This window comes from Oncorhynchus mykiss, chromosome 11 (genome assembly GCF_057628025.1).
Source record: "Oncorhynchus mykiss isolate SJ-2025 chromosome 11, ASM5762802v1, whole genome shotgun sequence".
In the NCBI taxonomy this organism is placed as follows: domain Eukaryota; kingdom Metazoa; phylum Chordata; class Actinopteri; order Salmoniformes; family Salmonidae; genus Oncorhynchus; species Oncorhynchus mykiss.
Window position 1 is genome coordinate 34980528 of NC_143032.1, and position 288358 is coordinate 35268885.

Below are 288358 nucleotides of genomic sequence, written 5' to 3' on the forward strand. Positions count from 1 at the left end.
CACATATAACTAATTGAGACAGAGGCACATGCTGATGATGGCGTGTTTCAAGACTGACATCTCCTGGTCAATGTGTTGACTACAAATTTAGGGCCTGCTCGTGATTCAACATTTTCCTCAGTACAATTTTCCAAGTATAGGTTATCTCTTTTCCATTAGTCTATTGAATTACCCATGTGTCAATCTAAGTAACATAAAAACATCCTCATCAAAATCGCTCCATGATTTCCTTTAAAAAATAAAAAATCTAATAGTTTGTCTAATTTCAGTTTGTGACCGAACAAGCGCACGTATAGTGTAGAAAGTCATTGTACCATCTAAACTGCTGTGAAATATATTTTCCATAACTGAAAATATATTTTCAGCTGTTCGAGGCTGGTATACAAAACTGAAAGTGAGATGCAAAAACGACACTTAAGAATAGGAAGCATAGAAATAGCGCACAGAACATGAGAATGACCGATGTATGTGTGAATTTTGTCGGGTTACCCAAAATGTTTCATATTGCAGCTTTAAAGATGCACTATGTATAAATCGCTCCGCCATTTCCTGGTTGCAAAAATGTGAATAGTTGGCCTAATTTCAGTTTGACGAAACGAGCAAGCGTAGTGTAGAGAATCATTGTACCATCTAAACCGCTGTGGAAATATCTTTGCCATATCCATATTTTCAACTGTTTTCAAGCTGGTGTACAAAACCCAAAGTAAAAGACTTAACTTGAAGCATAGAAAACACACAACAGAACAGATTTACCGCTTCTCAGATTTGCTTTTTAAAATTTTTTTTTTACACATTGCAGTTTAAATTATAATGTTCTTTTTTTTTTACATGGGCGTCGTGTGAATCCACCGCATGGCGTATGTCAGCCTTCCGCATCTGCGGTGGGAGGTGGCCGAGCTACAGCGGTGTTTGTGAGACCAAGAGGCATCCCGAAATGCAGTCTTCTCAAGAAATCGTCTGTAGGGTCCGAACAGTTTGGCCTTATTCTAAAATGTATACATTTTTAATCAATCTAAACACAATACCCTATAATGATGTAGCGAAAACAGGTTTTTAGAAATTGTATCAAATGTATTAAGAATAAAAAACAGATACCTTATTTACGTAGGTATTCAGACCCTTTGCTATGAGACATGAAATTGAGCTCAGGTGCATCCTGTTTCCATTGATCATCCTTGAGATGTTTCTACAACTTGCTTTGAGTCCATCTATGATATATTCAACTGATTGGGCATGATTTGGAAAGGCACACATCTGTCTATATAAGGGCCCACAGTTGACAGTGCTTGTCAGAGCAAAAACCAAGCCATGAGGTCAAAGGAATTGTCTGCAGAGCTCTGAGACAGGGTTGTGTCGAGGGACAGATCTAGGGAAGGGTACCAAAAAAATGTCTGCAGCATTGAAGGTCCCTAAGAACACAGTGGCCTCCATTATTCTTTAAATGGAAGAAGTTTTGAACCACCAAGACTCTTCCTAGAGCTGGCCGCCTGGCCAAACTGAGCAATCGGGGGAGAAGGGCCTTGGTCTGGGAGGTGACCAAGAACACAATGGTCACTCTGACAGAGCTCCAGAGTTCCCCTGTGGAGATGTGAGAAGCTTCCAGAAGGGTTTTTGCTTTGTCATTATGGGGTATTGTGTGTAGATGGATGATGAAAAAATCCCCACTTTAATCCATTTTAGAACAAGGCTGTAACGTAACAAAATGTGTAAAAAGTCAAGGAGTCTTGAGTATTTTCCGAATGCACTCTATCTCTTAAATGTAGGACAGATACCCCTCCCCCAACAGCTTAGACATTGAGGTTAAGTGGTCCTTGCCTAGACTTTGAGGTTAAGTGGAGCCCTTGGAGTATCGGTCAATGTGGAGTGTTTGTCAGAGTAATTGAAGTCAATCATGACTGATTAGCGATACCTCCAAAATTAACAGGCAGGTTGACTAATGACAAGTCGAGTTGTTCTGGAAACCATGATACACTACTTGACCAAAAGAATGTGGACACCTGCTCGTCGAACATCTCATGCCAAAATCATGGGCAGTAATGTGGAGTTGCTATGAAACGCTTACTTACAAGCTCTTAACCAACGATGCAGTTTTAAGAACAAATATTTCCTAAATAAACTAAAGAAAACAAGTAACAATAAAATAACAATAATGAGGCTATGGCTACCGAGTCAATGTGCTCGGGGTAATTTGTACATACGGATAAAGTGACTATGCATAGATAATAAGTCGGTCCCGTTTTGTGAGCTTGTGCAGCCTACCACTTTGCGGCTGAACCGTTGTTGCTCCTAGACGTTTCCACTTCACAATAACAGCATTTACAGTTGACCGGGGCGACTCTAGCGGGGCAGAAATGTGACAAACTGACTTATTGAAAAGGTGGTATCTTATGACGGTGCCACGTTGAAGGTCAGTGAGCTCTTCGGTAAGGCCATTCTACTGCCAATGTTTCTCTATTTTTTTTTCACCTTTATTTAACCAGGTAGACAAGTTGAGAACAAGTTCTCATTTACAATTGCGACCTGGCCAAGATAAAGCAAAGCAGTTCGACACATACAACGACACAGAGTTACACATGGAGTAAAACAAACATACTGTCAATAATACAGTATAAATACGTCTATATACGATGTGAGCAAATGAGGTGAGATAAGGGAGGTAAAGGCAAAAAAGGCCATGGTGGCAAAGTAAATACAATATAGCAAGTAAAACACTGGAATGGTAGATTTGCAATGGAAGAATGTGCAAAGTAGAAATAAAAATAATGGGGTGCAAAGGAGCAAAATAAATTAATTAATTAAATACAGTAGGGAAAGAGGTAGTTGTTTGGGCTAAGTTATAGGTGGGCTATGTACAGGTGCAGTAATCTGTGAGCTGCTCTGACAGTTGGTGCTTAAAGCTAGTGAGGGAGATAAGTGTTTCCAGTTTCAGAGATTTTTGTAGTTCGTTCCAGTCATTGGCAGCAGAGAACTGGAAGGAGAGGCAGCCAAAGAAAGAATTGGTTTTGGGGGTGACTAGAGAGATATACCTGCTGGAGCGTGTGCTACAGGTGGGAGATGCTATGGTGACCAGCGAGCTGAGATAAGGGGGGACTTTACCTAGCAGGGTCTTGTAGATGACATGGAGCCAGTGGGTTTGGCGACGAGTATGAAGCGAGGGCCAGCCAACGAGAGCGTACAGGTCACAATGGTGGGTAGTATATGGGGCTTTGGTGACAAAACGGATTGCACTGTGATAGACTGCATCCAATTTGTTGAGTAGGGTATTGGAGGCTATTTTGTAAATGACATCGCCAAAGTCGAGGATTGGTAGGATGGTCAGTTTTACAAGGGTATGTTTGGCAGCATGAGTGAAGGATGCTTTGTTGCAAAATAGGAAGCCAATTCTAGATTTAACTTTGGATTGGAGATGTTTGATATGGTCTGGAAGTAGAGTTTACAGTCTAACCAGACACCTAAGTATTTGTAGTTGTCCACGTATTCTAAGTCAGAGCCGTCCAGAGTAGTGATGGCGGGTGCAGGTAGCGATCGGTTGAAGAACATGCATTTAGTTTTACTTGTATTTAAGAGCAATTGGAGGCCACGGAAGGAGAGTTGTATGGCATTGAAGCTTGCCTGGAGGGTTGTTAACACAGTGTCCAAAGAAGGGCCAGAAGTATACAGAATGGTTTCGTCTGCGTAGAGGTGGATCAGAGACTCACCAGCAGCAAGAGCGACCTCATTGATGTATACAGAGAAGAGAGTCGGTCCAAGAATTGAACCCTGTGGCACCCCCATAGAGACAGGCAGAGGTCCGGACAGCAGACCCTCCGATTTGACACACTGAACTCTATCAGAGAAGTAGTTGGTGAACCAGGCGAGGCAATCATTTGAGAAACCAAGGCTGTCGAGTCTGCCGATGAGGATGTGGTAATTGACAGAGTCGAAAGCCTTGGCCAGGTCAATGAATACGGCTGCACAGTAATGTTTCTTATCGATGGCGGTTAAGATATTGTTTAGGACCTTGAGCGTGGCTGAGGTGCACCCATGACCAGCTCTGAAACCAGATTGCATAGCAGAGAAGGTATGGTGAGATTCGAAATGGTCGGTAATCTGTTTGTTGACTTGGCTTTCGAAGACCTTAGAAAGGCATGGTAGGATAGATATAGGTCTGTAGCAGTTTGGGTCAAGAGTGTCCCCCCCCCCCCCTTTGAAGAGGGGGATGACCGCAGCTGCTTTCCAATCTTTGGGAATCTCAGACGACACGAAAGAGAGGTTGAACCGGCTAGTAATAGGGGTGGCAACAATTTCGGCAGATAATTTTAGAAAGAAAGGGTCCAGATTGTCTAGCCCGGCTGATTTGTAGGGGTCCAGATTTTGCAGCTCTTTCAGAACATCAGCTGAACGGATTTGGGAGAAGGAGAAATGGGGAAGGCTTGGGCGAGTTGCTGTGGGGGGTGCAGTGCTGTTGACCGGGGTAGGAGTAGCCAGGTGGAAAGCATGACCAGCCGTAGAAAAATGCTTATTGAAATTCTCAATTATGGTGGATTTATCAGTGGTGACAGTGTTTCTTATCTTCAGTGCAGTGGGCAGCTGGGAGGAGGGGTTCTTATTCTCCATGGACTTTACAGTGTCCCAGAACTTTTTTGAGTTAGTGTTGCAGGAAGCAAATTTCTGCTTGAAAAAGCAAGCCTTGGCTTTTCTAACTGCCTGTGTATATTGGTTTCTAGCTTCCCTGAACAGCTGCATATCACGGGGGATGTTCGATGCTAATGCAGAACGCCATAGGATGTTTTTGTGTTGGTTAAGGGCAGTCAGGTCTGGGGAGAACCAAGGGCTATATCTGTTCCTGGTTCTAAATTTCTTGAATGGGGCATGTTTATTTAAGATGGTTAGGAAGGCATTTAAAAAAAATATCCAGGCATCCTCTACTGACGGGATGAGATCAATGTCCTTCCAGGATACCCCGGCCAGGTCGATTAGGAAGGCCTGCTCGCTGAAGTGTTTCAGGGAGCGTTTGACAGTGATGAGTGGAGGTCGTTTGACCGCTGACCCATTACGGATGCAGGCAATGAGGCAGTGATCGCTGAGATCTTGGTTGAAGACAGCAGAGGTGTATTTAGAGGGCAAGTTGGTTAGGATGATATCTATGAGGCTGCCAGTGTTTAAGGCTTTGGGGAGGTACCTGGTAGGTTCATTGATAATTTGTGTGAGATTGAGGGCATCAAGTTTAGATTGTAGGATGGCTGGGGTGTTAAGCATGTTCCAGTTTAGGTCGCCTAGCAGCACGAGCTCTGAAGATAGATGGGGGGCAATCAGTTCACATATGGTGTCCAGAGCACAGCTGGGGGCAGAGGGTGGTCTATAGCAGGCGGCAACGGTGAGAGACTTGTTTTTAGAGAGGTGGATTTTTAAAAGTAGAAGTTCAAATTATTTGGGTACAGACCTGGATAGTAGGACAGAACTCTGCAGGCTATCTTTGCAGTAGATTGCAACACCGCCCCCTATGGCAGTTCTATCTTGTCTGAAAAGGTTGTAGATTGGGATTAAAATTTCAGAATTTTTGGTGGTCTTCCTAAACCAGGATTCAGACACAGCTAGAACATCCGGGTTGGCAGAGTGTGCTAAAGTGTTCTAATGTTAACATGCATCTATGGAGATTGCATGTCTATGTGCTCGATTTTATACACCTGTCAGCAACAAATTTGGTGGGGTTGCTGAGATATTTGTCTCCAAAACACTGTGAAGTCAATTCCAACACTAAACCCGGAGAGAGATTTGTTGAAGAGTCATCCTGTGAAGTTCACCGCAAAATTACTGTGACAAAGTCATTCAAAACTTGGCATGGTAAATAATTGTATATTTGGAGAAGGTGCTTTTAAGCTGAAATGCTACTGACAAAAAAGCCACTGAAAAGCTAATAAAATGGCCTCCATTTGCGTAGTTCTATCTAGACTATCATATGAATTCAAATGTCATCCTATTCCAAATGCAGTCTCAAACCAGACCCTAGGCAACCGTGGCATTTGGAAATTGTGGGAGGCAAGGCAGATGTCTTGAGACGATTCCAAATACACTTCTTTTCTATGAGTACCACTCACTACCACTAGATGGCAATAAGACATCATATGTGCACTTGCTGATAACACTCAGTGGACCATCCATTCCTACTGTTCTGCTCATTTTAGAGGGGTGGTTGCCAGGCGGGTTTTACCAGATTATTATGCTTACGGGCATGTTATACTATAATATACTATAATACTACTATACTATATGTATAATATACACTACACTGTTGGACTGGCCACTGACTCCACTACAAAACCACTGACAGTATAGAGAAATCCTCTTGGCAGTGCACATCTCCATTCCCACCGTTACCTAAACCCCAGTGCTCTCCTCCAGTGGCCCACCTGATGTGTGATATGGAGAAATGGACACAATGTTATTGTTTCAGAGTCCCCTGGTGCTTTCTTCTGCATGTCTCTCAACCCCTTCGTGGTGTCTTACTCCAGTCTAGTGTATTCCTTCAGGAGGTAGACTCGTGTTTGTTTGAATCACGCTCTGGTGACAGGCTTCTTTCTGGCTTGGTGAAGTTTCCTTTCTTTTGGCTCTTCTTACTGTTTTCCCTGAGGATGGTTACAAAGTGCTTATAAAACAAGTATGTGCTTGCTGTTATTTGTTGTACCACATGGTTTATCAGGAAGAATGGGATAACAATTGTGTGTGTGTGTGTGTGCATGTTTGTGCATGCATGTGTGTGGTCCACTCTGTGTGGTCCTATCCCCCCTGGCCCTGGCTAACACACTCCACCGGTCTATCGCTGTAGGTGCTAATCCTAAAAACACACACTTGTGTTCCTTGAACAAGTGTAGCAGCAGTGAATTCCTCAGTCAAGCCTGCCAGGCTGACGGAGAGTCAAACAGCCCCTCTAATCTCCCAACATCTGCTCAATGAAACCTGCTTTCAATTTACACCAACGATCTGTCACGTTCAGAGAAGGAACAGCAACACAAACTCCTGTTTACAGTGAGAAGCATCCAGGTAGACACTCACATGCTGCTGCGCCGTGTGTAGCCTAGCTGTCAGACGCTGGGCTGCCGAGCTCATTTGAAATCTTTGAATCAAATGTTATTTGTCACATGCTTTGTAGACCAACAGTGAAATGCTTTCTTATGGGCCCTTCCCAACAATGCAGAGAGAGAGGAAATAATAGAAATTGATAACACAATAATAAATATACAATGAGTAACGATAACTTGGCTATATACACGGGTACCAGTACCGAGTCGACGTGCAGGTGTACCAGGTAATTGAAGAAGATACAGTGCATTTGGAAAGTATTCAGATTGCTTGACTTTTTCCACATCTTGTTACGTTAATCTTGTTCTAAAAATGTATAATATCTTCTTTTTTTTCATCAATCTACACACAATATCCCATAATTACTCCAATTTTATATTAAAACCCCACAGAAATATCACATTTACATAAGTATTTAGACCCTTTACTCAGTACTTTGTTGAAGCACCTTTGGCAGCGATTACAGCATCGAGTCTTCTTGGGTATGACGTGACAATCTTGACACACCTGTATTTGGGGAGTTTCTCCCATTCTTCTCTTCAGATCCTCTCAAGCTCTGTCAGGTTAGATGGGGAGCATTGCTGCACAGCTATTTTCTAGTCTCTCCAGAGATGTTTGATTGTGTTCAAGTCTGAGCTCTGGCTGGGCTACTCAAAGACATTCAGATACTTGTCCCGAAGCCACTCCTGCATTGTCTTTGCTGTGTTCTTAGGGTCGTTGTCCTGTTGGAAAGTGAAGAAGGTTTTCGTCAAGGATCTCTCTGCACTTTGCTCCGTTCATCTTTCCCTCAATCATGACTAGTCTCCCAGTTCCTGCCATTGAAAAACATCCCCACAGCATGATACCGCTACCACCATGCTTCACCGTAGGAATGGTGCCATGTTTCCTCCAGATATGACACTTGGCTATTTGGTTAACTATTTAACTATTTAGCAGCCTTATGGCTTGTGGGTACAAGCTTTTCAGGGTACTGTTGGTTCCAGACTTGTTGCATCGGTAATGCTTGCTGTGTGGTAGAAGAGAGAAAAGGCTATTACTTGGGAGGCTGGAGTCTTTGACAATTTTTAGGGCCCCTTCCTCTGACACCGCCTGGTGTAGAGACATCTTGGATGGCAGAGAGCTCGGGCCCAGTGATGTACTGGGGGCATGCTCAGCCCTCCGATTCCTGTCGTCTAAGATAAACTCCTTAGTTTTGCTGGCGTTGACGGAGAGGTTGTTGTCCTGGCACTACACTGCCAGGTGTCTGACCTCCCTATAGGCTGTCTCATCATTGTCGGTGATCAGGCTTACAACCGTCATGTCATCAGCAAATGTAATGAAGGTGTTGGAGTCGTGCTCGGCCACGCAGTCGTGGGTGAACAGGGAGTACAGGAGGGGACTAAGCACACACCCCTGAGGGGTCCCAAGCACGCACCCCTGAGGTGCCCCCGTGTTGAGGGTCAGCATGGCGGATGTGATGTTGCCTACCATCACCACCTGGCGGCGGCACATCAGGAAGTCCAGGATCCAGTTGCAGAAGGTGGTGTTCAGTCCCAGGGTCCTTAGCATAATGATGTGTTTGGAGGGCACTATGGTGTTGAACACGGATCTGTCAATGAACAGCATTCTTGCTTGTGTTCCTCTTGTCGAGGAAGAGAGAGAAGGTAGAGAATTTTTCATCTGTGGATCTGTTAGGGCGGTATGCGAATTGGAGTGGTTCCAGGGTGTTTTGATTTGTTTGAGTTTGTGGTGTGATATTTCAATTAACCATCTCTGTTATGGGGTCTAGTGGCTTGGGGGTACAGAATAGTAATGTTTACTACAAGCCTGTCTGTCTGTCTGTCTGTCTATCTGCGTGTGTGTGTGTGTGTGTGTGTGTGTGTGTGTGTGTGTGTGTGTGTGTGTGTGCACCATTCATTTATTAATCCACAAAAGCAGGGAAATAGAATAGTCAACAGTGAATTTGGGTTGGATGGGACCGGTTTTGCTGATGCTAGGAGGGTGTTTGCCAGTGAATAATTCAGACCAACCTTTGTGTTTGAATGATAGTATAGACTACCACCAGAATATTTCCTCTTAGCGCTTATCGAAAACTCAATTCCCGGGGAGATTGCAGTCCCTGCTTTGGCTGAATTGCAATGCAAAACACATTGATGGAGAGGCTAAATCCATCAGACTACACTACTTTACCCAGCCATAGTCATTTCATCTTTCCCTTTTTTAAAAACATATTTTACATCAATGCTCCAAGAAGGAACAGAATGAACAGCTGATGAAATACTGGCTACCCTAACACTCCACTGAGTGGTTTGTTTGTTTACTAGAATCATTGCCATCGATGGGGAACGGCCCAGTAAAATACTGTCCCCGCTGAGAGATGGAGAGCTGTCAGCACTCACACAGCAGGAAGAACCAACAGAGTTCAAAGGTGGAAGAAGAAGAAGGACTCTGCTGGAGGGAATGAAAACACACGTCAGGGGGAGGTGAATAAGAGATAGACCGAGAGGGGCAGCATGGCATGGCCACCAGGGCAGTCTCTTTTGTGTTGCTACTTAAAAGTTGAAATGATTCATTATATTTGTACTGTGCCATTCCCCAATGTCACAACAGTAACTAAGGTTAGATGTGGACAACATAGTGGAAATGTGATTTAAACAACTTTATTATTTAAAATGCAATCAAAATGACAGTAGTTACAGAAATTACAGGCTGCTAGGGTATTGGGTGATTTTTTTTTTAGGCTCTAATGTCGAGTCATCGTTTCCTAAAGAATTTTCCTATGAGATCGGAACAAAACATAGGGTCACAGTTTAGAAGAAATGTGAATCCTCTGTCCTCCATTTTAAGATCAGGCAAACACTGTTGAGTTACATTGTTCGTTTCACCTCATTTGTCTGGAAAAAAAGAGTAACAGCACTCTGCAGTAGAGTGCACCCTATCTCAACAACAGCACAATGTTGCTTTTCTCAATCTAAAAAAGCAGGTCAAGAGCAAGTTGGGTGAAAGCAATCAGTGTGAGATTAGTGATGCAAGTGATTACTGGATAAACACAAATAGCTTTCTTATCACAGACCAGCTAGTTTGAAAGTGTTGCAATCGCTCTGTGTAACATAGACTGAACGCTCAGGCCTACTGAATGACAACATTTTCCCTATATAGAACACTGCTTTTGACCAGAGCCCTATGGCTCCTGTCTGGTCTAACTAGCGCACTAAATGAGGAATAGAGTGCCATTTGGGACACCGATTTGGAGTGGCTATAAAAACATTAGCAGTTTCCGGTGACAGAGTGGAACAAGCAGATGTCCCAGAATGCCCAAACTACACAGCATTTCTCCACAGGGGAAAACTCAGACAATCTGTCAAAGTCCCAAATGGCACCCTATTCCCTTTATAGTGTACTATGTAGAGAATAGGGTAACATGTGGGACTTAGATGAAGATGTCTGTAGGCATGGAAAAGCCATTTTGGGGTTGTCACCAAATACTCTGTCCCATCTGCTCTTTAACACTGTTTTGGAAAATAATCTGATATTATAGGGCGTCATGAAAGGGCTGCTCTCGTGCAGGAGGCTTGAAAGCCCTTGGGTCCTACAGTAATGTTCAGTAGAGTGGAGTAGTGGGTCGCTGTGCTCAGGCACTCAATCTCTGTAGATTGGACTAGTTATGAATAAAGCAGGGGTTGAGTTCTGGTGTGTGTGTGTGCGTGTGTGCGTGTGTGCGTGCGCATTTCTCTGTTTGTCTGAGTGAATATACTGTAGGTCTGAGGTGGTGTGTTCAAAGTGGTGACTGCCATAGGAGATGCAGTGGTTTGGTTCAACGTTGAGTGGTGGGATATCGTTTGGCTGGTGGGGAGTGGAGTGAGAGATTGGGAACATTGGGACCCAGAGAAGCTCTCACGGTACAGGGTAGAGAACATTTTAGTATGCAGACAAAATAAACATTGTGATGGGTCTTTGGTCTCAGTGCAATGGGGGATTCATTCAAAATAGATGACGTAACCCTAAATAATTCCATCTATGATATCACTAAACCTTTGAAAATTAGAAATGCATAATGAAACTAGATTAATGTTATATTGCACATTGGGATAATTTTCTGTAGAATCCACTTCTTTGTAATTGTAAATAGTACAGTGTTTACTATTGTAACCCAAGGCATATTTCTCAGATCAATCTACAATTTATGTTGAAATACATTTCATTTTGTTTGTTCGGTTGGTCTTGGTATAGTATATACAGTACCAGTCAAAGGTTTGGACACACGTACTCCTTCCAGGATTTTTCTTTATTTTTCTTATTTTATACATTGTAGAATAATAGTGAAGGCATCAAAACTATGAAATAACACATATGGAATCATGTAGGAACCAAAAAAGTGTTAAACAAATCACAATATATTTGAGATTCTTCAAAATAGCCACACTGCCTTGATTACAGCTTTGCACACTCTTGGCATTCTCTCAGCCAGCTTAATGAGGTAGTCACCTGGAATGCATTTCAGTTCACAGGTGTGCCTTGTTAAAAGTTAATTTGTGGAATTGATTTCCTTCTTAATGTGTTTGAGCCAATCAGTTGTGTTGTGAAAAGGTAGGGGTGGCATACAGAAGATAGTCCTATTTGGTAAAAAAAAAAATTAAAAAAAGAAAGTCAATCTAGAACATTTCAAGAACTTTGTTTCTTCAAGTGCAGTCGCAAAAACCATCCAGCGCCATGATGAAACTGGCTCTCATGAGGACCACCACAGGAAAGGAAGACCCAGAGTTACCTCTGTTGCAAAGGATACATTCATTAGAGTTAACTGCACCTCAGATTGCAGCCCAAATAAAGTAGCAGACACATCTCAACATCAACTGTTCAGGGGAGACTGAGTGAATCAGGCCTTCATTGTCGATTTGCTGCAAAGAAACCACTACTAAAGGACACCAATAAGAAGAAGAGACTTGCTTGGGCCAAGAAACATGAGCAATGGACATTAGACCGGTGGAAATCTGTCCTTTGGTCTGATGAGTCCAAATTTGCGATTTTTAGTTCCAACCGCCGTGTCTTAGTGAGATGCAGAGTAGGTGAACAGATGATCTTCGCATGTGTGGTTCCCACCGTGTAGCATGGAGGAGGAGGTGTGATGGTGTGGGGATGCTTTGCTGGTGGCACTGTCAGTGATTTATTTAGAATTCAAGGCACACTTAACCAGCATGGCTACCACAGCATTCTGCAGCTATACGGCATCCCACCTGGTTTGCACTTAGTGGGACTATCATTTGTTTTTCAACAGGACAATGACCAGAAACACACCTCCGGGCTATGTAAGGGCTATTTGACCAAGGAGAGTGATGGAGTGCTGCATCAGATGACCTGGCCTCCACAACACCCGACCTCAACCCAGTTGAGATGGTTTAGGATGAGTTGGACTGCAGTGAAGGAAAAGCAGCCAACAAGTGCTCAGCATATGTGGGAACTCCTTCAAGATTGATGGAAAATCATTCCTCATGAAGCTGGTTGAGAGAATGCCAAGAGTGTGCAAAGCTTTCATGAAGGCAAATGGTGGCTACTTTGAAGAATCTAAAATATAAAGTATACAGTTGAAGTTGGAAGTTTACATACACCTTAGCCAAATACATTAAAACTCAGTTTTTCACAATTCCTGACATTTAATCCTAGGAAGAATTCCCAGTCTTAAGTCAGTTAGGATCACCACTTTATTTAATGAATGTGAAATGTCAGAATAATAGTAGAGAGCATGATTTATTTCAGCTTTTATTTCTTTCATCATATTCCCAGTGGATCCGAAGTTTACATACACTCAATTAGTATTTGGTAGCATTGCTCCCAAGGATGAACCAGACTTGTGGAGGTGTACAATTTTTTTTCTGAGGTCTTGGCTGATTTATTTTTATTTTCCCATGATGTCAAGAAAGGAGGCACTAAGTTTAAAGGTAGGCCATGAAATACATCCAGAGGTACACCTCCAATTGACTCAAATGATGTCAATTAGCCTATCAGAAGCTTCTAAAGCCATGGCATCATTTTCTAGAATTGTCCAAGCTGTTTAAAGGCACAGTCAACTTAGTGTATGTAAACTTCTGACCCACTGGAATTGTGATACAGTGAATTATGAGTGAAATAATCTGTCTGTAAACAATTGTTGGAAAAATTACTTGTCATGCACAAAGTAGATGTCCTAACCAACTTGCCAAAACTATAGTTTGTTAACAAGAAATTTGTGGAGTGGTTGAAAAATGAGTGTTAATTAACTTTCTTGGGATCGGTGTCCCTTCCATGGGACGGTTGAGCTAACGTGGGCTAATGCGATTGCATGAGGTTGTAAGTAACAAGAAAATGACCCAGGACATAGACATATCTGATATTGTCAGAAAGCTTAAATTCTTGTTCATCTAACTGCACTGTCCAATTTACAGTAGCTTTTACAGTGACAAAATACCTTTCTATTGATTGAGGAGAGTGCACAATTTTGAACATGAAAAGTTATTAATAAACAAATTAGTCTCATTTGGGCAGTCCTGATACCTCATTTTGAACAGAAACGCAATGGTTCATTGGATCAGTCAAACTTTTCACATACACTGATGCCATCTACTGGACAAAATCTAAATTGCACCTGGGCTGGAATAATACATTATGGCCTTTCTCTTGCATTTCAAAGATGATGGTACAAAAATAACACAGAAAAACGGTTGGATTTTTCTTTTGTATTGTCTTTTACCAGATCTATTGTGTTATATTCTACTACATTCCTTTCACATTTCCACAAACTTCCAAGTGTTTGTTTTCAAATGGTACCAAGAATATGCATATCCATGCTTCAGGTTCTGAGCTACAGGCAGTTAGATTTGTCATTTTAGGTGAAAATTGAAAAAAAAAAAAGGGGCTTAAGAGGTTTTAATGACTCAAACCTAACTCTATGTAAACTTCCAACTTCAACTGTATTTTGATTAGTTTGAAACTCTTTTGGTTACTACATGATTCCATATGTGTTATTTCATAGTTTTGATGTTTTCTCTATTCTTCCACAATGTAGAAAATAGTAAAAATAACGAAAACCTCTTGAATGAGTAGGTGTGTCCATACTTTTGACTGGTACTGTAAATCATAAGTATGAAGCAACAAAAAAATGGTTTTTGTTTGATTTGATCAATGCGTGAAAGCCTTGTCCTGTATATCGATCAGCAACAGCAGATATGTAATGATTGATTCATTATTTCACATTTGAATAAAAAAAGAGGCCACTCAAAAAGAAAGACAAAATAGTAACAATCTAACATGTAATATGCAAGATTTTTCATTCATAACCTGAATCTGTACATGTTTTGAGGCAATCTACAAAGGTTTAAGCCCCTGTTTATACAGTGCCTTCAGAAAGTATCCATACCCCTTGACTTATTCCACATTTTGTAGTTACAGCCTAAATTCAAAATGCATTAAATAATGTTTTTCTCTCTCACGCAGCTACACACATACCCCATAATAACAATGTAAAAACATGTTTTAGAAACTTTTGCAAATTTATTGAAAATGAATGACAGAAATATCACATTTACATACAGTACCAGTCAAAAGTTTGGACACCTACTAATTTCAGGGTTTTTATTTATTCTTACTATTTTCTACATTGTATAATAATAGTGAAGACATCAACACTACGAAATAACACATATGGAATCATGTAGTAATCAAAAAAGTGTTAAACAATTTAAAATATATTTTACATTTGACATTCTTCAAAGTAGCCACCCTTTGCCTTGATGGCAGCTTTACACACTCTTGGCATTCTCTATTTGGTAAAAGACCAAGTCCATGTTATGACAAGAACAGCTCAAATAAGCAAAGATAAACAACAGTCCATCATTACTTTACGACATGAAGGTCAGTCAATCTGGAAAGTTTCAAGAACTTTGAAAGTGCAGTCGCAAAAACCATCAAGCGCTATGATGAAACTGGCTCTCATGAGGACCGCAACAGGAAAGGAAGTACCAGAGTTACCTCTGCTGCAGAGGATACATTCATTAGCGTTACCAGCCTCAGAAATCTGCAATTAACTACACCTCAGATTGCAGCCCAAATAAATGCTTCACAGAGTTCAAGAAACACAAGCAAAGGACATTAGACCGGTGGAAATCTATCCTTTGGTCTGATGAGTCCAAATTTGAGATTTGTGGTTCCAACCAGCGTGTCTTTGTGAGACGTGAATAGGTGAATGGATGATCTCCGCATTGTGTGGTTCCCACCATGAAGCATGGAGGAGTTTGTGTTATGGTGTGGGGGTGCTTTGCTGGTGACACTGTCAGTGATTTATTTAGAATTCAAGGCCATCTTTACCAGCATGGCTACCACAGCATTCTGCAGCAATACGGCATCCCATCTGGTTTGTGTTAGTGGGACTATCATTTGTTTTTCAATAGGACAATGACCCACAACACACCTCCAGGCTGTGTAAGGGCTATTTGACCAAGAAGGAGAGTGGTGGAGTGCTGCTTCAGATGGCCTGGCCTCCACAATCATCCGAACTCAACCCAATTGAGATGGTTTAGGATGAGTTGGTCTGCAATGCCAAGGCAGCAGCTACTCTCTCTGGGTTCCAGCAAAATTAAGGCAGTTTATACCATTTTAAAAACATTACAATACATTCACAGATTTCACAACACACTGTGTGCCTTCAGGCCCCTACTCCACCACTACCACATGTCTACAGTACTAAATCTATGTGCATATGTGTGTATAGTGTGTATGTTGGACTGCAGAGTGAAGGAAAAGCAGCCAACAAGTGCTCAGCATGTGAGACTGTTGAAAAGCATTCCATGTGACTACCTCATGAAGCTGGTTGAGAGAATGCCAATAGTGTGCAAAGCTTTCATCAAGGCAAAGAGTGGCTACTTTGAAGAATCTCAAATATAAAATATATTTTGATTTGTTTAACACTTTTTTGGTTACTACATGATTCCATATGTGTTATTTCATAGTTTTGAGGTATTCACTATTATTCTACTATGTAGAAAATAGTAAAATAAAAAATAAACCCTTGAATGAATAGGTGTGTCCAAACTTTTGACTGGTACTCTATATACTTCACACCCCTGAGTCAATACATGTTAGAATCACCTTTTGACAGCGATTACAGCTGGATTGTACCATTTCTGTGCATTACTCTTCAAGCTTTGTCAAGTTTGCTGTTTATCAATGCTAGACAGTCATTTTCAAGTCTTGCCATAGATGTTCAATCCGATTTAAGACAAAACTATAACTAAGCCACTCAGGATCATTCAATTACGTCTTGGTAAGCAACTCCAGAGTATATTTGGCCTTTTGTTTTGGGTTATTGTCCTGCTGAAAGGTGAATTTGTCTTCCAGTGTCTGTTTGATAGCAGACAGAACCAGGTTTTCCTTTAGGATTCAGCCTGTGCTTAGCTCTATTTCATTTATTTTTATCCTAAAAAAAAACTCCCTAGTCCTTGTCGATGACAAGCATACTCATAACATGATGCAGCCACCACCATGCTTGAACATATGAGAGTGGTACTCAGTGATGTGTTGGATTTGTCCCAAACATAATGCTTTGTAGTCAGGACAGACATTAAGTTTATTTATTTGCCACATTTTTTGCAGTTTTACTTTAGTGCTTTATTTTTATATTTTGGAATATTTGTATTGTGTACAGGCTTCCTTCTTTTCACTCTGTCATTTAGGTTAGTATTGTGGAGAAACTACAATGTTGTTGATCCATCCTCAGTTTTCTCCTATCACTCTAACTGTTTTAAAATCCCCACTGGCCTCATGGTGAAATCCCTGAGCGGTTTCCTTAATCTCCAGCATCTGAATTAGGAAAGACACCTGTATCTTTGTAGTGACTGGTGTATTGATTCACCAGCCGAAGTGTAATTAATAACCTCAAAGGGATAATCAACATTATTTTATTTTTTCATTTACCAATAGGTGACCTTTTTTGCGAGGTATTGGAAAACTTCTATGGTCTCTGGGGTTGAATCTGTGTTTGAAATTCACTGCTTGATTGAAGGACCTTACAGATAATTGTATGTGTGGGGTACAGAGATGAGGTAGTCATTAAATACTATTATTGCACAAAGTGTGAGTCCATGCAACTTACTATTTGACTTGTTAAGCACATTTTTACTCCTGAACTTATTTAGGCTTGCCATAACAAAAGGGGTTGAATACTTATCGACTCAAAACATTTCAGCTTTTCATTTTTAATTCATTTGTAATTACATTTCGAAAGACATATTTCCAACTTTGACATTATGGGGTATTGTGTGTAGGCCAGTGACACAAAATCTCAATTTAATGCATTTTAAATTCAGGCTGAAACACAACAAAATGTGGAAAAAGTCAAGGCGTGTGAATGCTTTGTGAAGGCACTATGCTATGCTAGGGTTAAATGAGATGGACTAGCCATTAATATAGAACAAGAGCTGGAACAGTATGGGGTTAGATATCTGCCAAAAATCTCCCCAAAGTGATTTACGATTCTAATGTTACATTCGTTTAACATTTTGGCAGATTTCTCACTCCATAGAACAGTAAGACATATTCTCCAGTCCTGTACAAGATCCGATTCAGTTGCAGGTCAAACCAGGGTCATCATTTCAGCTTTTTACATTTTTTATTTAACTAGGCAAGTCCGTTAAGAACAAATTCTTATTTACAATGACGGCCTAGCCCGGGCAAACCCTCCCCTAACCCGGACGGCGCTGGGCAAATTGTTCGCCACCCTATGGGACTCCCTATCATGAATGGTTGTGATATAGCCTGGGATCGAACTAGGGTCTGTAGAGACCTCTCCGCCACTCTAAGGTATGGCAAACATAGGGTAAGGTAAAGTGACGGGGAGAGGGTGATTCCAAGCAATTTTCATACATTTTTAAGCTTATTTAATGCATTTCTACACAATTTAAAAAGTACGAAATGCTATTTGGAGAACAGCAAAAATGAAATTTACCTCAAACACGTCATACAGCAATTAGCTGCGATGCCCTAGCTCAGATGTGGGATTAAAAACTAATTTCATTCCAAGTCAAACGACAGTTACCTAGCATCTTAGCCACCCTACAGCAATCTTCTACCTCTACACTGTTTTAAAATAAATGTTGTGCTGTTCACCATCCAGTTCCGATGGATGTTTGGTCCTAAAGCCACCCCGCTAATACTGCTAAACTGCATTTGTCTTGTAAATCGGGATTGGAATGATTTTAGTAGCCTATTTTAAATTGTTAGTATTGAGCTAGGGTATAGGGACTGCCATACCCAATTGACGCCCCTAGGTCAAACTACTTGAAAACCACATTGTACACATAAAATCAAAACCCAGGCATACTCAAGCCAAACTTATAATACAATTATGGAAAAGTACCTCTGGTCAACCACTCAGCATCAATTACACAGACCCAGCTCAAACTGACCCACCTACAAGCAGGTTGATATCCAATCACACAAAAACCACACAAACATGCGAGCACACACACACACACACACACACACACACACACACACGTTTAGACCATGCATACACACAACCACACACACTCACAAAAGCGCCTGTCTCGCAATTTTGCAATTGTACCAAATGAAATAAAGATGTATGTGCATGAAAAACTTTGTGCAAAGAATGTTGAGCAAACTCCAGTCAGACAAAGAATGTTGAGCAAACTCCAGTCAGGGAAAGCATGGCACGGCAGTACTGAAATCAATGTAAAATTAAAATAAAAACGTTTTAAAAAAATGGAACAAACTTTATGTAAAAAAGAGATACCAACAAAAGCCTGCTACTCCTGGGTGGGATGAGGGGCAGTAGCAGGAGCATATCACACTATTGAACCACGCTATGAAGTAAAAAGCTACGGTAAAGAAGCCTTATTATGGTAGTGGAAAGCAAGACAAAATCCCCTCACTGATAAGGAATAACAAAACCCAAGTTAAAAAAGCAACAGAAAAAAACCCAACATGGAACAGTAAATTAGCAAAACCTCAAAGGATATATAAAGGCCTATATAGCCTCACCAACATTTAAAGTCAAGATCTCTGTTCACATACTCTGTATTCTTTCTGAAAAATATACTGTATAATTCTTCCTACTACTCCCCCCTCACATCACACACCACCAGTGTAGGGCAGTCACACTGTACAACCCACTCAATGACACCGTTACGTTCACCCTGTCCCCAAGAAGTCAGTCACGTTCACCACTGTGAGTGTGAAGTGTTCGAAGACTTTGGGCTTGGACTGAAGAACTGACTTGAGATCAGTTTAAGGTTTCCCCACAGCACAGTCCCTCTGGCAGTGACCCTCCCTCAGCAGCTCTCAGATCAGCTCTCTGTTGAACAAGCCAGGTTTGAAGGTTCACCGTGGTAGTCCACCAAACACAAGGCCTTACTCTCAGACCACCAGAAAAAAAGCATGGGGATTTCAAAGTGACACCACCACGATTTTCTCATCTCATTTCACAACATTGACAGTGAGCGTTTGAATCGACAAAACAAGAGACCAGCGTCAATCAGTCGCATTGGGGGGGAGCGTTGCATGCCCCTTAGCACTGCTCAGACTCAATAAAGCCCTCCTTCTCCTGGCCCACGGGCTCCACCTCCGCGTAGGCCGGGTGACCCGACCCTCGACGGAACTTCATGGCCGGCCACCTGCTGGGACGTCTCTGGAGAAGGGGAGAGGGATTAGAGGTCATTGAGGTGACAGACTAGGGTCAAAGGCCAAAGGTCTGCAATGCCACTGACCTGTGCCCAGGGTTAGGTCACATTTTGCTACACCCTATTTCAGCTGAGCTCTCTCTGTAGCTATCACGTTCTTCTTGTTTCCCCTAAACGCTGATCCTGGGATAGTTTAGCATTTCCCCCACTAATGGTTAAGGTTAGGATTAGGGGAGGAGGAAGCTGATCCTAGATCTGTACCTAGGGAAAACTTCCCCCCGGAGCTACATATGGATGTATAGCGGTAGAAATAAGCGAGCACATTGTATTACAGACAGCGAAATATAATATATGACATTTCCAGAGTTAATAACCTCTTAGGTATGCGTGATTGAAACAGATGTATTGGGAGTAAATGTTATGACATTAATTGACACGCTCTCGCCGTTTGATATATGCCATGTACTAAACCACTCAGTGAGTGATGAGAGCTCCGAGGGAGAAGCATTTGAATTCTCTCAGAGAAAATTGTTCCTTGATGAGGGATTGGCTCGTTGTGCGATAATGACCTTGAAGATTACGCATTTGTCATTTATTTTTCTCGATGTTTAAACATCAATCAGTCTCATTACGACCTCCAAACGGTACAAATGAAACCAAAACCAATTCATTGCCAAAGCTTTCGTAGGCATTTATCATCAAAGAACCATGTGGAGCCTTGTTTCACTGCCTGCGCCCTGTGAAAGTAATCATGCATATTTATGAGTTGGAGAAACAGGGATAAAGTGTAATGAACGCTGACCAGATTATGACTTCTTTTTTTTTTTGGAGGGCCTGACAGAGCTTTGGTCCCAAATGGCACCCTATTCCCTATATAGTGCCCTATTTTTGACCAGAGCCCCATCGACAAAGTAGTGCACTAAATAGGGAATAGGGTGTAATTAGGGATGCATACAGAGAAACACAGTGGGAGTAGTTTGTTATTCCACTCTGACATACGGGCGTCTAGTGGTTGGCAGACATATTGCCTGACCTTGGAAGGAAGTATCTGCTGGGGTAGGTTAGGAAAGCACACATCATAATCAAACCTGACAGGCAGAGAGAGACAGAGAGAGAGAGAGAGACTCCCTCACAAGTTGTTGTAATACTGTACTACCCTTAGGCTAGCATGGGTCTCAGCCTGCTGTTCTAAGGTACTTCAGGGGACATACATAACTGAACAGCCAATAAAGACAGTCCAGGACGAAGGGACCTCTAAACCCATTGGATACTTATGGACTGTTCACAAGTCAAAGCAATACCTGTCTTTGTATATAAACTTAAATGACATTTTTTGGGGGGGAGAGTCACTCTTCTTTCATATTTTGCATGCTTTATGGACAGACATATGAGACACCATTAGAGACAGGCGAAGAGGAGATTCAGGGAGAAGGGAGCACACGGGGATTGAACAGCACACCGTTCAAATGTTAAGTTAGCCACATAGTGGTACAGGCTCACCTCGATGAAGAAGAGGCTTGCGGCTGATGTAGGGTGGTGGTAGATGTAGACAGTGACCAGGGCTGCGGCTGCCATGATGAGCAAGACCACGAGAATGCCCAGGATCAGGCCGGTGTGCAGTGGGTGTGTGTCCTTCCTCTCCGCAGCACTCTCCTTTGGCATCGCTAGAGTAACACAGGAAAACCCCACTTTAGAATCTCTCTCTTGAGCACAGGCCTTCCCTGCATTTCTACTATTGAACAGTAGGGGGCACTCGTCATTCGTGGGTGCTGCTGGTCTCTGTTTCTTCTGTTGTCACTAGGGCTTCTGTCTTAATAAACACGCCTGGCGCTTGTGATCAAGAAATGAAGTTGACCAAATGTCATGATGCACGGCCTTGTTCAGCCTCAGTCTAATCATACTTACTCTGATGGCAATTACCGTTCAACTATTTAACCATGCAAGAAACGAAAAGGGCCAGGTTCAAGTTCAACCCCCCCAGAAAAGTTAATTGTGTTTTCCTATTGTCCCAAAAACAAAACAAACCTTCAATATTATCCTTTAATCCTTACCGTCAACTAACATGAGATTCTCTTTCTTTCTGAAAACAATGGAACATTCCGAATCCAGCTCAGCCGTTAGCCGACACTGCGCTTGAATGCCTGCGTGCATGTGTGCGAGTGTCTGGAAGGAGATTAGCATCGTTGTGGCATAACCTGTTTAGCTATTCATGAGCAACGTGCTACAGCTGGCACAAGAGATAATCCCAAACCAAGGTTAGCTCATGGTGTTGTTGGATAGGAGGAGAGATGCATCTATGGATGGAGATATCAAAAGTTATCAGGCACTCTTCAGTAATGACAGTCCAGTTTGATAAGATGGGTGTACGGAGAGGAGACTCCATTATGATTGGCTGTCCTACAGAGAGCCTTAAGGAATGTGCACTGTCATCTTGAAGGCCAGGCCTAATTGGCTACCAGTAAATTCACGTGTTCTGAATCACTAAAGGCTTGTTCACATTGGCAGTTTGAAGTGACTAAAATCTCTTTTTTTGCATATCTGATTCGAATCTGTTCTTTCCCTGCAGACTGAACTGACAAAAAGCACATGGAATCGGACATTTCAAGCCACATTTCAAACCACCTTATTGGGTGGTTTGAAGTCGGACACAAATCTGATTCCTGGCCATGCGACTTGTTTCTGAATGGTCAAATCTAGTTTATTGGTTGTTTTTTTAAAGTGGTTTTTAGACTGTTATTTGGCATATCTTGTTTCTTGCTAGCTACTCTGTTGACAGTTTGACAAGAACATCTGGTAGCTAAGTAGCTTGTTAATCGTTTACAAACAAATTAGTGAATGACTGTGCTTGAAATCTAAACTGCCAACTAGCTAGCTAGGTCACTGCTGTGGCTAGCCAAAAATGACTCGTTTAAAAAAAAAATATTAACCTTTGAGGCTTTAAAGGTGTTCTTACTCTATGTTTTTGAACATTCAAAGTAACTAGAAAACATCCCATGGCAGGTATTGCTGTCACTGTAACTTGCCACATAACTTCTGAGTGATAGGAAGCACACACACCACCAATCAGCCTAGACCCCTGCGCACACACCTGTCGTTACTATGTCAGCAAATGACTGCTGTCGTATCACACACAAATCTGATTTGGTCACTTGTAACTTGTTGTTTGGACAGTGAGTATTCCAAAGCGTATTTGAAAAACAAGACTGATTTTAGCATTAAGGCCTGCAGTGTTAGCAGTTAGCACATTTGGTTTCTTGGAAGTTGTGAGAATGTACTGCATTTTGGTTTCACATTGGTTGTGGGAACGAAGGCATACGTTTCCTGACCTGTAAAACTAACAGAAGTGAACGCTTCTTATTTGGTTGCAGGGAGGTTCTGAAAACGTTTTACTCTGGTTCCTTAAGTTTTCCTGGGAGGTTTTATTCATGTTCCCGAGAATGGAAAGGATAGATTATTTGGAAGTTTTCAAATAACTTCCTTAAAACTTTCACATCATTTTTCAATAATAAATGAACTTTTTATAACTCTAAGCACAGATGGGACACATGGAAATAGATTTCCTCAGGCATTAATCATGCAAACACATGTCTTGTTTATTGAGACACGGCATCAATGACTTATGATCAATCAATTCAGACCTCTGATCTTCGGTTCTCTATCTATGGAATTAGTCCACTGTGCCACCAGGATGGAGCGAGCATGTCATGTTTTTTATGCATACAAAGCTGTTAATTTTAGTCTATTCAAACAGACCCCATTTTCAAAAGAAACAAACATTCATTAAGAACAGTTGTGGCCAATTACTCAGTGTGGTCAACACACCTGAACACACTTAACAAGATAGAGAAAAGTGAGAGTTTTGTTGATGCTGAGAACGGACTGTATATGCTTTTAAATAACATTTTTAGAACATTATCTGAATGTTTAGTTTTCTTGTGGTTTTTATAGAAAGTTTTCATCGTGTTCTGAGAACATCATTTTGAGCTTAATGATGTCAATGTGTACAATTACGTTTTTTGGAACATTCCCGGAATATTGCCAAGAACTGATATACAGTGCCTATACAAAGTTTACACAGCCTTGAACTTTTTTTTTCTCGCATTTTGTTGTGTCAGTGCCTCAGAGTTTCATCCATTTAAAGGATTTCCACTTATCTACACACCATACTCCGCTTATAATTGATTTTTATCGTGAAAAATGATATTAAAAATACAAAAATGAAATATCAGAATTGGAGAAGTCTCCAACCCCCTGAATTAATACTTGGTGGAAGCACCTTTGGCAGCAATTACAGTAATGAGTCTGTTATGATAGGTCTCTACCAACTCTGCACACCTAGATTTGGCAATATTTGACCATTCTTCTTTACAAAACTGTTCAAGCCTTACCCAGGGAGAGAGCAAATGTTCTATGCCAGGTGAAATCGCTCATTTTTATGGATGTGTCCACAATGACTCACTAGAAAACAGCTTAAACGAACGCAAATGCAGCTCCTCTGCTGTTATTTTGACTGCACCGTTTGACGTGACTGTGTTAGCGAAAGTTGGCTAGCTAGCAAGCAAGGGATGAGAATGTTGCCAGCCATCATGGCAACGGAACATTTAGAACGAACGACTGGGTCGCGTTCATAGATTTGGAACAAAAATACTTAACGAATGTGTTGTGTCTCTGGCCATCGAACCGATAGAATGAACGACTGACAAGCCAGTTTAGGTAGCAATCCCTAGATTTGTGTTGGGACTATGTCTCGTGGAAGGATGAAATCATCTGAATAAATTAATACAAATTCAGTTTTTATTTGAATATGTTGGTAACCCATTGTATAAAAGTGGTAATGCCCTCGAAGCCGGTGTTTGGAGGATATATTGACATGGTTTGACTTAGTCTCGGGCCTAAGAACACACATGCCAATATATCCTGCAAACACCGGCTTCGAAGGCATTATCACTTAATTAAGTACTACTACAACTACTACTCTACAACTACTACTACTACTACCACTAACCTGATAATAAGATAGCATTGGCAAGCAGTTCACTCAGTCACAGCATCACATGGCAATGGAACAAGTACATTGGAACACCCTGTTCTGTATTCTTATGTCTGATTCCCGTGTGTGTGAGAGAGAAAGAGTCGCAGCGGCTGTCCCATCGATCATAGCAGGAGTGAGCTAATGAAGTGATTACAAAACAAATGGCCACAGCTTTGATCTCTCATCTCCCACAGATTTCTGGCAACATTCCTTCCTGGATCTTTTTATTGATTGAGATCATATGTTTATATATTTTTACAGTATTTTTCTTATTTTCTTTTCCGTTCTCTTTCTTGGTTTAATTAGTGACTAGCCACTCATCAGTGTCCCAGCCAGCTTCCTTCTCTCATGGCTCTCTGCATTATTGATCTCCATAATCGCACAGGAAAACAGGGAGGTCCAGAGTGCTAATCACACCTGTTTGCTAAAGAGTGGCCAATCATTGATTATTAGCATACACTGTAAAAAAAAAAAATGAAAATCACCCACAAATCTAGTTGTTTCAGTTTACTCAGCTTTTCGGTCAAAGTGTTACCTGAATTTAACATTTTTAGTTGGCCCAAACTTAGCTCCAACATGAGAAAGTGTGTGTGTGTAACCAGTTCCACAGCCTTTTTTCTTTTTTTTTAAGGTAAGATGCCAAAATAATCCTTTCTAGTTGACAAGTCATTTTTTGCCTGCGTTGTGTTGTGTTGGAACAATGTCTGGGCCAACAAAAAAGTTCAGGTAACACACGGAAAGTTGAGTAAACAAAAGAAGATCTGTAACCTGTAATCACATTCAACCATGCAATGACCATAAAGTGCCAGGTTTAGGGCTGAGAGCAAAAGGAAAACTAAGTGCTACAGGTATCAAGACAACGTAATTGCAAAAGAGTATCTCTTAGTCATACAGACCAACAACAACAAAAAATCAATCTTATTTGCATTCTGAATTATCTGATAGTACATTGTCCACAGTGTTGCTGTATTTTTTTTATTTTTTTTTCATGTAGTCAAAGCAACTGGTAGTGCCAGCAAATAACATAATTTCCATTGAGGGATATGTGTAATGGGTGCGTGCTGGTGGCAGGGAAGTCAGGCACAGGAGAGTGAACTTGGTATAAACGGAGCACTTTAATAAATGCTAAAAAAACTCCAAAAAACAATTATTACAAAAATAATATAAAAGGGTACAAAACCCATCGCACACCAGAACATGACTTGCACAAAACATACAACAAACAATCACCGACAAAGACATGAGGGGAAACAGAGGGTTAAATACACAACATGTAATTGATGGGATTGAAACCAGGTGTGATGGAAGACAAGACAAAACCAATGGAAAATGATAAATGGATCAGTGACGGCTAGAAGGTCGGTGACGTCGACCGCCGAACACCGCCCGAACAAGGAGAGGGACCAACTTCGGCGGAAGTCGTGACAATATGGAGTGGGATTAAGTCTTGGAAAAAGTTATATTTTGAAATAGAGCTAATCTCTTCAATTTTGAGAGTTATTTGGCAATCCTCAGAATATGCTCTTCCTGATACTACACTGAACACAAATTGAAAAGTTAATATATTAGGAAATCAGTCAATTGAAATAAATGTATTAGGCCCTAATCTATGGATTTCACATGACTGGGAATAAAGATATGCATATGTTCGTCACAGATACCTTTTAAAAAAAGGTAGGGGCGTGGATCAGAAAACCAGTCAGTATCTGGTGTGACATCAAACTGCTCGCCCACATTGCGCCTTTGACGGGATTCATCTGTGAAGAGCACACTTCTCCAGTGTGCCAGTGGCCATCGAAGGTGAGCATTTGCCCACTGAAGTCAGATACGACACCGAACTGCAGTCAGGTCAAGATCCTGGTGAGGAGCTTCTCTGAGACGGTTTCTGACAGTTTATGTAGAAATTCTTCTTCAGTTGTGCAAACCCACAGTTTCATCAGGTGTCAGGGTGGCTGGTCTCAGACGATCCCGCAGGTGAAGAAGTCGGATATGGAGGTCCTAGGCTTACGTGGACACAAGTGGTCTGTGGTTGTGAGGCCGGTTCTCGAAAACGACGGAGGCGGCTTATGGTAGAGAAATGTACATAAAATTATCTGGCAACAGAGCTGCAGTCAGCATTCCAATTGCACGCTCCCTCAAAACTTGAGACATCTGTGGCATTGTGTTGTGTGACAAAACTGCACATTTTGGAGTGGCCTTTTATTGTCCCCAGCACAAGGTGGACCTGTGTAATGATCATACTGTTTAATCAGCTTCTTGATATGTCACGCCTGCTCCCGCTTCCATGCTGCATCACATCTGACCGTGATTGGGAGTCCCATAGAGCGGTGCACAATTGGCCCAGCGTTGTCCCGGTTTGACCAGGGTAGGCCGTCATTGTAAATAAGAATTAGTTCTTAACTGACTTGCCTAGTTAAATAATAGGTTAAATAAAATAAAAAAATTCCCCTCTCTGGCGCTCGAGGGTGCCAGGCTGCCCTTCATTACGCACACCTGTCAACATCATTATGTGCATCTGCGCTCATTGGACTCACTTGGACTCCTTCACGTTTTGATTGCCTTCCCTATATCTGTCTGTTTCCTCTGTTTCATCCCCGTGTTAGCAGTAATGTAGTTTTGTTTCCCCTGTCCAGACTCTGTCCGTATTCTGTTTCTGTCTGTGTTTCATTAAATGTTCACTCCCTGTACTTGCTTCTCGTCTCCACCGTCTGTCCTCACAGAATGCTGATACCCATATTCAAAGCTTCAGGGAGGTTTTAGTTTTTTGTTTTGTTGGGGACGTCTGGTCCAGGTGCCGCTGCCGTAGGAACCAGGGGGTGCCTCAGCTGGCTCGTCGGGCTGCCACGCCTTTGCTGACTCGAGAGGTTTCCTTGCCTCGGTTGGCTCGGCAGGCACCCATCCCACGTCATGCCTCAGGTGCCGCTGCCGTAGGGACCAGGGGGTGCCTCAGCTAGCTCCTCAGGCTCCCACGCCTCAGCCGGCTCATCGGGCTCCCGCGCCTCTGCCGGCTCATTCGGCTTCCGCGCCTTGGCCAGCCCATTAGGCTCGCCCAGGTGCTAGAGGGGGGGGGGAGGGGGGTACTGTCACGCCTGCTCCCACTTCCCTTCTCTGGTGCTCGAGGGCTTCAAGCTGCCCTTCATTACACACACCTGTCACCATCATTATGTGCATCTGCGCTCATTGGACTCACTTGGACTCATTCACGTTTTGATTGCCTTCCCTATATCTGTCTGTTTCCTCTGTTTCCTCCCCGTGTTAGCAGTAATGTCGTTTTGTTTCCCCTGTCCAGACGCTGTCCGTATTCTGTTCCTGTCCGTGTTTCATTAAATGTTCACTCCCTGTACTTGCTTCTCGTCACCAGCGTATGTCCTCACAACACCTGTCAGGTGGATGGATTATCTTGGCAAAGGAGAAATGCTCACTAACAGGGATGTAAACAAATGAATGTAAAAAATTTGAGAGGAATAAGATTGTTGTGCGTATGGAACATTTCTGGGATCTTTTATTTCAGCTCATGAAACGAACACTTTAGATGTTGCGTTTATATATTTTTTTGTTCAGTATAAATGGAAATCAAAACGTCTTACCTGTATGTGACCTGTATGTGACCTGTATGTGACCGGTATTTTTACATGTCCTCTTAAAACTTATTTTAACACAAATTCTGCTTGTGATATCAAAATTCTAACAACTCTAACATGTGAAATAGACTTCCTTAGGAAAAGTCAAGGAGGGAGGGGGTGCATGACTAAAAATGGAAGAGATATTTCAATGTTAAATTCATGATGGGTCAAAATTACTCACTTCGCCTTTCTACACTCTTAGAAAAAAAGGTGCTATCTAAAACCCGAAAGGTTTATTCAGCTATCTCCGTAGGAGAACCCTTTGAAGAACCCTTTTTGGTTCCAGGTAGAACCCTTTTGAGATGCATGTAGAACCCTTTACACAGAAGGTTCTACTTGGATCTCAACAGGGTTCTACCTGGAACCAAAAAGGGTTCTACCCGGAACCAAAAAGGGTTCTCCTTTGGGGACAGCCGAAGAACCCCTTTGGATGTGGTGTTAAATGGGTCAATTGTGATTGTACAGGGATTTATGGTGCTTTTAACACCACTGTCCCGACCATCCAAACCCACTATTTATTTAGGACTATGGTAGCCTTATAGAACACCAAAACAAAAGCAGGTAGCCTACTGTACATTAACAGAAACTGTACTCAATGTATATGTGTAATGTATATGTTCCTAGGATTAGGACTTTTATCGTGTATGGACGGATAAGTGTGTGTGCGTGTGAGTGTGCGTGTATGCATGAGAGAGAGCTTGAGACTCAGTGTTTGTGTGAGCCCTTTGTCTCAGAGCATAACGATTTCACCCCCACCACAGCACTACTCAAAATCTCTCCTTACAACACTCATTTCGCATTCATCCCCTTCTCATTAGCAGGAGGTGTATGACCCATTTGGCTCAAGCAAAAATCCTCTTTCAACTACGTCATAAAACTTAAACTGTCTAGAAATATTAACTGACACCCAATAAATACCACCAGCAGTGAAACTAGAGCTGGAAAGCCCCTTTCTTTTCTCACTTTTTTCCCTGGAAGGCAATTTGTCTGTGTTTGGGAGAAAAGTACAGAGTCCAACTGCCAAGCCTCACACAGTTGGAGGCAGCTGCTCCACAGTAGCGGCTAGGCTAGGCTGTTGGTCTGAAGTGTTTGCAGGGGTCTCCTGCCTAGTGCTCAGAGTGAGAAGGGAAGAGAAATCAACAGCCCAGCGTGGCTAACCAACAACCCCATAACAACCTCACAGAATAGTCTACTGCTGTGGAAAACATATTGTGTCCCAAATGGCACCCTATATAGTGCACTACGCTTGACCAGGGCCCATAGGGGCATTTCACAGGGCTCTGGTCAAAAGTAGTGCACTATATAGGGAGCAGGGTGCTCTTTGGGACACAGACCCAGGTTTCATCTGACTGACAGGTTAATCTGGTCTCATCTGTAGGAGGGGTGGAGGGAGATTTCCTTGGGTGTGGGTAAGCGAGAGGCACATCTAAGCCATTTGGCTGCAGAGACAGGGGTGTGAATGAATCCACGTTAGTCACATTGGGTCACACAGCTGAAAGCTGGCAAAAACAATAGCCTGAAAACATAGTCACAGTGTCTTGATCATGAAAGTGGATGACTATGCGTTCTTATGGCTGGAGGCATTATTGAGAAGCTTGGATGAATAAGGTGTCCAGGTTAAACTGCCTGCTACTCAGGCCCAGTTGCTAATATATGCATATTATTAGTAGATTTGTATAAAAAACACTCTGAAGTTTCTAAAACGGTTTGAATGATGTCTGTGCGTATAACAGAACTCATATGGCAGGCAAAAACCTGTGGGAAATCTGAGGTTTGTAGTTTTTCAAGTCATTGCATATCAAATATACAGTGTCTATGGGGTCATATTGAACTTCCCAATGCTTCCACTAGATGTCAACAGTCTTTGGAACCTTGTTTGATGCTTCTACTGTGAAGGAGGTAGGAATGGGAGCTGAATGAGTCAGAGGTCTGCCAGAGTGGCATGAGCTGATCACGCGTGTTCACGTGAGAGTTAGCTTGCGTTCCATTGCATTTCTACAGACAAAGGAATTCTCCGGTTGGAACATTAGTGAAGATGTATGATAAAAAAATCCTAAAGATCGATTCTATACTTCGTTTGACATGTTTCTCGCCAGACTGTAATATTACTTTTCGTCTGAACTTTCGCCTGGACTTGCCCACGTGAAAAATATTTATTTGGACATAAATTACGTACTTTATTGAACAAATCAAACATTTATTGTGGAACTGGGATTCCTGGGAGGGCATTCTGATGAAGATCATCAAAGGTAAGTGAATATTTATAATGCTATTTCTGACTTTGTTGACTCGACAACATGGTGGATATCTGTATGGCTTGTTTTGTTGTCTGAGCACTGTACTCAGATTATTGCATGGTGTGCTTTTTCGGTAAAGCTTTTTTGAAATCGGACACACGTGTTACATTAAGGAGAAGGTTATCTTCTTATGGCTTGAATCCCGCTAACGGGATCGATATGACAACAGCCAGTGAAAGTGCAGGGCGCCAAATTCAAAACAACAGAAATCTCATAATTAGAATTCCTCAAACATAGAAGTATTTTACACCATTTCAAAGATAAACTTGTTGTTAATCCCATTTCAAAAAGGCTTTACGACGAAAGCACACTAAACGATTATGTTAGGTCTGCACCTAGTCACAGAAAAACACAGCCATTTTTCTAGCCAAAGAGAGGAGTCACAAAAAGCAGAAATAGAGATATAATTAATCACTAACCTTTGATGAACTTCATCAGATGACACTCATAGGACATGTTACACAATACATGTATGTTTTGTTCGGTAAAGTTCATATTTATATCCAAAAATCTCAGTTTACATTGGCGCGTTACGTTCAGTAATGTTTTGCTTCCAAAACATCCGGTGATTTTGCAGAGAACCACATCAATTTACATAAATACTCATAATAAACATTGATGAAAGATACAACTGTTATGCATGGAACTTTAGATATTGTTAACACTGCAGGCATGGCTTTGAAAGGTATGGGCCGTGTTCCAAGTGACACCTTATTTGTTCTATTTATAGCCCCATAGGGCTCTGGTCAAAAGTAGTGCACTATATAGGAGTGCTATTTGCAAAGCAGACATTGAAATTAAGGTTACATTGGTTTCTGCAGTATAACGAAGCAAAGTCACATCAGGACACAGCTACATGAATGGGACTGGGACTGCGGAGGTCATGGCTGGAGTTCGAACCATCTCCCTATGATCAACCAATCAGCATTCTCCTCATAAACGCTCTCGGCACATAAACCTGCTGTACTTACTTAGCCTTCAGACAGCGAAACACAGAGCCTGGGCAGGGAAGATGAACTGAATGACCGCGTGGACCCAGACCACCCCGCGCTTTTAGGGCCACGTTACTGACAGCACAAGTGTCACGGGGCCACAGCCATCCTCTCATCCTGGCTAACGAAGCTCGTCGACACATAGTCTCCCAAATGGCAAAGGATTCACTGTATAGCCCTGCTTTTGGCCAGGGAGAATAGTGACAGATACAGTGCACGGGTCGCCTTATGGAGACGCAACCCAAAAAGGGAGAGATGACTTTGTCTCATCGCGCTCGGAGGATAAGGGGTGCCCTGTCGTCCTCGCGTAGCCTCTGCAGTGAGACAGTAGGGTGTGTCCCGATTGTCCCTCATCTTATCACTCGGGCCAAGGCTAATCGCCTTAGCGTTTTCCTGCCGTGCTCCGTGTTTCCCAAGGTGAAAGGACACGCACACCGCTGGATCTGATAGAAATCCCACTGGAATGTGAACGTGTGTCCAAGCCCAAAGCAGAGTGGAGCGGATAAGATGCACCAGATATCCAATTCTACATCCACAGCTCACGTTACTTGACGCACTGTATGTGTGCTGTGTAGTATTTTCAAATGCCATTGAACAGCCGGTGAGAGTGGATGACAGTGGGAAAAGCTAGAGGCTGTGTAGACCGGTTGCCAACTTATGCTGTTCGAAGTAGACGCGTGTTGGAGTCTCCGGCATTAGCGCTACACCAGCCAAGCCATAGCCACCATTACTTTAGACAGCCTCTCCCTATAGTCACATGGCTGGTTTGTGGTTGTAATCGGTCACGTGCAGTGTGCACCTAAAGACATGGTGTGGTTTGGGCTGCAGCAACCTTCGGCTCTGTGGTTTCAGTGTGATCACACTGGCTCATTCCCTCCATCCCTTTTGGCTTTCACCTTAGGCCCAAATCCCTTCCCAGCACGCTTCCCACACAGTGACTAGGTCCCGAACGGCACCATATTCCCTGCATAGTGCACTACATTTGACCAGAGCCTATGAGCCCTGGTCAAAAGTAGTGCACGCCACAGAGCAAAGGGTGCGATTTGGGACGCATCCCGTGAAACAGGTCCGGTTTCTCCCAAAAGAAAATGGGCACGCAGAGATTTCGTCTTGTCCGACATCTGGGAAGAGGCTGTGCCACGAGCCAGCGAGTGAGATAGGCAATGTTTGGGTAAGGACGATAAGAGACACAGATTTCCAATTCCTCTCTGGGAGGAAATTAAATATTTGTGTGGTTTACTCACGAAGTGATGGACTTGAGACTAATTTTGGAATTCAAATGTCAGTCTAACACTCTTGCTCTCTCTATCTCACACACACACAGAGTGGGTGTAGCTAATCACCAGAAAATGTTATTTAACCAGTTCATTTTGTTAAATAGATACCCTGCTGTGTTGAGGTGTGTGCGTAGCAGAGTCGACCATATACCGGTAGTACCTACATCCTGTTGAAATGGAAATGTGTGTGAGATTGTTGACCACACCCACCTCTTCTGAAATACCCCTCATACTGGAATCCCCCTCAAATTCCTGATGACATTGAGTTAATTTGTCAAGGGTCCGCACTCCAAATTGTGTTTTTTCACAGTGCTATTTATTTAATTTGGAGGCAACGAGGGCAAATTAATGATGTTTTAATTTTGGTATACGCACCAGTTCTGAGAGCAGTGGTTTCAAGAACTTGCTGACATTCACATTGAGCTTCAGTCTGCGTTTCACCAACCCTCTGAGATAGCGTTCCTAATGCAACTATGAACCCCTCCCCCCCTAACACCCACAAAGGCTACATCCCAAATGGCACCCTGTTCCCTATGTAGTGGACTACTATGGGCCCTGGTCAAAAGTAGTGCATTATGAAGGGAATAGGCTGCCATTTGGGGGACACGCACAGACACCATGATTGATCAGTCCAATCCCAAAACTTGGTACAGTTAGCCCTTTCAAATCAGCCTCTGGATGAGGTGCTTCAACACGGCTTCAATGAGCCACTCCTTCCCTTGGCCTGTCCTCCCCAGAAAGCAGAGCAATCTGTCAGCGGTAAATACACAGACAGCAGCCTTGGATGTAAACAGAGCCGCAGACATAAACACAACATGCATCTACACAGAAAAACACAACCACTGAACAGTCAAAGGAACAGGGAAAGGGATATATACAATGGGGAAAACAGAGGCTTACCTCCATTGTCTTTAAGATGCAGAGCAATCTTGGTGTCATCTGGAGAGAGAGAGAGGGAGAGAGGAAGAGTGAGGGAGAGAGAGAGAGGGAGAGAGAGAGAGAGAGGGAGGGAGATGGAGGGAGAGAGAGAGAGAGAGAGGGAGGAGGGAGAGAGAGATATATATAGGGAGAGAGAGAGAGAGAGGGAGAGAGAGACACCATTACACCATTTGTCTGTGGTTTGTGAATATCCCCACAGCCAGAGAATTACGTACAGAATCCCTATGTCTATTATATGAATTATATGATCTCTATGCCCACTGCTCAGAGCTGCCTGACAACAACAACAACTATTAACCTCAATACTGGTAAAGAATGTGAATCAGATATTCAGAAATAATCATTAGCGGTCATTACACAGGTTTATAGACCAATTTAACTTTTATTTTCCAGTTTATATTTCATTACTAGATCATCTTCATTTGAAAAGTGAATTTACTCAATGTCTGTTTGGAGGGGATATAATGCTCTCCCATGCATAATGCAAGAGCAAGAAGCAGTCTGGGTTTAAGCAACTATGAAACATTTAAATTCACTGTGAGAGGTGTGATATGAATTTACACACCCCATAGGATTCACATTATGCAAATGTGCCACATACTGTACATGAGCCGGTAAAATCTCAAAACGGGTCTCAACTAAGTAAATGTATTTCAATTTCCAAGATCAAAGATAGTTTAATGCACACAACCATTTCCTAGAATAATTTCCTAGTCTAAGAAATGCCACGGTCTATGACATAAGGTGTATGACAGCGAGGTAGGAAATCAAACTCGATAACCAATCCTGTGCCAGTGTCATGAATTTGAACAATTATCATAGGATGACATTAAACTGTGACAGTGAAGATTCCTCAAAGCCACATCACACAGTATCTGAACTCATACAGGATACAGTATTAAAGGATGAACAGTGGGAGGGAACAGGAGAGGGAAAAGAGAGCTGCCCACACACCACCATTGCCTCCGAGTATCCAGCCTGACTTGACCTTGGACCTCTACAGCTGAGGAGACTGGGGCGGATCAGAAAACTGATCCTCCGTGTTTGTCAAGAAGTGTGAGGCTCTTTCTGTGAGTCAGCTTCACAGCACATACCACAGACAGACAGACCTCCTGGCTTTTTCATGCTAACACACACACACACACACACACACACACACACACACACACACACACACACACACACACACACACACACACACACACACACACACACACACACACACACACAGTCTCTGTTCACAGCTCACACCCCTGCTCCTCAGCGTGTCTGACCTCCAGTATCGTTGGGGTTTGTTTTCGTCCCTCAGCTGGACCTCTCTCACACTCCTCTCCACCTCTCTCCAGCATTCAAGGCATCTATGCTCATATCACCACCTCATCCACCTCACTGAGGGAAAGTCTTTAAAAGGGGCAAACTGGGATTGGGTCATCCATTTGGGGATGTTTATATGAATGATAAATAGCGATTGATTTTTGAGGAATATCATTTATAGATGCCTCTGAGCTTTGTTGTTTTTCATATCCCAGATTCCCTCTAACATTGGCTGAGAGAAGTTATATCTACCAAGGAGGGTATAAGAGGCTAAAGGTCAAGGACTGAAACAATAAACATAAGACGAAACCCTGCCCTCACATCCATGAAATGAAAACCTGCCCTCGCAGTGGAAAGCCATACAGAATCCTAGGACAAAATACTAAAATTATTAATTTAGAACAGTGAAAAGTATAGCTGGATGTCATTGGAGTTTGTGTAGTGTGGGGTACTGAGAGCCAAAACATTGGGCATCTGCTTTAGAGATCATCACCGACTGGAGCCGGATCTAGAACCCAGAACTCACAGGCAGAAACCCTACTGTAACTCACCACTCCAACCACCTTTAAACACCACTCTGCAATAACAAAACATGTAGTCTGTCTACAGGTTTAGCCTTCATTGTTTCATCAATTCCACAAGTCTGGGAAACAAAAGAGCACCTTACCATATAAACTATTTTTCATGTCAGAGAGCACACCGAATTATTCTGCTTTTACCACTCTGCATTAAACTACTACACTCTTAGAAAAAAGGGTTCCAAAAGGGTTATTTGGCTGTCCCCATAGGAGAACCCTTTTTGGCTCCAGGCAGAACCCTTTTTGAGTTCCATGTAGAATCCTCTGTAGAAAGGGTTCGACATGGAGCCCAAAAGGGTTCTTCTACCTGCAACCAAAAACGGTTCTTCAAAGGGTTCTCCTATGGGGACAGTCAACGAATCCTTCAAGGTTCTAGATAGCACCTTTTTTTTGTAAGAGTGTGTGTATGTATGTATGTATGTATGTATGTATGTATGTATGTATGTATGTATGTATGTATGTATGTATGTATGTATAGGGTGCCATATGAACAGTATGTCATTTGGGACACACCCTACATCCCTCAATCTAACCTTCCTCATTGTGGTTGCATATTCATACAATGGTGCATTCCTATTATGCATCATCAGTCACCCGCACCCGTAGACAATGCAAAGCTGTTACATATCATAATGAATGCGACATAATTAGCTGTCTACACCTCTTTCTCTCTGGCGTTAGCAAGAGTGGATACTTGAGATGATAAGTTGTCCATTAGCACAGTGTAGGCTTTGTGTATCTCCCAGGCATCCCAACCCATAACACATTAGTCAATTATCAACTTCAGGATGTACCAGTTACCGGACAGAAAATACACCCTGCATAGGCTTTTAGTCATGATTAAAGTGCATAATGTGATTGTGCAGAGAGTGACAGGGGCATTAAGTTGAACATATTACTTTTCATGAGGAAGATGAATGGTACAGTTGAAGTGAATTACAGACATCTAACATTCAAGTCAATACCGTGTGTGGGTAATATGTGAAGCTGATGAAGATTAATTAGATATTTGTTTCAATACATACGTGGCTTGACGTTTTAATTTCCCTTGACATCAGGGCAATGAAGTGTAAATGGCTGTAATCAATTCAGGGTGTGCCTCAAATAGCACCCTATTCCCGATGGGCCTTGGTCAATAGTAGTGCACAACATAGGGAACAGGGTGCCATTTGGGATGCGTTTTCAGCTCTAAGTAGCTCAAGTTTCTCTGGAGGAGTTTTTTTTTAACCTTTATTTAACTAGGAAAGTCAGTTAAGAACAAATTCTGATTTACAATGACGGCCTACACCGGCCAAACCTGGACGACGCTGGGACAATTGTGAGCCGCCCTATGGGACTCCCAATCACAGCCGGTTGTGATACAGCCTGGAATCGAACCAAGGTGTCTGTAGTGACGCTTCTAGTACTGAGATGCAGTGCCTTAGACCGCAGCGCAACTTAGAAGGAGAACTTCACCGTTTCTCCTGACATCAGCAGGAAAGAAAGGAATGAGCATGATTATATTTCTGTGTGGATGCATGTTTTTAAGATTTTAGAGACGTCCTAATTCAATCTGCATTGTTTAGTTGGGTAAAACACAGCTTGCATGCCTTGCATCATTTGTTACCATCTAGTGTGCATTTGGTGCTCAAGGAAAACAATCCGGATAGTTCTATTACAGAAGAAACAGTGAAATTGGTCGGAAATTATACAGAGCATTCGGAAAGGATTCAGACCCCTTGACTTTTTCCACATATGAGTATCATACCCATTGTTCCTCAACTGTAGTGTAAGTAATTCTGCTTTAAAATATTGATAAACCTCCCTTTTGAGAAAATGGCCCTTGAATGTTTTGGTACACCAATTGGAGAGCTCTTCTTTGTCTACACCCATTCAGCATCGTTCACACCCTCATGAGCTTTAGTCCCACCCAGCTCTTTAAGGATTCACATGTGAGGCCATGTACTAAACAACCAAAGATTTCAAGATTAAAGGCTGGTTTATACTACGGGTGTGTTCTTCAATTCAATCTGGAGTGCCATAGTGTGCGCAGAGTGCACTCTGGGCGTTTGTAAATTCAAAGCGTTGTCAGATTGTCCGTTCGTAAATTTTGAGCATTTCGCTCTCCAGTGTTCTGAGCGCACACTGGACGCTCTGGGCGAGGAGTCGGGTTGATCTGACCTAACAACAGCAGTCAAGAACCCAAGCTAACTGGCTAATGTTGGCTAGCTTGCTAGCTACTTCCAGACTCAAATGAGGGAACAACTCACTCTGACCATTTTACTCGCAGTCAAGCACTCAAGCTAACTGGCTAACGTTGGCTAGTTACTTCCAGACTCAAATCTGAGAATACCTCACTCTGACCATTTACTCTCCCTAGCAGAGCAGGTTAGGCTGTTTTTATGTTATCCAGAGCATTGGTGACTGCAACTGTGCTGTTGGCAACAATTTAATTACGCTTTTTTGCCAACCTTTTCTGACACCGGCCATATTCAACGGGTGCTGAGCGTTTGTAAATTTCATCAGTTATTCTGCGCTCTGGCACACTCAGACGAGTGCTCTGAAATCGGAGCACTCGTCTGAAAAAGGTTCCTTTCTTTTTCTGTGGCTTAACCAACTAGGCTAGTAATGACAAAGCAAAAACAGATTTTTAGAAATGTTTGAACATTTATCAAAATGGAAATATTACATTTACATAAGAAATCAGATCCTTTACTCAGTACTTTGTTTAAGCACCTTTGGCAGCGATTACAGCCTTGAGTCATATTGGGTATGACGCTTCAAGCTTGGCTCAGGCTGGGCTACTCATGGATATTCAGAGACTTGTCCTAAAGCCACTCCTGCATTGTCTTGGCTGTGTGCTTAGGGTCATTGTCCTGTTGGAAGGTGAACCTTCGCCCCAGTCTGAGTTCCTTAGCGCTCTGGAGCAGGTTTTCATCAAGGATCTCTCTGTACTTTGCTCCGTTCATCTTTCCCACGATTCTGACTAGTCTCCCAGTCCTTACCTCTGAAAAACATCCCCACAGTATGACGCTGCATCCACCATGCTCTACCGTACGGATGGTGCCAGGTTTCCTCCAGATGTGACACTTGGCATTCAGGCCAAAGAGTTCAATCTTGGTTTCATCAGACCAGAGAATCTTGTTTCTCATGGTCTGAGAGTCCTTTAGGTGCCTTTTGACAAACTTCAAGCGGGCTGTCATGTGCCTTTTACTGAGGAGTGGCTGAGGAAATGTACTGGGTACTTTGTTTTACTTAACGTCCCAACAGCACATCCATCAAATCTTCTTAGCCTACCCTTCTGTTCGAAGGTAGTCTCAGGATTAAGACTCACTGTAGAAAAACATTTGCATCGGAAAACAAGCTTTCTTCATTGGACAATTTCAGATATTGTGACTCCATTTATGTTAGTTTTATACAACGGGTGGTTTGGAATTCCCATTGTCAGAGTCTATCCTGCCCAGAATTACACTAGACAACATACACATGGCCAGCACATTCATAAGAAGTGCCATTGTTACCTAGCAACGCAGTACCACCACCACCATATCCCACCGCTACCACTACTACTGTCTCATTGGCCCAGCCATGCAACTCATCAACTTGATCTCCTTCGTAAAACAGATCTAGACATTATCGCCGACATTTGCAACATTGTCACAATATTGAAATCCGATTGCCACTGTGTCCCACAGTAATGAACAGGACAGGATGAGACAGACAGGCAGCTTTTCTTAGCCAGTCGAATTCATGAATCAGCCTAATTTTTTATGGATATACACTATATATACAAAGGTATGTGAACACCCTTTCAAATGAGTGGATTCGGCTATTTCAGCCACACCCGTTGCTGACGAGTGTATAAAATCGAGCGCACAGCCATGTGATCACCATAGACAAATATTGGCAGTAGAATGGCCTTACTGAAGAGCTCAGTGACATTTAACATGGCACCATCATAGGATACCACCTTTCCAAAAAGTAAGTTTGTCAAATTTCTGCCCTGCTAGAGCTGCCCCAGTCAGCTGTAAGTGTTGTTATTGTGACGTGGAAACGTCTAGGAGCAACAACTGCTCAGCCACACAAGCTCACAGAACGGGACCGCCGAATGCTGAAGCGCTGGGGGGAGAGTTAAGCTTGTCGCCATTGGACTCTAGAGCAGTGGAAACGCATTCTCTGGAGTGATGAATAATGCTTCATCATCTGGCAGTCTGATGGACGAATCTGGATTTGGCCGGTGCCAGGGGAACGCTACCTGCACAAATGAATAGTGCCAAATGTAAAGTTTGGTGGAGGAGGAATAAGGGTCTGGGCCTGTTTTTCATGAGTAGGCCCCCTAGGTCCCTTTTTCATGGCTAGGCACCTTTTTTCCAGGCTAGGCCCCTTAGTTCCAGTGAAGAGAAATCTTAACGCTATAGCATACAATGGCATTCTAGACGATCCTGTGCTTCCAACTTTGTGGCAATAGTTTGGGGAAGGCCCTTTCCTGTTTCAGCATGAAAATTCCCCCTGTGCACAAAGCAATGTCCATACAGATATGGTTTGTTGAGATTGGTGTGGAAGAACTTGACTGGCCTGCACAGAGCCCTGACCTCAACCCCATCGACCACCTTTAGGATTAATTGGAACGCTGACTGCGAGCCAGGCCTAATGACCCAACATCAGTGCCTGACCTCACTAATGGGGCGGCAGGGTAGCCTAGTGGTTAGAGCGTTAGACTAGTAACCGGAAGGTTGCGAGTTCAAACCCCCGAGCTGACAAGGTACAAATCTGTCGTTCTGCCCCTGAACAGGCAGTTAACCCACTGTTCCCAGGCCGTCATTGAAAATAAGAATTTGTTCTTAACTGACTTGCCTGGTTAAATAAAGGTAAAATAAAAAAATTAAAAAAAAAAAAAATGCTCTTGTGGTTGAATGGAAACAAGTCCCAGCAGCAATGTTCCAACATCTAGTGGAAAGCTTTCCCAGAAGATTGGAGGCTGTTATAGCAGCAAAGGGGGGACTAACTCCATATTAATTCCCATGATTTTGTAATGAGATGTTCGACGAGCAAGTGTCAACATACTTCTGGTCACGTAGTGTATATACTGAACAAAAATATAAATATAAAAATGTTGGTCCCATTTTTCATGAGCTGAAATAAAAGATCCCAGAAATGTTCCATACGCACAAAAAGCTTATTTCTCTCAAATGTTGTGCACAAACTTGTTTACATCCCTGTTAGTGAGCATTTCCCCTTTACCAAGATAATCCAGCCACCTGACAGGTGTGGCATATCAAGAAGATGATTAAACAGCATTTTTATTTATTTATTTTATTTTACCTTTATTTAACCAGGTAGACAAGTTGAGAACAAGTTCTCATTTACAATTGCGACCTGGCCAAGATAAAGCAAAGCAGTTCGACAGATACAACGACACAGAGTTACACATGGAGTAAAACAAACATACAGTCAATAATACAGTATAAACAAGTCTATATACAATGTGAGCAAATGAGGTGAGAAGGGAGGTAAAGGCAAAAAAGGTCATGGTGGCAAGGTAAATACAATATAGCAAGTAAAACACTGGAATGATAGGTTTGCAATGGAAGAATGTGCAAAGTAGAAATAAAAATAATGGGGTGCAAAGGAGCAAAATAAATAAATAAATAAAATACAGTTGGGAAAGAGGTAGTTGTTTGGGCTAAATTATAGGTGGGCTATGTACAGGTGCAGTAATCTGTGAGCTGCTCTGACAGTTGGTGCTTAAAGCTAGTGAGGGAGATAAGTGTTTCCAGTTTCAGAGATTTTTGTAGTTCGTTCCAGTCATTGGCAGCAGAGAACTGGAAAGAGAGGCGGCCAAAGAAAGAATTGGTTTTGGGGGTGACTAGAGTGATATACCTGCTGGAGCGTGTGCTACAGGTGGGAGATGCTATGGTGACCAGCGAGCTGAGATAAGGGGGGACTTTACCTAGCAGGGTCTTGTAGATGACATGGAGCCAGTGGGTTTGGCGACGAGTATGAAGCGAGGGCCAGCCAACGAGAGCGTACAGGTCGCAATGGTGGGTAGTATATGGGGCTTTGGTGACAAAACGGATTGCACTGTGATAGACTGCATCCAATTTGTTGAGTAGGGTATTGGAGGCTATTTTGTAAATGACATCGCCAAAGTCGAGGATTGGTAGGATGGTCAGTTTTACAAGGGTATGTTTGGCAGCATGAGTGAAGGATGCTTTGTTGCGAAATAGGAAGCCAATTCTAGATTTAACTTTGGATTGGAGATGTTTGATATGGGTCTGGAAGGAGAGTTTACAGTCTAACCAGACACCTAAGTATTTGTAGTTGTCCACGTATTCTAAGTCAGAGCTGTCCAGAGTAGTGATGTTGGACAGGCGGGTAGGTGCAGGTAGCGATCGGTTGAAGAGCATGCATTTAGTTTTACTTGTATATAAGAGCAATTGGAGGCCACGGAAGGAGAGTTGTATGGCATTGAAGCTTGCCTGGAGGGTTGTTAACACAGTGTCCAAAGAAGGGCCAGAAGTATACAGAATGGTGTCGTCTGCGTAGAGGTGGATCAGAGACTCACCAGCAGCAAGAGCGACCTCATTGATGTATACAGAGAAAAGAGTCGGTCCAAGAATTGAACCCTGTGGCACCCCCATAGAGACTGCCAGAGGTCCGGACAACCTCCGATTTGACACACTGAACTCTATCAGAGAAGTAGTTGGTGAACCAGGCGAGGCAATAATTTGAGAAACCAAGGCTGTTGAGTCTGCCGATGAGGATGTGGTGACTGACAGAGTCGAAAGCCTTGGCCAGATCAATGAATACGGCTGCACAGTAATGTTTCTTATCGATGGCGGTTAAGATATCGTTTAGGACCTTGAACGTGGCTGAGGTGCACCCATGACCAGCTCTGAAACCAGATTGCATAGCAGAGAAGGTATGGTGAGATTCGAAATGGTCGGTAATCTTTTTGTTGACTTGGCTTTCGAAGACCTTAGAAAGGCATGGTAGGATAGATATAGGTCTGTAGCAGTTTGGGTCAAGAGTGTCCCCCCCTTTGAAGAGGGGGATGACCGCAGCTGCTTTCCAATCTTTGGGAATCTCAGACGACACGAAAGAGAGGTTGAACAGGCTAGTAATAGGGGTGGCAACAATTTCGGCAGATAATTTTAGAAAGAAAGGGTCCAGATTGTCTAGCCCGGCTGATTTGTAGGGGTCCAGATTTTGCAGCTCTTTCAGAACATCAGCTGAATGGATTTGGGAGAAGGAGAAATGGGGAAGGCTTGGGCGAGTTGCTGTTGGGGGTGCAGTGCTGTTGACCGGGGTAGGAGTAGCCAGGTGGAAAGCATGGCCAGCAGTAGAAAAATGCTTATTGAAATTTTCAATTATGGTGGATTTATCAGTGGTGACAGTGTTTCCTATCTTCAGTGCAGTGGGCAGCTGGGAGGTGGTGTTCTTATTCTCCATGGACTTTACAGTGTCCCAGAACATTTTTGAGTTAGTGTTGCAAGAAGCAAATTTCTGCTTGAAAAAGCTAGCCTTGGCTTTTCTAACTGCCTGTGTATAATGGGTTCTAGCTTCCCTGAACAGCTGCATATCACGGGGGCTGTTTGATGCTAATGCAGAACACCATAGGATGTTTTTGTGTTGGTTAAGGGCAGTCAGGTCTGGGGAGAACCAAGGGCTATATCTGTTCCTGGTTCTAAATTTCTTGAATGGGGCATGTTTATTTAAGATGGTTAGGAAGGCATTTTTAAAAAATATCCAGGCATCCTCTACTGACGGGATGAGGTCAATATCCTTCCAGGATACCCCGGCCAGGTCGATTAGAAAGGCCGTTTTACAGTGATGAGAGGAGGTCGTTTGACCGCTGACCCATTACGGATGCAGGCAATGAGGCAGTGATCGCTGAGATCTTGGTTGAAGACAGCAGAGGTGTATTTAGAGGGGAAGTTGGTTAGGATGATATCTATGAGGGTGCCCGTGTTTAAGGCTTTGGGGAGATACCTGGTAGGTTCATTGATAATTTGTGTGAGATTGAGGGCATCAAGTTTAGATTGTAGGATGGCTGGGGTGTTAAGCATGTTCCAGTTTAGGTCGCCTAGCAGCACGAGCTCTGAAGATAGATGGGGGGCAATCAGTTCACATATGGTGTCCAGAGCACAGCTGGGGGCAGAGGGTGGTCTATAGCAGGCGGCAACGGTGAGAGACTTGTTTTTAGAGAGGTGGATTTTTAAAAGTAGAAGTTCAAATTGTTTGGGTACAGACCTGGATAGTAGGACAGAACTCTGCAGGCTATCTTTGCAGTAGATTGCAACACCGCCCCCTTTGGCAGTTCTATCTTGTCTGAAAATGTTGTAGTTTGGAATTAAAATGTCTGAATTTTTGGTGGTCTTCCTAAGCCAGGATTCAGACACAGCTAGAACATCCGGGTTGGCAGAGTGTGCTAAAGCAGTGAATAGAACAAACTTAGGGAGGAGGCTTCTAATGTTAACCTGTTAGATCTCTAGGGGCGCTATTTCATTTTTGGATAAAAAACGTTCCTGTTTTAAGCGCAATATTTTGTCACGAAAAGATGCTCGACTATGCATATTCTTGACAGTTTTGGAAAGAAAACACTCTGAAGTTTCAGAATCTGCAAAGATTTTGTCTGTAAGTGCCCCAGAACTCATTCTACAGGCGAAACCAAGATGATGCATCAACCAGGAATTAGCAGAATTTCTGAAGCTCTGTTTTCCATTGTCTCCTTATATGGCTGTGATTGCGCAAGGAATGAGCCTACACTTTCTGTCGTTCGCCCAAGGTCTTAGCAGCATTGTGACGTATTTGTAGGCATATCATTGGAAGATTGACCATAAGAGACTACATTTTCCAAGTGTCCGCCTGGTGTCCTGCGTGGAATTCGGTGCGCAATTGCCAGCTGCTCGTACTTTTCCATTTGATATAGGGGAGAAACCATGTGTCCAAGAACGATGTATCAATGAAGAGATATGTGAAAAACACCTTGATGATTGATTCTAAACAACGTTTGCCATGTTTTCAGTCGATATTATGGAGTTAATTTGGAAAAAAGTTCGCGTTTTGAGGACTGAATTTTCGGATTTTTTTTGGTAGCCAAATGTGATGTATAAAACGGAGCTATTTCTAATACACAAATAATCTTTTTGGAAAAACTGAGCATCTGCTATCTAACTGAGAGTATCCTCATTGAAAACATCAGAAGTTCTTCAAAGGTAAATGATTTTATTTGAAGGCTTTTATGTTTTTGTTGAAATGTTGCGTGCTGGATGCTAACGCTAATGCTAACGCTAAATGCTAACGCTAAATGCTAACGCTAAATGCTAACGCTAGCTAGCTACTTTTACACAAATGATTGTTTTCCTATGGTTGAGAAGCATATTTTGAAAATCTGAGATGACAGTGTTGTTTACAAAAGGCTAAGCTTGAGAGATGGCATATTTATTTCATTTCATTTGCGATTTTCATGAATAGTTAACGTTGTGTTATGCTAATGAGCTTGCTGATTTACACAATCCTGGATACAGGGGTTTTTTCATAGCTAAACGTGACGCAGAAAACGGAGCGATTTGTCCTAAACAAATAATCTTTCAGGAAAAACTGAACATTTGCTATCTGAGAGTCTCCTCATTGAAAACATCTGAAGTTCTTCAAAGGTAAATGATTTTATTTGAATGCTTTTCTGTTTTTTTGTGTAAATGTTGCCAGCTGAATGCTAATGCTAAATGCTACGTTAGCCATCAATACTGTTACACAAATGCTTGTTTTGCAATGGTTGAGAAGCATATTTTGAAAATCTGAGATGACAGTGTTGTTAACAAAAGGCTAAGCTTGAGAGCTAGCATATTTATTTCATTTCATTTGCGATTTTCATGAATAGTTAACGTTGCGTTATGGTAATGAGCTTGAGTCTGTATTCACGATCCCGGATCCGGGATGGGGAGATCAGAAAGGTTAACATGCATGAAACCAAGGCTATTACGGTTACAGAAGTCGTCAAAAGAGAGTGCCTGGGGAATAGGAGTGGAGCTAGGCACTGCAGGGCCTGGATTCACCTCTACATCGCCAGAGGAACATAGGAGGAGTAGAATAAGGGTGCGGCTAAAAGCAATAAGAATTGGTCGTCTAGAACGTCTGGAACAGAGAGTAAAAGGAGGTTTCTGGGGGCGATAAAATAGCATCAAGGTATAATGTACAGACAAAGGTAAGGTAGGATGTGAATACAGTGGAGGTAAACCTAGGTATTGAGTGATGAAGAGAGAGATATTGTCTCTAGAAACATAATTGAAACCAGGAGATGTCATTGCATGTGTGGGTGGTGGAACTAATAGGTTGGATAAGGTATAGTGAGCAGAACTAGAGGCTCTACAGTGAAATAAGCCAATAAACACTAACCAGAACAGCAATGGACAAGACATATTGACATTAAGGAGAGGCATGCTTAGTCGAGTGATCAAAAGGGTGATGATCAAAAGCATGATCATTACACAGGTGCATCTTGTGCTGGGGACAATAAATTGCCACTATAGGTTTTGTCACACAACACAATGCCACAGATGTCTCAAGTTTTGAGGGAGTGTGCAATTGGCATGCTGACTGCAGGAATGTCCACCAGAGATGTCCACCAAGGGTCTTGACCTCAAATCAAATCAAAGTTTATTTGTCATGTGCGCCGAATACAACAGGTGTAGGTAGACCTTACAGTGAAATGCTTACTTACAGGCTCTAACCAATAGTGCAAAAAATGCCATGCCAAACTGAATTCATCGTAACCAACTTCAGTGGGCAAATGCTCACCTTCGATGGCCACTTATAAGTTGGAGAAGTTTACTCTTCACGACTGAATCCCAGGTTCAACTGTACTGGGCAGATGGCAGACAGCGTTTGGCACTTTAACTCTACGTACATGTACATATTACCTCAATTACCTTGACTAACCAGTGCCCCCGCACATTGACTCTGTACCCGTACCCCCTGTATATAGCTCTCGCTATTGTTATTTTACTGCTGCTCTTAACTGATTTGTTCCTGTTACTGTTATCACATTTTTTACTTAATACTTATTTTTTCTTAAAGCTGCATTGTTAGTTAAGGGATTTTTAAGCATTTCACTGTTGTATTCAGCGGACGTGATTTGATGTGATTTGATGGTGCGTTTATATTTTTGTTCAGTGTACAAAGAAATGTCAATAGAAAAATAGGTAAAACAAAACGAAATGCATCTAGTTTTCTGTCTTTCCAGCTTCAGTCTGAAGTGATTGTGTTTGCTGTAAGAGGGTAAGAGCCTCCATAGCAACCATTTTTTTGCCATAGCAACCTGCAAAGGTCTGCAACTATCAACCGGTGCTGGGGTAGTTTTACTTTACATGGCAGTGAAGATGAATAAAACTAACGACGAGAGAATGCCTAAAATTGTACTTGACAACCAGTTCTGGTAACCTGTTGTATAAAAGCAATAATACACTTGAGTCCATGTGTTATGACATTTTTATAATGGCTGTGGTGTTCTAACCACGTCACAGCCATGATAAAAATGTCCTAACACATGGCCTCATGTAGGGCGATATGGCCAAAATATCGTATCACAATACTTTTGACATTTTTGACGGTATTTTATGTTTTTGAATAATACAAGTTCTAAGTTTGCTTTATGAGTAGTTCATGACCCTAGGGTGGCAACATATAAATAATAAGTGATTTCAATCGGGATTTCTGATTGTTTTATACTGTTTCAATCCAATCATGGAAATAGAATGAATTATTCTAATTCTATAATTGCCGTGGGCAGCCCCTTGAATTCATTGTTGTTTGACATGACAACAAATTAATAGGCCAGGGAGGAATTATTGGCAGGGTCAGAACCAAAGTGTTGGTCAGTGTTTCCAGGTGACACTAATTAGACTGTACATTGCATGTTTTCTTACCTCATGTAGCTTCGCCTATTCCTCTCCATTTTAGAAGATACTGTTGCACAAACAACATGCGTATCTAGGCCTAAACCAGCACAGGTACCAGGCTGTATTAACTAGCTAGCTATGTTTGCTCTGACTCTTAGTACATTTAGCAAGCTAGCTAGCCAGCTAACTAGCGATGGATTAGAATTAGCGACTAACACAATTTATTTTAGCATCAACTTGCTAAGACAAGACAAACTAGCAGACCGTAGTTTGTAGACAGTAAGATGCACAAACTAATAGCGTAATTATAGAAACGCTTGTGGAAATCAGCATGTCACCAACATCTTGTTGCATCCATCTGAACATGCAGAGTGAACGGCAAGAAAGTGCCTTCGAGCAACTGCTCTTTCCTTGAGTGACATAGGGCAGGGCTTGGTGTAGTTAGTGGCACACAGCAGGAGGAGAGGGAGAAAGATGACTCAAGTAGCAAATGGAGTAAATTATAAAAACGGACATTGCACGCGCCAGAGTTGCATATCACATTTAACAAACTAAACATTGAAATACCATTATCAAACATAGAGTCACCGCCCAGCACTAGTCTCATGTATTGTTGCTTAATTATATATAAAACCCTCTTAGGCCTCACTCCCCCCCTATCTGAGATACCTACTGCAGCCCTCATCCTCCACATACAACAGCTGTTCTGCAAAGTCACATATTGTTAAAGGTCCCCAAAGCACACACGTCCCTGGGTTGCTCCTCTTTTCAGTTCGCTGCAGCTAGTGCCTGGAACAGGCTGTAAAAAAACACTCAAACTGGACAGTTTTATCTCAATCTCTTCATTCAAAGACTCAATCATGGACAATCTTACTGACAGCTGTAGCTGCTTTGCGTGATGTATTGTTGTCACCACTTTCTTGCCCTTTGTGCTGTTGTCTGTGCCCAATAATATTTGTACCATATGTTGTGCTGCTGCCATGTTGTGTTGCTACCATGTTGTTGTCATGTTGGGTTGCTGCCATGTTGTTGTCATGTTGTGTTGCTACCATGTTGTTGTCATGTTGTGTTGCTGCCATGCTGTGTTGCTACCATGTTGTTGTCATGTTGTGTTGCTGCCATGCTGTGTTGTGTTGTCGTCTTCGGTCTATCTTTATTTAGTGTTGTGTCGTCTCTCTTGTTGTGATTTGTGTTTTGTCCTATATTTATATTTTATTTTTTATTTTAAATCCCAGCCCCCGTCCCCGCAGGAGGCCTTTTGCCTTTTGGTAGGCCGTCATTGTAAATAAGAATTTGTTCTTAACTGACTTGCCTAGTGAAAGAAAGATTGAATAAAAAAAATAACAAAAACGTGTTTTGTGCCAACTGAGCAAGACACTGTTTTTCCTGACCATTTGACCTGACCAGTACTCAAGACACTGGTTGGAGTTGTCTGCTTTGGGGCATATGTTAGTTGTCTTACCTTCAGTGGGGACGCTGGTTGGGGGTCGGGATGTGGACGAGGAGGCTCCGGCTGTGGTGGTCTCTCCTCGGCTTCTGCTCTGGCCTGTTGTTTTGGCAACTAACGTGGTGATGAAGGGATCGAGTTGTGTGGTGCTGATGATATCACAGCTTTTGTCTTTGGTCTGCAAGACAGCATACAAGAGTCCTCTTTCTCACGCAAGGTAGAAATACTGGTACTTTTCAAATAAGAGAGAGTGAGAGATGGATAGATAGTTAGTTAGTTAGTTAGATCGTGAGAGGAGTAACTGAGGCATCCCTTTCCCCCTGCATGTAGCAGACCAGAGCAGCCACACAGAAAAAACATTACAGCAGATGCACACACTCGCACACACGCACACACACACGCACGCACACATCCCACCATATACCCACTCTCTCGCTATTCATAATAGAAATCTAGTCATTTCCATCAGCCAGGATGATATTCACCTCATCAGGACAGCTGTTATCAACCCAGTCCTGCCGATGGCGGTCAAACCCACTGGAACACCTGAAACCAGATGAGAGGATATTCTGAAAGAGCTTAGGAACATGAACACTAGACATGCATCACTAAAAAGGATAAACCGCAATCAAAGATGGATTGGATAAATTATACTAACAGATACATCCAGCTCTGTAGACCTGCAGATGTTACATGAAACCAAAATAATCCAATCAGACCCCCCACCTTTCTGGGAGTCCAAAATACATTAAGTCCAAAGGGGGAACAGCCCATGATTATTAGAATATGGGTGGGATTTGTGAAGAGGAAGTTCACCGGGTCAAACTGCTCAGAGTACAGGGGTTGGTGGAGGGGGTGAAAGGAAATGGGAAAGGGAAAAGGGGGATGAGGGAGAATAGGTAATGCCTGTGTCACGCCTCCCAACCCGAGGCGACGAATAAACTCTGTGGGCTAGCCTTTGATCAGGGCAACTGCTCATTCTTCCTCTTGTTCACAGATCATAATGACTAATATCTCCCCCTTCCCTATCACTCTCTTTTCTTCTCCTCTCTCTTTCTGTAAGCCCTCTCTGACATTATTTCGATTTTGACACAGAGGGAAAGTTTGTTCTCTCTCTCTCTCTCTCTCTCTCCCGTCTGATACTCTGAAGTCAGAGAAAGATGTCTGCTCACCCATATCACCAATGGCGGAGATGGTAAGCCAATTTCATACACCTCACAAAAACCTGCAAGACTACAAACACAATAGCATAAACCCACCAAATCTAATCGACATGGAGCAGTGGCGGCTGGTTGGCGGAGATATCACACGATGGGCTCATAATGGCTGGAATGGAATGGATGGGAAGGTACTTAAGTTTCCATGTGTTTGATACCGTTTCATTTATTACAAATCTCCACCCACAAGCTACAATTGCCAGGCAGGCAGACAGGCCGAGTTATCATCCATCCTTATTCTCATCAGATCCTATAACTCCCATTAGCCCTGCAGGGTGGATATTATTCTGGCAAAGCTCTCCGTGTGGAGGAAGAAGAGGAGTCCATTTCCATCACTCTCTGCTCTCTAATCAGCCCACGCTCCCCGGATTTCACAGTTTTTGCTGTTAAAATCATCTGTCCAATCAGTCGAGACAGATTCCTCCGGTAAATCCACCTCGTTTTCCCTATGTTTTCCTGGGAGAAGCGAAAGGAGAGAGGGAGAGAGTCGGAGACAGGATATCACAACAACACAGGTCCAGCCAGTCCCTCCGGATCCTTTCCCATTTAGGTTTAACCTCAATGCCATCCAACCTCTGAGACCAACTGCGTCCCAAATGGCAACCCATTCCCCTATGGGTCCTGATCAAAAGTAGGGCACTATATAGGGTTCCATTTGGAATGCATACCAGGCCTTCCTTCCAACATCCACTCAGACGCCACATTGCTAATTATAAATGGGTTGAGATGCCTCATTTGAATAGAAATGTATACATCTGGGAAATATTTTAGTTTGGTCTTTGTTTTCTCTCCCCTCTTTCACGGTACAGAGGATGCATTTCTATACTGTGTTTAAGAGACTCATTGGTTTCTCTTGAACACTACAAAAATGAGTCTTTGGATCAACCCCAAAAAATTGCCTCAACTGGTAACAAGGAAATTAGTTAGATTCTCTCAATTGAAAAATACTACATTTGTTGAAACCAAATACACTAAGGGTACAAAACATTAGGAACACTTCCCTGGTATTGAATTGCACCCCCTTTTGCCCTCAGAACAGCCTCAATTTGTCCGGGCATGGACTCTACAAGGCATCGAAGCGTTCCACATGGATGCTGGCTCATGTTGACTCCAATGTTTGCCACATTTGTGTCAAATTGGCTGGATGTCCTTTGGGTGGTGGACACTTGCTGTTACACATGGGAAGCGTAAAAAACCCAGCACAGTTGCAGTTCTTGATCCAAACCGGTGGGTCTACTACCATACCATGTTCAAAGACACTTTTGTCTTGCCCTTTCACCCTCTGAATGGAACACATACACAATCCATGTCTCAATTGTCTCAAGGCATATAAATCCTTCTTTAACCTATCTCCTCCCCTTCATCTACACTGATTGAAGTGGATTTAACAACTGACATCAATAAGGGATCATAGATTTCACCTGGATTCACCTGGTCAGTCATTCATTGAAAGAGCAGGTGTTCCTAATGTTTTGTGCACTTAGTGTATACGATTCAATGCCACATGTTTTTGATTATTATCAAACCTACATTTCAAATTGGATTCTCTGGGATATGTGGGACGGTAGCATCCCACCTCGCCAACAGCCAGTGAATTTGAAGGGCGACAAATTCAAAACAACAGAAATTCCATAATTAAAATTCCTCAAACATACAAGTATTATACACCATTTTAACCTGTTGAATCTATGGGGGCGCTATTTCATTATTGGATAAAAGAACGTGCCCGTTTTAAGCGCAATATTTTGTCACGAAAAGATGCTCGACTATGCATATAATTGACAGCTTTGGAAAGAAAACAGTCTAACGTTTCCAAAACTGCAAAGATATTATCTGTGTGCCACAGAACTCATGCTACAGGCGAAACCAAGATGAAACTTCAAACGGGAAATGAGCAGAATTTCTGAAGCTCTGTTTTCCAATGTCTCCTTATTGGCTGTGAATGCAGCAGGAACGAGCCTGCGCTTTCTGTCGTTTCTTCAAGATGTCTGCAGCATTGTGATGTATTTGTAGGCATATCATTGGAAGATTGGCCATAAGAGACTACATTTTCCAGGGGTCCGCCCGGTGTCCTTTGTCTAAATTGGTGCGTAATCTTCAGTTGCGGGCATTTTCTCCTGGGATTCAGGACAGAAAGCACACTTCCACGAAGGATATATCATCGAAGAGATATGTGAAAAACACCTTGAGGATTGGTTCTAAACAACGTTTGCCATGTTTCAGTCGATATTATGGAGTTAATTTGGAAAAAAGTTTGGCGTATTGATGACTGGATTTTCATTTTTTTTTTAACTCTGTTTATTAAGTTTTGAACATACACACACACAGACAAAACAAAGCAATATAAATAATATACTCAACTAGAAAAAAAATACAAATTAAAATACGAATAAAAAAATAGCTTTAAAGATACCATACTTTAGACAAGTTAAACACACCGGGCAGAAGGCTACAGAGGTTAAAGGGCAATCTATAGTACAGGGACAGGGCAAACATCTCACCATTGTTCCTGTAAGATTTTTGTTTTTTTTGGTAGCCAAACATGACGCACCAAACGGAGCGATTTCTCCTAAACAAATAATCTTTCAGGAAAAACTGAACATTTGCTATCTAACAGAGTCTCCTCATTGAAAACATCTGAAGTTCTTCAAAGGTAAATGATTTTATTTGAATGCTTTTCTGGTTTTTGTGAAAATGTTGTCTGCTGAATGCTAACGCTAAATGCTACGCTAGCTAGCTACTGTTACACAAATTATTGTTTTCCTATGGTTGAGAAGCATATTTTGAAAATCTGAGATGACAGTGTTGTTAACAAAAGGCTAAGCTTGAGAGCTAGCATATTTATTTCATTTCATTTGCGATTTTCATGAATAGTTAACGTTGCGTTATGCTAATGAGCTTGCAGGGATAAATACACTCCTGGATACAGGTTTTTTTGGTAGCCAAACGTGATGTACAAAACGGAGCGATTTCTAATACACAAAGAATCTTTTTGGAAAAACTGAACATTTGCTATCTAACTGAGAGTGTCGTCATTGAAAACATCTGAAGTTCTTCAAAGGTAAAAGATTTTCTTTGAAGGCTTTTCTTGTTTTTGTGAAAATGTTGCATGCTGAATGCTACGCTAAATGCTACGCTAGGTATCAATACTCTTACACAAATGCTTGTTTTGCTATGGTTGAAAAGCATATTTTGACAATCTGAGATGACAGTGTTGTTAACAAAAGGCTAAGCTTGAGAGCTAGCATATTTATTTCATTTCATTTGCGATTTTCATGAATAGTTAACGTTGCGTTATGGTAATGAGCTTAGGTCTATAAATAGGATCCCGGATCCGGGTTTGCTCGCCGCAACTGGTTAAAGATAATCTTAATTTGAAATTGGTGTGTTATGTTCAGAAATGCATTGTCTCAAACAAACATCCGGTGAAAGTGCAGAGAGCCACATCAAATTACATTGATACAAGTGTTTAGCATGGAATTATAGATAAACTTCTCCTTAATGCAACCGCTGTGTCAGATTTCAAAAAGGCTTTACGACGAAAGCACACCTTGCTATTATGTTAGGTCAGCACCTAGCCACAGAAAAACATACAGCCATTTTCCAAAAAAGGAGAGGTGTCAGAATAGTCGGATATAGCGTTATAAATATTCACTTACCTTTGATGATCTTGATCAGAATGCATTCTCAGGAATCCCAGTTCCACAATAAATGTTTGTTTTGTTCGATAAAGTCCATAATTTATGTCCAAATACCTCCTTTTGTTTGTGCGTTTAGTCCAGTAATCCAAATTCTCAATGCGTGATCGCTTAGTTCCGACGAAAAGTTAAAAAAGTTATATTACAGTTCGTCGAAACATGTCAAACGATGTGTAGAATCAATCTTTAGGATGTTTTTATCATAAATCTTCAATAATGTTTCAACCGGACAATTCCTTTGTCTTTAGAAATTAAAAGGAACACAGCTACCTCTCACAGCCATGCACATGATTTAGCTCATGGCATTCTGCCAGACACCTGACTCAAACAGCTCTCATTCGCTCCCCCTTCACAGTAGAAGCCTGAAACAAGGTTCTAAAGACTGTTGACATCTAGTGGAAGCTTTAGGAATTGCAATATGACACCATAGACACTGCATATTAGATAGGCAAAGACTTGAAAACCTAAAAAACTCAGATTTCCAACTTCCTGGTTGATTTTTTCTCAGGTTTTTGCCTGCCATATGAGTTATGTTATACTCACAGACATCATTCAAACAGTTTTAGAAACTTCAGAGTGTTTTCTATCAAAATCTATTATTATCCAAGCTACTCAATACTGCCCCCCATTCACAGACTGCATTTTTCCATTGAAAATTGAACCTTTTTCAAAATATCGCCCTTTCTTAAACAAAGAAACAAAGGTGGTTGAAATTTCAATTTCATCCTCCAGAAAAAAACGAACAACTATTACAACAAATAATATGTTTAAATTCAAATATAGTAATTGATAATAAAAAAAAAAATTCTTTATGGAACGTTTCTTTTTTTTTCTTTGTTTGCCCTATCCAAAATTACAGCAAAAAATGGAGGAGGCAAGTGAAGAAGATAGAGAACTTGTTTGTCTGCCCTTTTTTTTTATATATACACATTTGTTATACTTGAGAACCAAACTTTGACTGCGGTGCGATACAGGTTGCAAAATAGTTGGGAAAAGATTTTCGATATGCTGATTCCGTGGCACATGGTTTATGAACTGATACGCAAAACAATGCGTGATTCAAACTTTAAAAGAATAAAATAAAATAAATACAAAATACATTTTACAAAATTCTTGCCACACACATAAATGTATGCATATGGGGAATACAACCATCTCAGCTCTGCAGATTTTGCCACGGAGAAACAAAATCACAAGTTCACTTATTTTGGTATTGCCCCTATGTAGCTTGTTTCTGGTCACATGATCAGGAAGGGCTGAAAAATCACAACATTTATCTAAAATGAACCCGACAAATAGAACCGTTGAGAGATTTTGAAAACCATAGACAATCAATCAACACTATATATAATAATACTTTTAGTAAAAATATTTATCTTTAACTTACAATCTGTAGATACTATGCAATTAGACAGGTTCAGAATGTATGTGAAACATCACAGCACATTTGAAGAATATATGGCACATGGAAATCATAAGAGGGCGGTTTACAGAGATACAGTTGTCACGGCTGTGTGGAGATGGACCAAGGAGCAGCGTGCTCTGAGTTCCACCTTTTTATTTTCTTGTGAAACTTGCAAAACAAAAAGGAAACAAACAACGAACCGTAACATAAGAGGTGCAACAGGCACTTACTCAAAACAAGATCCCACAAAACACAGTGGGGAAAATGGCTGCCTAAATATGATCCCCAATCAGAAACAACGATAAACAGCTGCCTCTGATTGGGAACCATACCAGGCCAACATAGAAATAAAACACCTAGATAGGAACACTCCCCCTAGTCACACCCCGACCTAACCAAAATAGAGAATTAAAAGGCTCTCTATGGTCAGGGCGTGACAACAGTGCATTCGGAAAGTATTCAGACCCCTTTACTTTTTCCACATTTTGTTACATTGTAGCCGTATTCTAACATATATTACATTGTTTTTTCCTCATTCCTTTAAAGATTAATTGTTTATTTTATTTCACCTTTATTTAACCAGGTAGGCCAGTTGAGAACAAGTTCTCATTTACAACTGCGACCTAGCCAAGATAAAGCAATGCAGTGCAACACAAACAACAGAGTTACACATAGGAGAAACAAACGTACAGTCAATAACACAATAGAAAAGTCTATATACAGTGTGTGCAAATGCAGTAAGATTAGGGAGGTAAGGCAATAAATAGGCCATAGTGGCGAATAATTACAATTTAGCAATTAAACACTGGAATGGTAGATGTGCAGAAGATGAATGTGCAAGTAGAGATACTGGGGTGCAAAGGAGCAAAAAAATAAATAACAAAATGGAGAGGAGGTAGTTGGTTGGGCAATTTACAGATGGGCTGTGTACAGGTGCAATGATCGGATAGCTGCTCTGACAGCTGATGCTAAAAGTTAGTGAGGGAGATATGACTCCAGCTTCAGTGATTTTGCAATTCATTCCAGCAATTGGCAGCAGGAAGGAAAGGCGGCCAAAGAATGAGTTGGCTTTGGGGATGACCTGTGAAATATACAGTGGGGCAAAAAAGTATTTAGTCAGCCACCAATTGTGCAAGTTCTCCCACTTAAAAAGATGAGAGAGGCCTGTAATTTTCATCATAGGTACACTTCAACTATGACAGACAAAATGGGAGAAAAAAAATCCAGAAAATCACATTGTAGGATTTTTAATGAATTTATTTGCAAATTATGGTGGAAAATAAGTATTTGGTCAATAACAAAAGTTTATCTCAATACTTTGTTAAATACCCTTTGTTGGCAATGACAGAGGTCAAATGTTTTCTGTAAGTCTTCACAAGGTTTTCACACACTGTTGCTGATATTTTGGCCCATTCCTCCATGCAGATATCCTCTAGAGCAGTGATGTTTTGGGGCTGTTGCTGGGCAACACAGACTTTCAACTCCCTCCAAAGATTTTCTATGGGGTTGAGATCTGGAGACTGGCTAGGCCACTTCAGGACCTTGAAATGCTTCTTACGAAGCCACTCCTTCGTTGCCCGGGCGGTGTGTTTGGGATCATTGTCATGCTGAAAGACCCAGCCACGTTTCATCTTCAATGCCCTTGCTGATGGAAGGAGGTTTTCACTCAAAATCTCACGATACATGGCCCCATTCATTCTTTCCTTTACACGGATTAGTCGTCCTGGTCCCTTTGCAGAAAAACCTATGATGAAAATTACAGGCCTCTCATCTTTTTTAGTGGGAGAACTTGCACAATTGGTGGCTGACTAAATACTTTTTTGCCCCACTGTACCTGCTGGAGCGCTTGCTACGGGTGGGTGCTGCTAGGGTGACCAGTGAGCTGAGGTAAGGCATAGTAAAGACTTATAGATGATAGATGATAGAGCTAGTGGGTTTGGCGACAAAAAAATGAAGCAAGGGCCAGCCAATGAGAGCATACAGGTCGCAGTGGTGGGTAATATATGGGGCTTTGGTGACAAAAAGGATCGCACTGTGATAGAATACATCGAATTTGCTGAGTAGAGTGTTGGAGGCTATTTTGTAAATTACATTGCTGAAGTCAAGGATCGGTAGGATAGTCAGTTTTATGAGGGTATGTTTGGCAGAATGAGGGAAGGATGCTTTGCTTTCTAGAAGCCGATTCTGGATCAAATTTTGGATTGGTGATGCTTAATGTGAGTCTGGAAGGAAATAGACAGCCACCTAGGTATTTGTAGTTGTCCACATATTCTAAGTCAGAAGCGTCCAGAGTAGTGCTAGACAGGGGAGCGGGCAGCGATCGGTTGAAGAGCATGCATTTAGTTTTACCTGCATTTAAGAGCAGTTGGAGGCCACCGAAAGAGTGTTGTATGGCATTGAAGCTCGTCTGGAGGTTTGTTAACACAGTGTCCAAAGAAGGGCCAGAAGTATACAGAATGTGGTCGTCTGCATAGAGGTGGATCTGGGTCTAGAGTGTCTCCCCCTTTGAAGAGTGGGATGACCACGGCAGCTTTCCAATCTTTAGGGATCTCAGACGACATGAAAGAGAGGTTGAACAGGCTAGTAATAGGGATTGCAACAATTGTGGCAAATAATTAAAGAAAAAGAGGGTCCAGATTGTCTAGCCCAGCTGATTTGTAGGAGTCCAGATTTTGCAGCTCTTTCAGAACGTCAGCTACAGTATATCAATAAAATAAAATGCTGAAAAACAAAGTGTATTTTTATCCTCCGAAGAGGTGGAGTGGTGGATGGAGCCCCCAAAATATAAAAAGGAAATACAAAATAAAATAGAAATTAAGATTTCACTCTGTTTTGGGACAGTTGCAGCTTAACTAAGTCTTTCTTCGCAGCACTTGACCATATGACTGGACAATATTCAAGATAAGATCAAGCTGAAGGACTTGCATTGTGGAGTGTGATGTCAAAAATGCAGGGCATCTCTTTATTACAGACAGACCTCTCCCCATCTTTACAACTATCGAATCAATGTGTTTTGACCGTGACAATTTACAATCTCAGGTAACACCAAGTAATTTAATCTCCTCAATTTATTCATTTATTTCAATTGACTGATTTCCTCATATGAACTGTAACTCAGTAAAATCTTTGAAATTGTTGCATGTTGCGTTTATATTTTTGTTCAGCATAATTTGTTTACAGAGAAATAGCAGTGTATTTGGTCAAACACAATTTTTACGTCAGCTGTTAGAACCAGTGAAGGCCACTTTACCATTCTTTGGTTAACGGAATGACTTTGGCTTCCCTCCAGGACTGAGGACTAACACTTTCCTCTAGGTTCAGATTAAAGCTTTGACATATAAGAGTGGCTATAGAGTCATCCACCATCCTCAGAAGCGATAGCAATATTTATTTCACCTCTCCCACACTAACTAAACAAAATTCAACACTGTTCGTTTGTTGGCATTTCCTACATAAGTTTGCCCAGTTTGCCAATGAAGTAATCATTCAAATAATTGGCAACAGCAAATGGTTTTGTGACGAATAAGCCATCTGATTAAATGAAAGATGGAGTTGAATTTGTCTTTCTGCCCATAATTTAATTTAAAGTCCTCCAAAAATGTTTTCCATTATTCTTTATATCATTGATCTTGGCTTCGTAATACAGTTTCTTCTTCATTTTGTTGAGTTTAGTCACATCATTTCTCAATTCGCAGTAAGCCAGCCAGATGTGCAGCCAGACTTATTAGCCACCCCCCCCCCTATCTCCTTCAACCATACAGTTTTTCAATTCCTATGTAAGCTGGGCGAGCTATGCAAGCTAGAGCTACTTATCAGAGTGTATAGGAATGGTGAGACCATCATTACACTCTTGGCACGGCACACAATCTATCTCCCACAAACGATGCAATGTGATTCAATAAAATACAGTGTGGCTACAACTTATTAGAATGCAACAATCTTCGTCTTTGGAGCCTCTTCCACCTTTGATGTGGTGGCAGTCATTTTGATATTACTGTAAACAAATCCCGCACCGACCGCCTCTTCTCACCAAATTAGCGCTCAGCAATATGGGCAACCACAGCCAGTCGCTGGTCCATAGCGATGCCTTGCATGCTGTATTAGCTCCAACACGCCTTTTATTGTCCAACCCAGTCCAACACTCAGCTTGCATACATCAGAGGCAGCAACAAGCTGATTTAGCCTGAAACCCAATGGGGGAGAAAACACCCAGCATTCACCGTTCCAGAGAGTGGGGGAGCAAGAGGGGAGAGAATCAGAAAGGCAGATAAAAAAGAAAGAGTAAAGCCAGGGAGAGGGAGATATAGTTCATTACAGCCGTTCTCTAAAATCATAGGTGTCTCTCTTTCATTAACCCGCGGCCCAACAATGCTGCAACGCATTTAAATTGGCTTGTTTAAACTGTGCATTCGTTTGCCTTTTCGATTTAAGTTTTTTGTTGAGGGATACAAAGGATGGAGCGAGCCCCAACCGTGTGATGCAGCACGCGCCCATTTCTATCTCATTAAAAGGCAGCATAATTAGGCCATTATAATTCAGGTGTAGATTGTCTCGGCAGCTCTGCGGGATACAGAATACATGTAGATTGGCAAATGTGGTCCTGTATGGCTCAATTGGTAGAGCATTGCGCTCACAGTGCCAGGATTATGGGTTTGATTCCCAGGGCCACCAGTAAGTAAAATGTATACACACATGACTGTATAATTAGTAGTAGTATAGTTTGATGGAGAGAGGAGACAGAGGAAAAGGCTAAACCCTGACCTTTTGGCACCTCATAAATTCCCAGAGGCCCTTGTAGGGATAAATGATATGTTTAAAATAACTGTGGGGTCATTCAATAATGGGTGCATAAGCCACTTAAAGCCTTCTTCACAAATGGCACCCTTTTTTACAAAAGTAGCGCACTATGTGGGGAATAGGAAGTGGCCAAAGTGTAGAGACATACAGTATGAGAAGGGGAGTAATAGTAGTCCAACTGAGCACATCATTTCCGCTAACTCCGCAGACATTTTCCAAGAACTGAGGCCCAGAACTGTTCAGTGCACTTGATAACTAATGGCTTGTAACTTGGATCAAACGTTGAAACAACGCCCCGACAACACTCCCACAATGCTGTCCAAACTTACATCGTTCACATCACACAAGGCAGGAAATACACCATTTGTGCAATAACATTTTACACGGTCTCCAACATTCAACTTTTTGTGCGAGGGTGTGAAAGAGAAAGACAAATGGTTGATGGGAAGGGGGAAGAGAAGGGAGAGAGGGGGGGGGGAGACAGAGTAGGTGTGAGAGAGTGGATGTCTAGGTAGCAAAAACAAGAATAATGGGTGGAATATCATGCTTTTCTCTCTCTCTGCTAATCCAACCTGCCTTTCCTTTGCACATCATCAGGAAGAGAAACCAACAGAGCATCACCAGGACTCACTGACTTCGTCCCAACTGGCACGCGATTCCCTTTCTGGTGTACTATATTTATGACCAGGGATTATTGTCGAAAGTAGCACGCTATATAGGGAATAGGTTGCCATTCCGGATGCCTTAATTGAGCTCAGAGGGAATAGTCCACTGGAAGGGAAGGGTCAGACTCCATATGATAGCCAGATGATGCGATACATACACCTCACACTCAGTAGCTAGCTAACATGTCAGGGGTACTGAGTGACGAGAGGTAATAGCAACATTGGAAGGAGGGAGAGGGAGGACAGAGGGACTGAGCGCACAACGGAGAATGAGGGGAAGATAAACAGAAAGATTTAGTGTTGGCCCGTGTCCCAAATGGCCCTGGTCAAAAGTAGCGCGTCACATAGGTAGTAGGGCGCCATTTGAGAGGGAGACAAAGACAAGAGGGGTATAGAGGGGTGTCTGACCTGCGAAGGAGGTGGCACCAGCTGCAGTTGAAGTTGATCTGGGAGGAGATGCAGCTGTCACAGCTGGTGAACTGGAGACACGCTAGGGAGGGAAAACGACACACACACACACACACGTTACAACACACACGTTGCAACACACCTGTTGTACACAACACACACATCACAACACACATATGTTACAACACACATATGTTACAACACACCCATGTCTGCTGACTCACAACACTGGTCCAGAGCTCTTAACAAGTAAACATTCAACTTAGAATGTTGTATTTGATGATGCAAAACCGGGGCCAAATTGCTGATCCAGGATCAGGTCTCCCTTGTCCATGTTATCTTGTGCATTGTGATCTAAAAGGCTAAACAACTGACATACATACATATGGGCCCAGAGCTGAACAAGTCAAAACCAACATAGAAATCCATATGTTGATAATTAGAAAGTTGTAGTTTGCTAATGCAAACAGATCATTCTCAAAAGAGAGGAGTTTGATACACAGGTGTCCCTGAAATGATGGGATACAGTCGGAGGAAAAATCTATTAGGCATTGAACAGACCCCTCTATTTCACCTATGACAAGGTCTAGAATCTAGACTAGTTCATGGGGGCCTACTTGTGTTGTCATTATCATATATCATATCGTGAGCCATGTCTATTGAGAGGAATCCATCTTACTCGGTAGAGGCATCATCTCCACTGCTGTAGAGTTGGTGATTTTGGTCTTTGTCAGCTCCACACGATGGTACTCATAGATCGTTCTGCGACGAACATCTGGATGTGGTGAGGGAGAGAGGGAGGGAAGGAAGGGGAGAGAGAGAGAGAGAGAGAGAGAGAAAAAGAGAGAGAGAGCGAGAAAACACCTGTCACAAATCTTCCTCAGAGAGCTGAAACTAGGACAAATTGTCCCCAAAGAAGGGAGTGAGAGAGCGAGTGAAAAATAAGAAGAGAACAGAGAGGCGGAATCAGGCCATAAGGGAAGAGAGCTACCACAGCATTTATTTATTATTTATTTTTCCCTCTCTCGGTTTGTGTCCAACAGAGAGCCTGCCACTTGGCAATTGGGTGGGAAGCAATGTCCCACTAGAGCTGATATCAATCAGAGTCCCTGTTGAAAGCCCCCAGTTCCTCTAGGTAACTTCTCAAATGGCACACTATTCCCTAAATAGTGCACTACTTTTGACCATGGCCCACTTTGGTCAAAAGTAGTGCACTATGGAGAGAATAGGGTGCTATTTGGGGTGCAGGCCAGTGACTAGAGTCATCTGCAGAAGGAGACACCAGGCAAGGTAAGCGGAAGAACAGCAGTCCCTCCCTGGACCCTATAACTCAATGCTTTTTCAATCCCACTGTAAAATGGCCCACTTGGTTTTGCAGTACACTATGCATAGGGAGAAAGGCTCAAAATATTATATATTCATTTAAAGGCGTACTGTAGCTCTACCATTGTAATCTCATAAATGTAACAGATTTGCTAGTTTATACCTTAATTCTAGTAATTTATCTGGTGTGGCTAAATCAATGTTAAGTGACTGAAATTCCTGGAATACAATGGGACGTTTATACAGTAAATCAGTGAGAATAATTATTTTATAAAGCCATATGACATTGTTCGATATATTACACATTCTATAATACACACATTTTCATGAGCAACGAGCTGGAAAATGTCAATTCAATACACAGCGCCGTGGCTGTGGAACATATACAACAATGAGTTTGACTCCTAGCGACCCCCATTCATCATATGCACTTACTGTATACACACTTACATCAATGACCAATATGAAATGGACACATTTTGCCTGCTTGGATTAGTTTTGATCTAAGAGGAAAGCCATGTATCATTTTGTGTGCATTAAGATACTGCCAATGTAATGTTAAAACCACTAAATCCCCTATTCTATTCTGTCTGTCTTATGATGTTATCCATCTGCAGATGCAGAAACCTGTAGGAAACGTTGTGTTGAAATACTTGTTTCTTAAAGTTCTCTGAACAATTCGAGAACAATCCCAATGTCAAACAATTTGGATTCTTTTTTTCAACTTTTACGAAACGTTCTGGTAACTTCATATGACTGCAGGGGCAGTATTGAGTAGCTTGGATGAAAAGGTGACCATTGTAAACGGCCAGCTCCTCAGTCTCAGTTGCTAACATATGCATATTATTAGTAGTATTGGATTGAAAACACTCTAAAGTTTCCAAAACTGTCAAAATGTTGTCTGTGAGTATAGCAGAACTGATATTGCAGGCGAAACCCTGAGGAAAATCTAAACAGGAAGTGGTTTCTATTTTGAAAACTCCATGTTCCATAGCCTCCCCTTGCTGGATTTAAAGGGATATGAACCAGATTCCTTTTCCTATCGCTTCCTCAAGGTGTCAACAGTCTTCAGACATAGTTTCAGGCTTTTATTTTGAAAAATGAGCCAGAACGATAACATCGCGTCAAGTGGTCACATGAGTTTTGCTTGCGCAACAGAATTTGGACAGCCATTGTTTTCCCCTCTCCTACTGTGAAAGACATTTGCGGTTGATATATTATCGATTATATATTTTAAAAACAACCTGAGGATTGATTATTAAAAAACGTTTGACATGTTTCTGTGGACATAATGGAAACTATTTGGAATTTTTGTCTGCGTTGTCGTGACCGCTCTTTCTTGTGGATTTCTGAACATAACGCAACAAACAAACTGAGGTATTTTGGATATAAAAATCATCTTTATGGAACAAATGGAACATTTGTTGTGTAACTGGGAGTCTCGTGAGTGAAAACATCCGAAGATCATCAAAGGTAACGATTAATTTGATTGCTTTTCTGATTTTTGTGACCAAGCTACCTGAAGCTAAGTGTACTTAATGTTTTTATCGTGCGATCGATAGACTTACACAAACGCTTGGATTGCTTTCCCTGTAAAGCATAATTTCAAAATCTGACACGACAGGTAGATTAACAAAAGGCTAAACTGTGTTTTCCTATATTGCACTTGTGATTTCATGAATATAAATATTTATAGTAATATTTATTGTATGTTGCGCTATGCTATTCAGCGGGTGTTGATGACACTTATCCCGATAGGGGGATTGCAGCCATAACAGGTTAAAGTAATGAAATACTACAAAAAGTATGTTTTTTTTTGTTAAATTTCGTCACACCAGCCTTCGCTTTGGCTCCCCCTCCTGTCTAGCTCAGGTGTTTGGAGTTGCCGGCCTTCTAGCTGCTGCCGAACCTACTGCTGGCGAACGTCCTTCACTCATCAACCCCGGACTTGCCTCGTCATCATTACACACACCTGGTTCCAATCCCCACTCTATCACTGTATTTTTACTCCCTCTACCATTTGTCTTTGTCGGTCATTGTAAATGTTACTTGTTTTCCTGAGAGGAATCTCTCCTACTATTTCCTGAGTACTTTATATTTTTCACTTTGGGTTCGCCCTGTGCCTTTTTGTTTATGAAGATATATTTTGAGCAAGACAACATTTGGGTTTTGTCTCACTTTGATCTATAGTGCTTACTAGGAAGATGGCGCCGGAGGAGATTGCTGCCATTTTATTGGTTCTTAACCAACCGTGCTATTTTTTTTTTCTTTTTTTCGCATTGTTTGTACCTTATTTTGTACATAATGTTGCTGCTACCGGACATAAGAACAGCGATTACCCACCTTGAATTGCACAAATCATTTTTCTACAATGAGTCAGACAGGAAGGATATACTCCAAACACCCGAACAGGGCCTCATCTCCGTCATTTGCTGAAGAAAGAAACTGAGATTTCGCAGAAAGAGATCGGGGTGCCTTGTGTGGATCAGGTGACGAGTGACTAATCAGCCTTTCACATCCGTACTAAGCTAACGTTCAATCGCGGGAAAATAAACGGGACGAACTAAAAACACATTCTACCAACGAGACATTAAAAACTGTAATATTTATGTTTCACCAAGTCGTGGCTGAACGACGACATTAATAACATACAGCTGGCAGGTTATACACTATCGGCAGGATAGAACAGCAGCCTCTGGTAAGACAAGGGGGCCTATGCATACTTATAAACAACAGCTGGTGCACAATATCTAAGGAAGTCTTGAGGTTTTGCTCACCTGAGGTAGAGTATCTCATGATAAGCTGTAGACCACACTATCTACCTAGAGAGATTTCATCTGTATTTTACGTAGCTGTCTACATACCACCACAGACCGATGTCAGCACTAAAACCACTATTCAGCACAAAATGCCAGCACTAAAACCACTATTCAATGAACTGTATTACGCCATAAGCAAACAGGAAAATGCTTATCCAGAGGCGGCGCTCCTAGTAGCCAGGGACTTTTAATGCAGGGAAACTTAAATCAGTTGAACCTAATTTCTATCAGCATGTGCAACCAGAGGGGGAAAAAAACTCTAGACCAAATCTGATCATAATTCTATCCTCCTGAAATTAAAGCAGGAGGCACCAGTGACTCGGTCAATAAAACAGTGGTCAGATGAAGCAGATGCTAAACTACAGGACTGCTAGCACAGACTGGAATATGTTCCGGGATTCTTTCGATGGCATTGAGGAGTACACCACATCAGTCACTGGATTCATCAATAAGTGCATTGATGATGTCATCCTCACAGTGACTGTACGTACATACCCCAACCAGAAGCCATGGATTACAGGCAACATTCGCACTGAGCTAAAGGGTAGAGCTGACACTTTCAAGGAGCGGGACTCTAACCCGGAAGCTTATAAGAAATCCAACTATGCTCTCCGACGAACCATCAAACAGGACTAAGATCGAATCATACTACACCGGCTCCGACGCTCATTGGATGTTGCAGGGCTTACAAACTATTACAGACTACAAAGGGAAGCACAGCCAAGAGCTGCTCAGTGATACGAGCCACCCAGACGAGCTAAATAACTCCTATGCTTGCTTCGAGGCAAGTAACACTGAAACATGCATGAGAGCATCAGATGTTCCGGACGACTGTGTGATCACACTCTCTGCTACCGATGTGAGTAAGACCTTTAAACAGGTCAACATTCACAATGCCGCTGGTCCAGATGGATTACCAGCATGTGTACTCCGAGCATGCGCTGACCAACTGGCAAGTGTCTCACTGACATTTTCAACCTCTCCCTGTCTGAGTCTGTAATTCCAACATGTTTCAAGCAGACCACCATAGTCCATGTGCCCAAGAACACTGAGGTAACCTGCCTAAATGACTACCGACCTGTAGCACTCACGTCTGCAGCCATGAAATTCTTTGAAAGGCTGGTCATGGCTCACATCAACACCATTATCCCAGAAACCCTAGACCCACTCCAATTTACATACCACCCCAACAGATCCACAGATGACACAATCTCTATTGTACTCCACTTTGCCCTTTCACACCTGGACAGCGAGTAGTGCTTACGGCCCAGTACATCACCGGGGCCAAGCTTCCTGACATCCAGGACCTCTATACCAGTCGGTGTCAGAGGAAGGCCCTAAAAATTGTCGAAGACTCCAGCCACCTTAGTCATAGACTGTTCCCTCTGCTACCGCACGTTAAGCGGTAGCGGAGCGCCAAGTCTAGGTCTAAAAGGCTTCTAAACAGCTTTTACCCCAAGCCATCAGACTCCTGAACATCTAATCAAACGGCTACGCAGACTATTTGCAATGCATTATATAGGGAATAAGGTGCCATTTGAGACATTCCAGGAATATTCATTGTTCTAATATAGGTGAGAATACAGAACTATAGAGACATTATGCCCTATTAAAATGTGTGAAAAACAGTCAGTGTGTGTGTTTCTTGTTTTGTTTCGGCACCAAAAACATCTGACCAATGCAAGGTACCGTACAGTAAGTCTAGCTAGCTACTGTATCAGCTGTCTTTACCCTGAATACCACCCCTCTCCTTGCCTTCCCTATGGCTGGCTTCCTCTGGCCCCAGGCAGTGGGCTTATAAAGTGTGTAATGATAGCATGGATGGGCCAGAGGAGAGGGGAGGTCTCTCACTGTCTGCCTGCCTGGGAATGCTCCTCTGTGGGCAGGCTGTCTAGACTCTGTGGCCTGGCTCGGTTTTCCTCCAGGCGATGGGAAGAGGTTATATTGCCCCTAGACGCTGATCTTGGATTTCCCTCAAACAGTTAAGGATTAGGATTGGGGGAGGGAAAACTGATCTTAGATCTGCAAATTGGGAAAACTTCACCCCATAGCCTGGGAGGGAGGAAGCTTTAATTTACAGCAAATACAGGCCGTCTCAGCCTGAGCATCATCAAGTGGTAATGAAGATTTAGCTGCCCTGCTCCGATACATCAAACAAAAGGAGCTTTGCAGAAGTGTAACATCAATTATGAACACAAAGATCAATTAGGCCATAATCTAATTAAAAGCACAGACAAAATAATGCACTGGCCCAGTCAATATCTCACCAGATGGAAAATACAATGGATAATAGGCTACTGGTCTGGTACACACCTACACTCTTAGAAAAAAGGGTTAGAAAAGGGTTCTTTAGCTGTCCCTATATGAGAACCCTTTTTGGTTCCATGTAGAACCCTCTGTGGAAAGGGTTCTACATTGAACTCAAAAGGGTGCTACCTAGAACCAAAAGGCTTCTACTTGATACCAAAAGGGTTCTCTTATGGGGACAGCCAAAGAACCCTTTTGGGTTCTAGATAGCACATTTTCTTCTAAGAAGACTCCTTTATAACAATGATCTATTATGAAAATCTGAGTACCAGACCAGGAAATGATTTCTTATTAATTCACCCTTGCAAGTTGGATGAGAATCAATGGAAATGTGACATGGAGACCTTGTGCAATGAGTTAAAAACCACTGAGGGGATGAGGTAATCTAAATTCAGAATAGTGCTTTATTGCCAGAGCCTGTGTGCCTATAGGAACAATGGAGTCCAAAACTGCCGGGGGGAAGAAAATAATCGATGCGCAGGTAGATTTTCATTACACATACTGTTCCAACAGCACAGTGATAATAATAATTACTGTCTGGAACAGAATAGCACATAGGACCCTGACAGTGAGGTTAGTTCCCTATTCTTTTCCTACTCACTCAGCCAATAGAAAAGCTACAGTTCCGTGCCAGTGTATTTCCTGCCATCAACATAACAATCATGCAGCTTTCATTTCACCGTCTCATTAATTCAGAATCCTCGCTACCACACGGCGAGATCTCTAGCTTTGAGCAGATTACCTCCCATATCTGTTTCCTGAAATCTACGTAATCACCCCAAAATACAATACAAATAGACATTGGACATGGAAATTCAGCAATATCATAAAATGAATGGATATGATGAAAACGCAAGGACCTCTATCTGAGCTCTGACTGTATAATAATGAGGTGAGCAAATTGTGGGCCAGCTATTGTACCACAGCTTCCGCAGTGAATTAGCAAAAGAAAACACAGTCTGATAAGACTTAAGAGTGCACGTCAGTAGGCAGACAGGTATTAAAATGACTGAGGCACTTCTGGTTTTGATAACCTCATCAGAATAATGCGTGAGGGTGACTGGGAGTCTGGCTGTCCGTGCATCTGGCTGCCCAGCCCAGGGGTGGCTAAATAAAAGCCTAGCATCTGACCTGCTAAATATCTTGTCTGTACAAGCATATCTTCCCCCTGCTAGCGCCAGTGCAGCACAGGCCAGGCCCAAACGCCATGGCCTGGAGATAGCTAGCTAGCAGCATAGAATATTACATTTCACAACTTGAGCGTGGCTTAAGGAGAGGGTTAGAGGGATCCTCTCCGGCTGCACTAGCTGTGTGTGCTCAGACCAATATTGTCATGCCCTGATCTTGGTATTCTTTGTTTTCTTTATTATTTTGGTTAGGTCAGGGTGTGACATGGGTGATTGTATGTGTTTGTCCTGTCTAGGACTTTTGTATGTTGATGGGGTTGGCACCAGTCTAGGGGTTTTGTATGTCTATGGTTGCCTAGATTGGTTCTCAATTAGAGGCAGCTGTTTATTGTTGTCTCTGATTGGGAACCATATCTAGGCAGCCATATTCCTTGAGTATTTTGTGGGTGATTATCTATGTCTATGGATGTTGCACTCTGTGTTGATAGCGGTCATGTTCATTTTGTTTGTTTCGTGTACTTTGTGTTATTTCGTTTTACATTAAAAGAATGTATTCACATCACGCTGCGCTTTGGTCCTCCGATCCTTACTACTTCTCCTCGTCAGAGGAGGAGGAGGAAGAAGAGTGTGACAAATATGCGTTAATTGTCAGCAGAAACACTTATTGACTCGCATGAGTTCCCCCTCAACACTGATTACTCAGCCCTCCAGCTGCCTGGGCTCTTCTTAAAATAGTGCACTCTATATGGGAATAGGGTGCCATTTGGGATTACCTATGTTACGCTCTGAGACCTGGAGGCTAAAGCCACCAAGCAATCACTCTAGTCTAAATACATAACTTTTCTTAGTACTACAAGAAAACGCAGTGAAGATTTTAGACATGATCAATACTAACTGTGAAAAAAAGAACAACCAGTCCTTAAAGATAATCTACATTTAATCTACATTTAAAAATACTTTTTTTTGCCAGAGAATAACAAATGAGTTCCATGCAGTGGTGGGGATTGGGATATCACAGCAGGAATTCAGCTCAACGTAGCCATCTGAACCAGATCCCCCTGTGCTGTTGCAGATTTAGTCTGCATCCCAAATGGCCTTGCAAGTGCCTTGCAAAAGTACTCATCCACCTTGCCATTTTTCCTATTTTGTTGCATTACAACCTGTAATTTAAATGGATATGTATTTGGATTTCATGTAATGGAAATACACAAAATAGTCCAAATTGGTGAAGTGAAATGAAGAAAAAAAAAGTCCTGCGTGCATATGTATTCACCCCCTTTGCTATGAAGCCCCTAAACAAAATCTGGTGCAACCAATTACCTTCAGAAGTCACATAATTAGTTAAATAAAGTCCACCTGTTTGCAATCGAAGTGTCACATGATCTCAGTATATATGCACCTGTTCTGAAAGGTGTCTACTGGCTACTTTGAGCTGAATTCCTGCTGTGATATCCCAATCCCCACCACTGCATGGAACTCATTTGTTATTCCCCTCCCAAAAAAAGTATGTATATTTAAATGTCCTAGCGTAGTCAAAATGGCATTGAATGAGGGCAGTGGCTAGCACTCTCATGGAGTCCTTATCAAGCAGCTTGGATTTTCTAGCCAAAAACTTAGACCTGGCATTAGCCTTCCCTAGCACTTCAGTGGCCATGCTCACAACTCCCAAGCTTCCATCAAGGATGCAACCCAGGTAGCTAACAGAGGTTTTCGTAGTCAGCACTTCACCCCCTAGCTCCACTCCGATTTCAGAGGAACCTACACAATTTAGGTTAGGAGCCAAAAAAATGTTGCCTCAGTTTTACCTAAGTGCAGGCTTATTATTATCGGGGTGGCAGCGAAGCCTAGTGGTTGGAGTGTTGGACTAGTAACCGCAAAAGTTGCAGTGTTCAAATCTCCAAGCTGACAAGGTACAAATCTGTCATTCTGCGGTTAACCCGCAGTTAACCCGCTGTTCATAGGCCATCATTGAAAATAAGAATTTGTTCTTAACTGCCTTGATTAGTTAAATAAAAATATATCCAAGCCATTTGCTAATGTTAGTCAGCTCTGTGCTAAGTATGCTCTCCAACATAGTTTTACTTTTATTAGTCACCAGAAGTGTAGAGTCCTCTGCATAAAGGAAAAGATGGCAAGAAAATAGAGGCCCAAGCACGCTCCTATGCGGAATGCCACAACTCATTGGTTTTGCCTGAGACAGTGAACCACTAACCTCTACTACTTACTCCCTAATAGGACTTTACCCAGCTTAGAGGGGTACTGCTTAACCCCAGTGCCTCCAGTTTGGAGATTAGGAGACAGTGGTTAACTGTATCAAAGGCCTTCCGTAGGTCAAGCAGTACCATTCCACACAGATTTCCCTCATCAATCTCTTTCCCGATGAAGTCAGTCAAGTGAAGTAGACATGAATCAGTGGAGTATGTTTTTCTAAAAACCCGACTGAAAATCATACAGTAGACTTTGTTTGTTGACATATTCTTAACTTTGATCTTTGATGTCATACTGGAGATAGACACAGGCCTGTAATTCCCAGGGTCAGACTTTATCCCCTTCTTTATACAGAGGTATAACTTTAGCTTGTTTCATGTCCCTGGGAAAGGTGCCTTGTTCAAGAGAGCGATATGTTTATGTATCCAGGCCTGTGGCTTTGTAGCATTTAAACTCTCCTAGCATACTGGCTATATTTGCTGTTTCTACCTTAATATATAATTTTTTTAAGTTTGGCTGAACCCCTAACTCGGACACAATATTTCTTGGCTTGGTCGTTTCCATACAAACCAGAACTGAAACCAGAATAGTAGTACAAAAATAGTTGAATTCATTGGCAACCTCTGCTTTTTCATATACAGTATCATCTCCCCCCTGATGTTCAGTCCAATATTGTTTGCTTGTTTTTGGTAATACTACTACAATCTAGTTCCTTAAATGATTTCCAAAGCTTTTTAGGGTCATTTTGGTTCTCAATGTTTTATCAGCAAAGTAACCCCTCTTCACTTCATCCATTCTGATATGTGCTTCATTTCTGTGATGTTTATATAGGAGAAAATCAGGCTGCTCTTGGAATTCTTAAATTTCTTTAAGGCCTTAGTCCTCGCTTGGATAGATTCTAGAATCTCATGATTAAACCAAGGGCTAGATCTCTGCTTTACTCTGACCTGTCTAATGGGACTATCTATCACAGTCAATTTTACCCACTTGCTCCCTAAACATTGAGTCCTCTGATTCTAACAGTTTTTCCCTTTTAAAGTGATGCTACAAAGGTTTTGTACAATTTCAGCCAGTAGTTTTGAAAGTAGCACTCAGGAGTCAAAACGGGAATCCAAAAACTGTGCACAATTGTGTACGTCATCCATTTCGTATGATATGTTATGTTAGGTCTCCTGCAATTCAAGTGATATGTTACGAATTTGTAGGTGCTTAAGATCCCGTCCATCTCTTTAAGAATCTATCAGTTACAACAATCAAATTCAGTACAGCTGTGATTCTTCTCACAACACTGGACTGTAAAATGTGTAAACTAACCTGTAGCTTCAGATGCGGTCAAATATATTGGCACCCTTGCACTTTACAATGGAGCAGAATGTTCAGTTTTTTGTTTTCAAAACAGGTTGAAGGGATATTTTTACCCTGTAGGCATCTGCAGCTTACCACAGGTCAGAAAAATTCCACAGTAAATGCAAAGCATTGCCTCCAACCAAATTAATTCGTATTTTGAAATCACCTTGTCCAGCCATACTTTAAAGTATTACATCTCAATTTCAGTTTAGATTTTTTGTGCAGTTGTAAATCAAACAAATACACGTGTAAACACGCCACAGCCTTTTTGACCGACAGAAGCCCCAAGATGCTAATCCTGACCTTTCTCGACAGACAGACAGAGATAACAAATGCTCACCCACCGACCGTCAACCTGCTCTCTCCTCTCCTCTCCATACTTATCACATTCGCCACCATTCACTAGGTATATGATACAAATGTGTCAAACCATGTTTTTTTCCCAGGCATGGATACTGTCAAACAAGGACAGTCTTCACAACCAATAATTTGTTTCTAAGCCATTTCCTGGTCCTTCATCTTCTCACTAACTAGTATGTTATTATTATTATATTACAGTATATTATTATCACTTCCAAAGGAGAGGCCTCTCATACAGAAAATGTGATCTTAAACTAATAGTTTACTTCCGAGGGGGCACTGTACAACTCTTTGGGCTGTATAGTATGTCCCTTAAACCAAAATAAGTAAAGAAGTGATCCCGGTAAAGGTTTGTGAGAAAGCTGACTCAGCATGTTACATTGTTTCAAGCAGGCAGTCTTTCAGTTTACAACAGTGGGGCTTCCGGAGGGAGTTCGGAACACACACCGCCCTGGGTGTCATCTTTCATGTTTAACACTCATCCCTGCATTCCTCTCCTCCATTCCCTGCCCCAGATAGGCCTTTTGTCTTCCTCCCTACCTGCAGTAGGAGAGCTGAGGGACTGCATCCTATTCCCTACATAGTGCACTGGGCTCTGGTCAACAGTAGCGCACTATATAAGTTATAGGGTGTCAATTTGGGATGCAACCCGAGGTGTCTGTTTTCACCAGCTGAGCGTAACAGAGGCTGCATCAAAGAGGGTAGATAAGTCCTTTGGTGGCCTAAGAACTCTCAATACTGTCTACAGGAGTGTTATGGGAGCGCTGCTGTAGCTACTGTAACAAGAGCACCCTATTCCCACAGTCTTCAGAGAAGTAGAGAGAATCAACAACCACGGAAGATCAACACTCACAGCGCAGCTGAGCAGCAGGTTTGAATTCCCCCTTATAACAACACCGAAACCCTTTCTTCCCGAACACAGAGGCTATGTTCCAAACGGCACCCTATTCCCTATGTAGTGCCCATATGGCTCTGGTAGAAAGTAGTAGGCTATATAGGGAATAGGGTGATCCTTGTGAAAAACCACATGATTTCCCAAGAGAAATGTCCACGTTTTGCACATGTAACATTTTATTTCACATGTGAAATTATGTGAAACCGTCTGGTTTTGAAACACTTCACATGATGATATTTCCCATGAAGTTGTGTGGATGTTTTTCACGAGTTTTCACAGGTGTTGCCCAGCAAACAAAAAAGTTGTCACACAGTCGCAGTGTTTTAAATCTAAATATTTTACATAAAGGGTTACATTGTGTATGTTTATTCATACAGTAATTCTTACTCAACATGTCCTCACCTTGAATGTGAACTCACAACCTCGTGGTTCACAGCATTCCGATCTCTTGCTGAGCCACCATGTCTGTGTCAATAACTGATTCCACCTGTATTACTACACTTTGGACTTCAAAGTAAAAGTCAGCACTAAGTGATCATGTCAATTATAATCACTTTTATTAATTAAAGATGTTTACACTATTTTAGCTGAACAGCATAACGCCAACAGTACCATAAAACCTGTCGTACCATTTCATTTCTTTCCTTAAAAAAAAAAAGTTACATGTTTCAAACTCTCACATGTGGAATTGCCTTTTTCGTTTACATTTGAACATTTAATTAGCAGTTTTACATGAGGAAAAAGTTGTCAAATGTTGTCACGTGTAGTTTCATGGTGACACGTGTTGACATTTTATATCCCCATGTTGTCAAATTTATTTCACATGAGATCATATTTTCATGTGCTATCATATTAATTAGATTATTAATTAATTATTAATTAATTAATTATTAATCAGATCACATGTGAAATTCATGTGGTTCTTAAAGATTTTTGAGTAGAGGTAATTACTATCCACAACTCAATAATTTCAGACAAAGTCGATAAAAAAAAAAAATGTAATTGGATAAATAACTACCTATGAAACGTTAACTGGAACAAATAGATTCTTCAAATGCCAAGTCCTATGAACGTATCATCAATACACGCAATTAAACTAATGAATATATCGTTTTTGACTACTCATTATTTTGGCAGACTTGAAATTAAAGCTCCTGAGGGTGTCTAGCTGTGGGTGAAAATACTCAGAGTTTCTCGTCTTTGCTCTACGTTGTATTAACTTTAATTGGCCTGAATTGGAAGGAACCTCATGCAAAGAGTCAAATCTGGACCTGTGCCCATACTCATATCGTTTCTGTGAGGTGAAAACTTTGTTGGAGAGGCCGCAGCGAAAGCTTGAACTAAACCCCAAAAGGGAGAAGCATTGAGAAGAGAAAAACACCAAAAGTTTAACTTGCTTGTGATGGTGTATGAGAGGATGGAGAGGGGAGGACGGCTCATAGTAATCGCTGGAATGGAATTAATGTGTTTGGTACTGTTCCATTCCTTCCATTCCAGTCAATACAATGACCCTGCCCTCCAATCCAAAGTGACACCAACCACTACTGGTGTGTTGTGACGCATTGAGTCATGGTGTGTGTGTGTGTGTTCACGTGTGTGCACGTGTGTGCGTGCGTCCGTCCGTCCGTCTCTGTGTGCAGTGTCGCAGTGCACTCTCTGCATCATGGTGACTCACTGGGTATCTGCTGGATCCTGTGGACCACCACAAAGGCATCGGAGAGGCCCACTTTCACCGGGTGATTGACGGAGCTGATCTGGGCCACCTCCATTGGAATCTGGAAGAGAGAGAGGAGGGAGACGGACATCCATCACCAGCCACCAGACCTGTCTATCTGACTGAGCCTGCTGGGAGTAGGACCCAAACAGACCTTAACCAGACAGAGGCCTGACAGTTCCTGATGCTGATGGAGGGTTGTGGGAAATGTGTCCCAGATGGCACTATTCCCTACACCCTACAGGCTCTGGTCAAAAGTAGTGCACTATATAGGGAGTAGGTTGCCATTTGTGAAGCATCCTACAAACAATGGGACTTAATGTACTGGAAGGATTAAATAGCTTGTTAAAATGGACTAATCTCCCAGGAAATCCATCAAAATGGAGGCGCAAATGAATAAGTCTGCAAAATAAGTCTGGCGGGCTCAAATTTCAGAATGTTGAGATCCTAGGAGAGAGACATTTATAGTGTGGTGAAAGTAGGTGAAATAAATAAGGGAAGTAAAAGCCACAGTGAGGGTTGTCTTTACATGGAGAAGTGGAGTGTAAGAGTGGAGTTAAATAGAAGTACTCCCCGATTGAAATGGAAGAGAGAAAAAACATTTTTTTAAATACCTCTTTTGAAAGATAACTTTTATGGGGCTTGTGATTATGATAGATGTATAACACATGTAATAATTGGATTTAATGGATTCCGTAATTGCGGCCTAACACATTTAGACATTCATCTGACAGAGAAGTCACTCTTGATTCCAACTCTCTTTCACTCAGTTCCTTTTTCTCCCTCTTCCCATTTTGACATTTTAATCGGCACCGCCACAGTATCTAGTAAACATAATCTCTCTCGCATGCAGCGATGTTACAGTGATCCAAAACTTGCGACACGAGTTAGACTGTTATTAACCATATTAAACATATGGAAGCAGAATGGGGAGAGGAAGTAATATTTTCAAAGGGAGCGTCAATAACGACGGCCATTAAATTGTCAGTCACGGTAGCGACACAACGTGCCCTGAGTGAAAACAGAGGTTGATGAGCACGGCGCTTTATTCATCAATTCAATCAAGGAGAGAATTAAATAAGTGCTCTGTCACCAAGAGAAAGTGAGGGTGAGGAAGGAGAGACAGAGATAGAGGGAACAGAAAGAGATGGAGAGAGAGAGAAGAGAGAGAGAGAGAGCAGGGTGAGTGTGAAGAATTCCCTGCTTCTCACGAGATAGGTGTGACGCCATGTCACTCCTACACCCCTATGGGAGATACACGGAGAGATGAGCACTGAGAGTGAGAAAGAGATGGATAGAGGGAGAGGAGCAGCAAATAGAGAAAGCGAGTGGTAAATAAAGCCTACAGAGGAACCGAGAGAGAGAGACTGACCTCTTTGTAGGCGAAGACAATCCTGCCGTCGCTGTGCAGTGTGGCCTGGAAGGTGAAGCTACCCAAGTTGTAGTTGTCTTGCAGGTGGACATGATCCCACTGGACCACCAGAGCAGTGCCTGTGAGAGAGGGACACGGTCACAACCATACAGAACTACACAGGGCTACACAGAACCACACTGAACTACACGGGGCCTCACAGAACCACATAAAACTACACAGGGCCAGATAGAACCAAACAGCGCCACACAGAACCCCTTAGAACCACACAGGACCATATAGAACCAGACTGAGAACCATTCCAGACCGCGTAGAACAACATAGAGATCTGTTAGATAAAAATCAGGGAGCCCAACGGCAGGGAAGGCTCCTTAAGTTTCAAACATTGTTTGAGGCACCCAGGGTAGCCAAAATGAGTTGTGACATGTGTCCATAGACTCTACAGGGAGATCAGTTTCACCTTTTTTGATTATAAAGAGACATGTAGTCCTAGTGTGTTCCAGTTTAGCAAAACTCCCTACGACATAACAGGCTGCTTCAAAGTATTTTTGAAGAATCAGGTGGAAGCTCACATGGAACTCATGGCACTGTACTGTACTAGCTACCCCCGGAGTGCAGGCCTCACGTTCATCTCTATGCTGTTTTGATTTAGTGTGGACTTCGGGGAGCCTTTGGACGTGAAAATGATGTCTTCATTCTCCTGTGCAACCAGCCAGTCATTTGGCCGGGAGCCAGAGCAATAAAGGTTTGTTAACACAAGTAATCAATTTTTCCTTCACACACCCAGAGCCCCTCTCTCCATCCAAAGTAAAGTGGAGATTTAGTTTCTCTGCTGACAGCTAGGAGTACCGGAGTCTAGTGCTACAGGAAACCCCATAATAACCCACATCTGGCCTCCAGAAGGCTTCTGCATGGGGCTGATGCTGCAGGATACTCAATGGCCTGGCGAGGGCATGGGGCTGTATGCTGGATGTAGAGAGGACAGGGACATGTCTGTGATTGTTACAGTAACTCCATCCCAAATGGAACCTTATTTCCTATATAGTGCACTATTTTTGACCAAGGCACACCCTGTCTTTTCTGAATTCTCTATCTAACTGAGAATGGCTTCTGTGGGGGGCGCTAGAGAGCGTGCTATGGAGTAGACTTGCTTTGCTAGAGCTCCGCTCTATTTTGAAACAAATTAATATTTGTCTTAACCTCGCACGACCTATAACTTCAAACATTGTCTGGCAATATGACAAAGGGAAAAGGCACCAAAAAAAGGGGCCGCTAAAACAAGATCATTTGAATGAGATAGACAACGAGCCAATTTTAACTTCGCTGACCCACGAGGAGTTAGCTGAAGATGCTAGCTCCCAAGAGTTCCCCACAGAACCTACTGGCTGCCATAAACTCACTAAGCAAGAAGGTGGACACAAGGTTGGATGATATCTCAAAGAGTACTGGGAATTTCACTGTGAAGGCAACTAAGGACAGGGTACATGAGGTTGAGCAGACAACAGTTGATCACGAGGCCAGGCTACAGGAAAAAGAAACAGAGAAACAGTGCGCAACGTTCAAAAATGACCACAAAACCCTGAAAGCCCGATTGGAAATGCTTGAGTCGCATTCAAGACGCCAGAACATCCGAATATTTGGGATCCAGGAGGACACTGAGAAAGGGAAACCCACTGAATTTGTCTCGGAGCTGATAGATCGCTGGGGAGTGAACACCATCCTGATCGACCGCGCGAGTGAACACCATCCTGATCGACCGCGCACACAGATCACAGGCAACGAAGCCAGCCAAGGGCGCACCACCAAGGCCATTCATGTTACTGCTGCACTATCCCCAGACCAGGGATCTCATCCTCAAGCTGGCTGGGCAAAAGTTCCCCCTTAACTACAACAGAGCCAGGGTGTCTTTCTACCCAGATTTTACCTTGGAGGTGAGGAACCAACGGAAAGAGTATGATGAGTTACGCAACAAATGCAGAGCGGCCAACATCCAATATGGATTCCTCTTCCCAGCCCAGTTTAAGGTGACAGTCGAGGGATCAACACATATGTTTGACAACCCAAAAGAGGCCGATCTGTTCTTGTCAAGCAAGCTCCCTGGCTGAGGATACAGAACGACTGTGTCAAACGGCTAAATGGCCAAATACAGGCCAGGAATGTGTTTGAATTTCTATGTCTTTTCGATCAGAAGATCAGAAATTGGATCTTATAATGATGGGTGAGATGTTGTGGCTTATATAGCCTATCATGTTTTAGCGTCACTCACCCCCTAACGTGAGAGTTAAGTGTTATTTAATTTAGTTTATATGCTGAGAATCTATAGATGATGAGTTAGTTGAAGCTGTATGTCTAGACACCCTAAGGTTTGTGTGTTAGTCAAGGAGTGCTTCGTTTGGGGAAGTCACTCAGTAATGGGACGGGAGGGAGGGGATGGTGGCATGACGAGCTCCTGCAAGGCGGGACGTTTTTCATTTTGGGCTTTGTATGACAGCAACAATTTGCTCTAAAATAAGAAATGCCACATCGTGACCGAGCACAGAGTAGACCTGGTGGAATAAAGATAATCAGCTGGAACTGTAATGGCTTAGGGCATGTCGTGAAACAAGCTAAGTTTTTTTCTCATCTTAAATCACTGGACGCTGACATAGTGCTTCTTCAAGAATCTCATATTAAACGCTCCGCTCAGGCCAAGCTACTGGATCGGTCAGACATACTACCTTTGATGCAGAAGCGAGAGGGGTAGCAATCCTGATAAGGAAAAACACTCCTTTTGTTTACTCATCCTCGATTTCAGATCCCAATGGTCGGTGTATTATTGTTGTTACTGCATTCGAAAACAATAACCTTGGTCAATTTATATGGACCCAACTACGATGATCCATTATTTTTTCAAAAGGTATTTAAGGCCATACCAAATATCTCGGATACAAGTGTTATTGTTGGAGATGACTTTAACTGTACGTTAGATCCTCTTTTAGATAAACAGCTATCAAGGTCACTTCAACAATCAAAGGCCAGTGTCTGTCTAAATACATTGATGACAAACAACATTCTTGATATTTGGAGACTGACTCACCCAGCAGATAGGGATTATTCTTTCTTTTCGTCAGTTCATAAATCATATTCCAGAATTGACTATTTTTTGTTGGACTCCAAACTAATTTCAGCAGCTGCGTCGGTTACCTATCACCCTATTCTAAATATGGACCACTATCCTCTGTCCATGGTTCTGAAACTCGACAATAAGTCTACAGGTCAGCGACCCATGACGCTAAGACACATTGACCTGTTGAAAGATGAGACTTTTTGTCAGTATTTGAAGGAACAGATTGCCTTTTTCCTCGGAGCTAACGACGCGGGGGATGTTGACGACTCCACCCTTTGGGAATCTCTAAAGGCTGTGATTAGAGGTTACATTATTTATTATACATCAGAGAGGAAGAAACGCACCAATACTAGGCTGGGAGAAACTGCAAGAGAGTTAGGGGAACAGGAGAATGTTTTTAGGACGAATTCCTCGAATACAGTCCTTGAGAAGATCACAAAGTTGAAATATGAATACAATATCATCCTTTTGAAACGGGTGGGCTCTTTACTTGCTAGAACGCAACAAAGTTATGTTGAACTGGGTGACAAAACACATAAATAATTAACAAGACAGCTAAGGCATGTACAGGCATCTAGAGCTATTCACAAAATAAAAGACAAGAAGGGTAAAATAGTAACAGATCTGCAGGATATTAATAAATGCTTTGCTCAGTTTTACTCAGAGCTATATCAATCAAAATGCAATGCTACTGATCCACAAACTATGGAACGCTTTCTCACTGAATGAGAACTTAAACTAGACGGGGGGGCAGCTGCTGCACTCGATGCTGGGATAACTTTAGAGGAAATTAACACAGCGATAGCACAATTTCCAAACTGCAGTATTTTCATTTTTGGATAAAAAAACCTTCCCGTTTTAAACGGGATATTTTGTCACGACAAGATGCTTGACTATGCATATAATTGACAGCTTTGGATAGAAAACACTCTGATGTTTCCAAAACTGCAAAGATATTGTCTGTGAGTGCAACAGAACTGATGTTACAGGCGAAACCCAGAAAAAAATCCAATCAGGAAGTGGCACATTTTTTTAAACCGCCTCATGCCAATGACTCCTTATATGGCTGTGAATGAGCTACGAATGAGCTTACTTTTTCTACGTATTCCCCAAGGTGTCTACAGCATTGTGACGTATTTTTACGCATTTATGTTGAAGAATAGCTGTAAGGGACCACATTTAGCAAGTGGTCACATGATGGCTCCAGCAGAAAATCTTGCGTAAAGTACACAAGTAGCCATTTTTCCAATCGCTTCTTATGAGAAACCAATTGTCCCAACGGATATATTATCGAATATATATGTGAAAAACACCTTGAGGATTGATTCTAAACAACGTTTGCCATGTTTCTGTCGATATTATGGAGCTAATTTGGAAAAACGTTTGGCGTTGTAGTGACTGCATTTTCCGGGTCGATTTCTCAGCCAAACGTGAAGAACAAACGGAGCTATTTCGCCTACAATAATAGTATTTTTAGAAAAAAAGGAACATTTGCTATCTAACTGGGAGTCTCCTGAGTGAAAACATCCGAAGTTCTTCAAAGGTAAATTATTTAATTTGATTGCTTTTCTTATTTTCGTGAAATTGTTGCCTGATGCTAGCTGAGCCTAGCCATAGCATTATGCCACGATAAACTTACACAAAAGCTTGTCTAGCGTTGGCTGTAAAGCATATTCAAAAAATCTGAGATGACAGTGTGATTAACAAAAGGCTATGGCTGTGTCTCAATATATTTAATTTGTGATTTTCATGAATAGGAACATTTTCTAGGAAGATTTATGTCCGCTGCGTTATGCGAATTAGTTTGAGGCTATGATTATGCTCCCGCATGCGTAATGGGTAGTATCAAGAAGCTAGCTCCACTTATGTTGTGAATGTTTAAACAATCCAAAGAAAATGACAAAATCCCGCAAACACTGTATGAGGCTATAATAGCACTGATCTTGAAAAAAGATAGAGATTCCATGGAGATGTCGTCTTATCGCCCTGTGTCGTTACTCCCCATAGAAAATAAGGTGTTGACAAAGATATTGGCAAACCGATTGAAAAAATATATTTCTGACATCACACACCCTGACCAGACAGGTTTTTATCCCGGGCCAACATATATACTACAATTTGAGACGCCTTTTCAACGTAATGTATCATGATCATAAATTTGAGGCAGTGGTAATAGCTCTTGATGCAGAGAAGGTTTGATCAGATTGAGTGGAAGTATATGATGTCGGTTCTGGAGCATTTCGGGTTTGGAAAGGAATTTATTAATTGGATGATAATTATTTTTGCACACCCACTGGCGTCCATGGTCACCAATCAGGAAATGTCGCAGTCATTCCGCCTGTTCAAGGGCTGCCGACAGGGGTGCCCTATTTCGCATGCGCTCTTCGCTATAGCCATGGAACCCCTTGCTACTCACATTCGTGCATGTGCCGATATAGCTTCTTTTAAAAAAGACACGCAGCACAAAATGTCCCTATTTGCAGACGATGTTATTTTGTTTTTATCCATGCCTAAAATGTCTATTCCCCCCTTTCTTAACTTGATAAATACATTCGGCTCCTTCTCTGGCTACAAGTAAACTGGCAAAAAAGCGAATTGATGCCGATATCACGGCCTGTGGATATGTCATTTCTGCAATCTACCCCATTTAGAATGGTGATGGACAAGATCACCAGCCTTGGCATTGTAATGACAAGAGACCTTGATAAGCTATTGAAAGCAAATTGTGACTTAAAAATGTAACAGCTTTAACAAAATTTAGATTTTTGGAAAACTCTGCCTATCTTTTTGGTTGGTCGTATAAACGCTATTAAAATGTTTGTCCCTACCCAGGTTTCTTTACCTCTTCCAATGTCTACCCAATTTCACACCACAAAGCTATTTTAAGAAACTGGATTCAATAGTAACTCCATTTTTATGGGATAACAAGGCAGCCAGAATTTCAAAGAAGCATTTATGCAAGTACAAGATAGAGGGGGGCTTTGGCCTTCCTCACTTCAAACTGTATTATTGGGCTGATAATCTGAACATTGTGTCTTTCTGGAAGGAAAGTTTACCCGGGATGCGACAGAAGGATATGCCTTCATGGCTTTTGATTGAGCAGGCCTCCTGTCAACGTTCCTCATGCCCTGCACTTGTTAATAGTCCATCATAAGTGAAAAAAGCCACTTATGACTCTAATCCAGTCATTTGTCATACTCGTAGGATCAGGAAACAGATGAGTTATTTTCTTAACATACCCACTGTATACATTGACATCCCGATTTGCATGAATCATGCTTTCCACCCTGCATTGGATGATAATGGTGTTTTCACAGTGGAGGGAGAAGGGGTTCACAACAATTGGTAATTTATACATTGATAGCCAGTTAGCTTCATTTCAACAATTACAGGATAAGTTTAACATGCCAACAACACATTTTTTTCAGATACCTCCAAATCAGGAATTTCTTAAGGACACATATCCCACAGTGTGGCGTTAAGCCAAATAGCCTGATCCTTGTCAAACCCCATTCAAAGGGGTCAGTCTCTAGATGTGTATGATGTGCTACAGGCCCACATAGAGGTATCCACAGACACTATTAAAATGGCTTGTGAACAAGAACTTGGTTCAGAAATCTCAGATGAGGACTGGGTAGAAGCTCTCATGAATATAAACCACAGTTCAGTGAATGCCAGACACAACCTTGTACAGTTTAAGGTGATACACAGTTTACACCGTACATTACTCAAAAGTAAAACTGCAGAAAATATTTCCGGACACCTCACCACTGTGTGAGTGGTGCAAGCAGGATCAATGGATGTTGACCCACTTATTTTGGACATGTCCTAAGTTACATGCTTACTGGGCTCTCATTTTTGATTACTTATCTAATGCCTTTGATAAAGTTATAGCCCCAGACCCATTGATCGCTCTGTTTGGTACAGCTGTACTCCACTCAATATTTATTTTAGGCTTAACTACACTGCTTGTAATGACTATATGCTGTCTTCTTATACATGTACCACCTAATAGGATTTTGTTTTATTTTTGTGTATGTGTGAGTTAAGATTAGTTTTGTCCTCTAAATTGGCCATCACATTCAACAGTACAATGAATGTCAATGTTTGTATTGCTGTCTTTTTTTATTTATTTTATATTGGAAAATAATAAACACATTATTATTAAAAAAAGAGAATGGCTCCTGGCTGTGTACAGGGGTCTGGGAATGCAATGCTACTCTCCTTTGACAATGTTTTGGATGGGGAGGCCGGGAGGGAGAGAGGGAGCAATTGAGGGGCAAATCAAGCAGTATAGAGATAGAGGTATAGGGAGAAGGGGAAAGTAGAGGAGAGTAGGGTGGCTATTCTTTAGTTGTCAACTGGCCATGCAAACTCCACCAGTTAGCACTATAAGGGAAGCCTAATAGAAGTTCTGAGCTTACTTAAAGTCCTTTGGAAAAATAGACTGTGAGAACTGGTGCACAGCACACGCTAGCCTTGTTTCTCCCTCCACTAAATTGCTTAAATGCTGCAGACAGCTAGGTAAAATAAATATTTATCGGAACACTGGGGAAAAGAGTGTACTAGTCGACAGAGGGACGATGACTGCATGGGATTTGAAATGTTTGAAAACATCAAGGAACCTCTGAAGTTCCTCAAGGAACCATTGCTAGTTGCTGGTTCATATTTGCACCTTTGGTTAATTGAGGGGTTCCCTGGAATGAAGGTGTGGCTTAGTAGGGGCGTGGCTTTAAGATATATATTTTTGCGGGCCACCCGTTAGAGTAAATCTCGTTCCTGTTCATCTATTCTGTTGTATTGTCTTAAAATGTTAAGGTTGAACACTGAGGCTTACAGAGTTCTTCAAAAGCATGTCAAATCCAAAAGCTGGAATAGTTACTACTTTATTACTATATGTAAACATCATTGTTAATATGCTTTAAAAAATCCAGTGTACAAACGTAACACAATGAGCAGGTATGACATTTACGCTAACAGGTGGCCCAAAACATTTAGCGTCCTCAGAGCATGCGCAGACCAGCTGGCTGATGTGTTTACGGACATATTCAATCAATCCCTATCCCAGTCTGCTGTTCCCACATGCTTCAAGAGGGCCACCAGTGTTCCTGTTCCCAAGAAAGCCAAGGTAACTGAACTAAATGACTATGCCCCGTAATACCCCCTTCTATCATCATGAAGTGCTTTGAGAGACAAGTCAAGGATCATATCATCTCCACTCTACCTGACACACTATACCCACTCCAATTTGCCTACCGCCCCAATAGGTCCACAGACCACCCAATCACAATCACACTGCACACTGCCCTAACCCATCTGGACAAGAGGAATACCTATATGTAAGAATGCTGTTCATCGACTACAGCTCAGAATTTAACACTATAGTACTCTCCAAACTCATCATCAAACTCGAGACCCTGGGTCTCGACCCCGCCCTGTGCAACTGGGTCCTGGACATTCTGATGGGCTGCCCCCAGGTGGTGAGGGTAGGAAACAACATCTCCATCCCGCTGATCCTCAATACTGGGGCCCCACAAGGGTGCATTCTCAGCCCTCTCCTGTACTCCCTGTTCACCCATGACTGTGCGACCATACACGCCTCCAACTCAATCATCAAGTTTGCAGATGACACTACAGTGGTAGGCTTGATTACCAACAAAGATGTGGCGGCCTACAGGGAAGAGGTGAGGGCCTTCGGAGTGTGGTGTGAAGAAAATAACCTCACACTCAACGTCAACAAAACAAAGGAGATGATCGTGGACTTCAGGAAACAGCAGAGGGAGCACCCCCCTATCCACATCGACGAGACAGTACTGGAGAAGTTGGAAAGTTTTAAGTTCCATCACGGACAAACTGAAATGGTCCACCCACACAGACAGCATGGTGAAGAAGGCACAACAGCGCCTCTTCAACCTCAGGAGGCTGAAGAAATTTGGCTTGTCACCTAAAGCACTCACAAACTTTTACAGATGCACAATCGAGAGCATCCTGTCGGGCTGTATCACCGCCTGGTACGGCAACTGCTCCACCCACAACCGTAAGGCTCTCCAGAGGGTAGTGAGGTCTGCACAACACATCACCGGGGGCAAACTACCTGCCCTCCAGGACTCCTACACCACCTGATGTGACAGGAAGGCCAAAAAGATCATCAAGGACAACAACCGCCTGAGCCACTGCCTTCATCCCACTATCATCCAGAAGGTGAGGTCAGTACAGGTGCATCAAGGCTGGGACCGAGAGAGTGAAAAACAGCTTCTATCTCAAGGCCATTTTACTGTTAAACAGCCATCAATAACAATAAGTGGCTGCTGCCAACATACTGACTCAAATCTCTAGCCACTTTAACAATAAAACATTGGATGTAATAAATGTATCACTCGTCACTTTAAACAATGCCACTTTATATAATGTTTTCATACCCTACATTACTCATCTCATATGAACAGTATATACTGTACTCTATACCATCTACTGTGTCTTGCCTATGCCATTTGGCCATCGCTCACCCATATATTTTTATGTACACATTCTTATCCATTCCTTTACACTTGTGTATATAAGGTAGTTGTTGTGAAATTGTTAGATTAATTGTTAGATATTACTACATGGTCGGAAATAGAAGCACAAGCATTTCGCTACACTCTCATTAACATTTGCTAACCATGTGTATGTGACCAATAAAATTTGATTTGAAAAATAACTATCTGAAAGCCAAGCCTCCAATCTGATAGGCTGCCACCTTTACAATATATTATTAAAAAGGTCAAAAATGTAACCCTTCCCATCACAAATAGTTTCAGGTTTGAACCTTTACACAGGGGTTCTTCGAAGACCCTTTTCAGAACTTGAAAGGTTCCGCCGGTGTGGCAACCCAAAAGGTTCTTGCCGGCACCTTGATAAATAGTTATTAAAGTGAGAGAGGCAGACTTTCCCTCCTCCAAGTTGTTGTGCGTCCCAAATGGCACCCTATTCCCTGTGTAGTGAACATGGGGAAAAAAAGCAGGTCAAAAGCAACACACTATATAGGGAATAGGGTGTCATTTCAGGTGCAACTAGGCAGCCGCTATGGAGGGCTAAATTTAACATAGTTGAATCAAGTTTTAATTGGATGTACATGTGAGGCAGTGAGGCTGAGGTCAGGGATGCCAACTGGTTAAGGCCCAAAAAGGTGATAAACATTTTTGGCACGGAAACACGGGAAAAAAACGTTGTGAAGTGAAGGAAAATGTGCTTCTCTTCAGAGAATAACAAGTACATAACACACATTTAAAAATGGTGTTCTGAGGTCGGTGGGAGTTTGGGCTCTTTGGTCTGGGTTTAAGGTTTATCGTGATATGTACAGTTATGTAGAACAGTTTTATGGTTCTTTATATATACTTTATGGAGAAGGTTCTATAAAGGAACCTTTCTCAATCTGAAAGGTTCTTTGTAGACCTTTCTGAAGAACCAAACAGGGTTTTTGATTCTGGTCAGCCATGTTATATTGCTCAAATTCCATAGGTGTTATTATTGTGTTAACTGACACATTTAATCAAGTGAGCTATCTCTGGAAAATCTGGGGGTCCCTGAGGAGAGAATTGAGAACTACTGACTGCTTCAGTCAACTGTTCTCAGTTGACAAGGCCATACGTAAGTCTTTCACAAGACACTTTCACTGGCCATAGTCAGATACTGTAAGATATATAGTGGCATAACACAACACATTAGATACATTGGAATGACACAAAGATTAGTGCGCAAACCACGGCCCAAAAATATTCGACATTTTGTGAACTGTAAAGAACCATTGAAGAGCTCCAGTGATGGCTCCACGTACAGTAGAACCTTCACCCTTCTCAAAGAACCCGTGAGTAACATTCATTTATTTTTTTGGAACAATTTAGGAGCAGACACATATATTTTGGGAGCACAATGACATTTTGTATCATATAATAGCATTCACAGCTTTCAATAATTTTTACATTCATGGTCTGTTAACATATATGTTAGATTATACAGAAAATTGGTTGAAAACCTGTAAAAACTGTATTTATAATTAATTATATGACCATTTAAATTGACTAATTCTTTAACACAAGTTCAAATATATCACATGCCTAACTTTTATTTTCCTGCATAAGTAAAATCATGATTATGCCTCTACTGCCATTCATCCCAATTAAATGGCACCCTATTCACTATCAGTGTCTGTGTCCCTCTATAAAAAAAATGTTGGGTTATAAACAACCCAGTGCTGGGTATATAGTGGACAGAACACATGTTGGGTTATTTTCATTGAAGACTGGAGGCGTGGCTTAGTAGGGGCTAGTTATTTTTGGTCACACGTGAGAGTAAATGTCATTATATTTCATCTGTTCTGTCTGGCTGTCTCTACACTTCTGCTTTCAGAATACAAAGATCGCATAGAAAAGACAGGTGGAGACACACAAAAGTTGCATAGTGGTGTCACGACGTCTGCCAAGGTTGGTCCCTCTCCTTGTTCGGGCGGCGTTCGGTGGTTGACGTCACCGGTCTTCTAGCCATCGCTGATCCACCTTTCATTTTCCATTTGTTTTGTCTTGTTTTCCCGCACACTTGGTTTGCATTCCCTCATTACTCATCTTGCATATAACCCTCTGTTTCCCCCCATGTCTGTGTGTGGAATTGTTATATGTAAATGTATGTGCACTCCAGGCTGGTTTGCGCCGGGTTATTGTAACCAGTGTGTGTTTAGTTTTCTAACCCGTGTGTGTTTTGTTCGCCTCAATAAAGGGCTCCGTTTGCTATGCATTTCTGTTCTCCTGCGCCTGACTTCACTGCAGCCAGTTACGCACTACTTTACAGAATTCCACACCCGAATTATGGAGTCAGCAGGAGCAGGTACCCCTGGTAGCGGAGTCGAGGAGCTGCTTCACATCCTGGCGTTGCAATGGACCACATCGACCGGGCCGTCCAGATGATAGACCGCAGGGAGAGACAGGGAGTCCCTCCAGCGCCCCCACCAGCACAACAGGGGTCTCCACTACTCACCCCCTCCGCACCTGGTTCCAGTGGGATTCGTCTCGCACTTCCCAGGGAGTACGATGGGAGGGTTTCCTGCTGCAGCTGGATTTATACCTGGCGACCGTTTACCCGGCTCCCTCAGGCCGTGAGAGGGTATCCGCCCTCGTCTCATGCCTCTTGGGGAAAGCTCTGGAATGGGCCAACGCTGTGTGGGGAGATGGGGATATGGCGCTGGACCACTTTGAGGATTTCACCCGCCGCTTCCGGGCCGTCTTCAACCACACGCCCGAGGGTAGAGAGTCTCTTCCACCTGAGGCAAGGGACGAGGAGCGCCCAAGAGTTCGCGATTGACTTTCGGACCCTGGCCGCCAGCGCTGGATGGAACGACAGGGCCCTGATCGACCACTATCGCTGCAGTTTGCGCAAGGACGTCCATCGGAAGTTGGCATGCAGGGACACCACCCTCACATTTGACCAGCTGGTGGATCTGTCCATTCGGCTGGATAACCTGCTGGCTACCCGCGGACGTCCAGATCGGGATCTGTCGGTTCCATTCCCCAGCACCACCGCTCCGATAACATGGAGATGGGGGGGTACGGACCTCACAGGGTAACACCACGATCCTGGTCCGGGTCGGGTCAGAGAGGCGTGGGGGGCTGCCTTAATCAACAGCCATGTCATCAGTGCCCAGGGAACAGTGGTTTAACTGCCTTACTCAGGGAGAGAACGATTTTTGTCAGCTCGAGGATTTGATCCAGCAATCTTTTGGTTTCTGGCCCAAAGCTCTTACCCGGCTACCTGCCGCCATGTACAGTTGAAGACGGAAGTTTGCATAAACCTTAGCCAAATACATTTAAACTCAGTTTTTCACAATTCCTGACATTTAATCCCAGTAAATATTCCCTGTTTTAGGTTAGTTAAGATCACCACTTTATTTTAAGAATAATAGTAAAGAGATAATTATTTATTTAAGCTTTTATTTCTTACATCACATTCCCAGTGGGTCAGAAGTTTACATACACTCAATTAGTATTTGGTAGCATTGCCTTTAAATTATTTAATTTGGGTCAAACATTTCGGGTAGCCTTCCACAACATTTCCACAATAAGTTGAGTGAATTTTGGCCCATTCCTGCTCACAGAACTGGTGTAAATGAGTCAGGTTTGTAGGCCTCCTTGCACGTGCATACTTTTTCAGTTCAGCCCACACATTTTCTATAGGATTGAGGTCAGGGCTTTGTGATGGCCACTCCAATACCTTGACTTTGTTGTCGTTAAGCCATTTTGCCACAGCTTTGGAAGTATGCTTGGGGTCATTGTCCATTTGGAAGACCCATTTGCGACCAAGCTTTAACTTCCTGATTGATGTCTTGAGATGTAGATTCAATATATCCACATAATTGTTCCACCGTATGATGCCATCTATTTTGTGAAGTGCACCAGTCCCTCCTGCAGCAAAGCACCCCCACAACATGATGCTGCCACCCCCGTGCTTCACAGTTGGGATGGTGTTCTTTGGCTTGCAATCCTTCCACTTTATCCTCCAAACATAACGATGGTCATTATGGCCAAATAGTTATATTTTTGTTTCATCAGACCAGTGGAAATTTCTCAAAAAAGTATGATCTTTGTCCCCATGTGCAGTTGCAAACCGTAGTCTGGCTTTTTTTGGAGCAGTTTCTTCTTCCTTGCTGATTCCTTCTTTTCAGGTTATGTCGATATTGGACTCATTTTACTGTGGATATAGATACTTTTGAACCTGTTTCCTCCAGCATCTTCACAAGGTCCTTTGCTGTTGTTCTGGGATTGATTTGCACTTTTCTCACCAAAGTACATTCATCTCTAGAAGACAGAACGAGTCTCCTTCCTGAGCGGTATGTCGGCTGCGTGGTCCAATGGTGTTTGTACTTGCGTACTATTGTTTGTACAGCTGAACATGGTACCTTCAGGCGTTTGGAAATTGCTCCCAAGGATGAACCAGACTTGTGGAGGTCTACAATTTTTGGCAGATTTCCTTTGATTTCCCCATGATGTCAAGCAAAGAGGCACTGAGTTTGAAGGTAGGCCTTGAAATACATCCACAGGTACACCTCCAATTGACTCAAAATATGTCAATTAGCCTATCAGAAGCTTCTAAAGCCATCATTTTCTGGAATTTTCCAAACTGTTTAAAGGCAGAGTCAATTTAGTGTATTTTTAACTTCTGACCCACTGGAATTGTGATAAGTGAAATATTCTGTCTGTAAACAATTGTTGGAAAAATTACTTGTGTCAAGCACAAAGTTGATGTCCTAACCGACTTGCCAAAACAATAGTTTGTTAACAAGAAATGTGTGGAGTGATTGAAAACGAGTTTTAATGACTCCAACCTAAGTGTATGTAAACTTCCAACTTCAACTGTAGATGCATGATGTGTTCGGAATTCCATTATACAAAATCTGCATGAACTGTCAAGTCTAGACACGGCCTTGTATTGTTTTCACATATTAAGGTTGGGCACTGAAAGCCACACCCCTAATTGGCCATGCCTCGTGAAAATAACCTATGCATTACATTAAAAAAGACCCAGCTGCTGAGTCAACCCAGCATGAAAACCCAACTGATGGTTAAGTTAAGCCATGTTTGAAAAATCGGTTTATTTTCAGGAGGCATTGGCCTATTGAGGGCATGGCTTTAAGATGGTTATTTTTGGCCTCCTGTGAGAGTAAATGTCATTGTTGTTCATCATGTTAAGTTTGCACACTGCAAATTCCAATGTCCTTCTATATTTTTGCACATGACATATTTCAATGTACATTTTATAACATTATTTAAGCATTATAACAAAGTGGTGACTCTTGCAACATTAGGATATGGCTTTTATGATGCTTACACACTTGTGTGTCTGTGCTCAACCTTAACATGCAATAATAATACAGCAGAACATGAACCGGAATGACATTTGCGCTTACAGGTGGCCAAAAATAACTAGCCATGCCCCTACTAAGCCACGCTTCCAGTCTTCTATTCTTACCCGAAAAGCCAGAATTAATAACCCAGCAACCCAATTTAGTGACCTAACTGGCTGGATTAAAATAACCCAACATGTGTTCTGTCCAATATTTATCCATATTGGGTTGTTTATAACGCAGCATTTGTTGTAACGGCACCCTATTCCCTAAATAGTGGACTTATTTTGACCAAGTCTCAAAGGGCTCTTGATTTGAATATGTTTTTGTGGTTGCTACAATATGAAGAAAGACAGAAAAGACATTGAATGCCATGTGGGGCGGCAGGGTAGCCGGCAGGGTAGCCTAGTGGTTAGAGTGTTGGACTAGCAGCCGAAAGGTTGCAAGTTCAAGTCCCTGAGCTGACAAGGTAGAAATCCCACTGTTCCTAGGCCGTCATTGTAAATAAGAATTTGTTCTTAACTGACTTGCCTAATAACGGTCAAATAAATAAAATAAAAATGTACCATTGTCGAAGTAGATGACGGTTGAGTTCCTGGAGACACTAGGGTCAAAGTTGGCCATGAGGGGGGCGATGTACTGGGTGGCCGTCAGCATTCTGTGGACCACGTCCCCTGTGTAGATGAACCCTGAGTGAGGGGGAAACATACAGCAGATATTACTCATTAAATACAATAGTTGCCACAACACAACAATCCGCATGTCCATGTCATGTTCCCAGGCTAAGCTTCCTTCTCTGCCTGACACTCAAACCATACGCAGATACAGTACAAACACTAGCAATTACTCTCACGGTTAGAGCGTTGGCCCAGTAACCAAAAGGTCACCAGTTTCGAATTGAGCAAGGCATATAACCCTAATTGCTCCAGGGTTGCTGTTGATAATGGCAGAGCTTGGATGTGGTCCCACTCTCCATGGGTGTCTCAGGGAGAGTGGGGATATGCCAAAAACACATTTCCAATTCACACGTGAAAAAGGACAAATATAAGCACAATGTTTGAAGTCCCTTGCAAAATCTTTTCAACCTCCTGAGGTAGAAGAGGCACTGTTGCGCATTCTTCACAACTGTGTGCGTGCGTGTGGCCCATTTTAAGTTGTATTCTTCAGTGATCCAATACGGAATATAGTACACTTATCTTAATTTGGTTGCAATCTAGAGGTTAGAAAAAATATCTAGATCCTCTATGAGGCTGTGGAGGGATCCAAGTTGTGGATTTAAAAGAAAACATGAATCATCAGCGTACAGTATCATCATATCACTTATTGGCTGCTTTTTCTTCACTCTGTGGTCCAACTCCCAAACTGTCTCAATATGTTTTTCTTTTTCTATTGTGTTATTGACTGTACGTTTGTTTATTCCATGTGTAACTCTGTGTTGTTGTTTGTGTCGCACTGCTTTGCTTTATCCTGGCCAGATCTCAGTTGTAAATGAGAACTTGTTCGCAACTGGCCTACTGGTTAAATAAAGGTGAAATATTATTATTTTTTAAAATCGGGTTGAGGTCGGGTGATTGTGGAGGCTAGGTCATCTGATGCAGCACTTCGTCACTCTTCCTTCTTTGTCAAACAGCCCTTAAACAGCCTAGAGGTGTGTTGGGTCATTGTTCTGTTGAAAAACAAATGATAGTCCCACTAAGCGCAAACCAGATAGGATGGATCGCTGCAGATTGCTGTGGTAGCCATGCTGGTAAATTGTGCATTGAATTCTAAATAAATCACAGACAGTTTCACCAGCAAAACACCCCCACACCATCACACCTCCTCCATGCTTCACGGTTGGAACCACACATGCGGAGATCATCCGTTCACCTACTCTGCGTCTACCAAAGACACAGTGGTTGGAACCAAACATCTAAAATTTGGACTCATCAGACAAAAGGACAGACTTCCACCAGTCTAATGCCCATTGGGCATGTTTCTTGGCACAAGTAAGTATCTTCTTCTTATTGATGTCCTTTAGTACAGTAGATGTGACTTAGTAATTCGACCATGAAGGCCTGATTCACGCAGTCTCCTCTGAACAGTTGATGTTAAGATATGTCTGTTACTTAAACTCTAAATAATTTGTTTGCCTGCAATTTCTGAGGCTGGTAATTCTAATGAACTTATCCTCTGCAGCAGAGGTGATTGTGGGTCTTCCTTTCCTGTGGTGGTCCTCATGAGAGCCAGTTTCATCATAGTGCTTGATAGTTTTTGCAACTGCACTTGAAGAAACTTTAAAAGTTCTTGACATTTTCCGTATTGACTGACCTTCATGTCTTAAAGTAAAGACGGACTGTCGTTTCTCTTTGCTTTTGAGCTGGTCTTGTTATAATATGAACTTCGTCTTTTACCAAATAGGGCTATCTTCTGTATACCATCCTTACCTTGTCACAACACAACTGATTGGCTCATACGCATTAAGTATATAAATTCCACAAATTAATTTAACAAGGCACACCTGTTAATTGAAATGCATTCCAGGTGATTACCTCATGAAGCTGGTTGAGAGAATGCCAATAGTGTACAAAGCTGTCATCAAGGTAAAGAGTGGCTACTTTGAAGGATCTCAAATATTTTAACCAGGGTTCCCGAGTGGTGCAGTGGTCTAAGGCACTGCATCTCAGTGCTAGAGGTGTCACCATGTCCCTGGTTCGAATCCATTACATCTGACAGTGATTGGGAGTCCCATAGGGTGGTGCAAAAGTTTCCCATATAATAAGGGGATTTGCTGTACCTATGTTAAGTCAGTTATAAATTCCTCTGTCCTAGTTAAAAGCAAGTTATCATCCAATAGGCCTTGATTACATTTCCAATATCCTCACCCACGTGGAAATTCAGTAAGAGTAATGTATATGCCAATTATGCAATTTATGTGTCCTTACAAACAGCATTAAGGATAAATATATACAGTATGTCTGCTGAGCACACCATACTCAATCAACACAAAGTAGACCTGCATAATTTATTGCTTATCAGCCAGTTGCCAGTGTTATTAATGTACCCCTGTGAAACAAAAAGTCCTGGTTATTCATCTTAAGGAAATATTCTTTACATAGAGGGGTACATTAACATTGATGATGCCAGAAACAAAACATTTTTTTATTCTGTGACAGAGAGGTATAGTAAAGTCAGCTGCTGTGAAGATGCATTAAATAAATCAAAATGGCTGCATATCCTCATCTTCCCTTTCCTTCTTGCTTTTTTTTTGGGGGGGGGGGGGGGGGGGTGCCTAACAGCGATTTGAGACTGAAACTTTGACAGTAAAAACCACAGAGAAAAATAGCTAAAAATAGCAAAAAAAGCATTCTTAAAAGGTCACACGTAGCTGCAGTCAATTCACCGCCACTTTGTGTCATCATGTGTCTTCAACAACGGCTGTAAAAAAAAAATATACATCACGAGAAAGGCCAAGACCACAGTCCCTCCCAGTGAGGAATCAATTCTGTTCTTAAGGACCTCACAGTCGAGTGTAGCCCCCACTCAGCACAGTGGGTGTGTATATCTGTGTGCCCCCACCAGTGCAGTCAGCAGAACTCAGAACTGTGGAGATATGGGAGAACAAGAGGATAGAAGTAGGAGAGGAACAGAGGGGGGGGGGGGTTGAGTCTACCTGGCCATGGAGGAGGGGATGATAGGAGGTGGATAAGGTGAGGAGGAGGAGGAGTTGAGTCTATCTGGTCATGGAGGAGGGGAGGATGAGAGGTATTGAAGGAGGAGGAGTAGGAGGAGGGGAAGTTGAGTCTACCTGGCCTGTGTTTGTCTCCAGTTGGCATACCTGTGGGCCAACTAGGTAAACATGGATGAGGGTGGGTGAGAGAGAGAGAGCCAGACATTCAAGGAAAAGGAGAGAGAGGAGATTGAGAGAGGAGGGGGGATATAGTAGTCTACCTAGCCTTATCCTTTAATCTAACTGCTCTTGAATGATTGCTTTCTCTCCCTCTCTCTCTCTTTCTCTCCCTCTCTCTCTCACACAACACACTGGGGGAGTTTGACACCAAATTATTTAACTCCGACTCAATCGTTGCATTCCATCAGCTCTAGTGTTTACCCAACAGCAGCCCAAATATGTACCTTATCTAACTTTCCTTTTCTACACCACACCTTGTTTCCCCCATCTTTCTCTCTTTTCTTTATTTTTATCTAGAAACAGCACATAGGGGCCCAGACTAAGAAGTACAGTGCAGGCCTGCATCATAACCACACAATGACCATCAGGGACACACACTTTCACGCACAAACACACACACACGCCTCTATGTTAAATGCTGTAAAGCTGTTAGGAGACTTTTGGCTCTGTGCCTGCTTCTCTGGGTAAATGAGAGAGACTTCTCTAACAATCTATTGCGAACAGAAAAACAGCCATCCGAAAGCCTGGAAGAAATCAGTCAGTCAGTCTCTCAATACGCTTAAGAACAGACACCCAGAAAGAGAGCCATTCAATAGGGAAGTGGGATACCTAGTCAGTTGTGCAACTGAGTGCATTCAACTGAAATATGTCTTCCTGCATTTAACCCAACCACCTCTGAATCAGAGAGGTGCAGGGGGGCAGCTTTGATGGACATCATTGGTACCCAGGGGGAAGTTGTTATGGGGGTTAACTGCCTTGCTCAAGGGCAGAACCACAGATATTTCCACCGTGCTAACTCTGGAATTTGAACACTCAACCTTCTGGCTACTGTCCCAACGCTCTAACCGCTAGGCTTTCTGGCAGGCGAACTTGTTATGGCCATCACTTGGACAGTAGATGATGAACGATTCAGCTAGGACAATTGGTAGCCGAATGAAAAAGCGAAAAAGAGGGAGTGTGAGAGACGGAGAAGGCAGAGAGAGAGAGGCGGAGAGAGCGGGATAGAGGGTGAGAAAGAGAAAGAACAAGAAAGAAAGAGAGAGTAAGTGATAGATGGAGAGACACAGACACAGAGACAATGCCAAATAAAGAGGGGGTAGAGGTGAAACAAGGAGATTGTTCCATTTTCAGCCCTGTTTATATATTCTGGTATCAGGGAGTACTGTTCTGTATATACTGGAGGAATCATTACCACAACCTCTTGACCAGCCGTTCTACTTTATTGGACATTCTGTCCAAACAAGCTAGTTGTTTCTCCATACTGAGCCTATGTTAGTTCTGGAGAGATTTCAGAGTTTAAAACAGCTGTCTGGAACAGCGAGCAGCCAGGATAGAAGGAACACGTGCACACAGATACGCACACACATATATGTCCGACACAAACATCTGCAGTGTATCTGGCCATTATCTTGGCTTATCTCCAAACAGCGGCAGAGAAAACCACCTCTTCAATTAAGATAGAGGCTGTCCTCATTCTTCCTGTGTAGTCAAAATGACAGAGGCTTATGACACGCATAGAGAAGGCCAGACAGGAAGAGAGGAGAAACAACTGGTCTCACTACTGTCTCCCCACTGGGCACATACTGTCATTTCAATGAAATGACGTTGAACCAATGTGGAATAGACGTTGAATTGATGTCTGAGCCCAGTGGGTGCATACTGAGTGACCACCTTGTGTCTTTCTCCTTCCTCTGTTTGCCTGTCAGTGTGCAAGTGTGTGTGAGTGGAAGAGGATTTCATTAAGTGTGTGTGTGTGTGTGTGTGTGTGTGTGTGTGTGTGTGTGTGTGTGTGTGTGTGACTGGAAGAGGATTTCATTAAGTGTGTGTGTGTGTGTGTGTGTGTGTGCGTGCGTGCGTGTGTGCATGTGTTTACTAGCTGCCTTGTTGTTCCACTGCATCCCACACACTCCTCTGGGGCTTCTGTGACGAGCATCTACATCAGCCCTGTGGCATCCCCATGAAACAAGGTATTTAACCAAAATGTGCCTGGAGAAAAACAGAGACGACAAGCCCAATACAGAGGAATCTGGCGCTGAGGGTGAAATGTGTGTGTGTCCGTATGGGCTGTTTATGTCAGGGGTGCTGTCCTAGTAAAGACACCACACAGCTGCATTTCTACCGTGGCTCTCTCTGGCAGCTGGGGTTACAGAGGGATCAGATCGCATGTTACCACTCTGCTTGTGTCTCAAATGACACCCTATTCCCTATATGGTGTGCTACCTTTGACCAGGGCCCATAGAGCTCTGGTCAAAAGTAGTGCACTATATAGGAAATAGGGTGACATTTGGAACACATATTCTGACAGACAGTGCCTGTCGTTACCGCTACAACCTCCAACCACCAGACGCTGCTCAACGCTTGACCCTGACAGCACCAGCAACACTTTATACAACAACACCACCTCTTTTGTTACGTCTGTTATGAGGTGATTCATATCAAAGAGTTGACGCAACACATCATGTCACAACACCCCGTCTTGTCACTTTGTTTTGTGTTGTCATGTGATTTATTTCAATGTGTCAAATCAAATCAAATGTTATTTGTCAAATGCGCCGAATACAACCTTACAGTGAAGTGCTTATTTACAAGCCCTTAACCAACAATGCAGTTTAAGAAGAATACCTGTTTAGAAGCCTCTTGGACCTAGACGTGCCCTCCGGTACCGCTTGCCGTGTGGTAGCAGATAGAACAGTTTATGACTAGAGTGACTGGAGTCTACCACCGCCTGATATAGAGGTCCTGGATGGCAGGAAGCTTGGTGTGATGCAGTGAGCCCTACGCACTACCCTCTGTAGTGACTTGCAGTCAGAGGCCGATCAGTTGCCATACCAAGCAGTGATGCAACCCGTCAGGATGCTCTCGATGGTGCAGCTGTAGAACCTTTTGATGATCTGAGGACCCATGATTGCATCATCTGTGGATCTGTTGGGGAGGTATGCAAATTGGAGTGGATCTAGGGTTTCTGGGATAATGGTGTTAATGTGAGCTATGACCAGCCTTTCAAAGCACTTCATGGCTACAGACGTGAGTGCTACGGGTTGGTAGTCATTTAGGCAGGTTACCTCAGTGTTCTTGGGCACAGGGACTATGGTGGTGTGCTTGAACCATGTTGGTATTACAGACTCAGACAGGGAGAGGTTGAAAATGTCAGTGAAGACACTTGTCAGTTGGTCAGCGCATTCTTGGAGTACATGTCCTAGTAATCCGTCTGGCCCTACGGCCTTGTGATAGTTGACCTGTTTAAAGTCCTTACTCACATCGGCTGCAGAAAACATGATTGCACTGTTGTCCGGAACAGCTGAGGCTCTCATGCATGTTTCAGTCTTACTAGCCTCAAAGCGAGCATAGAAGTTATTTATCTCCTCAGGTTGGCTCGTGTCACTGGGCAGCTCTTGGCTGTGCTTCCCTTTGTAGTCTGTAATAGTTTGCAAGCCCTTCCACATCCGACGAGTGTCAGAGCCAGTGTAGTATGATTCGGTCTTAGTCCTGTGTTGACGCTTTACTTGTTTGATGGTTCGTCGAAGGGCACAGCGGGATTTCTTATAAGCTTTTGGGTCCCGCTCCTTGAAAGTGGCAGCTCTACCGTTTAGCTCAGTGCGGATGTTGTCTGTAATCCATGGCTTCTGGTTGGGGTATGTACTGTACTAGGTCACTGTGGAGACGACGTCCTCGATGCACTTATTGATGAATCCAGTGACTGATGTGGTGTACTCCTCAATGCCATCGGAAGAATCCCGGAATGTATTCCAATCTGTGCTAGAAAAAAAAGTCCTGTAGCTTAGCATCTACTTCATCTGACCACTTTTTTATTGACCGAGTCACTGGTACTTCCTGCTTTAATTTGATCTTGTATGCAGGAATCAGGAGGATAGAATTATGGTCAGATTTGCCAAATGGATTGCGAGGAAGAGCTTTGTACGCGTCTCTGTGTGTGGAGTAAAGGTAGTCTTCTTTCCCCTCTGGTTGCACATTTAACGAGCTGGTAGAAATGAAGTAAAAACGGATTTAAGTTTCCCTGCATTAAAGTCTCCGGCCACTAGGAGCATGGACAAACTACAAGGAGACAGAAAGTGTCTCCTTCCTGTGCGTTATGACGGCTGCGTGGTCCCATGGTGTTTATACTTGCGTACTATTGTTTGTACAGATAAACGCGGTACCTTCAAGCGTTTGGAAATTGCTCCCAAGGATGAACCATACTTATGGAGGTCTACACATTTTTCTGGGGTCTTGGCTGATTTCTTTTGATTTTCCCATGATGTCAAGTAAAGAGGCACTGAGTTTGAAGGTAGTCCTTGAAATACATCCACAGGTACACCTCCAATTGACTCAAATTATGTCAATTAGCCTATCAGAAGCTTCTTAATTCTTAATAATTTTATGGAATTCTCCAAGCTGTTTAAAGGCACAGTCAACTTAATGTATGTAAACGTCTGACCCACTGGAATTGTGATACAGTGAATTATAAGTGAAATAAGCTGTCTGAAAATTGACTTCTGTCATGTACAAAGTAGACTTGCCAAAACTATAGTTTGTTTACAAGAAATTTGTGGAGTGGTTGAAAAACTAGTTTTAATGACTCCAACCTAAGTGTATGTAAACTTTAGACTTCAACTGTATTTCTCCTCTCATAGACCTACACCATGCCACACTGATGGAAAGGTCAACACTCACAGGAAGATAACACAATTACAATGGAGGGAAGTGTACAGTTGGAGAAGGGCAGGGCCAGGAGGGGAAAAGGCTAGCTAAATGGATTGATAGGCTGGGAGGTGGAGCAGTAGTGGATGGAGAGGGGAATGAAGGGAGGGGTAGACGCTGAAACTGAGGGGTTTGAGCTCGGATTTACAGAGGCAGAGTTCTGGGGCCTACTGTTCCTCCTCTCCTCCATCACACTGTCTCCGTCTGAAGGACTCTTTATCTCCTCTGGGCTAGCTGCTAGCTGCTAACAAGCCTCTATACTGTATGTGTCCCATATGGCACCCTTTCCCCTTTATAGTCCCAAAAGTTGCGCACCACATAGGGAATAAGGTTCCATTTGGGATGCACCCCTATTCATCTCTCATCACCACAACACTGTTCTGGCTGTTCCATGCTTTACAAGCTAGCTCTGAGGTAGTGGGATATACTGTAGCTAGGGAGGAACATTCACTTTGCCCAATAATAGTAATTTGTCCTGTAAAGGTCAATAATAAATCAAGAAAATGATACATTCGGATGATGATGATAATAATCATAATGATGATGATGCTGATTTATATTTCTACCAGTATTGTAACAGTCTAATGTGAGCAGACGTTGTTGGAATATTTGGGTATGGTTTACTCATGACTCTCTGATGTGATAATTGCCACTGCAGACGTTGTGGTTTCACCCTCATTCTCAGTGGAAAATACTCCTCATCCTCCCTCCTCCCTAGTGCTGTTGGAACATTTACTAACACACTCGCCTCTTTTCTAACGTGTCTGACTCGCTCTGGTCTGTTGCACACATGCTTGCACACACACTTGTTCATACTGTCATATCACTCCTAATACACGTGTACGTATATCAATAGGTTATTATTACAGCACTTGGCAGTGTAGGTCATTTTCCAAGTCCAAACCCTGGTCTGGTTTTTCCCTGCAACGCGCCCCTGTGGGTCCTGGTCAAAAGTAGTGCACTATGTAGGGAATATGGTGCCATTTGGGATGCATCCCAGGACTGGTTGGTATTGCTGAGTGTTGGGGACTGGGAGTGGTGGTGGTGGTGGTGGTGGTGGTGGTGGTGGTCCCCCCCCCCCCCCCAAGTCTAGCAGGCTGGCCATTGATGCTGAGTGTTGTAGGTGGTTGTGTACCAACTGCCTGGAGGACTTGTGCTGAGGGCTGTTGGTGGTTTTGTACTGCGGTCTGTGTCAGACGAGGGTTTTCAATCCTCCCTCAGCTCGTTTGGCTGGGCTGGCAGTAACTTCCCAGTCTACAGACTGAGGAGGCAAGATAAACATGGCGCCGGAGGGGATGGCTGCCGTTTTATGGGCTCTTAACCAACTGTGGTATTTTATTTTATTTATTTGTAACTTATTTTGTACATAATGTCGCTGCTACCAACTCTTATGATCGAAAAGAGCTTCTGGACATCAGCACAGTGATTACCCACCTTGAATTGGAGAAATAATTTTTCTTCAATGAGTCAGACTAGAGGGATTTACTCCAGACACCCGAACAGGCCCTCATCTCCGTCATTAGCAGTAGGAAGAGACTAAGGTTTTGCAAAAGGAGATCGGGGTGCCTTGTGAGGATCAGGCGACGAGTTGCTAATCTGCCTGTGCCATCGGTAATATTGGCCAATCACAGGATAATAACATGGACAAACTAACAGCATGTATATTCTACCAACGGGACATTAAAGACTGTAATATCTTATGTTTCACAGAGTCATGGCTGAACGACGACATGAACAACATACAGCTGTACTGGCAGGATAGAACAGCAGCCTCTGGTAATAAAGGGGTGAAAGTCTATGTAGATTTGTAAACAACACCTGGTGCACGATATCTAAGGAAGTCTCGAGGTTTTGCTCGCCTGAGGTAGAGTATTTCATGATAAGCTGTAGACCAGACTATCTACCTAGAGAGTTTTCATCAATGTTCTTCGTAGCTGTCTATTTACCATCACAAACCGATGCCGACACTAAGTCCGCTCTCAATGAGCTGTATAAGGCCATAAGCAAACAGGAAAACGCTCATCCAGAGGCGGCGCTTTCAAGGAGCGGGACTCTAACCCGGAAGCTTATAAGAAATCCCGCTATGCCCTCCGACAAACCATCAAACAGGTAAAGCGTCAATACAGGACTAAGATGAAATCGTGCAAAACCGCCTCGGACACTCGTTGGATATGGCAGGGCTTGCAAACTATTACAGACTACAAAGGGAAGCACAGCCGAGAGCTGCCCAGTGACACCAGCCAACCAGACGAGCTAAATTACTTCTATGCTTGCTTCGAGGCAAGTAACACTGAAACATGCACGAGAGCATCAGCTGTTCCGGATGACTGTGTGATCACGCTCTCCGCAGCCGATGTGAGTAAAGCCTTTAAACAGGTCAACAATCACAAGGTCACCAGGACGTGTACTCCGAGCATGCGCTCTGCAAGTGTCTTCACTGACATTTTCAAACTCTCCTTGTCGGAGTCTGTAATACCAACATGTTTCAAGTAGACCACCATAGTCCCTGTGCCCAAAAACACTAAGGTAACCTGCCTAAATGACTGACAACACATCAACAACAAACTAACATGGTGCAATCACATCAAGACAGTCGTGAAGAGGGCTACTCTCTGTTATTATCTATGCACAGTCAGTTTAATAACTCTACCTACATGTACATAATCACCTCAATTACCTCGACTAACCAGTGCCCCGCACATTGACTCTGTACCGGTGCCTCTTGTATATTGCCTCGTATTGTTATTTTACTGATGCTTTTTAATTATTTGTTACTTTTATTTATTCCTTTTTTTTTTTTTTTTTCTTAAAACTGCATTGTTTGTTAAGGGCTTGTAAGTAAGCATTTCACTGTAAGGTGTTGTATTCAGCACATGTGACAAATGACATTTGATCTGATTTGAAAATAACCTGTTTGACCCTTTGCAGCATCCCTTTACAGCATCTCAGACACACACACAAACACAAACAGCAGTGACACAAACAGCTAACACAAATACAAAATCAACGACACACGCAAACACACCGTTATCTACAGTTTCGCCAGAATGAATGCTTCTGTCCACCAGATAATGATTTCTCTAAACTCATGACATACTCTTCTCAGCCGTGGAACAATAAGTGACCGGCTGTTCACAGGATTGGTTAACTCTGGAGACTACTTTGGTGTCTAGAGAGTTAGGAGGTAAATCAACCTTTAACTTCCTTGCACTTCCTTGTTCGGAATTATGTCCAAAAGACATTTCGATTGGATGCTTAGACGTCCCTAGGGCAATTCAGACAGCTGTCTGAGTATTTTTATAACAAATAATATATATTTTTTTATTTAACTGTGGTTTGTATCTTAATGTGTAATTAATGTGTGTATATATCTATACCTGCCTATTGATATGTTTGTTTTTGCATTGTGCGGGGCTCATTTGCAAAAGAGACATTAGTCTCAGTACGACTTAATAAAAGGTTAATAAGGATAATATGCTATGTATAATTCCAATGCTAAGCAAAAAAAATTAAAGCCAAGCACACACACACACACACACACAAACACACACACACACACACACACAAACACACACACACACACACACACACACACACACACACACCATTCCCCCTCTGCTCGCATCAATTCCATCTCCCTCAATCACATCAACACTGTAGCTCAGGAAGAGGTTGTTCACTTACCACCAGTTGCCACGGTGAGATCACGCAGGAAATGTCCATAGAAGGGAAAATCGAAGGAAAGATTTACTCTCTGCATGAAAAAAACAAACAAACACAGATGACGCAGGTCAGAAAGAGAGCTCCGAAAATACAAAAAAATACTCACTAGGATTAAACTTCAGTCAGAGAAAGAAGGTGTAGACAAAGAGGCACTCGGGAGAGAGACAATTCCCAAGCTCTACCTTTTTCAGTCCTTGTGGTAGTTGACTTTACATTTGACCACAAGCCAAGTTGTGAATGGTTTTCAAGCAAATGTAAAACTCCCAGGATAAAATACACACCATTGTGGTTATGAAAAGAAAGCATTTATGAGTTTCATAGACCTTCAGGAAGTTTGATGAAACATGTTTCCCCAATGGAAAACCTTTTTTTCCCCCAAGGGCAGACTCAGCCAAGAGCTCGAACATTAAAGTAGATGTATTTGTCAGTCTTTTTTCAATAACATTTTCTGTTCAAAACAAGATTAGTACTAAAATGTGTTGATAACAACCAGCAAAAAAAAGCCTGAATGAGCTGAATACAGTATATTCCTAGTAAGGTATAACATTTATAGATTTCTGAATTCATATGCTATTTGGATTTTACAGTCTACCACACTGTTTGGTACTATTACTGTGTTAGATAGAGTAACTGAATCGATTACAGTGACAAGGTGAATGTTTATAGCACTGCTTCGAGGCAGCAGGACACTACACTCACTTGAGTCACTATACAGGACTCTACCATGGCATGTGTCCCAAATGGCACCCTATTCCCTAGTGCACTTCTTTTGATCACGGCCCACTCCGGCCAAACGTAGGGCACTGTGTAGGGAATAGGATGTCATTTGGGACGTATACATGTTGCTTCTATGGCGTATGCTGGGTATGATAGAGAATAGAGAGCATAACTCCATGGCAAACGCAGCTGCATGATCCAAGATTCAACCAGGGGAAGTAATGCTGCGGCCCACCACAGTCAATTACTATGACTAAACACAGTCTTTCAACAGCCGAGCTTCTCTGCTTCATTTTGATGAACTCGACCTCTGTGTTTTTCTTGTTTTTTTTACGATCCTATTGACTGACTATGCTATGTGGGTATTCCAACACGCTGGGACTGGCACAACATAGTGCCAGAAATCAACACTACACATACTGAGACATATTTCTGCCACCCCTAGCCCCCTCATGGTGTCCTCTGTGGGTGTCTCCCAAACGGCACCGTATTTCCTATATTGTGCACTACGTTTGACCTATGGGCTCTGGACAAAAGTAGTGCCCTGCACAGTGAAGGTCCTTGTTTGGTCTGAATGGGGTTTGGTACCGCCGGCTGGGCTGGCTGGCACTGATATCCCCAGGCCAAATGGCCCGTGCCTGATGTGATGTAGCGCTCAGTTTAGCCTGTTTCCCTCCGTCTCCTCTTCTCTCCTGCCTCAATGACCATTCACTTTCAAATGACAGATGGGAGGAAAGAGGGGAGCATTTATGTCCAGCATCAACATATTGATTCTCTGGACACAGCCAAAGTCTGAGCGTACTGTATGTCCCAAATAACCCTATTCCCAATGTAGTGCACTACTTTCAACCAGGGCCAATAGTTCAAAGGCAGTGCACTATGTAGGGAAGAGGATGCCATTTGGGACACAGCCTGAGAAAACTTCCCAATCCCACTTCCTCTCTTCTTTCACTGTGGAAGAAGAAGAAAAGCTGCCCTCTTCAGTTAAAAGGGAAACTGTGGCCCAGTTTGTATAGTTCAATCCATCATCTAGTGATTGAAGGTGGTTGGGGAGAATACACAATGTGAAACTCCATTTTGTGTCTTTATTTGTTGGGGTCGGGCCACTGTTCCATTGTTTCCCCGGTTACACTTTTATAAGTGACTTCATCCACTCTCCTCCCTCTTGTCATTGCCACCCTTTTCTCTGTCTCCTGACCATACAAGGACCTGTGATGCAAAGCCCAAAGCATCTGGGAGACCTCAGCAGTATGCGCCTCACACGGTGCACCTGTTCGTGCAGAGGTAGTGTGCTCCGGAGTGAAGCTTTTCTAGGTACAGATCTAGGATCTCACCCCAATCCTAACCTTAACCATTAGTAGGGGAATGCAAAACTGACCCAAGATCAGCGTCTAGGGGCAATTTCACCCTACAGCTGCAGGCATTCATCTTCCCCTGCAGAGTCTGACCAATGCCCCAAAACATGTCCAATTGATGCCAATCTATATGATATCATACAACTTCAAGGTGTCTACACTTTTAATCAGAATCTGAGAGGAAGGTTGTCTTACCGCAGCTTGCCTGTGAGTGTTGGACAGGATGCCATGGATCTTCACCTTGTCCTTGTCCATCTGGTCAACGTTTACCCACAAGTCTTTGCTCATGGGGTCCGTGGGCCCGTAAGTCTTTGATGTGTAGTAGTTGTGATCTGTGTCCTCCTGTTGGACACAAAACAAAAGCACTGATTGGTTACACTTTATTTGGAGTATCCCTTTACAGACGGTCTATAGAAGTTCTATTAGAACCCGAAACGAAAAGCATCCATTCAATAAGTTACCATTTGGTCGACAGCAAGATCGTAAGAGACGAGAGTTGTTGCTCGTAGTGTGGGATTTAAGAAAGGCAGAGCGCTCAAACGTGGTTGGGCAGGGAGGGATAGTAGTGAATGAGAGTGGATGTAACCCTGTGCCTAGGGTGACTGATTCAAATAGAGCCTCTGCTCCTCCATGTGCATTAACTCAGCTATATGACGTGACGTGCTGTAGCAAGAGAGGGACATCTCTCTCTCTCTCCTCTTTTCTATCCCGTGCTCTCTCTCTCTCTCTCTCTCTTCCTTTGCTGCTCAGACACTAACAGACGAAATCAAATCTCTCCTCTCCACACATTCTGTCCGAGGCAATTTCCAAACCCAGACAAATTATTTTCAAACTTGAATTGAATTTAGACATCCACTCAACAATCTCTGGATGTATTGTTATTGTGCAGTACATTTAAATTCATATAGACTATCACTAACAACCATGGGGTAGTATTATTATACAGCATTAATTTATAGAAAGTTATTCCTACATCTCATTAGGAGATATCAGCTTTATTTCATTTTTTTTATTTTTTACTTTTACCCCTTTCCCTACCCAATTGGTAGTTCCAGTCTCGTCCCATTGAAGCAACTCAGATTCAGGAGAGGTGAAGGTCAAGGAGTCCGCTGCGCCACTCGGAAGGCCCAAAATTCAGCTTTTCAATTAACATTACTTTTGCTGACAGGTACTGTCTATGGAACAATAAGGTTGTGTAGGCTTGCATGGCTTTTGAATATTATCTGCATAAGACATGGAAGACTAGTCTGAAATGATAAAGGTTATAGTTAAATGTGTGACTACGATTGCAATTGAGTAAAAACTGTAGAACTGAATTGGTATCCTTGATACCTTGGAACAATGATATTGTATAGGCTGGAGAGAGGAATGCTGTGTGTGTGTGTGTGTGTGTGTGTGTGTGTGTGTGTGTGTGTGTGTGTGTGAGTGAGTGAGTGAGTGAGTGAGTGAGTGAGTGAGTGAGTGAGTGAGTGAGTGAGTGAGTGAGTGAGTGAGTGAGTGAGTGAGTGAGTGAGTGAGTGTGTGAGTGAGTGAGTGAGTGTGTGAGTGTGTGTGAGTGAGTGAGTGAATGAGTGAGTGTCTGTGTTCTGTAGGCTTCTTCACTCAGAAGTGGTCGTAATGGCAGCTAATCAAATTAGGACAGCCAGAAAGCATGACTTCCTGCACTCCTAAAAGCCTGGCCCATAGGTTAATGGAGTGAAAAAGGCCCGTTCACGTTTTTTAACGGACACATTCATGAGAGCTTTTACGAGCAATGTGGACGCTGCACGACTCCTTTTACTGTTTCCTGTATGGAGTAACCCGAACGCCCTGCACTGGACCCATATCTCTGTATGCGTCCCAAATGGCACGCTATTATGTATATAGTGGACTACTTTTGACCAGGGCCCATATAGGGGATAGGGTGTCATTTGGGACAGATCCTGCAACAGCTGGTAGAACGTTTTTTTTAATGGGACATCTTCTCTGGGCCTCTCGTAAACCCCAAATACAAAATATTGCCTATCATCCCCTGGCCAATAGTAGTGTAATATAAATGGAATAAGGTGCCAAAAGGGTGGAATAGGGTGGAATAGGGACGTAACAAGATGTTTTCGACTATAGACAAGTGAAATGTTGCTTACAAAGACATCGTAACCAGTCTCTCCAAATGACAAGTCAGCAGACATCATGCCAAACAAAGACAACATCTTAGAAAATATGCTGAATCTCTACTTTGAACTTTGATAATATTCAGCAGCTTTGGAAGTTGCCCAATTGTGTTGCTTGGAGAGAGAGAGAGGAGGTTTTTCAACTGACCTCTATGAGACTGATAAGTAGGACATGCTGAGCTTTGTGCTCCCTCTGATAATATAAACATTGTGGTGTGTGTGTGTGTGTGTGTGTGTGTGTGTGTGTGTGTGTGTGTGTGTGTGTGTGTGTGTGTGTGTGTGTGTGTGTGTCTGTGTGTGTGTGCGTGCGTGTGTTTCACTGAGGTGGGCTAATCAAAGAGCTGTGAGAAACACTACATGAATTAAACCAACACAAATAACTCTTTCATTGAAAATAAACACTTCATACTATTTTCCTTGGAGAACAGTAATCTGAAAGATGTGTGGTCCTCAATACAACCCACGCTGTAATACTAGAGTGTAGAATAGAATAGAGAGAGACTGTTCTGGCTTTATGTAGCCCTGGTGGGATTAATACATATCAAAACCTCTTAATTCAAGCTAGGCATCACAGATGGGATATTGCTTTTGATTAATTGGTTGACCTTAAACACACGTCACCAAAGATGTTGAATCGCATTTGCGAGCGACCCGTGCAGACAAAGCTTGTTAGGAAAACAAACACCCTGTAGTAGCCAGCCAGGCTTACTCAGCAGATTTGTTTTGGGGGTTCGGAAACAAGGACGCTTGTAAAACAAAAGAAAACGAGTACTGCTAGACACAAACAGAGCCTTGTTACGTTTCCTACTAATCAGCACAAGATGTGTTGGCTATTTCAGGCCATCTTTGGAGAGGCGGAGAGGATGGAAGGAGGGAGGAACTCCTTGGAGGTAAGAGGGGGCCAGCTGGCTGTTCTCGCCCCAGTTTCCCCTCCCCTTCCCTGGGGTGGAGGGATCAGAGGGTTGGGAAGGCTGCCATCCTCGAGCTGGGCGTCAGGGGGAGGCAAAGAGGGACGCTGGGTGCCAAGGTCAGAGAGCAGAGACACGAGGGGGTACATAGACCGGGTGGATGGGAATATGTTCAAAAGGTCATAGGAAAGATGGCGGAGCATTTGACCCATTAATTTTAACCAGAATTCCTATGTACTGTTTGTTATATTGTGTATGCCCGCAGGCTGAGAAGTATATATATCCTGACAGACAGAAGGGGAGAGGAAGGAAGGGTGGGTGGGTTGGAAGGAATGGTTGAGTTGAGGTGACTGGAAGGTGGATGGATGATGGGAGAGAGAGAGGAAAGAGAGATTGAAACCCAACCAGTCAAACCTGAATACATTCCCTACTCTGTCCATCACAGCCCAGAAACAAGATGAAGAAAATATATATAGTCAATGTCGGTGTGTCACTGACATCGAATCCAGTTTTGCGGTTGTATAAATTCAGAATTTATGAGGCACACAAATAAACCCACATATAGTGTGCTGTATGAGTTGCATTCAGTGAACCAAACAATCTCTAATTCACTTTCCAATTTAATGTTTGAGGCATTTACTCAAGTCCAATAATAATGCATTAAGGCGGAGTCTGAATATCTTTATACCAATGTTGTACGTTTCAGAATGCCTCTGTCATCTCTAAGATATTCTGACAAAGATATGTATTGCCATGCTGGGGTATTGCTCCAAGCATTTCAGCAAAGTAAAAGAAGCTGAGACGTTAGAGAAATATTTCTCAGCCAGACATTTACCTGTGGGTATAATCACTTAGCTCAGACCAGGGACAATGTTTTCATGGTGAAAGATAGTTCAAATCTGTGCAAAATACACATAAAAAAACCTCTTTAGAAGCTAAATAATTTTTTTAAGTGCCAACTGTATATATTTTTTTATTTAAAAATAAAGAATGTACATCTGGGTTTTGTGCCCACCACAGAGCAGAGACAGCATTAGTTAAAATGATACATGAACTTAGAGCCAGTCCTTGTTGTGACGACCCTCCCACTCTGTATTCTGTCTTTGTTCTTGTTTCCTTATTAGGATGCCGGTGGGCGGAGTTGAGAGGGTCGTCAGCTTCATGGAAAACACCTGGGCCCGGTGTCTCCCAGGATAAATAGACCTCTTCCACATTCATGGAAGAGACTCTCTCCATGCAGACACCTTTGTAGATTGTGTTGTGGTTCTTGGTGGCCGTTTGTTTGTTTGCTTGCTTTGGCACCTTTCAACACCCTGCATTATCACATTCATGCATGCAAAACACTCACACTACTGATTACACACACCATTGTATATTTTCCTTAGTTGCTTTAGTTAATAAATATATATTTTGTTACTCCTTATCTCCACGTTGTCTCCCTTTGTTATGGGCTTTGAGCCGCTTCGTGACATTGTACTCTTGGATTTAAGTGCTGCATTCGACACTGTGTTATTTTAGATTCTGAATTCAATTTCAAATCACACATTAGGAATGTGACCAAAATAGCTTACCACCTGAGGAACATTGACAAGGTGGGGTTGTTTCTCTCTGAGGCTGATACAGAAACTCATCCATGCTTTTTATTACAATCAGGCTTGACGACTGTAATGCTCTCCTGTCTTGTCTACCGAAGAAAGCCATTGTTTTAGAATACATTTGAAGGTTATTCTATTGGTTTTTAAATCAATCCACGATTGTGCACCCCAATACAAGTCAGACATGCTTTAAGTTAAAGGTTACAGTGCCTTCGGAAAGTATTCAGACCCCTTGACTGTTTCCACATTTTGTTAAGATACAACCTTATTTTAAAATGTATTCAATTGTTTCCCCCCCCCCCCCTCATCAACACAATACCCCATAATGGCAAAGCAAAAACAGTTTAGACATTTTTGCTAATTTATTAAAAATAAAAAAACGTAAATAAAACATGTACATAATAATTCAGACCCTATACTCAGTACTTTGTTGAAGCAGCTTTGGCAGTGATTACAGAATTGAGTTTTCTTGGGTATGGCGCTTGGCACACCTGTATTTGGGGAGTTTCTCCCATTCTTCTCTGCAGATCCTCTCAAGCTGACCATTCCCCATATTCTTATGTTAGAATTATTGTTCCAGTATTCATTTTTGACGATGTTATAGTTTCGGCGGGAAAAGCCTGTTAACACAGACATTCCTCTGGTGGATTTAACTGGAGGGGGAGAAAGAGCCCCCCTTTCTCCTGTAATTTACAACAGGGTGTGAACTGTCAAACCGGTCCAGTTCCCTCCTCGCCTCTTCTGTGGGTGAGAGAAGGTCTGGTTATTGTCAACCATTTCCAAGCTGATCTGACCCATTGTGATCCTCACAGGACAGTCATGACAATAGACAGGTGTGTGCCTTCCAAATCATGTCCAATCAATTGAATTTACCACAGGTGGACTCCAATCAAATTGTAGAAACATCTCAAGGATGATCAATGGAAACAGGATGCATCTGAGCTCAATTGAGTCTCATAGCAAAGGGCCTAAATGCTTATGTAAATAAGGTATTTCAGTTTTTAACTTGCAAACTTTTCTAAAAACCGGTTTTTGCTTTGTCATTATAGGGTATTGTGCTTAGATTGCTGAGTACTTAAAAAAAATAATACATTTTACAATACGGCTGTAACGTAACAAAATGTGGAAAAATTCAAGGGGTCTGAATACTTTCCGAAGGCACTGTGTGTACCCAAGTAGGTCCCTCAGGTCCTCTCGCACTGGCATTTTAACTACTCAAAAGCCTAGGACCAAAAGGCATGGAGGGGCAGCCTGGAATAGCCTGCCAGAGAACCTGAGGAGGGCCGAAACTGTGGACATATTTAAAAGAGATCTTAAAACACACCCTTTTAGCTTTGCTTTTCCTTATTTTTTTTTCTCAGTTTTTATACTTATTCTTTTGTTTTTTATCCTCTTTTGTTTGTTGTGTAGTAAATACTTCAGTTTTCATTTTCATATATATATATTTTTTCATGTGAAGCACATTCCGTTGCATTCAATGTCTTAATGTGCTGTATAAATAAAGCTTGATTTGATTATAATCGGGCAGTGTGATTACATTTGTAATTTTTCTTTCTCCATTTACTAAACTCGAGGTAAATAACCACATTATTGTTTAAAAAAGTGTCCAAGTAAATCCCACTGACAGATTATAATGAGTTTTACAGTATTTTTGTACAGATTTTAACAAATTTGCACCCTACAGCTCTGAGAAAGAATAACCCTTCTGCTTTAATTGGGAAAAGAACAAGGCAATAAAGTTGAATTAAATCGTTTTAATATCTATATCATGTCACAATGAAGCACATTGGTGTCGCATTACTGAATAAGAAAAGTACAGGGAAAACAACTGTCGTCTCATGTCTTTGAAAAAATGGAATTAGAAAATTCATAAGATCTTTCCCTACTCTACAGTATGCATGAGTCCCTATATCTCTTATATCACACGCACACGCGCACGCACGCACGCACGCACGCACGCACACACGCACACATGCACACACACATCAGGGGCCCTGGTAACCATCTGCACTTTAAAAGGAAGGCATTACTCATGTGTGCCACTTGCTCTCACATTGGCTGATAACGTCTATGGTCCATTATTCATCACTCATCCTCTCCCCATTGGAGCAGCGGAGTGTGTGGTGAAGTGGAGTGTGTGGTGAAATCCGACGAGCATTGGATGGAGCTGAGGTGTGCTGCACCTGCTTACTAACAAAACCGATAGGGCTTGCCGATTTGAACACATCCAGGTATGAAAGAAAACGGGAGTCAACAAAATATAAAACGGTAAACATTAAATCGTGAAACACATGGATAGAAAGTCCCGCCTTGTGTTTTGAGACTCTTGTTTTCTTGTTTTAAAAAATGAACTCGAGCTTTTACGCCTACAGCCTTTTCAGTCTTACTGTAGGCCGAAGCCTCTACCTCTACGTCTACGGCCTACACCCACCCTCATACAGAGTGTTGTTATTGAAGAGCTCTAGTGTTCCAAGGTTTAGGGTTTCTCTGTGCTGCAGATAAACATGTGGTTTGGAGCCCCCTGGTTTAGCAGCTTCTAGGCCAGGGACGCGGCCCAAACGACCCCCTATATAGTGCACTTCTTCTGACCAGAGACCCGGTCAAAAGTAGTGCACTGAAAAGGGAGTAGGGTGCCATTTGGAATGGCGACAAGAGTTTATTTAAGGACACAGAGATGAGGAGACTTGTCCCTACCTGAACTGTGAAATGGACCCAAGGGAACTAAGGGAGTGAATTATTTATAATAAGGGGTACATGGAGAAAATCTGACCTGTCTGAAATGGAAATGGATGGCCCTTCCTTCAGCAAAATATATTTGACCTAAACCCTAACTGAACACAAAAACATGACCATTCCCCAATACCAAAAATCATAATTAAAACAAAGTGGATAGCAGGGAATGTTTGGCCTCACTTCTTGGCCAGACCAGAGCCTTAGATATGCAGTTTTAGGAACTGTTCTTCATCTTGTAAGCATTACATGGCAACGGAAGAATTTTGGAAGCACACAGGGTTGCGGGCCAGAAGGTTGTAGGTTCACAGACTACCGTGGACAAGAGTAGGGGTGGATTTATCTCCTTTATAGTAAATGCATTGCAGTAATCTATCATTGTATTTTATAAAAATGTAATGTAATTCTACGTTTTTATATCTTAGCAAAATCCTTATTAATACCACACAAATGGAGAATACAGGCTAAGAGTGGACAGAGACATAGACCTATGTGTTCATCTTATCATATTTCTCCAATGCCAAATCAGCGTGCCTTTTTTGCAATGAAACCGTCCCTGTTTGCAAATAATTTAATCTGAGAAGTCATTAGGAATCTGAGCATGGTACTTTCAAAAGTTAGGTCTATCTTTCCAACCCAGACAGAGTAGGCCTACTCTAATCTAAGCTTTAACTGCTGGCTACTCTTCTTCAATGGCTTAACCCAACAAGAGAAGGTCACAAGGGTTTCCCTAAAAAGCTGTCTGGGTTTAAACATCTTCTATTGTACAGAAAGTGAATAGCTTAATTCAATTGATAGTGACATAATTAGATTACTTCCCAAGCAAAGTCAACAAAAAAAATGTATCCTTGGATAAAAAAAAGTTTGTAGCTCAGCCTCAGAATGTCAAAGAAATTAAACAATGATATCCCCTCTGAGTCACGTCTTTCCCCGGGTATTTTACATACTGTTTGTAGCATAAAGCATTGCAGACCAAAGTGCTGTTATAGCTCACTGTTGCATTTGATTTTCTTAAACTAATAAGGGGTAGGCCTGTGCTTTGGACATTTTCTTTAATAAAAAGGTAGGCCTATGGCCAATGTTCCCTCTAGACTGCGAGCGTGCGCGCACTTCCTCCAGGACTGCTGCGGCAGAGAAATGCCATGCTGCGCAGAGACACAGGAGATTGAACCCATCAGTTTGCACTATGTAGATCAAGGTTTTTGTTGTTGCTGATCGAATCAACATTATATCAGCCCCTTTTTTAATGCAACAAAACAAATCTAACCTTGCAAGACTGGAGTCAGGAATATATCCAGCAAATCAAATCCAATTTTATTTGTCACATACACATGGTCAGCAGATGTTAATGCGAGCGTAGCGAAATGCTTGTGCTTCTAGTTCCGACAATGCAATATTAACCAACGAATAATCTAACCTAACAATTCCACAACTACTACCTTATACACACAAGTGTAAGGGGATAAAGAATATGTACATAAAGATATATGAATGAGTGATGGTACAGAACGGCATAGGCAAGATGCAGTAGATGGTATAGAGTACAGTATATAAATATGCGATGAGTAATGTAGGGTATATAAACATAAAGTGGCATAGTTTAAAGTGGCTAGTGATACTTGTATTACATAAAGATGGCAAGATGCAGTAGATGATATAGAGTACAGTATATACATAGACATATGAGATGAGTAATGTAGGGTATGTAAACATTATATTAAGTGTCATATGCGAGGTTAAGAACTCTCATAAACACATCATGAGCAAGTAACATATTGTTTTTAATCAAATCAATTGTAGTAGTAGCAAGCTCTAGGCTAGTCCCCGCGCAAGATCTTTTGGAATAGGCCTAATAAATAAAACCTTTGGAAGAAGCCTTTGACTCTCCTCCTGAACTGCCACTGTAGGCCAACAACAGCACAGTCAATTGTTAGGCAGCACACCAAACCCTATTTCATCAGCAAGAGCAGAGCAGGCAGGAGCTCAGTGTTACAATATTCATTGCAGTGTGTAATGCAGCCTAGCTGTATTTACACCATCCCAGCAGCTACCTTAGAAATAGAAATTTGATCTGTGCTTCTCCGAGCGTGCACTTCGTAGCCTATAGGGTATGGATCATTTGATTGAGACCACACTAAATAGCCTATAGGCGCACTTGATATTGCGCGCTCAGCCTAATAAGCTCATTCTAAAACACTGAGAAATATTGGAATTTCATCAATTACATGACCCTCCCCTGGACAAGATAAAACAAAAAATAATACTAAACCCTCCCCTTGACTGAAATGTAAAAAGCATGACCCACCCTCATTTTCCTCCAGGTAACAATTCTGTAAATGTCGATCCATCCCTAACTAACAAGATGTTGGCAACTTCCTTCATCTCAACATATTGACTTCCAGTGCTTTAGCCACAAGATGTGTTGGAGGCTGATAGAAAAACAGCGTGTTGGGGGCCTCCCGGGTGGCGCAGTGGTTAAGGGCGCTGTACTGCAGCTGTGCCACCAGAGACTCTGGGTCCGATTCCAGGCTCTGTCGTAACCGGCGCGCACCAGCGACTCCTGTGGGCGGGCCAGGCGCAGTGTGCGCTAACCAAGGTTGCCAGGTGCACGGTGTTTCCTCTGACATATCGGTGTGGTTGGATGCAAGCTGTGTTAAGAAGCAGTGCGGCTTGGTTGGGTTGTGTATCGGAGCACGCATGACTTTCAACCTTCGTCTCTCCCGAGCCCGTACGGGAGTTGTAGCGATGAGACAAGATAGTAGCTACTAAAAAACAATTGGATACCACGAAATTGGGGAGAAAAAGGGGTAAAAACAAAAAAAAAAAAAAAAAACAGCGTGTTAGCACTGCTACGCTAGCCACCACAGTAGAGGAAGGTCTGGCAGAGAGAGACACGCTCCACAGGTGGGACAGTGAGAGAGGGTAGGCAGGCTAAGGTCAAGGCAGACCTGCAGGTTCAGCTTGGAGAGCAATAACTGTGCTGAATTAAGCACATGATTTAAGCTATTTCCTGATACTGTCATATACTGAAGTATATTAAACACTCATTTAGAAATGCATCGCTCTCAGATAATCTTTTAATAAACGACACTGTAAAAGCATCACACTAAAGCATTGTTCTGCAACTGAATATGAGAAGGAAATCAAATGAAGCAATGAAAAATGTAAGAGCCAAGTCAATTCCCGGAGGGTTTCCTTTCCCTCGCTCTCTATCTCCAACTAAACAGACATGGATAATGTAATATGCAAACCTCCCCTGGGATTATTTTGAGCAATCAGACAGACAACACAGACCAGGGTTGTATCCAGCACGAGGGCCAAAATAGGGAGGGGGGGCTACATGAAATCCTCCAAAAAGCAACACTTGTTTTCTATTACAAAATGTTTTGCAAAGATGTGCATTCATGCATATGACCCTGGCTGGACAGACATCAAAAAGCAGCACTTCATCAAACAACTCCCCATGCAGCGAAAGAGGCTAAGCTACGCTAACAACACAGCGAGTGCACAATCTCTTGTAATCACAGAAACAGAACGTACAGTATAGTGCATGCTCCTGGTAACTCTGACATTTATAGGGCAATATGTGATAATAAACCACCAAGGCATACTTAAAACTTGAACACTTCCTTGATTTATTTGGCCATACACACAGTCAGTTCAGAGGAGGAAACATGACAGGAAAGGAGGCTGAGTAGTTGTAATAGCTTGACCTGGGTTTAATGGTCTTGGCCTTCACTGTACTGTGTGCCAGGAAGATATAACGGAACAGTATAGAACTAGAAAGTGTCATTTTCATGAAGGGAAATTGTGTACTTGCTTTGAATCAAAGCAAATCTAAACTTGATTTAAATTGCATTTAACGTCACAACACATACATTAAAACAATAATCTCTCCCCCAAAAAATGTATGGTAGTGGAAGAGGTTTATAAGTTTAAATAAACTAACTAAGGAGTGTGGCAATAAGAGATAATCTAACATCCATCCATATTTATACTGAGACTTGTTCGTGTGTCTGTTTGTTGACATGCTGCTGCTATCAAGGCATGAGGCGAGACCCAGATGCAGACACAGGAGGTGGTTGGTTGGAGTCTTACAATGTTTAATAATCCAAAGGGGTAGGCAAGAGAATGGTTGTGGACAGGCAAAAAGGTCAAAACCAGATCAGAGTTCAGGAGATACAAGGTGGCAGACAAGGCAGGCAGAATGGTAAGGTAGGCGGGTATGGAGTCCAGAAACAGGCAAGGGTCAAAACCGGGAGGACTGGAAAAGGAGAATAGCAAAAGGAGTACGGGAAAAACACGCTGGTTGACTTGACTAAACATACAAGACGAACTAGCACAGAGAGACAGGAAACACAGGGATAAATACACTGGGGAAAATAAGCAACACCTGGAGGGGGTGGAGACAATCACAGGAACAGGTGAAACAGATCAGGGCATGACAGCTGCTTCGTTCTGACAAGCTGCTCCAGTCTTTGATAAGGTAATGTGGAATTTAACATGGCGTGATTGTGATAATCATCACCACCACATTCACCTAATTAATGTAGTTAATATAGTTACAGCAATGTCACCAGTTAAAACAACAACAACACCACAACAAACCAATGTTTTGTACTTCCAACAACAAGTACTTACTGGTTCAGTGCTTTGCTACTCGTAACAACGAACGAGAAATTCGTCACACAATCAATGTGTCAATATCAATAAAAGGTCACAATAAGGTGCAGAGCATTCTATTTGTCTGCTGGGAGGGCAAGGAGACCCCCAGCTCTGCTTAGTAACTGACAATTAATCTGTCAGTCTATGTTGTTTTTTGTTTGAATTGTTTATGTGTTCACTATGCGGGGGAAATGATTAGACAAGCGGAACTACGTGGCTAACAACTATTGTAACGGGGATTATTATCGTAGCAACACACTTTTGGAGTGAAGGCAATCCCACGCTGTTTTAGCTAGGTTTAAAAAAATTACAATTTTACCCCCTTTTTTCTCCCCAATTTCGTGGTGTCCAATTGTTAGTAGTTACTATCTTGTCTCATCGCTACAACTGCTGTACGGGCTCGGGAGAGACGAAGGTCGAGAGCCATGCGTCCTCCGAAACACAACCCAACCAAGCCACACTGTTTCTTAACACAGCGCGCATCCGACCCGGAAGCCAGCCGCACCAATGTGTCAGAGGAAACACCGTGCACCTAGCGACCTGGTCAGCGTGCACTGCGCCCAGCCCACCACAGAAGTCGCTAGTGAGTGATGAGACAAGGATATCCCTGCTGGCCAAACCCTCCCTAACCCGGACGACGCTAGGCCAATTGTGCGTCGCCCCATGGAGCTCCCAGTCGCGGCAGGCTGCGACAGAGCCTGGGCTCAAACCCAAAGTCTCTGGTGGCACATTGCTATGCAGTGCCTTAGACCACTGCGCCACCCGGGGAGCCTGTTAGCTAGGTTTTTTTGTGTCTTCGGTTGAAGCGTGTATGTTAGGATGGTAACGTTATAATAATTATGGATGAAGCATGAATTCATGTCAGGAATAAGAAGTGTGAAGGTTTTGGATTTCCTCCCTTCTATAATAAGCAGCCAATGAGGTATTTGTCCTTTGTGTGTTTAATCTGATACCATTATATCTCCGGCTAAACTGTTTTTATGTATGTAAGCACTTCAGATTTATACCACGCTAATAAGTCACTTGTAAGACAAGAAAGTTATAAGAGTGTGCTTAACTGTATTTTCATTTACTCTATAGTTCGCACGGAAGGTGATAGTTCTGACTAGAACTACAGAATAAAACCGACAGTTAAAATCAAGGAACAGTTGTGCTCGTGGTTACTGGACGGAGCTACACCACTAAAACCATTGACATCTGCCGCCGTTTTCAAGGGATTGTGAAATAAATGTTAACTATTTGTTTTTAATATCATCACCTCTTGAAGACCATAGTCAGAACCACAAACGTATGATTATTCCATGCAAAACAATCATACCCATTGAGCTCTATCACCGGAGTTATACAGCAAGTACCTGCATGCATGTGGATTGATGGCAGCATTCGCGTGAAACTGAAAGCGTGAACCACTGCTTTTAATCAGGGCAAGGTGACCGGAAACATGACCGAATACAAAACAGTGTAGCTATTCCCTCCACAAGGCAATCAAACAAGCTAAGCGTCAGTATAGAGACAAAGTAGAATCGCAATTCAACGGCTCAGACACAAGAGGTATGGGGCAGGGTCTACAGTCAATCACGGATTACAAAAAGAAAACCAGCCCAGTCACGGACCAGGATGTCTTGTTCCCAGGCAGACTAAATAACTTTTTTGCCCGCTTTGAGGACAATACAGTGCCACTGACACAGCAAACATTTCAACGTGTTAACCCTCGCAAGGCTGCAGACCCAGACGGCATCCCCAGCCGCGCCCTCAGAGCATGCGCAGACCAGCTGGCTGGTGTGTTTACGGACATATTCAATCAATCCTTATCCCAGTCTGCTGTTCCCACATGCTTCAAGAGGGCCACCATTGTTCCTGTTCCCAAGAAATCTAAGGTAACTGAGCTAAACGACTACCGCCCCGTGGCACTCACTTCCATCATCATGAAGTGCTTTGTGAGACTAGTCAAGGACCATATCACCTCCACCCTACCTGATACCCTAGACCCACTCCAGTTTGCTTACCGCCCAAATAGGTCCACAGACGATGCAATCTCAACACACTGCACATTGCCCTAACCCATCTGGACAAGAGGAATACCTATGTGAGAATGCTGTTCATCGACTACAGCTCAGCATTTAACACCATAGTACCCTCCAAACTCGTCATCAAGCTCGAGACCCTGGGTCTCGACCCTGCCCTGTGCAACTGGGTACTGGACTTCCTGACAGGCCGCCCCCAGGTGATGAGGGTAGGTAACAACATCTCCACATCTCCACCTCGCTGAGCCCTCTCCTGTACTCCCTGTTCACCCACGACTGCTTGGCCACGCACACCAACTCAATCATCAAGTTTGCGGGCGACACAACAGTGGTAGGCTTGATTACCAACAACGACGAGACGGCCTACAGGGAGGAGGTGAGGGCCCTCGGAGTGTGGTGTCAGGAAAATAACCTCACACTCAACATCAACAAAACTAAGAAGATGATTGTGGACTTCAGGAAACAGCAGAGGGAACACCCCCCTATCCACATCGATGGGACAGTAGTGGAGAGGGTAGTAAGTTTTAAGTTCCTCGATGTACACATGACAGACAAACTGAATTTGTCCACCCACACAGACAGCATCGTGAAGAAGGCGCAGCAGCGCCTCTTCAACCTCAGGAGGCTGAAGAAATTTGGCTTGTCACCAAAAGCACTCACAAACTTCTACAGATGCACAATCGAGAGCATCCTGTCGGGCTGTATCACCGCCTGGTACGGCAACTGCTCCGCCCACAACCATAAGGCTCTCCAGAGGGTAGTGAGGTCTGCACAACCATCACCGCATCACCGGGGGCAAACTACCTGCCCTCCAGGACACCTACATCACCCGATGTCACAGGAAGGCCATAAAGATCATCAAGGACAACAACCACCCGAGCCACTGCCTGTTCACCCCGCTATCATCACTCATCCATATATCTTTATGTAGATATTCTTTATCCCTTTAAACTTGTGTGTATAAGGTAGTAGTTGTGGAATTGTTAGTTAGATTACTCGTTGGTTATTACTGCATTGTCGGAACTAGAAGCACAAGCATTTCGCTACATTCGCATTAACATCTGCTGACCATGTGTATGTGACAAATAAATTGGATTTGCTTTTCATGATCAGCAAACATCAATTGATCATGTAATTTTCAGATGCGTAGGGCAGCCTCACGATATCGCTCAATATTGGCCACCATTAATTGGATTTGAGGGATATAAAATAAAAAGTTAAATATACCTGACAACTATGGGGGGGGGGGGGGGGGGGGTTAGGTTCATTTCCCATCCATTGTGCACGCTGTCTTTCAAGCAGCAGAAAGGCGCATTTGCCGATGTACTGTTAGCTGATCAGTTTTACTTCGCAAGCTACCGGTAGAAACCTTGTACAGTTGACTAAAGATAGTGGTAAAGGAGACCTAATGTACTTTTTTTCTCCAGCCAACGTAGGCCTACCTAGCAAAGTTAGCCGACATTATCCCCTTTTCAAAGTGTTTAATCACAATTGCTGCAGTGCTGACAGACATGATAGGCTATTGATTGATGGGCCACGTCAAATTGGCCGGCTAGCTAATAACAGATCACGTCGATATAGCTAGTTAACAACGATTTGCTTTCCATCTATAGTGGTGATGACAGTAGTCTGACTGGCAACTTTACCCGACGTCAAGCTCTTTCTAAAAGCCTAATCTCTGATGAAGAAAGCTAAATGACACGTTGTTTGCTTAGCTAGCTAGCTAGCCACACGCCAAATGGACATGTCTACCCTCACGTATCTGAAAACACCTGATCAATTGATATTTACTGATGATGAAAAGTATGCAGTTACTTGCTGTATAAATCTGATCATAGAACTACATGTGGAATAATGGGAACTGTAGTTCTGACTATCCTCTTCAAGAGGTGATGACATTAAAACCAAATAGTTATAACATTTACAGTGCCTTGCGAAAGTATTCGGCCCCCTTGAACTTTGCGACCTTTTGCCACATTTCAGGCTTCAAACATAAAGATATAAAACTGTATTTTTTTGTGAAGAATCAACAACAAGTGGGACACAATCATGAAGTGGAACGACATTTATTGGATATTTCAAACTTTTTAAACAAATCAAAAACTGAAAAATTGGGCGTGCAAAATTATTCAGCCCCTTTACTTTCAGTGCAGCAAACTCTCTCCAGAAGTTCAGTGAGGATCTCTGAATGATCCAATGTTGACCTAAATGACTAATGATGATAAATACAATCCACCTGTGTGTAATCAAGTCTCCGTATAAATGCACCTGCACTGTGATAGTCTCAGAGGTCCGTTAAAAGCGCAGAGAGCATCATGAAGAACAAGGAACACACCAGGCAGGTCTGAGATACTGTTGTGAAGAAGTTTAAAGCCGGATTTGGATACAAAAAGATTTCCCAAGCTTTAAACATCCCAAGGAGCACTGTGCAAGCTATAATATTGAAATGGAAGGAGTATCAGACCACTGCAAATCTACCAAGACCTGGCCGTCCCTCTAAACTTTCAGCTCATACAAGGAGAAGACTGATCAGAGATGCAGCCAAGAGGCTCATGATCACTCTGGATGAACTGCAGAGATCTACAGCTGAGGTGGGAGACTCTGTCCATAGGACAACAATCAGTCGTTTATTGCACAAATCTGGCCTTTATGGAAGAGTGGCAAGAAGAAAGCCATTTCTTAAAGATATCCATAAAAAGTGTTGTTTTAAAGTTTGCCACAAGCCACCTGGGAGACACACCAAACATGTGGAAGAAGGTGCTCTGGTCAGATGAAACCAAAATTGAACTTTTTGGCAACAATGCAAAACGTTATGTTTGGCGTAAAAGCAACACAGCTGAACACACCATCCCCACTGTCAAACATGGTGGTGGCAGCATCATGGTTTGGGCCTGCTTTTCTTCAGCAGGGACAGGGAAGATGGTTAAAATTGATGGGAAGATGGATGGAGCCAAATACAGGACCATTCTGGAAGAAAACCTGATGGAGTCTGCAAAAGACCTGAGACAGGGACGGAGGTTTGTCTTCCAACAAGACAATGATCCAAAACATACAGCAAAATCTACAATGGAATGGTTCAAAAATAAACATATCCAGGTGTTAGAATGGCCAAGTCAAAGTCCAGACCTGAATCCAATCGAGAATCTGTGGAAAGAACTGAAAACTGCTGTTCACAAATGCTCTCCATCCAACCTCACTGAGTTCGAGCTGTTTTGCAAGGAAGAATGGGAAAAAATTTCAGTCTCTCGATGTGCAAAACTGATAGAGACATACCCCAAGCGACTTACAGCTGTAATCGCAGCAAAAGGTGGCGCTACAAAGTATTAACTTAAGGGGGCTGAATAATTTTGCACGCCCAATTTTTCAGTTTTTGATTTGTTAAAAAAGTTTGAAATATCCAATACATGTCGTTCCACTTCATGATTGTGTCCCACTTGTTGTTGATTCTTCACAAAAAAATACAGTTTTATATCTTTATGTTTGAAGCCTGAAATGTGGCAAAAGGTCGCAAAGTTCAAGGGGGCCGAATACTTTCGCAAGGCACTGTATTAAGCAATCCCTTGAAAATGGCACATAGTGGTCAATGGTTTTGGCGGAGCTGGGGGGGGGGGGGGGGGTCTCCTTGCTCCCCAGGCAGACAAATCAAAATGTTCTGCACCGTATTGTGAATTTTATTGATAAGGACCTATAGGGAAACCTGGATTACGAGGTTAATTCAAATGGTTTTAATGTTAGCTCGTTCCAACGCTTTGCAGCACGCCTGAATGTCATTGGGTTTACCTGAGGACACCTTTTATACACAGGCACACACATTATCTGGTTTGTTTGATCGGTTGCAGTGATCCGAGAATCCAAGGAGAATGTCTCTGTCATCTCTAAGAGATTCTGACAAACAGATTTATTGCGGTGCTGGGAGTTTCCAAGCATTTCAGCAAAGTAAAAGAAAGCGATGATAAAAATATATTCCCACCTACAATGATGAATGCTCACTCTATTCCTCCCCTCCTTTACTAAAGACACCATCCTTTCTTCCCTTCCTCCTTCTGGTCATATCTCGGACGAGATGAGACAGTCCCTTTCCCACTGGGCGCAGATGTCAGTTCAACGTCTAGTTTTGATTTACAGTTGGTTGAGTTGACACCTAAAGTGAATTTAATGTGAAATCAACAAAAAATGTCACCGTGACATTAGATTTGGGTTAAAAGTTGGGTGGGAAAAAAATACGAAATTCCCTTACATTGATGACTCTTTGCAAATCCAATCAGTTGATTCAACATCATCACATTTTTGGGGGTTGAAATTACATGGAAACGACATTGATTCAACCAGTTTTTGCCCAGTGAGTATTGATAGTCCGACCAGAGCTGGGCCGGAAGGAAGGTGTCAGCAGCCTCTTATTAATCTAAGGATGTGAATATAAAAGACTTTAGCCTTCCTCTTGAAGACAGAGAGGCATACTGGAAGGGGGAGGTGGGGTGAAGGGGGAGTGAGACTATGGTGGTGGGGGTGACATGACAGAGGAAATGACGGGGTATTTGTGCTAAAAGCCGACGCTGTCCCAGACACACAACGCAACGATAAATGAGCCCAGGAAGAGGGAAGAAAACAGGGAGTGAGTGTGTGTGTGTGTGCATGCGTGCCTGTGTGTGTGTGTGTGCACGCATGTGTATGTGTGCGGGTGGGTGGGTGCATTTGTGTGTGTGTGTGTGTGTGTGTGTGTGTGTGTGTGTGGAGTGATCAACGTGTCGTCTGTTATCACACGAAGCGACACTGGGGCTGTAGACCTGAGATGATTAGAAGGCACGGGGTGACTTAATAATCTGTCTGGACCAGATGCGCCACCGCCATCGTTACGACTAAACACCTGAGTGCTAGGCTGCAGCGCTGAGCTGGGCTAGTAGGAACAATAACAAGGGACCCAGGTTCTTGCCTTTTATTTTGTTTCATGGGGACGGAGTGACAGACCAAGAGCCAGCAATTAATCTCCATATTTTGCGACTGTCGAGAAGGTCAACGAGGTCTAAGTTAATCTGTTGTTCTGGGCTTCATCCCAAATGCACCTAATTCCCTATATAGTGTACTCGTTTTGGCCAGGCCCCATAGGGCTCTGGTCAAAAGTAGTGCACTTTGTAGGGTATAGGGTGCTATTTTGGGACCTAGTCTCTTTCTGAGGTGCTTTAATGTGACTCACCCTCAGTCCGCACACAGACGTTTAGGATGAATATCTACTTGGGGGATGTGCTGGGCGTTAATTAGATATTCAGTATTCATCTGCCAAAAGCTCCCCTAGTCCAGTTTTTTATCATCATCTAATCACTCTGTTCTAGGGAGGTCTATTTTCTCTCCTTGGGGAGTTGCCAGGGAATATGTTTCGGAGTAGTTTTAGATTGAAGGGGATTGAGGAACTAAGGCAGTTTAACCTGTGTTCATATTCTAATAGAGACCTAACAGAGAACATCTGACATTCTTCCTTCCTGTCTCAGATGATCTGGGGTGTTCACTCTGTGGGCCCAAGTGTTTCCCCTAAATAGTTTTTCCTTGGCAGAACACCAGGCCCCATGAAGTAACGTTCAGTTCAAATCAATAGTAATCCATTTAGGGCTATTCTGTTTGTTGGTATTCATGTTTGTGTTGTGTGGGAAAAATCTATAAAAACACAAAACAATTGGACCACTTTTCTTTTTTTTTTTAAGGGGGGCAACAGAGGTATGTAGGGAGGGGTAACACTGTTCATGGACTGTACCTCTATCTGGGAGCTGTTGTCAGTGTCCTGGCTGTCCTCTGCTGAGAGCAGGCCAGGGAAACCCCCATCAGGTTGGTCTTGACCCTGATCCTGACCCTGCTCTTGGTCCTGGCTGGCCCTGTTGCTGTCCCTGTTACGTGGCTGTTCAGGGGACAGCCACCTCCTCCACCGGTGACTGTACAGCTTCACATCAACCGCCATGTCCTCCTTAGCCAGAGGCTGCCCTTGCACGTAGGAGTAGGAGTCCCCTGGGGTGCAGAGAGAGAGAGAGAGAGAAGGAGGGGAGATGAGTACAAGAGGAACAGGCTTGTTGCAGCGACATATTATAGGTATATTTATTTGTTTTTTTGGATCCCCATTATCTTTTGCAGAAGCAGCAGATAATATAAAAGGATAAATATATGTACACAATTGACTGTACATTAAAATGATTCACATGTATTTAAAAGCCACGAGCCATTTGTTATCATATCCAATATTTTTCTTTGCTCTGAAATGGAAAAGGTGATGACAATACAACTCCTTTAATATCGCAATCACTCCGCTCTCTCCTCGGTATCATTTGTATACCAAGATATTCTCAACGATTGACTTTCTTTTTTTTTTTTTTGAAGTAGTCAGACTGGAATGAGAAACTATATTGTACACCAGTGGAGCGTGGCAGCGTAATTACATAGAACAATCATATTTTTAAGGTCAACAAGGCAGAGGTTCAGTGGTGGAGCCAAAACTCTGGTCGGGTCATTAATTGTCTGCCACTCTCATAATTCACTATCTCAATGGACTATTCCTTGTTGCTTTATGGAGAAATTATACTACTTCGGATGAAACAGGCGCATGTTAGCAGTGAAGCCGTTTTAGACACACCAGAGGCCCACAGTCACACCTAGTACCTGGAGTTGTTCCTGAACATGGGACCTGACCAGGACCACGACAAACTCTGGTCAGGAAAAAGTCTGGGCCCGAGTCATAGCTGGTTAGGTCATGTGTTGAGAAAAATCCCAGGGCCAATTGTCATACCTTATCACCCCTAATGCACTGAGGTGGTAAACTGAAGACATGAGAGAAGCTGCGGTGTTATTAGACACAGACACTTGAGTACAGTTCCAGACTGCTGTGCTGACTGACTGCTTTCTCTCTGCAGATGGCAGTTGGTTCCCTGTGTTCAAACGTAGCACAGTGAGGACAGGGCACACACGCACAACACTCGCAGGCACACATACACACACGACATAAGGCAGATTATCACTTCAATGTGTCCTAGAGCCTAGCCTAGGTTTGTCCTTTTAATCACTTTCCCAACTAAAATGTAAGTTCCCAGACCTGACGTTGGTTCTAAGCCTGCCTGACCATTAAAGGTCATTACAGCTATGCTAATGTCTCTCAGAGACCAGCAGCGTTCCCCAGGAGAGCAGGAGGTGCTGCGTTTCCTCTGTTGCTGACTTGTGTCCACGGCTGTCTCTCATTTTGTCTTCTCCCCAGAGAGAAGCAGGCTAGAGCAGAAGCCTGTAAGAGAGTGGGGTGTGTTAGTGCACGCAAAGTGGATGCTGACAGATTCACTCTGTAATGAGCATCCACAGAGCAAACAGCCCAGAGACCAGTTGCTGCAAAGACAAGAACAGGGAGACTAACTAACTCTCACGCACATGCAGGAAGAACTGCAAGAATTCCAAAGTTAGTGCTGAGAACACTACACAGCGCATAAGCCAAATGTACTGTAATATACAGGTTTGACACGTGGTTTGACATGATTATGATTACAGGGGTCAACCAGGACATGTACAGTACCAGTCAAAAGTTTGGACACACCTACTCATTCAAGGGTTTCTTTTTTTTAAATTTCTACATTGTCAAAATAATAGTGAAGACATGAAAACTATGAAATAACACATATGGAATCATGTAGTAACCAAAAAAAAGTGTTAAACAAATCCAAGTATATTTTATATTTGAGATTCTTCAAAGTAGCCACCCATTGCCTTGATGACAGCTTTCCACACTCTTGGCTTTCTCTCAACCAGCTTCACCTGCATGCTTTTCCTGCAGTCTTGAAGGAGTTCACACATATTCTGAGCACTTGTCTGCTTTTCCTTCACTGTGATCCAACTCATCCCAAACCATCTCAATTTGGTTGATGTCGGGTGATTGTGGACGCCAGGTCATCTGATGCATCACTCTATCACTCTCCTTCTTGATCAAATAGCCCTTACACAGCCTGAAGGTGTGTGGGGTCACTGTCTGTTGTCCCACCAAGCGCAAACAGATGGGATGGCGCATAGCTGCAGAATGCTGTGGTAGCCATGCTGGTTAAGTGTGCCTTGAATTAAAAAATTAATCACAGTCAGTTTTACCAGCAAAACACCCCAGACCATCACACCTCCTACTCCATGCATCACGGTGGGAACCACACATGCAGAGATCATCCGTTCACCTACTCTGCATTTCACAAAGACACGGTGGTTGGAACCAAAAATATACATTTTGGAATCATCAGACCAAAGCACAGATTTACACTGGTCTAATGTCCATTGCTCGTGTTTCTTGGCCCAATCAAGTATCTTCTTCTTATTGGTGTCCTTTAGTATTGGTTTCTTTGCAGCAATTCGGCCATGAAGGCCTGATTCACGCAGTCTCCCCTGAACAGTTGATGTTGAGATTTGTCTGTTACTTGAACTTGAATTTGAATTTATTTGGGTTGTAATTTCTGAGGCTGGTAACTCTAATGAACTTAGCCTCTGCAGCAGAGGTAACTCTGGGTCTTCCTTTCCTGTGGCGATCCTCATGAGAGCCAATTTCATCATAGCGCTTGATGGTTTTTGCGACTGCACTTGAAGAAACGTTTACATTTCTTGAATTTTTCCGCATTGACTGACCTTCATGTCTTAGAGTAATGATGGATTGTCGTTTCTCTTTTTGCTTATTTGAGCTGTTCTTGCTGTAATATGGACTTGGTCTTTAACCAAATATGGCTATCTTCTGTATACCAGCCCTACCTTGTCACAGCACAACTGATTGGCTCAGAAGCATTAAGAAGGAAAGAAATTCCACAAATGAACTTTTAACAAGGCACGCCTGTTAATTGAAATGCATTCCAGGTGACTACCTCATAAACCTGGTTGAGAGAAAGCCAAGAGTGTGCAAAGCTGTCATCAAGACAAAGGGTGGCTATTTTGAAGAATCTCAAACATGTATTTTGATTTATATAACACCTTTTTGGTCACTACATGATTCCATATGTGTTATTTCATAGTTTTGATGTCTACACTATTATTATACAATGTATAAAATAGTCAAAATAAAGAAAAACCCTGGAAAGAGTAGGTGTGTCCAACCATTTGACTGGTACTGTACATGTCCTGGTTGACCCCTGTAATAATAATCATGTCAAACCACAAGTCACACTATCAATACAGTTAGTCAAATATTTACAGAAGTGCTTTAATTCAAGGAATTTAGATGCTGATCATGTTGCTAAAAACACTCCTCTCATTATGGAGTCTAGTCAGCGATGTCTGCTTGGAGCACGTAGCATGCTACTATTTGCTATGCAGAGCTCAATTATGTTCTTCTTAGGTGTCTAACACTGCTCCTGTAGCCAAGCATTCACTCACCTCTCCCTCTCTTGCTCTCAGGCCCCCACTCTCCATCTCTCTCACTGTCTCCTCCAACCAACTCAAGTTCATGAGCTACGTCTACCTAGACAATGGATGCTCGCGAGATTCCCTGGCAACCAGCACTGTATATTCTGATCCAAAGGGAACCTGTACTGTACATTCCAGGAACAATTACCTTATTTCTTACCCACCAAAGGATCTTTGTTAGACACGTCAATGTATATGGTGGAAAGTTGCCAAAAGAGAATGCCACGTAACAGAAGTAAGGTTGGACCCAGGTGCAGAGAAGAGACCAGATGAGGAATCAGTAGTTAAGGATAAACATAATGCTTTACTGAGATATGGTAGCTGCATGAACACAATTCACTTGAAAAAACAACAAACACTAAGTCTCAAAAACTCACTCAGGAAATGAACACACACTGTAAACAATTCAAGCTTCTGCAAAGGACCAAAGAAAACACACCTATTTTAGCAGGGACTCAATCATGAAACAATAAGACACACCTGAGTCCAATAAAAGTCTCTAGGGTGGTCTCAGCCGCCCTCTGGTGCCAGGTGGGACCATGACAACTTCAGAATACACCATGGCTGGACAAAAGATACCCTGACCAAATGTATTGTATTTTTCACAGAATCTCTCACTCTGAGTCACCATGAAGAAAAAAAACCTGCGCTTTGGTCTGTTCATCACTCTCTCTGTAATGGCTCGATACTTCTCCCAACTGATTTAGGGTTTGAGAACTCTCATTGTCAAGGAAATACTTTCTCTGTGTTAGTCATTTCAGAGGGGAGAGTACGGACCCCTGAGGAACACCACAAATACATTCGCAGCAGGACAAGACTTCCCCCTGGATGAGTGTGTTCCTTTAGCTTTTGTGTGAGAGGAAATCTTTCCCCTCCTTTCCTCTTTCACTCCCACTGAATACCCTGCATACCTTCGCTGTGACTCTCAAGAGCGGCTCTTCTCGCCCGATTCACGCCTGTCAACACGACTAACCCACAAATGCCAGAAGAACTGTAATTCGGTTTAACCTACAGCTTTCAAGGACATTTAGGAGATCATAAAATCACGGTGTAAAGGCGTTGTCTGCCCCCCTTCTTTTCATTCTGTTTGGGTGTTTGGGTCCTTCTGGTTGACCCCTTTCTCTGGTTGTATATCTGACTCAATGGCACTGACAGGACACTTCCGTACAAGGCTGGCTGATACTGGAGAGAGCAATGCTGTGTGTGTGTGTGTGTGTGTGTGTGTGTGTGTGTGTGTGTGTGTGTGTGTGTGTGTGTGTGTGTTAGTGCGTGTTGGAGGAAAGCCTTTTGGCATAAAGGCTCCATTGGTTTCCTAAGCTGTGTATAACTCTCTTTTTCAGGGGTGTCTTTTTCACCCTTCTTCCACTGAAAGCTGCTTCATCAATGTAGCAGGAGCCCCTACCAAGCACCCTGGAGACACCACCCTGGGGCCCTAGGGTATCCACCCTGGACACATGAGCACCTATCTGAGGTGGGGCTGAGAAGCCATAGATATCCTATAAGACACTATAAGACAAGGTCTACTGATGTACCTAAAACTCAGTGCCGTTTCATTTAGATTTTATTTAACCAGGAAGAAACCAGCCTGATCTTGTGAGCACAGCGGTCAGTCTCCTTAACCTGGCTATCAGGAAGTATCATTGAGGTCAGAAAACCCAAGGGTGTCTCCTCCTGGGCTCTCCTACAGTTTAGTTTGTGCTTTCCTCTGAAAACTATTTAGAAGAAAACCGCTAAAGGTAATCATCTAGTCAGAGAAATGTAATTGGTTGCACACAGTGTGAAATCATTAGAAATGAACGAGGTTTCAAATATTATGATTCCAATTTAATGGGAGTAAATGACAATTATTTCTATAATCGTTCCGGCGGGTTCCCCTCATTAGTGATCCTTCAGTGGGTGGTGATGTCAGAAGTGCTCTGTCATGATCCACAGACACAGCTGGAGGCCTGGGAAATGTCCGGAAATAACCTCAGGCTTGAGCCGCAAAGTTAGAAACACGAGCAGGAAAAGCCAGAAAATATGATGATGTAAAAAGCTAAATGGCTCAGCAAACAACCTTCCCCCTACAGTTCCTCCCCCCAATTGGTCCTCATTAAAGTTTCTGAGCACAACGGGAGAGCCGGGTGATCGCGCTGGATGACAGTCAAGGTCTACTTGATATATTAATCTTAATGAATCTCCTGATGAAGAAAACAAACAGTGAGCTTGGCCCTTATGGCTGGGTCAGGGAGTGAGAGAAAGGGGAGCGAGGGAGAGAGTGATGGAAAGGCCAGCGTGACGGGGAGAAAATGCCCCCTTCCTGAGGGCGGGAGAAGGGAGAACTGAGGGAGAAGAGAGTGACAGAAAGGTTCAAAGTATTCTATGAGTATGGGTTCTGAAGTCTAACTCTCCTCATGGGTCTGTCTGGCATCGCTCATCCAGGATATCGATTCACAAGATCAACACTATACTACAGGCCAGAAATCCATGAAACACATCAGTAAAACCAGCGTGGCACAGAGTGCAGACACTGCCATTGCTTGGTAGAAAACAAATACTAGATAAAGGTAAATAATTACATAGAAGACAAAAGCAGTGGGTGACTGCTTGGATGTTTATTTCCCAAAAATTAGATGGGGAGGGAGGAGAGGAAAGATGTGCACTCCTTTTATTTTCTGTCAGTCAATGACAGCAGCAAACAGCAAAAATGGCCTGTGCTCTGTGTCAAGACAACTTGAACCTTCTCAGATATGTCCACAGGTCCAGATGGGGTGTCAGACAGAAAGGTTTGACCTGATGCTCTTACACAAGTCAGAGCAGACCTGATGAGAACATACACGGTTATCCAAGTACAGTGCTGAGGGATTGACCAACATTTTTGATCAATGGTTCAATTATTTGAATTCCATTTCCTGTGTTTTTTTTCTGCACAGTTTCTCTAGAGATAAAATCAGATCCGGCCTCTTGCTGCAACGTTGAAGGGAGTTGTAGTTTCCAACAGGCCAATATTTTACATAGTTTAGCACATAAAACGTTGTAATTAACAACAATGACCATAATCCCATGCGCATCTACTTGTCCGGTCTGTTTCTTTTACGCCTGCAACCGAAGGGACAAGAATGCACATCTTGATCGCATACAGCGAGCAGCTGTTGCTTTGCGAGGCATTTCTACAAAAAAAGAAACAATCAAAGTTATTAATAGTTGGTCTTCACCAGTCATAAAAGTATGCCTTAATTACTTTGAAGAACTACGAAATAGTGATTTTGTAACAGTATTGGCAGCACTTCTATAGAGATGAGATGATGACTTGGGATGAAATAATAAAGTCATTAAATAAAACGAATGTAATATACACAACAAATGAAATATTTTATTAAAGTACTGTAATTTAAAAAAATGATAGTTAATAAGTGAAATGGCCATTCACTACCATCATGGGACAATTTATTAATTGTTTTATTCTGTGCTGTCACAGCATTCAACCCCAAAAATCGAAAATCGTGATTATTTTTTAAATAATCCAAACCGAAACCGAACCGACCTTAAAAAGCACTAATAGCTCCGTGCTACCCAAGTGCAATGGGCAGGGGTATGGACATACTGACACATAGTGAGGGAAACAGCAAGAGAAGAAAACAGAGAGAAAACATTAGAATGCGTCCAAAATAGCAAGCTATCCCTATATATGTAGTGCACTACTTTTGAACAGAGCTCCATGGGCCCTGATCAAAAGTAGTGCACTATAAGGAATAGAGTGCCGTTGGGGATGAATTCATAGATCGAAAAAACTTCCAGGAAAATACTTAGCAGCCATGGTCAATCTAAGCAGAGGGAGTGGTAAGCAGAGAGAGGATTTGACTTAAGTGTTCATAAAGAGAGTTTTAGTGAAAAGTGCTGACGTGATATCACATCAAATATGAAAAGGTAAATGAGGTAGGGAGGCTCCTTCACAGACTTACTCTGTACTCTCTCGGATAAAACTCTTCACAGCCAACTCTCAGTTAATTTCATCAGTTACAGCTAATACTATGAAAGGGCAATGCGTTGATTTGAATTACACTACTGGCTTTGATTATAATGCACGTGAACCTTACAGTAGTTCAGATTAGCCATAGTTGATGTTCTTTGACGGAGTCATTGTTTTATGCAGTAGACGCGTCGGAGTTGGCTGTTCTAGAAGGTGTGGCGACAAAAAGAGGAACATTAAGAGTAACAAAGACATGAAAGCCATGCATGCACCCTCGGGCCTCTGTAATTATACAGAAGAACGTGTGCTGTTCTCTCTACCTGTTTCAACATATCCTTATTACCCCAGAGAGAAGACATGGGCAAATTAGTAGTCCCCCTGGGGCAAACAACACCTGTAAATGGTACCCTATTCTCTATGTAGTGCACCACTTATGACCAGGGCCCACATGGAAAATAAAATAGTCGTGCATACACAGTCAGGTCAATAATTATTGCCACCCTTGATAAAGATGAGCAAAAAATACTATAAAATAAATAATACAAATACTGAGCTATAATGATCGAAAAGGAGATGGATTGTGGACTACAGGAAAACGAGGACCGAGCACGCGGGGCTGTAGTGGAGCAGGTTGAGAGCTTCAAGTTCCTTGGCGTCCACATCAACAACAAACTAACATGAGGCAAGCACACCAAGACAGTCATGAAGAGGGCACGACAAAACCTATTCCCTCTCAGGAGACTGAAAACATTTGGCATGGGTCCTCAGATCCTCAAAATATTTTACAGCTGCACCATCGAGAGCATCCTGACGGGTTGCATCACTGCCTGGTATGGAAATTACTCGGCCTCTGACCGCAAGGCACTACAGAGGGTAGTGCGTACGGCCCAGTGCATCACCGGGGCCAAGCTTCCTGCCATCCAGGTCCTCTATACCAGGAGGTGTCAGAGGAAGGCCCTAAAAATAATCAAAGACTCCAGCCACCCTAGTTCTCTCTGCTACCGCACGGCAAGCGGTACCGGAGCGCCAAGTCTAGGTCCAAGAGGCTTCTAAAAAGTCTCTCTGTTATTATCTGTGCATAGCCACTTTGACAACCCTACCTGCATGTACATAATTATCTCAAATACCTCGACACCGGTGCCCCCCGCACATTGACACATCTATACCGGTACCCCCTGTATATAGCCCCGCTATTGTTATTTACTGCTGCTCTATTAAAAAAAAAATTATCGTCTGTAACTTTTTTTCTTTCTAGGTATTTTCTTAAAACTGCATCGATGGTTAAGGGCTCGTAAGTAAGCATTTCACTGTAAGGTCTACTACACCTGTTGTATTCGGCGCATGTGACAAATAAAATGTGTTTTTGATTTGATTTGAATGCATGCTCATACAATACAACTTTATCAAGGGTGCCAATAAATGATGGCCCTGCCTGGATATATCAAGAGGGACATTTGGTTATGCAGTCCTTTTAAAAACATTAAAAGTGGAACAAAGTACTCTCAGGAGTCTCGTAACATGTTTGGGGCTGTCGTAAAAAAAAAAAACCTAGTGTGTCGCATGCCGAGCGGAAGAAAGAGGCGAGAAAAACGGGCCATGAATAAAATAAAAACTATCTCCACCCGTCCAAAGTGTTAATTACATCCGTGCAAGAGCTGGGAGATGATTAAGACTAATGTTGCGTTCACACTGGACCGCTGTGTCCGGGAAAACTGATCCAATGAAGAGTTCTGTCAGTGTGTGAGGGTGTGGGGAGCTGGTGTGTGTGTGTGTGTGTGTGTGTGTGTGTGTGTGTGTGTGTGTGTCTGTGTGTGTGTGTGTGTGTGTGTGTGTGTGTGTGTGTGTGTGTGTGTGTGTGTGTGTGTGTGTGTGTGTGTGTGTGTGTGTGTGTGTGTGTGCATGTGCGTATTTGTATTTATTAAAGATCCCCATTAGCTGCTGCACTCTTTTGGGCTCCAAACAAGAATAAGGCAGTTACATCACAAAATCAATATAACAGTACATCATACTACTCATTTTTACACCATTACTTTACCACTACATATCTACAATCTATAACATTACAATGTACGTGTGTGTAGAGTGTGTGTGTTAGCGTGTGTGTGTGTGTGTGCATGCGTGTGCCTGTGTGTGTCTCTCCACGGGCCATACGTTTCACAAGGTGTAGTTTTATCTGTTTCTAAATGTAAAATAAAACATTTTACTGCTCGCTTGAGTTACTTGATGTGGAATAGAGTTCCATGTAGTCAGAGAGAGAGAGAGCATAAGAACGCTAGAAAGAAAGAGTGAAAGACAGAAGGAACAGATTAAGAGAGAAGGAATTGGTGGAGAACAACAGCAACAATAAGTGTATTCCTGGGTATCATGACTGTACAGTTTGAGTAACAGAGGGCTTGTGGAATTCCACATTCTGGTCAGGCATCCATTTATATTAATGAACCTTTACTTCACTAGGCAAGTCAGTGAAATACACATTCTTATTTACAATGACAGCCAACCAAAAGGCAAAAGGCCTCCTGCGGGGACAGGGGGCCTGGGATTAAACAATAAAATATAAATATAGGACAAAACACACATCACGACAAGAGAGACAACACAACACTACATAAAGAGAGACCTAGACAACAACATAGCAAGGCAGCAACACATGACAACACAGCATGGTAGCATCACACAACATGACAACAACATGGTCGCAACACAAAATGGTACCAACATTATTGGGCACAAACAACAGCACAAAGGGCAAGAAGGTCGAGAAAACAATACATCACGCAAAGCAGCCACAACTGTCAGCAATTGTCCATGATTGAGTCTTTGAATGAAGAGATTGAGATAAAACTGTCCAGTTTGAGTGTTTGTTGCAGCTCGTTCCAGTCGCTATCTGCAGTGAACTAAAAAGAAAAGCGACCCAGGGATGTTTGTGCTTTGGGAACCTTTAACAGAATGTGACTTTGCAGAACAGGTGTTGTATGTGGAGGATGAGGGCTGCAGTAGATATCTCAGATAGGGGGGAGTGAGGCCTAAAGAGGGTTTTATAAAGAAGCATCAAACAGTGGGCCTTGCGATGGGTATTCAGAGATGGCCAGTTTACAGAAGGGTGCAGTGATGTGTTCTATAAGAAGCATAGGTGGCAAATCTGATGGCCAAATGGTAAAGAACATCTAGCCACCCGAGAGCCCCCTTACCTGCCGATCTATAAATTACGTCTCTGTAATCTAGCATGGGTAGGATGGTCATCTGAATCAGGGTTAGTTTGGCAGCTGGGGTGAAAGAGGAGCGATTATGATAGAGAAGACCAAGTCTCGATTTAACTTTAGCCTTCAGCTTTGATATGTGCTGAGAGAAGGACAGTGCACCGTCTAGCCATGCTCCCAAGTACTTGCATGAGGTGACTACCTCAGTCTCTAAACCCTCAGAGGTAGTAATCACACATTTGGAGAGAGGGGAATTCTTCTTACCAAACCGCATGACCTTTGTTTTGGAGGTGTTCAGGACAAGGTTAAGGGTAGTGAAGCTTGTTGGACACTAAGAAAGCTATGTTGTAGAGCATTCAACACAAAATCCGGGGAGGGGCCTCCTGGGTATAAGACTGTATCATCTGCATATAAATAGATGAAGTGCTGCGTCTGGCTCATTTTTAGTGATAGAGTACAGGACAGAGAACTGGTTGTGTGTGTGTGTGTGTGTGTGTGTGTGTGTGTGTGTGTGTGTGTGTGTGTGTGTGTGTGTGTGTGTGTGTGTGTGTGTGTGTGTGTGTGTGTGTGTGTGTGTGTGTGTGTGTGTGTGTGTGTGTGCGTGCGTGCGTGCGTGCATGCACGTTTGTTTGTTTGTGTGCGACAGAGTGCTGGTTCTCATTCAGAAGCTGAGGTAATGTACAGGTCTGCTCCACGGCCTTGGGGCACTTGAATAATTCTGCCATGAGAGAGAACAGGGCTGGCAAGCAACGTATAAGTAAGAATTACACACCAGCTGTAAAACATTACACCACATCGCTATTCACTGCAGTGTTATGAGCAGACGTGGTGTTTTTGTAGTTCGCTGCTGACAAAGCAAGACAAACATTGTTACGGGATCTTTTCACACTTTTCACATAAAAAGGACTACATCTCTCATCTGAGTGACCTCACTCTTCTCTTCTCAAATATTGCTCCCTCAGAGGTCTTGCTCAGCAGAGCCCAAAATTGAACGTGGTCAAAGCTGTAGCAGTGAATGGACTGGGTTAGGATGTACAACAAGCCCTGAGTTCCATTCAGACACGCCACTTCACAGACAATACCAGTTCCTTCATCCCCTAAGCTTTCACCTATGTGTGTGTGTGTGTGTGTGTGAGTGTGTGTGTGTGTGTGTGTGTGTGTGTGTGTGTGTGTGTGTGTGTGTGTGTGTGTGTGTGTGTGTGTGTGTGTGTGTGTGTGTGTGTGCGCGCGTGCGTGCGTGCGTGCGTGCGTGCGTGCGTGTGAGGATGCGTATGATAGTGTGTATGTGGGTGCGTGTATTAATGTGTGTCTGGGTACGCATGTATTTCTTCCGCTTCTCACACAATATTTCTCCTGCTTCTTCTGCTTTTCCCATCAATGTGAGACATTGTGGGAACTAAGATCACATTTTCCCATCACTGATGGAAGTTACGTTAACTAAGATAAGGATCATTAGAGTAAGAGAACAGGTAGGGACAGATTCTATCTACCTGAGAACCAGAGGTGGACTCTGTTCCCACGTCTCTACGGCGCAGGAGTTGGAACAACACCATGAGCCCAACCTTTTCATTTTACCATCCATTGTTATTTTGAAGAAAAAACAACAACTGTTGAGCAGTCGAGTTTGATATGTTATCATAGTGGCATGTCTAATTATTGTGTGTGTGTGTGTGTGTGTGTGTGCGTGTGTGTGTGTGTGTGTGTGTGTGTGTGTGTGTGTGTGTGTGTGTGTGTGTGTGTGTGTGTGTGTGTGTGTGTGTGTGAGATCTGGTGATTGACTGTCTCTGTGTGTTTTGCCAGTGGTTCTTCTTTCTCTGAGGGGATATAAAGGCCCAGTGAGAGCCCTTGGACTTTCAAGAAGCAAATTGTAATTTGCCAAATCATCATATGATGCTAAACACATCATCAAGAAAATCCTATACTTTACTGTTGTCATGCAAAATCTGTTGGGACTGTATCAACAGTGGAATGATGAGAAGAAAAAAAGTGAAAACGTCATTTTTGAGTGGTGTTTTCCTTTAATTAGACAGCTTCTATCTCTCAGTAAGCCATGGAGCGCTCAGTAGCTAACCCAGAGTGACAGACAGACACACAGAGGGCCAGCTTATACCAAGCATACAGCTAAGGGGATATCCTGGACCAAACAAGGCTTATGCCTCTTAAATCCCAAAGTGTTTATTTGGGGTTGTCTCTTCCCTTTGCACAGTTAACACACATTTTTCTGATGGGTTCTTCTCTCTTGGTGCCTGTTCCATTTTTACATAGAAAACCTGGTCAAGATTCTCCTCATGAAATTCCTCATGTTTGATTAAGTTGAGACGTAATACCTTCATCAGATGAAGGGGTAAGCTAAGATAGCTAAAATAGACACAAGCATCAAGTGTTTCCAAACACTGTGTCCAGAATGTGGAGAGTTCCAGAAAAAAAAAAAACACACAGACACGCAGTATGGATAAGTCTCCCAGGTCAAGCACCCAAATCTGTCGACAAGCTGTGATAGAAAGCCACATCCCACTCACATGGAGTCTATAATTGCATCCAGTTCAGTCACTCTCCAAACAAAGCTGAACATTGTCAATAGCAAAGCAGCAACGTCTTCCCGGGAACTTTACAGTATGAGACACCAGTCAATGAATGAACTTTAGAAAAACAGTGGAGACCAGGTCCGATAGGAAACTGTAAAAGTGCCTTTTGTTTCACAGGAAGACTTAACATAATAACATGATATCATGCATTAAGCAGATGCTTTTATCCGAAGCGACTTACAGTCATACATTTTCCCAGCAGGAATCAAAGCAACGATCCCGGGGTTGCAAGAGCCGTGCTCTGCCGACTGAGCCACACAGGACCATACTAAACCACACTGACAAAACGTATCACCGTGCTTCTCTTCAATGTGAGACAGCAAGAAATGGGCCCTGTTCATATCTGCATTGTCGTTTGAATAATACATAGATTTTCTAATGACTCCTTGACTCACTCACAGTCAAAGGTTAATTCAACTGAAATACAAAGCTCTCCTGTTTCCACCATCTCTAATTAATGTTCCAAACACAGAGAAAAAAAAAATGTATTTTCAGGTTCACGTCACAAACTAAACAAGCCCTTTGAGCATGCTTCAAACCGACATCAGCCTCATTCAGTCAGCGATTTATGCAAATCCCCATTTTCACTTAGTGTGCACATTTTCCTGTAATTGGATGCCAACATTAAAGGGCAACTCCACCACTTTTCAACCTCATTTCATTATCTCCATCACAATGCCAGTCTCAAAATATGTGAAAAACGGTGCATTTCTACGTTTTGTAGAAAAAAATACGGTAAAAAAAATTCTAACCGATGACATCATCAGGTTTGTACAAAATCACTGTGTTTAACCTTTCTTATCTTTTTAACCGCAGATCATAGAAACTCCGTTTTCACATAAGTAGGCATTGGTTTGGTGCGGAGATGTTGAATGTGGGGTTGAAAAGTGGCGGAATTGCCCTTTAATACAGGCAGCGATGTAGACCTTAGCTAAATTAAAATTGCCTAAGTTGGTAAGAATAGTACAAGACTAACCAGGAATCACAATTTGCTATATCTTACTGACTGACAGTCTCCATTATGTAGCAAGATAAATGTACACATGCATGTTAATCAGTCATTTCATCCACACTGCTCGCGCGTGAACGAGCGTTTGCAATGCCGAATGCTGAAATGGAACTTGAATATCTATAAAACCATGAATGTTTCATTCGTGTTTCGACCTGTTCCCAAATTAATATAGGTTTTGGTATGTTATCCTGCTGTCTGTCATGGTCACGTTTGGTGGGGACCTGCTAGCTACCACAGCTAAGAGAGGCAAAAACAACAGCAGCCAAAAAGACACTGCAGCTGCAGAGAGGGGCCAGTGGTGGCCAGTGTATGCACAATAAGCATAAGGGCGAAGGGGCACGTGCCACACGTCAGTGACGTAAGTGAGGTGCTGACACGGCCCTGTATGTCATATCGAAGCCTGAGTACTGATGGCAGGTTGACATGAGTGTTTGTTTATTTTCTCCACGTAAATGAAGCCGTGTCAACACCATGATGGAGGAGTTCAAATTAGCCAGCCCAACAAGTGTTGCTACCTGAGTCAGCTCCCACAGGAATTTCACATGTGATCTTATGTGAAAGTTAAAAGCAACATCTGAAACTACACATGTGAAAACCCTTGAGCATATGTGAAAACCAGGGTTGGAAATGAAGACCTGCCACCTGAAAAATGTGTGTAGATTTTGTCATTGGCCCATGGATCACATGGATCACTCCTAAAAACTTTTAGTAATTTCTTAACATTAAAACACACAAATCCTTGAATTGTTCTCCTAGATTTATTTGTGTGACACTACATTTCTACTTAGGAGCACATCACATATTCCTAGTAAAAAATGTCAGTGTAGAGCCCTGAATGATGTGGCAGCATAGGCACTTTGTTGATTCTTGATGTTCAGTTGAAGAACTAAATGATTTATTTTAACATTGGTTTAAAGACGAGGTCACACAACTGAAATGAATGTATTTAATGTACCCCAATACTTCTTACAAGTAATAGATTTCTTGTTTTAGAAAAACAGACATTTTCAAAATGTGGTAGCATGACACTACATGTAACAACAAAAACATTCACATGTAAAACTGCAAATGTGATTTTTACATGTGAATGTTTTTCACGTGATAGTGTAAATTCGATTTTCACATGTGAAAATGCAATTCCACATGTGACAGTTGCGTTTCAGTTCTCAGCTCAACATGTGAAAACAGCTATTATATATGTAGAAATACAATTTCACATGTTTTTTTTGTAAGGGAAGTAATAAAATGGAGTGGGGGTTTTAAGTTAAGTGATACACTGTTCAGATAAAACAGTGAACACATCTTTAATCAATATGATTACATTTGAAATGATCACTTAGTGCTGACTTTGAAATATGACCCCCACCTGGGATTTAAATTCACATCTCTGGATTTGGGATACGTTGATCTTTCTGCTGCGCCACAAAGTCAGTAGCATTCTCAGAAGTCCCCTCATTACCAATATTACATCTCTGCACTTAGCAAAAGAGTACCATCTGCACTATTACTTTAGTTATTGACTTATTTCAGCAATTTGAGGGTTTTTCTCTATAGTTGTCTAATGTTCGTGGAGCATATGATTCCATTTTAATTTTACCCCTGAATCGCTATGATAAATACTGTATAATAGCTTTTCTTGAGTGTATTTTTAACAAAGCTGAGATGAATTTGAAGTCCAATTGCACACTTCAGGACTGATGGCACCATCCATCTTACGCCGGAGCACAGCCTACTGCGCTGATGGAATCTTTCATAGAAATAGACAGTCAGGCGAACAAACACAGCCAGGTAGGCTTGAATCCGCGAGGCTAGAATGCAAATGGGGTTATATTCCAGTATTCCTCCTCTCCAAAACTATTCTCGCACTCGCCTTCTCTTCTATCTTTCTTTCAGAGTTTCAAGAAAAGGTAGAGGTGGGAGTGCTGGTGGGGGCCTTCCAGCACTTCTAGAGAGATGGATGTTCCTTGGCACCCACACACCCCATCAATCACATCTCAAGGCCGCAGACCTGATGGGGATAATGTGTGTGTCACATCGGTGCCATGCCGCCGGGCTCTCTGCCATCAGCTCCTTGGCCCTGGCTCTGCCACTCTGGGCTCCATTAAATGCCAGCTCTAGCCTTTTGGGGGCCCCCACCTAGCAGCAAAACATTTTAGTGGCCCTCCTCTTGATGGTGGCCCTCCTCTTGAAAAATGTCACTTTTCAAGTTCATTCCCTGCAATTCTACACATTTTGTAATGACTTATGCCATGTTATCATGATATCTAATCAAATCAATGGGGGTACCCTTGAGGTCAATGGCCCCTGGCTCAATTGATCAAACTCACAGGCCTCTCAGACACATCCGTGGCTGCCAGCCCTAACCAGCCAGGAGAGAAGAGAAGGAAGGGTAGTGCTACCACTCAAAGGAATAGCCCCTCTCCTCTCTTCCACTCTGGAGTTGCCAACTACAGTATGGGGAAGGGAGACATTGAAAGGTAAATGCATACAGACAGCACCAGAGGAAGACTGGAGTACGTAAATAAAACATTACAAAATGGAGTATTGTAGTAGTAACAGCAGTGCTGTTTGCCATTTAAAAAAAACATCTCTGACATTCTCCCCTTTCAAGTCAACCTCCCTCTGACCTTATTATGGATCATCTGTCACAGGTATATCTGCAGTGTATCACAAATAAGACACCAAATCCAGTCTAAAATGTCACTGCACTGAGGCATTCAAACTGCATTGTCCCGACAATGTGCCTTTGCCACCAGTAGGTTTTGATGAAAGAGAGAGCGAGAGAGGGAAGAAATCAGTCAGTGGTATGGAGGAATGAGGGAAGAAAATCCCCAGGGGGGATACGGCTGGAGCCGAGGCTGTACGTGCACAGCTGTCAGAGAGAGAGAGAGAGAGAGAGAGGGAGAGAGAGAGAGAGACCTGAAGCTACCTGAAGCTGCAGGGGATATTACAGGCTTCTCCTCTAGCCTGCTTGTCTCTGGGGAGAAGACAAAATGAGAGACAGAGAGACAGCCTTGGTCACAAGTCAGCAACAGAGACACAGAGGAAAGCTAGAGATATGAGCTTTGCTCCCTCTACATCTTCTGTGAGGCAGCCAGGACTGAGAGAGCAGTCTAATATGTAGGTTCTGTCCCAAATGGCAACCTAATCCCTATGTAATATAAAAAAAGGCAGTTAACCCACTGTTCCTAGGCCGTCATTGTAAATAAGAATTTGTTCTTATTAACTGACTTGCCTAGTTAAATAAAGGTTAAATTAAAAATGTAAATTAAATCTAGCGCACTCATTTTGACCAGAGCCTATGGGAACAGAGTGCCATTTGGGACTCAACCATAGAGTCCTACAGTATGTGAGGCTCTCACCAGACAAGAGCCAATTAAATGGTAGCCATTCTTCTGTGTTGATATTGCAACTCACATGCTTCCCTAGATGAATAGCTATTCCAAAGTAAATTCACAAAATGGAAATGTCCTTCAAAACATGAAGACAAATGAAAACTTTTTGATGATATATCAACCGATTATAGCATTAGGATACCATTATAGGCTGAGAAGTAAAGCAAACTAGAGAATCCATCTTGGATTTACTCCAAATGGAAAAGAGTTGGGAAATAATGAGCGGAGATAGTTTACACAGATTTTCTATGACGTCAAAGAAATATGTATTTATATTTGAAGTGAGGCCTAATTCAAATATTTGTTCCTCCTGGTTATTGCCTTGATATTTATCCCAGCGGCATGAAGGAAAATCAATGCGGAAAGCAGTTCAGGGTCAAAATATCGGAGTTCTTTGCAGCGCGAGAGAATTAAACCACATGATACACCGACACTTGAGAAAAAGTGCCAACATAACAGTACTGATTATTCAAACAACACTTGTCATCCTCATCAGCAATAGTAGACGCATAGATGCATCCACAGACATTTTAATTGCATCAAAGATTAAATTGACAGTATTTAATTTAATGTCACACATCCTGCAGCAAACTCTGGTAATTGGTGTTTCTTAATAAACTTCTTATGGCTGCAGGGGCAGTATTGAGTAGCTTGGACGAAAGGTGCCCAGAGGTGCCCAGAGTAAACGGCCTGCTCTTCAGTCCCAGTTGCTAATATATGCATAGTATTAATAGTATTGGATAGAAAACACTCTGAAGTTTCTAAAACTGTTTGAATGATGTCTGTGAGTATAACATAACTCATATGGCAGGCAAAAACCAGAGAATAAATCCAAACAGGAAGTGGGAAATCTGAGGTTGGTCGATTTTCAACCCAGCCCATATTGAATACACAGTGGGATATTGGTTATGTTGCACTCCCTAAGGCTTCCACTTGATCTCAACCGTCTTTAGAAACTTGAATGAGGCTTCTACTGTGATGTGGGGCCAGATGAGAGCTCTTTGAGTCAGTGGTCTGGCAGAGAGCCAGGTCCTGGTTATGCGCATTTCACATGATAGCGACCTGCGTTCCATGGCTTTTCTATAGACAATGGAATTCTCCGGTTGGAATGTTATAGAAGATGTATGATAACAACATCCTAAAGGTTGATTCTATACTTAGTTTGAAATGTTTCTAAAAACCTGTAATATAACTTTTTGAAGTTTTCGTCCGACGTTCGGCTGGACCTGCACGAGCATTTGGATTTGTGTACTAAACGCCCTAACAAAAGTAGCTACTTGGACATAAATAATGGACATTATCGAACAAAACAAACATTTATTGTGGAACTAGGATTCATGGGAGTGCATTCTGATGAAGATCATCAAAGCTCAGGGAATATTTATATAATGTTATTTCTTATTTCTGTTGACTCCAACATGGTGGATGATTCTTTTTTTTTCTGAGCGCTGTTCTCAGATTATTGCATGGTTTGCTTTTTCCAAAAATCTGACACAGCGGTTGCAGAGAGGTATATCTATATTTCCATGTCTAACAATTGTATTTTCATGGACATTTATAATGAGTATTTCTGTAAAATTATGTGGCTCTCTGCAATATCACCGGATGTTTCTGGAACTACTGAACGTGACACGCCAATGTATACTGAGATTTGTTTTATATAAATATGAACTTTATCAAACAAAACATACATGTATTGTGTAACATGAAGTCCTATGAGTTTCATCTGAAGAAGATCACAAAGGTTAGTGATTCATTTGATCCCTATTTGTGCTTTTTGTGACTCCTCTCTTTGGCTGGAAAAATGGCTGTGTTTTTCTGTGAGTTGGTGGTGACCTAACATAATTGTTTGTGGTGCTTTCGCTGTAAAGCCTATTTGAAATCAGTCACTGTGGTGGGATTAACAACAAGATGACCTTTAAAACAGTATAAGATACATGTATGTTTGAGGAATTTTAATTATGAGATTTCTGTTGTTTTGATTTTGGCGCCCTGCACTTTCACTGGCTGTTGTCACATCGATCCCGTTAACGGGATTGCAGCCCTAAGAAGTTTTTAAGAAGAAAAAGAACAGGGTTTTTTAGGGGTTCACAGCGTAGCGAAGCTGTGAACTCCTATTGTTATCTTCTGAATAATTGTTTTCATTTTTCTCTTGACATGGTCAAATAAGTCAAGAATAAATGTGTAACTTTTTGTCTAGTACAGAACAAGAAGCATGCCTTCTTGTTCTATACTAGACAAAAAGTTACACATTTATTCTTGACTTATTTGACCATGTCAAGAAAAAAATGAAAAAAATCATTGTCTAGTATAGAACAAGAAGGCCGGCACACTGTTAAAACCTGTTAGAGCTCTAGGGGCGCAATTTCATTTTTGGATAAAAAACGTTCCCGTTTTAAGCGCGATATTTTGTCACGAAAAGATGCTCGACTATGCATATGCATAGTACTATGTACTATTATGCATATACTATGCATATTCATATTCAGTTTTGGAAAGAAAACACTCTGAAGTTTCAGAATCTGCAAAGATTTTGTCTGTAAGTGCCCCAGAACTCATTCTACAGGCGAAACCAAGATGATGCATCACCCAGGAATTAGCAGAATTTCTGAAGCTCTGTTTTCCATTCTCTCCTTATATGGCTGTGATTGCGCAACGAATGAGCCTACACTTTCTGTCGTTCGCCCAAGGTCTTAGCAGCATTGTGACGTATTTGTAGGCATATCATTGGAAGATTGACCATAAGAGACTACATTTTCCAAGTGTCCGCCTGGTGTCCTGCGTCGAATTCGGTGCGCAATTGCCAGCTGCTTCTACTTTACCATTTGATTCAGGGGAGAAAGCATGTGTCCAAGAACGATGTATCAATGAAGAGATATGTGAAAAACACCTTGATGATTGATTCTAAACAACGTTTGCCATGTTTTCAGTCGATATTATGGAGTTAATTTGGAAAAAAGTTTGCGTTTTGAGGACTGAATTTATGGATTTTTTTTGGTAGCCAAATGTGATGTATAAAACGGAGCTATTTCTAATACACAAGGAATCTTTTTGGAAAAACTGAGCATCTGCTATCTAACTGAGAGTATCCTCATTGAAAACATCAGAAGTTCTTCAAAGGTAAATTATTTTATTTGAAGGCTTTTATGTTTTTGTTAATGTTGCGTGCTGGATGCTAACGCTAATGCTAACGCTAAATGCTAACGCGAAATGCTAACTCTAGCTAGCTACTTTTACACAAATGATTGTTTTCCTATGGTTGAGAAGCATATTTTGAAAATCTGAGATGACAGTGTTGTTTACAAAAGGCTAAGCTTGAGAGATGGCATATTTATTTAATTTCATTTGCGATTTTCATAAATAGTTAACGTTGTGTTATGCTAATGAGCTTGCTGATAGATTTACACAATCCTGGATACAGGGGTTTTTTCATAGCTAAACGTGACGCAGAAAACGGAGCGATTTGTCCTAAACAAATAATCTTTCAGGAAAAACTGAACATTTGCTATCTGAGAGTCTCCTCATTGAAAACATCTGAAGTTCTTCAAAGGTAAATTATTTTTTTGAATGCTTTTCTGTTTTTTTGTGTAAATGTTGCCAGCTGAATGCTAATGCTAAATGCTACGTTAGCCATCAATACTGTTACACAAATGCTTGTTTTGCAATGGTTGAGAAGCATATTTTGAAAATCTGAGATGACAGTGTTGTTAACAAAAGGCTAAGCTTGAGAGCTAGCATATTTATTTCATTTCATTTGCGATTTTCATGAATAGTTAACGTTGCGTTATGGTAATGAGCTTGAGTCTGTATTCACGAACCCGGATCCGGGATGGGGAGATCAGAAAGGTTAAAGCTCCCAATTCACCGCTTTATTTACAATGTTTCGATCCGAAACGGACCTTCATCAGGTCAAACACACTGAGCGTAACATTTTGTCTAATTTGGCACAAACTACAGGCCATGAGTAACGTAGCCAAAAAGAACGGCACCGATTGCCCTAAAGGGAGCACTGTTATAATCAGTATTACTTAAAACCCTCATATCCGTCGCCCCATTTGACCTAGAGACTTGAAACATTGATTGTAGGTGTCTTAACTCATGTTGAACAAACGCGCCTCAAGGACCCATAAGGTCAGTCTGATTGTCCTCCATTGGACCTTTTAGAAAACCTTTGAATACAAATTTGGTATGTGGAGTACATCCTTTGTAAATGTACTCCACAATGGTCTATTAACTTGAAACGTTTTAGGACCCTCAAAGACATTACCAAGATGAACCATGTTAAGTTTGGCATTGATATATCGACAAATAAGGAAACTATAGAGCTGTTTGGGCATCAGTGTCTGCGTCCCAAATGGCACCCTATTCCGTATATAGTGCACTACTTTTGACCAGGGCCCATAGGGTCAAAAGCAGTGCACTATAAAGCTCAGACAGTGTTCCCGCAGTGGACCACTCTTCATTTAATCCATTGTGTTATTGAGGCTATGACAGAAACGAGTGGCTCTCGGGGACTTTGAGTCTGGTGTGCTTATCAGTGTGTCTGCACGTTTGTGTGCGTTTTGTTTCTGTGGGAGTGAGCACGGGCGTGCGCTCTCGGGTGCCTGAGTGGGCTTGAGGTAACAGTTGCCACACAGACACGCAGGCACACACACATACGCACACATGCACGGGTGCAAGCATGCAGCACTTGTATACCATCTGTCTACATGGTAATTAACATACACACAGCAACATGGCATCCTAATAATGTGCCGTGGGCAGTCTCACGCACCTAAACCTAGTCTGGAGAGGAAGAGGCTACAATTCCCACATTAGTACCTTGAAATGGTTCATAAGTGACTTAAATGAAGCTTTTTTTTTTACTTTTATGCTGTCCATTTATTGTTATCCAGTCCATAAATCCATCTGTCATTAAAAAGCCTATCACTGTGTAATTATTGAGTTTAGCTTTTTACTACAGTGGGCTAAATCAGGGTCACACAGTATTTCTTGGTAGGCTTAAATAAATCTACTTTGAAACAAAAGTATACACCTCACACACATGGTTATGGGCTTAAAAAAGAAGACACCTGTACCATGTCAGATAAAGAGTTGAAATGTATTACATTTTGTAGTTTGCATCCCAATATGACACTTTATATACATCACAGAAGACTGAAATATAACAAAACCGTTTGAGGTAGAAACACCAGATATTCGGCAGGTTTTTGAAATAGTGTTTATTAATTATAAAATCAGGAAAAATAGGAGTAATGTTCCCCCCCGTGAGGCTACTAGAGGGCGATTTGCTCATTTGACTGCAGGAAAATGCTACACTTTAGGGTGTGTGACAACCAAAGGGAGAGTGTGTGGTGACCGCGAGAGAAAGAGAGCAAGTGTAACAGTATTTCTTCTGTCCCTCTCCTTGCCTCGAACCAGGGACCCCCTGCACACATCAACAACTGACACCCTCGAAGCATCGTTACTTATCACTCCACAAAAGCCGAGACCCTTGCAGAGCAAGGGAAACAACGATTTCAAGGTCTCAGAGCATGTGACGTCACCGATTGAAACGCTATTAGCGAGCACCCCACTAACTAACTAGCCATTTCACACCAGTTACACAAGCAAGGGACTGAAAGAAAGAGTCACAGTCAGCCCACTGACACCCCTATCAGATCACAGCTAAATCAGTCTACCTGAACAGAGCAATACTCAATCTTGAGCCATCAAAGCCAAAGGAACAGAGTAATATTAAGAAATGCTATAGATGGAAAGAATGGAGTGTGGAAACCTACCAAAAACAATTAGGCAACAACAAATTCAATACCTTCTAGACAACTTCCTGTACAAAACATTCCACTGTAATAATGAAGGTGTAAATTTGGCAGTAAAAAATGTTAACAGTATATTTGACCTCTCAGCTTCCCTATCAAATCTAAACATTTTAAACAGAAAACCGAAGAAAACGAACAACAATGCCAAATGGTTTGAAGAAGAATGCAACAACTCTAAGAAAGAAATTGAGAAACCCGTCCAACCAAAAACCTAGAGACCCAGAAAACCTGAGTCTACGCCTTCACTATGGTGAATCACTAAAACAATACAGAAATACAGTACGGGAAAAGGAACAGCACGTCAGAAATCAGCTCAATGTAATTGAAGAATCCATAGACTTTAACCACTTCTGGAAAACACTAAACAAACAACAACACAAAGAATTATCTATCCAAAATGGAGATGTATGGGTAAACCACTTCTCCAATCTTTTTGGCTCTATAACAAAGAACAAACATCAAAAACGTATACATGATCAAATACAAATCTTAGAATCAACTATTAAAGACCACCAGAACCCACTGGATTCTCCAATTACCTTGAATGAACTACAGGACAAAATAAAAACCCTCCAACCCAAAAAGGCCTGTGGTGTTGATAGTATCCTCAAGGAAATTATCAAATATACAGACAACAAATTTAAATTGGCTATACTAAAACTCTTTAACATCATCCTTAGCTCTGGCATCTTCCCCAATATTTGGAACCAAGGACTGATCACCCCAATCCAGAAAAGTGGAGACAAATTTGACCCCAATAACTACTCTGGGATATGCGTCAACAGCAACCTTGGGAAAATCCTCTGCATTATCATTAACAGCAGACTCGTACATATCCTCAGTGAAAACAATGTTCGGAACAAATGTCAAATTGGCTTTTTACCAAATTATCATACGACAGACCACATATTCACCCTGCACACCCTAATTGAAAAACAAACGAACCAAAACAAAGGCAAAGTCTTCTCATGCTTTGTTGATTTCAAAAAAGCCTTCGACTCAATTTGGCATGAGGGTCTGCTATACAAATTGATGGAAAGCGGTATCGGGGGAAAACATACGACATTATAAAATTAATGTACACAAACAACAAGTGTGCAGTTAAAATAGGCAAAAAACACACACATTTCTTCCCCCCGTAGGCAGACCTGACTCTCAAGAGAAGACAGGCTATGTGCACATTGCCCACAAAATTAGGTGGAAAATTAGCTGCACTTCCTAACCTCCTGCCAAATGTATGACCATATTAGAGACGCACATTTCCCTCAGATTACACAGATCCACAAATAATTTCAAAACAAACCCGATTTTGATAAACTCACATATCTACTGGGTGAAATGCCACAGTGTGTCATCACAGCAGCAAGATTTGTGACCTGTTGCCACAAGAAAAGGACAACCAGTGAAGAACAAACACCATTGTAAATACAACCCATATTTGTGTTTATTTATTTTCCCTTTTGTACTTTAACCATTTGCACATCGTTACAACACTGCATAAATACATAATACGACATCTGTAATGTCTTTATTCCTTAGGAGCTTCTGTGAGTGTCATGTTTACAGTTCATTTTTATTGTTTATTTCACTTCTGTATATTATCTACTTCACTTGCTTTGCCAATGTTAACATGTTTTTCCCATGCCAATAAAGCCCATTGAATTGAATTTAACCGAATTGAGAGAGCGAGAAAGAGAGGACAGGAGCGAGAGAGAGCAAGCAAGGGACTGAGAGTGAGAGAGACAAAGGATAAGAACATAAGACAGGAACGCAGGGAGAACATCTTGCTGACAAATGGTAAACAGGAGAATGGCTGTGCAGCTAACAAGCTACAGAGAACAATCATAGAATCTACACAGAATCTCCTTTAAGGCTGTTTGTAAGCCCCGGCCTATCCTCAGTTTTTCCTCAGCCTCTCTAACATACACTCTCCTAAGAGGAGCTGAGTCCATCATCAAGTCAACCATCTCAGACCTTCTCTCTCTCTCTCTCTCTCTCTCTCTCTCTCTCTCTATGTGTGTGTGGGTGTGTTGGAGGGGGGCAGGGGGGTACTTGTAACCATTTCAGGTGTTGGGAACCGTGTGATCTGAGCCTTTACAACTATCTTATTAGCCGTAATTCTGATAATGTTACTCTAGGGATTATTCTGTTGTGGTTTACGTTGCTGTGACTGCGAGGTTTCATAACTCAGTGTAATAGACATGTGAGCTGTACTAGTACGTGATCTGTCTAAGTTGCTTTCCTGTTGTGTACATCAAGAGAAGTAGAACAGGATACCTCTCTGGGTCTGAGGTTGGAACCTATGTCTGAGCTGAACCGTTTGAGGTGTCAACCGTTCGAGACAGTTCCAAACTTCCAGCTGTGCCACGACAAAGACAACAAAGAGGAGCAGACCCAGTTCTGCCCAGCAACAGACACGGACTGTGTTTAGTTGAGACATACAAGGAGACAAACTCTGTCTAGTTCGAATGGTAAAAATATATGCTTGTGTGACTTGTATGCTATACTGTTCAGCTGAAGCATCCAGTTGGGTGAATAAATCTGGTTGGAGGTTTCATCTGTGTCCTTCTGGGTCTGTACCTGAAAACCTAACACAGGGAAGTGAAGGGGGTGGATTGGGCTGGATTAATTTTACATTTACATTTGAATAATTTAGCAGATGTTCTCATCCAGAGGAATGTACAGTTAGTGCATTCATCTTAAGATAGCTAGGTGGGACGACCACATATCAAAGTCATAGTAAGTACATTCTTCCTCAATAAAGTAACTATCAGCCAGGTCAGAGCTAGAAGGGGGTGGAAGGGACGGGGACGTTAAGTGCGAGTGTTAGTTCATGAAAGTCTTTCTTAAAAAAAAAAGAATGGTTATGAGTCTGATCTTGGGTAAGGTTTGTCAGAAGGATGCGGGTGTTGTGGGGTGTAGGTTCCAGCTGTTTGACCTGAGGGTCGCCTGCATCAAACCTTCTGGTTGTTCCTCACCAGTCCTGTCCTTATGGCCTCCTCCCTCCCTCCCTCCCTCCCTCCCTCCCTCCCTCCCTCCCTCTTTTGTTTATTGTCCTCTTTTACAAGGCTGGACCTGTTTTCCTTAACACAGCTGTGTGGTACTGACCGGAATCCACATCCCTCTGTCTCTCCATCCCCTCTCTCATTCATAGAGAACGCAGTAATACTGGATTACACCTGACTATTGGGAAGTGGGAATAACCAGGTGTAAAACAAAACAAAACGGAACTCCAAAAATTGCCTGACACATGACTTTGCACCTGTCTATTCCAATAATGACATTGGGCAACATCCCAGTGCAGCAAGTAGGGTTACAAAATTCCGGTAACTTTCCCCAAACGTGCAGGTTTTCCAGACATCCCAGTTGAAAGATTCCCGAGACCTTAACTCATAGATCATTTTGACATATGAACTTCATGGGTAATCGTATCTAATAACCTGTGACCGGGAAAAAGCTATCCGAAATCCAATGTCCAAGGTAGATGTGTCACTGCAGAGAGAAAGAGGTCTGTGACAGACAGGGTCATATTATCACCGTCAATCACACTGCAATCCATTTTAGCGCTGGCACCTAGCGGGACAGCCATGGGAGCCGAGGCCCCCTTCATTACCTGCCTGTCAGCGGAATTGTGCCCTCATATCAGGCTTCATGTTTCGCCTGTCATGTATAGGCAGGGGCCTGTCACTGTGAATCTGCCACAGGACACAAACACACACGCACAAACAAATGTATGATGAGATGGTGAGGGAGGCTGTGTCATTGGGCCTGTTTCCTCATCCTCGCCCCCCATCGGTTCCAGTGATTTAGTACCCTGTGGTACATTACAGTAAAATACAGCTATTCATAGCAAACACATCAGAGACAGGGGTCACAGACCCTTGGCATGGCTCTAAAACCACCAGATCTGACCACAGAATTGGAATAGACAGGCAGTAACAAATGGAATGGCTGACACTTAGCCTGCTAGCCTGCTATCCACTTCCAGCCATCACATCGGCTGCATAGACAGAAGCTAGATCCCAAATGGCACACAATTGCCAAAATAGTGCACTACTTTTGACCAGAACCCATAGTGCTCTGGTCAAAAGTAGTGCACTATAGACTGCCATTTTGGGATGCAGAAGACAGTCATCCAAACTGCACTGAAATTACCTCAAAGTGTCCTGTGCCAAAAACAATAATAATATTTTGACCTTATAAGCTTTTAAAGCTTTTTCAATGCCCCACTTCAAAAGTAGAACGCTGTATTCAACCTGTGTTTATGTCTGTTTGAAAAAAACAAGAACGTAAAAATGCAAGATGAGGTTATTCCAGGTTACCTCATAGAGAAGGCAGCAACATAAACTGAAGTCCCTGGGATTAAATCATCAAAACAAATGCAAACATATGCCATGTGAATGCTCCATGGCTGCAACTAAAATTGACTTTTGATCAAAAGTAGTGTACTTTATAGGAAATAAGGTGCCATTTGGGATGGAGATTACCATTTATGGGTTTGACTGACCCTAAACCGTAAACCATATGCTATGTGGTTACAGCAGGCCCTAACACTGTGTGGCAAAACAATAATCTACATTCTAGACCTCATGTTCAGACTTGGCATGGTCCATCACCAAACATACAACCATGAGTGAAAAACCACATGTGTGAAAAAGTGATTTACTCTAAACCCCATAAAGGACCTGAATCCCAGATTGCCCAGATTGCCATTTAAATCTATTAATAGTTTGATTGTTTTCCATTATACTTGCAATGTTTACCTACATTTTCTTCTGGTCATTCATGTTTGTGTCTGAAATCCGATGGCTGATCAGTAATACATATCTATATTGGTTAACTTGACCCGACCATTTAAGAGTTTGAAGGTGGAGCCCCAGGGAGTAATGTGTTTGTCTATTGGTCAACGGGGTATTTGACCAATGCCTTGTGTCTACGCTGTAATGTGTTGGTTCTTCGTGTAGCTAGGAGATGAATGTGCCCTGGGGGCTGTGGTGTCTGGGAGCTGGATTGGGGTATTTTATTGCCTAGGGAGAGTGGTCAAAGAGCATATTGGGGACATGCACACTCTCTCTACATTAAAGCCAATGAGAAATGCTTTTGTCCTACACAGAATACAGACACCAGGGGCGGAATGGTACCAGAAATAGGCCTTGGCATTTCTAACACACTGGCCCTTTTTTTCCCTCAAGGTCTCCATTATTATCCAAATAAATTATCATTTTGCGCAAAACCCTAAATTAAGACAAATCCACTGGGCTAAAGATGGACCAGCCCATCTGGTATTTTCCCGAACTGCCCTATGGCTAGTCCATTTCTGCCAGACACTGAGGGAGCAAGAGAGCAGTGTTTTAGCTGTACGTTAATCCCCAGAACACTTGCAAAGTCACGCACGCCACTGTGTCCAACACAGTCAATAATATCCCATAAAAACCCCATAGCTAGCTTAGGTGTCGCAGCCAGACACTATGACACCGGCATGCTCTAAATACTGGTCCATTGTCCTCTAGGGCTGACTGGCTGAACATTGGGGATTTAGTCCTTGGTTAGCAGCTCAAGGCCTGGTGTGCTTCTCAAAATGGCACCCTATTCCATTTATAGTGCATTACTTTTGACCAGGGCCCCTTGGTGAGTAGGGTGCCATTCGGGCTTTCTTACTCTTCGATCATCTGGAGGCTAAATAGAGCGTTGTGATATGATGACGTGAGAAAGTTTCCGTCCAACAACTCATAAGTGATGGTATCGATTTCTGTACGCCTCCAGAAAATTGTGGGTGTGATATTGGTTGGGGTGCAGTGGTGCAGTGGTGCAGTGGTGATTTCATGTTGTTCATCTTTAGCGTGGCTATTGATTGGTTTACTATTTCTTCCAGAACTTGGTGTTATCAGCCAGGTATTGATTTCTGGCCTCTTCATCACTGCTGGGGGCCACTGTGAGTCAGTCAGAAGTTGAAGGACGGACCAGTAAAGTTGTGTCAACTGCACTCATAACAGTTCAGGGAGAATGGAGCTCCAGTGACAGGCACAGACACGCAAACGCACCCCCCCCCCCCCCCCTCTCTGCAAAGACTAACCTGTCACAAGCCTAGCGAACATCAGACACACGGGACAACGAAATAGTGAGAGGGGGAGAGTGAAAATGATATTCAGAGTCAGGGAGATGAAAACAGATATCGAATTAACCAGAGAGAGAGAGAGGGGTATGGAGAGTGGGTGGGGGGTGGGGGGGTTAATGAGAGCGAGAGAGATCGACAGAAATAGGGAATATGACTGATCATATGGCACTAGATCCTGTATTTGTCCTGTATTTCCCCATGCTGTTCATATCCGAGGAAAGACAGTCGTGGCTGGGTGTGAGGCAGCACCACTGAGGCCCATGTCTACCGTACGATACATCCCCTGTTATCAGCAGTAGATGACTCCTCTAACATCCATCCAGCTCATTAAGAACACATCCCCAGCCATCTATCCATTCACACACAGAGACACACATATAGACACACACGCAGACACACACGCACACACTGGCCCAGTGGTCCAGAGAGAACAGCAGGAGTGACCAACATCTAATCACGTGACACAGGAATATTAAGGCAGAAACAGAACTTGGGCTAACTAATCGCATTCAGACAGTGGAGAGCAAAGGAATGGAACTATGTATGCTCTAGTCTGTGGAGGAATGATTTTGGGGCTGGCCGGGCACCCCATTGGGTTTAACTTAACTGAAGATGTGAGGGCTGAAGTAAGTTGATTAATATCCATGGTTGGACCTGGTCTTATTCACTACAAAAGAAACGGAAGCAGGTAGGTAGGGACTACCTGACTGTGTCCAATAAGACACACTTGTTTCCGTTATCCGTGTTGCTACCTTTGCTACTGAGTGAATTTAGAAATATGGAAAGGATATTCTGAAATACTGATCTAAGGATATTGAGCGACTGTTGCGGAATGGGTGTGTGTATAGCGGGACTGTGAATGTGACTGTGACACCATGGCCCTCTTATTTAGGCTCGTACAGATGGAATCAGTAGTGTCACAAGGTCAAATCATTGACGGCCCATCCCGAATGGCACCCTATCCTCTACAAAGTGGTCAAAATGTGTGCGCCAGGTAGAGAATCGGGTGCCATTTTGGGACACGGACGAGGACTCAGATGGGAGAACACATTGGGAGATGGCGCCCCTACCACAGTGGTTTATCTTCGATGAGTCTCTTTGTCTCTCTTTCTCTCTCTCATCTCTTTCTCTCACCATCTGTCTTCTCCCTCTCATCATTATCCATCTCCCTCTATTGGTCTCCAAAGTATTATGCCAAAATAACTCATCTGTCATATCAGTTTACCTGTTAGGAGAAACAGCGTCAGACGTTAGCAGGTGTGGTTGTCTTAGTGTAGAGTGACTGCTCAATATTCTCTGTCGCGCTCTCTCTCTAATAAGCAAGAACACACACAGAGACACGAGCATGCACACACATGTGACTTGTTTCAGGAAACTAGGTGTATGTCTCAAGTCACTACTTCAAATGAGAGGCATTTGAATGTAAACATTTATTTTTGATCAAAATCTGTTTATTTGGGGTCCAGAAATGCCTTCTGGAACATGTGAACTTTCATGTGCCTTAATAACAAACTTGTATTCCATCCAAAAATACAAATAAATTACAAGCCTGGTTGGTTTAGCCATCGAAACAGCCAGGAACCTTCCCGCTATCCATGATTAGCTGATATAATGGATGGGCCGGACATGCCGGGAGATGAGTTTGGATTGGTCTGCCATGTAGCGTGCTTCTGTCTATAACATGAGCTGCTCAATATGTGTTGATGATCCTTTCTACAGCACCGCTTTGAAAGCTATAACGTTAGCCATCGAGAACTACAAAGGTTTTGCTACTTTTCTCAACAACATTGATGGGGTGGCAGCGTAGCCTATTGGTTAGAGTGTTGGACTAGTAACCGAAAGGTTGCCAGATCAAATCCCTGAGCTGACAAGGTACAAATCTGTCATTCTGCCCCTGAACAAGGCAGTTGTCCCACTGTCCCTAGGCCATCATTGAAAATAAGAATTTGTTCTTAACTGACTTGCCTAGTTAAATAAAGGTAAAATAAAAAATTGATGCCCTGAATTTAGCAGATCTATCGACAGATCAATTGTTGTGATTTGACACTAGCCAAACAAGATGTAGTTACAATCAAAACAGAGTTAAATGGTTCAAGTCTGCCGTGAAGCGTTCATTTCTGTATATGGGTAAGAGTCTAGCTACATTTTCAGATTGTATACGTTTCTAATCGTGTCAGAAAGTCATTTTCATTACAAGTTAAAGCGCACTGTTTGCTAGCTAGCAAAAGTTAGCTTGCTGGCTAGCTAACGTTACGTTATGATCTGTGTAGTAATATTATTTGAAAAATAAATCCATTTGTATTTCTAGTTATAGTCTAATGTTAGCTAACTAACATTGAACATAGTTGTTAGCTTTAGCTACCTGCAGATTAATTCTGCAGCTATGACAATGTTTGCATTGGTAGTAGTATGAGTTGGGATTATGCCGGTTCATTGTTTAGCTAGCTAGCTAGCTGTACATATCTAGACAATAGTGACCCATCCAGTTAGCTAGATGTGGGTGTGGGGTGGTTTCCTTCACACAACTCATCGATTTAGACAAGAGTGATCTAATAAGTATAAACACTGGACACGTTCTATTTTTCATATTGCTACTATGCAAGTAACCATTTCACTGTAATGTTTACACCTCCTGTATCCTGTGCACGTGACAAATAAACTTAGATTTTATTTGATATGGTGTGTGTTTACCAGACACAGTAATGTGAAGAAGAATATGACCTGTTCCAAAGTCAGATTAGGATAAAGGCCAAGAACTAGATAAAGTTTTTTTTTTATCTGTTTTTCATTATTGTAGGTTACTAGTTTTACAACTATCAGTCTTGAAATCTTTGGTTGTTTACTAAACTTCTCGCTCATAAGACCGAATCGATGCAGTCGGCCACAAATGTACACACTCACACAGAAATGCATGCATATACTCGCACACCCACACACACACACACAGTCCTCACTCATCCGAGTGACGGCGGCCAACCTCTGTGTGTTCATCCATTCAGTGTGTCGAATCATAATTACTAACAGAGATAATGTGCAGACAATAAACTAGTCTTTACCTCAGCACGTGGCTCTGTTTTTCTCTCCAGGCTTTAGTTTGGGCTCATCTCCCAAACAACTCATTGAGCAAAATCATTTCTCCACATACAGGTATTTTTTGGGGGGTACAGAAAAAGGGGAAATAGCTTCCACAGTGGGTATTTTGTTGTCAATATCAAAGAGAATCGCTCATTTGCTTAGAAAGCATACACTTTTATATGCAAAACACTGCACTGACTTGGGGGAAGGCAAAAGAAGAATGCCAAATAATGAATTTTTGTTCTGTCTCCTCTTCTCACCTTGTCAGTCTGTCAATTTTTTTCTGTCAACATCAATAAAAAAGGCATTTAGAATATACATCAAGGAGCAGACAGCTCTTTGGATAAAATGCTTGATGTTTGACCGTCGGCTTATCGTCAGATCTCCAAAGATCGGTTAAAAAAAAACGAAACAAAGAAGAAATTGATAGACTGACAGATCTCGGATTAAATCCCCCCCACTAGCTTTTATTTATTGCATGTTTTATAAAGTAGTTGAGATGGAGTTTGGTTGGCAGCTCACAACTCCAGAGCCATGATAATGCACATTGCTTTGGCACCTTGGCTACTTTACCCGTCTGTGCTATCAGAAGGGAGAGAAGAGGAAGAGAGAGAGAGTTAGGCTGACATTTCATCAATATCTGGATCCTCTCCCCCAGACACCCATAACCCCCTAGGCTCAGCAGGAAATGGATGATTTGAGAGACGAGTCATCCTCTGTCCCCATAGGGACCAATAACAGGAAACAGCCAGGTCAGCTCATCTGAAGGGTGACATTTAGGGCTGACTTACCTAGAGGGACAGATCAGAAGACGCTGGTGGGGATAAGGGAGGGAGGATGGCTAATAATAATGGCTGGAACGGATTGAAGATTGAATGGAATGCTATCAAAAACAAGGAAACCACGTCTGATGTGTGTGATGCCGTTCCATTTCAGCCATTACAATGAGCCCGTCCTCCAATATCTCCACCCACCAGCCACCACTTAGATGCTTCCTTCCCCTCACCGCCCACAGACCAGTCCGTTCTGATGGTTGAGTCTGCAACCTTTCGTGATCCCTTCATTGGAGGAGGGTGCATCAATTACTGGTGTGTAAATGGCATGAATAATGAATTCCTAATTAATCTGCCAGGATTCATTTACTTTCCATCACAATTAGTGTAATCTGGGGTCCGGTAGATAAAAGACAGTTAATGAGAGTCAATTAGGAGTATTGTTGGCTCACCACCACCTGAGAACACACTTCAAAACAACTTGAAATAGACACAAGACCAGAGGGAGATTAAAACAACAGAACTGACACAAAGTGTGTGTGCCAAATGGCACCCGATTCCCGACATTGTGCACTATAGGGCTCGGGTCAAAACTTTTCGAAATAACATAATGAATGGACTCAGAATGCACAGAATGCACCAACATTCCATGCATATGAATGCCTAGCACACAGGGCTACTCCTATGACAACCCCATGATTTATAGTGCTTACACTGCACTTGAACAGCTCTCTTCTAATATGTGACCTGTTTCTGGAAGCTAGCCATATGTCGCACGTCACTACTTAACAGGAGAGGCATTTGAACATATTTTCATCCAAATGCAGTTTTTGGCAGAGCTGCCTTCTGGAACATGTGCCTTAATAACAAGCTTGTATTCCATCTATAAATACAAATGAAATGGTTAAAATTACAAGCCTAGTTCGTTTAGACACGGAAAAAGACATGCTAGCCATGATTGGCTGAGATAATGAATGGACTGGACATGCCAAGAGATGAGTTTGGATTTGTCTGCCATGTAGCACGCTTATATCTATAACATGAGCTGCTCAGTATGTGTGGATAATCCTTGCTACCGTGACATTTTTGAAAGATAAAGTAGCCATGGAGAACTGCAAAAGTGTTGATAATGCTCTCAGCAACATTGCTGCCCTTAATTTAGCAGGCGCTATCAACAAAGGTCAGTGGGAAAAAGTTGTGAGGGACTACTTTCTAGAGGACGATCGTGCCAAGCTTACTCTTTCTGACTCGGAAAATGAATCAGACAATAAGGAAATCTTATAGGACACATCACTGCACTCTATAATCCTCTGTAAACTAGTCATCTCTGTATACTCGTCGCAAGACTCACTCATTGATGCTTATTTATAAAACCCTCTTAGGCCTCACTCCCCCCTATCTGAGATATCCACTGCAGCCCTCATCCTCCACATACAACACCTGTCCAGCCAGTCACATGCTGTTAAAGGTCCCCAGAGCACACACATTCCTGGGTCACTCCTCTTTTCAGTTCGCTGCAGCTAGCGACTGGAACGAGCTGCAACAAACACCCAAACTGGACTGTTGTGGCTGCTTTGTGTGATGTATTGTTGTCTCTACCTTCTTGCCCTTTGCGCTGTTGTCTGTGTCCAATAATGTTTGTACCATGTTGTGTTGCTACCATGCTGTGTTGTCATGTGTTGGTGCTTTGCAATGTTGTTGTCTTAGGTCTTTCTTTATGTAGTGTTGTCTTTCTTGTTGTGATGTGTGTTTTGTCACATATTTATATTGTATTTATTTTTTATTGTTAATCCCAGGCCCCCGTCCCCGCAGGAGGCCTTTTGCCTTTTGGTAGGCCGTCATTGTAAATAAGAATTTGTTCTTAACTGACTTGCCTAGTTAAATAGAGGGTAATAAAATAAATAAGAATCCCTGAATTAAGTAACAACATTTTAATTGAACCAGAGATTGTAGAGTCTTCTGATGACAGTGATGGGGAAGAAATGGCGAGCAACAGTCTTTGTTGTCACGGACCCAGTTTTGAAATCAGTGGAATGCCCGGTGGAAGCAGAGTATGAGAAGGAGATGGAGAAAATTCTGACATTTGATTGTATCTGTGACAGAGAGTGATAAAGATGTGATGATTCTTATGGCATTGCACACTATCAGTGTGTCACGCCCTGGCCATAGAGAGGCTTTTATTCTCTATTTTGGTTAGGCCAGGATGTGACTAGGGTGGGCATTCTATGTTCCTTTTTCTATGTTTTTGCATTTCTTTGTTTTTGGCCGGGTATGGTTCTCAATCAGGGACAGCTGTCTATCGTTGTCTCTGATTGAGAACCATACTTAGCTAGCTCTTGCCCACATGGGTTTTGTGGGTAGTTGCTTACTGTTTTTGTGTCTGCACCAGACAGAACTACCCACCACAAACGGACCAAGCAGCGTGGAGAAAAGGAGGAATGGACATGGGAGGACATTCTGAACGGGAAGGGATCCTACACATGGGAGGAGATCCTGCCTGGAAGGGATCGCCTCCCATGGGAACAGGTGGAGGCAGCAGGAGAAGGGAACCAGCGTTACGAGGGAACACGGCTGGCGAGGAAGCCCGAGAGGCAGCCCCAAAAATATTTTGGGTGGGGGCACACGGGGAGTGTGGCAGAGTCAGGTTGGAGACCTGAGCCCACTCCCCATGCTTACTGGGTCGAGCATGTGACTGATCAGGCCCCGTGCTATGGGGTGATGCGCACTGTGTCTTGGCCGAGCAGTCACAGGCCGGTGTGCTCGGTGCATCCAGCCAGAACGGGAGTGGCCAGCTATGTGGTCGAGACCGCCAGTGCGCCTCCACGGCCCTGTGTATCCGTTGCCTCGGCCAAGGAAGAGGCCGCCTGTATGTCTCCCCAGCCTGGTGAGTCCTGTGCCTGTTCCCAGAACCAGGTCTCCTGGATCTCCCTCCTGTCCGGAGCTGCCCTCATGTCTGGAGCTGCCAGAGCCTCCCGTCAGTCCGGAGCTGCCAGAGCCTCCCGTCAGTCCGGAGCTGCCAGAGCCTCCCGTCAGTCCGGAGCTGCCAGAGCCTCCCGTCAGTCCGAAGCTGCCAGAGCCTCCCGTCAGTCCGGAGCTTCCAGAGCCTCCTGTCACTCCGGAGCCGCCAGAGTCGCCCTTCACTCTGGAGCCGCCAGAGTCGCCCTTCACTCTGGAGCCGCCAGAGTCGCCCTTCACTCTGGAGCCGCCGGAGTCGCCCTTCACTCCGGAGCTGCCAGAGTCGCCCTTCACTCTGGAGCCGCCGGAGTCGCCCTTCACTCCGGAGCTGCCAGAGTCGCCCTTCACTCCGGAGCTGCCAGAATCGCAGCCCCTCAGTCCAGAGGCGCCCCTCAGTCCAGAGGCGCCCATCAGTCCAGAGCCGCCCCTCAGTCCAGAGCCGCCCCTCACTCCAGTGGCGCCCTCTACGAGGCTCTTCAGTCCGGGACCCGCTGCGAGGGTCCACGTCCCTCACCTGAGCCGCCGCCTTAAGGAAGGCCCACCCCTCCCCTCCCCTTTAGAGTCAGGTTTTGCGTCCAGAGTCCACAGCTTTTTTTTGGGAGGGGGGGGGGGGGGGGGGTACTGTCACGCCCTGGCCATTCTATGTTCCTTTTTCTATGTTTTTGTATATCTTTGTTTTTGGCCGGGTATGGTTCTCAATCAGGGACAGCTGTCTATCATTGTCTCTGATTGAGAACCATACTTAGGTAACTATTGCCCAAATGGATTTTGTGGGTAGTTGCTTTCTGTTTTTGTGTCTGCACCAGACAGAAATGTTTTGGTTGCTCACTTTGTTGTTTTGTTAATCAGTGTTCAGTTCCATTAATAAAATGATGAACACTTACCACGCTGCACCTTGGTCCTCACCTTCTTCCACCAACAGCCGTGACACAATGTGAACTGGAGGGACTTGACACAAAGGGACAAGCAAGCTGTACAAACAACGGAAATGACCCTGGACATCTTACTTAGTCAAAGGGGATCCAGTATGCCATGAAGCGTTCATCCATGTTTACGGGACAAAGTATGTGCGCCGAGTTGAACGGTCGGAAATCCCGCTCATCGCTCATGCACACTGCTCCGGCACTCCACGTCCTTTCCAACAACTCCTATTTTTCTATTTTTGTGACTGACTGGACCTACTATTTGGTTTTGAAGTATTGAAATCAAACCATATGATTTGAATGACATTTATTTCATAAACAACAGGGAAAGGTGAGTGTAAGATGCGCTCATAATTTGAAATAGGCTACACATCGTATAAAGCAACATATAAACACTCTAAATATGTCAGGAGCCAGACAGGGAGCCTAAGAAGGAACACAAATGAATTATTTAGGCTACATTATTTCAATTATTTGGAGGCTATAGACCAAAAATAAATACATTGTGAAGCATTTATGAGTGTGACACATTAGCCTGGCAGGAACATTAAGAGCTCAGCATTTAAAAAAACATTTTGTTGTGTTAAATCATTATAGTCAATAAATTACACATATACCGTCGGAGTCGGAAGTTTACATACACCTTAGCCAAATACATTTAAACTCAGTTTTTCACAGTTCTTGACATTTAATCCTAAATATTCATTGTCTTAGGTCAGTTAGGATCACCACTTTATTTTAAGAATGTGAAATGTCAGAATAATAGTAGAGAGAATTATTTATTTCAGCTTTTATTTATTTCACCACATTCCCATTGGGTCAGAAGTTTAAATACTCAGTTAGTATTTGGTAGCAATCCCTTTAAATTGTTTAACTTGGGTTAAACGTTTTGGGTAGCCTTCCACAAGCTTCCCATAATATGTTTGGTGAATTTTGTCCCATTCCTACTGACAGAGCTGGTGTAACTGAGTCAGGTTTGTAGGCCTCCTTGCTCGCACACGCTTTTCAGTTCTGCCCACACATTTTCTATTGGATTGGAGGTCAGGGCTTTGTGATGGCCACTCCAATACCTTGACTTTGTTGTCCTTAAGCCATTTTGCCACAGCTTTGGAAGTATGCTTGGGGTCATTGTCCATTTGGAAGACCCATTTGCGACCAAGCTTTAACTTCCTGATGTCTTGAGATGTTGCTTCAATATATCCACTGAATTTTCCGTCCTCATGATGCCATCTATTTTGTGAAGTACACCAGTTCCTCCTGCAGCAAAGCACCCCCACAACATGATGCTGCCATGCCTGTGCGTCACGGTTGGGATGGTGTTCTTCGGCTTGCAAGCCCTTTTTACCTCTATTTTTATTTCATCAGAACAGAGGACATTTCTCCAAAAAGTACGATCTTAGTCCCCATGTGCAGTTGCATACCGTAGTCTGGCTTTTTTATGGCAGTTTTGGAGCACTGGCTTCTTCCTTGCTGAGCGGCCTTTCAGGTTATGTCGATATAGGACTTGTTTTACTGTGGATATAGATACTTTTGTACCTGTTTCCTCCAGCATCTTCACAAGGTCCTTTGCTGTTGTTCTGGGATTGATTTGCACTTCCACTGTAAGTTCCTCTCTAGGAGACAGAAGGTGTCTCCATCCTGAGCAGTATGGCGGCTGTGTGGTTCCATGGTGTTTGTACTTGCGTACTATTGTTTGTACAGATGAACGTGGCACCTTCAGACGTTTGGAAAATGCCCCCAATGATGAATCAGACTTGTGGTGGTCTACAATTTTCTTCTGAGGTCTTGGCTGATTTCTTTTGATTTTCCCATGATGTCAAGCAAAGAGACACTGAGTTTGAAGGTAGGCCTTGAAATACATCCACAGGTACACCTCCAATTGACTCACATGATGTCAATTAGCCTATCTGAAGCTTCTAAAGCCATGACATCATTTTCTGGAATTTTCCAATCTGTTTAAAGGCACAGTCAACTTAGTGTATGTAAACTTCTGACCCACTGGAATTGCGATACAGTGAATTACAAGTTAAATAATCTGTCTGTAAACAATTGTTGAAAAAATGACTTTAGATGTAGATGTCCTAACCAACTTGCCAAAACTATAGTTTGTTATTAAGAAATTTGTGGAGTGGTTGAAAAACAAGTTTTAATGACTCCAACCTAAGTGTATGTAAACTTCCGACTTCAACTGCAGGCTGTGACTTACTTAGAAATAAATACAAATTAAACGAGAAATGCCTTATTAGGCTCCAACTACAGTGCCATTTTAATTAATTTTTACAAACATGAGTTTGGCCAGAGTCTGTGGCTTCAGGCTCATGTGATGGTGCCTGGAGAGCAGGCCAGCAGCGGACAATACCCTCTCAGTGCTTGAAGAGCCACTGGGGATGCTAAACACCCTTCGGGCCAACAGCTGGTTGAGAGAATGCCAAAAGTGTGCAAAGCTGTCATCAAGGCAAAGGGTGGCTACTTTAAAGAATCTCAAATATAAGATATATTTTGATTTGTTTAACACTTTTTTGCTTAATACGTGATTCCATATGTGTTATTTCATAGTTTTGATGTCTTCTCTATTATTATACAATGTAGAAAATAGTAAAAATAAAGAAAAAAACCCTGGAATGAGTAGGTGTGTCCAAACTTTTAACTGGTTTCCAAATTTGTCAGAAAGTCATTTTCATTGCAAGTTAAAGCGTATTGTTAGCAGCTAGTTTACGTTAGGTGGCTGGCTTGCTAGTATCTCAGAAATCCATGTTCATTGCTTGTTATAGCCTAATGTTAGCTATCTATCTGACATTGAACCTAGTTGGTTGTCTTCAGCTACCTGCAGACTCATACTACAGCATTGCATGCATGGTGACTAGCTATGACAATCCCTCTTTGTTGGGATTATGGTTCATTGTTTATCTAGCTTGTCTAAACAAAAGACTACAATTTGCAAGATGATTACATGACCCATCAAGTTAGCCAGGTGTGTCTGGGAATGATTACAACCATCTGTTGTATTTCATGAACATGTGAACTACACTACCTTACTCACTCTGTTTAGCACATGGCCTCACATGTGAATCCTTAAAGAGATGTGTGGGGCTAAAGCTTAAGAGGGTGTGAACAATGCTGAATGGGTGTAGACAAAGAAGAGCTCTCCAGTAGGTGTGCCAAAACATTCAAGGGCCATTTCTCAAAACTGGGGTTACAAGTTTATCAACTTTCAAGGCAGAATTACTTTCCCATGTTTCCTCAACTGTAGTGTATAATATACCATCTTTACTTTTATCCAATGTAAAAAACAATATTTCAAATTGTGCAACATAAGAATAAAAAGAGGTGGTCGGTCACATCTTCAACAGTACACGCCCAATACTAACAACATCAATTACCTCAGGCAAATAAAGCCACTAGTTACTAGGAATAACAACCAAGGTTTTCACAACCAACATTTCTCACACAGACCAGACAATTTATTATGAAACCTTTCTGCACTGAGCGCACTCCACCACAAACTATATCACACGATCTCGAGGGGTGTTGGATTGTTTGTTTTCGACTGTACAAAGGTTATGCGCCAAATGAAACCCTATTCCCTATAGAGTGCACTATGTTGGACCAGAGCACTAAAGTAGTGCACTATATAGGGAATAGGGTGCCGACTGGAACGAAGGGTCTATCCAAAGAACACAATTAACTCTCAGACACGCCGCGGGGCATTCCTGCGGATTAACACAGGCCTCACAGAGAGTCTTCAGTTACCTGGGCGGAGCTGCCTGCCAGTCGCTACCAGCTACTAGTCACACGCGCGTATGTGTGTGCGTGTGTGACTAGTAGCTGGTAGCGACTGGCAGGCAGCTCCGCCCAGGTAACTGAAGACTCTCTGTGAGGCCTGTGTTAATCCGCAGGAATGCCCCGCGGCGTGTCTGAGAGTTAATTGTGTTCTTTGGATAGACCCTTCGTATGCACGCGCGCACACACACACGCACACATTAACTTTCTATGGACACACACTGGACTTTACCCACACACTCAAAAATACTTACACTGACACCCCAACACACACAGACACTTTTTTTGCACTAACTCTCCTGCACTGACTCTATGCACACACACTGGACTCTACCGACACACCAGAGTTTCCGTTAGCCAGTAAATGCCGGCTTTTGAACAAAAAAATAAATCAAATGTCGATAAATACAATTGTTGCCGGCCAAATTCCCCGGGAGGAAGCACTTATTCATTGGTGGAAAACCAGTCTATGTGTTCCAATTTAATAGGCAAATATACTTCATATGCCTATAAATCCTCAAACTGCTTGGAAATCTGTGGAGGGGGTGTGTGTTTCTATTTTTACTCACGCAAATGACTTGAGGTCCTCATAAGGGACTTCAGCTTAGTGTACCCCGACTGGACAAAATTGCCCGAAGATTGTGTAGATTATCGCCGTTTCCATTGTGGCCGCCGAGAGAGAAGTATTTCTCCAAAACAGAGTAACGGCCTCAAGATCGTGCCTTCTTGCGGACAAAGTAACAAAGCTGATGCGCATCGCAAGCTGCTCCAAAGACTTGGACAGTTTTGACTAAGCAACAGCAGCGGTTCACTTTGAGCGGGCGAAGGTCCGCCGCAAACGCAAGTAAATTAGAGGCAAATTATTGTGTTTTTCAGGCCCAGTCCTAGCAGTTCTGCTGCCGCCCTAGGCAAGATGAACAAATGCAGCCCCTGTGTCATGTATAGTAGAAAGAATAGGAATGGATTGATAGACTAGAGCAGAGTAATGATGTGTATCATGCACAATTGGTGCATTTCAGTTTAGCTTATTTAGTAGCATTTGGAAAAGAAACATCGCGGTTAACTATTCACAACAGAGAGTTACAGTGTTGCAATCACTAGGCAGCCAACTGCCTATAGTAAGAAACAGAGAAGTTATCAATAAGCCACGCATATCACACATGACACGAGTCACAGCCCCATGATAGTTCAAATGACAATAAACATAACATGCATTAACATCATCCTGTAGAACTGTAAAAAGAGTGAGATATCATTTGAACTTTGAAAACAAGTGCTTTCACAAATGTATGGCGGGTGACTCGTTTCACAGGAGATTTGTAGAAATAATCTTTCTTTCAATGAACCAGCCTTAACGAATTTCGTTTATTTAAAGATCTAATTTGATTGTACAACATCAGTTTTATAATTTATTCATTTTGTGACCGCCAAGACAGAGTGTCCTCTTTCCATTACTGTGGTGCTGAATCGCAGCGTGAATGGGGAGTGGGGCAGCCGTCTGGGTCATTTAAATTTGTATTATTATTTAACCTTAATTTAACTAGGCATGCCATGGCTAGAATGGGTCCAGCTTTTGTCAAATGATCGTCAAAATGTAATTTTGTGTAGCATTTTAGCTAGCCCTAACCCTTTTCCTAACCTTAACCTAATTCTCCTAACCTGCTACGTAATTATCCAAACCTGCTGCGTATATTATCCTAACCTGTTACTAAAAGTCAAATCTGATGTTAATGTGACAAAAGCTGCATCCCTTCTAGCAATGACCGGCCTGCCCTGGTGTTTTTGAAGTTGTCTTTATTACTGTGTTAGTGACTGGTTCTTCAAGGCTAAATGTTTTTTTTTTTATGTATTTAATATATATTCATTTATGATTTATAGTAGGGATGAAGACGCAAAGGGCAATGTTTTGCTTTTCAATAAAACGCACATTTCTATTCTGTTAAGGTGAATTACAATAATCTAAATGTGATTTTGAGCACCCTGGGTGGACGCCCTAACATGTTTTACACCCAATGCATATGAAGGTCCGGTAAATTTGGCAAATGTCTGGTAAATGAAAATCTTGTCAGTCACGTTGTCTGGCGCCAAATGTTCATAACGAAAACCCCTGCTACACACTCACACATACTTACACTGACACCCCAACACACACACACACACACACACACACGCTGCTGCTACTGTTTATCATCAATCCTGTTGCCTAGTCACTTTACCCCTACCTATATGTACATGGCTACCTCAATAACCTCGTACCCCTGCACATCGACTCGGTACTTGTACTTCCTGTATATAGCCATGTTGTTTTTTACTCTTTCTTTCGATTCGTTATTCACTGTGTATTTATTCCTTGTGTCATTATTTATATATATTTTTTGTATTTAACTCTGCATTGTTGTTTAAGGATGCGTAAGTAAGCATTTCACTGTTAGTCTACACATGTTGTTTACGAGGCACGTGACAAATACAACTTGATTTGATTTGAGCTATCGTTACAGTACAAAGCCTGAAAACAAGGCTCTAGGGCTGGGAATTGCCAGGGACCTCACGATATAATATTGTCAGGAGACAATATATATTGCGATTATCACAATTCTATAAAGTATGTATTCCAATTCAATACTGTGATTGTGCTGTGATTTCATGTTCCAAACATATTGCTCACCATATGTCTGCTGCAGTGGGACACGAGAGAGCCATGAGAAAATTAGTTTTGATCAATCATGGAAATAAAAGTTCATTTAAAAAATTGCCTCCTTTTTTAAAAATAAGATGGAAAACAAGCTATGAAGGAAAAATACTGGAGATTTGGTGCAGGTACAAAATAAAATAATGCGATATGGTCAAAACGATAGGATATATCGTCAAAATAATAACCCGATATGTAACTGTAAAGGTTTATCCCCCCATCGCTATCTGTGTCTGAGTTGAGCTCCAGGAAACCTCACAGGAAGTCAGTAGGCAGCCGGTAAGAAGAGGGGTGAGCTTGAGAGCATTCAGCCTTTACCAGAAACTCCTGTTGTTGATTCCCATTTTAACTGAAAAGCACTCATTTTCATTTTCTTTTGCAATAAGTATTTTTACAGTGTGCCCGAATGAATGTGACCCAGGTAGATAATCACAGTCAGCGTGTTTAACGAAGACTTCCAGGGAACATAACAAGGGCAGAAAAACTGCCCCACTTCTCAGTTTCAAGTTCCACCAGTCAGTAAACTCCCAGAGTTGATGGTGGAGTGAGAATAGAACACATAGAACACATTCTATGTATTGTGGAGGGAGGAAGGGATGAGCTCGCTGCAGACACAGACAGTGCATCCCAAATGGCACCCTAGTCCCTATTTAGTGCACTTCTTCTGGCCAGAGCCCTATTGACCCTGGACAAAAGTCATGCACTACATAGGGGATAGGGTGCCATTTGTGCCATTTGGGATGCAGAAATACAGGCAGGGCCCAAACAGCTGGGAGACATCAGGACATATCAGGAGTGCCAGGCAGTGAGCCTCGAGCCTCTGCTCAAACAAACACTGGTGGCTGATGGGAAGAGTCCTTGAACAAAGGTCCTGCCTTTCCAGTCAGCTCCTCAGAGTTCCTAAACATCTGCTGATCTGCTGGCAAACACCAAAAGAGACACCACTAAGTAGATCACCAGTGCAACTATCACTGCTTTAGAATAGGGACAGGAGTTTTTCCTGACCCTGTGACTAGGCACATTCCAGCCCTAACATGTGAAAATAGTGTTGGGAGACATCAAAACATGTGAAGTGGCTGTTGAGCTGAAATTTCACATGTGAAACCATATTTTCACATGTAATAAATTGAGAGTTCATATGTTAAAACCACCTTTTCACATGTGAGGAGAATAACATGTTTTCACCTCACATTTAAAAATGATATTTACAGTTTCACGTCATGGAAGAAAACTTTGCAACTTCACATTAGAAAAACATTAACATGTGAAAGTCACATCTGCAGTTTCATAGGTAAGAAAAGTCCACATGTATAAATCTCACTTTCAAATGTGGAATTGCAAGTTGAAATTTGAAAAACATTAACATGTGAAAATCACATTTACAGTTGAATAAGTAAAAAAAGTGGTTTTAACATGTTGCAGTAGCAATTTTTCCACATGTGGAATTGCTAATTCTGTACTGTCATTCTATAAAAATGTTACTTAGTCTACTTGAATATAATAGTTAAAATGCTAATTCAGAGTCACACAGAGTGTTTCTTGGTAGTCTTAAATAAATCTACTTTGAAACAAACTTATCCACCTCACACACATGGTTATGGACTTTAAAAAAGAAGACACCTGACCTGTACCATGTCAGAGATAGAGTTGAAATGTATTACATTTTGAGTTTTCATCCCAATATTACACTTTATATACAACACAGAAGACTGAAATATAACAAAGACTGGATTTTCAGCGCTTCCCAAAAAATATGTTTGTTGATTATGAAAATATGAATAATATTCCACCTATGAGACCACTAGAGGGGGATTTGGTCATTTGACTGCAGGAAAAGGCTACAAATAATGTCTTCTTCGTACATTGGTCCATGACTGTTGGAAGAAGCCCAGTGAAAAGAACAGAGAAGCTAGTGCTTTGTGTCTCCTTATTTTTCTGTTTTTTTTTTCCGTTTTCCCGGTTGGTACGCATGGTTACATTTTCAAAATGTAGAGATAACATGTTAACTAAACTGTGATGAGTTTTCTGGTCATTTAGATACTAAACAAAAAATATAAATACAACATGCAACAATTTCAAAGGTTTTACTGAGTTACAGTTAAAAATAAGGAAATCAGTCAATTTAAATAAATTCATTAGGCCCTGATCTATGGATTTCACATAACTGGGCAGGGGTGCAGCCATGGGTGGGTCTTGGAGGGCATAGGCCCACCCACTGGAGAGCTAGGACCAGCCAATCAGAATGAGTTTTTCCCCACAAAAGGTGCGAATGGACAACAGGTGTAGACTAACAGAGAAATGCGTACCCATGGGCCCTTCCCCAAAATGCCTGACAATATTTGGGCCTTCCTCTGACACTGCCTGGTATAGAGGTCCTGGAAGGCAGGGAGCTCGGTCCCAGTGATGTACTAGACTGTACGCACTACTCTCTGTAGCGCCTTGCAGTCGGAGGCCAAACAGTTGCCATAACAAGCAGTGACGCAGCCAGTCAAGATGCTCTCAATGCTGCAGCTGTATAACTTTTTGAGGATCTGAGGACCCATGACAAATCTTTTCAGCCTCCTGAGGGGGAAGAGGCGTTGTCGTGGAACCTTGAGACTTCCTTAATATTAGAGATTGTGTACTAGTTGTTAACAAAGAGACACACACCCCCTAAGAGTATGGTCACAGTCTTTCGGTTACTAGCCCAACATTCTAACAGCTAGGTTACCTGATGCCCGTTATAAATGTTTTGTCTTTTAAATTGTTATATTTTTACAAAAGAGTACTCATATTTAGTGTTTTTACATATGAACCACACTAGCTATGTGTATTTTATAAGGTTACTTTTTATTAAATGTTTATTCAATGGTTGCATGCTAATTGCTAACTGCTAGCTAGCATAGGGACGCTAGCTAGCATAGGGACAGTCAATAGCTAGCCTCCCATTTCACCCTAGCTAGCTGTTTTTTTTTTTTAGGCCTAAAATAAATTTGTATTTATTTGAAAATGTGTGAATGTGTTTGATTTTTAAAAAAAAATCAAAAATATGATTTTAAATTAGGGGTGTCAGTGTTAGTCAGTTAACGTGAGTTAACTTTTTGTCATTTTTGTGCACTTATCTTTACAACTAAATTGTGATGTGTTCATATATGAAACATTTTCATTTGAAAAATCCATGTACAACTTCCCAATTGTGTCCGAAAACCACACCTGACTATAATAATATATATATATATTTCCCCACATTACATTTTTCACATGTGATTTGTTCATACATGTGTGTTCATACATGAATCCGAAAACAACATTCCTCTTACTTTCCCACGCACACACACATTCTGCAACATTTCCTCAGTTTCTCCCCCCGAGGCAGCCCGCCAATAAATCAGAGCTAATTTATTTCTTCAGCATTTAGTATTCCATAAAATCAATTCAACACAATTTACACGAGGAGCACCCACCCATCTCTGTGAATGGAGAATCTGACGACAACACAATTAACAACCATACAGTAAACACCCATATGACAAATACCACCTCAAAGCTAACGGAGCATGGGAATCGTCCTTATTATCCTTATTAGAAAGGTCGATATTTATCCATTTCCGGATAAAGGTCGTAGTTCACATAAACATTAATTTGATTTCAACTTCAAAGTCATGATCTGTCCTCCCCATTTCTGACCCCAAAATGTACTTGTGGTAGTGTGAAGTATTTTATTTTAACCCGAGACACTGTGACTGTGGTTTCTGCAGGGCATGGCTGCTGGTTGTAAGGATGAGTTTGCTTGGGAGAAGGAGAGACATTTGGACAGCGACACAGCCTCTTTCCAGGCACAGAAACAAAGACTGTGTTGTTGCACTCAAGTGAGGGAGTCCCATAATTCTACTTAGACTTGCAGACGGTTTAAAACATCTTTACCAGACACAAATATCAATGAGTACATTGCAGCATCAACAGTAGAACAATTGTAAGTAAGAAGCTGGCACGCTGCATGTCATGTCATGCCATGATCAGAATGGGGTTGGCATTGGATAAGGAGAGAGGTTCCTGTTGAACTTTACAGAAAACGTTCTCAGGGCTAGAGAAAAAAAGAGGAAAAGGAAATATGAGAGAACGACAACACCAAACACACACCTAGAGAAACACTCTCCCCCTTACATACAAACACACACACATGCTACATAGGCATTTAGCAGCATATTGGTAGCGCCAGTGAGTGACACAGTCTGGTCTGGTACAAAGGAAAGCCGCTGCTCCTGCTGGGCTGGGGACATGAAGCCTGCTGACAGGCCGGGGTAAGAGGGTCCTCCCCTGGCTCTTTGTCTTCTGTTCAGCATGCCTGGACACATTGAAAGACCTGTGGCCCTCCTTCATGACACACCCAGAGGGGGTTCTTCAACTCTCCACACTCACTGGCGACTGTCAACACTCAACACACACACACCAAATCCAGAGAGAGAGAGAAAGAGAGAGAGAGAAACACACAAACACACACATAACAAACAAACATTGCAGAGTCCCATCTGTGTTTCACCCCATTACCTCGTTGAGGCAGAGCGCTAAAGGCTGGAACCCAACGGGGACCACTGATTCAGAGTAGACCACACAACACATAGGTGACTGATGTATCCAGTGTATTTGGAAAGTATTCAGACCCCTTGACTTTTTGTTACGTTACAGCCTTATTCTAAAATTGTTTAAATGTATTTCTTGTCCTCATCCATCTCCACACAATATCCCATGATGACAAAGCAAAAACAGGTTTTTGGATTGTTTTTCAAATGTACTAAAAAAACAAAAAAACAAAAAAACATTTACGTAAGTATTCAGACCCTTTACTCAGTTCTGTTGAAGCACCTTTGGCAGCAATTACAGCATCGATGTCTTCTTGGGTATGACGCTACAAGCTTGGCACACCTGTGAGCTTGGCACACCGGAATTTCTCAAATTCTTCTCTGCAGATCCTTTCAAGCTCTGTCAGGTTGAGTGGGGAGCATCGCTGCACAGCTTTTTTTCAGGTTCAAGTCTGGGTTCTGGCTCGGCCACTGAAGGACATTCAAAGACTTGTCCCGAAGCCACTCCTGTGTTGTCTTGGCTGTGTGCTTAGGGTCGTTGTCCGGTTGGAAGGTGAACCTTCGCCCCAGTCTGAGGTCCTGAGAGCTCTGGAGCAATCTTGGTTACATCAGACCAAAGAATATTGTTCCTCATGGTCTTAGACTCCTTTAGGTGCCTTCTGGCAAATTCCAAGTGGGCTGTTGTGTGACTTTTACTGAAGAGTGGCTTCCATCTGGCCACTCTACCATAAGAGCCACATTGGTGGAGTGCTGTAGAGATGGTTGTCCTTCTGGAAGGTTCTCCCATCACCACAGAGGAATTCACTGTCAGCACTGTCAGAGTGACCATCGTGTTCTTGGTCACATCCCTGACCAAGGCCCTTCTCCCCCGATTGCTCAGTTTGGCCGGGCAGCCAGTTCTAGGAAGAGTCTTGGTGGTCCCAATCTTCTTCCACTTAAGAATGATGGAGGCCACTGTGTTCTTGGGGACCTTCAATGCTGCAGACAATTTTTGGTACCCTTCCACAGATCTATGCCTCGACACAATCCTATCTCGGAGCTCTAAGGACAATTCCTTCAACCTCATGGCTTGGTTTTTGCTCTGACATACACTGTCAAATGTGGGACCTTATATAGACAGATGTGTGCCTTTCCAAATCATGTCCAGTTAATTGAATTAACCACAGGTGGACTCCAATCAAGTTGTAGAAACAACTCATGTCACGCCCTGACCATAGAGAGCCTTTTATTCTCTATTTTGGTTAGGTCAGGGTGTGACTAGGGTGGGTGGTCTAGTGTGTTTATATCTATGTTGGCCTGGTATGGTTCCCAATCAGAGGCAGCTGTTTATTGTTGTCTCTGATCGGGGATCATATTTAGGCAGCCATTTCCCCATTGTGTTTTGTGGGATCTTATTTTGAGTTAGTGCATGTAGCACCTCATATTTTACGGTTCGTTGTTTGTTTCCTTTTTGTTTTTGTAAGTTTCACAAGAAAATAAAGATGTGGAACTCAGAGCACGCTTGGCTCCGTCTCTCCACACAGCCGTGACATCTCAAGGATGATTAATGAAAACAGGATGCACCTGAGCTCAATTTTGAGTCTCATAGCAAAGTGTCGGAATACTTATGTAAATAAGGTATTTCTGTTTTTTCTTTTTAATAAATGTGCAGATATTTCTAAAAACCTGTTTTCGTTTTGTCATTATGGGGTATTGTCTGTAGATTGATGAGAACAAAACATAATTTAATCATTTTTAGAATAAGGCTGTAACGTAACAAAATGTGGAAAAAGTCAAGGGGTCTGAATACTTTCCAAATGCACTGTATACAGACAGCCAGTTCCACTGAGGGAGCGAGCAGCTCTCTCTGTTCTTGCAAAACCCAGCAGTCTGCTGTGCTGACTCTTAGGTTGGGTAACTCAGTGAAACTCGTGACACTTGCTGAAGTGTATAATGTTTTAGGGCTTTACTCTCTAATCCCTCTGTGACTGGCTGCTCCCTCCTCTCTTCCTGAACCTTGGCTTGTTTCAGCTGGTATCAAAGTTACAATGTGTCACTGCCGGAAGAAAGCCTTTTTTTACATTAAGTGAATGCAGTAACTCCCTTGTATGCAGTCTGAAAACGTAATGACTGTAGGACCACGAACATGTATTCAAAATATCCCTGAAGTGTCATTGTTGTATGTTCAATATATGGCACGTCACATTTTTGGAGATACAAGGATACCTTGCAACAGCGATGACTGACTGGTGTGTTCAGGTGCTGTTCCTATCCGAACTGACATTTCCAGCAGCTATGAGGTATTCGAGAGGTCAGTTTCTTCCCTTGGTTGTGTTGATAACTGAGAACGACAACATGCAACCTTACATTATTTAGTGTGAACCTGGCTTACACAGACCAGACTATAAAGGTACCACATACATCCCCGGATAGCCCATACTATTACCATGTAGTCTTGCATAATACCATCCCTAACTCACTCCACACTATCACCCCTATACACTAGCACTCTTGCCAGCCCATGACAAAAAGCAGAAGATGAGGGGCGAAGTAAGGGATTGCACTCTCCCCAAATGTCCTCCCCTCCTTAATCATCACACACTCACCCCTGCCCTGCAGCTTGGTGGAAATCCCTCCATCTCAGAAACACACTTACCTTTCTTGTTAAGACTATCCAGCTAAGCCAAAGGAAGCTTTGTACAGCTGCTTGGACAGCCAGACAACAGATCAGGCTCTACCTGTGAATTAATCTCTGCTTCAGATGCTGGTCTGAGATCAGTTGTCATAGACTATGAATAGCCTACCCTGCCGGGCTGTTTATTAAAGGGTTTATGATGGATGGTAAATTGAATTCCCGATATTCAGTTCTCTTCAAAGAGCACTCAGTTAAGCCCATTCAGATGCATGTTATTCAATAAAAGTTACGTGTAGCCAACACCATTCCACCAATTCCTGCTTTCTCAGACTTTTATAGGGGCCCTAATAAAGTACTTATATTTAAGGCCCAGCGCAGTCAAAAATGTGATTTTCCTGTGTATTTACATATATTTCCACACTATGAAGTTGAAAAAATACTGTGAAATTGTGAAAATTGTGATGATGTTCTTTGAGTGCAAAAAAAATTCTGCCTGCTTTGGTTGAATGGAGCTTTGGCCTTTCCATTGTGGATTCAGTTAATAGACCAATAAGAAAGAGAGTTTACAAACCTCTCTGACAATAACAGCTAGTTTTCAGTTTTCCACTCCCAACTTAGACCACTCCCAGACAGTCTTAGCAAAATTATTGCCTGAGAAAATGTTCTTTGCCAAGAAGCTATTTTTGTTTATTTTTGACCATTTTAATTGACAAACCATCTCAGTAAGGTACTTAATTGTTACCCAGAAATTATTTGATTTGGAGAGAAAACGGCTGCATTGGACCTTTAATATAATACACACAATACAAAAGCACAAAAATACCCCACTGAGTGATTACTACAATTCAAAGAAAAGGCTAAGAAAATTGAAAAGCCCCAATGAGTGTGCGAGACAAAGGGCAAAGATGGACATGAAAGAGCTTGAAAATGGCATGAAAGACAATGTCTGTACATAAAGAGCAGCTTAACAGCACCGGGGTTTCATTAACTATAGGCCTCTTTGCTTTGTCTCTGTGCCTATTGAGCCCCTCTCACCCCTCTCTTTCTGGCTCTACCCTCTATCCTCTACCACATGCACCCTACCCTCTACCCCCCCTGTATAAGGGTCCTTCACAGAGCAAAGGGGTGGACCTGAGATTTCAGGGTCTGAGGCATGACTAATGCAAGAGCCTGGTGTTGCCGTGTTGCGGTATGGGACCGTACCATCCCGGTCCTGTGCGGTATAGAAGACTTGTCACCACATATAGAGCAAGACAATGACCAACACCAACCACCACCCCCTCCCCGGCTCATACCACCCCACCTCTGTCATCCTCCGTCCATTCAAGGAAGCTTCTTTCAGGAGGTAATTCAGAGAGCCACTAAAGAGACTTTGATTCTGACCAGTTAGAATGTGCAGTGTCACAGAGAGAGAGAGAGAGAGAGAGAGAGAGAGAGAGAGAGAGAGAGAGAGAGAGAGAGAGAGAATGGAATTCCTTACCAGAAGGCTTATAAACTTCCTGCACTTCTCCTCTTTCGGACTCAACACCGTCTCCTCTTTCAGAACAGACACACAGAGCTCTTTTGTGCACCATTTTGCCAGTAAGACTTGTGTCACACAGCCCGAAACTTCACCAGACAAGTCAGATAGGCTGTGTTAGCCTCGAAGGTCAAACTCAGCCTTTTGAAGTGTGGCGCTGCTAAGAAACCACTGTGTTAACTCTATGTCTATGTACGTACATGCGTGGCTTGTATTTGTGTGTGTCTGTGTGTGTGAGAGGGAAGGCAGCCTGTGGTATTAGGATGGATGAGAAGCAGGGTCCCCAGAGCTAGGGCCGTGGATAACTGCCTGGTTAAGTCACTCGCTACCTGAGAATCCATTCAACTCTGCACAGCACAGTGTAGAAAAGCACAGCACCGTGCCTGAATCCCATACAACAGAGCTCTCCACTAACACATGGCATTCCGTACACAACCACAGTCTTAGCACATTTAAATGCTCGCATTAAGGGCTGTTAAATCAGACCGCATTGTTAGTGAGCAGATCAAGACTGACTGCAACAGCACACACTAAGTGGCCTATACAGTATCTCTCTCAGAGAGAACCAGAGTGAGAATTAACCCCAAAATCACGATGAAATCATACCTCTTTATTCTGTACTCATCAGTGTGTGAGCGTGACACTGGCCATCACCCAGAGGCGTCACATGACGGGAATGTTTGAAAGAAATATGTTTAGCCCATGAGATCTTCTAATGTCGTCCAGATATAAGGCACTGCTCTTCTCATTTATAATTGTGAGAGGAACTGTGTGTGTGTGTGTGTGTGTATGTGTGTGTGTGTGTGTGTGTGTGTGTGTGTGTATGTGCATGCGTGCGTGCGAACATGTTTAACTATACTTGTGGGGATCAGAATTCCCCACAAGAATAGTAAACAAACAGAAATGTGAACATTTATTTTGTCCCCATAAGGTAATTTGCTATTTCCAGGGGGTTTAGGGTTAAGGTTAGAATTAGTGTTAGGGTTAGAATTAGGTTTAGGGTTAGGAGCTAGGGTTAGGTTTATGGAAAATTTGATTTTGAATGGGACTGAATTGTGTGGTTAGTTATCTTATTTTCGGATCGGTGTCCCGTCAACGGGACGGTTGAGCTAACATAGGCTAATGCGATTAGCATGAGGCTGTAAGTAACAAGAACATTTCCCAGGACATAGACATATCTGATATTGGCAGAAAGCTTAAATTCTTGTTATACAAAACTGTGTGTGGGTGTGTGGCTATAGCCATCAACATTTGTATTTTTTCCCTGTCATCTGCTGCTGTGGAAGCTGGCCAATGAAAGAACCAGAGTGTGTGAGTCAGTCTCCACAGCGAGTTGTACACAACAAGGTCCCAGATACCCAGTGAACTTCAGAGTGAACAGCCTTTGGGTGCACCCACACCAACCCCACGGCTGACGTTCGTTAGGGTGTTTCTTGTCCTTTACTTCCTGTTTATTAACAATGTACTATCTAGGAAAGGAGAGAGGCACTACTCACCATAAATATGGTCAGTTAATGCTAAGACAAGGGAAGCGTCTCACTGGACAGCTACTCTAAAAATAATACCCTATATAGAACAGAGGCAGAGAGAGGTGCACCTGGAAAGATCTCCTCTAAAGTTGCAAATCTCTACAAGCCTTTTAGACGTTGACAGCTGGATCCCTGTCCATGTGTTCGCAAATAACTGTTGAGGTTGGAGAACTTTGCTTCATTTGAGAAAAAACGGGTGGTGGTTGGAATCAATGAGAATGTGAATTATTTTATTCCATAACCTCTTCAGAAACAGTGTGACACTTCAACCCAGAGCGTACCTCTGAAAGGCCCAGATCATGAGTTTTCAAGATAGAATGTGAGCTCTTGATAATTCTAGCAAGGATCTAAGTTCAGATGATCCATGTGCAGCACTGGCTGGCCAAGGAGATTCATTGGCTCCATAAACTAAGACAAAGTACCTGATATGGTGAAAAGCACAGTAACGACAACACAATGTCTATGTGCGTGTGTGTGTATACGTGTGTTTGAATCTCAAACAATAACATACTCATAGCAGTTTTTCTCTCTCAAACACAGACACACATTCTGAAGAGCTCACCACTAGAGCCCTTGGTGGACAGTATGGACTCATCCATCTACTAGAGCCACTGGTGGACAGCATGGACTCATCCACCTACAAGAGCCCCTGGTGGACAGTGTGGGCTCATCCAATTACTAGAGCCTTCAGTGGACAGTATGGACTCATCCAAATACTAGAGCCATTGGTGGACAGTATGGACTCATCCATTACTAGAGCTTTTTGTGGACAGTATGGACTCATCCAACTAATAGAGCCAGTGGTGGACAGTATGGACTCATCCATCTACTAGAGCCCCTGGTGGACAGCATGGACTCATCCATCTACCAGAGCACCTAGTGGACAGCATCGACTCATCCAACTACTAGAGCCCCTGGTGGACAGTATGGACTCATCCAACTACTAGAGTCTTTGCTGGACAGTATGGACTCATCCATCTACTAGAGCACCTAGTGGACAACATGGACTCATCCACCTACTACAGCCCCTGGTGGACAGTATGACTCATCCAATTACTAGAGCCTTTGGTGGACAGTATGGACTCATCCATCTACTAGAGCCCCTGGTGGACAGTATGGACTCATCCAACTACTAGAGCCCTTGTGGACAGTATGGACTCATCCAAATACTACAGCCTTTGGTGGACAGTATGCACTCATCCAACTACTAGAACCCCTGATGGACATTATGGACTCATGCAATTACTATAGCCAGCGGTGGACAGTATGGACTCATCCAACTACTAGAGCATTTGGTGGACAGTATGGACTCATCCATCTACTAGAGCACCTAGTGGACAGCATGGACTCATCCAACTACTAGAGCCCCCGGTGGACAGTATGGACTCATCCAATTACTAGAGCTTTTTGTGGACAGTATGGACTCATCCAAATACTAGTGCCTTTGGTGGACAGCATGGACCCATCCAACTACTAGAGCCCTGGTGGACAGTATGGGCTCTTCCAATTACTAGAGCCTTTGGTGGACAGTATGCACTCAACCAACTACTAGAGCCCCTGGTGGACAGTATGGACTCATCCAATTACTAGAGCCTTTGGTGGACAGTATGGACTCATCCAACAACTAGAGCCCTGGTGGACAGTATGGACTCATCCATCTACTAGAGCCTTTGGTGGACAGTAAAGACTCATCCATCTACTAGAGCACCCAGAGCATCTACTAGAGTATGTATAGGCCACCTTCTAACAAAAGTGTGTTTTTTTTATCAGTTTAATAACAGGCTTATGGAATGTGACTTTGGGAAAGAGTTAATCTTAATGGGAGATTTTATGAAGACAAGTTTAGTAGGAAAACCCTCAAACGGATCACTAATACCTTTGACCTTACACAGCTAGTTAGCTAGGGCCAACCAGGGTGACTTGTTGCTCTAAAACACAGATTGTTTTGGTGTTCAGTAATAAACCAGAGAGACTGACTAAATCATTCAATATGGTTACTGGGCTATCTGAACATAATCTGACACTTATAGCCAGAAAGCTGTCTAAGAGCAGGTTTATCCTCTCTACTGTTAGAAAGCCGGATCAACTAAGAATATCTAAGAGTGAATTAAGCTATTATGAAAACGCAATTAAGGGAATTAACTGAATGATCTCTTGTCCTAAACAGACGTGGAAGCTGATAGTCAAGTTTTTCTATCCACAATCCAGACTACAATAAATGGTTTCCTAAAGAAAATCAAATCCAAATCTGGCCAAAAGAGCAATCTGGAAATTGATGAAATAAAAAGATTATGCTCTAAAAATAGCCCTAAAATCCAAATTAGAGCATGACAGACAACCATGTTGAGAAATAAGGTGATGAAAGAAATCAGACAGGCCAAGGCAAACTTTTTTATTAACATAATTGGTGAAACAAAGGGAAATTCTAAACTGATCTTGGAGAATCTAAAAAAGTTAACTGGGAACGACCCTAGTAACACTGCAAAAATACTAGAAATCATGGTGAATAACAATCTAACACAGGATGCAGTCGAAATAGCAATAGCCTTCAATACCTACTTTATTGACTCTGTCAGGGTACTGACACAGAACCCCTCCACTGGTTTCTTGGGCTCAGTGCTAGTAAATGATGCTCAACCTGTCTTCATCATAAGGGAGGTTTCTGAGTCTAAGGTGAACAAGGTGATTAGCTCACTAAAGAACTCTAAAGCCAAAGATGTGTTTGGGCTGGACTCTACCTTTCTTAAAAACTACAAAGAGTCACTCATTGGCCCCATTACTAAGGTCACCAACACATCTATTGGTCTCTGGGTGTTTCCAAGGGTATGGAAGTCGGCCATAATAACGGCCATCTTTAAATCAGGCGACCCTGCTGATGTGAGTAACTACAGGCCCATTAGTATACTACCTGTGGTGTCAAAGGTTGTTGAAAAGTGTGTAGCAGAACAACTGATTGCCCACCTCAACAACAGCCCCTTCACATTACACTCCATGCAGTTTGGCTTCAGAGCAAAACCATCCACAGAAACGGCCAACTGCTTTCTTCTGGAAAATGTAAAGTTCAAGATGGACAAAGGGGGCATTGTTGGGGCTGTGTTTCTGGACCTAAGGAAGGCTTTTGATACTGTTAACCATGAGATTCTCATCACAAAATTGTCCAAGTTCAACTTTTCCCCTGATGCCTTGAGATGGATGAAATCATACCTTGAAGGCAGAACTCAGTGTGTCAGAGTGAGCAATGAGCTGTCGCCCACTCTTAGCTATGATGTGGGCGTGCCCCAAGGGTCAATACTGGGGCCCCTCCTGTTCAGCCTGTACATTAATGATCTGCCTTCTGTCTGTACTGGGTCTGAAGTTCAAATGTATGCAGATGATACAGTGATATATGTACATGCAAAGAGCAAACAACAAGCTGCAAAAGAACTCACTACTGTAATGGTCCAGGTTACAATGTGGCTCAGTGACTCGTGTTTGCATCTCAATGTGAAAATAACTCTTTGCATGTTCTTCACAAAGAGGGCAACAGATGCTAAATGTCTATGTGTCAGGGGAGAAGCTCTAGGTGGTATCTGATTTTAAGTACCTTGGCATCATACTTGATTCCAACATCTCTTTTAAAAAGCATGTGAAAAAGGTAATTCAAATAACCAAATTCAACCTAGCTAATTTCCGATTTATACGAAATGGTTTGACTACAGAGCTAGCAAAACTGTACTTCAAATCTATGATACTCCCCCCACTTAACATACTGCTTGACTAGTTGGGCCCAAGCTTGCTGTACAACATTAAGACCTATTCAGTCTGTCTACAAACAGGCTCTCAGAGTGCTTGATAGGAAGCCCAATAGCCACCATCACTGTTACATCCTCAGAAAGCATGAGCTCCTGAGTTGGGAAAATCTTGTGCAATACACCGACGCATGTCTTGTATTCAAGATCCTAAATGGTCTGGCTCCCCCTCCACTCATTATTTTTGTTAAACAGAAAACCCAAACATATGGCAGCAGATCCACAAGGTCTGCCATGAGAGGTGACTGTATAGTTCCCTTAAGGAAAAGCACCTTTAGTAAATCCGCTTTCTCTGTGAGAGCATCTCATGTCTGGAATACACTGCCATCAGACACAGATAACTGCACCACATATCACACTTTCACAAAATGCTTGAAGACATGGCTAAAGGTCAATCAGAGTTGTGAACATGGTCCCTAGCTGTGTGTTTCCGCTTTCCATGTTGTCTGTTGTCTGTAGCTTGTGAGGTGTGGAAACACTTTGTTGCTTTTATGAATTTTGTGTTGCTGCTTTTTGTTCTATGTTGCTATGTCTGTATGCTACATCTTGCTTGTCCTATGTTGCTCTCTCTGTATGCTATGTCTTGCTTGTCCTATGTTGATATTGTCTATATTGTAATTGTTTTTAATAACCTGCCAGGGACTGCGGTTGAAAATTAGTCGGCTGGCTAAAACCGGCACTTTTACTGAAACGTTGATCAATGCCCACTGTCCCTGTAAAAATAAAATCAACTCAACTCAACACCTAGTGGACAGCACGGACTCCTCCACCTACTAGAGCCCCTGATGGACATTATGGGCTCTTCCAATTACTAGAGCCTTTGGTGGACAGTATGGACTCATCAAAATACTAGAGCCCTGTTGGACAGTATTAACTCAACATCTTCCTTTGGGCCCTGGTCAAAAATAGTGTGTAGGGAATAGGATGTCATTTGGAATGCAGGCATCAACTGTAGACACCTTGCAGAAGAGTGTGGATCATCAATGTTCCTCCCTCACTTTAAAGACCTGCACCTCCATCGGGAATACTAATACTTGAGCAAGTATTTATTTTCTAAAATGATGGGTTACTGATTGAAAGTGTTTGGTTGTTGAACTTTGAAGAAGTGGAGACTGCCAGATTGGTAGAGGTTGTTCTACACTTTAAAAAAAGTACTGTGGTTTTTACAGTAACTTACTGGCAGCCAGTTACCTGTAAATTACTGTAATAAAAAAGTTACAGTCTTAAGACTGGTTCCAGATCAGATAAAGCAAGGTCCTGGTAGACAGCACATGCACTGACAGAGGGACAAACTCAATCAGATGGTTGAAGGGGCGCACCACTGCCAAAATCATATCGGTGTTCTTTCCCATCATGGAGGTTATCGTATTCTTTAAGGAATGTTAATAGTTGGGTCAAAGAATACAAGCTGTTTGATTTATAGGATGCCACAGCTAAGTCAAACGCAAAACATGATCTTTCTCATTTGATTTTCAAAAATCATCAAGTCGTTCATGATTCACCAAATCCCAACTAATTTATATAAAACATTGAATGTGATAAAAACGAGGAAAATAAACACATTCAACACCTCTTACAATGTGCCCTTATATTAATAAAAGCATGATAACACGTTGGGACGCAGACTGTGTTATACACATGTTTATAGTAAGGATAATAAATGATCTGACATAGCCTATCATAAAGTCTCCGACATAGGGTCGCTGAAATAAAAATAGCGGAGAACAATAGCCGTGCACACATCCAAAACCAGCAGCCTTCAAATCCCCCTCACAAGCGCGGACGCGCGCAGTACACGCACGCACGCACACACACCACGAACCTCAGCAACCCTCACTCACGAGCGCACAAACCGTTATAAACACAATATCATAGCAATAATGAAAACCATGTAGCATGTAGTTGGTATTTAGTCACCATACAAATTCTTATTTGACAGTTATAAAGGCAGTAAAAGATACTGGTAAATGCGTCTACAACAAACCTTGTTTCATTATATTACACCATGAAAGTGATTGCAGCATTGCACCTTATTACACCAAACCACACTAAATAATACATAAAGCACTGTAAACGTTTCTCTGTACAAGACATCATGCATAGTGTTTTATTTTGTTATCATTACATATGGAGAGATCTTCATGGTGCAAATATAAGAGGTACTATGGGGTCTTACCGTTTGTCGGGTCCTGTCCGGGCTCTTGAAACGCATTTCCAAGAGACAGAAAAACTAAAACAACTCCAACAACAAGGTCGAATGTCTTCACACCTGCCATATCCGAGATCCACGATTGATTGCACTGCTCCTCTTTATAGAATGTTTATTTTTTTCATACACCAAAAATCGTAGGGGATAAGTAGACTACACTCCGTAACTCTTCTCGAGTGTAGTCTGCAAGACAGCCTTTCGCAGAGCAAAACCTGTCTGCGCTGTTCGTTGGTTTGCAGACGCGTGATGTGATGTGTGGTGTTTTGTTTGTGTGTGTGTGCGTGCGTGCGTGAGTGAGTGAAGATATGCGTGAATGCGCGCATACGGTCCAAGAAGGTCCCGGGCCACCACAAAAAAAAGCAAAACGGTTCAGAATATTGGGGTCATCCCAGCTCCACACACATAGGTCTCATTCCTACCCGGGAAAGAAGAGAGAAGTGCGATGTGAGTTGGGTTCTCAGAGAGGACTCCCTCGTCACCAATCCAACACCCGTACGTAGCTTTTTACAGTCAGTGCAAACCACCAGTCTGCAACAATACAGTGTCAGATGCTGCTGGAATATGTTATCCACCCGTAACTAACTGGATAATAATGGACTTTTCTGTGACACAAGACAGACAAGAACTTATTACACTATAAGACAGTTTTTTTTAAGTAAAACAAAACAAATCAACCATAACATCTTTGTTGAAAACACCCTATGCTATACAGTGCATTCCTAAGGTATTCAGACCCCTTGATGTTTTCTACATTTCGTTACGTTACTGCCTTGTTCTAAACATTTTTTTTTTTAAATTCACTCATCAATCAACACACAATACCCCATAATGACAAAGCAAAAACAGGTAAAATAATTTTGTGAAAATGTATTGAAAATAAAAAAAGTAAACATCAAATATACATACGTTTTCAGACCCTTTACTCTGTACTTTGTTCAATAGCCTTTGGCTGCTATTACAGCCATGAGTCTTCTTGGGTATGACGCTAACAGCTTGGCACACCTGTATTTGTGGAGTTTCTCTCATTCTTCTCTGGAAATCCACTCAAGTTCTGTCAGGTTGGATGGGGCGCGTAGCTGCACAATTATCTTCAGGTCTCTCCAGAGATGTTTGTTCTGGTTCAAGTCCGGGCTTTGGCTGGTCCACTCAATGACATTCAGAGACTTATCAACACTCCATAATTGTCTTGGTTGTGTGATTAGGATCGTTGTCCTGTTGGAAAGTGAACCTGGAGCAGATTTCCATCAAGGATCTCTCTGTACTTTACTCTGTTCATCTTTGCCTCGTTCCTGACTAGTCTCCCAGTCCCTGCCACTGATGCTACCACCACCATGCTTCACCATAGGGATGGTGCCGCTTGGCATTCAGGCCAAAGAGTTCAATCTTGATTTCATCAGACCAGCGAATCTTGTTTCGCATGGTCTGAGAGTCTTTAGGTGCCTTTTGGCAAACTCCAAGCAGGCTGTCATGTGCCTTTTACTGAGGAGTGGCTTCCGTCTGGCCACTCTACCATAAAGGGCTGATTGGTGGACTACTGCAGAGGTAGTTGTCCTTCTGGAAGGTTCACCAATCTCAACAGAGGAACTCTAGAGCTCTGTCAATGTGACCATCGGTTTCTTGGTCACCTCCCTGACCAAGACCCTTCTCCTGTGATTGCTCAGTTTGGTCGGCCAGTTTTGGTGGTTCCAAACTTGTTCAATTTAAGAATGATGGAGGCCACTGTAATATTGGGGACCTTCAATGCTGCAGATATTTTTTTGTAACCCTCGACACAACCCTGTCTCTGAGCTCTATGGGCATTTAATCCAACCTCATGGCTTGGTTTTTGCTCTGACATGCACTGTAAACTGTGGGACCTTGTATACACAGGTGTGTGCCTTTCCAAATCATCTCAAATCAATTGAATTTACCACAGGTGGACTCCAATCAAGTTCTAGAAACACCTCAAGGACGATCAATGGAAACCGGATGCACCTGAGCTCAATTTCGAGTCTCATAGCAAAGGGTCTGAATACTCATCAATCTGTTTTTTATTTGTAATAAATAAAAAATAAAAACATCTTTTTCACTTTGCCTTTATGGGGTATTGTGTGTAGATTGATGAGGGGGAAAAAATGTAATCAATTTTAGAATACGGTTGTAACGTAACAAAATGTGGTAAAAGTCAAGGGGTATGAATATTTTCCGAATGCACTGCATGTAGTCTAGGCAGCCCATAATACATGGACGATAGATCTGCACAATTGACTAGTGTGCATCCCTGGTAATACACTCGTGTCCCCCATGGACATGAAGCATCATCCATTCAGGCTGCAAGGGCATCATTTTCTTCATTAACTATTTTTAATGGTGAGAAGGCGCAAAAACATTTCACATTTTCATATTTAGGATGTTGCTCACCGTGTTCAGCCTAGAGGCACATGCACAGATAGGGAACTACCTGGGCAGAGCACATTCCCCTTTGTTCTTCCAGTTTCCACAGTGCCCCTTACAAAAAAGTCCTGCAGGATATCCCACAGGATTTTCGGGGCCTCTTTCCTGTAGGATCCTGTAGGAATCATGCATGGTGTCCTTCATGAAAACAATCCTGAAGGAATCATGCAGGATAATATATTCTGCAGGATATACCACATGATTTTCGGGGCCACTTTCCTTTAGGATAATTCCTGTAGGAATCAAGCAGTTAGTCCTTCAGGAAAACAGCCTTGCAAGAATCCTGCAGATAATCCTCAAATAAATCCTGCAGGATTTTGTCCTGAAAAACAACCTGCAGGAATTGTCCTACACCAAATTGGCCCCAAAGTCCTGTAGGTAAGATTCTTGCAGGTAATTCCACAAGATTTCCAGGGCCATTTTCCTGTAGGATAACCTGCTGGATTCCTTTCTTATCCTTCAGAGAATTTCACGTAGTAAAATCCACATTCTTTCAGAAAGAATGGACAGATTGCACAAGATATCAGATTGAATTGGCTATTTTATTATCCAACGAAGCAACAGCTAACGTGTTTGATTGTCGATTTCACCAGCACAGCATAAAATATGATTCCTAGGAGAAAGAAAACATGAGATATTGAATAAATATGTAAAAGCATATTTTGTAACAGGAGTGAGAGTAATGGTGACATCACATGAACAGTTTATGTGTATTGGTGTGAAGGGAAACGGGTGTCTGCAATGGTAAACTTGGTGATAGTTGATTTCGACATGGCTGGTACACCAACAACATCTCTGAGTATGCGTGTATTTTAGGCTTTGTTTTAAAAGGAGAAATGAGAGGCTGAAATTGTGTTATGATGTTACCTTCGCTTGCATGGCGGTCCAGTGTTGCCTTCTGTGGTAGTCAGTCTCACTGTTGTTTGCAGGCTCTGTCTTAACTGGGGAGGAGAGGAGAGAGATGAGAGTGGCAGAGTTCAGAGTATAACATCTGAGTGTTACATGAAAAACAGCAACGAAATAGTGCTAATTATATATTGTAGCATTAAAAGACAACCTACTCACCTTTAACTAGTAGACCACTGGACTAATGTAGCTGCAAATGAGACAAAGAATCCGAAACAGATTCATTAGTAAATGTATTATTTTCTCATGCACTTAGAAACACAAGGCAAAGAATTAAAGTGAAATGCTAGGTGTGTTTGAAATGCCAGGTGTGTGTTTTCTGTGTTCCCTGTAGTCTAAGCTGTGAAGGGAAAAGAAGAGAACTCACATGGTTGTGGGAAAACTGTTTCAAGCCAACTAAAAGTAAAACGGAGAGAAAGTTCCAAAATTCCATAAACTTCTGAATTATTTGCAGACTGAAGTCCCTGCTTGGGAGAAAATGTTCCTGAGGAATAACTTTGTGAAAATGTAAGTATTAGGTTTATTTATTCACCAAATGATGTTAAACTGTTCTACAAAATACTTTAATATGAATTTTGAATACAAATGCACATGAACAAAGGTAGCAACTTGAACCAGCACTGACATTATGAGTAGTGAGGTTGATTTCTCTTCCCTTGGCCTTATGTTTCTGCTCTGTTTTCGTTAGGTTGAAGCACATCCCACCCCATCACCCAGACATATGTAAAGAACTTAGGAGCCTCCCGTCCACCAGGAAAACCACCCTATCCCAGGAGTTTAGTCGGGAGATTATTCAGCAGTGTGCAACGCCACTATGTTAGAAGTAGATCCACACGTCATTCTTTATCATGCAAAATTGGAAGCTCATTCTAAAATATAGACGTGGGTGATTTATTCCCCAAGGTACTGCACCATGTGCAAGTTTTTATTCCCGCCCAGCGAACACCATGTTCAACTATTCATTGTCTACAATTTAGACCACAATTATTTGAATGAGGTGTACCAAGCAGGCTTTTGAGTGTTAATAATCTCCTTGACGTCTATCACTTGTGAATGCTAAAATGTTTTCTATTTTCCTGAGCCATTTACTTTATGCTTGTATTATCTTTTATTTCTTATTGTTGTTGCATTGTCGAGAAGCAACCTGCATGTCAAGTATTGATGTCTCCCCATGGTTCTGGTTAAGGCTTGCGCTTCAGGGGACTGCAGTTCATCTGTCTAATCACCTGCACGGAGAGAGAAAGGCATGCTAGTGTTTGTTTTGTATCCAATGCATTTAGCTTTCATTAGGATGTAGTAGTCTAGGCCTTCTAATCACATGGTATTGCCTCCTATCGCTGTATGGATCGACGCTGGAGATGAGAACGTAGAACAGGCCAGCGTCTGGACATGAACACATAACGACACCAATGCTGACACAGGGAACAAACGGAGGAGCACACAGATATAGAGGGGGTAATCAACAGGGTAATGGAGTCCAGGTGAGTCCAATATAGTGCAGCTGCGCGTAATGATGGTGACAGGCGTGCGTAATGAAGGGCAGCCTGGTGCCCTCAAGCACCGGAGAGGGAGAGCGGGAGCAGGCGTGACAGTACCCCCCCAGGTGCGCCACCCAGCGTCCCACCTGGGCGAGCCTGACGGGTCGGCTGACGCAGGGAGCTGGACAAGCTGGCTGAGGCATAGAAGCCCGACAAGCCGGCAGAGGCGTTGGAGCCCGGTGAGCCCACTGAGGGATGGGAACCTGACGATCCGCTGAGGTGTGGGAGCCTGATGGGCCGGCTGAAGCATGACGTGGGGTGGGCACCTGCCGAGTCCACCGAGGCAAGAAGACCTCTCGTGCCTGCTAACACAGGCAACAAACGGAGGAGCACACAGATATAGAGGGGGTAATAAAAAAGGTGACGGAGTCCAGGTGAGTCCAATATAGCACAGCTGCGCGTAATGATGGTGCCAGGTGTGCATAATGAAGGGCAGCCTGGCGCCCTCAAGCGCCAGAGAGGGAGAGCGGGAGCAAGCGTGATAATCGCCTATCATTTAGTTATCAATGAATAAGGTGAATATTTAACCAAGCTAGAGCAAACATCAGTATCATTCAATAATATGCATGGGTGTTATAGTTGTATGAATTTATCACAATTGCAAGCCTGCTAATTGCTAATTTTGCTATTTCAATTTTTTTTCACTTCAGCCTCTGTACAATGCATGAAAACTTACCTGTCATACGTCCACAACGATGTAGCTGCAGAACAAGCAATTTGCAAGAGGAGGACCCCACGTAAAATTATTCTAGTCGTGTCAGCTTAATTCACTAACAGGTACTGAGAAAAGCGATTCTGTTACTTACTTACTTGTTATTCATGTTAAATATTTCCATTCTGGGATAGTTGTTCACTGAATTGCTAGCACTAAATCAAATCTAGTTGCACACACTGCTACATTGGCAACAACGTAAACAGCCGTCTGCGTGATTATGCAGTTTCCTATTTAGGTAAAAGGTCTATTTAAGTACTGTACGTTTCAAATTTAGCGGTATGCTCTCTCAGGTGTTCTTGGAATATCACCCTTGAAAGAACGGGAGAATGCAAGTCTGCAATTTGGTACCCAGCCAATGTTTTAAACCCTCTTTACTATTCAAATGCAATCACTTCCTTATTTAGATGACAGATCATGTGTATCAAGGCGAGACCCAGTTGCAGACACAGGAGGCAGATGGTGGAGTCTTACAATGTTTATTAATCCAAAGGGGTAGGCAAGAGTGGTCTTGGACAGGCAAAAAGGTCAAAACCAGATCAGAGTCCAGGAGGTACAGAGTGGCAGACAGGCTCGTGGTCAAGCCAGGCAGAATGGTCAGGCAGGCGGGTACAAAGTCCAGAAACAGGCAAGGGTCAAAACCGGGAGGACTAATTAAAGGAAAATACAAAAAGCAGAAGGGCCTCCCAGGTGGCACAGTGGTCTAAGGCACTGCATTGCAGTGCTAGCTGTGCCACCAGAGATTCTGGGTTTGCGTCCAGGCTCTGCTGAGACCGGGAGGCTCATGGGGCTGCTCTCAAGTCACAAGTTAGGGAGGGTTTGGCCGGCAGAGATATACTTGTCTCATCGCGCACTAGCGACTCTTGTGGTGGGCCGTGCACAGTGCACGCCGACCAGGTCGCTAGGTGTATGGTGTTTCCTCCGACACATTGGTGCGGCTGGCTTCCGGATTGGATGGGCATGGATGGGGATAAATACACTGGGGATAAATACACTGGTACAGAGAGATAGGAAACACAGGGATAAATACACTGGGGAAAACAAGCGTCACCTGGAGGGGGTGGAGACAATAACGAGGACAGGTGAAACAAATCAAGGTGTGACAACGTGACAAACATCAAGCGCTTCAAATCAAATGAAATCAAATTTTATTTGTCACACACACATGGTTAGTAGATGTTAATACGTGTGTTCCGATAATGCAGTAATAACCAATGAGTAATCTAACCTAACAATTTCACAACAGCTACCTTATACACACAAGTGTAAAGGGATGAAGAGTATGTACATAAAGATATATGAATGAGTGATGGCACAGAACGGCATAGGCAAGATGCAGTAGGTGGTATAGAGTACAGTACATACATATGAGATGAGTAATGTAGGATATGTAAACATTATAAAAAGTGGCACTGTTTAAAGTGGCTATTGATACATTTTTTACATGTATGGCAGCAGCCACTCAATGCTAGTGGTGGCTGTTTAACAGTCTGATGGCCTTGAGATAAAAGCTGTTTTTCAGTCTCTCGGTCCCTGCTTTGATGCACCTGTTCAGTTTCGCGCGAATGCTGCCATCAATCCACGGTTTCTGGTTTGGGAATGTTTTAATAGTTGCTATGGGTACGACATCGCCAATTCACTTGCTAATGAACTCGCTCACCAAATCAGCGTATTCGTCAATGTTGTTGTTTGACGCAATGCGGAACATATCCCAATCCACGTGATCGAAGCAATCCTGAAGCGTGGAATCAGATTGGTCAGACAAGCGTTGAACAGACCTGAGCGCGGGAACTTCCTGTTTTAGTTTCTGTCTATAGGCTGGAAGCAATAAAATGGAGTCGTGGTCAGCTTTTCCAAAAGGAGGGCGGGGAAGGGCCTTATATGCGTCGTTGAAGTTAGAATAACAATGATCCTGGGTTTTAACGGCCCTGGTAGCACAATCGATATGCTGATAGAATTTAGGGAGTCTTGTTTTCAGATTAGCTTTGTTAAAATCCGCAGCTACAATGAACGCAGCTTCAGGATATGTCGTTTCCAGTGTACATAGAGTCAAATCAAGTTCGTTCAGGGCCGTCTGCTTGGGGAGGAATATATACGGCTGTGATTATAATCGAAGAGAATTCTCTTGGTAGATAATGCAGTCGACATTTGATTGTGAGGAATTCTAAGTCAGGTGAACAGAAGGACTTGAGTTCCTGTATGTTGTTATGATCACACCACGTCTCGTTAATCATAAGGCATACCCCCCCACCCCTCTTCTTACCAGAAAGATGTTTGTTTCTGTCTGCGCAATGCGTAAAGAAACCAGCTGGCTGTACCGACTCCGATAACTTGTCCCGAGTGAGCAATGTTTCCGTGAAGCAAAGAACATTACAGTCTCTGATGTCTCTCTGAAATGCTACCCTTGCTCGGATTTCATCAACCTTGTTGTCAAGAGACTGGACATTGGTAGTTGTATGCTCGGGAGCGGTGCGCGATGTGCCCGTCTCCGGAGCCTGACCAGAAGACCGCTTCGTCTGCCCCTTTTACTGCGTCGTTGTATTGGATCTCCGGCTGGGATCCGATCTATTGTCCTGGGTGGTGGGCAAAACACAGGATCCGCTTCGGGAAGGTCGTATTCCTGGTCGTAATGATGGTGAGTTGACGTTGCTCTTATCCAGTAGTTCCTCCCGACTATATGTAATAAAACCTAAGATTACCTGGGGTACCAATATAATAAATAACACGTAAAAAAAACAAAATACTACATAGTCTCCTTGGAACGCGAAGCGAGGCGGCCATCTCTGTCGGTTCCGGAAGCCAACTGCCTGGCAGCCATTTCCTCAACTGCCAACTGTTTCTATGGTGACCAAGATGTCACATGACTGTTGTTGTTGTAAATTGTAAAGGATTGTTTAAAACACGTGTTTTTTATAAAAAAAATAGCTATATACCAAATGATGTGCCCTCACCTCCAAACACACTTTATCTTCTCCTTCGGCAGTTTGACTATCCGATATGGCCCTAGGAATATCAACATGATGATGATTGACAATCCAAGTAAATCCCAGCATGAATCTGCAGAACCGAATCCTGCAGGATTCGTGCTGGGATTTACTTGGTCCTGCAGGAATTGCCATATCCTGCATGTATATCAAAATCCTGCAGGTTTCGGGCCTGCAGGATTCCTGTAGGAATTGTCATGATTGTGCAGGATTACATTTTTACATTTCTGCAGGACAAGTCATACTCTTGCAGGATTCCTGCAGGAGCATCAGGGACTTTCCCTGCAGGATTTTGTCAATCCTTCAGGATTCCTGCAGGACATTTGCACAACTCCTTCACAAAAGGTTGGATTCCTGCAGGAAAGGGTTGGATTCCTGTAGGACTTTTTTGTTAAGGGCCCTTTTGGGAGGTGGTATAATCTCCCCTAAAATGTTTTTTTTTTGTAACCTAGAAATATTTTGTCATTGTTGTTCGGCACCTAAAGTCATTGTGAAGTTCGCCAACCCGCCCCACCATGTCTGTTGGTTGCGCCTGTTGATCTTCCTTGTATGGATGTTGCACCTTTTTCCCAGTCTGCCCTGTATGGAGATTGGGCACACCCTGTATCCAAACATGCATGGCTTGAGAGATGCGGCCACCTGTCGAGTGCGTGTCGCTAGCAACCTAGTTAAAATAACAGTACCGCTAGCAACCTAAAAAAATAACAGTACTGCCACAGCAGCATAACCTTTAATTAACACTTGACAACACTTGATTTAAACTACATCATCATCAATATCAAAGATGTTTATTACTAACCCATGATAGATCACAGCCTGCCGTTTCCAATGGGATCTAATCAATCATAGTGAGCAGAACAAGCAAGGAGGTGAGCAGAGCCAAGCACGAGCTAGCGTGAGCCTATTGGAGCGTTCTAGCATGTATTTGCATATGTCCGCAAGGAAACTCCTACTCTGTGATGTACAATAACGCAATTCGCCCTAGCACTCCTTCAAAACAAAGCAATTTTTTGAAACTTTGGCAAACGGTGAATTCTATAAAACTTTGTCCACTCTGTTCGTAACAGATTCTAGTTTTGGAAACAATCAACTGTATTGAGATGAAATGTTTAATTGATGAGAAAATTAGCCGAATGTGCCAAAATCCATCTCGCTCCATCTTCTCCCCCTACCAGCCACCGGGCTTCCTCTCACCACCATATTTGGTAGTGAGTGGATATGCCAACCGGGTAGTTCACATTTATACACCCACTGAAATATCTGTCTCATTGTTCTATTAAGTCAATATTCAGTCTGATTGGCTGATATGAGCAGCAGGAAGAGACAGAAAGGCCTAGAGGTGAATCACAATCAGTAAATGAAATCAAGCTAGCTAACCAACAGATGTTCATCAATCATCAACATCAATGATCCGCTGATTGCCCACCCTCTTTTCCCAATGTCAATCATGTCGTTAGGGGGCACTGTAACGAGCTTACTTAATATTTGTGACGATGAGTTAGTGTGTTGTTTCATAAATAAATAGACCTATGATAAAAAATATATATAAAAAAAATACAGATGCATTTGGTATGTTATGATTTTCGAAATAGGAATTCTTATAGTACTTTTTTTTAAGGAGGTGACTTTTTTTTCATTTTGAGCACCTACCCCTTGAAAGGTCTGTGAACAGCCTTGGTGTACAACATCCTAAGTTGTCAGAAAATTAGGAATGCTGATATACACATATTTTCCCCGTTTTTTCCCCGACTCCTCACCATTTAAGCTAGGGGGCAGAATTTTCACTTTTGGATAAATAGCGTGCCCAATTTTAACTTCCTTCTACTCATGCCAAGAGCGTAAGATATGCATATTAGTAGATTTGGATAGAAAACACTCTGAAGTTTCTAAAACTGTTTGAATCATGTCAGATTTTTTTTCCGCCTCTCTGTTCACTAGATTGTCTTTGCCATTGGATATTTAATAGGAACCTATTTTCAGTTCCTACCGCTTCCACACGATGTCACCAGTCTTTGGAATATGGTTGAGGTTATTTCTTTGTGCTATGAAGAAGTAGGCCAACTCGGAACTGGGGACACTTTTGTGAGTTGCTCAAGACGTGAAAAGCAGTGCTGGTTTCTTTTCGTTCCTGTATTGAACACAGATTGCCCCGTCTACAATTTGATCGATTATTAACGTTTAAAAATACCTAACGTTGTATTACAAAAGTAGTTTGAAATATTTTGCCAAAGTTTATAGGCAACTTTTGAAATATTTTGTAGTGACGTTGAGTTTTTGTAAGCTGTCCTTTTCTGGATCATCGCGCTTTATAATTGGACATTTGCGATATATATGGACGGAATTAATCGAACAAAAGGACCAATTGTGATGTTTATGGGACATATTGGAGTGCCAACAAAAGAGGCTCATCAAAGGTAATGCATATTTTATGTTTTATTTCAGCGTTTTGTGTAGCGCCTGCTATGCTAGCTCCTTTGTTTACTGCTGGTGCAGATGTGTGCAGGCTATCAGATAATAGCTTCTTATGCTTTCGCCGAAAAGCATTTTTAAAATCTGACATGTTGGCTGGATTCACAACGAGTGTAGCTTTAATTGAGTATCTTACATGTGTGATTTAATGAAAGTTTGAATTTTATAGCATTTTATTTGAATCTTGCACTCTGCATTTCCCCTGGCAATTGGCCAGTTGAGACGCTAGCGTCCCTCCTATCCATAAGAGGTTTTAAGGAGGGAAATTATGTCTTTGCAGCCTGAATGGAGGATGATTTATGTAGCCTACGAGTCGGTCCACTGGGGACAGGAGTGTATTACCAGGAATGTACATCAAGCCTAGAGCCTTGTGCAGATCTAGCTCCCATGCTATCATACTGTATGTATATATATACTACACCCCACTGGGCACACACTGGTTGAATCAACAAGTAGAAGAAAGCCTGTTATGTCTGAGGCACACCGATCTTCTGTAAAATATAATGCATTGAAACCGTGTCTTGAGATGAAGAAATGCCAACAGAGCTTTCTCAGCAAACAAATAAACCTTTATTCGTGCTTCTGAAATTTAACCACATTACAAAAGTGTCTGAGAACCGACATGTGAAAGTGTCTACAAAGTAAAAGGTAAGTGTCAGAGTGTAATTACAAGTTGTTCATTTCACTATGGTCCCAGTCGTTCGGTCCATGTCCTCTTCTTGAAGTATGCATCTCTTTTCTCACTTCTTCTCACACCCCCGCTGCTACTGCTGCTGCTCTGTGGCATCAGTGAGGAGCAAGCCAGTGGAGTAGGTCCTGGAGGTGGCTCAAGATAAAGCTTCTCAGGTCCTGCACGGAGATTGTTTCTAATTCTGCAGTATAACTCAGTGCGGGATATGTGCTGGGGGCCAATCACCAGGCAGTAGTGCTTGGGGCTGGTGAACAGGTAATGCTGGCCCGCAGAGAACAAAACCAGGTGCTGTCTCCATTCACTGGTATTTGTGCCTTGAAATTAAAAAAGTATAGAGGGCTATTTAGTACACATATCTAAAACATTAATTACCATCAAATATCATCAACCGAGACTACAATAGACTATATAATGTTGCAAACAAAGTAGCTTAGCTACTCAACTCTGCTCAAACGTTTGAAACATTTTTACTAGCTGGACCTTGTTATCAAACTTTGACTTTGGTGTTACCAATGTGGGAGCATATGATTTTCTTTCTATTACAAAATTATGTTTGATCAAAAGTTGTAAAGAGTTTAGTTGGTTGGCTTGCTTTCCCTGCATGAGTATGCTGCTAGGCTAGCTAGCCACCAGTTAGCCTAGTAGCTACTGTTAGCAAAACATGGCTACTCTTTTCATCGCCTACAATAGAAAATAAAATATACCCCATCCTTTCGTGAAGACAGCGTGTTGCTTTCAGTCTTCCAATGCTTCACGTGCTGAACAGGCCAGCAGCAACATTTCTTGAGTAGCCTTACAGCTGGCATGTCCACTCCGGCCCGTGTTTCTTTTCTTTGCCTTGATGAACTTGTCACAAACCCTACCCCACACGAACCTGGACCCCAGCATCTCTGCAATCTCCCTCAATTAATTGGAATTCATATTCTGGTCTTTATATAATGCACAGCTAGTGAAGGTACTTTTGTACCTCCTCGGTCAATCGATGCTCGAAGTTGTTGTTCGCCATGTTGAATCCACACTGAGTTTCAGGCTGAATCGACAAGAAGCAGAACTCGTGTCACCCCTACAGTTGACCAATCATGGACGAATGGGTGTAGACTTCAGCTTCCAAACGTAAAAAAAAAAAAATTGGTATACCCGAACAGCTGACAAAACCCTAACCAAACTACAAAAATGAACAAACACGTCACATGATGTCGTCCTAATATTGTACCGAACTGTTTCGGTTGGAGAGCATGCAGCTGACCTTACCCCTCTTGCTTCGCCTCTTCCTCTCTGATTAATGTCTGTGCCCGGTGAGTTGTGCTTGGGTGGAAGAAGAAGAAGAAGAAGAAGAAGATGGCGGAAACTGAGGATTGGTTTGAAACTGCTAGTGTGTCGAGTGAAGCTAATGGTACAGAAAGTGAGAATAAGTGGGTTACAGTGGCGAGGAAAAAGGGAAGCAAGAGAAGTAAAGCGGTGTTGGAAAATAGGCAACCTCCAGACTCGTTTTTAATTTTAATTTTAATTTTAATTTTCCCAATGCTACTTGGGAAAACCGTTTAACGTCCCCAGGAAAATCTGGAACGTGTTGGAGGAAACTTGTGGAGTCGGTGAGAGTCACAAGAAGTGGTCTTATTTTGATGTTTTGTGTGTCTGCAGAAGAAGTGTGTTTTAAGACTCAAAAAGATATCGGAGTGGAATGTTTCTGTATGGATTTTTGTAGTAGGGCGCCTATCAAGGGGGTTATTTTCTGGGGTGGAGCAAGAAATAAAGGCAGAGAATATAACTGAAGACATCGATGGAGTGGTTGGTGCATGTCGACTCTGTATGCTGGATGGAGAAAAGAAATTCACTTCATCCATGCTACTGTTCTTTAATGAAGAGTCTCTCCCTGTCACGACTTCCACCGAAGGTGGCTCCTCTCCCTGTTCGGGCGGTGCTCGGCGGTCGTCGTCGCCATCCTACTAGCTGCCACCGATCCATTTTTACTTTCCGTTTGTGTCTGTCTGTGTTGTTTACACCTGATTTCGATGGGTATATTTACCTCCGCTGTCTGCGAGTCTTTGTGCGGGACTGTTTTCTGTGGTGACGTTATTTAGGGGTGTGTGTCTGCACCACGGGGTTTCTTTTCTCTCGGCAGTTGTGCCGTTTTGGTAGGGCGTTTAGTAGTAGAGGTTTCTCCTCCGTGTGTGTCACGCTTTATTCCCTGTGTGTGTGGCAATCTCATTTTGGGGGTGTTTTAGTCCCATGTTGTAGTTGTGTTGGGACTGCTCATTAAACTTTTGCCACTGGGATTGCTTTGCTCTCCTTCTCCTGATTCCTGCACCTCCCTCCATTAGGAGGCACCGTAACACTCCCTTCTCATATAAAGTTAGGATTTGTGACATACCCTGTGAGAGCTTTTTGTGCGCAAGCCCCTTCAGTGTCATAAATGTAAAAGATTTGGTCATATGTCAAGTGTGTGCAGAAGGGAAGAGTGTCGTATGCCAGATGAAGGGAAATACTGCAACTGTGGAGGTGAACATGCGCCTGAATTCCTGGAGTGCCCTGTTAGGGTGAAGGAGAATGAGGTGGCAAGGGTAAGGAGTGCCCTGTTAGGGTGAAGGAGAATGAGGTGGCAAGGGTAAGGAGTGTCTAGTGTGTCTCCCATCTGTAGGCGGTGAAAAGATTGGAAGGAACGATTGGTGTGGAAGAAGCAATGTTAGCAGAGTCACCACGACCAGTGAAGCTTTCTCATCAACTGAGGATGGTGAAATGCTACATGTTTAAAAGGTGGACTTTGTATTACTTATTGCAATGGTCATAAAGAGGAGAAGAAGTCTAAGAAAATGTAATCATTGTGAATGCCGCTGAACGTTTTTTTGCGGTCTTCGTGATTTCACAGTCGAGGCCGTGCAAAATGCACCATTAACATTGGACGCCAACCGCCGTTAAACCCCATCGAAGAAGAAGGGTTGTGCTTGCTCGCTCACATTGCACGCTCCTAATGACATAGCCTAATGTTCTGACATTGGATTGTTTATAAAGGGGTATTTTCATAAATACTTAAATGCATCTCTTTCATTATTTTGTGTCAACATATTTAGTCATAACAGTCTAGATTAAGCCAACCATGCACAACTCTATTGTTTGGTGGTACAGGTAGGACCTGATTGGACGGTAATGGCGCCATCTTTTGGGGAACAAGTGGCCAATAAAAAGGACAGGACAAACAGGTGTCTAGCCCCTTCCAATAAGTAATGAGGAAATAATTCAATAACATTTAGGCTATTCTTTCAAGGTAACAATACAGATTACCATAAAACATAGACCTTTACAGTGCCCATATAAGGACAGCCTCAGGCTCAGCAGGACTTGTTTCAATCTCAGCAGCAGTTGTGCTCTAATCAAGGGGACAAGGTTGTATTCCTCAGGAGTTTGTCGTTTCACCTTTTTTTTTTTTTTTTTTAAACATGCAGCCATTATTACAGTAACTTGTGTCTGGCAGCAGGGTTGGAAAGCCTTGTTTCCTGCCTTTGCCAGACGCCTCATGTGAGTCTTTTGGTCTAAAATGGCAGAGCTCCATGTCTTAGAACTCTCAGTCTTTTTCTCCCCATGTACTTGGCTCGGATTCTATTCAGGAAGGACAAGTTGGACCACAGAATATTTTCCAATTAAGACATTTTCACCATGGGAATTCTGAGGGCTTGTGCGACTCTAGGCTACTGCAGTCATGGAAAAGCTTAATGGAGAACAAATCATTTTAGTTTCATAAAAGGCTCCTTTTACATGTGATTTGGGAGGCTTTACCGGTATATGGAAATAATAATTTAGGCGGGTCATGATTCCCCACACAGCCTTTTATAGTAGGCTCTTCATATGAGTCATTAGGCAACAGTTAAATGATGTGAAGTGAAACATACATCATTTTCAAGCTGTATTGTAGCCTGCAAGTCATCCTTTCTATATTTACATTTACATTTGAGTCGTTTAGCAGACGCTCTTATCCAGAGCGACTTATGGGAACAATTGGGGTTAATTGCCTTTGCTCAAGGGCACGTCGACAGATTTTTCACTTATATGTTTTCACTTCGATGTACATCGCTGATCTATACTCCCACATCGAACTGTGCTGCGCACCAGGTATATGGGCTAACTGAGTGACTGCCAACAAAGAGAGTGTAGCAGTGCTAAGCGGATTTATCTCTGAAAGGCTGCATTAAGAGAATGGGGCTCATGATCTGTGCCAGGCTCTGTAAGTGTCTGTGACAGGTAAGAGTCCTGGAGCTGAGGGGAGGGGTGCATGAATTTCACTTTAGCTTTGAGAAATGTCCCTTACCATGGATTGTGAAGCATTGTATACACTGCACCACCTACAGCAGTGATGGGCTCTTACCCCGAGTCTGACTCGTTTTGTAGTACTGCATGTGTTACAGAGTGCTTTCTGTTCTGCCCTGAGCGGGGATCGAACTATTGCTCAAGTGCAGCCTGGACTTGAAATGAGTATATGAGGAAACTGTTGGTGAGGTTATTAGTTTTGGTCCATTTCTTTCACTTCTCTGTGGTAACCCAGAGACGGAGTGTTTTGATGACCAGACACGAGGTCAGCTCGTAATATGACCTGGTAAAATAAAGGTTAAATAAATAAAAAAAGTCAACTCAGAACTCCTGACCAGGTTCCTTTTAGATTATCTCTCTCACAGCTTCGAAATGCATACATTCGGTGTAGGGTGAAGTTGCCCCTAGATGCTGAACTTTAGTTAGTTTCATATTTTCCCCACTAATGGTTAAAAGTCCAATGCAGCCGTTTCATTTCTGGGTAACCATCTCTGGTTAACAATTAAGTACATTACTGCGATTTTAACAAAGAAACAGAAATAGCTTCTTAGCTAAGGGCAATTTCTCAAGCAAGAATGTTGTTAGGTAGGAGTGGTCTAGGAGTGGTCTAAGTGGGGAGGGGAAAACTGAAATCTGTTATTGGCGACGAGGTTTGGAACTTTATTTCTTAGTGGTCTATTAACTCATTTGCAGCTCCATCCCACTAATACAGGCTGAAAATTCAGGTGGTCTTTTCAAACAGCTCTCACACTAAAAGGGCATTATCAAGGGCATTATTTTAACAGTAATATTACAACCTCATAGTGTGGAAAGACTGTGTATATATATATATATATATATATATATATATATATATATATATATATATATATATAGGAAAAACGGCAAGGAGGATATAGTGCCTTGCAAAAGTATTCATCCCCGTTTTTCCTATTTTGTTGCATTACAACTTGTAATTTAATTCAGATTTTTAATTTGATTTCATGTAATGAACATAGACAAAATAGTCCAAATTGGTGAAGTGAAAAAAATACAAATATAAAATGTAAAAAAATGAAAAGTGGTGGGTGCATATGTATTCACCCCCTTTTCCATGAAGCCCCTAAATAAGATCTGGTGCAACCAATTACCTTCAGAAGTCACATAATTAGTTAAATAAAGTCCATCTGTGTGTAATCTAAGTGTCACATGATCTCAGTATATACACCTGTTCTGAAAGACCCCAGAGTCTGCAACACCACCAAGCAAGTGGCACCATGAAGACCAAAGAGCTCTCCAAACAGGTCAGGGACAACGTTGTGGAGAAGTACAGATCATTGTTGGGTTACAAAAAAATATCAGACATTTTTAACATCCAACAGAGCACCATTAAATCCATTATTAAAAATTGGAAAGAATGTGACACCACAACAAAACTTTCCAAGAGAGGGCCGCCAACCAAAACTCACAGACCAGGCAAGGAGGGCATTAATCAGAGGCAACAAAGAGACCAAAGATAACCCTGAAGGAGCTGCAAAGCTCCACAGCAGAGATTGGAGTATCTGTCTGTAGGACCACTTTAAGCCGTACACTCCACAGAGCTGGGCTTTATGGAAGAGTGGCCATAAAAAAGCCATTGCTTAAAGAAAAGAATAAGCAGACATGTTTGGTGTTCGCCAAAAGGAATGTGGGAGACTCCCCAAACATATGGAAGAAGATACTCTGTTCAGATGAGACTAAAATGTAGCTTTTTGGCCATCAAGGAAAACGCTATGTCTGGCGCAAACCCAACACCTCTCGACCCCCCGAGAACACCAATCCCACAGTGACGCACGGTGGTAGCAGCATCATGCTGTGGGGATGTTTTTCATTGGCAGGGACTAGGAAACTGCTCAGAATTGAAGGAATGATGGATGGCGCTAAATACAGGGAAATTCTTGAGGGAAACATGTTTCAGTCCTCCAGAGATTTGAGACTGGGATAGAGGTTCACCTTCCAGCAGGATAATGACCCTAAGTATACTGCTAAAGCAACACTGGAGTGGTTTAAGGGGAAACATTTAAATGTCTTGGAATGGCCTGGTCAAAGCCCAGACCTCAATCCAATTGAGAATCTGTGGTATGACTTAAAGATTGCTGAACACTAGCTGAACCCATCCAACTTGAAGGAGCTGGAGCAGTTTTGCCTTGAAGAATGGGCAAAAATCCCAGAGGCTAGATGTGTCTTATAGAGACATACCCCAAGAGACTAACAGCTGTAATTTCTGCAAAAGGTGGCTCAACAAAGTATGGACTTTGGAGGGTGAATAATTATGCACGCTCCAGTTCTCAGTTTTTTTGTCTTATTTCTTGTTTGTTTCACAATAAAAAATATTTTATTTTGCATCTTCAAAGTGGTAGGCATGTTGTGTAAATCAAATGATACAAACCCCCCAAAAATGCATTTTAATTCCAGGTTGTAAGGGAACAAAATATGAAAAATGCCAAGGGGGTGAATACTTTCACAAGCCACTGTATATGTATTATACATATACTGTATATAAAACACAGGTAAATCACGTTTAGGATTGGTGGAGGGAAAGCTGATCCTAGATCTGTACCTAGGGGAGACTTCACCCCAGATGCACATCATTTATAGTACTGGGATGAGTGCCCCCAAAACCATAAATATAATCTTTAGTATTAAGATCAAACCCCTTGTCCTTTGGATGTTAGATCATTTTAGTGCTAAAGATGATCTGTATACGTTTTTGGGAAACTCACCCCTGTACGGTAGCCTAGTGGCTAAGAGTGTTGGGCCAGTAACCTTAAGGGCCGAATAGTCGAACAAATCTGCCGATGTGCCCTTAAGTAGGGCTCTTAAGCCTATTTGCTCATGTAAATCGCTTTGGATAAGATGACTAAAATGTAAATGTACACTTTTCCAACATGCAGTCATGCAAACACATCCAAACACATCCAAAATAAGCATCAGTTAGTTTGAATTATATTCACCCATAAAACATTAGAAATTGGACAGACAGTATTTAGGCCATAAAGCTGATATGCTTTCTAATACCAGGAGTGACTTCACTCAGTAGCCTACCTAAACTCAGCAAAAAAAGAAACAGTCGGGCCTCCTGGGTGGCGCAGTGGTTGAGGAGCTCTGCATCGCAGCGCTATCTGTACCACCAGAGAGGTTCGCGCCCAGGCTCTGTCGCAGCATGCCGCAACCGGGAGGTCCGTGGGGCGACACACACTTGGCCTAGCGTTGTGAGGTTTTGGCTGGTAGGGATATCCTTGTCTCATTGCGCACCAGTGGCGGGCCGGGCGCAGTGCACGGTCGCCAGGTGCTCGGTGTTTCCTCCGACACATTGGTGCGGTTGGCTTCCGGGTTGGATGCACGCTGTGTTAAGAAGCAGTGCGGCTTGGTTGGGTTGTGTTTCAACCTTTGTCTCTCCCAAGCCCGTATGGGAGTTGTAGCAATGAGACAAGATAGTATTTACTAACAATAAAATAAATAAGTACATTTTTTTTAAAGAAATGGCCCTTTCTCAGGAAGATAATTTTAAAAAATCCAAATAACTTCACAGATCTTCATTGTAAAGAGTTTAAACACTGTTTCCCACGCTTCTTCAATGAACCATAAACAATTACTGAACATGCACCTGTGGTATGGTCGTTAACACACTGACAGCTTAAGGCAATTAAGGTCACAGTTATGAAAACTTAGGACACTAAAGAGGCCTTTCTACTGACTCTGAAAGACGCCCAGGGTCCCTGCTCATCTGCGTGAACGTGCCTTAGGCATGCTGCAAGGAGGCATGACGACTGCAGATGTGGCCAGGGCAATACATTGCAATGTCCGTACTGTGAGACGCCTAAGACAGCGCTACAGGTAGACAGGACGGACAGCTGATCGTTCTCTCAGTGGCAGACCACGTGTAACAACACCTGCACAGGATCGGTACATCTGAACCTCACACCTGCGGGACAGGTACATGATGGCAACAACAACTGCCCGAGTTACACCAGGAGTGCACAATCCCTCCATCGTGTTCAGACTGTCCGCAATAGGCTGAGAGAGGATGGACTGGGGGCTTGTAGGCCTGTTTTAAGGCAGGTCCTCACCAGACATCACTGGCAACAACGTCGACTATGGGCACAAACTCACCGTCGCTGGACCAGATAGGGCTGGCAAAAAGTGCACTTCACTGACGAGTTGCGGTTTTGTCTCACCAGGGGTGATGGTCGGATTCGCGTTTATTGTTGAAGGAATGAGCGTTACACCGAGGCCTGTACTCTGGAGTGGGATTGATTTGGAGGTGGAGGGTCCGTCATGGTCTGGGGAGGTGTGTCACAGCATCATCGGACGGAGCTTGTTGTCATTGCAGGTAATCTCAACGCTGTGCGTTACAGAGAAGACATCCTCCTGCCCCATGTGGTACCCTTCCTGCAGGCTCATCCTGACATGACCCTCCAGCATGACAATGCCACCAGCCATACTGCTCGTTCTGTGCGTGATTTCCTAAAAGACAGGAACATCAGTGTTCTGCCATGGCCGGCGAAGAGCCCGGATCTCAATCCCACTGAGCACGTCTGGGACCTGTTGGATCGGAGGGTGAGGGCTAGGGCCATTCCCCTCAGACATGTCCGGGAACTTGCAGGTGCCTTGGTGGAAGAGTGGGGTAACATCTCACAGCAAGAATGGGCAATTCTGGTGCAGTCCATGAGGAGGAGATGCACTGCAGTACTTAATGTAGCTGGTGGCACAAGATACTGACTGTTACTTTTGATTTTGACTCCCCCCTTTGTTCAGGGACACATTATTCCATTTCTGTTAGTCACATGTCTGAACTTGTTCAGTTTATGTCTCCGTTGTTGAATCCTGTTATGTTCATACAAATATTTACACGTTAAGTTTGCTTGAAAATAAACGCAGTTGACAATGAGGAGATGTTTCTTTTTTTTGCCGAGTTTATAATGGGATCTAGGCCTCATCAATGTTGCTGCCCAGGCCAACGCATGGTGCCAAGATGCCTGCTTGCCCGTTGAACCCAAAGACACCATCGTTCCTTGCTAATGAGTGAGCACGTCTTCTTTCCTCCCCCCTCACTCCTTTTTCTTTTTCTCATCGCTTTGTAAATCACTTCTCTTTTCAAGTACTTAAATCATCCCACGATGGCTGAGACGCGACAGTCACAGTCGCTCTGTCGGCCGCCCTAATTGCTGTGTTCCACAACTCAGGTAGAAGGAAGAAGGCACGGGTGGATCAGTGAGGTTATAGGTCAGACACCCTCTGTTTTTGTTTCACCTCTTCCTCTTTGTCTCTCACGTCCTGTATCATAACACTGGCCTTTCTCTCTTTCTCCTTTCTGCTCTCTCTCCTTTCCTCGACATCAGGAAGATCAGTGACTCATTCCATTAACTTCCGCTCGGGGCTGGAAATAATCTGAGCAGTCTTTGAAATAAATAAATTAAGTGTGACAGAGTTAAATTACATAAAAATAAAAAAAATCCCTGTAACTCCCAAACTCTATACGCCTGCTACTCAGGGTGGCCTTCAGGGGGTTTCCATGAGCGTCCCAACTTCTGACACCATCAGCAGTAAAAAAAGAATATTTGAGGTTTCCACAACACTAAGACCTACTGGTTTTGAGGCCAAGCGGTAAGTGTTAATTTTCCAGAGTCTGCTTATTGTTTGGAATGGGTTGTACTTGGTGAGTGTCAGCGCTGCATTTCGCCTTGCTTGGCTCCTTAGCTAAAGGAGAACAGGAGCTTGAGTCCCAAATAGCACCCTATACTCTATATAGTGGCAGCAGTGAGTGTGCTGTGCTCCGGGGCCCGTGGGCTCTGGCTAAAAGTAGTGCACTTATGTAGGGAACAGGGTGCCACTTGGGATGTGGCCCCATGACTGTGTGGCAGAATCATAGCAACAGCAGCCACCGTAAAACATGCTAACGATGGTTAGCCACAAACGAGAACAAGGTCCGCTCTGTCTTTTTCTTTCCATTTTACTGTTGCCTGCCCACTATTAGCTTTTCCGCCTTGGGGAGGTTGGGGAGTCTATCATTTCGGCTCGTTTGACTGGAGATGGAAACTTCAGACACATTGTGGTCTACTTGGGAAAAGCCCCCATCTGTGAGTGGTGTTACATTGACGAAACAAAAACACACATCTTCTATTGACTTCATTGTCTTCGAGCAGCTAAAAAAAAAAAAAAACTCAATAATCTTGTTAGATGAGTCCTGTCAGGAAACGATTCCTGACTACACAGGAAGTCATTCTCAATGATGGTATCCTTATTCCATTGGTCAACAATAGGTCTACCGAATTAGCTGCACATAGTGGCATCTGTCTTATTGATCTAGATTGATTGATATTTGACCAGTAATCTAATTTAATGTCTAACAAAAGCACAGCTGAATAAACTGTCCTGTAAGGACCCTTACCCCGCCACTCAATCACTCTGTCAGACCTAATTTGTGGGACCCTCTGAAAAAAACACGAATGGTAGACCACGGCAAAAACCTCAATCACGTTAGTTAAGGAATGGCTGAAGATACTGTATATCGACGTAACGTCTGCTTCCGACTCACACTCTCGAACACATAGATCCCCTGAACGCAGCTAATCCCTTCAGGTCCCAATCACCTGAATTCTGATCACCTGTTCACACACCTGCATGTCATTTACACACACTATTTAGTTCAGTTCTTTGCACCCCATCATTGTGAGGTATAGCTTTTTTTTGTTGTTGTTGTTGTCCACATTCTATTCTGAGCTCTGTTAATTTCCATATTAGACCTCCTGTGTATCGTAGTTGTTGGCCCTCCTCACTAACGATGCCTTTTTGCCTATTCCCTGCCTGTACTTTTGCCTATCAGATTTCCTGTCGTCAACCTCTTGTCTGAGCTCCCTGACTACGTTACTAGCCTTTACCCTGCCTGTACTGTTATCTTTTTGGAGACCCTGTGTACGACCTTCTGCCTGTCCCTGGACCCAGCTACCTGCCTCCTCCTGTGGTCCTTTGCTAGTAAACACCTGCTGCGCCCTGCGCTTGAAACCAGCACTCTGTCTCCCATCGTATTCATTACAATCGACTTATTTGTGTTTTATTTAGAGAGTTAATCAAGCAGTGAGGGACAATGGGAGAATGCAGCGGACCATCATCGCCGTGTCAATATTTAGGGCACGCTGAAATGGATTGTAATTGGTTATGCACATCACAGAAAGCGATTTACATTTGAAGGAATGATTAACCTTTACGATCCACTGTTGGAGGCAGTTAAAAAAGCGCCTAAAAGTTTACTGACTGAAACCTGGCCAAGAGCTCTCGTTTTATATTCCTCGTGCTGTCTTGTAGACTGAGACAGTGGGAGCTCCAATCAAAAGCAGCCCTGTAGCGTTCTCTTTCTAGTGCTTTCTTCTCTTCGTATCATAGTAGTTTCTGCAGCGAAGACCTGCAGAGTCTTACCGGGACCTTTAGAGGTGAACAACGGTCAAAGGACACCCCGTGGGCAGATAAGCATCGACACTTACGGCATACTGATACAAGGTGGCGTCCCAAATGGAACCCTATTCCCCTATGGTTCCTGGTCAAATGTAGTGTACTACAGTATATGGAATAGGGTGCCATTGGGGACGTATCCCTAGATATGAAGGACGTGCCAGGATATGACATTCTGGACAGAAATGAAAGAAGAAATCCAGAAAATGTTTGGGTTGAATCTTTTATTGGACCCTCTTCACTGTATCTTAGGCTCACAGTTGAAGACGAGGGACAGTGTATACAGAGGCAGGTTGGAGTTGTGAGAGAACCAACTCTGGGCATAGTAAAAACAGTTAGAGAAGGACATGGTGCTTGCCTGTAATGTACAGAGTGGCAACAGGTCTGCATCCCATAGGGTAAAGAACACACAACAGGTGTCTCTCTGAAGGTTGTCGGCTCAAGTGATTTTTTCCCCCATTCTCCTCCTGTATCTTTTCATGTTTATTGGATAGAGATAGAGGTGAAAGATAGGAGAGTGTGCTGGATTCTAAACCATGCTGGCAGCGGTACATTGTACATGTGCTCCAGAGGCAGCGACTTAGACCACCACCCCAGATCACCCTCAAGCCTTTTATACAGTTATACTAATGCAGCAATGGTAAACCCAATTATGTTCTGCTTCATTTTGCTAAGAGGTACAACACAGCCAAGTTGAATTTCTAATCCGCTTCTGGGGTTAGAAATCAGTTCCATTACACACGTGTCTCGGAGCGAGGGCATAAATAAAACAATGACCTTTTAGTTTCACTCCATTGCTAACATAATTGGAACAACGATAGCCCCATTTGAAAAAAAGTCTGACTATTGTTCTTTTACAAAGAGACGACAACAAGCGGACATTGGCTTTCTATGCTGCCCTTGCTGCAGCACGCTTCCAGAAGCACTCCTCTCTCCTATTCAGCACAGTAATGACTAACCATGCTTCCAGAAGCACTCCTCTCTCCTATTCAGCACAGTAATGACTAACCACGCTTCCAGAAGCACTCCTCTCTCCTATTCAGCACAGTAATGACTAACCACGCTTCCAGAAGCACTCCTCTCTCCTATTCAGCACAGTAATGACTAACCACGCTTCCAGAAACTGACGGACGGACTGACTGACTGACAGAGGCAGAGAGAGAAAGGAGGTTAGAGAAAATGCCAGATAGCTGCACATTCCCAGTCAGCTGAGTATCATGTGAGGGGTGAGGGGGGGAGGCTGTGTTGTTTGTGTTGTTTTGTTTGGTCAAATGTCAGTGGGCCGAAACAAATGCAAACATTAGACAGCGGCATCTGAGAAAAGGGCTGCGCTGGTGTTTTTTTGTAATTGTGAAAGGGGGAGAGAGAGAGAGAAAGAGAAAGAGAGAAAGAGAGGTGCCCTTGAGGTTATTGGCTTGGCAGTACCTGAATGGAATGTCGGCAATCTACAGTTGAGCATGAATGGAAATACAGTCAAGAGGGACAGACAGGAGGCACACGGACACACAGACAGTCAGACTGAATTACACTTTGAACTCAGCGGAGGCCGATCAATAGACCTTTTTAAATACAACAGGATGAGAGGATGACAAATACAACACAAGTGTGTGTGTAGCAGCAGCACTGGTAAACAGTAAACAAAACAACAGTAAAGCAGCGCCAGTGCCTTTGACACCATAACCTATCACTGGACAGGGGGCATTTTCCCTCCAAAACTAAGTCAATGGCACCCAATACCCTACACTGTAAAAATGCAACTTAAAGTCCAAATAGCTTAAATATCCAAATTGGCTGGATTTGAAATTGGGATATTGTGACATGGAATACTCTACTAACACAATGAGTTTTCCTCAATGGGAGTTGAATTTTGAAAAACAATGTTGTGTGAACTTAAATATTGAAGAGTGCCGTTACAATGTAAATAGCTGAGAAACCAGTTTACAATTAAACACATATTTCTGAGGCAAAAATATGATGCATTAAACTAGATAAAAAGTACTCTTTTTTTTTTACTCTTAAAAGTAAAAGGATTTGCTCTTTCCATTAGTAAGATTGTTGGGCTGTGGTAAGTCAGGACAGGTTTAAAAATGAAAAACACTGTCTGGACCAATAATTGGATCATCACTGAAACTGGAGACGAGTCAAAACATCAAAATACATCATTTTCATAGTTGAGAAAGCATGGTTATTATAGTTCATCCAACTTAAAATGTATAGTTCAGTTGATGATATCCTTAAATATTTAAGATGAGAGGACTTTACATTTAAAAAAATGTAGTCACTTAAAAAATCAAGGCAACCAGCTGCAACACAATTTTTTGTTTACTCAACTTTGGCAAATGTCTTGAGACAACTTAGGAATGTATGTTAGTAGAATGTTCCTGCCCCTAACTTGAGTAAACAAAAAAATGTGTTGCAGTTGGTTGCCTTTTAAGTTGTCTCAACTTTTACATGTATTTTTTACAGTGTACATCGTGCACTACTTTTGACAGGAGCCCTATGGGATGCACATTATATCATGCAGAGCAGCTGAATACTGTGTGTCGATTCACAACAGTACAATACACAGTAAACAGTCTAGAAGGGTGGATCACTGACCTAAATGTCAATGCTATCTCTGCTATCTACTGATATCTCTGTGATTTCCAACCAGAATGCCCTAGTACTGTGAAATTGGCAGAGATTGTGGTAATTTGTTATGAATTGGGTGGAGACAACATTTTCAAGATTGGAAAGGAGTCAGAAATTGCGCAATGCTTTCAAACCGCCAATTTCCCTTCCCTGTACCAAAACACAAAGTAAAAGCAAACAATTCAAGACGAAAGCACATGAAGCTTAACACCTGCAACCAACTGTAGTGATCTTATATTTGATTCATACAGTATATGTCTGTTTTTAAAAGCTAAGTCATCCTTGCCTGCTTGCCAACTTATTCCAGTCAGAATTGTTTTTGTCATGCTGTCAGATGTTAAACATATTGTAATTTAGTATGTACCTGGACCCGTCTGGACTCCTACAGCAAAGCCAATGACAGCAGATATTAAGCTAAATTAAATATAGTAATAAAAACAGAGACATTGTTGGTCAGAGTACAGAACCACAGTTCCAAGAGCATAACGAGACAGAGAGAAAGAGAAGGGAAGATGGCCAAATCAAATTGTATTGGTCACATAGAGTTGAAGTCAGAAGTTTACAAACACTTATGTTGGAGTCATTAAAACTCGTTTTCATCCACCACAAATTTCTTGTTAACAATCTATAGTTTTGGCAAGTCGGTTAGGACATCTACTTTGTGCATGACACAAGTAATTTTTCCAACAATTGTTTACAGACAGATAATTTCACTTATAATTCACTGTATTACAATTCCAGTGGGTCAGAAGTTTACATACACTAAGTTGACTGTGCCTTTAAACAGCTTGAAAAATTTCAGAATGCCATAGCTTTAGAAGCATCTGATAGGCTAACTGACATAATTTGTGTCAATTGGAGGTGTACCTGTGGATGTATTTCAAGGCCTACCTTCAAACTCAGTGCCTCTTTGCTTGACATCATGGGAAAATCTAAAGAAATCAGCCAAGACCTCAGAAGAAAAATTGTAGACATCCACAAGTCTGGTTCATCCTTGGGAGCAATTTCCAAACGGCTGAAGGTACAAACAATAGTACGCAAGTATAAACACCATGGGACCACACAGAAGGAAGGAAACACATTCTGTCTCCTAGAGATGAATGTACTTTGGTGCGAAATTTGCAAATCAATCCCAGAACAACAACACAGGACCTTGTGAAGATGGAGGAAACAGGTACAAAAGTATCTACATCCACAGTAAAACGAGTCCTATATCGACATAACCTGAAAGGCTGCTAAGCAAGGAAGAAGTCACTGCTCCAAAACCGCCCAAAAAAAAGCCAGACTGCGGTTTGCAGCTGCACATGGGGACAAAGATCGTACTTTTTGGAGAAATGTCCTCTGGTCTGAAGAAACAAAAATATTACTTTTTGGCCATAATGACCATCCTTATGTTTGGAGGAAAAGGGGGAGGCTTGCAAGCCGAAGTAAACCCATCCCAACTGTGAAGCACGGGGGTGGCAGCATCATGTTGTGGGGGTGCTTTGCTGCAGGAGGGACTGGTGCACTTCACAACATAGATGGCATCATGAGGACGGAAAATTCAGTGGATATATTGAAGCAACATCTCAAGACATCAGTCAGGAAGTTAAAGCTTGGTCACAAATGAGTCGTCCAAATGGTCAATGACCCCAAGCATACTTCCAAAGTTGTGGCAAAATGGCTTAAGGACAACAAAGTCTAGGTATTGGAGTAGCCATCATAAAGCCCTGACCTCCATCCCATAGAACATTTGTGGGCAGAACTGAAAAAGCATGCACGAGTAAGGAGGCCTACAAACCTGACTCAGTTACACCAGCTCTGTCAGGAGGAATGGGGCAAAATTCACTTATTGTGGGAAGCTTGTGGAAGGCTACCCGAAAAGTTTGACCCTTGTTAAACAATTTAAAGGCAATGCTACCAAAAACGAATTGAGTGTATGTAAACTTCTGACTCACTGGGAATGTGATGAAAGAAATGAAAACTGAAATAAATGTATTTGGCTAAGGTGTATGTGAACTTCTGACTTCAACTGTAAGTCTCCAACTCCAGTGATTTTTGCAATTCGTTCCAGTCATGGCTGCTGAGAACTGGAAGGAAAGGCGGCCAAAGTAGGTGTTGGCTTTGGGGATGACCAGTGAAATACACCTGCTGGAGTGTGTGCTAGTTGGGTGTTGCTATGGTGACCAGTGAGCTGAGATAAGGAGGAGCTTTACCTAGCAAGGACTTAAAGATGACCTGGAGCCAGTGGGTTTGGCGACGAATGTGTAGTGAGGACCAGCCAACGAGAGCATACAGGTCGCAGTGGTGGGTAGTAGATGGGGCTTTGGTGACAAAACGGATGGCACTGTGATAGACTGCATCCAATTTGCTGAGTAGAGTGTTGGAGACTATTTTGCATGAAGAAATCCGGTGTCTGTACCGACACTGACAACATATCCCGAAAGAGCCGTTTATCTGTGAAACAGAGAATGTTACAATCACTGATGTCTCTCTGGAGGGCAACTTGTGCCCTAATTTCATCCACCTTGTTGTCTAGAGACTGGACATTGGTGATATGCTCGGAAGCGGTGGATGGTGTGCTCGCCTTCTAAGTCTGACAAGGAGGCCGCTCCGTCTGCCACTCCTGCGGCGACAACGTTGTTTTGGGTCTGCCTCTGGGATTAGATCCAATGAGGCCCAAACAAAGGATCCGCTTCGGGAGAGTAGTATTTCTGGTCGTAATGTTGGTTGACATCACTATTATGTCCAATAGTTCTTCCCGGGTGTATGTAATAACACTTAAGATTTTCTGGGCTAGCAATGTAAAAAATAATACATAAAAAAAAATGCTGCAAAGTTTCCTAAGAACGTGAAGTGAGGCGACCATCTCAGTCCACGCCATCTCTCAAAAAGTCCATATTATTATGTACAGTATGGTTTTGATCATTTCTATATTTTTATTACCTAAACACAATGATCCCAGACTCGTAAAACGTTATAAAAAACTCAAATGCAGTGAATGTGAATGCATGCCATTATAAAGCTCAGAATGAAAGGCTCAGCCCAGTCCAAGGTCTTCTCTGTCCTGGCATCCCAATGGTGGAACCAGCTTCCCCCTTAAGATGGGGCAATAAGAGCTGCCCATCTTCCTCAAACATCAGAAACCTTACCTCTACAAAGAGTATGTTAAATAATCCCACAGCCCCCCACACACACACATAAAAAATACCTTTCATGAACTAACACTCGCAATTTACTTTTTTCCCCACCTACTAGCACAGACTTTTCTGATAGTTAGCTACTTTATTGAGGACAAATGCACTATGACTGTGATATGTGGTTGTCCCACCTAGCTAGCTAAAGATGAATGCACTAACTGCAAGTCACTCTGGATAAGATTAAATGACAAATCTGGTAAAAGACAAAAAATGTGTGTCTGGAAGGACCTAGCAAGTTAGCCAATTAGCTTGGGTGCTTGACTTCTGTTGTTAGTAGAGAACGCTCGGATCAACCCTTAGTAAAGAAATGGGTCGGGCTAAAGCTTAAGTGGGTGTGAAAGATGTTAAATGGGTGTAGACAAAGAAGAGCTCTCCAGCTGGTACCAAAATATTCAAAGGCCATTTTCTCAAAAGTGAGGTTACAAGTTGATCAACTTTCAAAGCGGAATTACTTTCCCATTGTTCATCAAATGCAGTGTATGATATACCATTATGTAGCTCTGTGTCTCTGCTTATATCCAATGTAAAAGCAGAAACACATAAAAACTGAATCAAGGTGGTCGGTCACAAATATCAAATGTAAAATGTGCTATAATTACATTTGATCTGTGCTTTGAGAGACATTATGTTGTATGACATGCCCACATCGGTAACACACACCACATGCACTGGAAGAGAGTCAGCTGAAAACCAGCACTGTAAAACTAATGTGCGAGTTATAGTCCAGGTTTAATGAAAAGGGACATTTAATGTACATGCACACTCATGTTATCCACAAGCCTAATGTGGTCTCAAGAAGTGAGTCGTGTATACATCTCCATTGACATCACCGCATGCAAAACGGAATATCTTTACGAGCCGAACATAGACTGACGATTCCTGCTAAGAGGGCCCATAAACCCAGAGATCATTTCCCATGCCGTGGCATACAAGACAACGAGACTGGACTCTGAAATCGTAGTAGGGTATTGATTTCACTTTAAACAATAGCATGTTTAACTGTGTACACTTTGTACACTTTGTCTTCTGCAGCATGTACGGAGCTGGAGTAACTATCCCAAAAAAACAGGACAGGCATTAAGACACCGAGGTTTGGGTCAGTTGTTCAGTGAAATGTTATGTCTGGTGACTTGTGCTTTGGTGATGATTCAGTAGTTATTCTGTAAGGTAACATTGGCTACTATGGCCCAGTAGTGTATGTAGAGTATCTGTAGTTGTTATGTGTCAGAGCACTCAGCCCCATTGGCAGTGGAGGGGTACTGGTACAAAGAGTTGGGGAAGGACAGTTTGGCATCCCTCCGGACTGAACCCTGGTGTAGAACACACACAGTAACAGTATTACAACATGACAGACAGACAGGCAGAAATTCAAACAGGAAGGCGGGCAGGAAGACAGATAAACAGGCAGGCAGATAAGCAGACGATTGACCAGGGTTAAACTGTGCTTCCCTCCTCCAGGGATAGACTCTGATGGCAAGCCCAGGACCATCACTCTTCCTGGGGTTAAGTTGAGGACTTCACATCCAGGATGGGGAGCTGGAGGGAGAGAAATAGATGAGAGATAGAGGAACAAAGCCTGGGCTTAAAAAAGAGGAACGCAGCAAAAATAGAGAATGCTCTGAGGACATATATTGATCCCATAGGTCTCTGGTCAAAAGTGAACTATAAATCGGGTATAGGGTGCGATTTGGGAGGCAACCATTGAGTCCTCTGTCCACTTCTCTGTGGTAAGTAAGTGTTGGTGTGTGAATCGCTGTGTGAAGCCTGTGTTATTGAGGTACCCTCTGTGTTGTAGCCTGTTATAGTCTGCACAGTGGAGAGGCTGATGCACCACACATACCTCTACACCTAATGGCAACAATCAACCCCCTCCCGCACACACAGGCACACACACATAGACACAGATGCACGCTAGCTAGCATGCACACACACACAGGTCACTGACCCCCATCATCAGCACTGTGAAAGTGTTGGCTCTCACAATCACTCTTGCTTGTACTACCGCTAAACACTCAGTACGTACACACACACACACACACACTTCAGAAAATGACAGCCATCTCCTGAGTGAAATTGCTCTGACGATATCTACTCCCCTGCAGGGTACCTTCTCAGTGGGGGTTGAGGAGAGAATTAGTGTGCGCACGCTCGCTCACACGCACACGCACACACACACACACACACACACACACACACACACACACAGAACATAATTGAAGGAGCTGAGGTGAAGGGGTTCGCGGACATTTACTGACCACAATCACAATAATGTCAGAGACAGATGTCGTCCATCCACACACTAATTACATTTGTATCTAGTGAATTCTACAACATAGGCCTTTAGAATGATCCATTTCACATAGAAGCTTGATTCCTATTGGACAGAGAAGGTGTGCTAACTTCTGCCTTCCAATTAAAAGGCTGGGTTATCAACTACCCCAAAGTCCTTCAGGTCAGGTCGGCTGTGGAAGCACAAAGTAATCAGATTAGTACTGAATTTTATCAGTAGCAGGCGTTTGATTGGAGTCACAGTAATTTTGATGTCCAAGACTTCATGAAATCATCGTGATCTTCATCACCTTCATCATCACCATAGTCCATGGGTGGTCGATGTCACGTCCTGACCTTAGTTCCTTTTTTTATGTCTCTGTTTTAACTTGGTCAGGGTGTGAGTTGGGGTGGGCATTCAATGTTTTTGTTCTATGTTTTGTATTTCTGCTTTTGGCCTGGTATGGTTCCCAATCAGAGGCAGCTGTCAATCGTTGTCTCTGATTGAGACTTAGGTAGCCTGTGTTCCCACTATGATTTGTGGGTAGTTGTTTTCTGTTTAGTGTGATCCGTTACGAAGTGAACCGTTACAGTCGACAGTATCAAAGGCCTTGGATAGATCTATAAATATGACAGCACAGTGATTCCTATTATCTGCTAGGTTCTGAACAAACAATGAAAACACTGATGACAAGAAAAAGCTCAAACCAAGTGAATTCAACCCAATGAGTTTTTTATTTTATTTTTTATTTAACCAGGTAGCCCAGTTGAGAACAAGTTCTCATTTACAGCTGCGACCTGGCCAGGTTAAAGCAAAGCAGTGTGACAAAAAACAACACAGAGTTACACATGGGATAAACAAAAGTACAGTCAATAACACAATAAAATAATCTAGATAAAAATGTAGTAAGATTAGGGAGGTAAGGCAATAAATATGCCATAGTGGCGAAATAATTACAATGTATCAAATAAACACTGGAGTGATAGATGTGCAGAAGATGAATGTGCAAGTAGAGATACTGGGGTGCAAAGGAGTACAAAAAAGAAATAACAATATAGGGATGAGGTAGTTGGGTGGGCTATTTACAGATATGCTGTGTACATGTGCAATGATCGGTAAGCTGCTCTGACAGCTGATGTTAGTGAGGGAGATATAAGACTCCAAGCTTCAGTGATTTTTGCAATTCGTTCCAGTAATTGGCAGCAGAGAACTGGAAGGAAAGGCGGCCAAAGAGGAGTTGGCTTTGGGGATGACCAGTGAGATCTACCTGCTGGAGCGCATGCTACGGGTGGGTGCTGCTATGGTGACCAGTGAGCTGAGATAAGGCGGGGCATTACCTAGCAAAGACTTATAGATGACCTGGAGCCAGTGGGTTTAGTGATGAATATGAAGCGAGGGCCAGCCAACGAGAGCATACAGGTCGCAGTGGTGGATAGTATATGGGGTTTTGGTGACAAAACAGATGGCACTGTGATAGACTGCATCCAATTTGCTGAGTAGAGTGTTGGGGGCTATTTTGTAAATGACATCGTCGAAGTCAAGGATCGGTAGGATGGTCAGTTTTATGAGGGTATGTTTGGCAGCATGAGTGAAGGATGCTTTGTTGCAATATAGGAAGCCGATTCTAGATGTAATTTTGGATTGGAGATGCTTAATGTGAGTCTGTAATGAGAGTTTACCGTCTAGCCAGACATCAAGGTATTTGTAGTTGTCCACATATTCTAAGTCAGAACCGTCCAGAGTAGTGATGCTAGACGGGCAGGCATTGATCGGTTGAAGAGCATGCATTTAGTTTTACTTGCATTTAAGAGAAGTTGGAGGCCACTGATGGAGTGTTGTATGGCATTGAAACTCATCTGGAGGTTTGTTAACACAGTGTCCAAAATGAGGCCAGAAGTATACAGAATGGTGTCGTCTGCGTAGAGGTGGATCAGAGAATTTCCAGCAGCAAGAGCGACATCAACGATGTATACAGAGAAAAAAGTCAGCCCGAGAATTGAACCCTGTGGCACCGCCATAGAGGCTGCCACAGGTCCGGACAACAGACCCTCCAATTTGGCACACTGAACTCTATCTGAGAAGTAGTTGGTGAAGCAGGCGAGGCAGTCATTTGAGAAACCAAGGCTGTTGAGTCTGCAAACCATGGGATAGGTGGGAGAGGTTGCTGTAAACAGCTGAGGGGAGAGGACGTGGAAAAACCTCCAGTAGGTAGAGGAGGAAGGGGAGACGGGGGAGTGTGAAAATACAAATGTAATTGCTTTTCTCCCATACTGCTTTCTCCTCTCCGCCAGCAGCTGACCCAGACTCCACAGTAAATTTATACAGGCCCTGCAGGCCAACAGACTGCATTAATTCACTACACCACTCTACTCTCCCACTGGCACAATGGAACCGGTTTATAGTGAGCAGGGAGGAACAGAGAAGGAGGGAGGGAGGGTGGGAAGGAGGGAACAAGCGAGAGAGAGACGTGATCATTCAAGGAAATGGCAGGGATGTAGAGTATGGAGTTGGGAAGTGAAGAGGAAAGGAGCAGAGGGAGGAGAAGGAGAGAACGGAAGGTGAGAGCAAGAAAAATAGAGGAGTCAATTGGGGAGAGGTTCGGGAAGAGAGCGAGAGAGAACCTGTGAAAGTGGCTGACCTCCCACCACACACTCAGTGGTAAAGGAGATGTCATCCACGGCGATGTCAGTCCACACGTCACCCCCCCACTTCTGCCTGGAAGGTCACTCTGAAGGGGGCCGTGTTGGACAGGATCATACTGGCATAGAAACACCGATCACCATGGTTACTGCTGGCGGCCCACATCAGCAGGCGGGTCCCACTTGGACCAACCATGTAGACCTGAGTGACACGCCACGAGATTTCAGCACTATAAATGTCACTTAGCCATGACTTAACAAGGGAGTCACACAGTGAGTACAAGGATGCACAACTCAAGTCTTTAAGTTATTTATTAGGACATGACTTAAAGGGAAGTTCAGGATTTTACAACTTAATGTTAGATGGTTCCTCACCCTGAAAGAGGTCTATGGGCCAGGAGAAACTATAATCCATAGTTCGGTTTTCTTTAAACAGCTAGCAATAAATCTATGGACGTGATGGGGGAACCATTTAACATTAAGTTGTAAAATACTGAACTTTCCCTTTAAGCTTTAATCCTACCTTTAATGTCCCCATCCTGTCTGATCCATGCAGACTCATGGGTGACACAATCCAATACTGGCTGGGGATGGGTTACGTGTTGTAACCTCGGCAATGTCACCTTCCCTTTCTGCGGCACAGTGCACGTACAGAAACTTCCCTTCTCCACCTGTGGATCATGGATAGAAATATGTAGACACATTATCTAGTCATTTCTCAGCTAGCGAGTCAAATCAAATGTGCAGTATTGGGGCCTAACAGTATATCTTTCTCACTCAAAATTCCTTATCGGTCCCTGATCTTGCATCCTATGTCTCGTAAACACACGCGGCAGCCCTCTCGACACCGCCTTAGCCAGCTATGGCACCGAAAAGCTAGCATTTTGGCGGCGTGGGTGGTAGCATTTTAAGCTAAGGAGGGAGGTTACCAATCCAACTCGGTTACATAAGCCTATTGGTTCTAACAAGGACCCAGATCATCTTCCGCAGTCCTTTATTCCTCATCCCTGTCTCCTTCATTCTAGGAAAGAGCTGTATGCTGGTTTTTGTTATGTTTTCTAAACTTTTAAATCAGCGTTCATGTGCGACAGTAAAGCAGCTCATGCGTGATTAGGAATTTAACATGTCCATGAAGTCTGCCTTTATAATCACTGCAGCCACTCATCTGTGTGGCTCCTCAGTCCCCTCCACCATCACCATTCTTTTGTATTCTCTATTGTAGAGTCCATAAGCTGTGTGTGTGTGTGTGTGTGAGAGAGAGATCTGGTTGGCTAGGTCCATCGATCTGCCTCCCCAGTGAGATCATAAGGTCTGCCTGTGACACAAAGCACTGCCTGGTGTCCACATTCATCTCCACGATCAATGAGCTGGGTGGCCAGTCACAGGGACACACACACACACTCTGGCTTCGTCCCAAAGGGCATCCTATTCCCTCTGTAGTGCACTATGTTTGACCAGGGCCCATAGGGCTCTTTTCAAAGTTAATGCACTATATAGGGCATAGTGTGTTGACACAATATGTTATACATTCTGGATAGTTGTGTTCCACTATTACAACAATTGTTCTAAAGTTCATGGGTCAATTTGTTGCGATGTAATGCATCAGATACTGGTGTAACGATCGGCTTTCTACTTGGTTTGTGAACAAGTACACAAACACACACAGACACAGAGAGGCACAGACACACACAAACACTCTTCCAGCCCAACACTAGCCCCAGCAGCCATGTTTTTAACAGCACACAAACCAAACAGCTGTAAATACCCCGTTAAGATTACCAATAAACAGAAGAATGCTGGAATTTCCTGTGTGGAAATCCTCTTATTGCCACGGGAACATTGTCAATCTGCTTCAATGCTTTGGGAGAGTCTTAAATCTGCCACAGAAGATTGTATTCTGTGTGGTATACAGAGCTAATAAGTAATGGACCCAGATGACTCCCTGAACTCAGGCACTCAGGCAGAATGATACTCCATGGGTGTTTCCCAAATGCCACCCTATTCCCTTTTTAGGGCATTATTTTGACCGGGGAACATAGGACCCTGTTCAAAAGTAGTGCACTATATAGGGAATATGGTAACATTTTGGTTGATCCTGTTGGTATAGGACCCAAGTTTTCCCTGGGCATGTGATCTGTTAGTTTTTTTTTTTTTACCTTTATTTAACCAGGCAAGTCAGTTAAGAACAAATTCTTATTTTCAATGACGGCCTAGTGGGTTAACTGCCTGTTCAGGGGCAGAACGACATATTTGTACCTTGTCAGCTCGGGGGTTTGAACTTGCAACCTTTCGGTTACTAGTTACTAGTCCAACGCTCTAACCACTAGGCCACCCTGCCACCCCCTAGGAATTTAACATAATGCACTATACCTGTGGGGAGCCACACTACAGACTATTTTTCTCATCATTTGGTCAGGAACAACTCTGGGCCCTAGTTATATTCTATTCTACCTGTTCAGACCACGTGGTCAGTAAAACCACAAGGTCCAAGGAGGGCAGTACTGACCAGGGCTGTGGTCAGTGAGGAGTCCAGTTTCATGGGTGACTCGTCTGGCCAATCCTCCAGTCAAGGTCATTATCGGGGTTCTGAGTCAGCTGGCAGGTCTCCTCCCATATGTCCTCTGGCAAGTAAAAGTTACAGGAACCTGGTTATATATATAACCTTATTATATGGTCTGGGAGAGAGAGTGATTGGGGAGAAGGGGAGAACGAGGGAGGGAGAGAGAGACAGAGAGGGAGAGAGAACTTTTGTGAGTGTAATGTTTACTGTTAATTTCTTTATTGTTTATTTCACTGTTGTTTATTATATATTCCACTTGCTTTGGCAATGTAAACATATGTTTCCCATCCCAATGAAGCCCTTACATTGAATTACAAGACTCATGCATCTCCCTCTATCTCAAACGGACCTCCCCACAGGTATAGTACAGTAGTCCCTAGCTCTGGTCCAGATGCTGAGCTGTCAGCAAGCCATACATAACTGCCGTAACCAGTACTCCCCAGCTCTACTCGCAACAGTCCACCTCGTACTGTATGTCTCGTCTGCACAGTCGGCCTCACTGTCACACACCAGGTGGGACTCGATGCACTGGCAAACAAAGTCTATGACCACTGTACAGGATGGTGGCACCACTGCACCTGGAATACACACTAACGCACACACACTGGCGGGAAGTGGGTTCAGAACAACAATAAAAAAAACTGTATACAAATTGGTTTTTATTATACCACCACCGAAAAGGGCACTTGGCGAGTAGGGGTGCAAAGGTGCATGTGCTCAGTACAGGTAAACTCCTATCTGTGCACGTGCCTGTGTGTGTATGTGCTTTTGGCTTTACTATCGTTGTGGGGACCAGAGGGTTAGGGGTTAGGTTTAGGAGTTTGGTTTAGGCTTAAGGTTAGGGGTTTGTGGTTAAAGTTAGGGTTCAATGGGTAATTTGGGATTTTGGCAGTGAGAGTCAGATTAACTCGTGGATACCAATTGTATGTCTTTGCGTGCAGTATGAAAGAAGTTAGAGGTAGTTTCGCGAGCCAATACTAACTAGCGACTGCAGTAACACGTGTTAGCAACTTCCAAACTGGACACAGAGACTTAAAAATGGTATCCACGAGTTAATCTGACTGGGGAAGTAGATAAAGGGCCTCATTGCCAAAATCCCAAAGTATCCCTTTAAGAGTTAGGGAAAATAGTATTTTGAACAGGAATAAATTGTTTGGTCCGCACAAGAACAATAAAACAAATGTGAGTGTGCCTTTAAAGAACCAGAATAATAGCAAGTGTAAAGGAATTTGAGAGCAGATTGGTTTTGAGTTACGGTTTCTCAATTGTGTACAAGCATTTTTTGGAACAATATTGTCCATTTTTAAAACAGAGTTCACAAGACAAACGTTGTGGCCTTTTGCAAAACAGTAAATGCCTTTTCAAAATGTTGCATTCTCAAAACATAAAAACATTAATCGAAACTACAGTACATTCTCAGAATCGGAAATAGATTCACCAAAAGAACATGATTGCCTGCAAAAAAGATGAATGTAACTATACTTATCTCGAGTCCAAGCAGACAAAACATAAAGTTAGTCAGTCTTTAAAAAATCCCTGTAGATCAATACATTTTCTTTACAGTCACTAAATCATGATGATCAAAATTGGAAGCAGAATTATGAGCAATTACTCTCCTTTTCTGCATATTTCAAACATTTTCATACACATTGAATCAAATATTATTCCTGTTGTTTTTTTTTTATAAATGAAATAAGCACAATGTGTGCAGGATTCATTCGTTGGTATCATCACTATCCAATTCCATGTATTCAATACAAAGGCTAGTTTGCTAATTGTATTGTAGACATTCCATTGGTGCACAGAAACACTATCCCCAATTGAAATAAGGAAAGGTGAATACAATGGAGGAACACAACTGATATGAATGTATAGACCACAATCCACACCGAAACAAAGCTCTATAATGGAAGGAAACAGAGGTGGAGATGTTGACTTAGGAGTAACCCAACTTCATGCTCTGCATCACTGTCCGCAATATTGTAAAACATCATAGCAATTAGACAGTTCCCATTGCCTAGATCTTTCCATAAATTGTACTGTCAGTCTGTTATATCTGGAGTATTTATCCTGTCTTATCCGGTGTCCTGTGTGAATTTAAGTATGCTCTCTCTAATTCTTTCTTTCTCTCTCTCTCTCTCGGAGGACCTGAGCCCTACGACCATGCCTCAGGACTACCTGGCCTGATGACTCATTGCTGTCCCCAGTCCACCTGGCCGTGCTGCTGCTCCAGTTTCAACAGTTCTGCCTGCGGCTATGGAACCCTGACCTGTTCACCGGACGTGCTACCTGTCCCAGACCTGCTGTTTTCGGAATGATCGGCTATGAAAAGCCAACTGACATTTACTCCTGAGGTGCTGACCTGTTGCACCCTCGACAACCACTGTGATTATTATTATTTGACCCTGCTGGTCATCTATGAACATTTGAACATCTTGGCCATGTTCTGTTATAATCTCCACACAGCACAGCCAGAAGAGGACTGGCCACCCCTCATAGCCTGGTTCCTCTATAGGTTTCTTCCTAGATCCTGGCCTTTATAGGGAGATTTTCCGAGCCACCATGCTTCTACACCTGCATAGCTTGCTGTTTGGGGTTTTTGGCTGGGTTTCTGTGTAGCACTTTGAGATATCAGCTGATGTAAGAAGGGTTTTCTGAATACATTTGATTTACTGTATGACACTGATGGGGTGATTTAGAATTTTGTGCCGGGGGGGTCTTATCTGGTGTCCTGTGTGAATTTAATTCTCTCTCTCTCCCTTCACAGAGGACCTGAGCCCAAGGATCATGCCTCAGGACAACCTGGCCTGATGACTCCTGGCTGTCCCCAGTCTACCTGGTTGTGCTGACGCTCCAGTTTCAACTGTTCTACCTGCGGCTATGGAACCCTGACCTCTTCACCGAACGTGCTACCTTGACCCAGACCTGCTGTTTTTGGCTCTCTTTCTCTCTACCCCACCTGCTCGGCTATGAAAAGCAAACTGACATTTACTCCTGAGGTACTGAACTGTTGCACCCTCTACAAGCACTGTGATTATTTTTTGATGTTCATCTATGAACGTTAAACATCTTGAGGAACAATCTCCATCCAGCACAGCCAGAAGAGGACTGGCCACCCCTCAGAGCCTGGTTCCTCTCTAGGTTTCTTCCTAGGTTCCTGCCAGTCTAGTGAGTTTTTCCTAGCCACCGTGCTTCTACATCTGCATTGCTGTTTGGGGTTTTAGGCTGGGTTTCTGTGTAGCACGTTGTGACATCTGCTCATGTAAAAAAGGGCTTTATAAATACATTTGACTGATTGATTGAAAATGATCTGTAAATATATTTGAGCATTTGATCATTGCTGTTCCGCTATAGATATGTTTCAACACAGATCCAAATATTGCTTGTAAGTGATTGAGAAAACCTGTAATAACGCTTGTTTGATGAAAATGTGCGTGTGTGTGGGGGGGGGGGGGGGGGGGGATGGGCAGTGCAGGGGTCTGGCCAGTTGCACACACTGCAAGGCAGCCCATGCTTATTGTTAGGTTGATCTAATGTGGAACACCTGTCTGTGGAAGAGCCTCTAAATAGAAGGCTCTGGCATGACAGAAAATACAACAGGGATGTATTCAGTAAGAACCAAACGGAAGCAAACGAGCTGAAACAGGGAGGGACTCAGCTGAATTTGTCCAATAAGAAAAGCTTGTTTTCATTTCTCGTGGTGTGCACTAATGAATACAAGCCAGATTCTGTGAACCCTTTCAACTAAGAAGCACCCAACACACAAGTATAAACAGACATGAATCTATATATTAGATTCTCTGCTAACTCTGATAGCATATCAGGACTAGGCTACATAATAACAGAATGGATCGAAGAAAATGAAGCTATTTTGATACTCGTGTGTGTGCGTGCTTGCTTGCGCGTGGTGGGGTGTTAGCAATTGAATTGCTCATTTTCCTCACACAGCAGCTGGTGTGTTGAGCGTGTTAGACTGTCAGTATCAAAAACAATTTAATAAGCCAGTGTTTGACTGAGGAAGAGCAGCACAAGCATTTCTACTCACAGGTGTTAAATTGCGGTGTGCTCAAAAGGCAACTGGAAGAGCTAACTCAAAGAGAGATGCACATTTAAATGCTGCTGGAGCACTCGCATCTCTTGAATACATGTTATTCAAATCGTGACTCTAGCCTAAGGTGCTATTCCTAGATTTGGTTGTTTTTCTCTACAGGTTTCCATGGGTTAAGCTCCAATTTCAAGCATAGAAACTGACATGACTTGAAATTAATTACATTTCTTTTCATTGCGAGGGAATTATATATTCATTTCCATATTGTCAGAGGATCCCGAGAGCTATACAGGAATTATGCCAATGAACATCTTGTATGTTTCACAATTTAATCCCTGAATCTTGGTGTAATGGTTTTTAGAGTCACGTTCCGTTTGCAGAACATCTTCAAAGACAAGACTAGAGACTTTCTGAAAAGAATCACCCCGCGGAAGGAGTTCAGTAGAGAACAGTGTCAGTGCTAAGTCTAGGACTAACACCTAGTACAAGGAATAACAAATTCAATCCTGATAGGATGTTGCCTAGAAAGACATACAGTATACCCCAGGCATGTGTGTATTAGCATGTAAGAGACAGATTTAATACAAGATACACTGAGTGTACAAAACATTGCTCTTTTCATGACAGACTGACCAGGTGAAAGCTAGGATCCCTTATTGAGGTCACTTGTTAAATCCAACTTCAATCAGTGTAGATGAAGGGGAGGCGACAGGTTAAATAATGTTTTTTAAGCCTTAAGACAATTGAGACATGGATTGTGTACGTGTGCCATTCAGAGGGTGTACAGGCAAAGAACACCGGTTTGTGTCAAGTACTGCAATGCTGCTGGGTTTTTCACACTCAACAGTTTCCTGTGTGTATCAACAATGGTCCACCAACCACAAGACATCCAGCCAACTTGACACAACTGTGGGAAACATTGGAGTCAACCTGGGCCAGCATCCCTGTGGAACACTCTCGACACCTTGTAGAGTCCATGCCCATGCAACTCAATATTACGAAGCTGTTCCTAATGTTTGGTATACTCAAGCCCTGCTGGGACTCAGGCTGTCCTAATATGGACACCGTAGAACCTGTATACAAATGTTATGGGTGCATGGAGTCACTTACTGGGATCACAGTCTGAACGACAGGCCTTAGAGAGCAGCCAGCTCCACTCATGCCTCTGGAGCGTATCCCCTCAAAGATCACCTCCAAGTTCCTACGCTTCCGCAGAAGAAACTAGGCCCAGTTCCACCCCCCCCCCCCCCCCCCCTAGTTCCCAGTCTTGTTCCACACCTCCACCAATCCATTGTTCTCAGTCTGTGGAGAGGTCAGATGTGAGAGGTCAATCATAATATTCCATGGAATACATTGGTAAGGTTTCCGTAGGAACTCCTACTGAGCATATCCTAATATGGTTATTCTATACAGTGGCAAGAAAAAGTATGTGAACCCGTTGAAATTGCCTGAATTTGTGCATAAATTGGTAATCAAATTTGATCTAATCTTCATCTAAGTCTCAACAATAGACAAACATAGTGTGCTTAAACTAATAACACACAAATTATTGTATTTTTCTCATCTATATTGAATACATAATTTAAACATTCACAGTCTAGGTTGGAAAAAGTACGTAGTACCCTATATAATGGTATAATGGGTCACGTGTTCAGGAAAAGCTCTGGGCACCAGTTATTCTGTCGATAATAGATAATAGATAATGAGAGAAGCAAGGAATACTCATTTTGATCCAGCTGTCCAATCGGGCCTAATAAAAAGACACTTGTGGGCCTACCCTGGCACCTCTTTTATGCTTATGTGCTTATTTCTTTGTCCCGCTTGATTATCTTGTGGTTAGGCTCTCGCTGGCCATTCCTTAAATATACATGATATGTGATTGATGGTCATTGCAAGGACAGAGGTAATCTCATACTGTACAAAAACCCTGAGGTACAGTATAGTCAAAAAACAGAAGTTTACTGTAGCTTCTTGGACTACCAATTGTTTGCCAAGGGTCTCCGTTTTCATAGCCACTGCAATGAAAGAGCCTGGACCTAATCTACTCAAAACAGATGACAGATAATCTTATTTTGTATTCAGAAGTTTAAAAGCATATTAAAATGCACCCTAGGGTGAGCCATATACATTGTGTTTTCTCTCTACCAGCCTACTATATGCCAATGAAGTCCTTGCTAGAAGTAATCTTGTTACGGAGAGGGTAAAACATAGATTAATAGCCAGTTTTACCACAGGATTGATCTAGATTTATGTGCGATATAGGAAGGGAGCTCCATCCATAAAACGAGTCTCGGCGCTGCAGCTGATGAGTGGATCGTACAGGCACGGTTCATATTTGATGCCTCGATGCGATATCAATTGAGGCACTTATCAGATCAATTTCAGAGTTTATTCGAAAGAGTTCACACTCTCCGCAGCCAAACCCGTAAATCCACTTTCTGCATAATGAGGCCGGCTATACATTTACATAATTGTATCATTGGTATAAATTATATCACATTTGATGATAGACGCAGGACCCTAAACTGACGGCGAAAGTTGTAATCGCCATTAAAATAAATATTCAATCCATCTCCCCAATGTCTCACTATTATATTGAATGTCCTGGTAAGATGAAATCCAATTTATATTCATGGCCTTTTCATTTTATGGGGCCGCCGGCAGCTGATTGGCTGTCGGCTCACCTTCAAATCAGAGAGCATTATGTTTTTTTTCTATTCTGTCGAATATTCCGTTGTTGAGAAGTAAGGTCTATGAGTAAAGTCATGCGGAGGCAGATGTGTTACTATGGCTGCATTTACACAGGCAGACAAATTCTGACATTTCTTTCACTAATTAGTCTTTTGATCAATCACATCAGATCTTTATACATCAATTAGTGAAAAAAATATCTAAATTGGGCTGCCTGTGTAAACACAGCATGTACGCACACACACACACACACACACACACACACGTCTCTACAGACACCAGCAGAACATTTTTCACCAGCAAAAGACCGATCATTCAAACATTGTATAACTTTTGGCCTATTGGACACTATAATGAAGATACGACCAGTCAAGACCAGAACCGTGGACACCAAGGCTGACAACTGCTGAGACTGAAACTGTCCTAATATGGACACCGTACCCATGGAATCTCTATGGGTCCAATTAATTGGGATTTCATCTGTATGAGAGGCACTGAGATCTTAACAGAAGCAGATAGGCACTACAACAATTCAAACAAGCATTCTGACTCACTGAGTAATACTGTACTACAGTAATACCAAGGAACTTTCATAGTAAACTCTGGTAGAGGAAAGTATTGAACGTTTGGTTGGGGGCACCTAGATTCACCAAATGAAACAGCAATGATTGAATGAAATCATAGTCGCAGGAAGTAGGAGCGCCCCCTGAAAATTCTGAATTAAAAAATCTATATTATAGAAAATAAAATGCAACTTATAATAATAATAATCATCGTACTAAAGTAGTGCACTGGGCCTTTAATAGTCCTGTATTAGCAGGCAAAAAGATTTGCCCAGCAGGTCAAAAGTAGCGCACTACATATAGAATAATGTAGGGTGCCATTTGGGATGGGCACAGTGTCACAGACTCCCTAAAGTGTTTGTTACCTCCCAATGGGCTGAGCCATTGTTAGAGTGGTAACTAGTACGATCATGACATAACTCAGAAGTTCCCGATGCTGATCTGAATAGACAGCTCAATGGAGTAAACGTTACGTATTTAGTGTGTAAAGCCAGGTACATGCAGTCCTCCCGACCTATCAAGGACTCCTGAGTCAACTACAGTTCCCTTTGTTCTGCAAACACCTTTGAATATATTGTTGATATTGTATTTACACTGTCCTTCAGATTGGTGTGTCGGTCTCTCTCTCTCTGTCTGTGTGTCTGTGTATACATGTCCTCTCAACATGCATGGCCTGCACGCTGATTTACATGCCTTGGCGACAATCCACATGTGACCCATTTCCAAAAACTGGGAGTGTGACAGAGGTCACTACTTCACAGGAGAGGCATTTAAACGTAGAAAACGTGCCTTTTTGAACAAGTGAACTTTTATTTGCCGTAATAACAAACTCGTATGTAATCTGCAAATAGAAATCAAATCTGAAATCACGAAGACATGGAGAAAATGCACAATCGTGCCTAGTCCTGATTGGTTGAGATAATGAGGCGGCTGGGACATTCACGAGAAAGAGAGTCCCATACTGTCACATCCTGCTCTCCTCTACCGCAGATATTTGAAATATCTAATTGGATTTACTCATATTTTCATCATGGACAACATGCAAAGTGTAGCTACAGCTATCAATAACAGTGTTGTCCTGAAAACTGCTGCTGGTATCAACAAGGCTCTCTGTCTTCTGTGGCAAAAGCAGTCTGGATTGGTCGGAGCTGAGTGGGAAGGATTATTTTTGAAAGTGTTTCATTCTGCCTTGAATCATCATAATCCATACACAGGTAAGAGTCCACAGTTAAAATGCCAAGGGAGCTACATGTGCATATGGTGTTGTCTCAACTGTATCCAAAAGTTGTTTTCATCAATAGCTATTGGTAGAAATATACAGTTGAAGTCGGAAGTTTTACATACATCTTAGCCAACTACATTTAAACTCAGTTTTTTCACAATTCCTGACATTGAATCCTAGTAAAAATTCCCTGTTTTAGGTCAGTTAGGATCACCACTTTAAGAATGTGAAATGTCAGAATAATTGTAGAGAGAATAATTTATTTCAGCCTTTATTTCTTTCATCACATTCCCAGTGGGTGAGAAGTTTAAATACACTCAATTAGTATTTGGTAGCATTGCCTTTAAAAATGTTTAACTTGGGTCAAACGTTTCGCGCAGCCTTCCAAATTTCCCACAATAAGTTGGGTGAATTTTGCCCCATTCCTCCTGACAGAACTGGTGTAACTGAGTCAGGTTTGTATGCCTCCTTGCTCAAACACGCTTTTTCAGTTCTGCCCACAAATGTTCTATATGATGAGCTCCAATACCTTGACTTTGTTGTCCTTAAGCCATTTTACCACAACTTTGGAAGTATGCTTTAGGTCATTGTCCATTTGGAAGACCCATTTGCGACCAAGCTTTGATGTCTTGAGAAGTTGCTTTAATATATACACAATTCTTCTTCCTCATGATGCCATCTATTTTGTGAAGTGCACTCCCTCCTGCAGCAAAGAACCCCCACAACATGATGCTGCCACCCCTGTGCTTCACAGTTGGGATGGTGTTCTTCGGCTTGCAAGCCTCCCACTTTTTCCTCCAAACATAATAATGGTCATTATGACCAAACAGTTCTATTATTGTTTCATCAGACCAGAGGACATTCCTCCAAAAAGTACGATCTTTGTCCTCATGTGCAGCTGAAAACCGTAGTCTGGCTTTTTTTATGGCAGTTCTGAGCAGTGGCTTCTTCCTTTCTGAGCGGCCTTTCAGGTTATGTCGATATAGGACTCGTTTTACTGTGGATATAGATACTTTTTTACCTGTTTCCTCCAGCATCTTCACAAGGTCCTTTGCTGTTGTTCTGGGATTGATTTGCACTTTTCGCACCAAAGTACATTAATCTCTAGGAGACAGAACACGTCTTCTTCCTGAGTGATATGACGGCTGCGTGGTCCCATGGTGTTTATACTTGCGTACTATTCTTTGTACAGATTAACGTGGTACCTTCAGGAATTTGGAAATTGCTCCAAATGATGAACCAGACTTGTGGAGGTCTGCAATTCTTTTTCTGAGGTCTTGGCTGATTTCTTTTGATTCTCCTATGATGTCAAGCAAGGAGGCACTGAGTTTGAAGGTGGGCCTTGAAATACATCCACAGGTACACCTCCAACTGATGTCAATTATCCTATCAGAATCTTCTAAAGCCTGACATCATTTTCTGGAATTTTCCAAGCTGTTTAAATACACAGTCAACTTAGTGTATGTACACGTCTGACCCACTGGAATTGTGATACAGTGAATTAAGTGAAATAATCTGTCTGTAAACAATTGTTCAAAAAATTACTTGTGTCATGCACAAAGTAGATGTCCTGATCGACTTGCCAAAACCATAGTTTGTTAACAAGACATTTGCGGAGTGGTTGAAAAACAAGTTTTAATGACTCCAACCTAAGTGTAGGTAAACTTCCAACTTCAACTGTAAGCTAGCTTACTAGACAATTACATACTGGTAACGTTAACAGTATAGCTAGCTGAACTGGACAGTTGCATTCTGCTGTTAATGTTGATTTCTGGTGTGCTAAACCATGCATGATATGATACTCCTTTTCACGTTTGTCAGTTTGTCATGTATAACTAGCCAGGGAGCTACTGAGAAATATTGGTGCAAATGCTAATCTATTAGCAAGCTAATCAAACCCCATGCTAAATGATAGGGACACATGCTAAACTGACTAGCTAGCTAGCCACAATGAAATTATAGCTAAATAGATGGTTATTGGATTATAGATTGAGGCATGGATATTACATGTCTTACTGCAAAGGGCAGCACAGAATTATGCTCTCAGGCTAGATTCCTTTGTTCATAACATAAAAGGCACATGACAGCCCGCTTAGACTTGGCCAAAAAGGCACCTAAAGACTCTCAGACCATGAGAAACAAGATGTAACTCTTGGCTTGAATGCCAAGCGTCATGTCTGGAGGAAACCTGGTAGCATCCCTACGGTGAAGCATGGTGGTAGCAGCATCATGCTGGGGGGAATGTTTTTCAGTGGCAATGACTGGGAGACTAATCAGGATCGAGGGAAAGATGAACAGAGTAAAGTACAGAGAGATCCTTGGTGAGAATCTGCTCCAAAGCGCTCAGGACCTCAGACTGGGGTGAAGGTTCACCTTCCAACAGGACAACAACCCTAAGCACACAGCCAAAACAACACAGGAGTGGCTTCGGGACAAGTCACTGAATGTCATTGGCTGGCCCAGCCAGAGCCCGGACTTGAACCTGATCGAACATCTCTGGAGAGATCTGAAAATAGCTGTGCACCAACGCTCCCCATCCAACCTGACAGAGCTTGAGAGGATCTGCAGAGAAGAATGGCTTTGTCTCTATGGGGTACTGTGTGTAGATTGATGATTTAAAAAATATATATTTTAGAATAAGGCTGTAACGTAACAAAATGTGGAAAAGATCAAGGGGTCTGTATACTTTCCAAATGCACTGTTTTCCCCAAGGATTAATATAGAGCAAGTGTGAAAATCGAAGCAAAATGTTTGAATTCCTTTTTCTCCTAAATGGGATTATAAATGTATCAACATTTAAAGCAACATTACTTCCTCATGTTTCCTCCAACTACAGTGCATGATATGCCATTTTGAAGCTCAGAGTCTGTACTTTTATCCAATATACAAACACATTTTCAAATTTTGGAACATACGACCGAAAAGAGATGGTCGGCCACATTTGAATCTCAACAGAGCAGTCCTTACTCCACAGTGGCAAGAGGTACTCCTAACTCCTAATCTAAGATGATGGTACTGTGACCTTAGAACTCGTGTGAGACACTTTTCCACTCATCTCCATGACAGTGACCTTTCAGAAAGGTCATGTTCCATCTACGTGAAAGAGGGCGATATGTAAAGTAATCAACACATCTCCTCAGATCCTGCAGGTCAGTCTGCCATTCAAAGTCAGACAGTCAAACAATCAGTGGGTTGGAGTCAAATTCCAGTTCCAACTGTGCGCAGTCTGGGGTCAAAGCATTAATGCTCCCGTCTTAGACAGAGACTAGGGTTTTATCCCCGTTCCATCTGTTACTGCCCTTCTTCCCCTCTGTCAATTCATAACTGTCTCAATAATGTGTAAAAAGAATCCCAGGTCCAACACTAGCATGCTGCACTATCCTGAGGCCAATCAAATGCCTGGTTGGCTCAAAATCCAATCGATGCAGCTCAGTTAAACGAGCGGGTAGTAAAATGAGAATAATGTAGGGTATTACCTTCATACATGGAACTACACTACTGCACTTTACAGCCCCATATGTGATTCCTGATCTGTGATGTGAATATTTTAATTATAATTACCTCACCCTGTACAGTCCTCTATCCCCATGTGTTTTTGTATGGTGTCTGTTGCTGGTTTATATGTCCTGTAATGTGTTTTTGTATGGTGTCTGTTGCTGGTTTATATGTCCTGTAATGTGTTTTTGTATGGTGTCTGTTGCTGGTTTATATGTCCGGTAATGTGCTTTTGTATGGTGTCTGTTGCTGGTTTATATGTCCTGTAATGTGTTTTTGTATGGTGTTTGTTGCTGGTTTATATGTCCTGTAATGTGTTTTTGTATGGTGTCTGTTGCTGGTTTATATGTCCTGTACTGTGTTTTTTTTATGATGCAAGACAGATTTCTGTGAAAACAGAGAATAGCCTACAATTCTGTTATCTTTGCTTATTATAGCCATCTAGTGACATCACAGAAATGACACCATTGAGAGCCAGAATGGATGCTGTGGGGGTTTAGATGATGTTTTTAACAACCATCCCCTCAGCAACCAACTTCTGACAAGGCACACAATTAGCTTCGGGCTCTAATGGGTTGGACTCGTAATGTGCGTCTCAAATGCACTCTACTCCCTAAATAGTGAACTGCTTTTGACCAGGCGCTATATAAGGAATAGGGTGCCATTTGGAACGCAGCCCACTCTCATTGCCTGTAGCTATCCTTCTCACACCTCCACCGTGAGTTCTGTTACGCTAGCTTGTGCTAGCAGCCCAGCCTCTTGCATAACAGTTGCCTCCTTTATCAGGGGAAGCTTAATGAAATGCTAATTCCAGTAGGTGGGATACTACCCCTCACATCTAGAAGAGGAATAAGAGGTTTTGCTGGAATTTACATGACTTCCTGACCTGCTTGGCAAATTGCACATAATGGTTCCTGCTGTATGTACAAGCTCACACACCCACAGGGAACCAAACCTGTAACCTGTACACCAACACACAAACACATGCACAACCGAGTCACACACCAACACAGGATGCCACAAGTGTATGGGAACACACAGAGCAGTATGTGTGTGCTCAACATGCACGGCTTGTACTCGATCTACTACCCACACGAATTTGAATCTAAAAATAATTGTCATTAGTCCTCACCCTTCATACAAACATAGTGATAGAGGTGACAGTCTCTCACACACAGGGAGAAACATCTGTACACTAACACACACACACACACTTTGAGCACTACCTTGCCAAGTTTAATCATGTTTGAGATTAAACAAACCATGCACAGTAAGAAACAAGAGAACTCTGCCAGGTCACACTTTATTTGGATAGTCGGGATAGTCTATCAACAAACTATGTGTTTATAACCAACTGCTTGCTGAGGTTATGGTTAGGTTTAGAATAAGGGTTAAGGTTAGGGAAACACGCCACAACAACTTGCAAATGAAACAAGCACAAAGTAAAAAAAAAAAAAAACAATTGCAGGGTGTCAGATTAAAAGAGGAGCAGCTCGGCCCAGATGGTGGGGTCTGCCCTGGTCTGGGACAACCCTCACACCTTCCGTGCCCCCTCGTCTCTACCCTCCTGCAGATTTCCAAGCTGTGGAGCATTGGCACGGAGAGTGACAGGTGTCTGTCTTGCCCCTCTGAAAATGACAGTGAACATGGCAACAGGACTGCAGCTCTAATATGACATTACAGTACCTGACACCCTATTCCCTTTGTAGTGAACTACTTTTAAAAAGGGCCCATGGGGTCAGGTCAAAAGTAGTGCGTTACAGTGCATTTGGAAAGTATTCAGACTCCTTAACCTTTCTGACTTTTACAATCTTATTCTAAAATAGATTTAATGATTCCTCCTCCCCCCTCATCAATCTACAGACAATACCAAATAATGAAGAAGCGAACAGTTGTTATAGATTTTTGCTAATTTATTAAAAATAAAACCAGAAAAACCTAATTTACATAAGCATGCAAACCCTTTGCTATGAGACTCGAAATTGAGCTCAGGTGCATCCTGTTTCCATTGATCAGCCTTGAGATGTTTCTCCAACTTGGAGTCCACCTGTGATAAATTAAATTGATTGGACATGATTTGGAAAGTTACACACCTGTCTATATAAGGTCCCACAGTTAACAGTGCATGTCAAAGCAAAAACCAAGCCATGGGGTCGAAGGAATTGTCCATAGAGCTCCAAGACAGGATTGTGTCAAGGCACAGATCTGGGGAAGGGTACCAAAACATTCTGCAGCATTGAAGGTCCCCAAGAGCACAGTGGCCATCGTTCTTAAATGGAAGAAGTTTGGAACCACCAAGACGCTACCTAGAGCTAGCCGCCCGGCCAAAGTGAGCAATTGTGGGACAAGGGCCTTGGTCAGGGAGGTGACCAAGAACCGGATAGTCACTCTGACCGAGCTCCAGAGTTCTTCTGGAGATGGAAGAACCTTCCAGAAGAACAGACATCTCTGCAGCACTCTGCCAATCATGCATTTAAGGTAGAGTGGCTTGACGGAAGCCACTCCTCTGTAAAAGGCACATGATAGCCACTTGGAGTTTTCAAAATGGCACCGAAAGGACTTGCAGACCATGAGAAACAAGATTCTCTGATCTGATGAAACCAAGATTGAACTCTTCGGCCTGAATGCCAAGCGTCACGCCTGGAGGAAACTAGGCACTGGTCATCACCTGGCCAATACCATCCCTACGGTGAAGCATGGTGGTGGCAGCATCATGCTCTGGGGAAGTTTTTCAGCAGCAGAGACCGGGAGACTAGTCAGGATTGAGGGAAAGATGAATGGAGCAAAGTACAGAAAGATCCTTGACAAAACCTGCTCCAGAGCGCTCAGGACCTCAGACTGGGGTGAATGTTCACCTTCCAACAGGACAACAGCCCTAAGCACACAGCGCAGGAGTGGATTTGGGTCAAGTCTCTGAATGTCCTTGAGTGGCCCAGCCAAAACACAGACTTCAACCCAGTCGAACATCTCTGGAGAGACCTGAAAATAGCTGTGCAGCGACGCGCCCCAGCGACGCACCCCATCCAACCGGACAGAGCCCAAATGCAGGTGAGCCAAGCATGTAGCGTCATACCCAAGAAGACTCGATGCTGTAATCTCTGCAAATGGCTCTTCAACAAAGTACCAAATAAAGGGTCTGAATACTTATGTAAATGTGATGTCATTTTTTTTTTTTTAATTGCAAAAATTCATAACCTGTTTTTGCATTGTCATTATGGGGTATTGTTTGTAGATTGATGAGGGGAAAAACAATTTAATATATTTTAGAATAAAACTGTACTGAAACAAAATGTGGAGAAAGTGGAGGGGTCTGAATACTTTCCGAATCCACTGTATACAGTCTAGGGTAACCATGGCAACGACTCCTAATTATCTATGCATCAGTAAAACGGCACTTACTAATTTTATTTGCTGACATCCTGTGGACAACCAATGCTTTTGGTGGAAACAAAGCCACTGTATTTTCTGCTGTAATGAATATATTTGCTAGCCTGAGTGTCCGTCTGTTCGTGCTATCATGCCAACTCCTTGTCACTCATTGTCATGCCAAACATGTTAGAGTTGGCAAAAGCACAAACAGATCTGGGACCAGGCAATGGAATTGCCCAACTCTATTCCATATGTCCATTCCTCAACATACTGTAGCTAAAATAATGAATGTTCCGTACCTTTACCAGGAAGCCTATTGCCTGATGCTTTTGTGGGAAATGTAGTACCAGAATTGGGAGGTTGTAGGTGCCATGAGACTCCTTCCACACAGCGCTCTTCATGTGAGCCTTATCACCTTTCAATCCCACTCTATCGGCCTCCAGAAGGACAAAATTACCTGGGAGAGAAAGAGCGAGACAGAAAGAGAAAGACAGACGGAAGGAGAGGGAGACGTGAGGCAGATTGATACCAGTCTCCTCAGGTTACTCTTGCTGCTGGCGACAAATTACAGTGAGGTGATCGGGGTGCGAGGGAGAGGGGTCAGTGGGTGGTGGTGTAATCACTGCCACAGGTGCCCCCGGATGCGTGCCATTTCAGAAACAGAAAAAGTTTCACGGGTCAATGATCGAACATCCAAAGACAGAAAAGAAAGTTTTGGATTGAACATGAGTCAGTGATCTAAAACTGCTAGAATTAACCCCTTCTTACCAGGGGCGAAAATCTGATATCAACTTTGGAGGGGACAATTACATGACATTTTCTCAAGAGCAATTCCTGAGGGGGACACCAAAAGTAGTGCTGTACACATAGCCTACGTTGTAATATATTAAATGTATATTGAGGAACCATAATTACTACTACTGGATAATTGATATGTACAGTAGTTAACCTGAAGGGTTGTCCCAACTTGTTAAAATTTTTAAATCATTATAATACTACTAATAATAATTATATCAGTGTTCCTTATCAGTCCAGTATGTATGCAGGTATTTGTATTTACAACCAGCAATACCAAGCAAGGTGGTAATGGTACTGTACACTGTATGGGTGCAGGTTTCATTAATACAATGAACATGGTGCGATCTCATCTCAAAGAATCTTCATTGAGAACCATCACAAAGTTGGTCTCCGCACTGACCTGACCTTTTTATTGAACTTTTTCTGATTCATTTCTATAGTCATTCAATACAGTGCATTGCGAAAGTATTCGGCCCCCTTGAACTTTGCAACCTTTTGCCACATTTCAGGCTTCAAACATAAAGATATAAAACTGTATTTTTTTGTGAAGAATCAACAACAAGTGGAACACAATCACGAAGTGGAACGACATTTATTGGATATTTCAAACTTTTTTAACAAATCAAAAACTGAAAAATTGGGCGTGCAAAATGATTCAGCCCCCTTAAGTTAATACTTTGTAGCGCCACCTTTTGCTGCGATTACAGCTGTAAGTCGCTTGGGGTATGTCTCTATCAGTTTTGCACATCGAGAGACTGAAATGTTTTCCCATTCCTCCTTGCAAAACAGTTCGAGCTCAGTGAGGTTGGATGGAGAGCATTTGTGAACAGCAGTTTTCAGTTCTTTCCACAGATTCTCGATTGGATTCAGGTCTGGACTTTGACTTGGCCATTCTAACACCTGGATATGTTTATTTTTGAACCATTCCATTGTAGATTTTGCTTTATGTTTTAGATCATTGTCTTGTTGGAAGACAAATCTCCGTCCCAGTCTCAGGTCTTTTGCAGACTCCATCAGGTTTTCTTCCAGAATGGTCCTGTATTTGGCTCCATCCATCTTCCCATCAATTTTAACCATCTTCCCTGTCCCTGCTGGAGAAAAGCAGGCCCAAACCATGATGCTGCCACCACCATGTTTGACAGTGTGGATGGTGTGTTCAGGGTGATGAGCTGTGTTGCTTTTACGCCAAACATAACGTCTTGCATTGTTGCCAAAAAGTTCAATTTTGGTTTCATCTGACCAGAGCACCTTCTTCCACATGTTTGGTGTGTCTCCCAGGTGGCTTGTGGCAAACTTTAAACGACACTTTTTATGGATATCTTTAAGAAATGGCTTTCTTCTTGCCACTCTTCCATAAAGGCCAGATTTGTGCAATATACGACTGATTGTTGTCCTATGGACAGAGTCTCCCACCTCAGCTGTAGATCTCTGCAGTTCATCCAGAGTGATCATGGGCCTCTTGGCTGCATCTCTGATCAGTCTTCTCCTTGTATGAGCTGAAAGTTTAGAGGGACGTCTAGGTCTTGGTAGATTTGCAGTGGTCTGATACTCCTTCCATTTCAATATTATCGCTTGCACAGTGCTCCTTGGCATGTTTAAAGCTTGGGAAATATTTTTGTATCCAAATCCGGCTTTAAACTTCTTCACAACTGTATCTCGGACCTGCCTGGTGTGTTCCTTGTTCTTCATGATGCTCTCTGCGCTTTTAACGGACCTCTGAGACTATCACAGTGCAGGTGCATTTATACGGAGACTTGATTACACACAGGTGGATTGTATTTATCATCATTAGTCATTTAGGTCAACATTGGATCATTCAGAGATCCTCACTGAACTTCTGGAGAGAGTTTGCTGCACTGAAAGTAAAGGGGTTGAATAATTTTGCAAGCCCAATTTTTCAGTTTTTGATTTGTTAAAAAAGTTTGAAATATCCAATAAATGTCGTTCCACTTCATGATTGTGTCCCACTTGTTGTTGATTCTTCACAAAAAAATACAGTTTTATATCTTTATGTTTGAAGCCTGAAATGTGGCAAAAGGTCGCAAAGTTCAAGGGGGCCGAATACTTTCGCAATGCACTGTATTTTCCCTAAAGACTGTCCAGCCTGTCTTTATGTACATTACAGACAAAATTCTGATCAGCACCTCAACTTGGTCAACCAACCCCTGCACCTCCACTGGAAGCCTCCTGAGAACCTCTGCTGCCTCTCAACTGCTGCCACAGGGGTATTTGTTTGCGAAAGAGAGGCAACTGCACTGAAAGAGAATCTATGTTCAGCTCAGGGTACTGATCTAGAGACTCATCCAACTCCCCCGTGAGAAGCACTCTTTCAAAGTTTTGCAGAATGTTTAGACTGTCCTGGTCAAAACGGTCGCCAAACTGAACCTCCACACCATCCAACACTTTAAAAAATTCTGCCCTATAGTGATCCACTGCTTTGCCATCAAATCATCTTGAGTGGATTCAATCAATGTTGTTGCTTTCTCATACAGTGCAGGGTAGCTTTCGTCATTTCTGCTGTTTACCCCACGCGCTGGATAACTGGACACTGATTGGATTTAGCTGGTGTGCTGTGAATTTTACAATGGCTTTTCTCCAGTTGCTAAATCCTGCACTAATAAAGGCAGCATCCGCTCTTTGGCCAAAAGATGGCTGGCTTCAAACCCCTTGGCTACAGTGAAAAAACAAAACTCTTATTAATGGATTATAAAGTAGCCAGGGGAAATCGCAAAACCATCTCTCTTGAAACGTCAACACTCTGTTGGCAAGAGTTTGCGGTTCTATAAATTGTGGGTGTAGCTGATATGGGTTTGTGCCATCACTGAGGTAACTGGACAATGCTGTGCCACTGTCCCCTATACTGGTGCAGCTGGCAACAAGGTTGACACCTGGTCCTGCCGTGGCTGTGTCACTGTCCCCTATACTGGTGCTGCTGGCAACAAGGTTGACGCCTGGTCCTGCCGTGGCTGTGCCACTGTCCCCTATACTGGTGCAGCTGGCAACAAGGTTGACACCTGGTCCTGCCGTGGCTGTGCCACTGTCCCCTATACTGGTGCTGCTGGCAACAAGGTTGACACCTGGTCCTGCCGTGGCTGTGAGACTGTCCTCTGAAGTCTCTCTCCTTGGCTCTTTCCCTTTCACCACCCTCACAGTCTGTCTCTAGAAAAGAAACAAGGTGTTTGCCGTACTCCTAACTACCGGTACCCAAAACTACACAATTAATCACAACAGCAATACCATTGCCTTAAACAAATCTTAGTTCAGTCACCAGTTTAAGTTGAGAGTGGGGGTATCCATGGCATTTTCTAATTATGTCCCTATTATACAAGTCAAAAAAATTGAGAACCTTCCATAATGTTGCCAAACAAAGACTCAAAAAACTTACCTGAGACTCCCTGTCTCTGCCAGTCTGTCCCTGCCCATCTGTCCCCAGCTCTGCTGTCAGTGTGCCCTCTGTTGCCTGATCTGCCTAATGACATCATTGTGAAACATTTCCATTAGCATTTCATTCTTTCTAATGAACATTTTATCAACTAGTCTTAGGCTCCTAGGGTTCTTGCCCTGCGTTTTGGTGTACTGAAAAAAAGACTCTGATGTCTGTCTTTTTACTTTTTTCTGACATCTTTCTACCTGGCAGGCTGGCTAGCTACACACACACACACACACACACACACACACACACACACACACACACTTTATCTTCTATCATTCTATATGGGCTTCGATCTAAAAGGTAGCTAGCAAATGTGAAACGGGTTGCAGTGACAAGAGTTGACAGCTGTATGGGTTCACCATTTACACAACATATGCTGCAACCTTTTGTAATTTTAATATAGTTTGTTTCATATTGGCTGGTTTCCAACAATAGCTAAATTTGCAAAGCTAGCGAGCACCAATTCTGTTTCTGTGGTGTTTGCTATAATCTTTGCTATTGTCAGTTTACTCCAAGATCGGCACACATGTGCTTCAAAATCCCATAGCGTCAATTTAGCTTTTGCAACGAGACCATTAAAGATATTTAAGACAATGGTAGAAGAGGGTGTAGTTCTGTTCAGTTGGGAGTTCAGTTTATCGCTAACCTTATCACAGGGACTTTGAAGCACTACAGTTGCATGCTGATCTTGGAATAAACTGACGATAGCAAAGATTCCATCTTTGACGATGCCACATAAATGGAATAGGTACTAGCTAGCTTGATAGTTCATGTTTGCCCGCTAGCTCTGCTCATTCAGCTAGTGTGTGTGTAAACCCTGCCAACATAAAAACAAAAAAACATTGCTATGGTGCGATTGACTGGATTAACCTCACGTCAGTTACGTGCATTGAGTGCCTTTCAGACAGTAGATACGAACACTCTGTTACCTGCCAGATAAGGAACTGGCAGTGGATCAAACCATTGTGAGGCAAAGAGTGGGGAGAATCTCCCATTCTTCTCTGAAGATCCCCTCAAGCTCTATCAAGTTGGAAGGTGAGCGTTGCTGCACAGCTATTATCCGGTCTCTCAAGAGATGTTCGATCGGGTTCAAGTCTGGGCTCTGGCTGGGCCACTCAAGGACATTCAGAGATTTGTCCCGAAGCCACTCCTGTGTTGTCTTGGCTGTGTGCTTAGGGTTGTAGTCCTGTTGGAAGGTGAATCTTCACCCCAGTCTGAGGTCCTGAGCACTCTGGAGCAGGTTCTCATCAAGGATCTCTCTTTACTTTGCCCTGTTCATCTTTCCCTCAAGCCTGACTAGTCTCCCAGTGCCTGCCACTGAAAAATATTCCCACAGCATGATGCTGCCTCCACCATGCTTCACTGTAGGGATGGTTCCAGGTTTCCTCCAGGCTTGACACTTGGCCTTCAGGCCAAAGAGTTTCATCTTGGTTTCATCAGACCAGAGTATATTGTTTCTCCAAGTGGGCTGTCATGTGCCTTTTACTGAGGAGTGGCTTCTGTCAGGCCACTCTACCATAAAGGCTTGATTGGTGTGGTGCTACAGAGATTGTTGTCCTTCTGGAAGGTTCTCCCATCTCCACAGAGGAATTCTGGAGCTCTGGCAGAGTGACCATCGGGTTCTTGGTCACCTCTCTGACCAAGGCCCTTCTCCCCCGAATGCCTGTTTGTCCAGGCGGCCAGCTCAAGGTAGAGTCTTGGTGGTTCCAAACTTCATCCATTTAAGCATTTGATAGAGGCCACTGTGTTCTTGTGCACCTTCATTGCTGCAGACATTTTTTGGTACCCTTCCCTAGATCTGTGCATCAACACAATCCTATCTCTGCGCTCTAAGGACAATTCCTTTGACCTCATCACTTGGTTTTTGTTCTGACATGCACTGTCAACTGTGGGACCTTATATACACACAGGTGTGCGCCTTTCCAAATCATGTCTAATCAATTGAATTTGACACAGGTGGACTCCGATCAAGTTTGAAAAACATCTCAAGGATGATCAATGGAAACAGGACACTCCTGAGCTCAATTTCAAGTCTCATAGCAAAGGGTCTGAATACTTATGTAAATAAGGTATCTGTTTTTTTAATCTTTAATACATTTGCCAACATTTCTAAAAACCTGTTTTTGCTTTGTCATTATGGAGTATTGTGTGTAGATTGATGAGGGGGGAAAAACATTTAATCAATTTCAGAATAAGGCTGTAACGTAACAAAATGTGGAAAAAGTGAAGGGGTCTGATTGCTTTCCGAATGCCCTGTATAGTGTAATGCTCTGTATAGGGAATAGGGTGTAATTTGGGACAGTGTTTATTCTGTTGAAATATCACATTATTCTGAGGATATTATTTAAATGGTGTACAATATTATTTGAGGGGTTATGTGATTAAACTAATCTTATCAAATTCTGGGATATGGATTTTCATGTATTGGCAGAGCAGGTAGGGAATGTAAAAAATGTCCTCATCAATCCAAATACGCCATTGGACTCTAATCCAATGTTATCATGTTTAGTTCAGCAGATTTGAAGGAAAATGCATTGTCCGGGAACCACGGCCAGGGGAGGTTTTTCCAATTGCTCAAAGCCCCAAGATGTTCAGAGCCCCAAACTGCAGGTTTCATGATTATATGAACATATTGCCTGTACTATAACACAGAAATCACTAATACACTACAATGATCCTTATTCAGAGTGTGGTCAAATGCAGGTCTTATGCCATGGAGGGAGCCAATGCCCAACGTCCAATCAAAGACGTTGGCAAGTGTGCTCTTCCAACCACAGCGACCATGCTCGAAGGAGCAGGAAGTCCCACAGTCCTTTTCATCAGTGCCGTCACCACAGTCGTCTTGAAGTCACTTGTCTGGATGGAAACACTGGTCATTCTTACACTGTAGTTGACCAAGAGGACACAAGCCTTAGGGACAACACACACACACTTTAATGCAATATAGAAGCATGAGAGGCCATTACACAAGATCAATCTACACTGAACAAAAATATAAACCAACATACAACAATTTCAAAAGACTCTACTGAGTTACAATTCATCTAACTCAATAATAAATAATGACGTAGGCCAAAGAAGAACTGGAACATTTTCAGCTTCTAGGAATTGTGTACAGATCCTTGCGACATGGGGCCGTGCATTATCATGCTGAAACATGAGGTGATGGCGGCTGATGAACGGCACAACAATGGGCCATAGGATCTCGCAGGGTATCTCTGTGCATTTAAATTGCCATCAATAAAATGTTATTGCGCTCTTTGTCCGTAGCTTATGCCTTCCCATACCATAACCCCACCACCACCATGGAGCACTCAGTTCACAACGTTGACATCCGCAAACCGCTCACCCACACAATGCCATACACGCTGTCTGCCATCTGCACGGTACAGTTGAAACCGGGATTCATCTGGGAAGAGCACCCTTCTCCAGCGTTCCAGTGGCCATTGAGGGTGAACATTTGCCCACTGAAGACGATTATGACGCTGAACTGCAGTTAGATCAAGACCCTGATGAGAACTACGACCACGCAGATGAGCTTCTCTGAGACGGTTTCTGACAGTTTGTGCAGAAATTCTTCAGTTGTGCAAACCCACAGTTTCATAAGCTGTCCGGGGGCTGGTCTCTGATGATCCAGCAGGTGAAGAAGCCTGATGTAGAGGTCCTGGGCTGGCATAGTTACGCGTGGTCTGCGGTTGTGAGGCCGGTTGGACGTACTGCCAAATTCTCTAAAATGACGTTGGAGGTGGCTTATGGTAGAGAAATTAACATTCAATTATCTGGCAACAACTCCGGTGGACATTCCTGCAGTCAACATGCCAATGGCACACTCCCTAATAACTTGAGACATCTGTGGCATTGTGTAGTTTGTCAAAACTGCACATTTTAGAGTGGCCTTTTATTGTCCCCAGCACAAGGTGCACCTGTGTAATCATCATGCTGTTTAATAAGCTTCTTGATATGCCATGGATTGTCATGGCAAAGGAGAAATTTTCACTAACATGGATGTAAACACATGTGTGCACCAAATGAGAGAAATAAGCTTTTTTGTGCGTATGGAACATTTCTGGAATCTTTTATTTCAGCTCATGATACTTGGGACCAACACTTTACATGTTGCGTTTATATTTTTGTTCAGTGTATTATATAGCACTGAATGGCTTACACATGAAGGCCTGGGGAAGCAGCAGTATCAGGGTCTGTGTAGTTAACATGGTATTGGCATGCATTAGCCTCCTCATACATCATGTAAAGGTCAAAGTTTTTTTTATTTTATGATTTTTTTGTTCACCGTATTTAACCAGGTAAGCTAGTTGAGAACAAGATCTCATTTACAACTGCGACCTGGCCAAGATAAAGCAAACCAGTGCGACACAAACAACAACACAGAGTTACACATGGAATAAACAAGCATACAGTCAATAACACAATAGAAAAAAAAGAATGTATATTTATATACAGGATGTTCAAATGGTGTGAGGAGGTAAGGCAATAAATAGGCCATAGTAGCGAAATAATTACAATTAAGCAGATGATGTGCAAGTAGAAGTACTGGTGTGCAAAAGAGGAGAAAAGTAAATAAAAACAATATGGGGATGAGGTAGGTAGATTGGGTGGGCTGTTTACAGATGGGCTATGTACAGCTGCAGCGATCAGTTGGCTGCTCAAATAGCTGATGTTTAAAGTTAGTGAGAGAAATATAAGTCTCCAGCTTCAGCGATTTTTGCAATTCTTTCCAGTCATTGGCAGCAGAGAACTGGAAGGAAAGGCGGCCAAAGGAGGTGTTGGCTTTAGGGACGACCAGTGAGATATACCTGCTGGAGCGCGTGGGTGTTGTTATCGTGACCAGTGAGCTGAGATAAGGCGGAGCCTTATCTAGCATAGACTTATAGATGACCTGGAGCCAGTGGGTCTGGCGACAAATATGTAGCGAGGGCCAGCCGATTAGAGCATACAGGGCGCAGTTGTGGGTGGTATAAGGGGCTTTGGTGACAAAACGGATGGCACTGTGATAGACTGCATCCAGTTTGCTGAGTAGGGTATTGAGTAGAGTAAGGGTCAGGCGTAAGTAGAGTGAAGAACCACTCAGTTGAGAGGGGGTATGTAAGGTCAGGCTGCCAAGCACTAGGGCTTATGTCCAAATGGCACCCTACTCCCTATATAGTGTACTACTTTTGACGAGAGCCCTATTTGCCATGGTCAAAAGTCGTGCACTACATAGGGAATAGGGTGCCAGTTGGGACACATTAGTGCTGTATCGTGTTATGGGTCATGCTACAACATGCAGCCAGGAGACTAGGGAAATAAACACAGCCCGACTGGACAAAGGACAGTGAGATAACTAGAAGTCTTATCCAGTGTAAAAACAACAGCTGTGCGAATTCCCTGTGGATTCTGTTTGGCTCTGGTCTTAAGCCCCTAGCAACTATCACACACACATGCTAGATAAACAGCTGTAAGATGGCAGTAAAGTAAAGAAAAGGGAGCTCACCTCTGCATGATCCAAATTTCAACTTTATAATGTAGGGGGGGAATCACATGCAGCAGAAACAGTCAAATCCCAATGCACACAACTTAGTCAAGCAAGCCCTTCCTAAGAACTTAACCAGATAGCCAGGACACAAGACAAGCAAAGAGACCTAAAAAGACAATAATTAACGTTGTATATGAAAAGTAAGCCAAGCGAAAGCAAGCAGCCCATCTGAATGATACATTAGCATCTCTTTAAGTCAATGTCTTAGGAGGACAAAAGGAGGGAGCAGTTAGGCATTGTATCAGAAGGAGGGGGAGTAGAGGGCTGAGGAGAGTGTTGGTGCTGGTTGTAGGCTGTATAGGATCCAGGCATTCCTGTGGGGTCAGACTTGGGGTTTGGGAGTATTAAAGAGGGAGATGAGGTGTGATGAAGAAGGGTGGTCTCAGTAATTAAAGCAAAGAAAGGGGGATACATCCCCCATAAATCCTCCTAATCCTTTGTTCCCCTTCTTCAGGTGCACAGGACCAGAAGGAATCTGCTACCACCACAGTGACATGGGATGCATCCCAAATGGCTGCATATTCCCTCTATAGCGCATTACTTCTGACCAGTGCCATATAGGATCGTGATATGGAAGCCATATTGACAGTGTAGCCGTTTCTCCTCTGGAGGTAACGAAGAAAGAGTTTGGTCTACCATGATAGTCCATAGGCTACACTGTCAACAATTTCCATACATTCACGCCATTACAAGTGTTGAAATTTGTTTCTGCCTTTGTAAGGAGTTGATGATGTTCCAGACCTGGTTTCAAATAGTATGAAATTGTTAAAACACTGCGTATGTGCTTGATTGAGCTTTCCTAGGTTAATTAATGGACCAAACAGAATAGTCCAAAAAACGCAAACCACTTGGCACACAAATCGTTTTTGAACTCAGGTCTGATATGTTCTACCATAACAGCAAAGCAAGACTAGTTTATTCCACTATTCACCTCTTCCTCCATCATTCCCACTGTAGAAAAGGCCAATGGAGTTGGTGGAATAATCCTTTAATTCTTTGCCACTTACTCAGCTGGGCCAATTCTTTGCGACTTTCATCTGAACCATCTGTGGTGATCGGGGGTGTGGGCCATCAGTTATTGCTTCTAGTTATTACCGCGGAGCGCGGCTTGGAGCGCACGCTTCAAACAAATTGTGTAATGTGAATTGTCAATGATCATGGTACTACGGATCCTCATAGGCCAATTATGCAATCGATATGATTAACCTCTTGAAGCTAGGGGGCACTATTTTAATGTTTGGAAAAATAGCATTCCCAAAGTAAACAGCCTATTTCTCAGAACCAGATGCTAGAATATGCATATAATTGACAGATTAGGATAGAAAACACAAAAGTTTCCAAAACGGTCAAAATTGTCTGTGAGTATAACATAACTGATATTGCAGGCGAAACCCTGGAAAATCCAATCAGGAAGTGCCTCTTATTTTGAAGCCCTTCTGTTCCTATGCATGCCTATCCTCCATTTAAAGGGATATCAACCAGATTCCTTTTTCTCTTGCTTCCCTAAGGTGTCAACAGTCTTTTGACATAGTTTCAGACTTTTATTTTGAAAAATGAGCGTGAAAGATCACATTGCGAAAGTGGATAGGTGGGGGCTCTCAGAGTGAGTTTTTGCGCTACAGAGTAAAGCCGCCATTGTTCCTCCCGCTGTTATTGAAAAACCTACACACTCGGTTGATATATTTTAAAAACAACCTGAGGAATGATTATAAAAAACGTTTCACATGTTTCTGTGGACATTATGAAGACTATTTGGAATTTCCGTCTGCGTTGTCGTGACCGCTCTTTCCTGTGGATTTCTGAACATAATGCGACAAACAAACGTTGGTATTTTGGGTATAAAAATAATCTTTATGGAACAAAAAGTCTTGTGAGTGAAAACATCCGAAGATCATCAATGGTAAACGGTTAATTTGATTGCTTTTCTGATTTGTGACCAAGCTTCCTGATGCTAAGTGTACATAATGCTATGCTAGGCTATCGATAAACTTACACAAACGCTTGGATTGTTTTCGCTGTAAAGCGTAATTTCAAAATCTGAGACGACAGGTGGATTAACAAAAGGCTAAGCTGTGTTTTGCAATATTGCACTTGTGATTTCATGAATATAAACATTTTTTTGTAATTTTATTTGACTGTTGCGCTATGCTATTCAGCAGTTGCTGACGAAAATTATCCCATGACAGGGATGGGTAGCGTCAAGAAATGTTAATGAACTGGATTGTTGACTTCCCTAATTATGTTAATCGTAAATGATATGATCTTTGGGATGAGGAATTTGATGAGGAATGTGAATTGTCAATGATCGTTGCCCTACGGATCCTCATAGGCCAATTATGCAATCGATATGGTTAATATGTAATGAAATTATTTACATGTACACATGAAGACACTTGAAAGGGTGAAATGAGAAACGTCATTGCTTGCTAACTGATCGACTTTGATACCAAACTAATGGGGATTATAGATTGAATAACCATTCACTGTTTGTATTCTTTCATGATTTATGATAAATAGTTACGAGCCTAAATGACTCACGGATGATTACTATTGACTTCTTAAATAATGAACTGGATTGTTGACTTCCCTAATTATGTTAATCATGAATGATTGTTATGATATGATCTTTGGGATGAGGAATTTGATCGGATACATGTTATTTGTTTCCTTTGTGATGCAGCACAGACTACTCAGTAAATATATCACTTTATGGTTAAAGGAATTCCTGCCTCAGTCTCATCCATTCCTCTGTCACCTGACACGTGACCACCTGTTCACCTTCACTGTCAGTCATCCTACCTGTCCAGCTACCCACACAGATTCCACTAATCTTTCACTCACCCTCTGTATCAGACGGAATGTTAGTGCAGATTAAACAGAGGATTAATGGACTTTAATATGGTGACCATTACGGGACAGCTCAGGAGCCTCCACTCTTTTCACCCTGTCTAGTGCCTACCCCACTTTTTACTGAGGCTGTACTAATATGGACACCGTACAGAGGTACTGTAATGACCCACTGTCCTTCATCCCTATACTCACTATGCGTAGGACATTGCCACCTGGTGGATTGGGGAGTGGTAGAATCTGTGGAATATGTGTTTGGTAGGCTGTGTGTTACAAGATCACTCATAAGAGCAACCACATCCAGTGCCTTGGAAACATCAAGCACGCTCCATTCCTGATTCACTTGCCTAAAGCGGCGGATTGACATAATGTATGTAGACCCATACGCATACACACATGCATACACACGCTGGTACACACACAAACACGCGGACCCACGCACACACGGACATACACACACACTCAGTAAACTGGCCTCAGGCTTCAGTCGGAACATTCACATGAGAAGTGATGGTAACGAAGAGCACAACGAAAGGGGTGACATGCTAATTACAGTGTCCTTCAGGGCATTGTATTCCTGCTGTTTCATTCCAGAATATCATAACAGTATAACAATGATTACATTATGAGATTTTCAGATGAAAAAGCAACCGGAGCACTAGCGTGCGCACAGGGCCGGCTCCAGGCATAAGCGGAGACGGCCCTGTGCCGAGTCTCAATTTACTGTTGAGAAGTAGAATACACAAGGGGCAATTTCACAATTGTGTTGTGATTCAGCAGTTCTTCTATTTTTCTCTTGTTACTGACAGTCACTCAATCAGCCATGCCAGCCAACATAAAAAAAAAGCCTAGCCAGCTATCTAAACTTGTAGTAATCATGGCCGAATACCGAGCGGGGATGCAGGACATGTGCCCAGGGGCCCTGACTTCCAGGGGTCCCCATTGATTTTGTTACGCAGATATCATTAACATGGCATAACTCCTGGCAAATTGAGTAAAATTGCATGAAATTTGCTATAAAATTGCTAAACTTCTCTACTCCCCATGGCATTAGCCATGGTGTTTTTCCCAGGGTGTTAGGGCCCCCAAAAAGCTAGGGCTGGCCCTACGTGCGCTGTGACACACATAGGCACATACCGGCACACATGGCTTTGCACTTCATATTAAACAAATCCTCTAAAAATGCTGTCAAGACTCGCCTCAACAATGACCTGTTACATTAATGACTCTCCTTAATGGTACGGTCATGACCTGTTACAGTAACGACTCGCAATAATGTCACGGTAATGACCTGTTACAGTAATGACTCAATGTCACGGTAAGCGCCAGCCTTCACACTGCTGTCTGACTATGTTTATCCTACATGACTTTGACCCATTCCCTCTCATCTGAATAGATTGTCTTTCATCCCCCTTTCTTAATCAACAAAAGGCCCATCCTCCATAGCTTTTTACATGGTTTTTACATATCATTATACATCATAAGCTACTGTACATACCAAATGGCACCATAGGGCCATATAGCTCTGGTATTTTTATTTTTTACACTATATAGGGAATAGGGTGCCATTTCGGACATATTCATTCAGTAGCATCTCATGAAAGGCATGAATTCTACCTGTAAACTTTATTTATTTACATTGACATTTTAGTCATTTAGCAGACGCTCTTATCCAGAGAGACTTTTCTGATGCTGTCACTTTCTTCCTGAGGAAGAGGAGAGGGGAGGAAGAATAAGAAATAAAGTTCCGCCAAATTTCATTAATCATAGAAATGGATCAAAAAGGAAGAAGAGAGAATGCCACGTTGACCTTGCTTGCCTGGTGAACAACACGACTGTTTTGATTTATTTTGGAATTGATCTCGGAGATTGTGAGCCTGCCGACCTTGGGTTTGACTCATTCCAAATGGAATAATAATGTCAGGGTAATGAGCAGCCTCGTCTTCTAACGCAAGTGCACAAACCATCGGTATTTCTCTGTTTGATCCCTTCCTCCTCTCAATTGTTTATCTCATTTTCTTTTATTAGGTATTGGAATACATTGTGCTAATCGGACTTGATTACACATGTTTTTGCAGTGTTAACAGTCCTTATTCCCTTTCAGGTGCTGTCAATGACCAAGGAATATAATCTAGTACACTCTTAAAAATAAAAGCTCAAGGTTGGAACCAAATAAGGTTCTTCAGAGATGCCATGTGGGAACCTTTTTTCTTTTCTTTGAAGAACCATACAACAATCCAAGTAGAAACAAAAAACAGAAATGTTTCCGGCCCTCCAAGACCAGTGTGGTGATACTGATGATTTGCCATCACAGATGATTTGTTTACATAGCAGTTTACGATAATTAACGTGACAGGTCAGGTGAATTAAAGTAGCAGGTTAGGAAAATGTTAGGCTGTTAATGTTAGGGTTACAATGATATGAGATACAATGCTACAGTTGTCAACAACTGTTGTCCCAAACACGACCACTGGATGGCGCTGTAGGCCTACTCTATCTGGCCACAAAAAAACGTAAACAACCATCTGTGGCGACAAATAATCCGTTTCATAACACCGGAATTGAATAGCCCTGCTGTAAGGTGTTGAACATTATTTGCATATTTCCCAGGGTGCCTTTTCAAGTTAATTTTACAACCCATAACTGTGTTTGCTAGTGACAGACATGGTGGTTGTATTGATTCATTTTCAGTCCTGTGGTCTTCACCAAGTGAGATCCTAAGTAAATATTTTGTCATTAAAATTGAATTCTTTTGAGGGCCTAGATGCGGCTCAATTTTACCCATTTCCACTTTTTGAGTTGTCTAAAATACTAGTTAATCTCTTTTTTTATCCAGTATATTAAATGACTTTTCCTCATTTAGGGTCATGAACCTAACTTCAAAATGTGGACACACTGATGTGTAGATTTTTAATACAGTTTGCGCTGTTCTGTGAAGGGACTAGTACACAGCGTTGTACGAGATCTTCAGTTTCTTGGAAATTTCTCGCATGGAATAGCCTTCATGTCTCAGGACAAGAATAGACTGACGAGTTTCAGAAGAAAGTTATTTGTTTCTGGCAATTTTGAGCCTGTAATCGAACCCACACATGCTGACTCTCCAGCTACTCAACTAGTCAAAAGAAGGCCAGTTTTATTGCTTCTTTAATCAGAACAACAGTTTTCAGCTGTGCTAACATAATTGCAAAAGGGTTTTCACATTTTTTAAATGATAAACTTGGATTAGCTAACCCAACGTGCCATTGGAACACAGGACGGATGGTTGCTGATAATGGGCCTCTGTACGCCTATGCAGATATTCCATAAAAAAACAGCCGTATCCAGCTACAATAGTCATTTACAATATTAACACTGTCTACACTGTATTTCTGATCAATTTGATGTTATTTTAATGGCCAGAAAATGTGCTTTTCATTCAAAAACTGACATTTCTAAGTGACCCCAAACTTTTGAACGGTGTTGTGTTTGTTGCTTAATGAATCAGTCAGTGTACATGCAAAAACATAGATATTGAAACAGACAATTCCAAAAAAATCTAGCTTCAATAGAGCATGCTGGGAAATTTAGACACTGTAATGATGGCTGTGGTTTTGGTACAACTCTGGTTATTTTACACCAAATTTCAAGATTGTTTTAGAATTCTGAAGAACTGTAGATTCCAGGTCAAAACCCCCCACTTAACTCAAAGGTTATTTATCAGGCTAAAGTTCTCCAAGGAGCCTTAAGAGCTGAGGAAGAACCATTTAAGAACCTTTTTTCAGTGTATGTATTTCTCATAAAAAGTCCAGTGAGAGAGTTAAAGTATACGGCCATTGGTCTGGCCTAAAATAATATTTAGTGTAAGAGAAATGAGAGCCCTTTTCTCAACTATGTCCAGGCGTCAGAGCCGTTTTTGGAATGGGTCTCTGTCTCTCCATTACAGGGTTTCTTAAACAATGGGTCGAGACCCACAGGTGGATCCTGGCCAGTTCCTTTTGGGGTCTCGAGACATGGGGCCGCATTCCAAATGGCACCCTATTCCCTTTGTCAGGGCTGCCCAACCCTGCTCCTGGAAAGCTACCGTCCTGTAGGGTAGTACACTACTTTTGAATATGGTTCCATTTATGACACACAACTGGTGTGGTTTTCTTGGTGGGTCCCCAGAAACTGCTCAAGGCTTTAGGAGTCACTGCTTCTCTGCACAAACTCCCGCTGATAATCAGGAAACAAGTGCAACACTTCATCAAATGCAAACACACAACTGTCAGAAGCGGGAGCAAGCTCTGCACAGTGGGAGTGTCCGGACTCATATTGTTAGCTAGATATGAACATATCATTACCAACATCCTCATATTCACAGTGACTCCCCACGGACTCCCACTAACTCCCACTTAGCTGAGACACCATTAAAGCAATGCAATGTACAGTAGGTTGCATTCTCATACACATTCGTGGCTGAGAGCAAGAGGCACACAACAGGACTATTGTCTACAAGGCCTCTATTGCTCAGCCCAGCAGATGACTGGGGGTCCCTTTAAAGAGGCCACACACACACACAAAGCTTTCCCCATCCCCTCCTTTCCGGCACCCAATACAACAGTGGAGCTATAAATTGGACAGGGCAATTATAGCTGCTATGCACCGTGTGACAATGGTACTAAATCAGTACTTGTTGTTGTCTCTTTCTTGCGTCTCTCAAAGGTCGGCTCGTAAAGAACAGGAAGAATGCAGAGGAAACGTCATCTGAATGGAGACCAAGCCATTCTTTTTACGCCAACTGATAATGCTTTAAGTTAACTCAGTAATTTATGCACGGAAATAACATGACTGAGGTTGCATTTCAAACACCCTATCCCCTACATAGTAGGGTGCCACTTGGGACACACTTAGTCACAATGGGGACTCTCTCGCTTCTCCTTTCTTTCAACGTGTGAAAGAACTAGACAATCAAAAGTCAATTCCCAGTGTTTTCAGGCTATAAGGGAGGAGAGAAAACAAGGAGACCACTTAAGACTATTGAGATGCACCCTGAGTGACATCATGACATACCTGATGGGGACGGGGGGGTCTCCAGTGCTTCTGAAGTAGACGAGAGCAGGCAGCCTGGCGAGAAAGTGATGTCATCCAGACCGATGTTCCCCTTGGCGCTGTGGACCACCTTCATTTTTTATTTTCCCTAGCGGGAAATTCTGCTGCAAGTCCAATAAGATAAAGATATATAGTAAACATATAACAGCAACATTCACACAAGACGGATATATATACAATCAAAAAATCTAAAACCAACTAAGTAGCAAGCATAGCCATAAAGCTTGCCTAACATAACAATGCAACTGCACAAAAGATGCAAACAACAATAAACATAAGTCAGTTATGCGTATCAACCCACATATAAAAAAACTACACTTTACTACAGAATACTACACTACTTACTATAGAATTCTGTAGTATACTGTAGAATACTATACTACACACTGTAGTATCCCTCGATCATGTGTAGTACGTAGTATAGAATTGTGTAGTATACTGTAGAATACTATAGTAAATAATACTGTATTATCCACAAAAACAAAGTAGGAAATACCACAGTCCGTAAAACACTATATATTTTTTAAATATAGTAAATACTGCAGTATTTATTTTGCATATACCCTGCCCATTCCCCTGCCCCATATCCCAATTTGTGCCACCCATAACTAAGAAACTGACATGCCAAGTATAGTGCATTAGTAAAGTACTTAAACCAGTTAACTTTTTCCACAATTTGTTACGTTACAGCCTCATTCTAAAATGCATTTTAAAAAATGTCCCTCATCACTCTTCACACAATACCGCATAATGACAAAGCAAAAACTGTTTTTTAGAAATGTTTGCTAATTTGTCGTTTGTCCTGTTGGAAGGTGAACCTTCGCCCCAGTCTAAGGTCCTGAGTGCTCTGGAGCAGGTTTTCATCAAGTGTCTGTCTGTACTTTGCACCGCTTACCTTTCCCTCGATCCTGACTAGTCTCCCAGTCCCTGCCACTGAAAAACATCCCCACAGCATGATGCTGCCACCACCATGCTTCACCGCAGGGATGGTATTGCTAGGTGATGAGCAGTGCCTGGTTTCCTCCAGACGTGGCGCTTGGCATTAAGGCCAAACATGTTCAATCTTGGTTTCATCAGACCAGAGAATCTTGTTTTGCATGGTCAGAGTCCTTTAGGTGCCTTTTGGCAAACTCCAAGCAAGTTGTCATGTGCCTTTTACGGAGGAGTTGCTTCCATCTGGCCACTACCATAAAGACCTGATTGGTGGAGTGCTGTCGAGACGGTTGTCCTTCTGGAAGGTTCTGCCATCTCCACAGAGGAACTCTTGAGCTCTGTCAGAGTGACCATAGGGTTCTTGGTCACCTCCCTGACCAAGGCCCTTCTCCCCTGATTGCTCAGTTTAGCTGTCTCGGAGCTCTACGGACAATTCCTCCGACCTCAAGTCTTGGTGTTTGCTCTGACATGCACTGTCAACTTTGGGACCTTATGTAGACAGGTGTGTGCCTTTCCAAATCATGTCCAATTATTTTAATTTACCACAGGTGGACTCCAATCAAGTTGTAAAAACATCTCAAGGATGATCAATGTTAACAGGATGCACCGGAGCTCAATTTCAAGTCTCATAGCAAAGGGTCTGAATACTTATGTAAATAAGGTATTTTAATTTCTAAACATTTCCAAAACCCTGTTTTCGCTTTGTCGTTATGGGGGATTGTGAGTAAATGTAATCAATTTTAGAATAAGGCTGTACGTTAAAAAAAATAAAGCGGTCTGAATACCTTTCAAATGCACTGTATATAAAAGGGCAGAAGCTCTGAACTTTCCATTCAGATCCCAGTCCCCCCCCCCCCCCATTTCTATGTCAAAGATAAAACAAAAACACTACAGTACAATTTTTATTTTATTTAACTAGGCAACTGAGTTAAGAACAAATTGTTATTTACAATGACAGCCTACCTCTGCCAAACCCAGACGGCGCTGGGCCAAATGTGCGCCACCCTATGGGACTCCCAATCACAGCCAGATGTGATTCAGCCTGGATTCGAATCAGGGATTGTGGTGATGCCTCCTGCAATGAGATGCAGTGCCTTAGACCACTGCGCCACTCAGGAGTATACTACAGTCTGCAAAAACACTAAAGTAATTACTATAGTATATACTACTATTTTCTTAGAGTATTTATACTATTTTCAACTGTAAATAGTACAGTATACTACAGTAAATACTACAGTCAAGTTCACACAAACCCTACAGTGAATCCTATAGCATTCCTGCCATAATGTACACTATAGTATTTTTTGATGTGGGAAAGGATGATCGACTGACTGATATGATTTATTTAAGTGTCATACACCTACCGTTGGCCAGCCCACGTGAGCTTACAAGACACTACTAAACACAGTACCATGTTCCTACTCAAAACTAAATAACACTATTATACACATATACAATTATCACGGAAAGTACAGCTACCATTTAGCCACACTACACAGTTAATTCTTCCTTCTTATCCAGGCATTGTGAAGAAACTGAGCAATCTCACAGATGCCCTGTTCTGAAACTAAATTCAAGACTATGCTCATCCCGTAACTAAAATACCCCAGGGTTGACACCAAGAAGAAGAAGAAATTGTCATACAGAGGACAATAAAGCACTATGGATTTCGTTTTTGATTTCAATAAGATCACACAGTAGGCAAATTCTCACCTCTTCAGGAGAAGAATAGTCTTTATAGCCAGAGGGAGGGATCCAGATCTGAGTCGTGCTGCACAAACTGACTTTTGGCTTTTTATTAGGTTCAGGCGGACATATGATTCAGAGGTGTCGTTCTCTTTGATTAGAGTGTACGTTAGGGTGTAAGAGTAGGTTTAAACCATATACTGTATCAGCTGCCCATTTTTTTCTTGTGGATCACAAAAAAGCGTAGCCATGATTTGGTTAATACTGCACAGTCATTTGATCCTGAATATATATTGCAAATCAGTTTCCCCCCAAAAAATAGATATGAATTCTCTACCACATGAATAAGAATAAGTACAGTAAACGAGATCCTAACATATGTTCATTTTGTTTAACACGGACCCCAAGGCTCTACCTGCAGAATCTGCCAGTGATCTAATGCCATCCTCAATGGTCATGTGTTTATCTAGAGTGAAACCACGGTATTTATAGAGCCCAGTGTAGAATAAATGGGGTTGTACCGAAACAAAAAAGTTGTGTGCACTTCTCTGCATGCCCTTCTTTCTGAAATGAACTATCTGGGTCATCTCTTGATTTTATCGCTAGTCTCATTTAGTACACCATAAATTAACAACATTTAACATATTCTGGAGATCATCTTCTGTCTCGGCAAGGAGAACTATGTCATCAGCATACAACAAGACGCTCAGGAATATATCCGCCACTTCAACAGCAAGATTAGCATGTTTGATTTCTAGATCATTAACATATATTGTAAATAAAGTAGGAGAGAATACGTCTCGCCGATTCACACCGTAAGAGGTTGGAAACCAGCCAGTCCTGAGGTCGTTGACCTGAACTGGAGCCCGAAAAAGAGCTTTGAAGAATCTTCCATCAATTCCCATTATAAGTAGTCTAAAATCAAGTAGGTCTCTATTCACCCAATCGAAAGGCTTCTGAAAATAACTAAAACAGGCAAAAGTTGGTTCTCTCTTGAATTCTAGCTCGAACCACTCTGTTCATCTGCAAGCTGACCACACAGTTCTAGATAGTGGGATGGCCTGTGATTTAGAATGTAGGAATACCATTTGCATGCAGTGCTAATGGGACTAATCCCTCTATAGTTCAATGGGATTTTAGGGTACATTTTTGGAGGATAGATTTTTGAGATATCTTACATTCTGAGAGAATGGCAACCATGTTAGAGAGTGGCAATAAAACGGCACTCTAAAATGTGCAGTTTTGTCACGCAACACAATGCTACAGATGTCTCAAGTTTTGAGGGAGCGTGCAACTGGCATGCCGACTGCAGGAATGTCCACCAGAGCTGCTGCCAGAGAATTTAATGTACTTTTTTCTACCATAAGTCCAACCGGCCTCACAACCGCAGACCATGTGTAACCACGCCATCCTAGGACCTCCACATCTGGCTTTAACAACATCTGGACAGCTGATGAAACTGCGGGTTTGCACAACCAAAGAATTTCTGCACAAACTGTCAGAACCCTCTCAGGGATGCTAATCTGCATACTCGTCGTCCTCACCAGGGTCTTGACTTGATTGCTGTTCTGCGTCATAACAGACTTCAGTGGGCAAATGCTCATCTTCGATGGCCACTGGAACTCTGGAGAAGTGTGCTCTTCAAGGATGAACACAGGTTGAACACAACACAGGGGCCCCACAAGGGTGCTTGCTCAGCACCCTCCTGTACTCCCTGTTCACCCATGACTGTGTGGCCACGCACATGTCCAACTCAATCATCACGTTTGCAGACGGCACAACAGTAGTAGGCATGATTACCAACAATGACAAGACAGCCTACAGGGAGGAGGTGAGTCAACAAAACAAAGGTGTTGATCGTGTACTTCAGGAAACAGCAGAGGGATCACACCCCTATCCACAACTAAGGGGCCGCAGTGGAGAAGGTGGATGTTCCTCGGCGTACACATCACTGACAAACTGAAATGGTCCACCCACACAGACAGTGTGGTGATGAAGGCACCATAATGCCTCGTCAACCTCAGGAGGCTGAAGATATTTGGGTTGGCACCTAAAACCCTCAAACTTTTACAGATGCACAATTGAGAGCATCCTGTCAGGCTGTATCACCACCTGGTATGGCAACTGCACCGCCCGCTACGGCAGGGCTCTCCAGATGGTGGTGCAGTCTCCCCAACGCATCATCCTGTGACATCATACAGCACCCGATGTCACAGGAAGGCCAAAAAGATAATCAAGGACAACAACCACCTAAGTCACTGCCTGTTCACACCGCTATCATCCAGGCAAGGTCAGTACAGGTGCATCAAAGCTGGGACCGAGAGACTGACAAACAGCTTCTATCAGAAGGCCATCACTAGCACCTTAGATGATGCTGCCTATATACATCGACTTTAATCATGGAATACTAGTCACTTTAATAATGTTTACATATTTTGCATTACTCACCTCATATGTATATACGGTATTCTATTCTACTGTATTTTAGTCTATGCCGCTCCGACATTGCTCGTTCAAATATTTATATATTCCTAATTCCATTCCTTTACTCTAGATGTGTGTGTATTGTGTCTATTGTTGTGAAATTGTTAGATCTTACCTTTTCCATATTACGGCACTGTTGGAGCTAGAAGCACAAGCATTTCGTAACACCCGCAATAACATTTGCTAAACATGTGCATGTGACCAATAAAATCTAGTTTGATTTGAGATATGTCACTCATGAGCATATTTGGGATGCTCTGGATCAACATGTACAACAGCATGCTTCAGTTCCCGCCAATATCCAGCAACTTCACACAGCCATTGAAGAGGAGTGGGACAACATTCCAAAGGCCACAATCAACAGGCTAATCAACTCTATGTGAAGGATATGTGTCGCGCTGCATGTGGCAAATGATCACACCAGATACTGACTGGCTTTCTGATTAATTCCGTTACTTTTTTTTAAGGTACTGTATCTATGACCAACAGATGCACATCTGTATTCTCAGTAATATGAAATCCATAGATTAGGGCCTAATGAATATACAGCGCTTCAATAGACTGATTTCCATATAGGAACTGTAACTCAGTAAAATCTTTGAAAATGTTGCATGTTGCGTTTATATTTTTGTTCCCCTAACTAACAGAAAACTGGACACTCAAACATTAGAAGAATATTACGTGTAACATTACAAAAACGTTCTCTCTCCCTAAAAATGTTAGCTGGGATAGAAGGGTTGATAACGCCTGGGGAAAAAGTCACATTTACCATTTTCCCAAAACAATATCAGTTTGATGGTGTCGATTTTCCAATATAATTTCCTTGTGAATTTGCTTAACTTTTTGGGGGCCCAACTTGTCTCACTCCAAACCTGTCGTGGAATGTCTATAGCTGCTCCAGTTGTAATGTCTGCCTACGACTAAATCTACGCTTCATAGACCATCATCTTTTATCAAATTTATGTTGGCACGATTTAAATACATTTATTAACTCTTCCTTCAGCCTTTTATTTTCTTTACACTTTAGAAACGTCACCTGTGTAAATTGCTTCAAATTAATACATTTTGAATTAAGTCTGTAAATCAACAAAATGTGATATAAGTCAAGGGGTATGAATGCTTTCGGGAAGGCACTTTTAGTTCCTTATTCCAGAATGGTTTACCAACCATCTTTCTTTCTGGAAGCATTTACAGATTTCCGCTTGACATGGTCATCTAATTCCCTATATAACACGTCACAGACGGTCATACAAGGAATGCCATCTAGAGTTTTCAGGTGTATTTCAAGTTGATTAATAAGCTCCAGCAGAGCAATACAACACATTTTTGATTAGAGGAAATTATCGAATAGGTTTCTGGGTCTTTGCTTGATACATACATTAGTCTGGCCTTCAGATACAGCTGAAGTTTACATACACCTCAGCCAAATACATTTAAACTCAGCATAGCCTAGTGGTTAGAGCGTTGGACTAGCAACCAAAAGGTTGCAAGATTGAATCCCCGAGCTGACAAGCTACAAATCTGTCGTTCTGCCTCTGAACAAGGTAGTTAACCCACTGTTCCTAGGCCATCATTGAAAATAAGAATTGTTCTTAACTGACTTGCCTAGTTAAATAAAGGTTACATTTTTTTTGTTTAACTTGGGTCAAACGTTTCGGGTAGCCTTCCACAAGCTCCCCACAATAAGTTGGGTGAATTTTGGCCCATTACACCTGACAGAGCTGGTGTGACTGAGTCAGGTTGGTAGGCCTCCTTGCTCGCACACACTTTTTCAGTTCTGCCCACAAATATTCTATAGGATTGAGGTCAGGGCTTTGTGATGGCCACTCCAATACCTTGACTTTGTTGTCCTTAAGCCATTTTGTCACGACTTTGGAAGTATGCTTGGGGTCATTGTACATTTGGAAGATTAATTTGCGACCAAGCTTTAACTTCCTGACTGATGTCTTGAAATGTTGCTTCAATATATCCACATAATGTTCCTACCTCATGATGCCATCTATTTTGTGAAGTGCACCAGTCCCTCCTGCAGCAAAGCACCCCCACAACATGATGCTGCCACCCCAGTTCTTCACGGTCCCCATGTGTCTCCTTGTGCAGTTGCAAACCGTAGTCTTGCTTTTTATGGCGGTTTTTGAGCAGTGGCTTCTTCCTTGCTGAGCGGCTTTTCAGGTTATGTCGATATAGGACTCGTTTTTACTGTGGATATAGATACTTTTGTACCTGTTTCCTCCAGCATCTTCACAAGGTCCTTTGCTGTTGTTCTGGGATTGATTTTCACTTTTCGCACCAAAGTACATTCGTCTCTAGGAGACAGAACAAGTCTCCTTCCTGAGCGGTATGATGGCTGCGTGTTCCCATGGTGTTTATAAATTGCTCCCAAAGTTGAGTCAGACTTGTGGAGGTCTACAATTTTTTTCTGAGGTCTTGGCTAATTTATTTTGATTTTCCCATGATGTAAAGCAAAGAGGCACTGAGTTTGAAGGTAAGCCTTGAAATACAGCCACAGGTACGCCTCCAATTGACTCAAATTATGTCAATTAGACTATCTGAAGCTTCTAAAGCCATGACATCATTTTCTGTAATTTTCCAAGCTGTTTAAAGGTACAGTCAACTTTGTGCATGTAAACTTCTGACCCACTGGAATTGCGATACAGTGAAATAATCTGTCTGTAAACAATTGTTGGAAAAATTACTTGAATCCCTGATCCCCCAAAGTAGATGTCCTAACAGACTTGCCAAAACTAGTTTGTTAACAATACATTTGTGGAGTGGTTGAAAAACGAGTTTTAATGACTCCAACCTAAGTGGATGTAAACTTCCGACTTCAACTGTATATAATTACAGACACTCAGAAAAGATTGAACCCTAGCCTGAAATGTCATGCTCAACAGAGTGGTCAAGTATTCTGAAGCGATCCCCAAATAAAGAGATACAGTCAACTGCCACACTTTCCGCCAACTCATTAGGAGTAAAAAATTACTCTCAAAACATTCATGGTGGGTAATAACGTAATCAACAACTGCTTTCCCTTTTGTGGAGATTGATGTGAAATGATCTTTCCCGGGGGATATTCTTCCATTTAGAATACAGCATTTAGAATCCTTTAGGAATTCCAGTAAGATTTCACCATGCTTATTTAACACAGTATCTAAGTTGGCCCTGGGCGTAGCATCATCAACATCATTAATACAGTCTTCCAAACCAACAATGCGACTATTTAAATCTCCACAGGTGTAAACAGCATCAACCTCAGAAAATGTATACATTTGAGCCAGCAGGTGGCTAAAGAAGGAATGAGAATCACATCCCCATGTCGAGCCCTCAGGAGACAAATTACAGGAGAAAAAAATGAAACAATACTCGATGCCGATACTCGATGCTCAAATCTCGGTCCCTTTATGCTACAGTATATACTGATTTTTGGTCACATTTACTTTATAGGGCTCCAGTATCTTGTTTCTAACCACAAGTCCAACTCCACCAGATCATTTACGTGCTCCTACATGCTTTTTCCTATTATGTCCAAACCAAGTGTACCAATCCATTTCAATTGAATGCTGAGCTGTTAGATGTGTCTCATTCAGGGATATAATGTCAGGATTCAGCGGAAATGAACATCAATAGTCGCAGTTCAAAGCCGTCCAACCATTTAACTTTCCACTGAACAAAAGTAAAATGGTCGGCACTTACTAGCTGGGCAGGTGAGTCTCAGTCCTCTGCTCTCTTTCTCCTCCGTGGCTCCTGGCCCCTGCTACCAGCATCATGATCAAATGGAGGCTGTTGCATCACTCACCCACTCCCAGGGATGTAGAAGTTTATCCCGGTCGGGATCTCTGGCAGAAGAGTTCTGAAGTGTGTGTGACTTTGCCGATCGTAGATATAATCTGCTGAACCTTTCGTTGTTCCTTAGCCTTTGTTTCTGCCGGAGGACAGTCACTTTCTCCTGGACAGAGCGTAGTTCCAGCTTGATCATGCCTGGGCCCCCTCTCTTTATCTCAATCTCTCCCTCTTCGAACTGTAGGCCTGCTATGATGATGGACACCTGGGGGTCGAATTTAGTGGATGGGTTTGAGACGGTCATTTTGGCTTCCATATTGTCTACTCTTGCCGCTAGGTACCTTATATCCAAGACTAAGTTAACTTAGATCTATTTTGGTTGTTCTTTCAACCTCTGTCTTAAACACCTCTCTGTTTACACATATCTGTTTTTTGGGGGGGTCACTTGCAGACCGTCAATTTCACTGTTTCTCAAAGCTTAAACTCAAAGCATATATTGTCGTTAATCAGCTTCAGCTTGTGTAGTATTCCAACCAAGTCAGACTTTTTCTTGTCTTTCCCTTTCCCTTTCCCTTTCTCACTCATGTTGTTAACGATGTTGACCTTCAACTGTTGCTTTAGTTGTAAAGTATTTCTGGGAGCGATATATACTCTATTTACAAACCCAGAAAGGAAAAGGAGGCACACTCTGACCTGCCAGTTTACCTGGCCATAGAGATATACAGAGAGCTCACCTGCCACAAGTGTCATCCATCCCCACGTGACCATAGTGGTGGGTAGAGGGCACACCTGCCACGAATGCCCTCTCCCGCATCCCCGTCACCGAGCAAGGAATCCTGTACACATACCATCAGAATCATAGCTTTTCGGTGGCGTAGCTGGCTAAGGCAATATCAAGAGGGCATTCCTGTGTTTTAGCAAAACAGATGGTGAAAGATTAATGACAGGTAACATTCAGGACTTGTGAGCGAGGAAGATATACTGTTATGACAGCTGTATACTGTATACTGTAGGTCTTTGTAAATAAGAATTTGTTCATAACCGATTTGCCTAGTTGAATAAAGGTTACGCAAGCAAGCACAGTGACATCAGTTACACAAGAGCTGCATCCCATCTGACATGATGGTAGATCACAGCACAGCAGGGCCTATGTTATAGCTGGCCCAATTAGTGATGAACAGTCTGAGAACATTTTTACCATTGACAGACTTTCCTGCAAGTGAAATTCAGTAAGTGTGAGACTCCAGTGAAGTCTGGGAAAGTAACGTGAAGCAGACCTGGGACTTGTGCTTTCTGCATTACCATTGACTTTTCACTGCACCACTTTTATTGTGAAAATAATTTTCTTCCCAAAACCACCTCTCCTCACCGCAGACCATAAAAGCAAAGCAGAGGTCTGGTGTACTGTATATACAAAGGTCATTAGTTGTGATTTAACCTTTTAATCTCCGAAGCTCCGTCGCTCTTTCTTTCATTTCCTCCTATTTCCCCTGTTCATTGCTGCTAACCCGCAAAGTTAGCCGCTCAAACGCGCAGTCTTAATGAGTTCTACAGGGGTTTTCGACCAAATTCCACCAGATGCTGAGGGAGAGAGGGAGGCAGCTGGTACAATGTAAAGCCTCACTCTCAGGAGAGAAGACTGACTTAAGGCTTCTTCTCTCCTCCCCTCTCTTCCCCTCCTAATTCACTCAGTTTAATTGGTGCCTATCCGCTGCGTGTGTGATTGATTGACAGGTCCGGTGTGGGATGAGACAGACACAGCACAACACATACGAGGCAGTCAATCAGAACGCTGACTGAACGATGTGAGCTAAGTCAGTCAGAAAGAAAAAGATAGCCCATGGAATTACTTCACTGACTGAGCTCAGCACACACAGAGGACATACTCACTGACCCAGCCCTTGAAACATATTTCCCTAATTCAAACTCATAATCTACCTAAACTTCCTCCCTTAGGCTGGCTGTAGGCTTGTATGGTGGATTATTCCAACTCAACACTGAATTTAACTTTAAAGCAAATAAACCAAATCATTACACGCCCTCTAGCCGTCACCTATGGACCCCTTGTGTCCATGTATTGATCAGATGACCCTTATATCTGGACAAGGCCCTGACCTTGACCTTTGACCTGAAGTTGCATGCTTGCTCCTGCGGCTGAGGTGGGGCCCTGAGATTCAGGCGGTTTCTCCAGCTGCCTGAGAGAATGAGCTCTCCACGTAGATAGTGGCCTAACGTGTCACGCAAGGTGTGGTCTGTGGATGAGCCTGTGCCAATGGTCGCTGTGCTGCCCGCTTTGATCAGCCAATTGAGAGAGAGAGAGATATTAGTAAACTCACTATGAAATACTGTGGGCTTATAAATAACTTCACATCGTTCTGTGACTGGCAAGGACCAGGTGGCTAATGTGGAGACCAGACTAACATGTAAAATAATTATTATGGCTGAAAATACATGCATTTTGAATGGGGTGGCCAAGATGGGGCACAGACCCAGTTTACTGGGGCCATAACATTTTGAACTTTAAAAGGAAAAGTCCACCCAAAAACTCTTTTAGTATTTGTTTCATTAGTCCATTGGTGACCTAGACCCAAAATGTTTTGCTTTTCACCAATCAAGTTTTCAAGAAATCACCCCCATATAAAGCATTTTGCATCATTTGATGCTGCGTTCTGCGTCACATTTTGAAAGTCAAATATCTTAACCTGATTGCTGACAAGCAAAACATTTTGGGACTATGTCAACAATGGACTAATGGCTGGAATTTTCCTTTAATAGATGCAAGGAGGATTTTCTTCTGTATAATTACGATGGCTAAACGCATTAAATGCTTCAGCTTCGGTTTGGTACATTTCCCCTGTTCAAAATCAAATCATAAATCAATTAGAAAAGTATCGTTACAGTGTTTGCAGTCAAGGTCAGGATGTTATTTAAGTGTATTAGCATACAGCGGCAAATTCATGTGAAAGTGACATCCAGAATGAGAATTATACTGTGACACTTGGGGATTCTCCATTATTTTAAACGACACCTTCCATGTGTGCACCCTCCATTTGAATGGAAAGGGACATCTATTACAAATAACATAAGTGTAACGCTATTCAGCCTACAAAGTGGCATGTATTCATGGATCCCCAAGGGAACTCAGGCTTCTCCCACCCAAAAACAAATGTATTGAGGTACAGTACCAGTCAAAAGTTTGGAAACACCTGCTCAAACCAGGGTTTTTCTTTATTTTGACTATTTTCTACATTGTATAGTTATAGTGAAGACATCAAAACTATGAAAAAAACCCATGGAATCTCAATGTAGCCATCCTTCGTCTTGATGACAGGTTCGCAAAGTCTTGGCATTCTCTCAACCAGCTTCACGAGGAATGCTTTTCAAATTTGGACTCATCAGACCAAAGGACAGATTACCACCGGTCTAATGTTCATTGCTCGTGTTTCTTGGCCCAAGCAAGTCTCTTCTTCTTATTGGTGTCCTTTAGTAATGGTTTCTTTGCAGCAATTCGAACATGAAGGCCTGATTCGCACAGTCTCCTCTGAACAGTTGATGTTGAGATGTGTCTGTTACTTGAAATCTGTGAAGCATTTATTTGCGCAGCAATCTGAGGTGCAGTTAACACTAATGAACTTATCCTCTGCAGTAGAGGTAACTCTGGGTTTTCCTTTCCTGTGGTGGTCCTCATGAGAGCCAGTTTCATTATAGCGCTTGATGGTTTTTGCGACTGCACTTGAAGAAACTTTCAAAGTTCTTGAGAATGTAATTGAAATGCATTCCAGGTGACTACCTCATGAAGCTGGTTGAGAGAATGCAAATAGTGTGCAAAGCTGTCATCAAGGCAAAGGGTGGTTACTTTGAAAAATCTCAAATACAATATTTTTTTATTTGTTTAACACCTTTTTGGTTACTACGTGTTTCATAGTTTTGATGTCTTCACTGTTATTCTACAATGTAGTAAACAGTAAAAATAAAGAAAAACCCTTGAATGAGTAGGTGTCCAAACTTTTGACTGGTACAGTATGTTATTTAAATTTCAAATCTATATAAATCCAAATGCCTAAGGATTTATAAGCGGGAACACGTTCGATTGGAGAACCATCTAATGAGTGAACATGTAACATGTAGTCTTACGAGAGTTTAAAAACAACATTTATTTTGTTTTACATCAGCAAGGGATTCCTGCATAGCTATAAAATCTGACTGTAGTTTTGACAGCCACATCAACAGTCAGGGTAATAGCATACATAATGTATCATCTGCATATAGATGAAGTATAACATTTTGAACAGATTGACCAATGGTGTTTATATAAATAGTGAATAAAACAGGTCCCAAAATCGACACCCCTGTGGCACACCCAAGAACGGGTGTCAGAGCTCGAGGACAACTTATTCCATAAAATTACATCAAGTTCCAATTCATATAAGGTAATCAGTCAATTGACTGGGTATACAGATATGCATCTGTTGGTCACATAACTTAAAAAAGGTAGGGATGTGGATCAGTTAACCAGTCAGTATCTGGTGTGACCACCATTTGCCTCATGGAGCGTGACACATCTCCTTAGCATAGAGTTGATCAGGCTGTTGATTGTGGCCTGTGGAATGTTGTCCCATAGATGGATAATGTCAGGGAACTGGAACACGCTGTCATATACGTCGATCCAGAGCATCCCAAACATGCTGGTGAGTATGCAGGCCATGGTAGAACTGCATAGTGTCCCAGCAGGTGTGTTTCTTGGAACATAATCACGTCTGAGTGTTTTTGTTTAAATGAAGATAATTCAATACCTTTCGTCTTTTTAAATATGAACCTAATCCGTTCACATTCCACGACAAAACTGTCATCACGTTGGTCATCATATCCGAAAGGTTGTAAATATATTATTACCAAAACATGACATGTTAGAATATTTTTTAATGAATGCGTTTCAGATGGACACTGCTTAGCGAATCAAAAGAAAGTGAACGACTGGTAGTGCCTCCCACTTAGAACCCTAACAAATATGTCAATTACATACCCTTAAAACTCTCCTTCCACACTAAACCAGGCCTTCATCCTTGTGAAGGTGTCACAAGGTCGTCCGAGCACTGACGCTCCAACTAGAATAAGAACTTTTTAACCACAGCTAAATATAGGCATGACCATATAAGTTTTGAAATCACATTTGACATGTCATAGATCAACCAAAAACATTGAACATAAAGACAGGCAAAACATTATACTCGCAAAGAGAAACTTTCTCATGTAGAACGATACATGAGCTGTGCCCATCACGCATGGCACAAACACGCCTGTTGTGGCCAATATTGACCACAGGAGGTTGTCTTTTGTAAAAAAGTCTTTCATGCAATCCACCATATTTAGGTGGATTTCGGGAAATCCTCTGATCCAAAGTGTGTTCCTCCAAATGTAATTTTCCTGGTTATGAAGTCATTCTTCGAGTTTTTCGATCGGTCTCCATTTTCTTCAACAGTGTCATTTAGGCTGGTGTTCTTGTCCTCCAAAGTTGACAACCTCTCTTAAGCGTTTGTCGAGAGAGTATACTTTTGTTTTCAGTGCGCCCACTGTATGTTTTATTTCAGCCACATCTTCACCCGCTTTTGCAATTTTCTCTTCAAGATTTTTTTCATTTTGCGAATCTCCTTTTGAACTGGGTCATCAGGCTGTTCTCCGCCATTTTCCTTGCTAGCTGCAGGTAGAGATGACATTTTCTTGTATTTTGTAAAAAGTGTATGCTTTTGTGTGTTTCTAATTTCTTTGTCCATGTAACCGATATCTTGGACAATTAGTTAACAAAATGTGTAACTATGCGTTGAATAATTAGTTAAAATGTTGTTGCAGCTACACAGCCTCATTACTAGCTGCTGCCACATTGACAGAAGTGGTTGTGGACCATTCTTGATACACACAGGAAACTTTTCAGCGTGAAAAACCCAGCAGCGTTGCAGTTCTTATCACAAACCGGTGTGCCTGGCACCTACTACCATACCCTGTTTAATAAAGGCACTTAAATATTTTGTCTTTCCCATTTACACTCTGACTGGCACACATACACAATCCATGTCTCGATGGTCTCGAGACTTAAAAATCCTTCTTTAACCGGTCTCCTTCCCTTCATCTACACTGATTGAAGTGGATTTAACAAGTGACATCAATAAATGATCATAACTTTCACCTGGATTCACCTGGTCAGTCCATGTCATGGAAAGAACATACTGTTTTGTACGCTCAGTGTATGTATATATACTGAACAAAAAATATATATAAACACAACATGTAAAGTGTTGGTCCCAAGTTTCATGAGCTGAAATAAAAGATCCCAGAAACTTAGGAGTATTTCTGTCTGTAATAAAGCCCTTTTGTGGGGAAAAACTCATTCTGATCGCCCAAGTGGGTGGGACATGCCCTCCCAGACACACCCATGGCTGCGCCCATGTCCAGTCATGTGAAATCCATAGATTAGGGCCTAATGGAAAAAAGTATTTTATTTATTTAACAAAGTTATGCAACACTCAATTCCAGTGTGTGAAAAAGTAATTCCCTGTTATACTCAATAACTGGTTGTGCCACCTTTAGCTGCAATGACTCCAACCAAATGCTTCCTGTAGTTGTTGATCAGTCTCTTGCATGCAGAACTGCGACATTTGTGGGATTTCAAGGTTTTGGAATGGCCTAGTCAAAGTCCAGACCTAATCCCAATTGAGATGTTATGGCAGGACTTGAATTTAGCAGTAAATGCTGCTTGAAAACCCACAAATGTCGATGAGTTTAAGCAGTTATGCATGCAAGAGTGGGCCAAAATCCCTCCACAATGATGTGGGTGACTGATCAACAACTACAGTAAGCAATTGGTTGCAGTCATTGCAGCTAAAGTTGGCACAACCAGCAATTGAGTGTAAGGAGGCAATTACTTTTTCACACAGGGGCATTGGGTGTTGCATAACTTTGTTTATTAAATACATTAAATAAGTATGTAATTGTTGTGTTATTGTTCACTCAGGTTCCCGTTATCTAATATTAAGATTTGTTTGAAGATCTATAACATTCAGTATCTAAAATTGGCAAAAATAGACAATTAGAAAAGAGAAAAATACTTTTTCACTGCGCTATACAACAACCAGGCACAGAGAAAATACATAGACAAGAACATGAGACAATTACTTAATTAAGGGCAGTGCATTAAGTATGAATGCATTTAAAATGCAGGAAGGATTAATTCATGGGGAATAGGGTTGGGTAAGAATAAATGCACTGTAGTTGTCCTTGGAAGACCAAGGACAACTCTCTATGAAAATCAAAGGGGAAAACATGTAACTCAGCACGAAACCAATGTTCCCTAATCTTTATTTTCACCTCAACCATGAAATGGAATAAAGGGTAGTGTCCAATAAGCTTAGGTATGTGAAGCCTCAATTGTCCCACATACACACTGCACACACCCCACCCCAGGAAATTACAGAATTGGAGTACCAGAGTTGATGGCCATTCTGTCAACCTCAAGGACCTCAGATAGGCAATCATAGCCTGGACAGGTAAGTATCAGAAACACCATAATTCTGTCTCAGAGGGCTGTGATGGTGTTATTGCTCCCGGTGTTTGTGTGTGTGTGTGTGTATGCGCGTGTGTGCGTGTATCCCAGCTAGCACATAACGTTCTGAGAACCATGTTTCTTAGAGCTTGGTGAGAGCGTGGTTGTTCTCTGGTTATTTTGCATAAAACCTTCCCACTACTTCCTGTTGCTTGGCTTAGGAATGTTCTCAGCACATTTAAGGAACTTGACAAAAAAAAACTTTATTTTCTTGGTATTTAATTACTTTAACAGAACATTTCCTAAAATGTCAAACATGGGTACATTTAACTTCATTTTCGGCAATGTTCTAGAATCGTTCTCCAAATGGTTTGACATGAGGAATGTTCAAGTGTTTCAGAGAACAATAAGAAACAACTTTCTTCTGTGAGTCACTCTTCTGTGAGTTTTGCTTTGGCTCCTCCTTCTGTCCAGCTCAGGCGTTTGGCCTTCAAGCTACTGCCAAACCTACTGCTGGCAAACGCCATTCACTCATCAACCCCGGACTTGTCTCGTCATCATTACACACACCTGGTTCCAATCCCCACTCTATCACTGTATATATACTCCGTCTGCCATTTGTTTGTTGGTCATTGCAAATGTTACTTGTTTTCCTGAGAGGACTGTCACTTTATATGTTGCACGTTGGGTTCGCCCTGTGCCTTTTGGTTTATGAAGATATATTTTGAGCATATCAGCGTTTGGGTTTTCTCCCGCTTTGATCTATGGTGCTTAAATAAACTCAGTAGTTCTAAACCTGCGACTGCCTCCTGCCTACTCCTCTCTACACCAGTGACAGTGGTCAGTACTTCAGAATAACATCTCCTACAGGTTTGAAGTCATGTTCTCCAACTGTAAAAAAAAAACATTTAAGAAGCAATGTTCTTCTGTGGGCATTTCAATACTTCCAGTTGTTCACAACATCAATAAGCTCTAAATTCTGTTCTCAGATTATGAAGAAAACATTCCATAAAAAAACACAATGTTAGCAACTTTCAGAGAAAACTAAGAATGTCATTTAAAAACATATACATTCCGTTCTTAGCATCAACAAAACTCTATCAGTTGGCTGGCCACACCTGATCCTAATGAGTGCTTGTTTCATTTGAAAATGGGGTCTGTTTGAATAGACTAAAATGAACAGCTTTCTGTGTGTAAAAAACATGGCATGCTAGTTCCATCCTGGTGGTGCAGTGGACTAATTCCATGGATAGAGAGAAAAGCATAGGTCCAATCTCACTGATGCTGTGTAATTTTCATGAGTCCTATCTGTGCTTGGAGTAATAAAGAAAAGTTTAACCAAAATAAGCTTGCAATGTTAAATGTCTTATTGAAACATTCAGTAAAAGTTTTAACTTCTTATGGCTGCAGGGACAGTATTGAGTAGCTTGGATTAAAAGTTGCCCATTGTAAACGGCCAGCTCCTCAGTCTCAGTTGCTAATATATGCATATTATTATTAGTATTGGATAGAAAATACTAAAGTTTTCAAAACAGTCAAAATATTGTCTGTGAGTATAACCGAACTGATATTGCAGGCGAAACCCTGAGGAAAATCAAACCAGGAAGTGGCTTCTATTTTGAAAACTCCATGTTCCATAGCCTCCCTTTGCTCCATTTTAAAGGAATATCAACCAGATTCATTTTCCTATCGCTTCCCCAAGGTGTCAACAGTCTTCAGACATAGTTTCAGGTTTTTATTTTGAAAAATGAGCCAGAAAGATAACATCGCGTCAGGTGGTCGCATGAGTTTTGCTCGCGCAACAGAGTTTGGGCTGCCATTGCCTTTCCCTCTCCTACTGATAGACATTTGCGGTTGATATATTATCGATTACATATTTTAAAAACAACCTGAGGATTGATTATAAAAAAAAAAACGTTTGACGTGTTTCTGTGGACATTACGGAAGCTATTTGGAATTTGTCTGCGTTGTTGTGACCGCTCTTTCCTGTGGATTTCTGAACATAACGCGCCAAACAAACGGAGGTATTTTGGATATAAAAATAATCTTTATGGAACAAAAGTAACATTTGTGTAACTGGGAGTCTCGTGAGTGAAAACACCCGAAGATCATCAAAGGTAAACGATTAATTTGATTGCTTTTCTGATTTTCGTGACCAAGCTACTTGATGCTATGTGTACATTATGTTTTGTTGAGCGATCAATAAACTTACACAAACGCTTGGATTGCTTTTGCTGTAAAGCATATTTTCAAAATCTGACACGACAGGTGGATTAACAAAAGGCTACGCTGTGTTTTCCTATATTGCACTTGTGATTTCATGAATATAAATATTTGTTGTAATATTCATTGAATGTGGCGCTATGCAATTCAGCGGTTGTTGATGACAATTATCACGTTAATGGGATTGCAGCCATAACAAGTTAAGGAGGTTATAAAAAATAACTCAAAATAACCTAGAATTTCCCTTATCAGAGTTTTCATAAAACCCACCTGGAAAAACTTCAAGGAATCAAAGTTAAACGTTTTCAGAATCTCCCTGCAACATAAAAATAAACGTTTCCAGAACAGGGAAACTGTTCACTTCTGTTCCCTGAATGTTTAAAAAATGTTCTTATTTACCGGTCAGGAAACGTGTGACTTCGTTCCCACAACCTGTGTGTGTACTGTATGTGCGTGCCTTCATGACTGTGCTTGTGACTCACCGGGGGTGGTCATTGACTGGCCGGTGGTTCTGCTCTCCGAGGTGTATGATGTTGCCCTGTATTGCCAGTGGAATGAATGGAGAAGGACAGAGGGAGCGGGAAAGACCCTCTCCCAGCCACACGAAGTGAGAAAGAGGAAATAAAGGCACCATTACACAATACCAATGGTCTTTGAAAATTCAGATCAAAAACATTTCTGATTCACGACAATTCTAGTGGTCTCGGTCTCCTCTGTGGATTAAGAGAGTGCACAGAAAGAGAGTGAGGGAAAAGACTCCAATAATACATTGCTGGTCAAATAACAGCCCAAGCCGTTTTGCCTTTGCGCTCACAATTAAAACGGTTACATGGGCAGACAAGACCTGATCCTAGATGGGCACTTGACACATACGGCCCCAGATCTGAGAGAACATGTCTACTACCCACCACAGTGCTATTCATCTAACCAGTCATGTCTGAAGTCACACGCCCTGCTCTCATTCCCACACTCCCTGTGCACCCCACACACAAACTCTCCCTCTGGACAGATTTGGGGCTGTACTGTAGGGGCTTCTGTCGGGGAGAAGGCCAGTCCCCTGAAACAAACTAATTATCACACAACTAGGGTTGCAAAATTACAGGGGCATTCAATAATAATTCCCCTGGTTTTCCAGAAATCTTGGTTGGAGCATTCTGGATTTCTTGCTTCCAGGATCCTCCAACCTCAATTTGGGGAAAACCAGGGTATTTATTGAAAGTTCCCGGAATCTTGCAACGCTACATACAACACATCTAACAAACTGTAACTCAACCTAGAGTGGGACACAGCTAATACTGTACATCCTCGTGGTAAGGTATAACTACAAAGGGTCATCTTCCAGGAGAAAACTTGTGCTTGCTTCAGCTGCAAGGACAGGTCATCAATGGCGATTAATGACTGTGCCCTCCACCAGAATCTGCCAAAACAGAGAACAAGGTCAGGTGTGTGGGGAAAGAAGAGTGCTCTGTGTATTCCATTTAAATTCAGAGTGTTTGGCTGAATCCCAAAATTGCATCATATTCCCTACATAGTGTAGAGCACTACTTTTGACCAGGGGCCATGGAATAATGTAATTTGAGACACAGCCATATGTCTCTTTCAGCCACACAGGTAGACATCTTATCATAGTTCTGACCTCAGCAGGTTAAGCCTATAGCCTGGTAACAATCGCTCTGCCAGGAAAGCAGCAAACAATTCACCCCACAACACAGTTGTAGATTGTCGATTCAGCATAACAGCAAAACGAGGAGAGAACCAGAGGCTAAACTACTGGATCTTGCGTTGAAAACCTGTTTGAGGGGCCATTTTCCAATCCTCAGCAAGCCAAGTACGACTGTGGGAAACAATTCAATTAACTGGTAGCTAGCAAGCAAGCTCAATTCTCTCAGCTCTGTTCTATTAGAATTCCAAACACACCCTGAGTTACAATGCAGCTTGTAGTGGGCTGATAGGGCAGAGAAAGTGTGTGTGTGTGCATGCGTCCGTGCATCTGCAGAGAGAATGCAGTCTGTGAGCCTATCCATCTCCTCCATCCAGACAGGGTTGTTTTCTGCTCCTCCTCTAGCTCACCTCAGGCCTGAGCTAATTAATCTGGGCTGTTAATTGGATGGGAGCTGAAAGAACCTGCAACAGCATATTAGCTAGTAACTTAAGCAGGTCCTCATTGCAATTTAAGCTCAAAAGGAAGGAAGTCTTCTGAACTAACTTTACAGCATCGCAGGGAAGTCCGTGATTTTCGTTTGGGAGCAAAAAGGCTAACGTACCGATCTCACTGCTTTCTGTTGAGTCTCAGAGCAAGAATGGGTGGAAGTGGAAGAAGTGTGATTTCATGGCAGAAACATCACTGACATGAACATTCTCAACATGAACCCACCATGCCTCACAAAGGCTCATTCACCAGACGACAACAATGAACCCATCACATATGAAGTAATCGTGATCCTCTGACACCCCTGCTGAAAAAAATGTTGGGAGGGATCTTAGACCATTCCTTCATACAGAATCTTTCCAGATGCTTGATATCCTTCATTCCCTCGTATGGACTGCCCCTTTCAATTCAAACCTCGTGTTTTCAATGGGGATCAAGTCTTGAGACTGACTGCAAAATGTTGATTTTTGTGGTCAATTCAAAAATGTCTGTGTATTTTTTTATTAGTTATTGGGGTTATTGTCTTGCTGGAAGATCCACTTGCAGCCAAGTGTCAGCCTCCTGGCAGAGGCAACCAGGTTTTTGGCAAAAAATGTTCTACAGTAAAATATAGTGGTGGATCTTTGATGTTATGGGGCTATTTTTCTGAGTGGAGGAATGGTCTAAGATTCCTCCCTCCCAACATGTTTTCCAATCTCATAAATAACTTTCGAAAAAGGCTCAGTGTCTTTATCCTCTCAGGGGGATGGTGCTACAGTATTGAAAACAGTATGGCAATAAATTTGACCCCTATCTTTATGAGATTTGTTTTATTACTTGTTAAACAAAATATATTTCTCTGAGCAATTGTATTAGTATAAAATAACAATTTGCATATAAACTGTAGTTCAGTATTTGTATTATTTATTTGATACAGTATTTCCAACAATTATTGCCCTTACTGTATATCAGTAAGTCCTTACTTTAAGTGCCTAATTTTTCAATAATACAGTGGCTTAATCAGGCCTGCAAATCAGATGATGCTGGTTTGTTAAATTCTTACTGGAATCCAGTGGGGATATCCAACAATTTGAACTTTCACTCACACACAATCCACATTCAGGATGACTGCCAGGTTTAGTACAATGAATAATTTAGTACAATGACCAAATGAGACTACCTCAACCATCTAAACTGGAACAACCACATTTCAGTAACGGGTGCAATAAATCCAAGTAACAGATTGGATTTGTTTAGAAATATTTATGTTATTATCTTTCTATAGCATACAATAGATTTATTAATTCATTACTCAATCAGTGTACATGCAAAAACACTGATATTAAAACAAACAATTCAAAAAATCCAACTACAATAGAGCATGCTGGGAAATATGATAGTGATGGGTGTGGTTTTGCTAGCTAAACAGACCAGCCTGACCAGCTAGAGACCATTACTGGACCAGCATACCAGCATCAGACCAGCACTGACCAGCATGGACCACCATGAACCAGCTTGACCAGCTGTTTTTTTCAGCAGGGACTGATTTGACGAGTGCTGAATGAGTAATCTGTAGGGTTGCAAAACTCTCCCTGGTTTTCACGAAATCCCGGTTGGAGGATTCCCAAGTTTCCTGCTTATTCTCTCCTGATTCCAGGAAACTTCCAAAATTCCAATGTTTTCTAGAAATCCTAGAAATGTTGCAACCCTAGATACCTGGAAGGACTTGAGGTAGAGGGTCTTCCTGTGCCACAAGTTGCCTTGGTCGCCGTAGTGCACCCACAGCATGTGACCGCAGCCAGGGGCAATGGTCTTTATGTATATGGCCAGCCGGAACACGAGACCCAAACATGTGGTGGTAGAAGCAGAACACACAGGGGTGCTGGGGGCCAGTGGCGATACCGGGGGGTAGGCTGGAACACTGGGTAGGCCGTGTCCTTAAACTCCTGGGGGGGGGGGGGGGGGGGGGGGGGGTGTTGAAGGACTCGATGTTCAGGTAGTTACCATTAACATTGCCCAGGGTGTTTTCCTTTCAGGGTCCAGTTTGCAGGGTGACCGTGGCTCCCAGGTTGCGAATCCAGTCAAAGATGAGAGAAGAGGAGTTGGCGAGGAAGACAATATGGACTGAGTGAACAATAACTTCCTGTTATCATGTCACACCATATCGAGGTATAAGAGCCAAGTGCTTAGCCAAAGCTTTCTTATGTTGTTGATTCTATTATCTCACACATATACATTCTATTTTGACCTTATGGTTGCCTCGTTCTGTCTGTCTGCCTGTGTGCGTGTGACTCACATCAGTTGTCCTCGTTTGAGCTGTCCCCACAGTCTAGCGAAAGTGGGTGTGGCTGGGGCACTAACCCGTCTCCACCGCCGGGGGCAACGAGCAGCTCTGGAAGCAGATGTCGTCCAGGGCGCAGACTCTGTCGAACACGCCCAGGTTGATCTTGGCCAATGAGAACTGGAAGGGCTGGTTGATGCTGCCCAGCTGCACCTTGACATGCTTCCAGTGGTTGGTTTGGTTATAAAGCGTTTGCCACAGCACAAAGATGTTGTCCACACCAGCGATACGCAAGGACATTTCTGCAACCCCTACCAAGAGGCCTGAGTTGTAATGGCTAGGTGGGTGGAGGTAGAGAGGGACACTTGGACTGCATCCCAAATTACATGCTTTTCCTTATATAGTGCATTAGTTTTGACCAGGGTCCGTAGGTTACCATTTGGGATGTTGTAGCATTCAACATACTACAGATACATAACAGTCATTTGACCAGGTTGGTATGCAACCTATTACAGTTTGCTGTTCAAGTGTACTTTATCTCTTGAGATGAGGTAATGATTCGTCCAGGAATGATAATGCACCATGCTGGACATTAAAATGTGAATGTTTCTGCTTGCTCTAGAGAAAGATTATATTTATAAACTCTCAAATTGGCAGAACATTTCAAAGGTAACATTTCAATCAGTCCTCTGACAGGGATTTTAAACAGCCATAAAACAAGGCATCCCAGAGTGGAAACAGCATTGAGTCCAGTGCTGAACCCTGAGGCACACCGGTGTGGAAACAGCATTGGGCACAGTGCTGTACCCTGAAGCACCCCAATGGTGTGTTTAATTTTCATTTCATCCTCCTCTACTCCGTGACCTGGAAAAGTGGTCGAGGAGAGCGACATTTCGTTAGTAGGTGAATGGAGGAGTATGCCTCCCTCCTTGATTACCTACTTTGGCAGAGGATGCACAAGAGTATCCTCCCGGCTGCTAGCGCATAGGTATTTTAAAATCTGTTTTTTTGAAGGAGAAAAGCATGCACACATTTAAAAACAATATTCTGCTTATCCTTTTATCTATAAAATGTCTTGCACAACTAACTTACCTTTATTTTGGGATTCCACCTATGCAAACATAATTTGCCTGATGACTCAAGAGGGGAGAAGAGGAATAAAACATCTAGGAAATGCTGCTACTGTTCTTCAAGACCAACATAAAGTGGCTTACAATGAGATGGGATAGTTTTTCAAAACCAGAGGCAGAGGATAACTTTACAACACAGCATAAAAACCTGAAAACACCTGAGCTGAGAGAAATGGACAAGGGAAGGACACATCATATAAAATAAACACGAGGAAGAAGGCATAAACGTACAAAATGGCCTGACCTCCACAGGAAGTTGACTATCCTGACAAAAAAAAACCTTGACAATAGCGAAAGGAGGAAGAGCATATACATTTTGGAAGCGGGTGAAATATTGTGTTGTTTTTAATACCAGGCAGGAGAGATGTCGATATCCTCTCTATTATTCAGATGGCTGAGAAAGTGTTTCTCTCTCCAGCCGCCACTGCTCTCTTTGGCTCTGTACTTACAAAAATACCAGCCAGGGATTTTTCTGAAGAAGTGATTGAAAATAATATTACTCACAGATTAAATCAAACTGACAGCGTCGAGCCGACTCCCACACACCATTTTATCAGGCTATCACACCTCTGTGCTTATTCCATTAGATCACTCGGTTGGGGATATAACTGCCATTTTCAGACCAGAGTATTACTTCGTTTTGGTTCAAGGTGTTACATGCGGCTTGCCGACAGTGACGCTGTTAGCAAGTCATATCTAACACCCTGGACCAGAGCCAAGTGTTACTGTTCTTTTTGGAGTGTTGTGTTGACAGCGGTCCATCCCTCCTACCCTGGCTGCGGTTGGTGGAATAGTCCAGAGGGGGGATCTAGCCCTGGTGGCCCAGTGGTACAGTAGAAACCATCACCCTGGGCAAGGTCATACTCATGCCAGCCACAGGAGTCGCCCCCAAAGTCAGAGGGAAGCTGGGTGAATGGACTAAGTGTAAGTGTATTCAATGCTTTCTTCTTGGATTTATTTGTAACATAAATTAAACTGTACTAGCTTTTTACCTCCCAAAAAATAAAATCAACAAGGCAATGGATTTATTTGGCCCTAGCAGAGGGAGGGTCAGTTCCAACTACGTTCCAGTCAATGCGCTGATTGATTTGCTTTCCTACAGTGAAATTCAATAAGAATGGAACTGATCCCATCTCTGGCCTGTAGACTTCATCTGACTATTTCCTACCTTAGACCACATTGGACAATGAAGGATGCTCTTACATAAAACTTCAAACACCTGAAGGATCACACATGCCACTTAATTAATATAATGTTTACATACCCTACATTACTCATCTCATATGTATATGTATATACTGTACTCTATATCATCTACTGCATCTTGCCATCTTTATGGAATACATGTATCATTAGCCACTTTAAACTTTGACACTTTTATGTTTACATACCCTACATTAATCATCTCATATGTATATACTGTACTCTATACCATCTACTGCATCTTGCCTATGCCGTTCTGTACCATCACTCATTCATATATCTTTATGTACATATTCTTTATCCCTTTACACTTGTGTGTATAAGGTAGTAGTTGTGGAATTGTTAGGTTAGATTACTAGTTGGTTATTACTGCATTGTCGGAACTAGAAACACAAGCATTTCGTTACACTCGCATTAACATCTGCGTGACAAGTAAAATTTGATTTGATTGATAGAACTGATATAGCCTACAACTGTGGCAAAAATAATAATAATCATTGAAACTGCAAAAAGCCTGAAGGTGTAGGATAGCACCTTGGACACGCCAAAGGGGGTTTGGAGTGTGGTGTGTTTGTTACTTGGCAACAGGGTTGGCAACAGCTGGCAACAGCTGACTTCATCCTCCCCGCCAGGACAATATGGGGTGAAGTCACACACCTTGCCCTCATCAATACACAGGCGAAGGAGGAGGAGGGGCACAGAGGGGCTGGGGATGCACTGCTATCTGGGGCTGGGAATGAAAACAGATAAAGATCAGAGGATGGAATACACACAACACATGACAATGCTATTACCGGTAGTAGAAAGCAACAGCTTGTCATGTGCACTAGGGAGAGTGTACTGGAGGCCCTTTAGTGTCTGCGTCCCAACTTGAGACGCCGCTTCCGTAGCTCAGACAGAGCTCTATGTTATGAGTTGTACCACATGCAGACACTTACACTTCCATTTTCATCATCCATAAGAGTAGGTACACTATGTTATGTCAAAGACGATTTGGATTGGACCGTGAATTGATGAGAACCAATGGGAGCGACTAGTTATTTAGATCAATATTAAGCCGCAGACTCCATCTCTTAATTGGACAGAAATGCAATTCTGTCTTTTATGTGAGAATTATCGGAAAAACGATGAATCAAAATAGCCACATTCTTTTTTTGTATTTTCACCTCTTTTTTTCTCCACAATTTCGTGGTATCCAATTCGTAGTAGTTACAGTCTTGTCTCATCGCTGCAACTGTACGGACTTGGGAGAGGCGAAGGTCGAGAGCCACGCGTCCTCTGAAACACAACCCAACCAAGCTGCACTGCTTCTTGACACAATGCCTATCCAACCCGGAAGCCAGCCGCACCAATATGTAGGAGGAAACGCCGTACACGCTGACCGTGTCAGCGTGCACTGCGCCTGGCCCGCCACAGGGGTCACTAGTGTACGATGAGACAAGGATATCCCTGCCAGCCAAACCCTCCCTAACCCAGACGACGCTGGGCCAAATGTGCGCCGCCCCATGGGCCTCCCGGTCATGGCCGGCTGCGACAGAGCCTGGGCTCAAACTCAGACCCGGTGCCTTAGACCACTGCACCACTCAGGAGGCTCCAATAGTCACATTTTCTGATGGGATCTGGCGGAATATTGAAAATAAAATCTGTAAATGTCTAAATGTGTCTGTCGGCAGCAGGTAGCTTAGTGGTTACAGCATTGGGCCAATAACTGAAAGGTTGCTAGTTCGAATACCCGAGGTGACCAGGTGAAAAATCTGTCAATGTGCCCTTTTGCAAGGCACTTAACCCTAATTTGCTCCAGGGGTGCTGTACTATGGCTGACCCTGTAAAACAACACATTTCACTGCACCTATCCAATGTATGTGACAAAACATATATATGTTTTCTATTTCTATTGCCTCATTTCTGTAAGTAAGAACAGTAACAATACAATTAAGGGATTGGAAATCCAGGGCTTAAATACAATGTCATTGTACACTGATGATACATGTTTTCTTTTAAATCCACAATTAGAATCCCTCCACAGCCTCATAGAGGATCTAGATAATTTTTCTAACCTCTGGATTAAAACCAAATTATGATAATGTTCTATGTTACGTATTGGATCACTAAAAACTCAAACTTTTACATTACCGTGTAGTTTTCCAATAAAATGGACTGTGGTGGATGTGGACATACTCGGTATACATATCCCAAAAGAAAACACGTATCTGACTCCAATACATTTGAATAGAAAGTTAGCAAAAATAGATAAAATCTTGCTACCGTGGAAAGGAAAATACCTGTCTATTTGGGAGGGGGAGGGATCACCCTGACTAACTTTTTAGTCATATCATAGTTTACCTATTTGCTTATGGGTTTTTGCCTACAGCTAGCAACCTGTTTTTTTTTTATTATATGAGCAAAAAATATTAAATTTTATTTGGAATGGCAAGCCAGACAAAATTAAAAGGGCCTATTTATATAATGAATATGAATTCAGGGGGCAGAAATGAAATATTAAAGCATTAGACCTCTCACTAAAGGCATCAGTCATACAAAAGTTATACCTAAATCCGAACTGGTTCTCTAGCAAATTAGTAAGAATGTGGAAGGGGAAAAAAGTAAGGAGCTTTTCTGCCAGCCCTGCATTAAAGACCAAAATTGGTTAAAGAAGATGGTGATAATGATAAATAAAAATATATACCAGTTTCATTAAAGGACCAAAAAATTGACAGCTGTGTCATACAGATTGAAAAATAGTTGGGAAGAGATTGTCAATGTACCAATTTTATGGCACAAGGTTTATGAATTGACACACAGAACAACGCCAGATTCCAAACTTAGAATTTTGCAATTTAAATTATACAAAATTCTTGCAACCAATAGAATGTTATATATATGGGGATACAACCTTTCCAGCTATGCAGATTTTGCTGTCCATATGTAGCTCTTTTTTGGTCAAAAATATCCAGAAATGGCTGAAGAATTGTAACATTTACCTGGGGATAATGCTGCAGATAGCAATACTATAACTGTTTGGCCATAATGACCATCGTTTGGAGGAAAAAGGGGGATGCTTGCAAGCCGAAGAACACCGTCCCAACCATGAAGCACGGGGGTGGCGGCATCATGTTTTGGGGGTGCTTTGCTGCTGGAGGGACTGGTGCACTTCACAAAATAGATGGCTTCATGAGGTAGGAAAATGATGTGGATATTTTGAAGCAACATCTCAAGACATCAGTCAGGAAGTTAAAGCTTGGTCGCAAATGGGTCTTCCAAATGGACAATGACCACAAGCATACTTCCAAAGTTGTGGCAAAATGGCTTAAGCGCAACAAAGTCAAGATATTGGAGTGGCCATCACAAAGCCTTGACCTCAATCCCATAGAAAGTTTGTGGGCAGAACTGAAAAAGTGTGTACACCAGCTCTGTCAGGAGGAATGGGCCAAAATTCACCCAATTTATTGTGGGAAGCTTGTGGAAGGCTACCCAAAACATTTGACCCAAGTGAAACAATTTAAAGGCAATGCTACCAAATACAAATTGTATGTAAGTGTATGTAAACTTCTGACCGGCTGGGAATGTGATGAAAGAAAGAAAATCTGAAATAAATAATTATCTTCTATTCTGTCAATCTAGATTCTTCAAATAAAGTGGTGATCCTAACTGACCTAAGACAGGGAATTTTTACTAGGATTAAATGTCAGGAATTGTGAAAAACTGACATTAAATGTATTTGGTGTATGTAAACCTCCGACTTCAACTGTATGTATGTATGTATGTATGTATGTATGTATGTATGTATGTATGTATATCTATGCATGTTTTTAGATACACTACCATTCAAAAGTTTGAGGTCACTTAGAAAGGTCCTTGTTTTTGAAAGAAAATCACATTTTCTGCCCATTAAAAATAACAATAAATTGATCAGAAAACCAGTGTAGACATTGTTAATGTCGTAAATGACTATTGTAGCTGAAAACGGATCCTTTTTTAAAATGGAATATCTGCATAGGCTTACAGAGGCCCACTATCAGCAACCATCACTCCTGTGTTATCCAATGGCACGTTGTGTTAGCTATTCCAAGTTTATAATTTTTAAAGGCTAAATGATCATTAGAAAATCCTTTTGTAATTATGTTAGCACAGGTGAAAACTGTTTGATTAAATAAGCAACAAAACTGGCCTTCTTTAGACTAGTTGAGTATCTGGAGCATCAGCATTTGTGGGTTTGATTACTGGCTCAAAATAAACTTCTGAAACTTGTCAGTCTACTCTTGTTCTGAGAAATGAAGGCTATTCCATGCGAGAAATTGCCAAGAAACTGAAGATCTCGTATAACGCTGTGTACTACTCCCTTCACAGAACAGCACAAACGGGCTCTAACCAGAATAAAAAGGAGTGGGAGGCCCCGGTGCACAATTGAGCAAGTACATTAGTGTCTAGTTTGAGAAACAGACTCCTCACAAGTCCTCAACTGGAAGCTTCATTAAATACTACCCGCAAAACACCAGTCTCAACGTCACCAGTGAAGAGAAACACATAGAAAAAAAGGTTCCATACACCCGGGAAGAACCTTTTGGGGTTCTAAAAATTGCCACACAGGGAGAACTTTTCCAGTTCAAAAAAGTCAAATCAGGTGCATTCAGAGGTCAGCAACAGTTTTATACTGGTTTCATGGAACATAGTCCTCTCATCTGACTTCACACTGAAATAAAAGTAACAATTAGATAATTGCCCATGTCAGGCTTGGTCTGTGGCTATATTTGGTATATCCGATAAGAAAAATGTATTTGTAAGAGTTAGCTAGCTTGTAAAGTGGCTCATTAAAGTAGCCTACCTTTTTCCTGTCGAACGGTAGCTAGCTTGAAACAACCTTATCTATGTAGCGTATAGCTTATCATATGACTTTGGCTTCAAATATTTAAATAATACAGTTTGCTTACCTTAATACACTGAAAAATATTGTTTGGCTATTTACAAGTTACAAGTTCAACCACCGTCCTCTTGCGTCATAATGCTGGAATGGCTGTTTATTTTATTTTATTGAATGGCAGTTGAAATTTGAATTGAACATAAGGTCCCATATAGAGCCCCTTTCTTTTATCTAAGAGTGTATGCTTTTGTTAAACACATAATTTCCTCTTGCTTCTAGCTAGCATTTAGTTTTCAACTGCAGTCAGCAGAGGTTTGTATGAACATGGCTGTTTGCCACTCTGACCTCGGCACCTGTTGCAAGGTCTTCACTAGGTTACAGTATATATAGAACCTTTTTTAGTAAAGGGTTCTTTGATCTCGTCCAAAGAACCAAAGGCTTCTATATAAAGTGCCTTCAGAAAGTACTCACACCCCTTGACCTTTTTCAAATGTTGTTGTCTTTTTTTTGTGTCAACGATCTACAAAAACACTCTGTGATGTCAAAGTGGAAGAAAAATTCTAGTCAATACATATTAGAATCAACTTTGGCATATATTACAGCTGTAAATCTTTCTGGGTAAGTCTAAGAGCTTTGCATACCTTGATAGTACAGTATTTGCACATCATTTAGGTTATTGTCCTGCTGAAAGGTGAAATTGTCTCTCAGTGTCTGGTGGAAAGCAGACTGAACCAGGTTTTCCTCTTGGATTTTGCCTGTGCTTAGCTCTATTCCATAAAATGTTTTCCTAAAAAACTTCCAAGTCCGTTTCGATTACAAGCATATCCATAACATGATACAGCCACCACAATGCTTGAAAATATAAAGAGTGGTACTCAGTGATGTGTTGAATTGGATTTGCCCCAAACATAACACTTTGTATTCAGGACATTAAGTTAATTTCTTGCCACATTCTTTTGCAGTTTTACTTTAGCGCCTTATTGAAACAGGATGCAAGTTTTAGAAAATGAGTATTCTGTACAGGCTTCCTTGTTTTCACTCTGTCATTTAGGTTAGTGTTGTGGTGTAACTTCAATGTTGTTGATCCATCCTAAGTTTTCTCCTATCACAGCAATTCAATTAATTCCACTTTGACATTATGGGGTATTGTGTGTAGGCCAATGACACAAAATCTCAATTGAATACATTTTAAATGCAGGCTGTAACACAACATTTGGAAAAAGTCAATGAGTCTGAATACTTTCTGAAGGTACTGTATATATAACAATTTTTTTTCTAAGAGTGTACACTATGGTGACTGTGAGTACTATAGTGACTATCTCCTTGATGGACTGAGTCCAGCAGTATGAGTTGTGACTGACAGAGAGATCCAGCCTGAGTCCCAAATGGCACCCTATTCCTTACATGGTGCACTACTTTTAGTAATCACTGAAAGAGATCCAGACTGAGAAGCCAGCAGCCAGACAAGTGGGAAATGTGTGAGGCAGTCACACCTCCAGAGCCCCAGACAAAACCAATAAGCATATCACTGGATCGGGTCAGAGTGATTCATTTGGAGCAGTTTGTTCCAGACAGACACCATACACACCCACCCACTCCCAATCATCCAAAAAGTCAAAAGACACAAACATCCAAAGCCATTTAGACAAACACACAAGTACACAAACATTCACTGGCATGTATATATGCAAAGTGGGTGTGTGTGTGTGTACATACATTCCTGCGTGTGTGCCTTCAGATGTGTCCCTTTGTATATATTTGCATTGCACCAAGGTGATATTAACTACCAATTATTTTCAGGGGACGATTTACAATAACCTGTTACTGTCATGTTTGTGACAAAGCACTTTATCGGAATTTATGCAGGTTGTGGGGCAATATTCCACAGCTCCAAATTTGCAGCCGAATTGGATGCGAGATGAAAAATAAAAGCCATACCACATAAAGAAGCCACTGAGGACACATCGTTAGATATAGCAGACGTGAGAAAACAAAAGCAGGCCCACAATGAACTTGAATGCACTGCAGCCTATCTACAGAATACATTTTTTTTATTTGTTTGTAATCTGTTGTTTATTCCTATTAGGCTAATTGAAACTGAGGGACGCTTCAGGGCTCTATGCAGTATACATGAACATGATCTATACTGAACAAAAATATAAACGCAACATGTGAAGTGTTGGTCCCATGTTTCATGAACTGAAATAAAAGATCACAGAAATGTTCCATACGCA

The 288358-nt window shown here is 42.5% G+C and overlaps 1 protein-coding gene and 1 pseudogene across 2 annotated transcripts; both read right to left on the bottom strand.

Annotated features, from left to right (window-relative positions):
- Positions 1–17242: 17242 nt before the first annotated feature.
- LOC110535616 (plexin domain-containing protein 2) lies at positions 17243–187458 on the bottom strand. Of its 2 annotated transcripts, XM_036935347.2 has the most exons (15): positions 186948–187458; positions 186009–186456; positions 125916–126163; positions 106296–106442; positions 103990–104059; positions 92285–92407; positions 76744–76862; positions 75333–75432; positions 61951–62046; positions 61272–61353; positions 49567–49627; positions 49097–49259; positions 33825–33863; positions 21204–21367; positions 17243–19711 (listed from the first exon to the last, which is right to left on the bottom strand). In XM_036935347.2, the coding sequence occupies exons 2-15, from the start codon at positions 186106–186108 to the stop codon at positions 19592–19594; spliced, it is 1632 nt and encodes a 543-aa protein (XP_036791242.1). In that variant the 5' UTR covers positions 186109–186456; positions 186948–187458; the 3' UTR covers positions 17243–19591. The 2 variants fall into 2 exon arrangements, with proteins under 2 accessions (XP_036791242.1, XP_090046072.1); XM_090189946.1 differs by lacking the exon at positions 186948–187458 and having other exon boundaries at positions 186009–186790.
- Positions 187459–219828: 32370 nt separating this feature from the next.
- LOC149979569 (MAM and LDL-receptor class A domain-containing protein 1-like) lies at positions 219829–255960 on the bottom strand (annotated as a pseudogene).
- Positions 255961–288358: the final 32398 nt, after the last annotated feature.

Excerpts from the sequence above, each read along its gene's own strand:
- LOC110535616 (XM_036935347.2), bottom strand. The coding sequence starts at position 186,108 with ATGGCAGGTGTGAAGACATTCGACCTTGTTGTTGGAGTTGTTTTAGTT. Across the intron at positions 126,164-186,008 it reads CGGACAGGACCCGACAAACG|GGGACTCCTACTCCTACGTG; the intron begins GTAAGACCCCAT and ends TCTGCACCCCAG. Across the intron at positions 92,408-103,989 it reads TCTCACCGTGGCAACTGGTG|GGTTCATCTACACAGGGGAC; the intron begins GTAAGTGAACAA and ends CCCCTCACTCAG.